At 48.5% G+C, this 242,103-nt stretch overlaps 2 protein-coding genes and 1 long non-coding RNA gene across 15 annotated transcripts; 1 reads left to right on the forward strand and 2 right to left on the reverse strand.

The window, feature by feature from the left end:
* The first annotated feature begins 411 nt into the window (after nucleotides 1–411).
* Nucleotides 412–29,072, forward strand: SMAD7 (SMAD family member 7). 2 transcript variants are annotated; one of them, XM_065046831.1, is made up of 6 exons: nucleotides 412–706; nucleotides 863–1,056; nucleotides 1,494–2,232; nucleotides 2,908–2,961; nucleotides 8,149–8,220; nucleotides 27,195–29,072. In XM_065046831.1, exons 3-6 carry the CDS (start codon nucleotides 1,719–1,721, stop codon nucleotides 27,731–27,733), a joined length of 1,179 nt encoding a protein of 392 aa, XP_064902903.1. In that variant the 5' UTR covers nucleotides 412–706; nucleotides 863–1,056; nucleotides 1,494–1,718; the 3' UTR covers nucleotides 27,734–29,072. The 2 variants fall into 2 exon arrangements, with proteins under 2 accessions (XP_064902903.1, XP_064902902.1); XM_065046830.1 differs by having other exon boundaries at nucleotides 414–706; nucleotides 8,146–8,220.
* Nucleotides 29,073–50,552: 21,480 nt separating this feature from the next.
* On the reverse strand, nucleotides 50,553–202,885 carry CTIF (cap binding complex dependent translation initiation factor). Of its 12 annotated transcripts, none has more exons than XM_065046832.1 (13): nucleotides 202,682–202,876; nucleotides 175,603–175,815; nucleotides 171,069–171,152; nucleotides 159,288–159,410; nucleotides 154,505–154,578; nucleotides 153,133–153,237; nucleotides 149,018–149,093; nucleotides 117,062–117,138; nucleotides 93,076–93,517; nucleotides 91,079–91,408; nucleotides 72,039–72,194; nucleotides 57,306–57,359; nucleotides 50,553–54,999 (listed from the first exon to the last, which is right to left on the reverse strand). In XM_065046832.1, exons 2-13 carry the CDS (start codon nucleotides 175,780–175,782, stop codon nucleotides 54,784–54,786), a joined length of 1,917 nt encoding a protein of 638 aa, XP_064902904.1. In that variant the 5' UTR covers nucleotides 175,783–175,815; nucleotides 202,682–202,876; the 3' UTR covers nucleotides 50,553–54,783. The 12 variants fall into 12 exon arrangements, with proteins under 12 accessions (XP_064902904.1, XP_064902906.1, XP_064902905.1 ...); XM_065046834.1 differs by having other exon boundaries at nucleotides 91,079–91,378; nucleotides 202,682–202,875; XM_065046833.1 differs by lacking the exon at nucleotides 202,682–202,876 and adding an exon at nucleotides 191,500–191,596.
* A 17,962-nt stretch (nucleotides 202,886–220,847) lies between these two features.
* On the reverse strand, nucleotides 220,848–227,482 carry LOC135577392 (uncharacterized). The gene is made up of 2 exons (XR_010469155.1): nucleotides 226,334–227,482; nucleotides 220,848–223,596 (listed from the first exon to the last, which is right to left on the reverse strand). It is a non-coding gene; the product is annotated as an uncharacterized LOC135577392 (long non-coding RNA).
* Between the last annotated feature and the right edge of the window lie 14,621 nt (nucleotides 227,483–242,103).

The following is a 242,103-nucleotide window of genomic DNA, read 5'->3' on the forward strand; positions in this document are numbered from 1 at the left end:
ACACATTTTTATGGCTGGAAAGGGTTTAATACTTCAATACGAACAGCGGGCTACAGTCTCTGCGGCACACCCACCCTCTGGGGGCGCCCCCATGGCACTAAAGGGGGGCTAGCCATAGCACACCCCCTCCCCCCCCAAGCTCCCGGGGGGTGCAGCACCCCTGGGTGTTGCGGGGGGGGTAGGATGGGAGAACCCACAACCTTTCAGCAACCCGAGCCGCCGCTTGCGCAAGGCGGTTGGAGATAAATATATAATATATATATATTTTTTTTTTTTTCCCGGAGCGACACGGTGTCTAGACACCCACGTGACGGGGCCGGGGCCGGGCCGGGCCGGGGCCGCGCTGCTGCGCACTGAGAGCGGCGGGCGGGGGGGGGGCAAAGAACGGGGGAGGGATGCGGGGGGGACGGCGGGCGCGGCCAAGCGCGTAAGCAGCGCGCTCGCTACCGGCCCCGCCGCCGGGGCTCCCCCGCAGGAAGGGAAAGACGGGAGGCGCTGGAGCGGGGAGGCGCCTTTGGAGAGAGCGGAGGGAACGGAGGGAAGAAAATAAAGGGCGAGGAAAAGCAAAAAAAAAAAAAGGAGGAGGAGGAGGAGGGGAAGGAAGGAGGAGAGAGGAGGAAAAATTAAATAAATAAATAAAAAAGGAGCGAGGTAGACGCGCCGGCAGCACGGAGAGAGGGTCGCCGCGGGCAGCCCCCGCACCCATGTAAGCGGGGAGAGGCGGCGGTGACAGCGGAGCGGCGCGGAGGGGCGGGCGGTCCGGCTTCCCCCCCCCGCCCCGCCGGCAGCACGCTGCTGGGGAAGGAGGGGACACAGCCCCGCTTTTAATTTTTTTTTTGGTTTTCTTTCTTCCTTCTCGCAGCAGCCGGATCAGGACTCGGTGTGTGCGTGTGAATTAAAACCTCGGAGAAGAAGGAGAGAAAAAAAAGCCAGCAAACTAGACCTCAAACCCCGCATCAGGACGACCTGGGCTTTAAAAAGGGATACAACACTCTGGATGCGCTTGTTCTCTTTTGTGACAGATGCTTAAACCGATTCCGACGTCCAAATCTTAGGGTTGGTGTTTGATTCTTTTTTTTAATTTCTCTCTTTATTTTTTTTTTTAATAGACATCATTTTGGCTCGCTTTTTTCTTTTTATCTTTTGATCCTGCCCTGCGTCGCATCAATCCCGTCTCTCCCCCCCGCAACCCACCCCCCTCCCCCCCTCCCCAGCACTGGCGGGTTGATGGGAGCTGCTGCCCGGGGGAGGCCGAGGATCCCCCGCGGCTCCAGCCGCGCTCCGCAGCCGCGCACGGCGGCGCGGCGCCGGCCACCTCCACCCGCCTCCCCCAGCGCGATGCGCCTCGCACCATACCCAGCCTTTTGATTTTTTTTTCTTTTTTGGGCAAAACCACAGCGAGCAGCGGCTCCCCCCCTTTCCCCCCCCCCCTTTTTTTTTCCCTCCCCCTTTTTTTTATTTAATATTTTGCTCTTGTTTGTTCTTTCTCTCAGCGGGCAGAGGCGCGGGCCGGCGCAGCCCCCCGCGGGAGGCGGCGGGACCCGCGGCCCCCAGCGCGGAGACTGGCGCATGCCACAGCCCGCCTCGGCCCCGCCGCCGCCTTCCCCCCGCCGCCCGCCGCCTGCCGCTGCCCGCCGCCTCGTCCCGGCTCCCGGCCCCTTCATGCGCGGCGGACGACATGCCCGTTTTGTAGCCGGGGGCCCCTCCTCTCGTCCCGCATGTTCAGGACCAAACGCTCGGTGCTCGTTCGGCGGCTCTGGAGGAACCGTGCGCCCGGCGGCGAGGAGGAGGAGGAGGCGGCGGCGGGGGAGCCCGGCGGCGGGGCGGCGGCGGCCGAGGCCCGGGCTCATGTTTGCGGCGGGGGGCGCGGGTGTTGCCCGGGCAAAGCGAACCGCGGTAGCCGGGCGTCCGCGGGCGCGGAGGCGGAACTGAAGGCGCTGACCCACGCCGTGTTGAAGCGGTTGAAGGAGCGGCAGCTGGAAGGCTTGTTGCACGCCGTGGAGTCCCGCGGTGGGGCGCGGACCCCCTGCCTGCTGCTGCCCGCCAAGGCCGACTCCCGCTTGGGCCAGCACTGGTACCCGCTGCCGGTGCTGCTCTGCAAGGTGTTCCGCTGGCCTGACCTCCGGCACTGCTCCGAAGTGAAGCGCTTATGTTGCTGTGAATCCTACGGCAAGGCTCACCCCGAGCTCGTCTGCTGCAACCCGCACCACCTCAGCCGGCTCTGCGAGCTAGGTAGGGCGGGTTGGGACGGAGGGGATGGGGGTAGAGGAGATGGGGGTGCAGGAGGTGGGGATACGCGCGATGGGGGTGCAGGGGATGGGATGCCGGGGGTGCAGGGAATGAGGACTTAGGAGGTGGGGATGCAGCGGCGGGGGGTGCAGTGCTTGGGGATGCCACTCCGCTCCATGACGGCTCAACTTTATAATTTTTTTCCCGGAGGGGCAAAAAAACCCCCAATAAACAGCCCCCCAAAGTTCTTAATTCTAGTGTTTTCCGTTTTTTTTTTTATTTAGGGGAGGGGGTCAGACCGCCCGCCCCCCTTCCCCCCGCCCGGGGGCTCCGGCGCTGCCTCCCCGCCGTCCCCAGCCGTGCCGGGGGATTAGGGGCCGCCTGGCGCTGCCGGCCCCGGCGCTGCCGCGGCTCCGGCGAGCCAAGGAGGCCCCGATCAGACAGCCCGAGCGGCAGATAGCAGGGAGACTGGCGCCAGACGGCCCCTTTTGTTTATCTGACAGCTAAATATCAAGGCAATCACCGCCTCGCTGCCCTGCCTCCAACCCCCAGAGCTAAGACAAACAGTTTTGCTAAAAGAATGCCACTGTTATCATAAGTTCCTATCTTTTTTCTTTTTTTTTTTTTTTTCTTTCTCATGGCTCTGCCTTTATTTTCTCTGTGCTTTTCTAATTCCAGAGTCTCCCCCTCCACCCTACTCCAGATATCCAATGGATTTTCTCAAACCAACTGGTAAGTGGACTTTTTCAATGCAGAATGCAGTTTTAAGAAAAAAAAAGGGGAAAACAGCCTCTTTTCTCAGGGGAAGCGTCTCCTGCCTTTGTCATGCTGTGATGCCTTTTGCTTTTGGGCTGCTTGCGTGCTTCTGTGCCTTCTGATACCTCTGGAACAATTAACATATGATTTATCTCAGACATTCTCTGCACACAGTATTATTTTAAAATTCTGGTAGGAGGGATTGCAATGCAGCACAGGCCTTTGCTGCTCAAAGCCAGGAAAAAAACACGGGCTCTGGTTGTAAATGGCACAGCACCCCTGCCCTTGGGTGAATTTGCAGGGATTTAGGTTGGGATGCAGCGCAGCTCTGGCCAGCATCTCCCTGCTGGTTGGACATCCCAACGAGACTTAACAAATGGAGCTGGTCGAAATCTTCCTGTCTTTTAAGTGAGCCTACAATCCCGCCTTGTCAGGTTGAAGAATTTAGGGAGGGGGATTGAAAATTTGTTTTTCTTCAGCTTTTTTTTTTAAGTACCGTTCTGCATGCCTGTTGCTTGTAATTGAATGTCAGGGTGCCAGAGGAGAAGCCCATTTGAGGCTGGCACTGGCTCTTTTGCGGTTGTCTGCATAAACTCCCGGTTGGCAGCAAGCTGGCCGGCTGGGAGATAAATTGGGCTGGAGGAAGGAGGCGAGGTGGGGAGAATCGGAAGCGGGGGGAGCTCGGGGACGAGCAGCTCCTGGCTCCCCCAGGGTTAGTGGATCTGGAGCGCTGGCTGGAGGACGCTGGTCGCTGTGGTTGTGTCCCTTGGTCACAGCGGGCAAGGAGGGACATGGTGCTACAGGGAGGTAAAGATAAATGTGTTTTGAAGACTAATATCAGGTCTTTTGTAAATTTTTTTTTTGCCAAAAGACTAGTTTCTGTAAAATTGTTGCTCTTCACTTTCTCGGGACTAGGAGAAACCCCAGACTTAGGGTCGCTTTGGACACATGGGGTCCCATCCCACCCAGTACTCCCTCAGAGGCTGGACTGTTGTTTTCCCCCAATAAGAAGCACTAATAAGTCTTTTTTTTATGCCTTGTGGAAATAAGCAAAGCTGTTTAATAAACAAAGCATGAAATATTTTGCCTCAGCAGTGAAAAACAGGAGATAAAGGCTCATGAATGAAAGAGGAACATGGGGAGGAGGTTCAGCATCACCAGCACATGCTGGGACACAGAAGGGCTGTTCCGTGATAGATTCTGAGGGTTTGCTGCGTCGCAAAGTAAAATGGGTTTGGGTGAGATTGGGATCATTTTGACTGCATCCCTACAGTGCTCCCCTAAAGTTTATATTTGGGTTTTTTGCCTTTGCTTCCACACAGTGATGCTCCTGGCATGTGATGCAAAGGGGGTCAGAGCTGCAGGAGAGAAGGGTTAATGCTTGCCTTTGGTTTCCTGTAAGGATGTTAGGATAAATCTATTAGCAGGGTTTAAACATCCAATCTGCCTCTGCCAGGACCTCATTTTCAGTTAGCCGAGTGATGTATTTATTCATTAGCAAGTGTTGACATAAGGTAGCAAAATGTGTGTAAACAGAAAAGCCGCAGAACATGAATGTGCCATTTCGAAAGGAAAAGTTATTCCTATCGGCCAATAGGAAGTGATTAACGCTGACCATCGGAAACACAGAAACAACTGGGTTACTCACCAAAAAGTCCTGCTTTTTAAAAGAAAAATCCATTTGGCAGCAGAGCTCTGGCTAACGGGGCCGCGACAGGCACCAGCGGAGCCTGGAAGTCTGTTGTTGCAGGTGGGTTTTGCAAGCTCAGGGTTTCTCGGCGTTTCCTCTGCGGAGAGACCAAGGATTTTCCATCCCGGCACCGGTGCCATCTCCCGCGGCATTTGCCCAGCCCGGCGTTGAGGATTGCTCGCCATGGATGGGAGAGGGACAATAGGTGATGATGGGAAGGTGTGAAGCGTTTTGCATGGTTGATGCGCATCAGCCATCTTCTCCTCTGAGACCTTGCATGGGAATGGTCCTTCCATTTAGACTTGGGCAACTGGATCTGTCAGTGGGGCTGGGAATGTGCATCCAACAGGAAACTTCTGCTTTTCCACCAGGCATGATAGTGGTCATAAAAATACTGAAGCATTTAATGCAACGTCTTGTAAGTGCTTCATAGGGATGGACGGACAGGAATATCTGGACCAGCGTGGGGTCTGGCAGTGGTCACCAGTGCCTGTGATCATAGAATGGTTTGGGTTGAAGGGACCTTCCCAGCTCCCTCGGTGCCCCCCCTGCCATGAGCAGGGACATCTTCACCAGCTCAGGTTGCTCAGAGCCCCGTCCAGCCTGGCCTGGGATGTCTCCAGGGATGGTTCATCCACCACCTCTCTGCCCAACCTGGGACAGGCTCTCACCACCCTCAGGGACAACAATTCCTTCCTCATGTCCAGCCTGAATCTCCCCTCTTTTAGTTTAAGACCGTTATGATGGGGTTTACATATTTTTGGAGGTGATGGAGGTTGGGACAGTCTGTGTTGCTGGTTGGAGAAACGCAGGGATGAACATGGAGCTGGGGATTTACTGCAGACTGTCACATGCCACGTCAGATTGTGTGTTGATAGAATAAATCTGGTATTTGTGCGCTCGCCATAGAATGGGAAGATCTGCCATTGATAGCAGGGTTTCCTGCAGGAAGGCTGTAGGTCCAGGCTGGCTTGCTCATTTGTTGAGGAGGGGACTTTCCTTTTCAGATGGGACATTTGCGGGGATGGGTGACAGTGGCTTTGATGGGGCCGGGCTGTCGTGGAGCCGTGTGGGTGCTCAGCATCCCCGGTGTCCCTGCAGGAGCTGCTGCTTGTGGCTGTGTTGGAAGCGAGATGGACAGTGGTGTCCCCAAATAATCCAAGCAGATATTTTGACCCATCATTAAGTGGGACAAGGTGCTGCAAGTGATTGTATCCATTGTGCTTCTGGGTGGCTGGTGTCACAGAATGGTTTGTGTTGAAGGGACGTTCCCAGCTCCCCCAGTGCCCCCCCTGCCATGAGCAGGGACATCTTCACCAGCTCAGGTTGCTCAGAGCCCCGTCCAGCCTGGCCTGGGATGTCTCCAGGGATGGTTCATCCACCACCTCTCTGGCCAACCTGGGCCAGGAGTATGAAGAGTGCAAGAAACCCACTGAGATGTCACTGCAGAGATAAATGCCCTCGTGTGGCTTTGACTCTCAGGGGAGTTGGAAGTTTGGCAGCTTCCAGGAATTTATTCGGCACCTTGCAAGGTTGGGCTGTAACTGTAATAACTGTGTGTCTCTGTGATGGTTTTATGGTGTGAGAAGGCAGTTTTGGGAGGCGACTCACACGCAGTAGGCTTGGGTAGACCTCTGGTCCTACAACCTCTTAACCCAGGTACTGTCTACTAGTGACAGATCTCTGGGCAATGGGAAGGGTGTGAGGATGAAACCAGTGTAGGGCAGAGAACCCAGGAAGGTCCCACTTTTGCATCTATCCCATACCTGACCATCATGCTTGTCTATAGTCAAGGTACATCGGCTCTGTGTCCTCTAAAGACATGTTGGAAGGTAATTAATTGATGAAGGGAACTGGCTGTTTGGTGCTGGGACATGGGAATGGAGCTGATGGCTTTGAAGGGCTTTTCTTTGGTGGACAGTGTGGATCAGGGAGCGGTCCAGGTGTTCAGGGAGGCTCCAAATCTCCTTATTCTCAGCCTCAATGCAGAAATGCTAAATGGATTCGGAGTCAAACCGGAGCAGCGTTGCTCTAAGACCCATTGCTAGGGTGGTGCATTTTAAGTCGGGATGGCATTTTCTCCCACTGATGTGCCGGCAGAGGACCTGGTCATGGATGATCCCAACATGGAAAGGGCAAATTATGTCCTTGATTCCACGGGCTCGTCAGGGAGCTTTGGCAGGGAGTGGATGGAGCCCAGCGCAGGGCAGGGTGGTCCAGCTTGCATTCAAAAAGCATCTATAGCCCAAGCAGCTGAAGCCATCTCAGGGAAAGGGCATGAGGAATCTTCTGTCTGGGTTAGAAAGGGTTAAAAAAAGTGAAAAAGCTTATTTCTTTAAAGCATAGAAAGCACGACAAGGCATTTAGAGAGTGTATCGTATACAGTATTTCACAAGTAAGTCCATTTCCTGTCTCCCCTATTGTTTTTGGTTTGATTAAGTATATCCTGTTAAACTGTATATTCCTGTTAGGGTTCTACTTTACTTTGATAAAATGAGGCTATGCAGCTAGGAATTTTTTTTTCACTGGGATTTCAGGGGATGAAATCTGGCAAAATGACTTTATCAGTAGGGAGAAAATTACCTCTGCTGTCCTGGTGGTGGCCCTTGCTTTGGGATACAGCATGGTGTCATTAGGGAGCCCAAATTTGGTGAAACCCAAAGTCCCGGAGAACCTGCTGAGGACCAGAAGGTTTGTGTGAACTTCATGGATCTTCTCAGGCGTGGAGTGCCCTTGACCTTTTTTTCCCCCATGGTAGTGACCAAAAAGCTGGAGTTTGCCTGTAGGACCAGGGGATGGGTGATGGCTCCTGGCTGTTGTCAGCTGGAGGAGTAAGCTTGGGATGGGATGCTCCAAACCTTGAGCTGGAACATCTCCTCACATCATGAGAACCCTCTAACGGGGCAGCCCATCCTACCCTTCCCTTGCCCCTTGGTGGTGGATGGAGGAGTAGATCCAGTGGCCAGCCTGTCCCTGGAGGTGACAGAGGGGTGTGAAATCTGCCGGCAGCTGGCAGTGACAAAAATTGAGCTGGGGAACACAAGCGTAGACCGTTTACCGCAAAAGGGTGGCGATGAGACACTTCCCTTTCGGTTCCCTTTTCGGTGACTTACAGGTGTTGACTAAATCGGGTGCGCACAGCCACGATTTAAGCATTTTTGGGAGCTCGCTTACATCAGAACAACGAGAACCTTGATCTTGTTGCTCGGTGACTTGGCCAGAGAGGTGACAGCCAGTCTGTAATTTTTGCTGGTCTATAATCAGCCTTGGCTGGTGATGAAGCACAATGCGCAGCCTTGATCGAGGCGGCGAGTTAGGGCGGATGCTTCTTGATGAACTACCGTCTCTGCGCGGACAATTAGTAATCGCTTCCTGCTAAACCCTTTGGAATGTGTGTTCCGCTCACGGCAAAGCTGGGAGCCTGAGAAGAGTTGCCTATATACTGATTTTTTTCTCTTTCTTTTCTCCAGCAGATTGTCCAGACTCTGTGCCTTCCTCCACTGAAACAGGGGGAACTAATTGTCTAGCCCCTGGGGGGCTTTCAGGTAAGACCTTTCTCGTTGCCCTTGGTTTTGGCTGTGGATTGTGGTGATGGAGGGTCCCAATGGACGGCCAAGTGATGCTGGGAGTTTTGGGGATGTGAGTGGTTGAGAGAGTCGTGCTCGAAGGGGGAATTAGGTTTCGTTTCGGTGGCAGCCACGTACCTCTCTTGCAGAGGATGTGTTGAGATCCCTGGTGAGGTTCTCCATCCCCAAAAGCCCATATTTCCTTTAAATTCCAGCTTTACGCTCCCATTAGTTTTCGGAGCGAGGCGTGAAGAGGCGTGTTGGGGAAGATGCTGTTGGCCACCCCTTTGTTTGGATACATGGATTATTGGAGCAGGTGCGATCATGCTTTGTAGGAGTGTTCAGCGTCAAGTTCTCCTTGACTTGGTGGTGGTGGTGGTGGTGGCATCTCTTGTCTCTGTGATGAGAGCCTTTGCTCCCGGTAGGGTAACCAACATCCCACATCTCATGTGTGAGGCCTGTGGCACCCAGGGATGAAAGGTAACCCAGTTTTTTGCAGAAGTTGCTGAGGCAGTTGGTCTTGATGATCCTTATGGGTCCCTTCCAACTAGAGATGGATACTCCATGACTTGTTTGCCGTCTCCTTCAGCCTCCAGGTGCCGTTATGGGGCGGGCATTCAGAAGGTGGTCTCGCCACCCTTCTTGGGTTTTTCATAGAATCATAGAATGGTTTGGTTTGGAAGAGACCTTTAAAGGTCATCTAGTCCAACACCCAACACCTTTTCCAAGGTGTGATGCCTCCAACACCTCCTCTCCTACCGCGGACCAGCCAACTCTGTGGCTGGGCTCTGTCTCTACCGGGATTAAGGTGTCTGAAACCATGTACCTGCATGTACTCGCCGATGTTTGAAGGTGCTTTCCTTTGTGAGGATGTCTCCTTGATTTATGATTTATTCATCGCCCTGAAACTGGAATTTCAGAAATAGGTCGGCGCGCGCGCGTCTTACCCTGCGCCTCTCCAGGAATCGTGTTTGGTGTGGATGTCTTTAAGTGAGCCTTGTTTGTTTTTCTTTGGGTGTAATATACACCCTGTCTGTTATTTGAGAGGGGAGCATATTGTTTGTTCAAAGGCCCTAATGAGAATTAATCAAACGAAAGGGGGAGAGGGAAGAGAGAAACTTGTCGCTGCTTTTTTGAATGCAGAAGACTTTTGGGTTTGTTTTTTTTTTTTTTTGCTATAGCTTTAGGGAAGAAAATAAAATAGACTGTAAAGCAGAAAAAAGACAAGAAGCAAAACAACACAATAAGGATGTTGTTAGATCATTTTCTTCTTTTTTTTCCTCCTGAAATGCACCCGTTGTGGAGGGGAGGAGAGAGTTCAGTTCCACAGGATACCACATGAAATAAGCAGAGGAAGTACTCGCTTTTTAAAGGGGGCTTTTCTGTAAGGTTTCAGCCTATTGATAACATCTTGTCTGGCTGCTGCACTCCCGAAGGGAAGGGAGGGCGGGAGGTGGGGGCTTGAACTGCAGGAAATAACACGGCTCGTTCCCGGTGCCTCCCGAAGGGCTGTGGGAAGGGGAGTCCCAGCTCCCCGTAGAGCCTCCTCCCCCAAAAAAACCGTGTTCCCCCTTGAAAATTCCATTTTTTCCCAATTTTAATATATTTGTATTGTTTCATGAGATAGTTTGGTTTATTTTTGGGTTGTCATTACCAAAGGTTCCCCCCCTACCAAGCCTGGAAACAGAACCTTTTTACAATCATTAACCACTCTTTTTTTTTTCTTTCCTCCCCAAATGTAATTGTAGCCATTTAGTTTAATGAGGAGCTGATAGGAGAGTTGACTCATGAAGGGGATACGGTTAGCTACCCAAGCCCTGAAACAAAGCCGAATGCCTCCACATGAAAGAGCATTTGTTTTGAATTTGCTCTGATTTACTGGCATCTCCCTTCCGCGCGCAGAAGTGCGGCCCTGAAAATTCCCAACTGGAGAGACCCAGTCGAGAAAGGAAAATAAACGCACTTTGCAGCACTCCAAAGCTTTCTCCTTCTTTTTTCCCACCCCCTTTGTGTATTTTAGTTAGCAGAAGAGCGTATTGGAAGGTGGTTTTAATGAGTTATTGGCAGAGTATGTTGGGGAGAGCTTCGGCTTGTTCTTACCTAAGTTTGGGTAGATGAGGATGGGTGGTGCTGGGTGGAGATTGCAGCATCACCTCCAGGCCAGGCTGGATTTGCTGCTTCTTGATGAAAGGGTGGCTTTAAGAAAAGCAAAAAACCCACCCTAATTTGGGTAGATTTGGGAATGGAGGCTGAGGAAGAAGACATCGTGGATGGTGGTGGTGGGTTCCTGTGGTGCCATGGGCTTTGGCCACCAGTAGATGCTGATGTAGTGGTGGTCAAAGCCAGTAGACCCGCGCTAACGTCTGGAAGCTGGAAGGGCAGGAGTTAGTGCAGCAGATCACTCTCGACACTGAGAATTTGGGAACGGGGCCAGCCTGGGGTTTCACAGCCATTCTGGCAGGAAAACTGCATGGGGGGCGGGGAGGGGTTGAGAAGATGAAGGTTTCTGTTCCCTTTCCTGGCTCAGGAGTGAAATATTGGGTAGTCCTTGACGCCGTACTGCTGTCCTCAACCCTCCCCAGCTGATGCACGCCTCGCTCCCCCCGAGGTGTTGGCTCTCGGTTCCATATTCTTGCCTTTATTTATTTTCTTATATCTTTATTTTTATCGGTGGTCACTCTGCGGGTAGGTCAGGCCTCCTCTCTCACGGCCATGGTTGTGCTCAGGTATTACCAGTGCAGATCCTTTGTGTCCTCGGTGTGGTTGAAGAAGAAAGCAAAAATATCCCATTGGAAATAAAAATAATTTCCGTAAATAGGAGACAGAGGGTGGTTTTTCCTGTATTTTGAGCTGACTCGTTCCCAACAGATGTGTTCAGTTATGACTCTTCTTTCAAACCAGCAAAGCCATGCTTGGGGACCCTGGAGGTGCCTTGTGGTTTGGTGGCATCTGATGGGTGGCAGCTGATGGGTACGACTGTGTTCTGTGGGTAGGAGTGAGCTGATGGTGCTTGATGGTGTTGGTGCTGGTTCTCCATGTGATGTTCTCCACCCAGCCCTGGACACCTCTCTCTTGACATGGGGCTGGTGGCTCTTGGGTGATGTAGAAGGTTGTGGTACCCATGGTGGGTGAGAAGGTGACTCTCCTGCAGGACGGGTGAACTGTGGTGGACCTTCTGCCAAAGTGAAGCTCTCCAAGAAGCCCAGAGCTGGCCATCACAGAGAGAAAGGGAGATAAGCTGGCTTGTGTCCTCGCCAAATTTGCCGCTTTTTTATTTTTTCATAAAATGCCAAAGCTGGGAGTTGCCCCAGATTTCAACCCAATCTTGTTGACTTGCCCTGTCTTTGGAACCACCCCAGGGCCTCCTGGAGCAAGTGAATGTTGAGTGATGGTGCTTGTTGGTCGCTGGACCAAGGGTTGAAGCTGGGAGACCCACCAGGCTCTTCGGGAGCAGATGCAGCCTCAGTTTCCCCCTCCCAACCCCTCTGTACCAAAAAGATGGGAAGAGACCTCTAGAAGCTGGAGAAGCATCAGTGTCCCTCCCTGCCGCGGCGGTGGGACCGCGTCTGGTTTAAGGGACCTCTTGGCCAAGTGACAATTCATTCTGAAATCGCGGGCAGGCCGGGAATGTTTCACTATGTGTCTGATCCCCGCTGGTATCTGCTCGCCGGGGAAGCAGCACCTTGTCCAAATCCGGAGCTATTGGCCCCCAAAGTGGCTCCCCCCATGTAAACAGGATCCCGCATGGTTTCTCCGGCAAAGTCCTCCCTGTGTTTTCCCATTCCCCCCCCCCGGCTCTTTCCACCTCCCTCTCGTACAGAGTTTATAACCTCCTGTGAAATGCCTTTATTTACAAATTGGCATCCTATTATAATCTGAAATTGAGACATCTTCCTGTGGAACTGGGATTGTATATTTGTCCCGGGGATAAACAATTGCTTGGGATTTTTTTTTTTTTTAAAGTCACTTATTCTTGGTTTATTTTTGAGCATATGTCCTTTTAATATACATATATATATATATATTTAATTTACTTTGAGCACCGCACGGCCTCGCACCCCTTCCTTCCCAACCTTGCTGCAGGCGCCACCACCCACCCCCTCCATACCCCCCGCCTTGCTAAAAAAGCGCTGTCCCCTCCTGGAAAGGACAAGGTTATCAGGGGTTAACGCCAAGATGACAGCACTGGAGCCTCTGGAGCAGAGCAGGCTGCCTGCCAGACTAGGAGCCTCCCGGCTGGGCTCGCACATCATCTGACCGTGGCCGGCGGGGAGGAGGGAGCCGGCGCTTGGCACCGACCCCGGGACTCTTGGCTTGGCCACCCGCTCCGGCTCCTTTGTCCTCGTGGGGTTGGTTTTTTATTTATTAATTTATTTTATATATATATATATATTTTTAAGGGGGATCTCAACCTATGGGCATCCCCCCCCGCCTCCTCAGGGATAAACCCTCATGCTGCCAGGGCATCCCCCTCCCCATCTCCTGGCTTTTAGCATATTGAAATCCCCCTCAAAGCAAACGAGACCTGTTTAATCATTATTTGTAAGTGATCTAGAGCCTTTGAAAGTTACTCTTCTACGATGAGTTTTTAAAAAATGGTGGCAGAGATGCTCCCCCCATTAAATGTTCCAATAATCCAGGTACAGCTCCATTAAATTAATTTTCTCTGGGTGCCACCAGATTTTCCCAACCAAACGGTGCCTTGAGAGCAGTTGATAATAAAGTGCAGAAGACGGCTCAATCACCAGCAAGTCCTTCATGGTGGAGGACCATGATGGGTATCACATGGGGTTTATCCCACTTTTTAGGGTGGAGTGAGGACAAAAAGGTGGATTTTGGAAGTTTGGCGTCAGTTCGAGCCACACTCTGCTGGCCAAAAAGACGTCCCGACGAGCACTGGCAACTTGATCGTTGGGGACATTTAAAACTCGCCGGGGCACAAACACTCGTAGCGGAGCAGCCGCGGGCTGGCAGGGATGCGGGTCGCATCGTTTCCATCCCGCCGTCGTGCCAGCGGGTATCGCTTACGCCAGGGGAACCGGCAACGTTAACCAGTAACATCAACCACACGCGGTTCCCTGGGGGGGATGCCCATTTCCAACGCCAACGCCGTAAACCTCCGTGCTGGGTTAAAACAGGGGGTACACCCCATTTTAGGGTGCGCAGGGGAAAAAAAATAGGGTGTGTGGAGGCTTCTGTGGCCCTAAGCGGGTGTTTTATCGGGGCGGTGGGGTGGGTGGCCAGGGGTGCCGTCCCCACCGCCATCCCCAGCCGGCGTGAATGACCCAGGCCGTGGCCTGGCCGCCTGCCGACTGTCACAAAGGAGCTTCCTTTCCAGTTTATTTTCAGCGCCGAGATATTATTAAGCACTCAGGCATGGTCTCTTCTTGTAACCACCCCGGCTATTTTTTTTTTCCTTTTGCCTAAATTGCTTTGTTTTCCCCCGCGAGGCCGCCGGTTTGGCTCCGGTGCCGCCGGGGGTACCGGCCGCGTCACGGATGCTGTTGAGGAACGGGGAGGGCACGAGGAGCCCGGTCCTGCGCGGGGATGGGGACGGCGAGGGGAAGGAGCTCCATGTCTCGCAGGATTTCCGCCCGCTGGCTTCGGATTAGCCCCTTTTTTATTAGTTATTTTTTAATTTATTAATGAATTTATTTCTTTTTAATCATCTTTTGATAAAAGCATCATCTTGGGTGTTGCCGGCTGCCTATTCTTTTGCAGCTTATTTATTTTATTTTAGTTCAGTTATTTATGTTATGGATTTTTTCCTTTTCCTCTCTGCTCTCTCCTCCTTCCTCCTTCTCTTTTTCCTCCTTCTCCTCCTCCTTCTCTCCTCTCTCCTCCTTCTTCCTTTTCTTCCTCTCCTTCTTTCTCCTTCTCCTCTCCTTCTCCTCTCCTTCTCCTTCTCCTCTCCTTCTCCTCTCCTTCTCCTTCTTTCTCCTTCTCCTTCTCCTTCTCCTTCTCCTTCTCCTTCTCCTTCTCCTCCTTCTCCTTCTCCTTCTCCTTCTCCTTCTCCTTCTCCTTCTCCTTCTCCTTCTCCTTCTCCTTCTCCTTCTCCTTCTCTCTTTCTCTCTCCTCTCTTCCTCTTCTCTCTCCTCTTATTTTATTTTATTTTACTTTTTCTAGTGCAAGAAAAGAGCTTTTCTGGGCAAGCATTGCAGGGATTTTCCATCCCCATCCAGGGAAGGGTGGGGGCTTGCATCCCCCATGCACAGACCCGCTGTAGGAGCCACCCTTGGGGGGTGTCTTGGCCGATGGGCTTGAGCCTTTGGGGCCAAAAAGCTTTTACTGGAGGGTTTTGTGCTGTTGGGGGTTGCTCACAAACAGCCCTTTTCTCCACTTTTTAATTTTCCTTTTTTTTTTTCCTTTTTCCCCTGTTTTTCTTTCCCCTCCCCGTTCTCGGGTAGCCATTTAAATACGTGATGATAACTTTCACCCTGTTAATTAACAGGAAACATTGGGACAAGACAGGAAATTACATCAGTCTTTTTATGAGGAAAGAGCCAAGAGAAAAAAAAACTACAAGAAAACATAGTTATTAGTGAAAGGAAAGAAAGTGCCAGGGGAGGAGGAGAAAGAAAAGGAGAAATAAGGAGGAAAAACCCCATCCCATGGGCCCCGCTTTTCCGAGGGGGGCTGCTTTTATTTTTATTATGTCGAAAAATATTTGACTAGCAGGGTCACCTTTGCTTGAGTGCGACGCTTGAGCTTCCCGAGGAATCTTTGTTTTTCATGCCTTTTCTCAGCTTCCTTCCCCAAACTGTGAGGCCTAGGAAGCTCTTGGCTGGGAGACTAATTTTGGTTTGGCTGCTCAGCCCTTCAAATTGGTCCCCACCCAGTGTCATTATCTTGGTTTTAACTTGCAAGGGGAAAAGAAAGGAAAGAAAAAAAAAGAAACACCCTGTAAGAGCTGGCTCAGCCCTTCTCTACCCTTTTAACCTCACTGCGTGAAAAACCTCCTGGCTTTGGCTCCCTGCTTGGGTTGTGCCGGCAGCACCGAGGCACCAGGGGAGGCTGCAGGAGGTTCTGGTGATAGTCTTGGTGATGCTCCTGCATGTGCAGTGGTGGGCACCTGGCTCTGTGGTCCTTCCTCTGTTCAGGATGAAGATGGCAGGTGCGGTGGTTGCGGAAGGTCTTGGTGGTGCTCTTCCCTTTATAATGGCGGGTACCTGGCTTTGTGGTTCTTCTTCGTCATCTGTTGAGGATGAAGATGCTTGGTGGGGTGGTTGCAGGAGGTCTTGGTGGTTCTCCAGCCTGTCTGGTGGTGGGTACCTGGCTCTGTGGTCCTTCCTCTTCCTCTGTTCAGGATGAAGATGGCAGGTGAGGTAGTTGCAGGAGGTCTTGGTGATGCTCTTCCCTTTATAATGGCGGGTGCCTGGCTCTGTGGTCCTTCATTGTCTGTAGAGAATGAAGGGGCCTGGTGGGGTGGTTGCAGGAGGTCTTGGTGGTTCTCCAGCCTGTGTAATGGTGGGCACCTGGCTCTGTGGTCATTCCGCATCCTCTGTTGAGGATGAGGATGGCAGGTGGGGTGGTTGCAGGAGGTCTTGGTGATGCTTCTCCATGTTTAATGGTGGGCACCTTGCTCTGTGGTCCTTCCTTGTCCTCCCATGTGGATGAAGTAAGATGCCTGGTGGGATGGTTACAGGAGGTCCTGGTGATGCTCCTCCATGTGCAGTGGTGGGCACCTGGCTCTGTGGTCCTTCCTCTTCCTCTGTTGAGGATGAAGATGGCAGGTGGAGTGGTTGCGGAAGGTCTTGGTGATGCTTCTCCAAGTTTGGTGCTGGGCTCCTGGCTTTGTGATTCTTCTTCATCCTCTGTTGAGGATGAAGATACCTGGTGGGGTGGTTGCAGGAGGTCTTGGTGATGCTGTTCCCTGTGTGATGGCGGATACCTGGCTCTGTGGTCCTTCCTTATCCTCTGTTGAGGATGAAGGTGCCGGGTGGGGTGGTTGCAGGAGGTCCTGTTGATGCTTCTTCATGTACAACAGTGGGAGCCCGCCTCTCTGGTCCTTCGTCATCCTCGCTCAGGGATGAAGATGCCTAGTGTGCTGCTGGATTTTGGTGGAGCGTCTTTGGGCTGAAGTCCTGGCTCCTGTGGGCTTTCCCAGCTTTTCCCAGCAGGTGGTGAAGCAGATTTCTCCATTAAATTAATAACTCAGAACTGCTCGGCCTTCAGACCATTGCTGCAAATATGTACCTATATGTGTCCTCAAAAAGAGAGGCTACAAATCGTTTTTTAGATATATATTTAAGTTGAATATATATAGGTTGTATTTATATATAGATTGCATATATATTGAATTATGTATTGTATATGTAGGCTGGATGCATCCAACATAGTCATTATATATTCGTTATATTTGATCTATTTGATGTAATGAATATATAATGAATGTTGAGTGTATTTGGCCTATATATATAGGTTAATAAAACCACCACATAGATGTAGATTGAATAGATTTTGTTTGTAGAGCTACCAGTGCTGTATCAATAAGAGCTGGCTCTGCATCGGAGAAACTTGGGTGTTGGGAAGGTGGGGAGAGTTCAAACATCCTTCGCTTTTACAAATTGGTGCCGAATTCGGTGATTTTTGGTGATGGAAACTGATGGGTTGAATTTATAGATGCTAAAAATTGCTGGGCATCACCACCGAGGAGGAACTCCCACCGTGGTGGGTGATGCAAAATGACACCGGAGGGGCACTGTGGCTGTTTGCATGTTGGGTGCCAGGTGAGGTTTTGAGTGGAAAAGCAGGGAAAACAGCAAAAAAGTCCTCCCACGTGGGACAGCTGCCGATGACCCCATGGCTGCGCTATGGCGGCACCTTCCAGGGCAGAACGGATGGAGTAAATAACTCCATAAAATCATCTTTCGAGCAGGAATCAAATAGCAGCAGTTTTATTTGGAAAAGGAGTCAGGAGCCTGAAGTTACATCACTGCGTTTGAACTGATGAATTCATTTTCTTTGGAAGCCGAGCTGAGACTTTTTAGCTCATTATAAGGAACAAACCCATAAATCTTCATGCACCGAGGCCCGTAGTTTTCCTGTTCTTTGTCACAGCCGAGCATGAAAAATATATCTTGGGCGTCAAGAGCACGAAGCCTTTGACACACCTGAGATGTTGCACCAAGGTTATTTTCTAGAGCACGGTACTGGCTGCCGAGCCCCACATCCCCTCAGTGATGCCCAAATGTGGGTTCTGCCCCATGCGGGAGGGTGTTGTTGGGTCTTGGTGATGCCCCAATGTGGCTTTTACGCCATGGGGCGATGCTGCTGGGTCGTGGTGATGCCACCCTGGCTGTGGCCCTGTCTGCCGAAAGTGGGGTGGGATGAGCATAACGAGCTGCTTTTTTAGAAATGTTTTTTAATTAATTTATTTTTTCTTTTAATCCGGGTGCTGCCGATCTGCCCCGTTTTATAGCCCGGGGCGAACCTCTGCCAGCCTCCGTCTGTGAAAGTGGGGTGCCAGCTCTGCCAGAGCGCTGGGAGGGTTAATTACTTAATGAACGTAATATTCTCTATAATTGCGAAGCGTTATTAATCCAGAGCAAAGTGAGAGGCGAGGAGGGGAGGGGCGTCTGCATGGCCAGGCTTGCGAACTCCATCCGGACGCCGTCCGTCTGTCCATCCCTCGCTTGCCCCCCCCTGCCCGGGGAAGGGCTGACGCTGCCTGTCCGTCGGTCTGTCCGTCCCTGGGCGGTGACCCTGCCTTGTACGTGAGCGCATTTCGCCGCCTGCTCTTAGGAATAGGCGTGATTAGATTATGAAGGCAGACAGAAGTAATGATTAACTTTTTCAGTCTGCATGCTGTCTCCAGTCTGGCGCTGGGTGTTTTTTTTTCCCCCTAAGTAGGCCCTGGCCCCGCGTCGACAGGGTATTAGGTTGTAAAGAAAGCCAGGAGGAATGAAGGCAAGGGAGGGAGGGGAAAGAGAGGGAGGGGGGAGCCTTTTCCATCGGATCCGGGGCTGGAATTTATTGGCAGGAATGCAGTAAATGCTCCAAATGCCAGCCCAGCTAAACAGTTTTCATAATTGTTACGGAGCGGGGCACGATGGGCGTGAAAAGGACTTTTGTTCCAGCCCTGCTTTTTCCATGAGTTTACATCCCTGCAAGGGATGCTGCTCTGGGAAAGGGATCTGGGGGATTGTCTCTTTTTTTTTAATAGGGGTGGGAAACACATATTTACGTCTGTTTTCGGTCTTTGGGGACAATTGTAGGTTGGTGTGCTGCGAGGAGAGGCTTTTCTTCCTTTTTTCATTATTGAAATGAGTGGCAGCAATGCCTTGTGTGTGCATGGAATGCAGTTGTTTGGGGGGGGGGAGAAAAGAAATCCCAACACACATCTGGGTATTAGGTATCCGTTTGGAAATCCTAGACTGCTCTGCCTCACTTTTTATTAAGGTCTTTACAAGGTTTTTAACATGTTGTCAGCGGAGAGCTGCGGCTTTCCTGGGGGCCTGCCCTCCCTGGGGCATCGCTGGGTACCAGGTGACCCCCCCACTGCCTCCTTGCAATGGTGGAGCTTTACTTTTAATTGCAAAAACGTTTTAAGGTCTTCATTCTCTAAAACCGAGCTCGGCGGCTGTGTTGAGGGGGCTGTGACCCTGGGGATGGCATGGCCCGGTGGCCTCTGGTGGCTTCAGCATCTGTGCCAGTGGCTTATCCCTGGGCTGGAAGGGTGATGGGCAAGGATGCTGTCGTGGGAGCCTCCAGCACAACCCAAGCCGGGGGAGATATTTTGGCAAGCTCGTCTTCAGGTCTGATTTGCATGGTTGTTAAGTCAGGAACCTTTTGTGTGCTGGTTTCTCCTTCTCAGAAGGTTTCTGGTGGAGATCTGGGTTGGGTATGGGTGGAGAAGAGGTGTGTCTTGGTAGTTGCGGAGGATGAAGCATGGACGTGTTTGCTCACCTCTAAGAGCCGGGGCTGGTACCGACCCCGAGTCACTTGGGGGTCTCATGGCAGCGTATTGTGAACTCTGGCTTGGGGATCTTGTGTTTTCCAGAGGAGCCTCTTGGCTGATTGTAATAAAAATGTGATTATTTTGGATTGTTGTCAAGGCAGGGGAGGAGACTGGAGGGCACACGGGGCTGTGGAGCATCCTGCAACACCTCAAACAAGTCCTTCCAGGATATGGAATCATAGAATAGGGGAATGGTTTGGGTTGGAAGGGACGTTCCCAGCTCCCCCAGTGCCCCCCCTGCCATGAGCTGGGACATCTTCACCAGCTCAGGTTGCTCAGAGCCCCGTCCAGCCTGGCCTGGGATGTCTCCAGGGATGGTTCATCCACCACCTCTCTGGCCAACCTGGGACAGGCTCTCACCACCCTCAGGGCCAACAATTCCTTCCTCATGTCCAGCCTGAATCTCCCTCCTTTAGTTTAAAACCATCGCCCCTTGTCCTATGGCAACAGGCCCTGCTCAAAAGTCTGTCCCCATCTTTCTCACAGGCCCCTTTTAAGGGCTGAAAGGCCACACAGGAGAACAGCAGTGGGAACATAGGAGCAAAAATAAGATTTCTGGGGGTTTTCCACGTGGATCTGCATGTCCTCGTGCCTGTCTGGGTGGCCGGGGGGGGGTCTTAAAATCCCCATGGGTGCTGGCAGCCCCCCCTGGAAGGGTCTCCCCTCTGGAATCATCTCTGTGTCCCACCCTGTGTTGTGTTGGAGCTTGGGGAAGGGATTCCTGTCCTACCACTTTTTTGAAACAAGGGAAAAAGTTTTCCCACACCTTTGAGGGGTGCAGCGGGAGAGGCAGATAAAGAAGGCTCTTTAAATTAAAACTTCAAAAAATAATTAGACCGACTGTATACTAAACAACAGCAAAGAGGCCCCATTTACTGTAAATATTATGAATGGATTTGGCTGGCTTCTTCACATCCCCACCCTTCCTCTAAGGCTTTTTCTCTCGAGCTGAGTCGAAATTCGGCCTTCAGACAGCACGGTACTCTATAATTTGCATGGCTGATGAGGCCCGAAGCCTGGTACGGAGGAAGCTGGAGTCAGCTGGCTCCTCTCTAACCGCTGCAGACAGGCAGACAGGCATTTTTGGTGTGCGCCTGCATATTTTTCCTTTCCTTCCCCCTTGTAGCTGCAGCTTTGCTTGGCTTTTAAAGAAAATGGGCACAAAAAAAAGGGTTCTTCTCTTCACGAGTCGTTTTTAGCCGTGGTAATTGATTAATCACCGTAATTAGACGGTAGCGGTGACTAATAGGATGTTTATGAATCAAATTTCAGGTTTGGTGGACTCCGTGAACTCAGCAGTTTCACTTTGGTTCTTTCTTTGGCGTCTTTTGATGCAGGGGACATGGGGGAGCTCGGCTTCCTTCATAGCTGTATATTGATCGCCCTATATTTTCCAAGGTTGGACGTGTCTCCTGGGCCCGCCTTGGTGTTTGTCATACTGGTGCCCACTATTGAGGCTTTTTAGGTCTGTAACAACATGACTGCAGGGACTCTTTCTTGCTTTTTCTTGATTTTGTGTCTCGTCCCTGAATTAACCCTCAATGGTCAGGCCCGGCTTCCATGTTGGGGGAAGGTTGACTCAAGGTGCCACCAAGTTGGGCTGGCAACCTCAGGGGATTTCCTCAGGGATCAGTCATCTCTACCCACCGCCCACCCAACCTCGTGTTTGTCCTGATTTCACAAGAGGGTTTCCCAGCCCTGGTAAAGGTCATGGAAGTCCTTGGTTGGGTCATCGTGGGACTGAGCAGAACATTCCCAAGCTCGTAGGTCGCCACAAACATGAGTCCGAACTGAAGCCGCAGGCTACAAATATCGGGAAACCCCAGACTCTTCCCCTGATGACTTCTGCCGGATTTTATCCTCTGTGCCCCCATCACACTCACAAGGTTTAAAACCTCTTGGCAACATCTTGGCTTCTCATTACCAGCCCTTAGAACTGAAGTCTTGGGGGGAAACCTCAGACGGAGATTTATTTTCATGCAGGGTTGACTTACTTTGCTAGGAGCAAGGAGCCATTGAAGCGATTGGGTGGGCAACTTGTTAATAAATTAAAGAAATAATCTTAAGGCTCTTTAGCCTGCATGACTGCTGTATATGTTGAGTAATAAAAGCTGCCTAATTAGGCATAGACACAAATTTATGGTCTAGCCTGTCAATCCGCGGATTAAGGACTCCGTAAGTACCTACTGACACGATGGGCTGTAATGGCTCCTAAAGAGATGTGATGGTCTATCGTGTCAATAATCCACAGATTAAGGGCTACCTAAGTATGTGTTGACGTGACCGACTGTCCCAGCTCTTTGGAGGCTCTTGTGTTGGCGCGGTGGAGGGACCCCAGGGGCCACCTTGGGTGGTGGCATCCCTGCAGTAGGTCAGGGCTTATTTTCTCTGCAAACAACAGGATCTTTAACACATGACCATCCTCTGAATTAGCCTTTCAGAAACCATCCCAGCCATCAAAAGCAGGGGTGGGCGAGGAAGCTGAAGCTGTCTAGCCCTTGTGTGCGAGTACATATAAAAGGTTTGGGGCAAACATTGCTGTGGGTGGTGTCTACAGCCTGCCCACAAACTCCGTTAAGGGCACAAAGACCCCTTTCTGCAGCAGGATATATCCTTTAATTGGGATTTTTTTGTTTTTATTTTTACTTAGCTTTTGCAAAGCATGCCTGGAAATCTGGCTTTGAAGGATTTTGCTTTTTTTTTTGTTTGTTTGTTTGTTTGTTCCCCCGCCCAAGTAACCTGTAAATTATCTGAGAGACTGGAAAGGAAGTATAATTTCCCTTTTTGGTGCCTGTTTTTCTTTGCTTTGTTGAGCTGTGTGGTTGCACGTCATGCTCGGTGTTCTCCTCACCTATTTGGGGGTGTCTTTTTCCTGAGGTCGTGCACAAACAGCACCGGCCGGTTAACACGAGGGGCAAAATGGCATCTGGAGTGCCCCGAGGACCCTCCAGAAGAGCATGCAAAATCCCACGAAAACCTCTGGGGTTTGTGTCTCCATCTCTTCCGTCTAAATGAGCAGGAGAAGATGGGGGGCTTGGCTGTGCCCTGGGCTCGCAAATGCCGCTTAAGGTCAGCCAGGAGAGATTACCGGGCGCGAGACGCGCTGAGCTTGGTCTCAGACTTGGCCCCGGCCAGACGGCACGTTGTGCTGACACCAGGCCAGCCAGTTTTTTGTTTAAGCACAGATGCCCTCCACATGTGCTGGCGGATAAAGGAGGAAGGACCATGAGTTCATCTGCTCATCGGTGGTGCCCACATCGCTTGTTTTCCAGCAGAAAGCTGAGCAGGGATCTCACCATCCCTCCGGGTCTCCTTGCTGCCCCAGGAGCTCATGGGTCCTGGTCCTTCTAGGAAAGGTCCATAAGACTGATCTCCTTTTGATGCTATGATTTCTTGGTGGACATCTACACAAATTTACCTGTTGCCTTTACCCATTTGTGTTGGGTTATTGGTCATGTGTGCAACGCGTCTACCTCCACAAGAGGCCTGAGTGAAGGTACCACAAAACCTGAGCAACCTGATCTGGGTGAAGATGTCCCTGCTCATGGCAGGGAGGTTGGACTAGATGACTTTTAAAGGTCTCTTCTATCCTAAACTGTTCCGTGAAAATGAGGGGACTCCTGTTAGCAGTTCAGGGTAGATGATCCATGGTGAATATTGCATCAAGGTTGATGTTTGGTGGGAAACCCAGCCCCAGGGATCAATGAGGAATGAGGAAGAGGAGGGAGAAGTTTAGGAAGAGTGTGAAAAGATGTCTTGTGTCAAAGCTAATCTTAAATAAATATATAGATATAAAGCCAAGCAAAAATACATAGTTTGAAACACTTCTACAGCTGGATAATGTAATATACATCTAATCCTAATATCATTGAGGAAAGATCCAATTACAGGCATTTAAAAACCTAATCAGGGACGCAGTTGTACTCCCATTTTCAGCGAGGAGTTGTTACAATTGCAGATATCAGTGGCAATTTCGATAGCTCTTGACTTGATCAGATGTGAGTTTGCCATCTGAGATCGCTCCGTGTGTAGCTAAACTTGATGTTTTCTTCAGAGGTTGGTTGATTACAGGAAAACCTTTAGCAGTGTCAAAACAAAACAAAGGAAAACAAAAGATCCCCAGCCCACCTCCCCTCGACGCTCATGAACTTGGCACCGGGACAAGGCTGAGATCCAAAATCCAGCCGGGAGCTGCGTTGGTTCTTCTTTATTATTATTTTTGTTTTTTAAATTCATTTTTGCCAGAATGTGTCGATTCTTCCTTTTTCGTCCCAGGCTCCTAATAAAACTGCCAGAGCTCAGAAAGAAAAAGCACAGATGACATGGTTTCATCATCCTAAAAGTGTTCATGTGTCGAGGAGAAAAGCCACACCAGAAATTCTCCACCGCTTCCATGTGATGTGGGACGCGAGTCCTCTTACCACGGCTTGTGTGTGGGGGCATTATTGATAAGTTTGGGTGTTTCCTGTGGTGTGAATATCATATATCCACCTCTATCCAGACCTCCTTGGTTTATGAAGCTTTTAATTTTGGGGGCTTGTTGCTCCAGGATTTCTGTGTGGATGTAGCATTTTCTTCAGCATCCATCCCCATTGTGGGATGATGCCCTGAGCCCTTGGGTGCCACATGCAAACCCAAAGATAGAGAAATCCTGGCTTTTGTGGTCTTTTATTGAACAATTTTGGGCAGGAATCGATATTTGGGAAAGTGGTGGGGAACCCCACGGTCTCCAAGGCTGGTTGGTGTGTTGGGAAGTTTTTGGGATGATGCTTTTGAGAGATGCGCCGGTAGAACCCTCAGGACAATTCAGGAAGGTGTAAAAAGTATGGGAAGAGACCACTTTTCCACTGGGAATGTGATACTGGATAACGTGGTTGTGCTGGGACGTTGCTGGTGATGAGGCATCAGCATCAAATGAAAAAATGTTACCTCAGAGACTTAGGGGTTTCAAAATCTTGCCTTAATTTCTCCACTTAATGCAGAAATGTGCTCTGCTTCGAGTGGCGTTTCTCCGTAGCCCCAACTATAAGCGATCAATATGACTAATTCTCCGAATTCCTGAGGGGGGACTCGCTTTATTTTCAGTTATTTATATATATTTTTTTCACAATAGGCTTGCACAACGCGCTGGGGGGAGCCTGACGGAGCCCCTAGGCGTCCTGTAATGCAAACCATGGAAAATACTAATAAATCAGTGATAGCAACAAATGGAGGGGGTGCTTAATAACGAAATAATAGCGCGGATGTTTATAGCATTGAACGTTATAATTGTTTGCTGGAATATGGGAACGCTCCCAGTTTGCTGGGAGTTTTCCAGGCATTTAGAAAGGGATGTGTTTGCTCGGAGGAGCTCGTAAAAAACAGGCTTTTTAAACTAAAAACAAGAACCCCACAGTGTTTTCTGGGCTGTCGCACATGAGGACACGTTGCGGGTGATGCGGTTGCAAATTTCCCGGGATCTGGGGGGTGTTTTGTGTGGGTTTGCGGCGTGTGGAGCGGGATGGTGGGCCTGGATGAACCCAGCGGGGCGTTTTAGGGGGAAAATCCACTTATTTGCTTCATTTGCCCACCGAAAAGAAAAGAAGCCTTTTGAGGAAATAAGTCTCCGTGGGTGTAGGAAGCATCTCTCTGTCACTTTTTCCCTCTGTCCTGCAGCCTCTTCTCCCGCCTCCGCCACCCCAGTGATGCTTTTCCTCCCCCTTTTCCCGTCCGATGCCAAAATCAGGGGTGCGGTGGGAATATGGGGTCCCAAAACTGTGCAACCTTGGGGTCCCAAGACTGTGAAAAGCGGCTTTGATGGTGGCTGGTGCGGAGACCCCATCCTCTTACTGATACTCTCATGGCTTTTTGACTAGACACCTGGTCAACATCTGAATCCCACCAACGGAAGAGTCTCTGGCATATTTATACTGTGTGCTGGCGTTGGGTCCTTATAAAAAATATATATATATACCTATCCCGCGTTACCTAAGACTTGTCCTTGAGGTCTTGTCACTCCGTGTCATTGAAAAACCTAGTGGGATTCATTCATGAACTTTCAGCCCTCTATAAAGGTCTGTTCATTCATAGCCAAGGCAGCTTTCTTTTTTTAATGCACTGGCAATTAAATAACTCTTTGTAAGCGCCAACGAGCTGCTCGTTACGTGGTCTTCACTAATGCAAGCGCAAAAATCAGGTGAAAAAGTCTTTTCCCCCCTCCTGCTAAAAGGGGGGTTTTTGTGTTTAAATAAATAAAAACGTATAGGAATTTCAGCGGGGTTTGATGGACCTTGCCCCAAAATTCCTGTAATTGCTGTAAAACAAAACGTGAGAAGCTCTGAGCATCGCTGGTGGGTGATGGGTGAGGAGTATGTGAGATGGGGATGGATCCAGCAGCATCCTCCCGAAATTCCTCTTATCTCCCAAGCATCCCCCCCCAAATTCCTCTGTCTCATGGATGGGTGGGAGAAACACCACCGCAGGGATGTTTCTTGCCCCCTTGGGTGGGGGGCGCCCCATTTGGGTTAAGGGAGAGGCGGCTCAAGTTGACCCCCCCCTGTCCCTCGCACGGTGTCACATTTCAGCAGGATATAAAATTATCCACAATAAAACACCGAAAAAGGGAAGTGGGAGGATAAACTGGGGTGTATCCTGATGGATCCCACCACCGGGACCCCCATCTGGAGTTTCAACCAGTAGCGAGGGTCCCTATTTTTGGGGCAGACACAGTCAGGCCCATTTTTAGTAGCTGTCTCCAGAAACTGGAGAAAATATTTTCCTTGCTGGCACAGAAATGAGGAAATGAAAAGTGTGTGGCCGGGTTCTCTTTTTCTTATTTATTTATTTTGATTTTTAAAAGCACAGTGCGGGGCTTGTAACACAACTCGGAGATGGGAGAAAAAAATGCCTGCTCTGGGGAAAATGGCTTGTTAATAGCAAAAACATATAGAAAACAGGGCATGCGGCTGCCATTGCTTATGGTGGTGGGGGTTCAGGGAACTGCCGGGGAGAGTTTTGGCATGCTGCGTCACCCACTGTCCCCCATCCCATAGCTACTCCTATGGTGCAGGGAGTTATTTCGGTAGCTCTCACTAATGTGCATTCCCAGCCTTTTTTTTTTTTTTAAATGTATTATTATTATTTTTTTAAATACAATTATAGAGGTGAATAGTTCCCAGGTCTCAACATGCCCACAGAGGCTGGAAGGAATTACCCGCTGAGCAGCACGGGGATCGTCGGTCAGGAAAAGGGGCTATTTCACCTTTCTCAGCCTCCCCCTTTGCTTTTTCCTCCTACATCGTGTCCTCGCTGCTCGCTCGGGGTGGCCACGGGACGGGGAGTTGAAAGAAGCACTATGGGACAAATTATTGGGGTTTTTTTAGGCCATTTTTGTTAATGAGTGAGAGATTTATGGTCCCCACCCTGGCACCATCTAACGGTGCTTCCTGCAGGTCAGGGCTTCATCCAACGTCTCCACCACATAGGGAAGAGCCCCATGGAGTCATTGGTGAGTCGTTGTCCCCTCCGGTCCCATGGGTGACCTTCAATGTGCTTTTCTTAGCAGCACCTCATTGGCTTTTTTCAGCGTCTGCACACAGTAGATAATTATTTATGGAATGGATCCGTCATCCGGTGGGTGCAAATAAGGGGATTTGGGGTGTTTGGTCTTGCTGGATGCAGTTGGCTGGTGCGTCTCGTCTCTCCTGTTGGCACTGAAGGTGGTTCTAGTGATGGTTTTGGGTATTGTGTTGCTGCTGGTGCGTCTGAAGCCGCTTCTGAAGGTGGACCTGGTGATTTAGGACCCGTAACTGCCACCAGAGCTGAAGCAGCACACAAATCCCCAAAATTTGGGTCAAGTGGTGTTTGTGGTGGCCTTAACATGTGGCTTTCGAAAAAGTGGATGTGCTGTGAGCGTTGGTGTGTGCGTGGAGAGCATCGTGAAGCATCGCATCACTTTTGGGTTGTATTACCCTTCTCGGTGCTCAATTTCTCCATTGTGTCTCCCATTCTGTAGATTCTCAAGTTCTTCAGGAGCCAGGGGATCGGTCACACTGGTGCGTGGTGGCATACTGGGAAGAGAAGACGCGCGTGGGTCGGCTGTACTCTGTCCAAGAGCCCTCCCTGGATATCTTCTATGATCTACCTCAGGGGAATGGTTTCTGCCTCGGACAGCTCAACTCGGACAACAAAAGCCAACTGGTGCAGAAGGTCCGTAGCAAGATCGGCTACGGCATCCAGCTCACCAAGGAAGTGGACGGCGTGTGGGTGTACAACCGCAGCAGTTACCCCATCTTCATCAAGTCGGCCACACTGGACAACCCCGATTCCAGGACGTTGCTGGTTCACAAAGTGTTCCCAGGTTTTTCCATCAAGGCTTTTGACTACGAGAAGGCGTACAGCTTGCAGAGACCCAACGACCATGAGTTCATGCAGCAACCATGGACTGGATTTACTGTTCAGATCAGCTTTGTGAAAGGCTGGGGCCAGTGCTACACGAGACAGTTTATCAGCAGTTGCCCGTGCTGGTTGGAGGTTATTTTTAATAACCGATGACTTGAGACAGAGTGGACTCATGACATTTATACTACTTTGCTGCTATTATTTCCTTCTGAGTGCTTGCTTTTCATGCAAACTTTTTGTTTTTTGTTTTGTTTTGTGTGTTTGTTTGCTTTCCCCCCCCCCCTCTGTTTTGAGAAATAGCTTATGGAAAGTTGTTGTGTTTTTTTTTTTTTTTTGCCTTGGGTATTTTTATAAATATCTCTATTTTTTTCAAAAGTGTGAATGACCAATAACTCAGAAGGGCGAGAGAAAGGAGCCGGGGGGATGGATTGCAGCTGATAATTATTTCGCGCCTCCGAAAGGATTATCCTATGCGATCGGTGGATTTGAAAGCCACTTGCTGTATGTTACGGCTCCTTCTCTTGGACAGAACAACAAGATACCTGTATTCTTTATGCACCACTGTCCCCTTGCTGCCAGCCGTCCCCGGTGACGGTGACAGCGAGACCCTTTACCCAGCGGTGCTATCCTCACGTTGCCGCCGAAGGATGGTGCAAAACCTTCCCAGTCAGGTCTTTACCCCCCTTTTAATTTAATTCTATTTTTCCCTTGTTGCTGGGTTCACGTCTTGTCACTGTGTTCATCCTTCCACTATTTTTGGTCTTTTTTATGGTCGTAGGTTGATGCAAGGGGAGAAAACAATGGCGATAGAACCTTGTGCACAGCCCATGCTTCATAATTTGAGCTGAGATGCAAAGCGACGAGCTTAAGCCTAAAAAAGCAAAACAAATGAAAAACAAATGGGAAAACAAAAGAAGTGTTCACGATAGTTGGTCTGTTGTAACCTGCTTAGCGCAGGTTATCCCGGTACCATCCTATCTGGAAATGCAGTTGTGCTTTCGTTTCTTCTTGAATTCATACACGAGTATGATACTTTTACACTGTTCTTAGCTCAATGAGCATGTTTAGACCTTAACATAAGCTATTTTTCTAAATATAAAGGTTTAAATGAACAAGAGAGCATTCTCATTGGAACTTTAGCATTGTAGTGCTTTGGAAATACACACACAAAAAAAGGACTCCTTAAAAAAAACCCTGAGATTTATTAAAGAAAAAAATGTATTTTATGTTATATATAAATATATTATTACTTGTAAATATAAAGACGTTTTATAAGCATCATTATTTATGTATTGTGCAATGTGTATAAACGAGAAAAAAAATAAGAAAGATGCACTTTGCTTTAATATAAATGCAAATAACAAATGCCAAATTAAAAAAAGAAAAAAAAGAACGCGAGGTTGGTGTTTTTTTCTATGGGTGTTATCACCCAGACGAATGTTTTTTCTAAAGGAGTTTATGTTCCATTCGAAAAATAAAAATGTACACTTGATCCCAGGCTGTGCCGAGTGGCTTTTTTAGTGGTGGGGATGAGGCAGGCAGGTGGTGGGACCGCTCCGGCATGGGCAGACTTCATCCTGTCCTTCCCCTTCATCTCCCATGCCCCTGGAAATGAAAGGTTGATTTTCTTTCCCTTTTGCCTTTCACCTGCCTTCAGGTGTTCACATGTGTCACATCTCACTTGCATGTGTCCTCTGCCAGGGAGAAGGTGGCTGGTTCTTGGGAACCTTGAGTGGAAGCCACCAGAGTCCTGGAGACCAAAAGATTTGGAGAAGCAGAAGGTCCAGATGGGTTTGTAAGCTCCCTCTCTGCACCTGGAATGTGGCTTCCAGCCTCTGCTGCCCTTCACGTGATGTCCATAGCAGTAGATTAACCTCCTTCAGCATCTGGACCAACTGGCTCAAACTTGTACCCTACTATTCAACAGAGATGTGCCCAATCCAGAGGAATTGCTTGAGATACGGCATTTGGTTTTCTCTGCATTGACTGTACCTTCAGTTGGATTCAAGTCGCTGAGCCCATGAACCAACTCCAAAATGGCTTTTGCTCATGCATGAGGTTTGCATGGGAGTCTCAGTTTCCAGGGTCTGGCCTCTTTGTCCTTGCAGTGGGAGCTGGCATCGAAGGCTGAGGACATGATGGACGCACCCATCCTGTCTTGCTTGATGTGCACTAAGAGCCTTCTGAAGGGCAGATAGAGCCCTAAGAGCACTAATAGCCTTCTGTTGGGACAGTTATCTACACGACAATTTGGCTTGTTTCCATTCTACACCAGCAGACTTGAAATATCCAATAATCACGTCATACCTTCTCCGTGGTCCAGTGGCCAAGCTAGTGTTGATGGCTTGCTCCAGAATCTTGATGAAGAGTGTTCCCGCACGTGTCCTCTAAACACACCCAGACAACGCACCATCAAAGGCCCAGCAGGATAAAGTGGGAGATAACCATTGCAAAACCAACTTTTGACTCCTCTGAGCTTCAGGTTGGTGTTCCATGAGGTGTGTACCATATCGTGGTGCTTAAAGCCCTGAAGCCAAATTGTGGTGTAGATAACATTGTCCCTTGAACTGAGATTTGGGTTCTTGTCCCTGTTCACTGGTCCATGAGGTGTGACCAAGTCATCTAACGTTGTTTCTCAGAATTGCCTTGTGACAAACAGAGGCTACAAACGGTAGGTCCTCCTGAGAGCTGAAAGCAGAGGGTGGAAACACTGTACCCCTAAATGGATGCTCTTCACAGCAACTTTCCAAAATGTGTAAAGGCCACAGAAACGATCCGAGGCTGGAACAGCTCTGCTGGGGGGACAGGATGAGAGAGCTGGGGTGTTCAGATGGAGAAGAGACCTTATTGTGGCCTTTCTGGACTTAAAAAGGGCTTGTAAGAAAGATGGGGTCAGATTTTTGAGCAGGACCTGTTGTGACAGGACAAGGGGTGATGGTTTGAAACTAAAGGAGGGAGATTCAGGCTGGACATGAGGAAGAAATTGTTATCCCTGAGGGTGGTGAGAGCCTGTCCCAGGTTGGCCAGAGAGGTGGTAGATGAACCATCCCTGGAGACATCCCAGGCCAGGCTGGACGGGGCTCTGAGCAACCTGAGCTGGTGAAGATGTCCCTGCTCATGGCAGGGGGCACTGGGGGAGCTGGGAAGGGCCCTCCAACCCAAACCATTCTACGATTCTGTGATGATTCAAAGAGGAAATATGATCCAGCAGAGCCCAGACGATGGCTGTGGATGTGTCCCCATGATGGGTGCTGAGGGGCTGTCGTATCACTTGCAAGGTGAAGCAAGGGTCTGCTAGACCTGAGATACCCTCCACACACCCCGTTTTACACCATGTCCTACATAGCTACCCCTGACCATGGCTGGAGACATGCTGAGCTTGGCTGGACCTTCACCTGGACATAGCTTTCCAGGTCAAATGTTACAGAGCTCGTCTGGAGAATGAGCTGAAACTCCTCATGGAGCACTTTATTTTATGTGATCTTTACTTGTATTCATCTGTCAAAATAAAAGAAAGCTTGGAAATAATCAGTAAAACTAAGGCTTTCCAATACTATGGCAGCTTCAGCTAAAATGTTCAAGTCTCTACCTCCTGCTGAGCTAATTTTAGACCCCATTCAATGCAAAAAAAAAAGAAAAAGAACATGACAGAAGGATACTGAGAACCAGCTCATGCGTGTTCCCAACCACCCAGAGCTTGTTCAGCTCTAGGGCTGGTAGATGCAGGCTGGGAAATACTCTGGAGATTAAAATAGAGGTTGAAGGTTAAAGCAAGGAAGAATTTCACCTGGGCTGGGGTTTGGTGATAGATCCATCTATAGGGCTCAGAAGCTGCAACCACCTAAAGCCAAGTGCTGACCTGGTATAAACCTGGTCTGATGTGGTCCAGCTGGTCTTGTGCCATCCAGCTGGAGGCTTCATCTGCTTGTACCACTCTTACTGTATGCGAGTCACTCTGCAGCTGGCACTAAGCCAGGCTTAAACACATGTGCTTACATAAACCCCGAGTGTTGGAGGTAACTTGTCAGAAATGCAGTTTTGTGGCTGCTCTTGATCTGGTCAGATTTGGATGGTCCAGTAATGCCCGGATTAAGGAGTAGAACCACAGTCCTGACTTGCTCTTGGATGGAGGAGCTGTGGGCAAGGGCAGAGGCAGCTCCTCCCCAAAAGAAAATACTGATGTCCAGCCTCCAGTTCACTCCTGGCCAGCAAAGTGATGTCTCCTTCTTGCTTCATGGCCATAGCACCTAGATTCAGGCACTTCCCTGGGTATGGGAACCTTCAGCTTCATGGACATCTTCTAACAGAGCAGTGGTAGCCTTGGAACCTCATGTGTCATGGTGCTCTGTACGCCCTAGCTGTGGTTTCCAGTCTTCCCTCCTTGGAAATCACCTTACAGAAAGCTTATTCAATTAAGAGGCTCAGACTTTGTCTGGTTGAGACAGTCTGAAATCCTGATTTCCCAGTGGACGGTGGGACACGTCTCCCCTCCTTATGAAAGAACTGGACTCGATGAACTTGAGGGTCTTTTCCAACTGAAATGATTCTACGATTTGTCTGGAAAGTTGGGATGTCTGATCTCAAGTCTATTCTAGTTGACTGTGCTGTTTTTGACCACGGCTGCAGGGTAATCAGTGCTAAATCTTCTCATTATATACTGCAACACAGTAAATTACATCATGGTTGGGCCTTTTTTCACCAATATTGCTGAGCAGTAATTGAAGAGGGCAATAAAGAAGGATCAGAGGGTGTAAGCTTTTTCTGCTAAATCATATGTGAAATATGGTCCAACTGTCAACTGCTGCTAAAATACCACGTCTATAATGGTTGATGTACTGCAAGGGAAGGAATTAAAACTCCACCATCTCGATATCATGGGTTTCCACATGGGAAAACCATTTGCAAATGGATTTCCACTGCGATCATGGTGCAGAGCCATGAGCTCAGTCTCATCTGGGTGATGCTCATCATCTGAGTCGTTCCCCACCAACTCCAAGGCGTCTCTGTGCTCTTGTCTTGCAGCCCATTAGGTGAATGCACCCTTCTGTCCATGCAGGACGATGTGGCGGTTGTGGGTTGGTGACTACACACGATTCAAAGAGTGAGTCCTTGGAAAAGTATTTGCTTTATGCTAGTTGTACTTTGGTCTCGGTATTTGCCCGTGTAAAGTTGAGCTTAACTCAGTCTGCAACCAGTAGCTCAGTTGGGTCTATATGTATGTGCATGTCCTGATCTGCAAGGGCTTCTAGAGGCCAAGTTGTGAAGAACTGTCTTAAGATGAATTAAAAAACACCTGTAGAGGGAAACAGCATTTTCTTTGTGTTGTCTACATGTGTTTAAAAATATGTTCTGGTTTACTGGGCACAGGATGTCATGGTGGGTCTGGATCTCTGCTGGTTTGAGGGAGGAGGTGAACGTGAGGTGGAACAAATGACTGGGAGATGTTCCCAGAGAGAAGTGATGGATGGAGCTACTCCTGTGACATTTATTTGTACTGTCACAGGGGCTCACATGGGGTCCTGAGCCTTTTTGGGCCAGGCATACAAAGAGAAAGACCTTGTCCCAAGCAGCCAATGCATGAGCAGCAATGGGGGGGTGTTGTACTGGGGATGACAGCAAAGCCAGGATCAGATCCAACCCTCCAGTCCATAGTGGGACAAGTCCAACCCCTGTGACCCCCCCGTGTCACCGGGCTTTGACAAGAGGACGTCCCTGCCCAGCCTTTGCACAGTTGCACAAGGGAGTCAAGGGGACATCCCTGGGGACGCCACTGAGTCATTGTGCAGCTCTTTTGGTGCCTTAAAAATGAAATGAAACAAAACCTGAAACACTTGAGAGGCTTATGTAGCTCTTGTGGTTAACAGGGAAGTCACCACTGTGACATGTTTACCAGTCAAGGTCCTTGTCATCAGCTCTAGTGGAAAACCCCAGGACGTTTCCTCTTTGTCATGCTGACTGGATCAGCGTCATTAACCAAAGTACCACTGGTAATGAATATGACTATTCTCTTATTTTTTTAACCACTTTGGTTTCTGGAAGCCAAGGTTCTCCAGTGCTCACATGTCCAGAAATTAAAAAGGCTGTGTGAAAGGAGAAGACCTAAATTAGCAACTGTCCCATAGCAGAGGCAAGTCAATCTGTGCCGTGATTTGTCCTCATTGAAGGACCTCTTGGTGAGAACAAGGATGTGCTTTATCATCTGGGCTGGGGCAGTGGACCTTTGGTGGCCAGACTTTTGAGGTGCTCATTGAATTGAGGAGCAAGCAACAGCAAGACCAAGCAAAAGCAAGACTCTAGTTTAGTGGTTAAGACATTGTGGGCAAAGACAGGTTGGTGTCCCCATCCCAGCTCTGGTGTGTGCCTGGTACCATACACAGGCTGACAGAGTTGGGGTTGTTCAACCTGGAGAAGAGAAGACTCTGGAGATCCTTCAGACAAGAGCCCGGTTGAGACCAATATTGAGGGAAGATGCTCAAATCTCTTGGCTCCATCACTTGCAGTCTTGTGTCTGTGAAGGGTTAGGGCTAAAGGAGGGGAGGTTTAGGCCTGTTGGGTGTTAGAGCAGCTCTGAGAGTAAAATCTGTCTGGTTTCATAGAATCAAGATCATCAAGCCGAACGGTTAACCCACCCCTGTCCCTGCCTCATGTCCATGAGAACCTCATCTCTGTGTATTTCCAGCCCCTCCAGGGATGGTGACTCCAGAACTGCCCTGGGCAGCCTGTTCCAATGCCCCACAGCCCTTTGGGGAAGAAATTGTTCCCAAGATCCAACCTCAACCTCCCCTGGTGCAACTTGAGGCCGTTTCTTTGTGTCCCTGTGTCCCCTCAGCTCCTGTTCTCCAGCTGAACCCCCCGGTCCCTCAGCCGCTCCCATCACACTTGTGCTCCAGCCCCTTCCCCAGCTCCGTTCCCTTCTCTCCACTCGCTCCAGCTCCTCATTTCACGAGCTTTCGGTGGGGGCAAAACATTTGCAGGGTTTTTCCATACCAGATGGGAACAAAGCAGCATAAGTCAGGTGACAATATAGATGCTGTTGGTTACCAGGGTTACAACACACATGGGAAAAAGGAGAAAAGAAAAATCTCTTATATTGCAAGGTACTAACTCTTAATTTTGCTGTGGTGGCAATACTTAGGGCTGGCATTACCATGGAGGTATTTATATCCTCTGTCCTGTAGAAAATATGTAAGTTATTGAGGCATGTGCATATCCGGAGCTGGAGCTGGGCCAGAAGAGACCTCTGTGGAGTTGATGTGTGAGACTCAAGGGGGTCCACTCTTATTCCCCACAGCTGCCCAGACAAGAATGCCAGTATGAATACGCTTAAAATTAGGAAAATTTACATTCTAAACCCCAAAATCTCTGTTTTGGACAAGGCATTCTGCAGAGAAAGGAGTAGGACAGCTTGGGGACCCATCATTCAGCCAGCAGAGGGACACAACTGGCCCTCAGTATCACACCTACTGAAGTCAGTTAGCTCAGATCAGAGCCAACCTACAGTGGCAAACGGATCAGAAGACAAGTGTTGCCTCCTGTCAGCAAGACGAAACAAGACTGAGAGCTTGCAAGAGGAGGAAAACAGAAAATAAAGCCCTTGTAAAAGGGGTCTAGTGAAAGAAAGTGAAACCAAGTGTCAAGGCATTTGCTGGAGCCCGATGAAGGTGATGGAAGAGCAACCAACCTTCTTGACCTCAACAGGAGCTGGAGCAGATGGAGGGTGATGGGACCCCACACAGTGGTGGGTGGGAAGAGTGTTCAGCCATGGTGGCCAAGGGAAAGTTTGTGCTGACAAAACCAAACCCCTGGAGACACCCCAGCACCCTGAAACCCCCCACTGGAAGCGGTATTTACTCCTTCCCCTGGAAACACAGGCCCTGCGGTTGGATTTTTCCAGCTCAGCACACCACAGGGAAGCTGGGATGAATTTCATGGTTGGAGAACTCTTCTGGTTTTAATAATTGATCAAGAGCGAGCAGTGGGACAGAAAGGCTTCGTGCAGCGACGTGCTGCCTGCGGGCTCCCCGGCCGAACCGCTTCCAGCGGTGAGAAGAAGTTGAGCGGGGCTTAAAGCAGGGCATTGCCTCCACAAGATGGACTATTAAGGGCTTAGTGCCTCCACAACCAGGCAGAGGGGCTTGCTTTCATCTTCCTGCCTGGAACATCTGGAGCCTGGACTCATAAAACTTCCATTACTACTTTAACCCTTCAGGCCTGTTTTTTAGGTCTTTAATTTTTTGTTTTCAGATATGAGGCTGCAGTTGGTGGAGCACTAAGCCCATGTAGCAGCGTTGCTAGTTGGAGGCACTGCCGGCTACGTCTACTGCCCATGGAGAGAGGGACACTGGGGCCTCAACCCATCTCTGGAAACATCTGAGAGAAGGTCTATTGCTGGACCACTACCGGACACTGAGATTTTAGTGGTTATCCTGTAAAAATAACATTTACTGGGACTTCTGAGGTCTTTTGCAGGGATGCATCACCTTGTCAGTGCAGCTCTGGGGTTCCATTGATACTCAGCCCAGTCCACTCTGATGCTCCTAATCCAAAACCTTTCAGCTCTTGGAGGTCACACTGAGTTCAGGAGGCAAATTTCTCACCTGGGGCATGTTTCCCAACAGAACTCCAGATAGGGACCTGCTTCGTTCCAGGAAACCAATCTCCAGATACAGACCTGCTCGCATCTTGGGGAAACCCCAGGAAGAGGAAAACAGGGTGATTTTGGGGTTCAGGGCTCAGAAGCTTCAAATACATCGATCTCCTTCCAGTGAAGATGGACAGTCCAGTAAATTACAGGGCACAGTAAAGCAGAATCTGAGGAATATCTAAAATGGCCCTTGAAGGGCAGACGGTTGACATGAAGAGTGGGAAACCACAAGGAATGGAGGGTCTTGGTTGTACGTTTCTGCCCTAAAGTCTCAGCTGTTTTTCTAATGTACTGTGCAGAGTTCCCACCCGTGGGCTCTGCTTGTTGGTTCCTCGGTGTCCTACCAGAGGCTCACAGGCATCTGAGAGCTCCAGATGTGTGGGCAAGGAAAAGCTGAAAGCAACACAGCTCTCCAGTCCTTCAACTGCAGGAGAAATTGGACAAGTGCAGGTTGAACACCAAGAGTCTGCATGGGTGAGGAAAAAGAAAGGTTTTTTAGGAGCTAACCTGACTTTTAACTCAGCCTGAGCATCTGGGTGATGTTTTTTTAAGTGTTTGTGTTTGCAGGGCTTGGGACATCTTATGTAGAGACAAGTCACACTGGATACAGATATATCCTTCCATACCTATTGTCTCCTGAAGCAACATATTCCTGTCCCTCTGTGGTTTTGCTTTATGTGGTTATATTGAAGTCTCAGGGTCTGTCCCAGAACACTAAAAGCTGGACTTTAAGCTTGGCTCTTGGAATCTGGCCCATGGGTGGGATCTCTCCCTTGCATCTCATGGTTATGCAGTGGTCCATGGTGGCTTTGCTCTGACAGTTCTTCCCACTGCTGCAACATTTTGGATGCATCTCTAAGCTGGTCACATCACAAGAGTGCTCTGAGTGATCTCAGGCAAGCTACTTCTGCCTCAGTTTCCCCTTCTCCCACTTATCAGCTCCTGTGCCTTTGATGGCATCCGGGATGACTTTCCTCCACCAGAAGAAGTTGTTTATTTTAGAGTCTGGTGATAGCTTCTCCCCAGTATCTTTATACACTTATTGCCCAACTGAGCGCTGGAGATGAAAGCTACATGGCTTCCTGAAGGACAACGTGCCATGGGAAGGTTAGTTGCAGCAGGAACATCTGTGCCACCACCACCAATGTTTATGAAACCTCCACGCAGGACACATCAGGGAGGGTACAGCACCCTCAGCTCCCAGGCAGCAAGGAGGTGAAATGCTCTTCTAGTTCAGGCACGTCTCAAGAGTTTGCTAAAAAAACCCACTTCTTATTAATCTGTGATTGAAACTGTAATTATGTCACGGCTCTGAACAACCCCATCGACAAGTCTGGGCATGGGGAGAGCTGGAATGGTCGAGGCTGGTGTGCTGTGAACGGCCCAGCCTGGCCTTGTCTCCTCCATCAGGGTTATGTGGGTGCCAAACTCCACAATGGTCCATGGTGTCCTCTCCAGTGGGGCCAAAACTCGTTCCAGGGTCCTGGTGGGCAAAGCTGCTCCTGGGAGGTGTGATAGACTCAGGTGATGTGTGGTCACTGTCACCCTCCACCACTCACATTGTCCCCATCCTTTTGCCACAAATCTGGGTGTCCATCTATAGAATCACAGAATAGTTTGTGTTGAAGGGACCTTCCCAGCTCCCCCAGTGCCCCCCCTGCCATGAGCAGGGACATCTTCACCAGCTCAGGTTGCTCAGAGCCCCGTCCAGCCTGGCCTGGGATGTCTCCAGGGATGGTTCATCCACCACCTCTCTGGCCAACCTGGGACAGGCTCTCACCACCCTCAGGGACAACAATTCCTTCCTCATGTCCAGCCTGAATCTCCCGTCTTTAGTTTAAAACCATCACCCCTTGTCCTATCACAACAGGCCCTGCTCAGAAGTCTGTCCCCATCTTTCTCACAGGCCCCTTTTAAGCCCGGAAAGGTGCAACAGTTCCTCCCAAACCTGAGCTTTTTCTCTTCCCAGGAGCTCCCACCTCTTCAGATGCTCCTCATCTCCCAGGAAGCCAACCCAGCCCCACAATTGCCTTTCTTTGTTCTGAAAACTCCAGTTTCAGCTTCCATTGCTCTCAAAGGTTTTTTTGGACCTTATTTAATAACATCACAAATGCTGATGTTAATTAAAATTCCTCCTAACCGCTCCCTGCTCACCCTCATCTTGTAACCCCTCCTTAAAACCTCATTCATTTTTGGGACTTTCCCAAGCCGAGACTCTCCAGACCCAGCTTTATTTGGAGCCTTTCTCCGTACCATGTGCCTCCTCCATAAACCCCTCTGAGATGTAAAACACCATCTGCTTTTCCTTCATCACCGTCTTCCTATCATTTTGTCTGTCCTTGGAGCTTAAGCTTGAAGAACATCAAAAGGATTTACCACAGGCTAGTCTTTATCTGTGCCAGGAACGCAAGAGCCTGACCTATCGACAGATATATAACATCTCATGGAAACAAGTCTTCATCTCCCGCATTCAGCGTGTACGTCTCTCCAAAATATGACATTTTAGAAACTGAGCTCCCATCTGTTCAACAATGGATTGTAAATATCTGGAATAATGTCTATTAAATCCCTGGGGTTTGCCCTTATTAATCTCTGCTCTGGGTTTCTTAGCCCCCTGTGTGTGTGGGGTTGTGTCCTTTGGACATTTGTTGGCCTTGCTGGAGGAAAACTGGTCTGCAGGAAAACAAGGTGAAAAAACCTTAAAGTGAGACATTTCCTTAAATTTCAAAATGCATCCCAATCAAGGAAGAAAAATAAATGGAATAATAGAAAATGGGGCTGGAAGTGAGCACCGAAAATCCATTCATCCACCCCTAGACCCAAGGGCAACTTGACTGTCCCTAAACCCCCTGTGATGGGGATTTTTCCAACCTGTTCTTAAGAATCTTAAATGCAATTCTACTATATTTTCAGGTGATTTTTCCAGGTCTAAATTATCCCTGCTTGCTGTCACCCCGGCTGCATATTCCTTCCTGCCCATGACTCCTTCGCCCTTCCCCTGTGATTATCAAGGGTTTATTTCCTTTCTCTCAGAGCCTATGTTTTACTATGTCCCCTCACTGTTTTTTCTTCTCTAGACTAAACAACCCCAGGTTCTTCAGGCTTTCTTGTGGGGATATCTTTTAATTTTCTGAGCCCTTTATACACTCTCTTCCAGACTCCCTCCATTATTTCTCACCACCTTTGTTACTAACTCATTATCTAGCATTCATTAGACATTACTTATTCAGGTAAATGCCATTTATTATAACGTCTTTCTTCTTCTCATTATTATAGAATATAAGAGCTGTCGTCCAGCCATCTGCCAGTTCTTTGTGTCTTTGCAGAGGTGATGGACGGGTGCGTTAGGAGGAGTTATTCTCAGCATGGAATTGCAATGGGATGTAGCTGGGCTACAATGAGGGAGCTGGGCTTGTTTAGTCTGGAGAAGAGGAGGCTTAGAGCTGAGCTCCTCACTCTCTAGAACTACCTGAAGGGCAGTTCTAGCCAGGTGGGGCTTGGTCTCTTCTCCCAGGCAGTCAGCAACAGGACAAGGGGGCATGGGCTTAAACTCTACCAGGGGAAATTGAGGCTGGAGATTAGAAAGCAATTCTTTGCAGAGAGAGTGGTCAGGCATTGGAATGGCTGCCCAGGGAGGTGCTGGACTCGCCGGCCCTGGAGGTTTTTAAACTGAGATTGGACATGGCACTTAGTGCCATGATCTAGTCAATGGACTGGAGTTGGACCAAGGGCTGGACTTGATGATCTCTGAGGTCTTTTCCAACCCAGTCCATTCTGTGATTCTGTGATTCTGTGATGGGTGCTCTGTGGTTCCCAGACTTCCCAACCACCGCTCACATGTGCTTGAGGACCCTGTTCCCAAAAGGATGCGAAACACCCACCAGAAATTTGTGGTTCGTCTGAGGTCTACGTGGGTTTGGGGAACCCCTGGGTAGGTTCCTGTGGAAAATCAGTGTGAAGTCCCCAGATTTGGTGCTGGGCAGAGGAGCACAGGGTGTTAAATGAAAGCAGGGACAAGAACACCACTTTTAATCCATTTTCAAATAATGTTTTTCTCCACAAAGACATTTTGAGAAGACAGAAAAAAACACAAACAATAAAAGGTGTTTCATGTTATTTATCGCAATTAGCTCTGAGTCCAGAGTTGAGTCTGCTGAAGATAAGGACCCTGGAACTGCAGAAACAGCATCACCAGTGAGATAAGCAGCAGCCATCAGCACACAGCGGGTTCCATTTCAGACGGAGGACATCAGACCCCCCGCTAGACAAAACCATCGAGCCCTACCCAAACACACGCAGCTGGAAATACTGTTTTCCAGTTGAATACCTGGCCTGGGATCTGCACGACAAAGCAGCGAATTGTGGTGCGTGCACCGCGGATCTGCTGAGGACGTTTTGGGTGCAAAGAGGGACTTTGAAACAACACAGTGCATTTTATTTTCACTACTTTCTCTGTCCCTCAGGCCAGGATGAGATTTTTTCTCAGGTCCAGGTGCCTTTGCGGAGTGACCCTTAGACCAGGTTGTTTTAGGTGAGCAAAGCCCCCACCAGCCATTGCTGATTAATTATTACTTCCATTCCTCCTGCTTCCCAACCTTGGGAAACTGCTCTCTATTGGGTAATTCCTTTTTTTTTTTCTTTTTAATTTTGTCCAAAAATGGACAACAGTCAAAATATAACTTTCACCAGGCTTACAAAAAACTATTTTCTACCAAAACTGTAGGCTGGGGACAAGAGATCCCTTTGGAAAGGGGCCCACGGATGGAGGGATGTCCCACTTCACGTCGTAGGTTGATCTGCACGGGGGCTGCAGGACCTGGGAGCCAGATTTCGCGGTGACGTTGGTGGCCTGGCAGAGGGACACGGCAGGGTCTGGCTCTTACGACACCGAGCGTTTCAGCCCTGGGCACGATTTCCATTGGCACCTGGGGCCGGAGCCAAGCAGGAGACCTTTGCTCAGCCTCCCATTAACCGTTTCGTTTTAATTAAAGGCATTCAGCAGTCAGCTGTGACCGGCCAGCTGGGACACTGAACGGGTTGTCCCTGGCCATCATATCCACCTATTTTTAACATTTTTTTGACTAATCTGGACGTTTTTTGCTGTTGTAGAGGAGATGGATGCAAAGGGGGTATTTGGGAAAAGAGGGGTGAGGTTGTGCTGGAGCTTTTGGGGAGAAAAGCAAGGAAAACACCTGCGCAGGGATGAAAAATCGACCAATTCAAAAGCCACTTTAGTCCAGCCTAAACTTGAACCCTCTCCCTGTATATTATCGTAAATAGCAAATTTCAGCTGCGCACACCCAGGAAGGAGGGTGAATGCACCATCTGATCTCCCCCAAACACTTTGGTCCCGGTGTCACCTCACTGTCCCAAGGGGCTGAGGACCTCAGGTCGCCCACGTTGTGCCCACCCACCAGCTGCAGAGTGTCCCCGTGTCCCCTCCATGCTGACATCTGTCCCCTGTGAGCCCAGGCGGGGACAGCAGCGAGGTGACCAGGCTGCTGGCCGGCCCTTATCTCCTTCCTCCGCCTTATCAGCTTCCAGGAGGAATGGGATGGGGAACGGGCGCCCCAGCAGCGAGGCTGAAACGGAGCGGCCGATGAGGGCGGCTGATAACGGCGTTTCCTGGAGACCGAGCGCTTGGGCAAGGACTCCCAGAAACAGCTCCAGACAAAGCTGAGATGGGTGAGATTAGGGAAAATGAGACCCAAACCGCTCTGCAGCACTGGATTCTTCATCTGCCTGCAACAGCTGGTGCTGAGTTCCTGTCTGACACCTCGGGGGGAATCCAAGACCTGAGGACCGGGGATGACCCTGGGAGGCTGAGGAGGATGGGTGGTGCTGGTGGCCCAGGCTGCGGCTCCTGCAAACTGGGAGTGAATGGGGCATCTTGTGCACCTGAAGAAAGTCATGGCTGGAGAGCCTAAAAACACTTCGAGGCCCGTGGGGTGAGCAACGTGGGCCAAGATGTGGTAAATAACCCTCGAACGCCAGCACAGGGACAGTCCCTTGGGACCAGCGGTGCCAACACGGGAGGGATTTGCACTGGGACATCCCATCGCCGCATGTCCTCGTCCCATGTGGTAGGGTGCAAATCACCCCCAGGTGAGACCTTGGGCTGCTGCGGGGTTGGGGTCTGCACATCCATGGTGACAGCAAGGGACAGAGGCCACCGCTTGTCCTCCGGGGACCCCGGCTGAGCGCCCTGGGTGGAAAGCGCGATGGTGCCCTGTGGTCTGGGCTCCCGTCCAGGTTCGTCATGGGACTCCCAGCAAATCCCCTGGGGCAATCCGATCTCCGGGACGCCGAGCACCTATCCCTCCCTCCGGCATGCCGGGTTTTCCATGGTTTAAGGTGCCAAAGTTCATTGACGGTCCTGGCAGCTCGGGCACACCCACAGGCCAGCGCCACCCTTCGTGGGACCACGCAGGTCACCCAGCCAGGAGGAAAGAGAACACGGTGCAATGGGGATCAAACCACTTTGCACATTGGGAAAAAAAATAATAATTATTTAAAATAAAATCACCCTCGTGACACATCCTGTGTAAACACCAGAGGTTATATCACTGCTCGTAGATATTAAATGGTTTTATTTCACAGAGCAGTCAGACTTGATGATGAAACGCTGTCTGAAGCTTCACGGAGACAAATGACACATGTTTCCCAGTAGTCCTTGAATGGCTATCAAATGTGTCATAGTTAGGAGCCAGCCTGGAGGGACTTTTTCTCCAGTAGCTCCTATTCCAGGAAATGAGTCTGCCCTGTGCATTCCCTAAATTTGCCAGTGATCTAGGGAGGCATCTTTGTTAAAATTAGAAGGCCCATTTTGGTAAAGTTTCTACTAACTCTTGAGTAATTTAGGAGGTGAAATAACCACGCGGTGAGTCTCACATCTCTTCTGGGAAGAGGTGATGGACCTCGCTGGAAAACAGCTTGTCCAGGAGTGATGCCTCTTGTCCCTTTACATTCTTCCAGGGTTTTGATGTGAAACCCTCACGACCACATCCTTGAGCCCGGAGGGACCGTCACCCCCCGAGTGAGGTGCACAGCCCGTACGTGCTCTCTGCAGCACCACACACCGTCCCACTGGTGCCAGCATCTTGCACAACCCGCGGGGTCAGGGACGTGGAGCACCAGCTCCCATCTCCCCTGGTGCATGTCCAGGCGAGCAAATTAATCTCCACAATGGTGTAGCCACGTGAAAACTGAGGATTAATGATAGTGTTGGGTCCATCTGAGCTCCTTGGTGATGCTGGAATGTTGCCTGCAGGCCCAGCTGGTGGGCATGGGACAAAACTGTGCCAAAAAGTCCTTGAAGCATCCCCAGTGTGGTACGCACCAAAAACATTTCGGTTTCCCCATTTGCCTTCCCCATCCTGGGCTGGGCCAGACCCTGGGCTGAGCTTAGGGCAGCGCAGGGAAGGTTTGGTCAGCCCTGTGGCCCAAAATACCTGACATGAAATAAATGACCATGGCAGTATTTTGTCCACTACGTCACTGGAAACACTGCGAGAAGAGCCTTTCCAAGCAGATGAAGAAGTCAAACTCCAATGAAATCGCAGAAAGATCAAGTGAAAAAAATAATCCAGTGCCCCCCCATCTGGCCTCCCTCCCCATGAACTTTTTTGAACTTGGAAAAAACCAAAGCAAAACAGATCTGGGTTCAGCCTCAGTTCAAGTCATAGATAAAGTTCAACCTACTTCTAATTTTATCCCGATGGTTCCCACCAGAAAAGAGGCTTCGGCACGATGCCATGGGGTAAGTCAGCCCTGACCCTCACCCCTTCGCCAGCCCCCCGGGTGTCTCAAGAACCTCCTGCCCACCAGCTGCCACGTCCATGGTGGCCCAGGTGAAGCTGCACAGCTCATTCACTCCTGTGTATTCAGTATATATCCAGTAGATTTTTTTTTGGCACTGAGGGTGGTGAGAGCCTGTCCCAGGTTGGCCAGAGAGGTGGTGGATGAACCATCCCTGGAGACACCCCAGGCCAGGCTGGACGGGGCTCTGAGCAACCTGAGCTGGTGAAGATGTCCCTGCTCATGGCAGGGGGGGCACTGGGGAGCTGGGAAGGTCCCTTCAACACAAACCATTCTGTGATTCTATGATTGTAGAGTCCCTGCAACCTCCTCGCAGCATTTCCAGGGGTGACAACACTGTTGAGAGAGGTTCTCCTGCCCCTCTGCTCTGCCCTGGGGAGACCACACCTGGAATATTGTGTCCAGCTGTGGCCCCTCAGTTCCAGCAGGACAGGGAACTGCTGGAGAGAGTCCAGCGCAGCCACCAAGATGCTGGAGGGAGTGGAGCATCTCCCGTGTGAGGAAAGGCTGAGGGAGCTGGGGCTCTGGAGCTGGACAAGAGGACACTGAGGGGGGACTCATTCATGTTTACAGATATCTAAAGGGGGAGTGTCAGGAGGATGGAGCCAGGCTCTTCTCGGTGACAATGAATGATAGGACAAGGGGCAATGGGTACAAACTGGAACACAGGAGGTTCCACTTAAATTTGAGAAGCAACTTGTTCCTGGTGAGGGTGGCAGAGCCTGGCCCAGGCTGCCCAGGGAGGTTGTGGAGTCTCCTTCTGTGCAGACATTCCAACCCGCCTGGACACCTTGCTGTGTAACCTCATCTGGGTGTTCCTGCTCCATGGGGGGATTGCACTGGATGAGCTTGCCAGGGCCCTTCCAACCCCCGATATTCTGGGATCCTGTGAACACCACACACAGGTGGTGGCTCTTGCCAGTGGGATGCAAACCTGGCATGACCCAGCTGTAGTGCTCGTAGCATTCAAAAAGTATTAAAAAGGGAGAAAACCCTTGTACAAGGTGTTGAGAGTCTAAACTGGAAATTTAAGGACCAGGCATGGTCGCTTGTCCCCAGAAATGTGACTGCAGATGGGGACCAGCACAAGGACAGCTCATCATTTCCACATCCTGAGCTGTGGAAAGGGAGCAGACGTGGACAAACGTTGCAGCACGGAGCTGGAGAGGGGAAGGACCAAACACGGAGGGAGCAAAGGGAATTTTACATTACAGGACAGAGAGCAAATGGGGAAAAAATGGGTAAATTGGCTCAAAAATAAAACCTAAGCTGGGTTATTTGGGCTTAGACCACACCCAGGAGAGGAGTGAGACCCCCAGCACTGCTTTGAGAAGTGCTCACAGAAGCAACAGAAGTGTAATATTCTATAAAGAATGCATACAGGGGTATGTGTCCATGCAACGATCATAGAAAACCACTGGGGAGATGAGCACTTGCAACCTCCCCATGCAACACAATCCCTCTCCCAAATGCTTCATCGCCCTGAAAAAATAAGACCACATTTATCTTTAGGAAATCAGGACAAAAACTTGTTTTTGAACAAATACGCCACATTTTTTTGTGCTTTCAAAGAAGAGCAGCGCAGCCCTGAGAGCGAGGGTTTGATTTCTCGCACGGGTCGTAAAATCCAGCCCTGGGGACAGAAGTTACCTGAGCTGTAAAACAATCCGCGAACTGGATTTCACAACCTTTGTTGTGTTTCTTGCCCCAGAGCAATATTTTACTGTATTTGCCCTCAAACCAGTTTTTCATCAGACATGTGCAATTACCACCAGACAGGTATTTGGGAGCCCATCTCCCACCCTCGTGCTCTGTAGCTGTTGATTTATTGAATTTGGCCTTTTCTAGACTTGCCTTGAAAGCTGAATTTGAGCTCTTTTGGAGCTCAACATTTAAAAATAGCAAAAATTGTCATTTCAAAACTGATCTCTGAGCTTGAAAGGCGCTTTTCTTGCCCCAGCGTTCTGCTGGCTTTAACTACTGGGAGATGCGGTGTCGATTCTCTGTCCATGGGGGTGAGGGATGAGAAGAAAGGCCTGGAGGTTTCTGTAGGACTGAGGGTTGGGTTGGAAGTTTTTGGGAGGGTCAGGCCTCAACTATGGGCCCTGATTGCCCAGGAGAGTTTGCAGAGGACATAGTAGGGAAGGCCACCAGCATCCTGGCTGGTACCAGGACTGGTGTGGCCAGCAGGCCCAGGGCAGTGGCCATCCCTGTGCTGGGACCTGGGGAGGACAAACTGCAAGTCCTGGGGGCAGTTTTGGGTGCCAAGCAAGGCCTTGAGGTGCTGGAGCGAGTGGAGAGAAGGGAACGGAGCTGGGGAAGGGGCTGGAGCACAAGTGTGATGGGAGCAGCTGAGGGACCTGGGGGGTTCAGCTGGAGAACAGGAGCTGAGGGGACACAGGGACACAAAGAAACGGCCTCAAGTTGCACCAGGGGAGGTTGAGGTTGGATCTGGGGAACAATTTCTTCCCCAAAGGGCTGTGGGGCATTGGAACAGGCTGCCCAGGGCAGTGCTGGAGTCACCATCCCTGGAGGGGTTGAACAGATGTGGAGATGAGGTTCTCAGGGACATGGGGTGGTGCCAGTGTTAGGTTAATGGTCGGACTTGATGATCTTCATGGTCTTTTCCAGCCAAAATGATTCTATGATCCCGTGATTCTATTTGCAGCTCTGGGCCATGGCTGGACAGCACACAGGAGGATTTCTGCCTGCCCATGACAGGTCTCAGAACCACTGGGTTCTCCTTCTACTACTAGGGAGAAGTAAATGCTGATCAGGATTTGAGCTTGTCCCATGGACAAAACCATGCCAACGACTGTCACATTTGGCTGTGGTTGACACATGGGGCCTGGAGAACCCTCAGCTCAAATGATGTCTGACCATGGCACGTCAGGCTGATGTGGCTCATGACCCAGCTGTGCCCGGCATCCCGGCTCCTGCTCAGGGGGTTGCACATCTGATGTTGGATCTGCTAATAAAGCCCAGGCTCGGCCTGCCCAGGGAGGTGCTGGACTCGCCGTGCCTGGAGGTTTTTAAACTGAGATTGGCCATGGCACTTAGTGCCATGATCTAGTCAATGGACTGGAGTTGGACCAAGGGTTGGACTGGATGATCTCTGAGGTCTTTTCCAACCCAGTCGATTCTGTGATTCTGTGATTATGGTTCTTAAGGTAAGAGAGAGCTGCTCGTTCCCTGTCTCCACGCACAGGACACCAGAAGGAACATCTCTCTGGTGAATGCACGAAGCAAAAGCCAATGGGATTTATCTCACGGACCAGGAGAACCCACCGGTACCTCTGAACATCCTTCAAGTAAAACCCAGGCTCGGTTCTTCCTGTAGAAGGGTGGAAATGGCCTCCACAACCAGCCGTTTGGACTTCGCACAGGTCCTAGATGCCAGGAAATCCCATAGACCGCTTTCTCCACCTCTCACGCACATGCAGACACTCCAGGTCCTCAGTTGGCTGTAGCCACCACGTTTCCACTTGTTGCAAAGCCACCGATCTGCTCCAGAACCTGGTTTCTCCTCACAGTTCCATGACCAATGACCAACGTGGGGTCACAAGAGGCCTCTGTCCAGCTCCCACCCTATCTTGGCATGTTCATGTCATATATTTGGATGTCAAAGAATGACATGCATGGGGACAGGCATCAAAGGTTGTCGCGTTTCCCTCTGGCACATCTCGGAGAGGAGGCTGAAGCAAGCCCAGGACCACGCGGCACACGGTGGAGGTCATTGCTTCCATCAGACCTTCGCCACCTCCTGGCATCGCTTTTCCCAAAGTGGAAACTTTTCACGGGAAAGCTCGATGGGAAGTTATTGAAAAAGTCTGTGCTAATAAAGGCCAAACACTTTGTTTAAATGTTATTGCTACAGCAACATAACATACATCAAAATGAAATGCTTTGTTTGGTGAAGATCTAGGACAGAATGGAGTTTTGAAATCTCGGCATTTCTCTGGAGAGGGATTCTGCATTTTTTCCCCATTAATTCCATGGCACAGCTAGGACTGGTGGGAACTGGTTACACAGCTTTGATCCGGCACGGGATGAGGCATCAGCTTGGCATGCAACCCACCAAGGCTTTCCCCATCGTGATGCTGCAGCTCCAAGGGAGCGATGCCTTTGCACGGGGTAGAGGAAGCCAAACCTACCTAAAAAATCTCCATTTTGGTGGCTTGACCTGGGACCATCCATCCTTGAGACCCTGCGGTCGTCTTTAACAGCGAGGAGAACCAGAGCAACCCTCCAGGAGTCTGCATCCCTGGAAATGTTTAAATCATTACATTATAGTCCAAGAACGGGATTACTTTTTGCAGAAATCAATTCAGAGAAGTCCTGAGGAGTGGGACAGACATAAAGCTCAGCTCAGAAGTCACATTTATGTAGCTGCACAAGTCTCCGGCTTTCTAATTAGTGATCACAATGTAGGATCTAAAAGGATATAGGAGGCCATATAGTCCTGTAATGCGCATTATTGTTTTATTATCATTGTTCTTGTTGCACCCCTAGTAATAACCATTTAAGCTACGCTTCAGCTTGCACACACGGTAGGGATGCTGTGACATTAAGTGTGAACGTGCTTTGTCACTTAGGATTTATCTTTGTCATCTGTTTTGCCACCAGCACGAGCGCTTAAAAACTCTGTTTATTAGGCAGTATTAGAAGCGGAGCTGCTGGGAGAGACAAACATCTCGGCTATTTGCAGGTTTGCTGTGTTTCAGGAAAGCCAAGTGAACTTACTCCAATTCATGGTGTTTCTTTACTTGTTGCCAAGTTTTCAGCAGCCACGAGGAATTCCCAGAAATACCCCTGCGTCTTGAAAAGCTTCAGATCTGCGGCAATGCCCATCCATCTGCTCCAAAATGTTACGGTTATTGCAGGTTATTTACTCATTTACTGTACCTCGGTGGTCCCAGGGACCATCCTCTTGGCTTGGCTGCTCTCAGCCCAGCTCCAGTGTTGATGACTCTGAAGCTGGTCCAGATGCTCACAACCTTGACTTGGTGGAACAAGTCAAACTCCAGCTCCAGCACACCCTGGAGATGTAGGTTAGGGCAGTTGATGGGGACATTTAGGGATGGATCCTTGGACAAGGTGACTTTGGAGGAGAGATTTGGACGGTTTCATCCCTCATCTACCAGCAGTGATTTGTCCCACTTGCTGCACAACTTTCTTCCACCCGGTTGAGGAAGCAACAGAAATTATGGGAAGGACCCAGGAGTAATTAGGAGGACAAAACCAGTAAAAGGACAAAATCTATTGGGTCAGCTTTTCAGCGGCAGATGGCATGAACCAGTTTATTGTTTTTCCCTGTGCTATCATCAAAATAACATCTGGTGATTGTCTAAAGGACTAAACAGGAGGTTTATATGACATATTTCTAACTTACAGCCCTATGCAAACATCCTGGAATGACCACGTTGTCCATCACAAGACATTTTGCAGAGGCAATGGGCACTCTGCCCTCCATCCCCAGGACATGTTGGACAAACACCCCCAGGACAGGTGTTGGTGATGCTTTTGGACAGAAGGATGGACCAGGTGGTGCCCCACGTCACAAGTAACGCTGCCTGGTGGGTCACGTCACCAACCTTCAGTGTTGGTAGAGAAAAGATGAGGTGTGGGGACACCGTTGTCCCCTGGGCAGGGACGCAGCCCGAGTCTGCTGTGCTGGGGAGATACTGCAGAAATGGGCTTTTGGAGGCAAAAAACCCCATAACGAGTTATGAAAAAGGAAAGCAAACCTCATGGATCAACTCAGTTCCATTAAGGACACGGGTCACTCTCCACCACTTGACCTTGGCCATGTTTAATTTACCATCATGGATGTTGCTCATGATGGTCGAGACCTTGACTTGCAGGCAGAAGAGCAGAAAGAAACTGAGTTTTTTCGGCAGATTGAGTTAAATTCTCATCAAATGCTTCGCATGGACTTCAAGGTTGATGTCTGCCTTCTGGGTGATGCAGGAGGAGATGATCCTGAAAGCCAACAGCGCAAGTCAAGAAGGATCTAAGGAACCGAAGGCTCTTTCCTGAAGCAGGTACGGGGTTGCACGGAACATGGGGTGACTTGTACCTCATTTTAACACCTATTTATTTATGGCTTGAGCCCCCAGCGTGGATCCCTCTGCCACAGCCCCACCTCCTTCTGAGGTATTTATTTTGCGGCGAGCGCACGGTCACGTAGGGCATTTCGCAAGAATGTTTCTTCAAAAGCAGGAACCGGTTCACTTCCAATTTTCTGGCCGGAGCCCGATGACACAAAACACTGAACCCCGGTGACCTGCACAGTTTCCCGGGCCAACGCACGCACTCCAATTAGCCAAAAATTAACTGGCTTGGGCTGGGATCCTACCCAGCGCCAGAAGCAGAGGGAAGGATCGGTCCCGCAGCCACATTTCCAAGTAAACACCAATATGGATATATTTTTTCTCCCCTTTATATCTTTCATCTGACACAAGGTCTCTCGCAGACCAGCACACGTACCCACAAAGAGATGGGAAAACATCAAGCTTTAAACATTTATTACTCAGATGATGCATTTTTATAGCATACAGTGGGTCTGGATGTTCTATAAACAAAGACTGAATTGCCACAAAGAGTTATTATCTCCCTTGTTTTAACAGTCTCTGAAATGCTGAAAACAATGAATTTGTGTTTCCTCTAGTATGAATATCTAGTCTTTATTCTCCCCAAAACCTTTTTCCTTTTTTTTTTTAAATATTTTTTAAATTTTTTTTTTAAAGCACTTAGTTTAACAAATATGATTAAATTAAAAATGTAGCTTTTTTTTTTTTCTTCTTTTTTAAAATGTAAATAAATACATTAAAAAAAATAATAATGAATCGCTAGCATTCAACTCCATGTTCTGCAGGACACCGCAGCTCCCCTGGCTATCGACAGTGGACTTCGCAACCCTTAGTGTCATTTTTGCCTGAAAAAATACTGCAAGTATCACCGGGACCGGCTAATAACTAACACCAAGAAGAGCGAAATTAGTGTAAAGCCATAAAATACCCAGTGGGGAAATTAAAAAATTAAAAAACCAAACCTATTTAAGATTTTGAGAGACTTCCAAGTGAGGGATGCTATAAAAATAAGCATGAAAATAAATCATAAGTTATTCTGACAAGTTTTCCTTCAAAGCCATCAATCATGCCAAGAATAGATACTAATTAATCTCCATTGGGGGAAGAGGGGAACAAAGCAAATCGCTTACTTTTCCTTTTCTCCCTCTCTGCCCCCCATTTTCATTTCACCTCCATATATGAGACTTTTCCAAACAGGGGTGAAAACCCTCATGGGGAAACTGAGCAAGTTACTTTGTGAGTAGCAAAAAATCTTCAGTTTGGAAATAATTTCGCTGGGAATGGGGTGAATTAAACGCTTTGCGTCCAGGGGGGACCGGCGCAGAGCATTGCTCCCCTGTGGATGCTTCAGCCTTTACGCCACCCCCAGGTTTGGCCCCACACACGTTTGGCCCAAGGAGGAAATTTTCCCCCTTTGCTGATGGGGAAAATACATTAAAAGATATTAAAACCCCAAACAGATACTTTTATGGAACGGCAAAGATGAAATCTGGCTAATTTGGGGCGATGTAGCCGGTGGCTTTGCACCTTCAAAGATGCACAGTGTAGAGTTACACTCTTTGGCGACTGTTTCTAAAGAAAGTCGATTAAAAAAAAACAGAAGTCAAAAACAAAAGAAGAAAATACTCAATGAAACCCCAAAAACTTCCCAGCACTGCTCCCCATCAAATGACCTCATGGTACCTGTTTTCCCAAGATGGTACCATGGTTAATGATGCCATATGCTCACCGGCTTCCCACTGATGGGCTTCAGAAAGATACCATTGGCAGCATGTAATTTTTGGGAAAAAAAAATCAATTTTTGGTCAACGTTTTGATTTTTTTCATGTATCGATGGAGCGACTGACGTACCGAAGCAGTTAACGGCTGGATGAACGTACATTAATAGCAGAGACAAATGGCGAGACGTTAAAAAACAATGGGTTTCACATAAAAGTTCTTCGGTGGGAGAAATCCCAGATGTTGGGGGGAAAGTCATGGGCCAAGCCCAGTTGGGGGGACAACTGAATAAACCCTCATGGTTGGTAGGAATAGGGAAATGCTTAAGCAGAAATACTGCCACGGGGCTCACCCTTCGCCTCCGAACGCCTCCTGATGCACCGATGGGTGAAGAATTCACATTTTTTAGAAGGAAAAAGTCTCATCTTCTCTGGGTTTTTGTTTTTATCCTTCTTCTTTCACTACATCGCAAGAGCGAATTCTGTAGGTAGGGGAAGAGAGAAGTGGCGATGGGAGCCCTGGCACCCATCTGTCTCTGCCCCCCTTATAGAACTATTCTGTTCTTTATTTTAAAAAATAAAATTAAAGACAAAAGTGGATTTCAGGTCTTCTCCCAGAAGACCGACACTGCACCTAGGTGCGCTGTGATGGGTGTTAAATCCCCTTCTCTGCTCCCCGAGAAATCGGGGAAAGCCAAGAGCAACAGGCACAAACCTGAGCCTTGTAACACTGATGGGCTTTGCTGCCTTAATTAAGTTCAGCTGCTCGTTAATACTTTCAAACCCCATTGCTGCTAATGAAGCCGACCCAGCACAAGGTGCTGTCACCATGTGAAGCTCCTGGGCTTGAATCCATGAAGCAGAAATCAAGTTTTTCTGACACATCCACCAATAACTTTGCCGCTTGCTGGGCAGACAGAAAAATTCAAGCTCCTGTTTCCAGCTCTCGCCTTTTGCTCCGCGTGTGGACAAGAAAACAGATGAAAATTCAAATAATGTTGAACCGTGGCATCAGGACTCTCCCCTTCTGCAACGCATTTTATGCTGAAAATTTCTGCCCTTTTAAATTTTGCAACAAAAGCTTCCTCCCCATCGCAGACAGACCAACACATTCATAAGGCACCCGAGAACATACTGCACATCCAAAGAGGTCAGGGTGAAATCTCGCTTCTCTACAATCTACCAGAAATTCAGTGTTTTGCTTGGAAAAAATGGGTTTGAGCTGCTGAGTTCAGACCCAGCCTGCTCGGTCTGGGGTCTGTGTGAGCTGGCACCACGGTGTGAGTTATCTTCTTACACCAGGAAAGGAAAATAAATTGAATATTGGGAAGCAAAACAGGATGGGCTGCCGGCATCATGCTTTCCTTGGCTTCTCTTCCACTGCGCCAGTGGGATGGGGCAGCTCAAATCCCCGTGAGGCTTCACTGAAATAAGCACCTGATGTGATTTAATAAGTCAAAGCATCACTAGACAAGCAAATAAGGAGACCACCAAGACTTGTTGACGATCTGGGGAGTGATGCAATGCTGTGGTGTGTCAGTCCATTCCAGCGTCCTCATTCTCTGGGCATCTCCTCACCCAGGTGGCATCTCGCCGTCATCCCCCTCTGCCTCAGGATGCTCCAGCACAGAGATACATGGGGATCCCCGGGCAAACTGTCCTCCTCTGAACACATCGCCCATCCCTCCAGGACACAGCGACACTTAAACCAACCTTGGGGCAGATCCACTCCCGTCCACCACACACCCAGAAACACTGGCGAGCAAATTCACCTAGTTCGAAGCCAGGCTCAAAAACCTCTATTTTTGGCTTTTCTTATTTTTCCTCCTTTTTTCCGCTATTCACACCTTGTCTTTCCCAGTCTCCAAAGAACATCAAACCTTCATTACTCCCTCGCCCTGTACACCATTAGGCCTGACTCTTAACAGGCCTGGATTTAAATGTATAATTACAACCAGGACATTAATTACAATAAAGCACTCCTTCAATGGAAACAAACAAACAAAAAAATAACATTATGAAATGGGCTATAGTGGCTGAGGGATAACGGTGAATTTAACAGCAAGAGCTGCAGAATCCCCTGGTTTTTAGAGCTCCCAGCTCAGAGGACACGTTTCTCAGTCCATCGAGGAGGTCACTAGCAAGACGACGGTGGCGACGTTACTTCTACAAGTGGCTTTTGGACTCCTGGAAAATACTCCTCCTGCTTCAGCATCTTCACGTAAACGGTTATCAGCTCGCGGGAAGGTGTTGCCTTCCCCGTCTCCGAGCTGCTCGCAATTGTCCGTTCAACGAGAACAACAAAACAGGAAGAAAATACAAACGCCCGAGAAAAAAGAAAACCCAGTGCAAATCAGAAAGCTATCCCCGCTCTCCCGCCCGCTGCTGAAGGGCTGGCGGGGAGGGGAGGGACACACAGAAAGTCGAAGACAAGAGGAAAGGCTGAGGGGGGGGATAAAACCTAACGCAAGCCCCCGCTCGACAAAAGCCATCAATTATGAGCATCTGGTGTCGTGTGTGTCTGGCTTTGTCCTCCCGAGACATCTGCTGCCTGCTGTCTCCTGCCAGTTGGCCGGGGCAAGGCAGGAGGACGGCGTGAAAACAATACCAGCCCCTACTTGGATTATTCTCCATCTTCTTAACAATAACCCGGCAGGATGCGTTGCTGCCGCTTGAGCAATGAGTTCAGAAGAAACAAAAAGAAACACCCCCTAGAACAAAAACCACGGCGGGGAAGAAGAGGGGTGGCACTTGGCGACGTGGCTGAAAAAAAGAAACATGCTTCTCCCTCCCCACCCCACGAACGGATTCTCGAGCATGCTGGGGTTTGGTCTTGCTGGGGGGATTGAAATGGGAAAAGCTCTTGCTGGATCCCCATCAAAGTGTTTGTGTCTTCTCCTCGGCCCTTCCCACCCCACCTTGCCGTGCCCCTCAGGCCGTCAGTTTCTGGATGGTTTTGTTGTAGTACTGCGTGATGGTGGGCGTCAGGGGGTTCCAGTTGTTGGCGTGCAGCTCGATGACCTCCAGCAGCAGGGAGCGCGTCAGCATGGACTCGGAGGGACACAGCATCTTGTCGCGGGCTATCGCCAGCAGCTCCGTCATCATCTCGGGCAGCTGCTCCTCCAGCAGCCGGCCGGTGCTCTGCAGCTGTCAGGAGAAGACGGAGTCAACCATGACATAATGATCCTTACAGGTCTCTTCCAACTTGATTCTGTAATTTTATGATATTAAAACACCCCGCTGGCTTTTACAGGTGCCCTCCAGATGCATCCAGAGGGTAGCGGGCAATGGCTCAGTGGCTGGATGGACACTGGTGACAAGCACTGTCCCTCAGGAGTCCATACTGGGACCAGTACTAATTAATATCTTAATCAGTGACATAGACATAGGGATTGAGTGCACTCTCAGCAAGCTTGCAGATGACACCAGGCTGAGTGGTGCAGCTGACATGTCTGAGGGACAGGATGGCATCCACAGGGACTTGGACGTCATCCAGAGGGACCTGGACAAGCTTGAGAAGTGGGACCACATGAACCTCATGAAGTTAAACAAGGCCAAGAGCAGGGTCCTGCACCTGGGTCTGTTTGACCCCTGGTATCAGCACAGGCTGGGGGTGAAGGGATGGAGAGCAGACCCCAGGAGAAGGACTTGGGGGTGCTGGGGGATGAGAGATGGGACATGAGCCGGCAATGTGCGCTTGCAGCCCAGAAACCAATTGTGTCTTGGGCTGCATCACCAGGAGCGTGGGCAGCAGGTCAGGGAGGGGATTCTGCCCCACTAAAAGAGGGGAGATTCAGGCTGGACATGAGGAAGAAATTGTTGGCCCTGAGGGTGGTGAGAGCCTGTCCCAGGTTGGCCAGAGAGGTGGTGGATGAACCATCCCTGGAGACATCCCAGGCCAGGCTGGACGGGGCTCTGAGCAACCTGAGCTGGTGAAGATGTCCCTGCTCATGGCAGGGGGGGCACTGGGGGAGCTGGGAAGGTCCCTTCAACACAAACCGTTCTGTGATTCTACAATTCCATCCCTATGACTCTCCCTGCTCGGTGTGGCAGGGCGAACACATGGGGTAAAGGCGTCGTGGCTTTTGAAAACCAAAACCACCCAGCAGCAGACTCCAAGAGCCGAAGATGAAGGGCGAGGTTTTCAAAAGCATCCGTGCCGGGCTGCTGGAGGAGCGAATGGTTCGGCTCCCACTGACTTCAAAGGTGGCAACGCTGGATTGCTTTTGAAAACAAAACAAAACAAAACAAAAAACCCACCTAAAAAAATCATGTTATTGTCAAAACAAAGTGCAGGCTGTGATGTGGTATTGCTGCCTTCTACCTGGCCCTTCATTTACGCGCTGATTCACCACTGTCAGTGACTCCCTGTCATTAATTGCAATCAGCAGAGGCCTCTTGTATGCATAACAAATCCTGCCCTGCCGAGATCTGCATTTACACCCGTCGTCCCGCTTCTCTGAGGACAGCCCAGGGTTTTTTTAATGTGATTACTCTTTGGAGAGTCTCCATGGAGCAGCATAAGGACCGGGTGGTCCCACAGAGGAGAAGGCCCAAGCTTGGAGGGGACAGCAGTGAGTCCATCATCATGGAAGCTCATAGGACCTGAACACTGAGCTCCCCGGAGGCCTAACTTTTAAAATTCAACCTCTCCTCCTCGGCTGCCTGTCACTTTGCTGAATTTTAACCATTCAGGCTGCTATTTCAACCACTCTCTGCAAGGAAGGCATCTGTCCCCACAGGCCAATTGCTTCCTAAAAGCGAAGCTAATGAAACTCCGCTCTATTTGCAGCAGTGTTTGTCTGCAAAGCTGCTGCTGAGCACAGCAAGCCTCTCCCTGTCAGCCAAGGGGCAGTTTTTGCTGCAATACAGAGGTTTTTTGTGCTTAAAAAATAAACACATGGCGAGATTTGAAGGAACCAGGATGGTATAATTTTGGGATGGGACCCCAGCTACCAAACCTTTTGCATCCATTTACATCCATCAAAAGTCCAGTGATAGAGTCTCAAGGGACATCTCTTATCTCATGGTGATGTCATTCATCTACTCTGCATGGCCTGTAGTGACAGGACAAGGGGTGATGGGTTTAAACTAAAGGAGGGAGATTCAGGCTGGACATGAGGAAGGAATTGTTGTCCCTGAGGGTGGTGAGAGCCTGTCCCAGGTTGGGCAGAGAGGTGGTGGATGAACCATCCCTGGAGACATCCCAGGCCAGGCTGGACGGGGCTCTGAGCAACCTGAGCTGGTGAAGATGTCCCTGCCCATGGCAGGGGGGGCACTGGGGGAGCTGGGAAGGTCCCTGCAACACAAACTGTCCTATGATTCCAGAGGGAAAGAGGCAGCAAGGCTGACTGGGTTCGGAAACACCTAAGAGCTGCTTGAGATGTGTGTAGCCAAGGACCGAAGGGACAAAGCCGTGAGGACCGGGATGGGTGGTGCAGGTGCTCTCCTACCTCCATGGAGCAGCAGAGCACAGCGTCTTCCTTCACATCCTGAGATTGCAATAACTGCAAAGGAGAGAAGAGAGCAGCAGTGAGAAATGCGTCACCTCCGCCTCCCGTGTGACTTTCCTTCCATCTCTACACCCAGCTTGGCTTTTGCCACTTCCAGGAGCAAAGGACAGAAAATAAGAAAGAGGTGGGGAAAGTGATCGCCAACACAAAAAATTAACAGTGACAAAATGCAGAGAATTTAGACTAACAGCTTTCAAAATAAATTTTATTTGGGTTACACTGCCTTTTTTTTTAAAATCCCACAGCAGACAATGAGAAAATGTGACTAAATATTATTACAACTGTCAAGGACAACATCGGAGCGGCTGTTTGGAAGGGAAGAGCTCTGTCCAAGAGGCAGCCACCCACTACCACCTTCTCCATCCCCATGGGGACACTTCAACCAGCCACAAAATTACCCGATGGGGAAGCGCTACAGCCAAGACACCGTAATTAACACGGCTCCTTCTAGACTGATTATATAGTGGTGCGAACGCAAGGGGTTGCAGCGAAACTACGGTGTCTGAGGTGCAGCGACTCCAACCCCATCATGAACTTTGCATCCCAAACCTGAGCTTGGAAGCACGAGGAGTTTCCACAAGAGACCCAGAATGTTGTTGTGATGGGGAAGGAAGATGCTTGTCCCTCTTGGTTCAGACTTGGGACACGCTCTACCTGATGATGGCAAAGTGTAGGAGCTCAGCAAGTCCCACCCCCAAAAACCACACGCAAAGAGCCTTGAAAATGGATCAAAAATTCACATTTTTCTTTGTTTTCATCTTCATGACTTCGTCACGCACACAAAGGCGCCGTTTCAGGTAACCGCAAGAAAAAGCATGGTTGTTCTAGTTGTTTTTTCCAAGTAGATAATAGTACTGAGGCTCTCAATCAGCCAAGAAAGCGAGCGGGAACACTATGAAAAACAGTGTACCGTGGGGAGGCTGATAAAATTACAAGCGCTGGCAGTGCCTGAAGCTACAGCCGCCTCCACTCCATCACCTTGGGTTGAACGAGCCCCGAGCTAATCTCTGCACACACAGCGGATCTGAGCGAATGCACTAAACACCGAGAAAAAAGGAGAAAAATTAGGAAAAAGTGGCTTCATTAGTATCTGAAATTAATCAGGGAAAGGCAAACTTCAGGAAAGCGTTTGGACTAATTAAAGCTGCCTGTCTAAAAATTGCTCAGCGTAACTAAATGTGCTCCAAAGTCACGTCCCTTAGTTAAAATCTCAATTCTGATTCTTGGCCTTATCATCTCTCTGTCTCACTCTCTTTTTCTTCATGTTTCCTTTATAAATAAACGCCTTATTTGTTTACCAGCCCCACAACTGCTGGAAAAATAGCTAGAGAAAACTAGAACCATCATTCCTCTCGAAGTTTTGTTTTCACCTTGTCTTGTTTTCAGCAGCCAACAGCTTGTTTGCGTTGAAAATGATGTTTACAGCATCTTGAGGAGCTTGTGGTCCATTGTTTTTTATCTCGCATTAGCCAAAGGTTCAGACAGGGTTTTGGAGACATGCAACAGCTCCACCACCATCCCCGCCAGTTTATCTTTCTGCTGAGTTGTTTGGAAAACGTTAGTTAAGCCCAAGCTGCATGGTCTGAGATAAGTTCTCACAAACAGTTTGCAGATTCTTTGTAAAAAAGCCCCATGAGATTATTTCAAACCAAACAACAAGGAAAAAAAAAATATAAATTAGGGACAAATATAAACAGGCAGGAGTCCAAAAATTCACTCCTGGGGTATCTAGATGGTGAGCATGGCATGAAGCAGGGCAGCAAATTAAATACATATTCATCTTTCTGATTCTTTAGTAATGAATATAACATAGAAGTGAAAGAAAAGTGGAGTTAGGACTGATTAAGAAGGATCAGTGGTGTCCCAGTTCCAGCCCTTCCCACCTGCAGAGCTGGGACACACTTCCCTACCTCGAAAGTTGGTTGTGAGGATGAAAATGTCACTTGTCAAGTGTCTGGATATTTGGCTAATGAGCAATAGTCTTATCTATGATGAAACAGAGACTACATCCTGCCGCAGTTCTTGGGCAGGCACCTTCTACCTTCATGGCACTCTCCTGGAGCTCATCCCATATGACTTGGCTGAACAAGGAGAACGCATGGGCTACATTTTGTCCATCAGGGCACCATGTGCTCCATCTCATTCACTGAAGCACCACATGTTCCACACTGTCCATCCAAGCACCACGTGCTCCACTGAGACACCATGTGCCACACTTCATTCATACAAGTACCATGTGCTCCACTGGTTCACCGAGGCCCCATGTACTCCACCTCATCCATCCAGGCACCATGTGCTCCACCTTGTCCATCCAGGCATGATATGCCCCACCTCGTCCATCCAAGCACCATGTGCTCCACTGCTTCATTGACACACCATGTACTTCACCTCATCAACTGAGGCACAATGTGTTCCACCTCATCCACCCAAGTAGCACGTGCTCCACTGCTTCATCAAGCACCACGTGCTCCTCCTCATCTATCCAAGCACCACGTGCTCCTCTGCTCCATCGAGCCACCATATGCTTCCCCACATCCATCTAGGTGCCATATGCTCCAAATTGTCCACTGAGGCACCATGTGCTTCCCCTTGTCCATCCAGGCACCATGTGCTTCACCTCTTCCATCCAAGAACCACGTGCTCCACCTCATCCATCCAAGTGCCACATGCTTCACTGCTTCATCAAAACCCCACGTGCTCCACCTCATCCATCCAAGTGCCATGTGCTCCACTGATTCATCAAGACCCCATGTGCTCCACCTCATCCATCCAAGCACCACCACGTGCTCCACCTCATCTGTTCAGGCATCACGTGCTCCACTGCTTCATTGAGGCACCAAGAGACACCGTTCCCAAGGGTCACAGTCCAACCTCTGCCTGTGATACGTGGGTTGAGGAGGCCCACAACCTGCCCACCAAAGCCAGGCACAGCCCTGCGCAGCAGACTGGGGCCCAGCATGTGGATCTGCTGGTGCTCTGTGAACCAGTCCATGCCGACAGATGATCGTCAGCCACCTGCATCAGTGCAGTGGTCTGAATCCAGGAGGATCAGGAAGATGTCACTGTTTCTCTGCATCTTCTTGGTCATAACTATGTTTCTAGCATGTTGGAAGGGGGTTCTGGAGCTTCCCTGGGCTGTAGGCACCAGAGATCTGCTGCTGGAGGACATCAAGAAGCCCAGTTTGCTCTCCCTAACACGGCACGGGCTGCCGAAGGCAGACAGCAAAGGTGGCACTTGCAAGGACCGTGCTGCCCAGAGTCCTGCCATCCGTGTCCTCACCCACTGAGCAAGTCTTGCACCCATTTCTCAAAGGGTGCTTTGTCCCCAACCAAGCCCCCCAAGCACCTAAGGGCGGGTGCTTCAGCAGGAGCACAGCGTTTTCCAAAGCTCCTTGATCCCCCTTGTGTCAGCCCTGCAAGAAAAAATGGTTCAAACACTTCAAGACCTCCAGGGAAGTCACAACCACAAAGCGATGGCACTTGCGTGACCATAAACCCAAACCCAACCGATCGCGTTCATCTTTTGCAGTCTAATTCATATTTACGTAAAATATTTTAACGCAAACACGCTATGCCCATTAAATTACCACTCCCACCTTGGAATTATTATTTATTTAACTATTTATAACCACTCCTCCTTGCTCCGTGTGTCTGCCCCAAATCCCACCGCGGGCACCGTCCCATCCCTCTCCACCAGGTTCCCACACACTTCAAACCGGCTGCTGAACGTGGACGAGGGAGTGGAAAAAGAAAGAAGCGTGAGGCAGACAAAGGTGAGCTGAGCCTCACATGCTTTTTGGTTTAACCCGTAATCATCCCCCGGAGGCTGGGGTTGTCTGAGAGAAAATAAAAAGCCTTCTTCCCTTTGCTCTCCAGCCGGTTTCCCCCGTATCGGGCGAAGGCAGGCGAGGAAAGCAGCAGTTCCTGCTGGAAAGCAGACAAAGAGTCTGCTCAATTTCCTAAGAGAGGCGGCTGCACGCCAGAATCTGCCCGGCCACTCATAAAATACCCAACCGCGGTTGCGAAAGGGCTGCTCGCTTTTGTTTCTGGGGCTGGAACAGCGGCTTTGCAGACCGGTGGGAGACACTGGGCTCCTCCTCCTCTAAATTTCTGTGTTCTCTTGAGAGATGGGGCGCTGGGCGAGGGCCCCTGTGAGGTCAGCATGCCTGGGGGGGTTCCGGGGGCTTAATATTTTTATAAGAAATCCAAAATAACTTGTAGCGCCTGCCTCTGGAAGTGGGGGAGATGCAGTGCCTGGAAGGGTGGCTCTGGAGTGCAACTGCTTTCCATGGGATGCTACTGGGACCAGTCTCCCCCAGCTTCCATGGCCTTAAAAACTGCTCTTTACATCTTTATAGAGCATCATAAACCCCATGGGGTGGGCATGCAATGGTGATTGAGAGGGCAAAGAAGCCCCAAAACTGCAGTGGTGCAGACCACTAGGAGCAAAACAGAGAGATGGGATTCACGTACCCACAAATATTTGGTTTATTATCTGCTTTTGGAGATCACCTGGGCTGCTGAGAAGCTCAAGTGCTTACTTGGTACTCTCAGGGCTGCCCACACCATGAGCAGGACCACAGAACCTGCCCCGCCATCCCTTATTACCAAACCACGCAGGTTTATTTGTGTTCTTACAATTCTCCCTGGGAGATGGAGTGGAAGCAGCCCAACGTGTACATTACCCTTTCCAGCTGCAACGATATTTCCCCTGCAAGGCACAGGACTAATTATTGTGTACGATATCGCTTGCAAAATGACACACAAACAACGCTTGCCACAAACTACCCCTTTGCACACAGTGTCTTCTGATGCTTGGGTGATGACTCTGGTGTGAAAGCACGGAAAGCTTGAAAATATCCACCCATGGAGAGGCTGGGATGTCTTTGAGACTCAGCAAAAGCTGGACTGGTTGTAGCCCATGTGCCGCTTGCCCCGGGTCCGTGATGGGCATCTCAGGTTGATCTATCCAGGTAGGAACACGTGTGGACATCTAAACAGCCTCAGGTGTGAAGCTCCAGCCTCGCAACTGCCCTGCGGTCCCTGCCCACAGGTCTGCTTTTCATCTGACGTGTAGGTCACAAGGCGGTGCCCGTTGGTATTCACCCCGGGGAGAGTGGAGCACAACCGCAGAGGAACCAACGCGCTGCAAACACAGCATCCCGGTGTAGCAGCCAGCTCGCCAGTGTGAAACAAGGAAGCGGGCGAAAGCGGAGACACATTTTGATTAGGAACAAGTCAAAAAAACAGTCACTTGAGCCACTTGGAGCTTAAGCAGAATGAACTTGAGCTTGAAAGGGTGCAGGAGAGATGGTGCTTCGCAGTCCCATAGGAGCCCTTGGGAAGGGCCAGGGTGGACTTTGTCCTCAAAATGATGCATATGGTCCAGCTCTGCGTTCTGCGTTGTCATGGAGACCTCCTTATAAAGGGGCTTAGAAGAAAGTTGAGCAGGGCCTGTTGTGATAGGACAAGGGGTGATGGTTTTAAACTAAAGGAGGGAGATTCAGGCTGAACATGAGGAAGAAATTGTTGCCCTGAGGGTGGTGAGAGCCTGTCCCAGGTTGGGCAGAGAGGTGGTGGATGAACCATCCCTGGAGACATCCCAGGCTGGACGGGGCTCTGAGCAACCTGAGCTGGTGAAGATGTCCCTGCTCATGGCAGGGGTGGCACTGGGGGAGCTGGGAAGGTCCCTGCAACGCAAACCATTCAATGATTCTAAGGTTCTCTGGTCATCCTTCTGGGAGCACAAGCCAGTTCTGCTGCACTTCACAGGCTCTCCTCAGAAATACCTAAATAGCAATTTTCTGCTTTTTCAGTGGCCCCTCATCGACCTCCTGCCACACGCGTTCAAGGGAGATGCCAGAGATAAGATCCATGGGGTTGCTCGGCTGCTCGGCATGGGGAGAGTCACGCACCTCTTGGAGCTCCAAGCAATTGCTACAACTCCACTTTTCTTAATGTCACAAGGCACCAGGTGGTGAAAACACCCAAGACTGAGGAAAATGCCAAGTACAAACAAAGGTGTGGGGGATAATTACCAAACACTCCACCGGCAAGGCCAGTTGCAGGATTTCTGCAGTCTGCTCCCATTACAAGTATCAGCTCCTCAACCCAGGACATGAGAAGGTCAGTTGGCCTGATCCTGTAGCCACCAGCAACCTGGGCCAGTGACACCCTCTATAAAGGGTACAAAGTTTGGACATACCCTGGGAACCAGGGAAATCAGGTGAAACCTTCCCCTAGAGAAGACGCAAACGAGCACTTGGAAACAGAAGCCCTTTAGAAGTTCACAGGCATCTCTTTCACTCACGCATTTAATGATGAGGTTGCCCAAACACAAAGTTTTGGGGCAAACCTTTCCCTTATGGAGCTGTCTGTTCTCATCTCTGAGTAAGGGACAGGCTTTTTTGAGCTCTGAAAACCCGACGGAGCTGGGAGAGGCACATTGCGTTGAGCCACATCCACTAGCAATGGTGCTTCTCTCAACATTGCCTTCTGCTTGTGCCTTTCTGGAGATCTGCTGACATCTTCAACCCCATTGAGGATGTACAATGTGCCACCAACCCATGCATCTCATGGAGGGGTCCCTCTTCCCAGTTATCTGACTGCGGTGGCCTGTTTAGGGATTTGGTTTAGTTACAGCATTGGGTTAATGGTTGGACTCGATGATCTTGAGGGTCTTTTCCAACCAAAATGATCCTATGATGATAGTAACTCAAACTGCTCTATCAGGAAGAAGCCACCAACATGAGTCACTGCTGGTCCCACATGGAGGTGGCGCAAGGTGGGAAGGAGCTCCCCAGTGTATTTTGGACAACATGAAGGAGTTTGTTCGGTAGCAGCTGCTCCTTTTGCAGTGATGTGCTGCTCTCAGCTGAGGAAGAGACTTCTATTCTATTACCCAACCAGGACTCCCTGGGAGGGTGGTAGGAAGAGATTAGATTGTTTACAGCATCGAATAAACCAAAATGTTGGTTATCCTCCTCGTCAGGCTCCTGAGGAATTCAGAGATATTTAACAGCGAATGGAATTAAGGCCAGAGGAACAAAACCTCATACTCAGTTGTGGGAAACTCCTCCCACTCCTTTCCACTGTAGAAAAGGGAAACCATGAAACATGACTCCCTCTCCCCGGATTTGGAACAGCAGAAGGGATTCCTGCGAAGATGGAAACCATTAAGAGGCAATTACTGGAGACAATGATGAAGAAAATCTGGTCACTCGTCAACTCAGACGCTGCAATCCAACAGTAGCTTGGTAGTTATACAACCCCTGGCTGGAGGTGGACCTTCAGGACCTGAAGGTGGGTGAGACAGACGGACAGAGCCACCCAGTCTGCGCTCACAGGGCGACCAAGCCACCCAGACGGCCGCTTCATCCTGCCTGGCTGAAGCCATAATAACCCTGGGAGAGAGAGGAGGATGTGATCTCATCCCAAGGGTCCCGAGGAGAAGACAAAAGATGGAAAGAACCAGCGGCGAGACCATCGCGCTTGATTGCGACGGGCTCCACCCTGGCTCTCCGGACGCTCTCGGGCTTTCCTGGCTCAGTGGAGAGAAGGCAACGGCAGGGAGACGCAAATACTTGTGTTTACATCCCATTGAAAAGAGTTTTTGGGAACTAACAATGCCTGGTAGGGAGGGCGAAGGAGAAAAACAAAGCCACGCGAGGAGGAGGGACCATCCTGTGAGATGGTATCTAAGCTTCGTTTCTTCGTCTGCCCTAATTGTTTCCGCTGCCTTCTCTATGGGTCCCTGAGAAACGAGGGTGGCATTTCCTCCCCCTTATTTAAAATATGCCATTCTGCTTTTATTGCTGGGGCTAAACAAGTCCCGCAGCTTTCCAAGAATATATATTCTTGCACATAAAACACTCAGCAGAGCTTCTGGGCTCAAAGACATTGCGCAACCCTCCTCTTTTTGGTCTGTCCTTATCTGCTCCCAAATAAAACCCTGTTTCCTTCACCTTAACCCTGTCCTTTGACCAAAATGGTGCTGATTAAAGGGATTTTTCCCCCATACAAGCTGCATTCACAAGAGGGATGTTGCCAGCACAGCTACAGGGGGTCTTATCTTCTCCCCGCTCTTCCACGTCTTCAGTCCTCCTCTTCAGGATTCCCACATTTCCCCTCGTTTGTTCTCCCCGTTTCTCCTTCCTCCCCATGTCCCCCAGCCTCCTATTTCTCTCTCCTTCCCTGACATCTCTTCCCTCCCATCCCTCATCCCTCCTCCATCCGTTTCCCCCGTACAAACCACTTCCCAGTTTGTCCCAGTCTCACCAAACCAAACCACTGATTTCTTTTTGCAGAAATGGAGACCAGATATGCAGATATGGAGACCAGAAGGGGACTTTTATGAAGAAATAAATCCCCTTCTTCATAAAGGACTTCTCTGGTTGGATCTGGCCTCACAGAGCTACCTGGATGGAAGGGTGGTGTGGGATCAGGATCAGGATTTGGGTGGTGAGAGCCTGTCCCAGGTTGGGCAGAGAGGTGGTGGATGAACCATCCCTGGAGACATCCCAGGCCAGGCTGGACGGGGCTCTGAGCAACCTGAGCTGGTGAAGATGTCCCTGCTCATGGCAGGGGGGGCACTGGGAAGGTCCCTTCAACACCAAACATTGAATGATTTTATGATTCTGTGATCTGGCCCCATTGCTCATTCAACAAGGCAAAAATTCTAGAAGAATTAGGAGAATAATCTTAAAAATCCTAGCGTCTCATTATACTCTCAAAGACCCTTTTTTTTTGCCTCAAAAAGGCTGACGCTTTTAAAAAGTGAGAGTGATTAAAAAAAAAAAAAGCAAGACCCATGTTAGAAGATACAATTTTCCTTTCCAAACAGCACCACCCTCCCTGCTCCTCCGAGTGCAGCTGGGAAGGTTTTTCCTCTCTCTTCCTCCGAAGGAGACAGTAAAAGGCAGTGCCCTCTTGAAGTTCAGACGTTAATTACCCTGCTCGAATAGTTTTGCTAAATTACACAGCATGGCCCCAGGAGATAACAGGCGCTAAGAGAAGGGAGGGGAGTGGATACCCGTCTACGCACTGCGCCGCAGACTCAGACGTGGGGGAAAGGCAATGAGACGGGGAGTACTTATCCTCCACCACCCCGAGGCTTTGCAGGGAGCAGGGAAGCTGTGGGAACGTGCCAAGATTTTAAACGATGCTGAAATGGGACCGGCTCTGCCAACCAGACTGGAGGTAAGGAGACAATTCCTGCACAGAGAACAAATGTCCTCCCCGCTGCCAGGGCTGGTTCATCGCTCCCGGGCGTTGCCGACTGCACACGGTTGGTAAAAAGATCATCAAAACATTTGTCTTGGGTCAGGTCAATGCCCACATAGTGTAGAATCACAGAATCATTTTGGTTGGAAGAGCCCCCCAAGATGCTCAGGGTGATGCCCCCAGGGACAGCCTCAGCAGCAATACCCCCCCCAAACTGGAGGGACCTTCTGAGGAGCGGCTGAGGCACCTGGGGGGTTCAGCTGGAGAACAGGAGCTGAGGGGACACAGGGACACAAAGAAACGGCCTCAAGTTGCACCAGGGGAGGTTGAGGTTGGATCTGGGGAACAATTTCTTCCCCAAAGGGCTGTGGGGCATTGGAACAGGCTGCCCAGGGCAGTGCTGGAGTCACCATCCCTGGAGGGGCTGACAATATAGAGATGAGGTTCTCAGGGACATGGATTAGTGCCAGGGGTGGGTTAATGGTTGGACTTAAAGATCTTGAGGGTCTTTTCCCACCAAAGTGATTCTACGATTCTGTGACCTCCGTGAATTGGTCCTGCAGCCACAGCCTCCTGCACAATGGAGTTCTGCAGTTTAATTAGTCTCTCTGATGAGCTGCTTCTTGAGGTTTGCTCTGAAGCTGCCCTAACAGCCCTGTGCGAAGCACCAATGGGCGCTGAGAGTGGGACGGTGCCACAGCAAGGCTGCTCCCTGTCACCTCTGGAATCCAGTCACCTTGTATCCATGCTAGGACATCATGAAGTGGACAACCAGATGGGTAAAAAGACTGGTCAGATGGTTGGACTCAGAGAGCTGTAGCTATTGGGTTACAACCCAACTCCACTGGGAGTTCAGTGGTGAGGAGAACTGACGTCTCTATCCTGGGACCTGCATCCTTATCCATGAGGTGGAGGAGGTGAGGAGCACGCCCTTGAGGTGTCTGCAGATGACATCAAGTTGAGGGGACCACTCAACAGGGTTGCCCTTGCGGGACCCCAATCAGCAAGGTGCCTTGAGGAGACCACAGTGACATCACTACTTGGCATCTTCTCGAGCTTTAGGTTCCGCAAGCCAGTTTTTCCACCTCCTTGCTCTGCTGCCGGAGGCAACTGCTCAGGTTACCTGGCTGTAAAGCCGGGTCTGATGGCTGAATGGTGTCATAAAAACAAACAAATGCATCCAAAGCACCACTCAACAACAACCACCTCGTCTGGAAGTGGCTCCTCCTGGCAGAGGGATGTCAGGAAGGTGGCAGCTCCCAGGCCCAGACGCATCTCCTGGGTTGGTGTCCCAACAACATCCGATGAGGACGAGATCAAGACACATGAGGAGTCAAAGCTCGCTGACACCACTCATACGTCCTGGCTTCTGCAGAGCATGACCATGGCTGCAAACTGGCTACAATCCTTCCTTCCCTGAAGACCTGAACCATCACCAAGAGGTGGGCCAGGTGCCGCAGGACTCAGTCCTAAGTGAATCATATGATCATAGAATCATTTTGGTTGAAGGAGACCCTCAAGATCTTCGAATCCAACCACTAACCCAACACTGACACTACCCCATGTCCTTGAGAACCTCATCTCTGCATCTGTTCAACCCCTCCAGAGATGGTGACTCCACCACTGCCCTTGGCAGCCCGTTCCAACACCTGACAATGCTTCTCCATCCCAGAAGCACCAGAGGATGAAGCTGTGTTGGCCCATGCCATGGGCTGGTTGGCCGATGCCAACCCTGTTGCAGCCATGGGCAGCACAGACCTGGATGAAGACCAGCCAGCTCCAACCATGCTTAGGAAAGAGCTAGAAAAAGCAAAAGTGGTGATAGTGAAAAATAGGTGGGAAATAATATTATTTATTATCTCAACGTCTTCAGTAGCCACAGGGCACTTGTTGCACCAGGCTCTGGAATGCTCCTGCCCCACTGATGGTTCAACTGACATTTGCTGGTCCTTGGTCTTATCCCATTTTTCACATCTTGCTGACTCTGCTGAAGGCCACCGAAAAGAAGAAATACGGCCAGGCTGCAAGAACCAAAGTCCCTTGGTTGTTCTCCTGGTTTAAGTTGCTTTGGGGGCTGTGCAGCATGAAGTATTGTTGGAGCGGGCCTGAATGTGGTCCTTGGTGTTTGGGCATGGGCTTTGCAGCTGGAAGGATGGCAATACGCTCACTCTTCATCATACTGGAGGGGCAGAAGATGTACAGGGTCAATTTTGGCGTGGTTTTGTGAAATAAAGTGAGGCCAGAGTTGAGTGCATTGTAGGACCAGGAGAAGACACTGAGACCACCTTCAATGTTGATCTTAGGGCTGGGCTTGGACACCCCATTTCCCTTCTCCAACTTCAACCCTGCACTATTCCAAGGAGAAAAAATGTGTTTCCACCTCAATCACCACCCAAACTCGTCGTGTTCCACCAAACCATTTTAACAAGAGCTGGACCCACCTTTTACTTCTGTTGGCGAACCACCTCTTTGCCTAAAATCTCAACGTTGACCCCAACAGAACTCGTTGTGAAGACACTCTCTGCCTGCACAAATCTCACCCCAAGCCCTCAGAATGGTTTTGGAAATTAAACTTTTTCATTCTTTGGGGATCCAGCTCCTGGGAGAGGCAGTCACCATGTCAGATGTGGTGGTAGAACCTTCCTTCTCCCCACACCCTGTTCGCCAGCAGGACACTCAGGTGATGGGTACAGAGGACGCAGCAGATCCCCCTGGGATGGGGGCTCGGTGTGGACCACATTTGTGCCAAGAGGCACAGCCATTCCCTTGGCTCACAAAACACTGCCAGGGGAGGCGGCAGCTCTGACCCGAATTTCCTTCATCGTGATTAAGCACCCGTTGCCATGGCTGACATCAAAACGCAGCGGTTTCTGCCCGTGTCCCCGAGGATGGTGATGAACACCGGTTTGATTAACCAGCAAACCTCAGCATTTATCACTCCAGCCTCGCCTGACATGAACTTCTCTTCTGATTTTTTTTCTTTTTTTTTTTTTTTCCCAGCCCACAAAACCAACCCATCCACAACGCTCAATAAATAACACTGGCGTCGTCACCCGATGCTCCAGCAACGTCCCAGCTCCTCCTCACCGGGCCGCCCCTCGCACTGATGTCCTCGCTGCTCCCTCCCACCCCGCCCAGCTCCACAATTAATGACGGTGTTAATAAGCTTTACTGAAGGGGCAGGGAAAAGCAAAGGAGCTGGAGGGAGGGAGCTTTACAGGGGGAAGGGAAGAGATGTTCCTGCCTCAGTCATCTGGCAGCTTTACCCTTCCTTTTGCTCACCCCCTCGCTGACCTTTGGCTCAGTCTGCCAAAGTTCTAAAGGAAAAGGGAAAAAAGGGAAAAAAAAAAGAGACAGAGAAACTAAAAATCAAGAGGAGCTGAAATGACAGGCAGAGGGAGAGATGTTATCTCGCCTCTGGTAATGATTTATCATCAAACGATAGGTGGATGGGGCAGAGAGAGAGTGTGGAGGGCACTGGTCCAAGGAGGAAGGAGCGAGGAGTCAGGGGCTGGGATTGTACACGGGGATTTAAGTGTTGATTAGCAAGAAGGAGAAGAAACCATGATGAGTGCTACTACATCCTGCAAAACCCATCCTGAGGCAAGGGGAGGAATTCCCGTGGTTGCCGGCTGGTCCCAAACTGTCTGGGCCATGGGGATGTCCTCTCCTGCCCTGGGCCATCACGTGTTTCATGAAGTTCACCAAGGGATGAGCGCCTGTTAGTCACAGAAAGTTTCCCCCATCTCACGGAGCACCCTGAGCAAACTCATTGACACATAGTTTGGGTTGGAAGGGACCTTTAAAGGTCATCTAGTCCAACTCACTGCAATGAGCCCTGTCTTCTCCTAGGTGTGGATGGAAGAGCTCACCACCACCTCCTCGGCTGCATCTCCAGCCTGGCTTTGGCTCTACCAACCATCTCAGAGCCTGGAACACGTAATTGATGATGAATAGGTGGTTTTGTACTCCTGGGTTGGCCCTATGTGTCAGGATTAACTGACGGCGGCAAAAGATGTCAGCAAGATGAAAACCCATTCCAGAGCCAAGGAAGAGGAATGGTGTGAGTCAGGGTCAACCTCTTTGGGGCAGGAGATCTGGAAGACTCAGACTCACCCATGTCAGCCAAGCTAAGAGTCTTCTTCCCTGACAAAGGACAGCCTGGGGACAGAGCAGTCCTGCTAAGGAGCCAATTTATGCATGATGTCTTGATATAATTAGTAAAAGCTTTTTACGGAGCTGCCCTGTAGCAAAAAATATCCCTGATGCATGAAATTCATGTCTTTCCATGCACCTCTAGATCACCACTGTGTCCCTACACACCGGCAAGGTGGCAAGAGGGACTGTGACGACACGGCGAGGGCAGACAGGAGTGGGCAGGGAACAATCCCGGCAGAATCAGGGCTGGGCTGTGTCACAACGGTGATGGGAAGCGGAGGGGAACAGGGACTTTGCCAGACACCAAGATCTTCACCAGAAGGTGACACATACCACTGTGGTCTGAGATTCTGGGGAAGTTTAGGCTATTCTTAGAATTCCTCATCCACCTCTGGATCTGTGTGCCTTGTCACGACGCCTGGACTCTTTCTCATTGCTACAGTCACTGTCTGCGAACCCTCCCCACAATATTAAAGTGTTTATGATGTGCTTGCATTCAGAGAAAACTTCTCACGCGTGTAAAAAAGTCATCGCCGGCAGTTTCTTTACCCTTCACTTGTTCCAGGTCTAGCAGAGAAAACTGATTTTACAGCGAGTTATTTACAGCTCGACAGAGGCACCACTGACAATGTGAGATTCGCAGCTCCAACTCTTGGAGAAAGTCTTCTACAGACAGCAGCTGGAGACAAAACCATCTTTAAAGTAGGATGGGGCAGCGCCTTTTCCTGCTCTTTTGAACATTAACACTTGAGTTGCTTTTTCTGTTTGTCCTCACTGAGGTTTTTGCCATCACCCCGAACCATGGGGAGCTCAGGTTCTGAAATGTCCCCAGTACTGGTGGCAAGGCTGGGTTTCTGCTGCACTAAGCAGGGACTAAGGACATACGGGACCTCACCTCTCTCCCTTTTTCCTCCCCTCAGTCTGTGTCATCTATTCAGGTGGCTTTGCCTGCTTTTAAGAAGCTTTTTAAGCCCCTTCATTGGGAATTTTTGCTACGTTGGGATTTGCAAACTCCAGCATTGGCTCTCCAATCCCAGCTGTGGGGCTTTGCAAAGCCTTGGACAATGGGGTCCTGCTCGAAGCACGTGCTTTCAATGAGCAGAAACACAATATGCAGGAAAAGCCAAGCATCCCTGCAGAAATCAGTACTTTAGGGGTGAAAAGTGGTGATGCTGGCAAAGGAAACCTCTAGGGATCATCAAGCAAACATCTAAGAATCATGGGCATGTCAGCACCGCAACGCAACGGCTTGACCTGCAAGGTAGAGAAGGACAAACTCCAAAGGGCATTTACCTCCCTGAGGCAGGTATAAATGGGACAGACGAGGACTCGGAAAGGTTCTCCGGTGCTGCTCCTCATGGTGCCGAAGACTTCGCAGAGGAAGGTGATGAACCCCAGCCAACGTTCCACATCCCGCTGCTGCAACTCCTCCCGCATGGTGAAATCCTTCTGCAAGAGGGACGAGAGACAAGAGGCTGCATCAGCAAAACTGCGTGGCCACGGGAGAGGCAACGGCCATCTAGAGAAAGAACTAGGAGGAAATTGAAACTGAGGGTGGGGGGGAGAGGCAGACAGACAGACTGACTCTTTAGTAACAACGGGGAGATTACTCAACGCACGCCGAGCGGCTGGAATTTCAACACAGCAAAGCCACCAGAAAGCAGGTACTGTAGAAATATCACCAAGCCCTTGCAATAACTGTCATGGCTTGCGCTAGAGATGGCGTCCCCCGTGCCCTGCCCTCCCCCTCGGACGGACGCAGGGACTCTTTTCCATCTGCACAACCAAGACAGAATGAAAACAAGAACAAAGAAGTCACGTGAAATGCAGAAGGAACGCAAAGAATGCTGGTGGCCATGTTGGGCTTGGTGGGCCAGGTGGACCTGTCCAGATCTTTCACCCCATTATATTCAATATATATCCAGTATATTGTTTTACACTGAGGGTTGTGAGAGCCTGTCCCAGGTTGGCCAGAGAGGTGGTGAATGAATCATCCCTGGAGACATCCCAGGCCAGGCTGGACAGGGCTCTGAGCAACCTGAGCTGGTGAAGATGTCCCTGCTCATGGCAGGGGGGGCACTGGGGGAGTTTGGAAGGTCCCTTCAACCCAAACCACTTGATGATTCCACGATTCTATGTCTGGCTGGGGGTATCCTAATGGTCTGGTTGCTCCCTGGGGTCTCATGAGATTACGGCAGAGCCTGGCTTGCTGCCCGACCTGAAGATCAGGGCAGCCCAGGCCTGGAATTAAAAGGTCACCTTGCTCCTCAGCTGGTGGTTGCCATGACCAAGGATTATTCGAATGACGTGATTTATGGAGCAACATCAGGAGGAAGTGTGAAGGGAGATAACCGCCTCCCCATCAGTCCTCCAGCCGGGGAGAACAAAAAGCGATTTACCTGAAGGGAGGAGAAGAAAAGCAAATAAAAACCTTTCTAGAGGGTGGCACAAGAGAGTGAATTGTACTCAGAGCCCAAAGGGTTTCCCTGGGCTCTTAGCGATGCTGTGGAGCTTCTTGCAAGATGTCCCATGCGACTTCACCTGCCTGTCTCCATAGTGACCTTTCCTCGGTATTAAAAACCAGCAGACACCAAGTAGGGTAAAATGAGAGAACAGGACAAGTTCGTTCTCAACACCGCATGTTCCCGGTGCAGGTTGTACAACATTTGAAACCCAGCGACTAAATCAATTATCTTCTGTATCTTGTTCATCTCGGTTTATTCCTATTGCCTGAGACAAAGGGCTTTCGCTGCTGCAAACACTTCGACCCCTGGCTGCACTTTGCGAAGCCTGGGAGATATAGAAATCACCGCACCAAAGTTCATTCTCATGGTCCTGGACAACACACCGGAGATTTTTCTTTTGAAAACAAAAAGTAACGCAACTGCTAAAGAAACCCAAGCCAAAGCACAAAGCTTATTTTCCTGACACAACCATAGAAGATCCAGACAGGAGTTATTTAGATGTTTCATTACAAAATGAAAAAAAAATGCATTTGCATATGCAGGAAAAAGACTTGTAAAATAATCGAGGCACTTATTAACCAAACAGCGATGACTAATTCCTCCCTACACCCATTTCTATAAGACAATTGCCCAACTGTGTCTGCAACTCCCAAGTCAATCTTGCAGTCAAATCCAGATTCTCCAGGGGACTTTGTGGAGTTTGTCCTTTCGTTGTCCAGCTGGTGATGGAGGAGACAGCGATTTGTCAGCTCAGGTTACCACCCCAGGGTTACCAAATTACTTATTCTGGGGATTTCGCTTGTAAAATAATAATAATAATAATAATAATAATAATAATAATAATAATAATAATAATAATAATAATAATAATAGTAATAACAATAGTAATAATAGTCTAAATGTCCTCCTGACTCTTGAGCAATTAAAAAAAATCATATGAGAGTACCCCACACCCCTCGTTCGCACCAGGGACCTCCTGGCCTCATCGAACCATAAGGTCACCAAGTTCTTCCCTGGGACAAAAAGCACCTTTTGAACCCTGGAGCTCTTCCTTGATGCCCCAAGGCTTCTCCATCCCCTGTCACTGGGATGTCTCCTGCATCTCACGCAGTTCTCCAGCCCCTGAGCCATCCTGCTCCTCCTACACTGGATGCCCACCAGCATCTCCCTTGTCCTGCCTGGGAAGGTCTACACTGATGCTCCTGGGGAGCTGGGATGTACTTTGGGATCCCTGGGACCTGCTTGGAAATTCCCAGTGGCTCAGGATAACCACATGGGCTGTGCGGTCCTGGATTGCTGAGAAAGAATAAAAACCACGGCAGGAAACCCTCCTTCTCGTTCCTCCTTCAGACACATCATCCTGCTTTGCAAGAGAGAAAACTGACTCTTTGACATTTTCTCTTAAGAAAAAATATTTTCTGAAAAAAACAAAAAAAAACCAACAACAAATTTCCATAAAACAACCACCAAACCAAACTCACCATGCGTAGGATGGGAGCTGGGCAGGAAAAGATGCCACCACTCTCTTCTTTTCATCCTACAGCACTTGGTGGGTGATGCCACCCAGCAGACATCAATGAACATTCTGAGCCCAACTTCCATCTGAAGAAGACTCTTGCAAAATAAAAGGGACTGGGCTCCTCTCCCAACTCTTTCAAGTCACTGAAAAGCTTGTGCAGACTTTGACGGACTCTCATGAAGGATGAGAGACGGGGACAGAATGTGAGATGGATGCAGAGGTCACAGCAAACGTTTTCATCCAGACTGTGATACTGCAGCAGCAATAATAGTTTTACTCCATTTGCTGCCTCAGGTTGGACCAAATTTCACACAAGTAGATCATCTGCAAGTCCTCTGAGAAGGAGGGTGAAACCAATTCCTTCGACAAAGCAGGAAAAGCACCTTCCCAGGGGTAGGAATTATGTTTTTTCACACATTCTTGCCTACAAGCAAGAGTTGAGCTCAGCAGGAGCTCAGCCTCCATGGAAGTGCTGGCAGTGCCAGCGCTCTCCTGAAGCACCCTGAGATACCAACTGCTTTAGCCCCACTAGGTGAAGTGACACTAGTGTCACCGAACACACAAGGAAGGTGGCCTGGGGAGCTTTGGCCTTTAATTTGGCCTTCAGACAGCAGGTTTGACCAGAATCACAACACGACACAACAAGCCAACATGAACATCTCCTATGCAGAGATGTCCCACCTCCCTTGACGTGTCCATGTTTGTGGAGGTCCCTGCTTTCATCTCTGATTGCCCAGAGAGGTGGTGAATGAACCATCCCTGGAGACACCCCAGGCCAGGTTGGACGGGGCTCTGAGCAACCTGAGCTGGTGAAGATGTCCCTGCTCATGGCAGGGGGCACTGGGGGAGCTCTTAAGGTCCCATCCAACCCAAACTGTTCTGTGATTCTATTCTATGATCTAAGTAATTCAGTCAATGGAGTTACAAGTGTGATTCACCTGGCTGCATGTCAACCGTGCCCCCAGCAGGACCTGTGACCCATCACTCTGGGCATGCAGAACATGGACAACTCAATGGTTTTTCCAAAGTGTGTGCAACCAAAATGGATGAACCAGACCAACAGCATGTGAGAGGTGAAGATTTGGCCAGCTGTGAGGAGCAGCAGAGGACAAAATCCATGTCCCACATGCCCAGGACACATCCGATGGAGCCATGCCCTGACCCGCAGACCTCCATCCCACCGAGGAGAAGCCCTGAGGAGGCTGAAGAGCCCTGAAACCAGGCAGCGAGGTCACTGCCCTGCCCAGTGAACTTTATTTGCTCTGGAAATGCCTTATGGAGTTATACAAAAATAACCATGGATTGGCTTGCCCCATGCTTAGGTGGTGATGTCAGGGCAGTGAGCAAATTATCTTTCATCAGTTTGGCTGTATTTTTAAACAGGAATTGTACTACTAATTTGGGGGTGCCCTGGCCTGGAGATAATCTGGGCGCATTGACTGGATGACCTTCCCTCAGCGCCTCTAGTTTAAAATAAAATGTATTTATACCAGGTAGCAGGGTTGACCTCCCTTCTCTGCCTGGTTTGGGAGAAGAGTTTATTGGGAAACCATGTGGCAACTGGGGGGATGCCAAGGGGACCTCCAAAGAGGTCTCATATGGGACAAGTTGGACTTGGTGATCCTTGTGGGTCCCTTCCAGCTCAGGACATTCTATGATTCTAATTTTGGGGCACAAACCTGGAGGTTAAGCACATGCATCACACTGGGTCTCACCACGCGCGATGGCGCGTCAGGGGTGGCCTGTGTTCATGCCAGTTGAAGATGTCCCTGCTCGTGTAGGGGGGTTGGACTAGATGACCTTTGAGGGTCTTTTCCAACCCAAACTATTGTATGATTCTATGATAGAGATGAGCCACGGCTCAGCCTGCCCTCTGACATCCCCCACTGGACAGTTTCTACCCTTGGCTAAAGCTCCTACCAGCAACAGGAACAGAAAAAATGTCTTTATTTTGGGGCTCTCCACCCTTGCACCCAAGTGAAAGCTTACCCTTCATCTCAGTGTAGATGCAGCTCATGCAACGCTATCCTTTCTTTGCCCAGAGGTGAGACCTCTCCAAGGACCAAGCTAGAAGAGCCAAGAAGTCTTGACCAGTCCATAATAGAGCAGGAAAATCCATCCTCTACCACTTTTGGTGGGGCAGTGGAGTCAAGTGTGATGAGCAGCAGAATTTTGTCATTGGGTCCAAGCCTTCGCTCCGGCCCCAACAGCTGCATCCCAAAATTCATCCCTTGGGAGTTCAACACATTTTTCCCCAGATCTGGGCCTACCAATTCTGTCAGCAGCAAAGAGGGCAAAAGTTTAGCATGGGCTAAAAATGAGGGTTAATTTAAGCATTGCCACCTTCTGATGGAAAATTAAATTAAAAAACAAAAAGACACATTTGGGCTTGTTGCTCTGTAAACACTGGGCTCTTCCTCTGGCAGCTCAGCTGTTGACTGGGTCATTGTCAAGGAGGCAGGAAATACTGAGTCAGAAATACTGCGTAAAAAGAAACACATAATGCTTAGATATCAGCGCTAGGCGCGATATAAAAAGTGGAGAGAGGCTGTGCTAAAATACTTGGTGTTGCTGGCAATGTGCTACAAAAGGATTGAGCCTTAAATGGCTCTTTGGAAAGGGCCTGAGACAAATAAAACGGGGTTGGAGGAGGAAGCTGGTGGGAAGAGGTTGGGACAGTGTCCATCCTGTGTCACACACCCTCTGCCTGGTCCCTCCTCAAACCCTCCTAGAAAGGGCTTCAATAAATGACATTTTGCACATTATTCCCTGTTTATAATTTAAATAATACTTGTATTAAAGTCCTGGCTTGGAGGAGGAGTGTAGCTTTGCTTTCTGGGGAGCACAACCCAGTGAGATGAGTAGTTTATGGCACCGATGTGCGGAAGAAGCTCAGAAGGTGCTGGAGAAACCTGTGGCAGCACCAAAGACTGAATGAACACCTCCACCCATGGATGCTCAGGGTCTCACCGAGCACCTCCGAAACAGAGCTATCACCCACCACATCATCGGGAACATCTCACCCCAGATGGAAACCATCATACAAGCTCCTCTGTTGTGCTAAGCCACGCACGAGGGACATGAGGTGGAATTATTCCATGGGCTCTGCCCTTTCTCCAACCACCTGCAGCAACACTCCTGGCCAATCTGCCACCACTCCGCTGACACTCCTCGAGGGCTCAGCCATACTGAGATGCCACCAAACCATCCCTGCCTATGCTACTGCCAGTAGCATGGAGGATGTTGTCCCTTCTCCCAAGCAAAAGTGACAGGACGAGAGGAAATGGCCTCAAGTTGTGCCAGGGGAGGTTGAGGTTGGATGTGGGGAACAATTTCTTCCCCAAAGGGCTGTGGGGCATTGGAACAGGCTGCCCAGGGCAGTGCTGGAGTCACCATCCCTGGAGGGGTTGAACAGAGATGAGGTTCTTATGGACATGCGGTAGTGCCAGAGGTGGGTTATGGTTGGACTTGATGATCTTGAGGTTCTTTTCCAATAATTCTATGATTCTGTAAGACAAAGTTGAGTAAAACAACGGCAGAGATCTTGCTTTGAGCCAACAGCTTCCATGCAGAGCTGGGCAACCACAGCACAAGAGACTGAGATTTATTATTTCCAGTCCTGCGTGGGCTCCCATCACCTCCGCACCTCGATTTCCCAGCTGGCAGACAGGAACAATTTACTCATCTTCCTCTGCAGCGAGCTTTGGGGTGTGTGACTGAGACATGCAAATCCCAGCAATTATTATTACTCCAACAAAGGGGCTATTGACATTTAAAGCAGACAAAGCTTTCAAATTATAGATGACACCCCATGCCCAACCTTGCAAAGGTCCCAGCTTCACCCAGCCATGAGGCATTTCACTCCCACAGACTTTCATCACTCTGCTTCCTCTGAGCTGGATCTGCACCAGGTGACCATGCTTATTCTTAGGGTGTTTCATGGAATCACAGAATCATTTTGTTGGAAAAGACCCTCAAGATCATCAAGTCCAACCGTTATCCCACCCCTGGCACTAATCCACATCCATAAGAAACTCATCTGTGTGTATTTTCAACCCCTCCAGGGATGGTGACTCCAGCACTGCCCTGGGCAGCCTGTTCCAATGCCCCACAGCCCTTTGGGGAAGAAATTGTTCCCCACATCCAACCTCAACCTCCCCTGGTGCAACTTGAGGCCGATTCCTCTTGTATGGATCTCAGTGGACACAGATGGCCACAAACAGGTCCAAAGGGCATGGGGCATTATAGAATCATAGAATAGTTTGGGTTGAAGGGACCCGCCCAGCTCCCCCAGTGCCACCCCTGCCATGAGCAGGGACATCTTCACCAGCTCAGGTTGCTCAGAGCCCCGTCCAGCCTGGCCTGGGATGTCTCCAGGGATGGTTCATCCACCACCTCTCTGGCCAACCTGGGACAGGCTCTCACCACCCTCAGGGACAACAATTCCTTCCTCATGTCCAGCCTGAATCTCCCTCCTTCAGTTTAAAACCATCACCCCTTGTCCTATCACAACAGGCCCTGCTCAAAAGTCTGTCCCCATCTTTCTCACAGGCCCCTTTTAAGTCCAGAAAGGTGCAATAAGGTCTCCCCGGAGCTTCTCTTCTCCAGCTGAACACCCCAGCTCTCTCAGCCTGTCCTCCCAGCAGAGCTGTTCCAGCCTCGGATCATTCCTGTGGCTCCTCTGGCCCCTCTCCAGCAGGTCCATGTGTGTCCTGTGCTGACACCACCAGAGTTCTGTTACAGCCAGAGATCTTGGCTTTCTCCTTTAAAAGAAAGAAACCCCATCATGGGCTGGGCTTCCCCTTCATCTTCCAAGAGACTGAACCTCATGGGCCAGGAGGGAGTTAACAGCCTCCCAGCCAGAGATATTCATGGCACCCAGAGTTTGTGTAAAGCTTCATACCGGGACCCTTTTTGAAATTCTTTCAGTCATGGGAGAAAACATCGCAACTGTTTAGTCTGCAGGGAGGTGGTGGCTCTGGCCCAGCACTCGACGTCGCTGAGCAAACACGCTGGAAAGCCGAGGGGCTGGCAACCCTCTCATCTCCTCCGCCTGTTCCTCGGCCTGGCTGTCCCACCACTGCGGCCAAGCACCCGACGGGAACTGGGTACTGGTGCTGGAAATACAGCTCCAGGCTCACTGGGATGGGGGACGAGCGACCACTGAAAAACACGACTTGGAGGCGAAGTACCAGCCAGCTAAAAAACGTTATTTACACAAAAGAGTTCAGAAAATCTTTTTCGGGGGCTGATATTTGCAAATCCTATGAAGCCAAGGAGTTTCTGCTATAGCAAATGTTGTATTTGGGTATGTTTTTTTTTTAATGGATGTAAAAGGTGCATTTTTCTGCTCATCTCCTGAAGCACAGAGGTATGGAGCACTCTGCAACACCTCCCAAGCTGCCCATCTGTGCTGGAAAAACTGAATTTACAGAGAAGAGCTGCAGAAAACAACATTAACCTGCAAAACTCCTTTGATCCTTCCAAACCTTCTATATCTAAAGGGATGCTCGTGGCATATCTTGCAGGATATTGGTGGAGCAGCTGACTGTGACCATCACCGTGTCACACCACTGGACAGCTTGAGCTAGAAAATGAGAGACTCAAGGAAACACAAGTTATTAACGAAGCAGAAATGGAAAGGTTTTGTTTTTCCAGCAAGCAGGAAAAGATGAGGTTGCACAAAGTGAAACCTGACAGGGAGATAAAGGGATGGGCACTCCAGTATTGATTCTCCAAATCCAGATTTTAACAGGTAGGTACAACGCAAAAACATCCAACGGGGATTAAAACTGAGCCTAAGCCTGGCTGGGGGATGCTGAGGGTGCCTGTGCCGTGGCATCCACGCTGCAGGTCCCATGGGACCATCCCTCTGTAAAGACCAGTCAAATATCACTTGTGCTTGAGCATGTCAATCAAGCCCATTCAGTTGGAAACTAAATTTGGTAGAAATTCTTGCAGGTTAGCTAGAAATCCTTTAAAAAAAGCAAAAAGAGATTTCCTGCAGGAGCCTGGGTGGTGGGCACAAGAGCATCCCCTGTATCCCTCCTGCCTGCAGTTGAGCGATGCCAGGGATGGGCAAAGCACAAGTTATCCCATTTTCTCCTCTTCCCAGGAAAAAAAACCCAGAGATTCTGCCCTCTTCAATGTCCTTCTACCCAAATTCCAGCTCCAGGCTGATGCTGGCCCCTGCGTCTGCTCTGGCCTTGGTTGAGGAGGTGACGTCCCCAGCACCTGCTCCCCCATAGAATCGCAGAATCACAGAATAGTTTGGGTTGGAACGGACCCAGCTCAGGTTGCTCAGAGCCCCGTCCAGCCTGGCCTGGGATGTCTCCAGGGATGGTTCATCCACCACCTCTCTGGCCAACCTGGGACAGGCTCTCACCACCCTCAGGGGCAAAAGATTTCTTCCTCTGACAGAAGGATGCTTCATCCATCAGCAAAGCGACTGGGGCATGCAGGATGGGTCCCAGGCAGGGTGACACATCGCAGAGTTCTAAATATCCTCTGAAAATCCCATCCCCAGGTGAGGCGCATGGAAACAGCCCAGGGCAGGGCTGGAGATGTTGAGGTGGCTGTGGGTACCAGCAACAGGGATGTCCCAATCCTGCAGCATCCTGAAATCCCCACCTCGGGGCAGCCTGAGCTGGATTTCTGCCGGAGCAGATGGTCTGGCAGGAGGGCGCCTTAGTCCGGCTGAGTCCTTGGGCGGGCAGGAATGTGCTCCCGCGTCCTGAGGTTAAATCTCAGCTTTTCAGGAGGAAACAGAGAGACAGAGCTGCTGCCAGTCCAGCAGGTTTGAGGGGACCTCGATTGCTGAGGTGCTCTCCCTGTATCGAGCACAGCAGATGACGGGCAATCCTCAGGCATTTTCTCACCTCTCAGGCAATGGATAAATGGATTTTAAGGCTGCTTTTTTTTTTTGCTGCCTTTCCTACCAAAGCCCAGCGGGGACCCTGCATGGCCCCGAGCTGCCTGACCCACCAGCAATAGCTGTGAGCAGACAGGAGCCCACCCCACCGGTAACCACTGCCTGGATCTGGCCCAGAGCTGCAGGCAGGGTGCAGGCAGGATGCAGGCTGCAGTCTCCACCTAGAGCTTGGCAGAGCCTCTGCTCTGCGTTGCCTCCACACTGCAGCTCATGCACAGGGTGTGCACAGGTCCTAACAGCCGAAGTCTGTTGGTCTGAACTTGGTTGGGCTTTTAGCAGGCAGGAGATGCAGGCAGGAGATGCAGGCAGCAGCTCAGCCAGGGATGCTCCTGACATCGCTCACCACTGGTCAGCGGGACCACGAGGAACCTCTGCTGAGTCCCACCACCGCTGGGAGATGCCCAGATAGGGACATTCAGTGGTCAGTAGAGATGATGGGACACCAACAACCATCCTTGAGGGTGGTGAGAGCCTGTCCCAGGTTGGGCAGAGAGGTGGTGGATGAACCATCCCTGGAGACATCCCAGGCCAGGCTGGACGGGGCTCTGAGCAACCTGAGCTGGTGAAGATGTCCCTGCTCATGGCAGGGGGGGCACTGGGGGAGCTGGGAAGGTCCCTTCAACCCAAACTACGGCTGTTTTTGACGACACACCTGAGTGTTGCAATATAAAACCTTACCACAATACTTAATTCAAATATGCCAGTCTTTAAATTCTAAGGCTTTACTTTTTTTCTTTGTTTTTGCAACTTAGTCCTGCTTCCCATCAACCACACGATGCTCTGCTACTCGAACTAAACCCCTTCTCCGTGCAGAGCCATGAGTGACGGGTGGACTCCAGCCACCTGATGACAACCCCCTTGGCACCTCCTGTGATGCCCACCAGGACGCTGGTGGCCCTACAGCCACCTCCGGCTGTGGCTCAGCTTCTCGAGGGGCTGTGAGCCCCAAAACCCAGCCCTGGGCTTAGGCTGAGGACCCACACGCACTGCAACTCCAAAACCTATTTAATTTGGGGTTCGGCTCAGCTATTCTCAGCTTGGGGATCTCTTAGGGCTTTTGGGGCACAGCTCCTCTGTTCCCATTCCCTCCTTCTTATCAGCAGGAAACTGTTGCCTTTTTGTTTTTTTTTCACTTCATTAAACCCCCAGATCTTCGGTTAAACCCCTTTTTGTGCTCCATGAAAACCCCAGATTTTGGTTAAACCCCATTTGCACTCCATGAAACCCCCAGATGTTGAGTTAAACCCCTTTTTGTACTCCATGAAAACCCCATATTTTGAATTAAACCCTTTTTTGCATTACTTGGAAACCCCAGATTTTGAGTTAAACCCTTTTTTGCACTCCATGAAAACCCCTGATTTTGGATTAAACCCCATGAAAACCCCAGATTATGGGTTAAACCCCTTTTTGCACTCCATGAAAACCCCAGATATTGGGTTAGACCCCTTTTTGGACTTCATGAGAACCCCAGGTTTTAGGTTAAACCCTTTTCGCACTTCATTAAAACCCCATATTTTGGGTTAAACCCCTTTTCTCACTCCACGAAAACCCCAGATCTTGGGTTAAACCCTTTTTTACATTCCACGAAAACCCCCGATCTTGGGTCAAACCCCTTTTTGTGCTCCATTAACCCCTCTTTCATCTCACCATCATCCTCCAAGGAGGGGATGCCCGGCGTTCCCTCATCCCTTGCCACCTTCCTTCGCCACGGAAAAGCTGCAAAAGAACCAGACGGCTCCTCCAGCCATCGCTCCGCTTGGGAAAAGCAGCAAGTTGAAAGCAGCAAGCTCGATATTTAATCCGGGGCTCTCCAATAACTCCCGGACCCACATGGGACCCGTGTGCCAGCGGCTCCCGTAACCCAGACGGTGAAGCTGAGTGGGTGTTGTCACTACAGGCAGGCGGCGATGGCTTGGCCGGACTCACGGGTAACGATGGAACCAGCTCTAATTGACACCTGGCTCTGCCCTTTGCCCGCCGGGTGGGCAGGGTGCCAGCCCGCTCCCCTGGCTCCCTCTCCTGCCTGCTGCCAACACTTGCACCGGTTACATTGGGCCCCGGATGACTATGCAAAATAATAATAAAAAAAATGATTATTACAGCACTAAAACAATAAATAAGAAAATAATAAAAGTAGAGCATTCTAAAATAATAAATAATAGTAAAAATAAAATAATAAGCAACTTGTTACAAAATGGCAGAGCATCTTCTGAGACACAATTTGAGGCAAATGGGAGGGAATGTGTTTCTTTCCTGCTCCTTGAGAGCAGGACAATGCAGCAGCCAGGGATGCTCCTCGGAGCCACCTCCTCATTCCCCCGCGGAGCCCATATATATAATATCTATATATATGTGTGCATGCATTCAGAATTGCATTTGAATTCCCTGGGCGTAAAGAAAATAAATCGCATCCGCAAGGTTTTGCTGGTGAGTCCCACAGCGGTTTCCAAAACTAGGACAGCGCTGTCAATGTCAGCACAGAAATGTAATGGAAAAGGTTTCTAAGCTCTGCGAGTTGCTGCAAAACTCCCCAGATGAAGCTGTTTATTCAAGGGTAGCATCAATTGCAGGGCTGGGAGAGCCCAGGCACACATCAGTTCTGGGGGTCACCACCAAGATGGTTACCCAAGAAGAGTGGTGGGGAGCAGCTTTCCCCATGGAATCATCACCTCAGCATCTTCTTTTGCCCCTATTTTTTAACGTAGCAACCCCTCTGGTGTCTCCTGGACCCTGTCTTTTCCAAGATAAATGCTACCACTGTGTTTTCTGTGCACAAATTAGACCACCTGTAATTAAATTAAATTAAAAACCGCCATGGAAATAGGGTTGATGGGTTTTGCAGTCAACGTTGGCCATGGTGCATAGGTCAGATGCTCTCCAGCCATGTTCAGATCCTCCTGCCTCCACCTCTGTCAAACCACAAACCATTCCCTGACCAAGACCCAAACCTTAATCATTAGATATAAGGAAGAAATTCTTCCCCATGAGGGGAGTGAGGCACTGCCCCGGGTTGTCCAGAGAGGTGGTGGATGAACCATCCCTGGAGACATCCCAGGCCAGGCTGGACGGGGCTCTGAGCAACCTGAGCTGGTGAAGATGTCCCTGCTCATGGCAGGGGGGGCACTGGGGGAGCTGGGAAGGTCCCTTCAACACAAATCCTCGTGCCCAGCATGGTAAACCCTTCCCTTTGCACCCTGATTTACCGAAGCAAATAAATCAATTCTCCGGTACCTAATGCCACAACATCTACAAACCAAGAAAGGATCCAACCTAAATTTTCCTCTTCCATCCTCTGCCTGCGTTGACAACAGATTTTTGGCCACCTTCCTGGTTAAGCTCCTCCAGAAGTGGCCATATGGACTACCACAAACCCAGGTGAGTGCAATCTGTGCCAGAAACCAATGGATTTGAACCCAATTTCTACAACTGGAGTGAACCGAAGCACCAAGCCAAGGAAGGGCCGTTTCTGCAGCATTGAGAGATTAAACTGAGATGCAGAAGAAACATTGCACGGGTATGTGATAGGGTACGCACTGGGATATGCATGAGGGTGTGCTATAGTATATGCAATAGAGAATGCAACAGGGTATACAATAGAGAATGCACTAGGGAATGCAATAGTGTATACATTAAGGCATAGGGTAATAATGGGATATGTGTTAGAATAATAATAGGGTATGCAATAGGGTATACCATAGGGTATACCATAGGTTATGCATTAGGGTATACATTACAGCATGCGATAAGGTATGTAATCGGTGATGCAATAAGGAAAACATTAAAGTATGTAATAGGGTATGCAACATGGTATACCACAGTATATGCATTAGGGTGTGCCACAGAGTATCCCATAGGGTATACTGTAGGGTATTCCATAGAATATGCATTAGGATGTGCCATAGTGTATATGATAGGATATACCTTAGGGTATGTCACAGGATATGTCATAGGGTATATGATAGGGTATACCATAGGATATACTGCAGGGTGTGCCATAGGGTATACCATATGGTATACCATAGGGCATGCATTAGGGTGTGCCATAGTATATACCTAGAGTATACCACAGGATATGCATTAGGCTGTGCCCCAGGGTATATGATAGGGTATATGATAGGGTATACCATGGGGTATACCATAGCGTATGCCACAGGATGTGCCACAGGGTACACTGCAGGATATACTATAGGATACGCATCAGGGTGTGCCATAGGGTATATGACAGGGTATACCACAGGGTATGCATTAGGCTGTGCCATAGGATATGCCACAGGGTATTCCACAGGGTATGCCAGAACGTATGCCATAGGGTATAGCGTAGGATATGCATTAGGGTGTGCCATGGGCTTTATGATAGGTTATACCATAGGGTATGCCACAGGATATACCACAGGGTATAAGATAAGGTATATGACAGGGTATACCACAGGATATACCATAGGCTATATCGCAGATCCGCCTCAGGGTGTGCCATAGGCTACGCTGCACGCCGGCGTGTGCCCTGGAGCTGGCTCTGCCGCCCCATGCCCAGCTCCGCATTTCACCGCGAGTATCTTTTTTAGTTGTTTTTTATTAAAAGAAGGTATCAACCTTCTGTTTGATGTGTTGTTGGCCGCGGTTGCCAAGGGGAGCAGGGTACGGTTACAGCCCCGGTGATGTCCACGCTAATAATACCCTTGGCGCTGCATAGCTCAGATGCAGACACAGCCCGGCTATAAAGAGCACGGTCATTTCAACGGAGGAATACGCCAACTTATGTTACATGGGAAGGGTCTGGGGCACGTTGCTTAACACCCTCTCACCGAAAAAAAGTAATAAAATAAAGCACCACAGCCTGGACATGCCAGGGAGTGAAACTATGAGAAGCAAAAACCTCTCAGAGGAGACTTACTTCCAATTTATTAATTAATAAGGTATTTCTAGAGGGGTGAAGAAACCATATGTGTCCACTGAGGGCTCACACACTCCTCATATTGAATTCAATGAGTGAAAAATCAAAGCAAATTTCCACCCCACCAGTACTGAGCCCCCAAACAGCATCATCTCCCCTTCCTGCACCCCGAAGGTTTGCCGTGCCCAGATTCAAGACTCAGCCAAGATCTGGGATCAAAACACAGAGTGAGGGATAAATTCAAACCAGAGTTTTCCCAATGGATCCCCCTTAGAGCCCCAAAGTGGTGCGGTGGCAGGCGGGGGGATGCTCTTTAGAGGAGGGAGACGACGGGACAGCATTCCTGCAGCGCCGGCATCTGTTTTTAGGATCAAAACAAGTCCCCTGAGATAAGCCATGAACATACGCAGCACCTGAGCACCTTGTCAACAGCTGAAAAGGTAAGAAGGGCCAGGTTAAAATAGCAATTTATTAGGTTTATTGCCTGTTTTGTGGGAAAAAGAATCCACCTTTCTGCTTGTTTTAAGCCCCAGCGGTGCACAGGGATGCTGGTTATAGGGACCAGGATGCTGGGAGGGCGGCTCAATAATAATAATAATAATAATAATAATAATAATAATAATAATAATAATAATAATAATAATAATAATAATAATAATAATAATAATAATAACAACAACAACATTAATTTATTAGATCCTCCGGTGGGGATGAGCTGTTGCCACCACAGTCCCAAGAGAAAGGGACAAACAAGCCCCTACAAAACAGAAGCATCTGCCGGGAGCAGATGGGGGGAGCAATGCGGCCCCAGGCGCCAGCAGTTCGGGGCGGGATCACGTTGATCCCGATTTATCACACCCCGGCAGAGTAATTCCCCAGCTCGCCGGTGCCCGGCGAGTCGAGCTCCTTACGTCCGGGGATCGGATTAGTCTGAAAGGTGCTAGAGAGACATAAATCCAGCTCCGGAGTAAGCGTTTTATTAAAGGAGTTTTTAAAAATTGTTTTTATTTTTTAACTTAATTTAAATTAATTTAAAATATTTTTTAAAATGTTTTCTTTAATTAAAGGTAAATTATCTGCAGATGGTTGATGGAACACATCTGATTGTGGAGGGGCCAGTAATGGGTAATGTTATACCACCAACTATGTATAGATATATTATACTGATATTGGTATAAATACCAATACATCATATTGATATTGCTGTATCAACATTGTATCATCAACTATATAGATATATTAATATATCAACTTGATATGATATTAATATGATAGTGGCATTATTCCGTAATATCCATATATTATCCAATATATTACATTGATACTGATAATATATCAATGTTATCATGATACTAATATGATAGCAGTATTATTCCATAATATCCATTTATTATCCAATACGTTAAATTGAAAATTATAATATATCAATATGTTATCATTATATTAATATGATATCTGTATTATTCCATAATATCCATGTATTTTCCAACATATCATATCGATATTGATAATATATCAATATGTTACCATTATATTAATATGATAGCAGTATTATTCAATAATATCCATTTATCATCCAATATATCATATTGATAGTGATAATATATCAATATGTTACAATTATATTAACAGGATATCTGTATTATACCACAACTATCCATATATTATCCAATATATCATATCAATATTGATAATATATCAATATGTTATCATTACATTAATAGGATACCTGTATTATTCCATATCCACATATTATCCAATATATCATATCAATATTGATAATATATCGATACCATCAAGCCCCTTATTTCACATCAAGGCAGCTGCAACGAGTCTTTGTGCTTCTGACCTGGATCTGTCCCCAGCCAGGGCTATCGAGCCTAAAAACATCACAAAAAAATCTCAGTCTTAGGCTGATTTAAGTATTTTACAAATCTGTGTGCCTGTGTTCAATTACTGTGCCTGGAAAACGAAACTGTGCTTGGAGAAAGATAAAATCCTCCACTATCAGAAAGGAAATGTTAAATTATTTAATTTCACATAGCACTTGGCTTTTGACCTGTAGCGATCTGTCACCTTTCTCCCCGTGGAGCCACGTTTGAGGCTGAGTAAATCCCTTTTTCCATATCTTTCGATGCTCTCACAGGTGAAATCAGTCACCCGCGCACCCCACTCACCCTTTATGTTGCATGTCTTCCCAGTTTTTCACAACGCATGTCGTGCTACATGCTCCTGGGAAGCACTTTGTGACTCTCTGGAGATCTGAGATATATTATTAAAATTTATCCTACATTCATGCTGTGAAGAGCTGAACATGAAGCCAGTTATTACTGCTGACATTTTAGTACAAATCAGTTTACTGGGTCTGTCGGTAGGGGTGGAAATGCTGGGGCAAGACAAGTTGGAAGAGTCCTTCCTAATCCAGACAGACGGTCATCATCTGCAACTCTTTTTGCTCCTGTTGTTCCTAGACTTTACTTTTAATTTCTTAGCATCGCTCAACCCAATGAAGGAAGACACAAGAGTGACCTGGCATGGGAGGAGTGGGATGCTTGGATGGGGTAAAGCCTCATCCAGCCCTTTGCTGCTAAGTCTGGGACTGAAGTTGACCATGATTTACACCCTTCTGCTTTAGAACAGCTTTGGAAAGAAATAAATCAACCAATAAGGAAAAAAACCCAGAATCCCGGAATGTCAGGGATTGGAAGGGACCTGGCAAGCTCATGCAGTGCAATCCCCCCATGGAGCAGGAACACCCAGATGAGGTTACACAGGAAGGTGTCCAGGCGGGTTGGAATGTCTGCACAGAAGGAGACTCCACAACCCCCTGGGCAGCCTGGGCCAGGCTCTGCCACCCTCACCCCCAACAAGTTGCTTCTCAAATTTAAGTGGAACCTCCTGTGTTCCAGTTTGCACCCATTACCCCTTGTCCTGTCACTGGTTGTCACCGAGAAGAGCCTGGCTCCATCCTCATGACACTCACCCTTTATATATCTGTAAACATGAATGAGTCCCCCCTCAGTGTCCTCTTGTCCAGCTCCAGAGCCCCAGCTCCCTCAGCCTTTCCTCACACGGGAGATGCTCCACTCCCTTCAGCATCTTGGTGGCTGCGCTGGACTCTCTCCAGCAGTTCCCTGTCCTGCTGGAACTGAGGGGCCACAACTGGACACAAGATTCCAGGTGTGGTCTCCCCAGGGCAGAGCAGAGGGGCAGGAGAACCTCTCGGACCTACTGACCACCCCCTTCTAACCCACCCCAGGTACCACTGGCTTCCTGGCCACAAGGGCCCAGTGCTGGCTCATGGTCACCCTGCTGTCCCCAGCACCCCCAGGTCCCTTTCCCCTATGGTGCTCTCACCACCTGGTACACGCAACAGGCAGATGTGTGTTGCACTCAAGGGCTTTCCAGGGAGAGATGTTGGGTTTGATACATGCCTGGAGAGAGGACAGAAGCAAAACCAGAGAGGTGACTTTGCAGGATTACCTTAGATTACACTAAATATTGATTTTCATTATTTTAATTTGCACGTTATTTCCCTGCTCCCTGAGTTGCTCAAAAGCCAACTCAGCCCGCACAAGGTACAGGCAGCCAAGCTCAGCATCCAAGGGATGATCTCCAACAAGAGCAAGAAGGACAAGATGTACTAAAAACTGGAGTGATGTTGGGAACTGAACGCGTGTGGAGAACAGAGAAGTGAATCATGAGCTCTGTACGTGCCACTGATGACACGTGCCCTGCGCATTTTGCTGTCACTGATGGTTTTGGAGCACGACAATCAAGCAGCACTGCATATACCAACAAACAAGTCAACCAAAAGAATCAGCAAATACACAAATGAACCAAACCAGGAATGATCCCATTGGCCTGGCGAGGCAACCAACAGCCTACTCAAGGACCATGACTTGGTATCTCTGGTGCTGAGATGGTCTTCAGAACAAAAAGAGTGGCAGAGACCTTCCACTGTATGACCCTCCACTGTAAGACCCTCCAAATTCACTTCTCTTTATGCCATGGGGATGCGGCCGCAAGCAAACTACTCATTTCACAGTCGGGCCCTGCTGTTAGATACCATAATTAAGAAAAAATAGCATAACTAGGAAAATATTCTTCATGGAATGGGTTGTGAAGCAGTGGAACAGGCTGCTCAAGGAAGCAGTGGAGCCATCATCCCTCAAAGGGTTTAAAAGGTGCATAGATGAGGTTCTGAGGGACATGGGTTAGTGCCAGTGTTGGGTTAATGGTTAGACTTCATGACCTTTAGGTTCTCTTCCAACCAAAATGACTCTTTGATTCTATAATTCCATGTAAAGCTCATAATATGGGAATGAAGAGCAACTTGACAATGCCCTCAGTGTCACGTTACCTACAGTAATGATCAAGGACAAAATCACAAGTACGCTTCTGTCCTCCTCTCACCAATGGGGTTCAAAAGGAACCTGGTAACAGCTCGAGCTCCTGGCCAAACGCATGGTAAGACCACGAGTGGTGAAGCTGCAGGCATCTAACCAGCTAATTTTATCTCGTTACCTGCAACATGTTGAGGAGCAGGCTCCGGAATTTGGTTCCTTCCACCATGAAAAGGGCCATTTTGTCACAGAGCTTGGCTGCCGTGGATGCAAAGCTGCGGTCCGTCACCGCCTTCTGGTAGATGGTCTTGACTATCTCCCCCAGCATCTCCTCAGAGTTGGTAGAGTTCTGGGCTTCCTCCATGAAGGTGGTGAGCTTGGAGTCAACGTCGCTGCTGTTGTTCCTCATGCTGTTTAGGATTTCAATTAATTTGTCCATTTTGTTCTTTTCGGGATTGGTGTTTTCCACCGTGACTTCGTCCTGGTCCGTGAAAAGGGAAAGACAAGGCGTCTGTTACACAAGGAAAAAACAGATATATCAGCCCTTGTCCTTCCACAAACAGCAGAGGGGGAAAGGGGTTGGGGAAACATATAAAGAGACACAGAAAAAACAAAGCATCTTTTAGAGGCACCATGGTGTCATGTCAGCATTGAAAACCACAAGTTCTGCCCCAGAAATGTTATTTTTCCCCATTTCCCACAGCACACGATCCCAAAGTCCTCGCCCTCGGCCCTGGGAGATGACATTCTCCCAAGGCCCTGAGCAAGGATGCCAAGGTCTGACCATACCTGACCATCTTCTGCATCTCAGCCATCTTAGTTTCTGGGGGTGTCTGCGACACAGTGATAATGCATTTTTTATTTTGCCTCTATTTTGAAAGCCCACTGACGTTTGCAAAATGCTCAGACAACAATTTGACAAGAAATCTACTTTTAAATATATATTTAATGATCTGAATTGAGCTCGAAGATGTCCCATGATCCCCGTGTTAGACAAAATCTTAGTTTTTCTATCTCTTGACCATTACACTTCTTTCTTCATGTCAGTGCCACAGAATTTATTGTTTCTTTTTTGACATTTAATTACACATTTATCCTTTTCCGCCTCCATGAGACATGCATCCTGCTTGTGACACTCTGCTCCCTTCTTCTCTAGTTCCGTCTCAAAATGTGCTACACAAGACAAACCTGCAGCAATTTTTTGGACAATCCCAATTGGTAGTTGGAGGTGTCCACAACTCCCACCTGGAGACCCAGTTGTGTTGACTACACCCATCTAAGAGTGGGTGCTTATGTGATGTGTCTCTTATAAGACTTTAAAGTCACATGGAGAGCATTAAAATTAATACTCTGAAAGTCTCTGCTGTACTCCCATTGTTATAAATACTGTAAAAATAACTAACAAAATCTCTTCCTCCCCCTCATGCCCCATACATAAATAGTAAATGCACATGTAGCCAAAGGTGTACATTTCCAACATGCACTCCCATGCAATTGTATATGTTCAGGTTATTTTTACTACACATTCTGGAAATCTCTTGCACTTGGATGCATTTTCCAGTCTGACAAAAGAAAGAATCTGAGTTTTATGGCGGGCAAAATGGAGATATCATCTCCAAATTCCTCAAAAATCTGAGGCTGAATATTGTTTCCAAAAAGCATTTCTCCTCCGGCACTTGCGTGCAATAGTTTTGTTATTGTTGGGTTGTTGGAAGGAAGGGGGAAAGATAAGAGCGTTACAATTCATTGCCAAGATTAATCGATATCAACTTTTAAGTAGCTGACTCCAGCTATTCAGCACTCAAAAGCTGAAGCTTGGGATTTAGCTCTGTGATTGCAGAGAGACAAGTTGCCTTTTTCGGACCTCTTTGCAACGCGTGTGAGCTCTGCAGAACAAGAGGCAGTCAGGAAAGGAGCACCTGGTCCTTCTTGGAGAACTCAAGCTGGTAGCAACCTCAACCAAGAGTTCAAGCTAAGAGCCTTAGCATCATGTCAATAAAAGGCTTCCTGAAGAAGCATGAAGAGACTTCAAGAGAAGTGTTGACAATGGGAGATTAAGATAAGTTGCGTGCATTCATGAAAATGTCCCTTGAGCCCACCCCACCCTTTATATGGAGAATGGCCAACAGCCAGACTCTTTGAAAACGGGAAACTCAACGTTTCCCTAAGAATTAATACCTTTTCTTTTAGCCTCCTCCGCAGCCTGTCTTTGGAAGACTGAAGCAAATTGATTTTGGGTCTTTCCCCAATGCGCTCGTGAACACTGTCTTTCCGCTTGGTCTCCGACTCCTGGACGAACTGCTGAGACGGCTTCTCCACGGCCTCCGGGCCTCGGTGCGTCTCCACCGGAATGTGCACCGTGCAGACGGAGGCGTCCTCGATTTTCAAATTCTCAGTCTCTTTGGCGTTTCTGTGCGTTTCTTTGTCATTGGGTGAGTGCTTCTGGTTGTGGTGCCATCTCCGGTTCTGGCTGTAGCCATGGTGGCCCGTCCTGCCCGAGGAGTGAGGGGCTTGGCCTCCTTGGTAGAGTTTCTGGTGGTCCCTGTTGTGTTTGGTGCCACCTTGCTGATGATCTGCATGTTGCTGAGGCTTGTTCCCACTGGGAAGTCGCTGCTGTCTCCTGGAAAGACAAAGGAAGGCGTTAGTACACCCTTTCCTTCATGGTCCTGCTTGGTCAACACATCTTCTATCCCACCAAACAGCTCGGCCCTTGGTGGGTGAGCTCTGTGGGTGTCCCTGTCACAAAAGAGAGGACAATTTCTTGGGATCTAACACAACCTGGTACCAACTCATGCCTCTAAATATCTTTCACTATTTCATATTTCAGCTGAAAGTTTCCATGAACAGTTAGACACCATCTGGTTCCCCAGAAAACCTCTCCCAGATTGCTTGTGTTTTCTGTGTTGCTCTCGCACTAAACCAGGGAAGACCTGGTTAGTCCCAGCTCAGCAGCAAGAAGTCAGGCAGGAAACAAGTATCAGGAGACATTTTCTTCTGAAGAACTAAGGAGGTCCTGATACACTTGGCCTGCAGCACCGCTTGCTCCTATTGTTTGCCACCTGCGCTGTCCCAGCACGGCGCGCTGCTGTGTTGGTTTGCTGTACAACATTTTACGCATATCAGGAATTTGTAAGTGGAAAAAAAAACGCAAAGCTAAAAAGCAAATTACTGAGTAAAAGAGATGCTCACACAAAATGGTTTTGTTTGGCCTTTCTTCATACATGTTCCTCATGGAGAGGACATGTACATAGATGAAGCGGTGGAGTCACCGTCCCTGAAGGGGTTTAAAAGACGTATAGATGAGGTTCTTAGGGACACGGGTTAGTGCTACATTTAGGTTACGGTTAGTCTCGATGATCTTAAGGGTCTCTTTCAACCATAATGATTCTATGAAGAAGCTGCGCACCATGCTGTGAGCCAGTGGCACAGGGAGCCAGGACCGTTATCTCCAGATAGGGGGCTGGATAAATGTAGCTCCAGGCAGGTAACACAGAAATTCAACAGGCACAAAGATGAGGAACTGCCCACAAATGGTTTGCTCAAGACACTACAGCAGCTCAGAAGGGGTGAGCAGGCCCCTGCACGCTGGCTGTAACTGGCAGTCAAGATGGCAAGTCCTCAAAACAACACTGGTTGAATGGAATAAACACTTTGGTACCCTTGGACATTTCAGATTTCCAGCTGGGCTGCAGCGTGGCTGCCCCCAGCGGGGAAGGCTGAGCCATCATAGTTGGGGTGTTCAGCTGCAGAAGCTCCAGGGAGACCTTATTGCACCTTTGTGGACTTAAAAGGCGCCTGTGAGAAAGATGGAGACAGACTTTTGAGCAGGGCCTGTTGCCATAGGACAAGGGGTGATGGGTTTAAACTAAAGGAGGGAGATTCAGGCTGGACATGAGGAAGGAATTGTTGGCCCTGAGGGTGGTGAGAGCCTGTCCCAGGTTGGCCAGAGAGGTGGTAGATGAACCATCCCTGGAGACATCCCAGGCCAGGCTGGACGGGGCTCTGAGCAACCTGAGCTGGTGAAGATGTCCCTGCTCATGGCAGGGGGGGCACTGGGGGACCTGGGAACGTCCCTTCAACCCAAACCAGCCTGTGATTCTACGATCCTATGATCATCAAGGACGCAGTTAAAATGGAGATGGTCTCAGCCTTGGCCCGGGACTCTGCAGGGTAAGTCCTGAGCATGACAGCGGCTCTTTGCCTGATCGCTGCCAGTTTAACACTTGATATAGGCTCTGAGAGCACGTGGGATGCTTTAACACCTGGCTCCTTCCACGGCTGCTGGGGCAATGCTGGAGGTTCAAAAGGGACATCTCCCCAGCACCATCCCCTGAAACAGAGAGACCGGTGACCACACTGGTCCACATTCATTACAATCCCCCTGCTCAGCCCCATCACCACACTGGTCCACATTCATTACAATCCCCCTGCTCAGCCCCATCTCTTACCCCAAACCCTTCCTTCCATCCCGATAAATAGCAGCATTTATTTTAAACTTGCCACATAGCAATTAATTTTATTTTCAACATCCACACGGCTCGGCTAAATACATTTGGATGATGGAAGTGGCCATTCACAAATACATTTCAATGGTCAGCGGCTAAACAGTCTCCAGCCCTGCCTGCCAAAGCCATCTGCCCACCAAATCTGTATTCCTTGGCATCCCCAGGAGTCAAAAACCTATTTTCCGAGGCCAACTGGCTCTCAACCATAAAGAGTGAAGGCTCGTGTTTGGCGAACACGGAACGAAGAGGCTTGTTCGTGGTGGGAAGTGGAAGGAATTTGTGTTTAGTCTCAGACCACCAGATCCGGTTTTCTGAGACATACAACATGTATTTTTTTTTGCAAGCTGAATGGCAGGGAATTAAAAAAATAAAGAAAAATAAGAGGGGATGGGGGAAGCTTTCCTGTTTTCTCGAGCTTACAAGCATTTTATGAGTACAGATTCTCCGCATCAAGTTTTCCTGGCGTTTCTTTGTTTCCTCTCATAAATAGCTTTGTAAAGAGCAATGCTTATTAAAAGGAGAATGTCAAAATAAGAGTTAGTTAAAACCCTTATCTAGTACTAAGTCCTCACATGTTAAAGTGTGCAAGAGGCTTTGCTGACATAATTCAGCGTTTGCTTTATGTGGTTTTGCTCTTCTCTCAAATATCTGAATTTAACTGTTTGGGTGCACTTTCAGTCTTGAGTTATAAGCCAGACAGGCTGCTACTGTATTTAAGTTGCAAATATTGCACAAAAATGACAAAATTTGGACACAGACACAGCTTTAGTTTAAGCAGAGGTAAAGGAAAACGTGTGGAAATGAGGTGGGAATCAGCCACTGCTGTAAATTCCCGCAAGAAATGCAAGCAGAGACATTCTTTTCCTAAAGACATAATGATGTTATAAACCAAAGCTTTTCTGTTTAAGGGCTGTGAAAGGAAAAAAAAAATAGGTTTAAGATTTAAAAAAACCCATTTAAGCCAATGTGGAATGTGGGAGATTGTTCAGTTTGGGGTTTTGCAATAGGACAGGGAGAGGACGAGCAGCTCTGTCTCCCTACGGGACAAACTATAAAGCAAGATCCCCATGGCAAGGGGCAGAGCAAACACAGACTGAAAATCTACAGTCGCTAACCACAGGACGGAAAACACCAGAGTTAAACGAGTTAGGGGAAAAAAAATTAAATTGGAAGAAATAAAAGGCAAAGGAAGGAGAACGGCAAACAAGAAGCAAGGTCCGTGACTTGGCAGCAGGAAGGGGTCTAGGGGATCATCCAGCATTCAGGCAACGACTCGTCGTGTGCTTTTATCTTCTCAACACCCTGGTGAAGAAGAAAAGCCAAGAAGAAATAGGAATCCGCAGCAAAAAAGAGCCGAAGTAGGGAAAACAAGGCCCAGATCTTAAAACTTTTTTGACTGCAAAGCTTGAGAGGTTGGGATGAGCCATCCTCGCTTTCTGGTGTGATCGAGGTGTTGGGGACATGGAGGGTCCCAGGAAGGGTAAGATGGGGACCAGGACACCCCATCACAGGCAGGTTGAGATCACGGAAACCACCCTGTGCTTGCTCAAGGGCAGGAGAACCGAGATGGTGGTTTGTGGTGACCTTATGCTGAGGGAACCAGACCATGGAGGAACCCAAAGGCTCTTCCCACTTCCAGTGCTTTAGGCTTGTGATTCTGAAGGGAGGAATCACATGGCAACATCCCTGAGAAAAGGAAGAATTCACCCCCCAAAAATGCCGCTGCTACTGGGAAATCCTTCTTCTGTCCTCTCTGTGAGGACACAACGTCTTTTGGACGATGCTGCTTCAGCTACAAGTATCTGGAGGACACACCAGTTTCTTACCTCTTGCCTCTATTTAACATTAAATAACTATTTTTACTTCAAAGGCCAAATTCTGCTTCAGCTCAAACCTCCCCGAGTTCAGCGGGACCAGGGTTTGGCCATCGGTCAATGTGGCAACTTAAAAGAGACAAAGAAACTGCAGAACTCAAATACAAGGGGAGACAGCCGGGGTCGCCAAGCTGGAAATAGGACGGTATTGCTCGTGCTATGGTTTCTCCACCATTTTTTTTTAAATTTAATTAACTGAACGAGATACCTTTCAACAGAATTTAGATCTGACAAATGTCTGCTCTCCTAGAGGAGCCTACGCAAACAAATCTGAGGCTTCAGCTGTCTTGGTGATTACCAGCCTACGTGCTCAGAAATACGGGATTCCTGCAGATTTTCACTCCATCGCTCACTCCCAAGGAAAAGGGCTGGAAGGCACAAGGCTGGGGAAAATAACTCCAGACACGTGGACAGCTGTGGTCTAAAACACAGTTGCTCCGTCCCATCAGCCCTGTTCGTATTGCCCCTCAGAGTGAGACAAGTCCTCAGAGAGCCCCCGTTTGTCTGGCACGTGGAGAGCCGGAGGAGAATGCGGGTGGCATTCTGCTGGTGGTTGCATGGAGACTGGGTCAGGCAATTCCTGTAAATACGGAGAGTTGAGGAGCTACGTCTCTAAGAGCACTTGGAAATATTTACCCTGCGGTGCAGAGCAGCCGATGTGGCCAAATGGATGGAGATCTCATCCCAAATGGATCGAGATCTCATCCCAAATGGATCGAGATCCCACCTGTGACTCTTGTTTTTGAAGAACCTGGTGGGCACCACGCTTGTCCTCAATCCTGGGCTACTCTTCCATTGGAAAAACCCTCTGGGGAACACTAAGCTCCTCACAAGGGAGGGATCATAGAATCATTTTGGTTGGAAGAGACCCTCAAGGTCATCAAGTCCAACCATTAATCCACCCCAGGCACTACCCCATGTCCCTGAGAACCTCATCTCTGCATCTGCTCAACCTCACCAGGGATGGTGACTCCACAGCTGCCCAGTAACCTTGAGGGATACTGGTCTGGAAGGGACATGAGGAACAGGTACAAGGTTATTTTAGAACTACTGCGCTACAAGCAGGAGCTTTGCCATCATTTTCTCATCCCTCCTCTGCAGCAGGATCAGCTGAAGATGAAGAAAGATGCACCAGCTTTGGTCCTTTTACTGGTGATGGTAAATCACAAGGAGATAAGCAGAAACGAGGCAGGAGTTGTTCCTGCTGGTGGTCCTTCTGTGACCACCCGTAGGTAGCAAATCCCAGAGTCTCCTTTGGCATAGAATCATTTTGGTTGCAGAAGACCCTCAAGATCACCAGGTCCAACCATAACCTAAATCTAGCACTAACGCATGCCCCTGAGAACCTCATCTATACATCTTTCAAACCTCTCCAGGGATAGTGACTCCAGCACTGCCCTGGGCAGCCTGTTCCAATGCCCCACAGCCCTTTGGGGAAGAAATTGTTCCCCAGATCCAACCTCAACCTCCCCTGGCGCAACTTGAGGCCGTTTCTTTGTGTCCCTGTGTCCCCTCAGCTCCTGTTCTCCAGCTGAACCCCCCCAGGTCCCTCAGCCGCTCCCATCACACTTGTCACACCTGGTGGACATGGTCAGGGCGACCCAGCAATGAGCAACTAATATGGACTTGCAGCCACTTGGGCAAGATGTTGAGAACGAAGAGCAGTGCCATGACCAAGGTCAAACATTCCACATCTCATCCATCCTTCTGGTGCTTGAACAAAAACATCCATCACTGCATGTTGCAGACAGAAAGTTTCTTCTGCCAAGGCAGGATCTCATCTCTTTGCCAAGATCACGCCCAGGAATATGATGCCAAATCTCATGAGTATCTAACCATTGACTTTGACATTACTATGACTGTAATTAATTAGCAATTACCGTCACAAGGGATAGATTAGGATCTGTTGCAGGAGTGGACTCTGTGGTACCTTCCACCCCACGAAGACCCCAGATCTCACTTCCCCATGACGCCCCTCAAAGCTGGAGGACCAGAGCACACAGGGGAATCACACAGCACCTTCAGGATGGACAAGGGATCAGACCCAGCCAGCATGGGTTTAGGAGGGGCAGGTCCTGTCTGACCAACCTGATCTCCTTTTATGATCAGGTGACTCACCTGGTGGATGAGGGGAAAGCCGTGGATGTGGTCTATCTGGACTTCAGCAAAGCCTTTGCCACTGTCTCCCATAACATACTCTTGCAAAAGCTGGGAGCCCATGGCTTGGACAAGTGTACTCTACGCTGGGTTAAGAACTGGCTTGAGGACCGGGCCCAGAGAGTGCTGGTGAATGGGGCTGCGTCCAGCTGGCGGCCAGGCACTAGTGGTGTCCCCAGGGGTCAGGGTTGGGTCCGGTCCTGTTCAACATCTTCATTGATGATTTAGATGGGGGGATTGAGACCATCATCAGCAAATTTGCTGATGACACCAAGTTGGGAGGGAGTGTGGAGCTGCTGGAAGGCAGGAGGGCTCTGCAGAGGGGTCTGGAGAGACTGGAAAAATGGGCCCATTCCAATGGGATGAAGTTCAACAAGGCCAAGTGGCGGGTGCTGCCCTTTGGCCACAACAACCCCTGCAGCGCTCCAGGCTGGGCACAGAGTGGCTGGAGAGCAGTCAGGCAGAAAGGGACCTGGGGGTGCTAATTGACAGGAAGCTCAACATGAGCCACCAGTGTGCCCAGGTAGCCAAGAAGGCCAATGGGATCCTGTCCTGGATCCAAACCAGCGTGGTCAGCAGGACAAGGGCAGTGATCCTTCCCCTGTGCTCTGCATTGGGGAGGCCACACCTGGAGTGTTGTGTTCAGTTCTGGGCCCCTCAGCTCAGGAAAGAGATTGAAGTGCTGGAGCGGGTGCAGAGAAGAGCAACAAGACTGGGGAAGGGACTTGAACACAAGTCCTATGGGGAGAGGCTGAGGGAGCTGGGCTTGTTTAGTCTAGAGAAGAAGAGGCTTAGAGCTGAGCTCAGCACTCTCTAGAACTACCTGAAGGGCAGTTCTAGCCAGGTGGGGATTGGTCTCTTCTCCCAGGCAGTCAGCAATAGGACAAGGAGCCATGGGCTTAAACTCTACCAGGGGAAATTTAGGCTGGATATTAGAAAGAAATTCTTTACAGAGAGAGTGGTCAGGCATTGGAATGGCTGCCCAGGGAGGTAGTGGACTCGCCGTCCCTGGAGGTTTTTAAACTGAGATTGGACATGGCACTTAGTGCCATGATCTAGTAAACGGACTAGAGTTGGACCAAGGGTTGGACTCGATGATCTCTGAGGTCTCTTCCAACCCAGTCCATTCTGTGATTCTGTGATTCTGTGATCCCTAAGGGACAAAACAACTGCACCTGCCAACAGAGGACTGGTGGGACTGGATCTGTGGGCCACCTTTCCCCACCTTCTTTTTGAAAACCCCATAGTAATTTTCCATCGTGAGGGAGAGAAATTAAACAAAACTCTTCAGAGTCACTACTGAAAGAGTTAAATTCATGGAGATCGATAGCGACTGGGTTCTTCACGGCTGTGCTAGCAAGCTGCCCAGGATACTCAGCACGAAAAGGGAAAGGGCAAGAAGAAGTCAAGTCCTCTGAAACATCCCCTAAACAAACTGATTACTCCAGGCACAGCCTTTCTGAATTAAGAATATTCCAACCAGACCAGCTGCTTCCCCTTGTGTGATGCAACTCCATAAATAACACGATAGGCAATCCCAATCTGATGTTGCTGGAGGGGTTGGGGCATCAAATGGTTTGGGTTGGAAGGGACCTTGAAGATCATCTGGTTCCAACCACCCTGTTATGGGCAGGGACACCTTCTGCTACACCAGGTTGCTCAATGACCTACTGCTCGAAGTCAAAATCACCCATCATCATTGGCTTTGGGCACCTAAGGGACATGGTGGTCCAAACTGGAGGGCCTGAAGGATCCAGGTTAGGAGCTGGTGGAATTGTATAGCATCTAAAACTGGTCCTAGAGGTCTAATTCTGCCCTGGGAGGTCAATGGGAATATTGCTATTAATATATAGAAGGGAAGGTCTGAATTTCAACTCTAGAGGCTTGAATTCCCCTCAAAGTGCTCTTCACCAAGCCCATGTCCATCAAAAACACTCTCATGTCTTACGTGCATGTATAATGATAACTCAGTTTTGTAGGGAGCACGACCGCCCAGCCACAGCTTTTTTCTATCCTTGCTATGACTAAGAGTGGGAAACACTCAAATAAGCTTGATGGTTCCACACAATTTAATCGAAAACCTCAAAACCCCCCAGAAAGCAACAACTACCAGCTCCAAGGATGAAGAACACAGTACTTCTGTGTGTTTTCCCTTTGGCTTTCTCTCTCAAACTGGTTTCGTTTGGCTCCAGTTTCATTTTTGTTTGCATTTTTCTCAGATGAGACAGGAACAAAATGTCATGTTCACTCCTGAAAACAAAAATGAAATTACTCACACTTCTTTTATGCTTTTCTGTCACCAGGATTAAAGTCTGTCCCAATCACTAGACCCAGCCTGCGTGTCTGGATGGACATGACATTTTGGAAGTGTAGAAAATCCACCTGTCAAAACAGTGGTGGATCAGGATCTAAAATCACCTTTGAACAGCTGAGATGTAACGTATGCTGTAGGTCTTACACATCCACATCCTTCAAAGCATACCGTGAACTCTAGAAGATAAGCGCAGCCAACAAAAGCAACACTATGAGGGTAGAGATGTTTTTGATGAGTTCACAGCATCTTGCTGCTGGGAAAAGTGTTATGAAACCTTCTGATGAGTCGGGAACAACCTCTCTTGTCACATCCTTGATCCTGGGGTACAGCTGCTGAAGACAACCCTCCCTTGGGCCTGAACATCATGTCTGTCTTTGTTTGCTAGAGATGATTTTGTGTGGCCTTTACAACACAACTAGACTCAGTATAAACAAAAAAGAGTAGGATTAATTTTTATGCCAAGGGTGGTCAGAGCCTGTCCCAGGTTGGGCAGAGAGGTGGTGGATGAACCATCCCTGGAGACATCCCAGGCCAGGCTGGACGGGGCTCTGAGCAACCTGAGCTGGTGAAGATGTCCCTGCTCATGGCAGGGGGGGCACTGGATGCACTTTGAAGGTCCCTCCAACACAAACTATTCCATGATTCTATGATAGGACACAAAGTCCATCAGAGCAGACTCAGCAAAGCATTGAAGAGCAAACTTGTCTACTGCTAAAGTCCACCAGAAGCCCTCACATTCTGCAACGCCTGGTCGCACAGGCTGCCCGAGTCAGCAATTTTCTTCTAAGCTTCATGGAAATGAAGCTTCAGGAGAAATTTAAGTAGCTGTTTTGCAACACCAGCTTGGGAAAGACGTCCCAAGTACAGATGGCCTGTGAGATAGCTCCAAACCAGCTCAACACTTGAATGCTTCGCTGGATCTCCCACAAATCATTAGGGATGTTCAGATGTAGGTCCTTGTTGCACAGAGCGGGCAACCAGCTAAGAAGATACCCCCTGGACTTCAAGGCCGATTGCCCAGACTGGTGTAGAAATCACTGCAGCGATTTCATGTAGCAATCACTTGGAACTGGTTCCCTTCAGAAACGACATTGCTTGGAATTATGTTTTTGGATTCTTCGCATACTGTAAACACGATTGCAAAAACTACATGAAAACCATAGGAAAATACAGCGACAAGGAACCCAGTCGAAACAGTTTAAAGCTGAAAGACACAGTCACGTACACGATATTCCCCAAAAATCCACTGAGCGCAATGACACGGGGATCCTGGACTAGTGGTAAGAATGCGAGTTGAATGAATATTGATTTATCTTTTTATTACTTCGCAATAAAAGAGCTCATGCTGCAGACTCCAGGCTGCGTCCTTTAAAAATACACCGAGGCTGACCAGTCATCCTGTGATCTGATAATCCTCTGAGAGATATAAACTTTAAACCCGTGCCAAGATGCGCAGACAGAGCCCACCACCGTCCCTCCATGGCCCCATCCCTCAAGTCGCATCCTAAATAGTACGTTTGAGCCCCCACCTGCTGCCTTTTGGTCCAGCTGTCTTCCTTTAGACCTCTGTGACTCTTTGACCTGCGAGCGAGGAGACATTCTAGGCTTTTTTTTTTCCATCTCCTACTATTACCAGTGCTTTCTAATGAAGAAACAAATGTTTTTCCTGTCGACGCTAAGGCAAGATTTGACAGGATCTCCTAACAGCTGTCCAGACACATGAGCTTCACCCAAAATCCACAACAAACAATGACTTCCGACGCAAGGATCTGGTAAAACATCAACCCAATGGAGCAGAGATGCTTTGGATCTATGTGTGTCAGGAGCCTTTATCAAGTACATTAAATAAACTTATTGAAAAATTATGGGATAGCATTTACTGTAGATCAACCTGGACATTGACTTCTTGCAATCCAAGCGACAATCCTAATCCAAATCTTTACCTAAGCTTGACCCACTGTCAAAAGAAGACTTGTGCTCTCTTGACCCCATTCCTGTCTTCTCTTGACCTTATTCCTCCTCTTTCATGCATCCTGAGCCGTCCCAGGGTCTGATCCACTCCAAAAATCTACTTTCTCTCAGATGAGTTTTGGCTCACTGTTTTGGAGAGGAACACGCTGCCCAGACACGGAGCTGGGTCACCTTCTGCATCTCCACATAGCTCCTGGTTCTTGTTATTTGCGGACCAGCAGCCCCAGCTTTAAATTGGAAATTGGGATGAACTGCAGCATCTGCACAATGCTGGGAACGGCTAGAGCAATGTTAGTTTAAATGAAATAAAGAAGCCTGTTGTCCACTCATGCCCTGGAGGCTGTCACGCTAAATAAAGACATTATCAGAGAAAGAGCAGATACTCAGCGCCTTCATGCCTGTTAATGACCCCGGCACCTTCCGAATCAATCCAGGGACTTTCTTTCCCACAGATGGTCCCTTGGAGACAGACTGCTGTGGCTTTAGAAGGAATAAACGGAAACAAAACAGTTAACAAATATCCAAAAATAGAGCGTAGTTAACTTCTTTTTTTTTAATATGGAGATGAAAAATCCCTGGGTGATTTACATGCCAGCAGAGATATTAGCTGCGTATAATAGATGCAATATTTTTAATACTAATATTTTGGGCTGAGACAAGAGAGGGAATGGAAAGTATTTCCAGTGCCTTGACTTCTTTATTTTGCAAACATCAGTTGCTAACAGGGGTCAGACAGAAATATTGTTTCTGCAACAAGAGCCCAAACAACTCGCGCTGGCAAGTTCTTTGCACTCTAACCATGCCAGGAGGCCCTGCAGAGCTTCAGCATGTTGCTCCCTCCCAGGTTTTTGGGGCCAATATCCCCAGCTTGGGCTTGTAGAGAGAAGGAGTGGGTGGTAAACGCTCTCCTGCTGTGGCCAAAAACTGGAAGTCACCCATGAAACGGCACGGCCACACCGCTGAAGTGCTGCTGGGCTTATTCGAATGGGCCAGGTCTCACAGAAAGACCTCGTGTGACACAGGGGATGTCACAAAGCCTTGTTTTACCTATCAAAAGCATCGACTTCTTGCCCTTACCTCCTAGTTTGGCTTCTGGATAACTTTGGAGAGGAACCTGGTGGCAAAAAGCCCTCAGTGCTCATACCAAGCCATCACCAGCAATGGCACATTTATATTTGAGGATTGAAAGCAGGAGAAAAAAACCAAGTTATTTCACTGCTGACAACAACTCCATGAACTCTTGCTGGAAAACAACGATGTAGATGGATAAACCCATCTCCAGGACTGAGGAGCTGGGGCGGAAATGCTCCACCAAAAAGAAAACCATTTCAAAAACAGATCGGTTTCCTAGCGCAGAGGAACCTGCCGGTAGATTTCCTTCCCTCAATTCTGGACGGCTGAAACAGCATCACGTAGACGGTCCTTTTTTGTGACACTAGAAGAGTGGCTTTGAGGGACAGGGTCATGGGTGACGGGGTTCGCAAATACGAGGATCTGGTGGCCAAGGGTTCACTGCAAGGTCTGCAGTGGGGAAAGGTTCAACCACAGCATCTTCTCCTTTCTGCCTCAGTTTCCTTGCAGGGAAGGGGAGATGCTGAGAGCAGCCATCTGCAAAAAAGCACTTGGCGGTTGACAGACAACAGAACACCAGTGTTGTTTCATCTCTGGTTGTCTTCCCTGGGGACAGCTCTTCATTGCTTCCCCGTGATTCTTCCGACAGCTGATTGACCCAAAAGTCCCTACGCTCGCCCATGCGATGCAGACTTTCCTGCCAGGTTGGTTAAAAATCAATAAAATACGTCTTTAGCTACCAAAGCAACAGCAGTACAACCAAGACGATTGAGGTGCCTTGGGTGTCACAAAAATGATCCGAGGCTGGAACAGCTCTGCTGGGAGGACAGGCTGAGAGAGCTGGGGTGTTCAGCTGGAGAAGAGAAGCTCCGGGGAGACCTTATTGCACCTTTCTGGACTTAAAATGGGCCTGTGAGAAAGATGGGGACGGACATTTTAGCAGGGCCTGTTGTGATAGGACAAGGGGTGATGGTTTTAAACTAAAGGAGGGAGGTTCAGGCTGGACATGAGGAAGGAATTGTTGTCCCTGAGGGTGGTGAGAGCCTGTCCCAGGTTGGCCAGAGAGGTGGTAGATGAACCATCCCTGGAGACATCCCAGGCCAGGCTGGACGGGGCTCTGAGCAACCTGAGCTGGTGAAGATGTCCCTGCTCATGGCAGGGGGGGCACTGGGGAGCTGGGAAGGTCCCTTCCAACCCAAACTATTCCATGATTTAACGCCTCTAAATTCCTAGAAAATCATAGAATCATTTCAGTTGGAAAAGAGCCCTAAGATCATTGAGTCCAGCCATGAAGAAGACGAGACCACTGCTGGGAAGCAGCATTACACGCACACCTTGTTCTCCTGGTGTCCATTGACCCATCCTGATGTCCTCATGAGCTCCAGCACACCAGTAGCACATTTAATTGCAAAAATCCCGCCTCTCTGTTGATGCAGGACAGCATGGCAACCATAAGATAAGGCGCGTTATCTCCCAGCTGGGCGGAGGGGTGGCAGTGCAAGGCACTTTGCACTCAGAGGCAATTACCGCCGCCCAGCTCACGTGCAGTAATTCATTAAGCCGCAGTAACGCAATCACTCAGCTGAGCCCTTTTAGGAACAAACCGCCGAGACAATATTGTCCTCCGGGGACCTGCAGTTCGGAGAATTAATTTAGTGTAATAACTCCCAGTGATGTTGTGGACAAACCGAAAGAAAAAAAATTATTTGTCTCTAAATTGCCTGGAACCAACCCCTGGGCCGACGTCCTGCTCGTCGGCGTCTGCTGGCTCCGCTCAGGAGGGGCAAATGCTGTTTATTCGGGACTTTCCTGCATCTGAACACTTAATCCTTGAGGCACCTCCTTGTGAAGGACCATCGCTCCAACAAGGAGCTCTTCACCTTGTTCTCCGGGATGCTCAGTTCGAGCTGGCGCAGCTTTCTTAGTCCTACCTTTTAGTTTTAGGCAGTCCTGCGAGGAGCAGGGAGCTGGACTCGATCCTTATGGGACCCTTCCAACTCCAGGTATTTTATGATTCCTTTCTGAGATGCACCTTCAGTGCGGTTGTTCATGAAAAAGTGGCCTGTCCTCCACCACTGGCTCGAAGTTTCTAAATCTGAAGCAACACAGCGACTATTATTTTAACAGCATCTCTGCTCATGTGCTTTCAGCTGCCTCGAGAGCTTTTTGCATTGTTACAATACGATTTAACTAGATGCTCATATTGCTGCTTATCAGGGACAAAAGCAGAGACTTACTTTTGTCCTTAAAAAAATACAATCTTGGTCCTGAGGAGTTTTCTCAGGTGAAAACTCTCTCGTGAACGGCAGCTTTTCACAGCCACTGTTATGCCGGCTTGACTCCTGCTCAGCGGAGACACCTGTGACAGCCCTGGTGGCTTTGGGATGTCCCCTCTGTGCCCCCAAAAAGACTCTCCAGTCACCCTCATCAGTTCCCAAAGTGGGCACGGAAGAGACAGGAGCATGAGGAGGATGAAAACCTGATTTCCAGATGCGCTTCAGGGCTTCAGACCCACGTGCTGTTAAATCTAATTATTTTGACTTGGAAATCCTATTGAGAAGGAAAAGGGTGTTTCAACTGTTTCAATTCCTTCCCTTCCTCTCTTTTTCTTCTGTTTCAAAACCACTTATTGAGTTCACTAAAAGCACCGCAAACCGTTTAGCTCAGTGTTAGTTCTCAGCAAGCGCCCAGGCCACCCGAAGCATTTCGTTTTGTTCCAATTCGGAACGGCGCTTTGGCACTAAAATAACATCTCAATATTGTTGCTTTTTTTTTCATAAACATCCTCTCCTCTCACTGCAGAGCTCTCAGCAAATGACCCTGCAAGAACAAAAGACATTTCTGTATTGTTTTAAGTTCTCTTCCTTTCTGAAAAACCTCAATTAAAACGGTGAAAAAGCAAACGTGTCCCTACTATACTCTGTAATTATGAACTCATTTCTATTCACTCGCTCAGCGGGAGAGGTTTGTCCCCATGACCTTTGGGAACAGATTTCCAAGGCTCTTCCAGAATTTCACAGCCTTAAAAACACCACGTTTGTGTCAGCCATAAAACACATTCGCCTTCAACCAAAATAACTTGCAATCTTAAAATCCATGGTCAGGGCCATTGCTGTGACTATTTTTATTTGCGAAAGGAGCCCCCGCGCTGGATGTGAATGCGTAGATCGGCATGGGAGCGGCTCTGGAAACAGTGCAACCCTTCAAGACAGTGTGAAAATTGCATGAATACGGGCTGTCAGATTATTGTAAAGAGTTTTCAGGTAAATACCTTGCACATCATGCTCCTGATTGGTGGTCAGGATTTTCTTAGTGATCTTTCCAGCACAAAAACTACCTGGCCCAAAGAGTCATTGCCGTCCCAACCTCTTGACTTGCCCACGCAATGCTTGTAAGAACAAACGTGGAGTTTTCTTTTGGTGAAGTCCCACTGAGAGAAACATTTTTCAAGACAAAATTGTGGGATAACTTGGTTATATATGTATTTACAATGGTTATATACGTACACATATCTGGAGACAGACTTTTGAGCAGGGCCTGTTGTGACAGGAGAAGGGGTGATGGTTTGAAACTAAAGGAGGGAGATCCAGGCTGGACATGAGGAAGGAATTGTTGTCCCTGAGGGTGGTGAGAGCCTGTTCCAGGTTGGCCAGAGAGGTGGTAGATGAACCATCCCTGGAGACATCCCAGGCCAGGCTGGACGGGGCTCTGAGCAACCTGAGCTGGTGAAGATGTCCCTGCTCATGGCAGGGGGGGCACTGGGGAGCTGGGAAGGTTCCTTCAACACAAACCATTCTGTGACTCTATGGTGTCTTGTCTGGCTCCCACCCCATTTTTGGTGCAGGTTTCACAAGGTCTGGTGTCTGCTGGCTCCCTGCATGGATCTCATGATATACCAAGGCATCCCGTGATGATGGAGGTAGAGCCCAGAAGTCTCTGATGAAGGTGAGAACAAAAATGAGGTCTCCCACGTCCCCCCAAGACCTCGGACACAAGAATGGTTGCTTTGTAACCTTCTCCCTGGTTGTAGAGCCACCGTGAGCTCCTGCTCCCCATTCCTTAACAGAACAGGCAGCGCAGAAAGGAGTAAAGAGCCGTTGGTATGAAGAACTCACTGTCCTTCAGACCAGTCCCTGCTGCCACACAGGAACAAGATCCCTAAGAAATCCGGTGAAATCCTTACACCCCAGACACACGCTGCAGTTCTGGATCTTTCTTTTGCTGGAGCAATTATTTTGCTTTCCGTGAAGTAACATCATAAGACCCTGAGCTTATCCAGCAGGCTATTACGTTTCTATTGAGGTTTTATAACAGGGAAATGTTTTGCCGGGTGGTACAGAAAGCCTTTCAATCAGCTGCAGAGATGGAGAAAAACAACCTGCAAAAGCCTCCTGATGCCATAAAGTCTACTGGCAGCTTGGCAATTCAGGTTTAAATTTAGTCTGCAGGACAGGGGTCACCTCAGTCGCCAAGATCATAAAAAATAAAAGAATAAAAACTCTCATGTTGTAGAGATTTTATGTAATGACAAAGCCGCTCTCAATAGAGAGGTGGCAACCCTGCAGCTGGGAAACGCACCCGGCTCTCCTGTCGCTGCCTCCTGGCATTAAAAAAAGGAACAATGAAAGGAAAGGATTAAATTTGCTTAAATGAGTATCTTTTAACCCTTCTGTGCCATCCTTTAGCTAGGCACACGAGGAGGATGGAGTGGATATGGAGAATGGTAGTGGAGACACATCCCCTGAAGTCCTGCTCACATGGAGCGTGTCCTGTTGGACTCACAAAGGTTTGTTTTTCTCTTTCCATTAGTCCTGAGCCCACAGAGCACTGCGGTGTTTACAGACGTATGTTTTCCTTGCATTACATGAAATGTAAAGTCCTTTTAGTCATTGCTAGTGATGGAGAGAGGAGCTGTAAATACGGCATTGCCTTCCGTGGCGTGTTTATCTGGCGGGATCGCAGCCACACCATCTGCCTTCGGGGTGACTCACAACTGGGCATATTGTCACCGACACCCTCACGTGTGGAAGGGCTCAGCGCTGATCACGACGGCAGAAACAAGAGCAGCTGGGTGGAAAAGCCCTGCTCAGTCTGTCACAGATTGAGACACAGGCGACAGGCAAAACAGAACTCCCCAATGGACAATAAACACCAACTGCTCACGGTAATGCCACTGGGAAGACTCTATGCGTGCTGCTCTGGGGATGATGCTGGGCCATGGAAGTGGCTCTTAGATGAGCCAGACTAGGACTGATGTTAGATACAAACCTGGTTGAATTTCAGATGGCTTCTGCAGAGCTATTTGATCATCTGTGTCCTGTAGGTTCTGGGGCTGGGATTACCGCACAGGGGTGGTATTGGACTATTAGAGCCCTGTGCCATGCTGTGACATAGGCACAGAATCACGGAATGGTTTGGGTTGGAAGGGACGTTCCCAGCTCCCTCAGTGCCCCCCCTGCCATGAGCAGGGACATCTTCACCAGCTCAGGTTGCTCAGAGCCCCGTCCAGCCTGGCCTGGGATGTCTCCAGGGATGGTTCATCTACCACCTCTCTGCCCAACCTGGGACAGGCTCTCACCACCCTCAGGGACAACAATTTCTTCCTCATGTCCAGCCTGCATCTCCCTCCTTTAGTTTAAAACCATCACCCCTTGTCCTATCACAACAGGCCCTGCTCAAAAGTCCGTCCCCATCTTTCTCACAGGCCCATTTTAAGTCCAGAAAGGTGCAATAAGGTCTCCCGGAGCTTCTCTTCTCCAGCTGAACACCCCAACTCTCTCAGCCTGTCCTCCCAGCAGAGCTTTTCCAGCCTCGGATCATTCCTGTGGCTCCTCTGGCCCCTCTCCAGCAGGTCCATGTGTGTCCTGTGCTGAGCACCCAGAGCTGGACCAGCACTGCAGGGGGGTCTCACCAGATGGGAGCAGAGGGGCAGAAGCATCTCCCTGCACCTGCTGGTCATGCTACTTGTGACTCAGCCCAAGATACCATTTGCCTTCTGGGCCAACCACTGAGCCCAGAATGGTCTTGATGGAGCCAAACCACCTCCTGATCTCATCTCCAAGACATTCCTCTTGACGAGAAGCTGCAGTGCTGCCCAGCAGCTCCACCCGCAGCTGAGTCACCCGCAGCCAGATGCCCACGGGTCGTCAGGAGCTGGCTTTTTGATCACTGAAGGACCACTCCTTCAGCATGGAGCCTGGTGCAAGCTTTGTTCTCAACAACCTCCTCCTGGGAGAGGGGTCCCAGCACCGTGACCCCTGGCAGAGCCTTCTCCTCGACGCCTGAAAGGAAGGACAGCGGGCTGGGCAATGCCAGTGCGTCTGGCCAGCACGGCTCTGCGCATCGAATGGGCTCCTGCCTGACCCTCCTGATACCATCTCTGTCCTGTTCTGTCACCGCCTTGCCCAAAGAGCAGCTGATGGACTAACCAGGTCCTAAGGACACAAGGTCTCCATACGGTCCTACCCGATAACCTCGTGAGAGGGTTTGGGAGTAACTACAAACACGGGGAGGAAAGACCCGGTGCCTCTGCAATCTCCTCCATCTGTCGCTCCCTTGGTGGCAATCAAAGCAGACCTTCCTCTGCTTTTCAGTCTTGATTAAATGACCTGTTTTATCTGTTTGCTGCTCGCTGCAGCGCGTTTCTTCAGCAGAAACAGCCCTTCTCCCCCTACGCCGTTCATCCCCGGGTACCTCGAGAGCATCCGCATCCGCTCCCAGCCTCTGCCGGGCAAGCCTGAACCAACAGATGTGTGAAGTGGCATTTCCTTCTCGGGGCTTTCAAGTTTATTGTGTCCTTCAGTTCCCTGGGTGACCTGGGGTCCTCATATTATCAAACAGCAAAAAAAAAAGAGTGTAGAAAACTTTTGCTTTACCTCTCATCTCATCTCAAGCCCCTCCCCTTGCTAATGGTTCCATCTGGCTCGAGCCTCATGTGGTCCCGCAACATCCACCTGACCCCTTATGAGGAGATCTTGCCCTTGAGGAATGAGCTGGGCAAAGCTGATTCCTGTGATGTTTTTATGACAGGGTAAAGTGGTCGAGTGCCCTTTATGGTGTTTTGAAAGGAAATTGTACAGGAACAATGTCCCAAGCAGTGTGGCTATTGAAAAGCCCTTCACAAAAGGACTTCACCACAAGAGGAAAAGCAGCTTAATCAGTCCAACTAATCACTGTAGGTGGCTGAGTGTCCCCGAGGGTCTGTAAAATCAAATATAATGGGAAAATAAATATATCACAGCTTGCTTACGCTCCTCAGCGGAGCCACCGGAGGATCTGGGATGTTCATTGCCTGGCCCCGAGCCACCGTGACCATCCTTTGGGCCACCCCGATGCAGGACCACGGTGGTGTCTGTGCGAGATCCCGGCTGGGGCCACGTGGACCAGATGAGATGAGCCGCAGGAGGTCCCCCAGCAATGTGGTGGCCCGTTGGGATGATCTGTGCTCCGAGCAGGGAGGCAGGACAGGGATGCTCACCTCGGATGACCCGGTTTTCGGTGTGAGCAGGAGGGGTCAGCGGTGCTTACACAACCCTCCTGCTTCAGGAAGAGGAAACCGGCCCTGACAGCCACCCAGGGCTCTCCGGGGAAGGACGATATTTCTGCCTCCCCCCAGCTTGGAGTCTAATTAAAACCAGAAAACAACACAAACACATTAAAAAAAAAAAAAATCCAGACTGTTTTTTCCTGATCATTTAAGTGTAAAGCCAAGTTAACGGTTGGAAGCAAATTGGGACGACCTAAGAGAAAACTTGGGGACGTTTCTGTAATCCTGTTGTCAAAAGCCACAGGGATGTGGGGCACGCTGAGGGGAGGTGAGGAGGGCACATGACATTCTTTGCTCCCACCCATTCTCTCCACGTACAAACCAGGAGGGCCTAAGCAGTCTTCTGCTCCACCTCCTTATCTTCACGCAGGGGCTTTATGAAGGATGGACGTTCTGCCAGCATGGAGGACACACAAGGGATCCATATATTTTCTACTCAAAAGAGTAATTCTGACTCCATTTGGGAAGACAGGATTAATTAACTCTTAGGGTTTTATTCCATCTCGAAGTCACAGGTCTGTGCTTCCATCTGTAACCCTGTCCCATAGAAGGACCACCAAAAGCCCTGTGAGATACCAGCCAGCACCTACACACACACGAGGATTTCCTTTTGGTCGGGTGTTCAGCCTGGTTTGACTTTCGAATCCAACAAAATGTCATTGAACCCATGTAATCACAATGGCACAAACTTTTTAAGACTTCCCCAGCAACCCTTCCTTGCTCCTCACCAAAACTGTCCCCTTCCTTAGGCGACACAGAACAACTTCAGTCCTCTGTTAACCAGAAGACCAATAAATTAGTAGAAACTTCTCTGTCTTAACCCACAGCAACTCCATATATTCCTTGTAGATCTCATCTAAACTGGGCAACATTTCTTATCACTCCTACAAGGCCTCTGTGAACTTATCACCAGGCCATGGGGTTTGGAACCTTAATCCAAAACCACGTCGTCCCACGATGCCACGGGATATGAAGGAACCCTGTGCAGCACTGAGCTGACTTGCAATGCTCTGATAGATACTTAAGAAATGGAATTTTTGGGAACTTTCTGAAAGACAATGGGCCAAACTCAGAGTCCACCTGCCCAAGGAGACCAAGTCCCAGCATAGCTTGTGCTCCACCGGCAGAGAGGCAGCAGGTTGGGAAGGGCAGAAGAAGAGGACTTGAGAAATGGGTCTAGAGTATTTACTTTCCCCAACTACTCGCGTGAGGTGAAGGCTGGAGAGGTCCTGCTACCATCCGGGGAAAATCCCTCCTTCACTGGAGTTATGGGAGATCAAACCAAGTTGCCATTGGTGACATCTAGGTAGAGTGGCTCTTCTGTGGCAGCAAAGAGCAGATTAGCATTTGGGACAATAAAACCCCCCATGGTTCACATGGACATCTATGAAAAACTTGCCTTTGCTCTTCTCCTTCAATGATCCCATCAAGCAAAGGTGTCCTCCATCACCTTCATCAGAGGGTGGCAGCTAAACCTCATGTGGCCAAACCAACAGAGAAAACATCAGGGATTTCTGACAGGTGACACAGGGAAGGTGACACCTCTCCCTGGTCTCCTGCCATGGTTGGAAGCTCTTTGCAGCGAGGACCTCGCCACCTCCTGCAGGCTTTTACAACAACTTGTGCAACCAAACCCTCCACCAGATATGGCTTTGATGTTGAGCCCTGTTACTGAAAAAGTGTCCAACAGACCCACAGCCGTGCTTAAATGGGAAAGCTGAAGCTTTTAAATCTTTAATCCACTCTTTGCTTCTATCTTATGCAACCAATGAAGCACATATGACTTGCGGAATGTAAAAACACATCATATATGCAAGGAGAGAGCTATGGTTGCAAGTCCATAGGGTTACTTCTCCCCATGGGAGTGAAAGGCGCACGGCGGGGACCTCAGCGTAGGTGAGCCGCGCTCCTCCACAACGTGGTGACAGCATTTCCCGAGGAAAGGTGGCGGGAAGGAAGCGGGGACGGACGCTATTTATAGCACGGTCGAACATCGGCGCCGTTTTGCATGAGAAACAAAAGGTGTTGCACTGGCCCAAGACATGGCCCCTTCGGAATGTCACCATCAGAGAGGGGAGCGGAGCGCACACGTGCTCTGGAAGGGAATTGGTACCGTTTATAAGACCAGAGCTGGACCTATGCATTGTTGGGGACAGACTTTTGAGCAGGGCCTGTTGTGATAGGACAAGGGGTGATGGTTTTAAACTAAAGGAGGGAGATTCAGGCTGGACATGAGGAAGGAATTGTTGGCCCTGAGGGTGGTGAGAGCCTGTCCCAGGTTGGCCAGAGAGGTGGTGGATGCTCCATCCCTGGAGACATCCCAGGCCAGGCTGGACGGGGCTCTGAGCAACCTGAGCTGGTGAAGATGTCCCTGCTCACGGCAGGGGGGCCACTGGGGGAGCTGGGAAGGTGCCTTGAACCCAAACCATTCCACAATTCCACGATTCTATGTTTCTTGCAAATCCGTTGCATGTCAACCCTATTCCCACCCTTGGCCGCTGCCAAATCCTTACTAAGAAACCAGCTCTTTGGGTTTGGGCATCCAGAGTTTCTTCCCAAACCCCCTCCCAGCGCCTGCATCACCAAACGGCCCCGTTCAGCCTCTCCCAAGCGTCGCTCTCCCTTGCCCCATCCGTGGTCTCGCAATTTTGGGTCTCTCCGTACCCTGATGAGGATTAAAACAAAAAGCCCGAATCTCCCAATGGTTTTGCTGACCACAAAATCTCATCCTGAGCGATGCTCATACCACCTTTGTGGCTCCACCAGCTCTGAAATGAAGCTTTTGTCCCCCGGAATGATGCCTGGGACATTAAGGTAACAGTGCTACAATTAAGTGTGAACAGCATTGTAAACTGCTTGAGCTCCAATACCGTGGCACTTTTTTTCCTGTTCCCTTTTTTTTTTCCCCATTCCCTTTTCTTTTCCCCTATTCCCTCTTCCTTCCCTATTTCTACCCTTTCCCCACCCCCCACTTCTACCACGTTTTTCTCATAAAATAACCATTCTGAGACCTCACTTGCTTCTAGAAATCAGTTTTAAGGAGTGAGTGCTCCCTGGGGCATCTCAAGCAGTGCTAGAAAGACTAAAACTCCCCTCCTGGTCCCCAAAACACCACAGAGCCAAGCAGACCCTGAAAGTCCCCAGCATCAAACCATGTGGCACAGGGACAGGTAGGGTGCTGAGGTCCCCAGATGAAGTCCAGGGGATAGGAAAATGCTTTTTCCACTTAAGTAACTATTTAACAGACTGCGGTTTCACTCCAGCTCCCTCAACCTGGACTTATGTTTTTGTAATTAAAATAATTATGTTTTCTGTGTAAGCGTGGACACCACCGTGGATGTCTGTGTAGGTGGAGGACTTGGGCAGAACTGCATCCCCTCTGCTCTTTCTATTTTATTAAATTCCTGACTGCTTCGGGATCAAGTAGTCTAACATCTCCTCCCACATGATGCTGTATCAACTGCGTTATAGACTCATAGAATGATGTTCTGAGTCAGAAGGGACCCACAAGAATCATCCTGTTCCAGTGCTCCACCACCCTCTGGGTTGAAAAACCTTCTCCTAACGTACAACCTGAACCTCACCTGGCATCTTCCTGCCATTGCCTTGAGTTTTACGGTTTCTGTCTCTCCTCCTGGGATATTATCCCATTGCTACTTGATCTGAGCTTTATCTTCCCCTGTGATCGTCCAAGCCCATGGGAAAAAAGGAGGGAGCCCCAAAGAAGAAATAAAATAGAGTTTGCTGCTGACATAAGCCTTGTCCACATAGGAATGTTTTTAGGATGCTTGAGCAAACTCTTTGCAGCTGTTTTTTGGTTGCTTGGTAAAATTTAGGAAAACCAAACCGAGCAGAGAGTTAACTGCGTCACAGCTGTTCTCGAGTCGAGAAGCAATGTGGAGATTTGAGGACACTCCAACTCCTTTTACAAGTGTCTGTAGGACTCCCCCAAAAATCCCACCCAGAGGCATCACAGCTCAGACCCAGATTTCAGATCACTGGCCATTTCTTCTCCTGTTCAGTAACACCGTCCTTGCAAACTCCTGCTTTTAGTAAAGCTTCACTGCCCCGGTTGTGTTCTCTCAGCCACAGCAGAACACGCTGGCAGAAACCAAGCTCCCTCATTCCCCTCTTATTTTCACATTTAACCATAGTCACGGTTCCTACCAAGGACTCTAAATGCCCCCATATAATTAAATATGCAATTGACACAATTAAATATCCAGTTGACCCAATTCAATTAACTCCGATGGACTGGAATCACAGGAACTCAGCTGCCTTTATAGGCATCCGACGCTCGCTGTAACCCCCTCTCAACCATCCCCCCTTTGCAGGCGACCCTGGAAGTCAGCAAATTTTGCTTTTCGATAGAAAGAGAGGAAGCAAATCACAAGGACTCAAAGATTTTACAGATAATACCTTGCCAGCTGCCACTTCTAATAGAAATGGGGTATCAGGCTATGCTGGAACAAGAGGAAGAGAAGGTCCTTAAGATAGTCCTGGAGCAATACAGGACATACCACAGATTTAAAAGACAAATGAAAGGGATGGACAGACTCTGTATTTTCAGGATGTTACTGCTCAAATAAAGGTTTTTTAATTAAACCAATGCTGGCAGCTGCCAAACAGCCGTATTGTGCAAAGACACTCCATGAGACAGTGTGGGGGGATGTGCAGTGAAGAAGAGAAGATTGAAAAAAACAAACCATTAATATGCTTCACCTACCTCCGGTCATTTCTCCTCCTTCTGAAGAGTTTTTTGGTGTGTGCGATTTCAGCTTCATGAGGCAACGGATGGTAACCCTGTAAAACAGAGAGAAAAGCAGCGATCAACTCCAGGATACAGGAGACACGTATATGGAAGGGGTCAGAGAGAGACAGAGATGGACACCCTCCATGTGAGCATGAGAAAAGAAACAGTTCACATCCAAACATCCTCACAACATCTCAGACTTTATCAATGTGGGTCTGGAAATCCACAGACCTGTACCTGCTCAAAGATGGTGCAAAGAGCAGGCAATGGATTTATCTGTGATTTCTGGATGGGACAAGCCATATAGAGCAAATATTGGTGGATCCCAATATACACTATCTATAGGGAATTCACCCACGTCACACACCACACTGCTGCACTTAAGCCATTCATTTTCATTGGGTTGTTTCCTTCATATTTATTTATTTATCTAAAACCCAGCTGTAAAAATGTCTGTAAGCAGCCCAGAAAGGTGGTGGATGAACCATTCCTGGAGACATTATATCTGACAAAAAACTTCTCAAGACATTAAATTTGAGAAAAAACTTCTTCTCCGTGGGGGTGGCAGAGCCTGGCCCAGGCTGCCCAGGGAGGTTGTGGAGTCTCCTTCTCTGCAGACATTCAAAACCCGCCTGGACATGTTCCTGTGCAACCTCACCCAGGCGTTCCTGCTCCAGCAGGGGGATTGGACTAGATCATCTTTTGAGGTCCCTTCCAATCCCAAACATACTGTGATACTGTGATACATCCCAGACCAGGCTGGACGGGGCTCTGAGCAACCTGAGCTGGTGAAGATGTCCCTGCTCATGGCAGGGGGGGCACTGGGGGAGCTGGGAAGGTCCCTTCAGCCCAAACTATTCCATGATTCTGAGGATACTGAAATAAGGGAACACGAGCCATAGCTGGCAGATGGGTTGGGGTTGTGCCCCCATGCCATTAGCAACTCAACAATCACATCATGAAAACCTCACTGAGCGTGACCACCATGAGCTGGTCAAACACTGAGGAGTTAGAGCGAGTTGAGAGAAGGGAACGGAGCTGGGGAAGGGGCTGGAGCACAAGTGTGATGGGAGCGGCTGAGGGACCTGGGGGGTTCAGCTGGAGAACAGGAGCTGAGGGGACACAGGGACATAGAAATGGCCTCAAGTTGCACCAGGGGAGGTTGAGGTTGGATCTGGGGAACAATTTCTTCCCCAAAGGGCTGTGGGGCATTGGAACAGGCTGCCAGGGCAGTGCTGGAGTCACCATCCCTGGAGCGGTTGAACAGACGTATAGATGAGGTTCTCAGGGACATGGGTAGTGCCAGGGGTGGGGTAATGGTTGGACTCGATGATCTTCAGTGTCTTTTCCAACCAAAATGATTATATGATCTATACACTGACCAACCCATAACACCCCTGGGGAAGGGACAGGTGGCATCTACCTACTGGAAACAACTGTGATGACCAGGACATTGAGCAATTTGCAGCAGCGACATCAGTAGAAGAGCTGCGTGTAACTCAAGCTGCTGCCTCGGCCTCTCTCCACTGAAGGTGCCGACTCTGACTTGGTATGTTCATCTGATAAGGGAGATGCTGTATTTACCATCCTACTATGGTCATCACGAGGCTTCATTAATGTCAGCAAAGAGCTCTGAGGCTCCTGGATGACAGGCACTATATAAGTGCAAAGTGTTATTTATTTTCCAGGGACTACAGAGCTATCATAACCATAACGAATTTTATTTATGCAGTATTGTACGTCCCCGGCTGGCCATAAAAGCCCTGTAAAAGTCGCTCCTTTTATTTCCATCACAATCTATCTCAGCATCTGAGCTCCAGCCGCTGCTGGTGAATCAGCACGAGCCACGAGGCAGCAGCCTGGCCAAGGGCTGGGTGGGAAACCATCTCATGGAGCAGCAGCTTTGTCACATTGGCATGACAACATAACACACCGGCTTAAAGAAAATAAAGTCCCTCTCTGCGTGAAGAGCCTTAAAAATGACAGTTAATTTTAGTAGCGGTTACTGAGATAATAGTATTTGGAGTTTCTCTGGTGGAAGAAAGGTTGCTGGGGATAGTAATGAATTTAGGCTTGTACACCAGAGGAGGCATCTCCAAGTCCTAGATGAATTTGGTTTATTATGACCATCCACCTTGGCCATCTGCAAAGAGCCTGGAGAACCTGCTACTGCAGCAACTCTGGAGTTCCCATGGCAGCTGGAACCTTCCACTTCAAAGACCTTTGCTCTTTAAGATGTCAAGCAATGAAGAACTCAAGAAGTCCCCAGGTAAGTCCTGCTGCACGTCCCCATTTGAACGTTGCTTTGGTCACGGTCCTCAAGTGTGTTCCCTGAGAAAGTAGTTTCCTTTTTAACTTTCTTCTCTTATAACTCTTCTAGAGAAAAGGCCAATGTTATCTTGGGCTGAAGCAAAAGGAGCGTGGCCAGCAGGTCAAGGGACATGATTCTGACCTTCTACTTGGCTCTGGTGGGATCCCAATACAATGCTGGGTCCAGCTGAGGTCCTCAGCACATGACAGACATGGACCTGTTGGACAGGGGCCAGAGGATCCACTCATGGCAGGGGTTGGACTGGATGAGCTTGGAAGGTCCCTTCAACCCAAACTATTCTATGGTTCTATGACTGAAGGTACTTCCATTGCCATCCTGCATGACCCATGGTGGGGAGCAGCCTCCAGACAAACCCAAGAGCCATCAAGATGTTCACTGTGCCCTTGGGACTCTGGCCTGTCCCCACCCACCCAGCACCCTTGGTTTTCATCAGCCACTCCACCCTTCTTGAAGTTGCTGATATTTCCTTTTACATCAGCTTACTGGGAAAAAAAAAAAAAAAAAGGTTGACTTTTCTCCCTTCCAAATTTAGCTGTTTAGGCACCAAAACAACCCACATAAGATTAGGGACTGGTGACTGTTTTTTTCCAAAACATTGTTTCATGACTACGACTAAGGAAGGGAACTGCTCAGCTGGAGAAGGGAGATGCTTGATTTTCCTAATGGGGACACCAAGTTCTCCTCTGTTCAGGCACCGTCGTGCTCCTTGGATTAGGAACCTTATTCACGTGTAATGAAATCATCTCTCACCCCGATGCTTCTGGTGGAGTCACCATCCCTGGAGGGGCTGAACAGATGCGGAGATGAGGTTCTCAGGGACATGGGTCAGTGCCAGAGTTAGGTTATGGTCGGACTTGATGAACTTGAAGGTCTCTTCCAAACATAATGATTCTATGATTCTAAAAGGCAGCTCCTGAGACTTCAATGAACACTTCGCATTGAGGAAATTGGTGCTTTAGGTCTTTGTGTTCTGCAGAAGTAGTTTCATTTCTCCAGGGTAATTGTATTTCCACCTGTGTCTGCAATGCAGCTTAAATTCTTAAAAATACCCTGAGCTTTAGGCTGCTGTGGTCACACAACATTCGGAAACAACCTCACCGAATATTGACTTCCTAACCCAGCACAGTTGATGCGATTGGGTTGTGTGCGCATCTGCTCCCTCCCTCCCCTCCTTTTCTCTTTGGTATCCATTGGCCAATTTCAAGCAAATTTTCAGAGATCTCATAGATATTAAGATCCCCCTTTGCATTCAGAGAGCAAGTGGATGAGGAAGGTTCAAATACCAACTAATGAAGAAAGTTCAGTATGATTTTAAGCAACTAGACATCAAAGATTCCACAAAGAACTAACCATGAGGTGTTTGGCTGCAGGAGCAGCCCAGATTGAATTAAGTTAACTTGGTAATAACCACAAGACCTTGGAGAGCAGGTTGCCAGATTTCTCTGCTTCTGACTATTCCTTCTTAGTCAAAGATGGGCTGTGTTATAGAATCCTAGAATGGTTTGTGTCGGAGGGATTTTCCCAGCTCCCCAGTGCCCCCCCTGCCATGAGCAGGGACATCTTCACCAGCTCAGGTTGCTCAGAGCCCCGTCCAGCCTGGCCTGGGATGTCTCCAGGGATGGTTCAGCCACCACCTCTCTGGCCAACCTGGGACAGGCTCTCACCACCCTCAGGGGCAAGCAGAGGTGGCTTGCTGAGGACAATTTGGATCTGAAAGGCAGCTCTTCCATTATTCAGTGATAAACCCTTCACGAAGCTGAATTCCCTGAACAGAGCCAAAGGGAAATACCTCACAAGGCAGAAGACCATGCTTGGCTATGGGTCTACAAGAAGAAGGCTGGTTTTTGCTCCTCTGTGGGCTAGAGGACAACATCAAGCCCAGGTGCGCATGGTTTTCATATGGAGGTTTGCAACTTCTGAGTGGGTAGCAAAATTGCCTTTGCTGTCTCTCCAATCTCGGTTTTATTTTGATATTTATTCACAGGTGGCTCAAGTAAAAACGTAATGAAACAACATTTCAGTGCTGCTGGTTCTGGAAGTGAGGCATGTGGGAAAAGCAAAGAACAAGGAGCCCGTGGTCTTAGGAAGGACCATTAATAGGAGTCATTTTCAATTTTGGAGCAAAACACTCTGTGGTTGACATGGTGCGAAGCTTGGAGCAGAACCTGAGAAGCCCATGGGACTTCTGATGCATGTCAAGTTTCAATTATTAACATGCGTGCTGGAACAAGAAAGGCCAACAGCCCTGAAAGAGATGGAGCATTGAGGACTGGACTGCTCTACCGGCCCGTCTCCTAAAGATCAGCTACGTTGTGATGATCAGCTACGTTCATTCTTCTCCCAAGTAACAAGTGCTAGAACAAGATGAAATGGTCTCAAGTTGCGCCAGGGGAGGTTGAGGTTGGATCTGGGGAACAATTTCTTCCCCAAAGGGCTGTGGGGCATTGGAACAGGCTGCCCAGGGCAGTGCTGGAGTCACCATCCCTGGAGGGGTTGAACAGACACAGAAATGAGGTTCTCAGGGACACGGAGTATTGCCCGGGTTGGGTTAACAGTTGGACCCAATGATCTTGAGTGTCTTTTCCAACCAAAATGATTCTATGATTCAGTGATTTTTAGATGATTGGGGAAAGCAGCTCTTGGAGCATAGAAGGTGATATCTCACAGGCTTAGGTGACTGTCACATGGCCAGTTAGCACACGCCAAGGGAAATCTGGCATCTACTGAAATTGCTGCAAACAGACGGCACATGGGAGCAGGTCTGATACCCACGTGCACTCTTTCTGTGCTTTCCCTTCCTAATGAAGGTGTCTATCTCACCCTCAATCCTGTCCACCTGCCCAGGGAATCCAGAGAGCTGCCACTCTGCTGCCCCAGAACCATCTGCATCGAAGTTTAAAGAAAGAACAGGTTAAAAGCTTTAAAGATCTCACTGGCAATATGCAGCAATGCAAGAGCACCCGCTTCTCCTCCCACTGATACCTGCTCCTCCCCAGCAACATCCTTCTTCTGAGCCACCCACCCCAGTAACCTGAGGGATACTGGTCTGGAAGAGACATGAGGAACAGGGACATGAGGAAGAGGGACATGGTTATTTTAGAACTACTGTGCTACGAGCAGGAGCTTTGCCATCATTTTCTCATCCCTCCTCTGCAGCAGGATCAGCTGAAGATGAAGAAAGACGCACCAGCTTTGGTCCTTTTACTGGTGATGGTAAATCACAAGGAGATAAGCAGAAACGAGGCAGGACTTGTTCCTGCTGGTGGTCCTTCTGTGACCACCCATAGGTAGCAAACCCCAGAGTCTCCTTTGGCACAGAATCATTTTGGTTGCAGAAGACCCTCAAGATCATCAGGTCCAACCATAACCTAACTCTAGCACTAACCCATATCCCTAAGAATCTCGTCTATACATCTTTTAAACACCTCCAGGGATGGTGACTCCAGCACTGCCCTGGGCAGCCTGTTCCAATGCCCCACAGCCCTTTGGGGAAGAAATTGTTCCCCACATCCAACCTCAACCTCCCCTGGCGCAACTTGAGGCCGTTTCTTTGTGTCCCTGTGTCCCCTCAGCTCCTGTTCTCCAGCTGAACCCCCCAGGTCCCTCAGCCGTGTGACTGTCTTCACTCAACTCTCCTCCAGTCTCTTCCACAGATGTTCCCCATGCAACAGAAACACTCCCAGACCATCATGGTCAAGCAGAAGATGCCTGAATGAGAAACAGCAACACTGAAAGCCTTAGAGTGAACAAAAAGTGGAGAAAATCAACTGGACCAACAGAAAAACCCAGTGCTGTGGTGATGAGAGAAGGAAAAGGAACGATTCGGCCATATCACAGGATCGGTCCACACCAGCTTTATCTCAAGAACCTTTTGTGCCCTCAAGAAACATCTCCGCCCTTGCTTATCTTAAACAAATGGTTGCAGAAGGCCCAAACTGAACAAACAGGTTACTAGGCCTGCAGAAGGCACTGGGAGTTTCAGTGGGTTTTATTGCACACAAAGTTCAGGGCGGGATTGATTTTCTGGGGAGGTGGGAAGGGTGAGGTGACGCTGAGTTCATGGCAGCCCTGAAGACGCCCCATGTTCCTGCACAAAGGAGACAATAGAAATACCGAGATTGGAGGGAGTGTAAAAAATATATATATATTGAGGTTCTAGGAATGATCCACAGAAACCAACCCAGTCACGTGCAATGCACTTTCATCTCCCTATAGGATGGACTATCAGTGGCAGGAAAGTTCGGGACAGCACAGAGCTGCGGATATATTTAACTTCTGTTGTGCCGGTTCCACATACCTGATGCCTACAGGGTTAAATGTGCCAGTGCTCAGTAGAAATGTGCAATTGCACTCGAAAAAAATGGTAAAGTTGGTATTACTTCCCTGCCAGCCCCATCCCCATCACCTCTACCCACCCAAGGCCAATCGTATCTTGGGCTGCAGCAAAACGAACGTGGGCAGCAGATTGAGGGACACGATTTTGTCCTTCTACTTGGCTCTGGTGAGACCCCCCTGCAGTGCTGTTCCAGCTCTGGGTGCTCAGCACAGGACACACATGGACCTGCTGGAGAGGGGCCAGAGGAGCCACAGGAATGATCAGAGGCTGGAACAGCTCTGCTGGGAGGACAGGCTGAGAGAGTTGGGGTGTTCAACTGGAGAAGAGAAGCTCCGGCGAGACCTTATTGCACCTTTCTGGTCCTAAAAGGGGCCTGTGAGAAAGATGGGGACAGACTTTTGAGCAGGAGCTGTTGTGATAGGACAAGGGGTGATGGTTTTAAACTAAAGAAGGGAGATTCAGCTGGACATGAGGAAGAAATTGTTGTCCCTGAGGGTGGTGAGAGCCTGTCCCAGGTTGGCCAGAGAGGTGGTGGATGAACCATCCCTGGAGACATCCCAGGGCAGGCTGGACGGGGCTCTGAGCAACTTGAGCTGGTGAAGATGTCCCTGCTCATGGCAGGGGGGGCACTGGGGGAGCTGGGAAGGTCCCTTCAACACAAACTGTTCTGTGATTCTATGATTCATTGACACACATAAACCCTGTAGGCACTTCCAGTAGAACCATCTCCTCGGAGGCCACTTGCTGTTGTCTCTTCCACTTCCAGGAACACCCTCAGTGTTGTCCTGGCACCTACTTGTCCTCTCTTACCCGAGGGGAATTTTTTACCTCTTGAAAGGAGAGGGCTGAAGCACAAACCAAAGCCTTGACCTGCTTTGGAAGCCATGGAAGAATACCAAACAATGTCAGGAAGCCGCCTGGAAATGATTTCCGCTCTGTTAAAATTTAAATGATAAATCTGTTCCTTCAAATTGCAAGCTCTTCATTTTTCCTGGAAGGTGCTTATAAAAATAGTTGCTTCTGTACAAGGAATCAATTGGTGCTCGATGTTAAAGGAATAGAAAGTGCAGGGATTTTAAAACATACTTGTCACACAAGATAAAAAGCAGGTAAATCCTTACAGCACCTCATGGTTGTGGCTCTCCCATCACTCCTCACCCACAACAAAGCACTTGTAGGTCCTGGCCACCTCCAAGGAGATACTTTCTTCAACCTCAATAATCGGCATCAGGGCTCAATTAAACTACAGGGTTGGCAAGAAGGACGTAGTTTCCAGGCACCCAGGAGCTGGAATAGGAACAAAACTCCTCTGGCTTTGCCAGCGCTGATCCAACAAGCCCCACGGCAGATGTTCTGTGGGATCTTGATGGTAGGACGTGCTTGTTGATGAATCATGGCATAATACAAGCCTCAAACGGGAGGCATGGGAAGCTGCTTCTTGGGAGATGTCCTGGTTTGGAGGATTTCCTGATTAACTGCATCTTTAGGGAGCACACCAGAAATCGCAGATGGGCAGCAAAGGCTGGACATGTAGCTGCAGCACGTGTGCCTCGGTGATGAGCATCTCAGAGAAGACTCGTTTCCCAAAAAAAGGGTGCAAGCACGGAGACGGGATGTCTGTGACAGCGATCAGGACTTTCACAGCTAAACACCACTCTTCAGTCATCATTAAAAACATTTCCCTACAGGGAATATCCCTCTGCCCTCCCATGTTGCCCCAAGGACGCAGCCTCCTGGATTTTCACTTGTTGAGCATTAATACTGGTTTATACGTACCCTCTCACAAAATGGTGGGTGTTTCAGTCATGGAATAGAATTATAGAATCATTTTGGTTGGAAGGAATCCTTAAGATCACTGAGTTCAACTGTTACCCCACCCCGGGTAGTAACCCATGTCCCTGAGAACCTCATCTGTGTGTATTTCCAGCCCCTCCAGGGATGGTGACTCCAGCACTGCCCTGGGCAGCCTGTTCCAATGCCCCACAGCCCTTTGGGGAAGAAATTGTTCCCCACATCCAACCTCAACCTCCCCTGGCGCAACTTGAGGCTGTTTCTTTGTGTCCCTGTGTCCCCTCAGCTCCTGTTCTCCAGCTGAACCCCCCAGGTCCCTCAGACGCTCCCATCACACTTGTGCTCCAGCCCCTTCCCCAGCTCCGTTCCCTTCTCTCAACTTGCTCCAGCACCTCAAGGCCTTTCTTGGTGTGAGGGGCCCAAAACTGCCCCCAGGATTCATGGTTTGGCCTCCCCAGGTCCCCGCACAGGGACGGTCACTGCCCTGGGCCTGCTGGCCACACCAGTGCTGGTACCAGCCAGGATGCTGGTGGCCTCTGGGCCACCTGGGCACACGCTGGCTCATGTTCAGCTGTTGTCACCAACAGCCCCAGGTCCTTTTCCATCGGGCACTTTCCAGCTGCTCCTCCCTGAGCCTGTAGCCCCTGAGCCTGGGGGAATTAAGCAACTACAGACTCTGCACCTGCAGTCCCACACCCAAAGAATTTACATTTAGACCCTGAGACCCCATCTAGAATATTGTGTCCAGTTGTGGCCCCTCAGTTCCAGAAGGACAGGGAACTGCTGGAGAGGGTCCAGCGTAGGGCAACCAAGATGATTTAGGGAGTGGAGCACCTCCCGTGTGAGGAAAGGCTGAGGGAGCTGGGGCTCTTTAGTTTGGAGAAGAGGAGACTGAGGGCTGACCTTATTAATGTTTATAAATATATAAAGGGTGAGTGCCATGAGGATGGAGCCAGGCTCTTCTCGGTGGCAAACAATGACAGGACAAGGGGTAATGGGATCAAGCTGGAACACAAGAGGTTCCACTTAAATTTGAGAAGCAACTTGTTCCTGGTGAGGGTGGCAGAGCCTGGCCCAGGCTGCCCAGGGGGTTGTGGAGTCTCCTTCTGTGCAGACATTCCAACCCGCCTGGACACCTTCCTGTGTAACCTCACCCAGGCGTTCCTGCTCCATGGGGGGATTGGACTAGATGATCTTTTGAGGTCCCTTCCAATCCCAAACATACTGTGATACTTATATTCCAAATGCCTTTCCTTGGTGTTTGCTATCGGCCCCTGGCAGAATGGACACCCAGCGAGAGAGAAGGCAGTATTTAAAATGACATTAAATACTTGGCAGCATTAAAAATTTGGTGGGGCTAAGTGTCCCACCCCAGCCCTCAGCAGCTTCTGGGATGAAACAAAAGACACAGAGAACAGCAGAAACTCCCCATGCAGGGTGAAGGATGCAAACGCAATTAAAGCATTTGAATAATTAGGCAAAGTGTCTCAAGTGAAACGTACCCTGAACCTTCCTCAGTGCCTTCTGAATACTGACAGCGAGTTTTCCAGGGTCTGTTTTTAACTTTCGGCCCCTAAGCCCCTGAATTATACATAATTCAGGGATAATAAACTTTAAAATCCAGGACAAAGTCTCCAAGGAGGAACTGCCTCTGCAAACACACGCGTGCACATCAGGGCAACCAGGATGGGCAAGAAGAAAAGCCCAACTGGTGCCACCAAGCCCCGGCGAAGCCACCGAGATGGGGACAGGGGGGATGGAAATGCTGCTGCATTGAAACAGGGTTCTCCAGACACAGCGACACGGACACACGGTGCCATAGGAAGAGTATAAATAACAGACAAAAGAAATCCCCTTTTGTTACAAGAATCCGCGAATCCAAAATCGTTGACGAGCTGACTTAGGAAACGGAGTTTTTTTCCCATGTTATAGCAAAATGGGAACAATACTTCATGAGTGGAAGTTAACTCTAATTGTTTCAACTGATGTTATTTTAGTGTTATTTAGGTTTATTGTTTATTTGTATGTGTTTCCTCTACCCCGGTCAGGCTTAAAAACAAACCTGATTGTCAGCAGTCAAGAAGCCCATCCACAAATAAATTAATTTATCCAGCAAATATAGATATAATCGTACTACTGCTTGGGGTCCTTAAATAGAGAATATTTAAAGAATCATTAAAATAAACAGCGTTGGTGACCTGGGTTTGCCTTCCCTTGGAAAACAGAGCCTTTCTGAGGTAATATTGGGAATAAATACCGTTGGCATCACTCGCGACCAGAGGTACCACACCGGTTATTTCTTTTGTGGTCTGTCCAGGTAGCCCGAGATGATCCTGAGAAAGGGCTGAGCTGCTCTGAAAAGCTTCTCCTACATTTTTCTTGGCTTTGTGCTAACTTGGGGGTGCGGGAGGAATCGCTTTAGCTGGGACTTCAAGTGTTATGAGGTTGCTATGGGAATAGTTGTAACTTGAGATATTTCAGTCCCTCTAGGACCTCAAATTTCTTTAAAGCATACTTTTCCCCTATATTTTTCACATTCCCCAGTCTGGTTTTCCCTGTCTCTTGTATCCTTCAAAGCCCAACAGCCCCCATTTGTGAACCTCCATGTGCCATCTGCCCATGTCCCTCCAGATAAGACGACCTGGGCAAATGAGATGGCAGGAGGACCCTTCATTCATCGTTCACCCTCAACACCTTCCCATCATAGAATCCCAGAATAATTTAGGTTGGAAAAGACCTTTAAGATCATTGAGTCCAACCGTTAACCCAACACCGCCAAGCCCACCTCTAAACCATGTCCCTGAGAACTGCATCTTGCCATTGTAGTGGATGGCGTTGCAAGAAAGAGAGCTGAAAGCAGAATAGGGACCTCCCTGATGAATTTTTAAGGTGACATATAAAAAGACCCCATGGGACATCAGGGAGTTTTGGACAAGGTCACCCTCTAAGCTGGAGGGTCTGTTGAACCTCTGCGCAATGCCAGTGTCAGTGCAGCCTTGTCGTGCCAGGTGTGCCCACCCCGAACCACAACATCACTCTTGGTAGGAGGTAAAGGCTGTATCCAAGTTTATTTTCTTTTCACCCTTATTATTAATAAAATATTTCATGTTTTTCATGGTCATTTGTGCAATCCCCCATAACCAAGCCCCCACAAATCTTCTCCTCTTGGGTGGACCAGAGTTTCAGCCCAAAGGATCTCCAACCCATAGGAGCTGGGACAGTCCAACAGTGATGAAATGCCTTATTTGTCAAGTGATAACTTTATAATCTTACAAACAAGAGGTGGCTTCTCTTTTCTTTCAACCCAGAGGCGCTAGGAGAACATTCTCACCGCTCAGCCCTTGGCCCTTCCCATTGTGGACCTTCCAAGTGTACAAAGTTTTGCAACACCCTATGATCATAGGCAATAGTTAGTAAGTCTACAACTACCCAAAAGGAGGTTGTGGCCCGGAGGGTGTTGGTCTCTTCTCCCAAATAACAAGTGATAGGACGAGGAAAAGGCCTCAGGTTGCACGAGGGGAGGGTGAGGTTGGATGTGGGGAACAATTTCTTCCCCAAAGGGCTGTGGGGCATTGGAACAGGCTGCCCAGGGCAGTGCTGGAGTCACCATCCCTGGAGGGGTTGAAAAGGTGTTTAGAGGAGGTTCTCAGGGACGTACGTGGTTTAGTACTAGAGTTAGGTTATGGTTGGACTCAATGATCCTGAGGGTCTCTTCCAACCGAAATTATTCTATGAGCATTTTTTGCTGTGATCCCTGTAATTGTGATCCATACATTGCGTCACCAAAGTCCAAGGGAATTTTGCTGTCACCTTTAATGGGGTCACGGTGGTGGCTGGCCCTCTTGGTCCACTGGTAGACCTTCCTCATAGACCTTCACTGCTGAAGCAAGCTGCGCAGAATATCACCATCCTTTCCTTCTCCAAGCCCTTTGTATTGTGTTGGAAACACTTTCCCACAACAGATATTGCTGCTTGCAGTTGGCTGAAGATGCAGCCAACACATTTTCCCCAGGACTATACCACAAATAAACAGCTGATCTCCTTTCCCAAGTCTGCTTTTTCTAGCTCAGCCCAGAGAGAACAAGCGAGGATCCCATGTCGCAGACACCCCAGCTTGGAAAATACCCCAATGTGTAAATGTCAATTAAATCTCATAAAAGCCTCATTCTTCCCTTCAAAAAGTGCCATTCCTTTGCAGGAGCGTGGGCGGCACAACACAAGGGCTCGACTTTCTCCTTGCCAGGGTACCGGCACCTGGGTGGAAGAAGCCGTTTCTTGAGCGTCCGTCTGCGCCCTCACAGGATTTTCCTTTTATGCATCGAGGACTAAAATTCCTCCTGCTGTGATGGCTTTTAAAGCAGGGACAAGCACATAAAACGTTATGCACTTGCCACAGAGTATTAAACACATCACACTATATATCCATTATGCTGGTGGTTTTTCACGGGTGTTTTGCAGACCTTGGGGAGCTGTGGAGTACTATTAACAGTAAAACGAGGACAAGTAAGAAAAGCAGGTTTGTAGCTGCTTTACTGCAGTTTCCAAACGTGACATTTGGAAATGGATCTGGCACTTCCACCCAAAAAAAAAAAGTCCTGAGAAATGGGTTTTTATACAAAATTTGCTACAGGACAGGCAGCAAGACACCTATATCTGCTCTCCTGTGTCTTGGAAATGCTAAGCGCCAACGATGACAATGTTAAAGACAGAAGGAAACCACACGTTCTCCAGACATCGCTCAAAACATCATGTGTTAAAGCTGCTTCTGTGCTGACTGCCAGGAGCTGGGTGAAGCCCCTTCATTTCATTCCACGTTGGCCAAGAGGACAAACCTTCAGGTATTTCATCAAAACCAAGCAGGGTCAAAGAAGAACCAGCATCAAAACTCAACAAAACAACCCAACTCCTGGATATTTTCATGTGCCAAGCGACCGGCACTGAAGACTTTGCTTACTGGGATATCTCGAATCACGTTGTCCCTCCTTGCTTGGGCATCATTAGCTCTTTTCTCCTTTCCTTGGTGCCCTCCTTCCTGGCAGGGTTGTGACCATGTGTTGGGCTCAGCTCTAGAAGCTGGTAAGGGTCTAGGACAGTGGTCACCAATGAGAAGAAAGAGGCATGATGGAAAAAACGTAGATTAATCATTAATGTATTGTGAGCAACTCAGAAGTGGCTGTCGAACTGCTCACGACCAAAGAGAAATGGGAATTACGGCAACCAGCACATCCCTCATGTCCATTCAGCTGGTTCCCTTCTCCATCCAGGATCTCTGCCCACCACTGTCAGCACCGCAGCCATAAGCATCCTACAGATCATAGAATCATACAAACATTTTGGTTGGAAGAGACCCTCAGGATCATCGAGTCCAACCATATCCTAACTCAGACACTAAATGCCAACAATGACACCTTCAAGGTGGCTCTGAAGTCATGCAGGGACAATACGGCAGCCTTGGGACACTATATGAGGTCTCCCATGCTACACTCCAGGCTCACCCGTGTAGTCCTCCTAATGATCTAACTAGAGGTTAAATTACATGGCCAAGTACTTTACCAAAAGTGGTTTGAGATATCCTCACTGGCATATTGCTGTTTGCCCACTGTATGTAGAATCACAGAATTATAGAATCATAGAATCATTTTGGTTGGAAAAGACGCTCAAGATCATGAAGTCCAAGCATTAACCGCCCCCCACCCCTGGCACTACCCCATGTCCCTGAGAACCTCATCTGTGTGTATTTCCAACCCCTCCAGGGATGGTGACTCCAGCACTGCCCTGGGCAGCCTGTTCCAATGCCCCACAGCTCTTTGGGGAAGAAATTGTTCCCCAGATCCAACCTCAACCTCCCCTGGTGCAACTTGAGGCCGTTTCTTTGTGTCCCTGTGTCCCCTCAGCTCCTGTTCTCCAGCTGAACCCCCCAGGTCCCTCAGCCGCTCCCATCACACTTGTGCTCCAGCCCCTTCCCCAGCTCCGTTCCCTTCTCTCCACTCGCTCCAGCACCTCAAGGCCTTTCTTGGTGTGAGGAGTCCAAAATTGAACCCAGGATTCGAGGTTGGGCCTCAGCAGTGCCCAGTCCAGGGGGATCGGAGACAACCCGGTCAGCCGGGATGACTTAAATCTGCCCTTCCAAACCAAGTCATCAGATGCCTGCGTTCCTGTGCTTGGCAGCCTCAGCTTTTGTCCCCTTATCAACGCCAAAAACTAATCACCTAACACCCATGGCGATTTGCCAGCAAGAACACCACGCGAGGAGAACCGTCTCCTCCGCTCCCGCGACAAAGCGAAGCAACAAAAGCAAAGCTCTTCCTCATGCACCAAGAAAAAAAACAATTCCCACCAGCTAAGAAAAGCTGGAGGTTAATATAAATTCCATGGCTTCGAGGGGGAAACGGAGCCGCATTCAAAGACTCGATGGCTAACCACGCTTCCTTCGTCTGGCAACTGCCTGCTCCCCCAGCAGAGTTATTGAGGAAGTCAGACGAGCGCTGTATTTGTTCCAGCTACACATTTCCCTTAACCCCTGGTAGTGGGTTAAGATCTCGTTTTCTGACGGTGGCTTTTTATTTTCATGCCACGGTTGTGGTTATTAGCTTATAATGTTGTCATTCATAGGTAAAAAATAAAGAAAAATAAATGCAAACTTTGGCATTCTAAGAAGTCCAGGCTGGATGAGCAAAAGACGGATTAAATTAAATTAAATTCCAAGCTTTCAGGAATTAGCTTGGAACAGGAAAGAAAAAGATAAAGCCATTACAAAAGCTTGTGCTAAGACAGGAGTCCTTTCTGTTGTAAGTGTTAATGCAGCCACGCAAATTCCTATGAAGATTTATCAGTCAGCTCATATGATCTGCTCCCCTTCCTCTTCTGATGACAACATCAAGGCTATTTTCCTCCGCTAAAACTTCACTCTCTCCCAATTAAGAGGAAAAAAAGTAATCATATTTTTCTTTCCAATACTATGTTGGTGGTATAAGCAAGGCTACCCGTGAGTCTGACGCCTTCGGAACAGCGAAATATTATACAGATGCTGAAATTTGAGAGATTACGCTGCTAAGATGCTCCCCATAAGGTCCATGGTACCCAGCACTGAATCACCTTGTGGAGCTGGGATATGCACAGGTTTGCAGCATCGTCCCCTTCCACCATCCCAGACCTGCTAGAGCATCCTCTATCCCACGGGACTTCAGTCCGCTAAAGCATTAATTTTATGTGGAATCTACTCCTAAGTGTGCTATTTGCCTTGGCCCCCGGCCAGCCAAGCACTTAGGCACGTGCTTAAAGTTAAGCGCAAGAGTAAACAGATTGAAGTCAGGGAGACTTAAAATTAAGCACATATTTCAAGGATTTGCTGGATAAGGGCTTTAACCCCAGTGTGCGGCGTTTAACTGGGATAATTCCCAGCCGATTAGCTCCCCCCTTTCCCCAACTCCATCGGACCAGGCAACGAACGGTTTCTGTTTTGCCCCCACCACGCGAAAGGCTTGGCTTTAAAGAAGCCTTGTCTGGCCTCCAGGAGAAGCATGTCTTTCTTTAATTATACCTGCCTGTGAAATACCTTCCAGAAATCCCCACCCAAACAAAGCCTCAGGAAAGGAAATAACGGAAATTCCTGATGGTTTCCACGGGGAGGGAAATGATCCTAACCAGTGAGACGAGGCGCACGTAAGACGAGGCTGATGACTGTTCCTACTGTACACGGCTCCCAACCCCGCGAGAATACTTAAAACTCCAGGAGAAACCTGATCTGGTGAAGATGTCCCTGCTCATGGCAGGGGTTGGACTGGATGAGCTTTGAAGGTCCCTTCAACCCAAACCATTCTGATTCTACGACAGTCCTCATCTCCCAGGGCAGGAACCTCCTTGAACGTGGCTCCTGGATGCAGCTCTCTGCATGTGTTAAGCTCTGAAAAGCCTTTTGGTGGACATGTAGGGGAAGAAGAGACAGATGCAACACAAAATCTGTGAAACCCCCACATTTGCCCCCATAGCAAAGTGCAGCACCCAATGGGGAATCTTCTAAAAGGCCACACAGCTTCTGGAAAGGCTGGAAGTCACTTCTGCGACTTCTCTTTTTTTGCCTTCCGTACGTCTTTATCCTACTTTATTCCAATTTCATCTACCCATGGTAGGACCTTGGTGGCTATGGGCACATGTGCAGGTCTGGCAGAGCAAAACTATTCTTGGTATGAGGAGGCAACCACTCCAAACAGGCAGCACAGGCAAGACTTGGAGATGCGGACAGCAGAAATGAACAGAAGATGGGAAACGTGAACACAGAAGATGAAGATTTGCTGTTGATTTCTCCCGAAACAGGACTGTTCTCATCAAGGAGCAGTGACTTGCCCAGACTGGACTTAAGGAATGTCACCAAGTCCCACTCCCATCCCTCACCTATCTGCATTTAACTCGTTTCTAACCATCCTGAGCTGGATTATCTGCTCATGAACTCTGCTGGTCCTTCTCACCAGGTCACGAGCAGCACAGCAAAGGTGCTAAATAAACAACTACCTTTGGAAAACCGCTTGTAAAAGATGCCTGGATTATTCCATCCAAACCGCAAACTACTCCAGGAGACCACTAGGTCATCGATTTTACATTTTGATCCAACCTCACATCAGGAAAGCTACCTTAGACCTCCCAGAAGAAGAACATGGCCATCAGTTCCTGAACCAACGACTCTTAGAAGATGAACACTGGCAGAATAAATCTGAGTTCTGGCTTGTATGCAAACCCCACCATGAAAAGACGTGGCAAGCAGGAAGCCAACCAAGGCGATCTCTTCCACTTCAGAGAGGAATGGCAGGATGGTCGAGTAGTGAACGAACTCCACCTTGAACACAGCAGTTCCCAGTCTTGTGTACAACTGCAGCTCTTGGAAGCCCTAGTCATATATTTTTGTGGCCTTGCTGGCCTCTTCTAGATGAGGAAGAGAAGCCAAGGAGCTGTATTTTGGAAGTCTCTTGCTTGGAAACACCACCAAAATCATGGACCTAGATGTTGTATGCAAAGATCTGAAAGCTCTTCCAACAGCAGGAGAAAAGCAGCATAACACCAAGAATACCAAGGCTGAAAGAATGCAGCGTGCTGGCTTTTACCTTCAAACAAGGTTATTGATACAAAAAAAAAAAAAAAAAAAAAAAGAAAAGAGAGTTTAAATAACAAATCTGTTTGCCTAAGCATTTATAAATTGAACTAAACATAGTTTTCCTTTAGCTGGAAGGAACCCGTAGTGTGTGAAGTCCCAACACTGTGGCACTGCAAGAGGGGTGGGTGTGAGACCCTGAGTTTCTCCCTGGCCACAAGTGTTCCCACCACATCCTTGGGATTTAAAGGAAGACATGAGACCATTCTCCTCCATCTCCTTTAGAATCATAGAATAGTTTGAGTTGAAGGGACCTTCTGAGCTCCCCCAGTGCCCCCCCTGCCATGAGCAGGGACATCTTCACCAGCTCAGGTTGCTCAGAGCCCCGTCCAGCCTGGCCTGGGATGTCTCCAGGGATGGTTCATCTACCACCTCTCTGGCCAACCTGGGACAGGCTCTCACCACCCTCAGGGACAACAATTTCTTCCTCGTGTCCAGCCTCAATCTCCCTTCCTTTCTCCTCCCTTGCTGGGGTCCCGGTCTCTTGGCAGTTTTCCATACCCAGGTTTGGTTTTACTTCAGCCCTCAGAGCACTGGCAGAAGAAGAGGAGCTCCCATACGTGTGTGTGTAGGTGAATGTCCACGTAGACGTCTGCCTGCGCCGACAAAGCAGATAAGGGACAGAGGAGCCGCCCCCGCGCTCTTCGGATCATGTCAGGTCGCACGTACGTTTGAAGTTGGCCACCCAGTTCTAAGCATCCAGGAGCAATCTCGTAACGGCGACTTCCTCCACCGCTCGCGGAGCTGATCTTCAGGAAAGCTCTGCAGCGCGAGGAAATCCTGACCATCACCACCAAAGTGTTATCGACACAGCAAGGAGATAATAACGACAGGAACTGCCTTACGGCAAAAATCACCATCGTGATTCATGCGACTGCTTGGTGCCAAGGTCCGACAAGCTGGAACGCAGAGAGGGGAGGCCACACATGTTATTAGCTGGTTATTGTCCAAAGAAAAAAAAAGAGGTGGGTTCCTACAATTCGATGAGTATCATCCACTCTCCCTCTGGCAAATGAATCAGGTCTTCAGTGCACTGTACGGTTTATTGCGTTGAACTCACGTTCTCATAGAAGGCCACAGGTCCCACCTTCTCCTTTGGGAGACATGCAAATGCCATGGCTGGCAACTTGACACCTGGAAAAAGCGTGACTGTTCATGGTGGCAGAAACCAGAGCGGTCTGCACGTTCAGTGACCAGATTCACAAGAAATATCACTGAAATTACAGCAGGCCTCTGATCCATGTTCAACCTGGACATGACTGGTGGGCAAACCACCGTAGATCAGACCCCACAGAACTTCTCCCAGGACATTTTACTCCAGGAATTGCTGGCTCAGACTTCCATGGTCTGTGATACACATCTGAAGAGTGTGAGGGACATCATTAAAGGTGACGGCTTGAAAACCTGGGTGCTGCCAGATGGTGGTCAGCCCTTGGAGCATGCACAACACAGCAAGCAGCTGTGCATCGTTCAACCCCATCCTTGCTGGAGACCATAACCCACCAGCACATAGGCTTTGCACGTGCAGTACAAGAGCAGGAGATGACCTTTGAAGGACCCAACCTGTATTGTTCTATGATACTATGAAATCCCCCATCTTGGACAACTGGAGAAATGGAAGAGGGCAAGGGCTGGTGAGGCAAGGACTCGCCAACCCTCTGCGGAGATTTGGCCACTTGTTGAGCAGACACTGGGGAAGATGCTGTGGTGGCATCATGGAGGAGCCCCTACGCATGACAAGGGGGTGGATTTGCCCCCATGATGGTTTAGATTGGATATTTGGAACAATTTCTTCCCCAAAGGGCTGTGGGGCATTGGAACAGGCTGCCCAGGGCAGTGCTGGAGTCACCATCCCTGGAGGGGTTGAAAATACACACAGATGAGGTTCTCAGGGACATGGGGCAGTGCCGGGGGGTGGGTTAACAGTTGGACTCAATGATCTTGAGGGTCTTTTCCAACCAAAATGATTCTATGATTCTGTAATTCTGTGATTCTACATACAGTGCGCAAACAGCAATATGCCGGTGAGGATATCTCAAACCACTTTTGGTAAAGTACTTGGCCATGTGGGTTGAACAGACACACAGATGAGGTTCTTGGGGACATGGGGCAGTGCCAGGGGTGGGTAACAGTTGGACTCGATGATCTTGAGGGTCTTTTCCAACCAACGTGATTCTATGTGAAACACCCATCGGTACGTTCTCCAAGCGCAATACTACACCAGAAACAGAGCACCCTGGAGACTTCATTTTCTTTTTTCTTTCCCTATTTTTTCATTTCTTTCAGCAGCTCAGGATTCCTGAGTTCGCAAAGTCTCTCTTTAACGTCACACGTGTGGCTCAGGTCCCTCAGGCCCCAGCAGAAGCAGCCTTGGGATATTTGCACAGACCCCTCACAATGGAAGGAAGAGGGTGTAGGAGGGAGGATCAGGCTGCTGACCCCTTTATTGTTCTTGGGCCAGAAGAAAGCTTCCTCCTGGCTTAAGAACCGCGGCGCTGAAAACGTTTTCCAGCCAAAACGAGTCAGATGGAGTCACTGGGTGGTGGTTTTTCTATTTTTTTTTTAATTATTTTTTTTCTTTCTCCTTCCCCTGCCTCCCCCTTCGGTCAAGCAACGGGGAGTCACAGGGTTGCGCTCCATTCACAAAATACCTGCCGCACATCACGTAGTCCTTCCCCTTGACGGCGGGGAAAGGCGCTGTAACCCAAGCAAACGAAAATAAACGAAAATAAAATAGAAAGGAAGAAAGAACCCCGCTCCCAGACTGACGCCTCCAGCGCGCGCCCGCCAGGGAAGGGGTAGGCGGGGGGGGGGGGAACAAAACAACGATATGAAAGAAAACAAAACCAGCGAATTCTGCTCCGAAAGGATTAAATGGAGGTTTTCCAAAAAAACACCCCGCCATTATATAATGAGGCTTAACTTGGAGTCACCGGGGTCACACGACGCAGCAGACTGGAAAAACCAAAGCGCAGTGTAGCCTTTTAATTGTTAAGCTAACCATGAAATAAAAAAGGAAAAGAAATAAAATGGAAAAAGCAATGTTGTGATTGTGCGACAAGGTGGCAGCTCGCACACTAATGCTTGGGGTATTTTTTTTACCCCCTTCGCTCTTTCTGGCTGAAATCCCGTTCTAGTGTGATTTTGACCCCTTGCCTCTCTGCCTGTTGGAATGGAGATCTGTTTTGTGGGCACGTTGTTGTCACCGGGCAGCGATGCCACAGGGAGCACGGGGACCACACCGGCTCCCGAAACCTTAATGCACACGGAGTGATTTGCACCGAAAGCAAAATAAAGCCCAAGTGGGAACATTTCCCCAGCAATCAGAACCCATTGCTTGGTTTCCAGATCAAAATCTGCATGCAGAGAGATGATTTTTTCAGCATGCCAGCTGCATCTACAAGTCAAACCGTGATCCATGGGGACCCACCTTGACCGCAGGCTCTCCACAGCCTTTGGGCTGAGTTGGTTGTGCAACCACAGGCCAACCTCTGCCTGGAGAGGTTCAGGTTGGACATTACGGAAAGGTTCTTCACCCAGAGGTGCTGGACACTGAACAGGCTCTCCAGGGAGGTGTCACAGCCCCAAGACCAACAGTGTTAAGAGACTGGACAACGTCCTCAGACACACAGCGTGAACTGTGGGGTTGTCCTGTGCAGGGACAGGAGTTGGACTCGATGATGCTTGTGGATCCCTTCCAACTTGGGTCATCCTATGACTCCTCCATCCTTGACATCTCCCAGCACTGTCTACACCAGAGATCTTAGCTGCAGGGCTGAACAAACTCCATGGCCACAGTGGTGTGGACACAAACAACCCAAACGAGAAGAAAGCTTTAAAAAAGCCCAGCCTAGCACTCTGCTTTTGGAAAGCCAAGCTTTCATTGACCACAGACCCAACCGCTGGAGCACACTGGCCATCACCACCACGCCACAGCGTGACCAGAAGGTCGAGCAGCAGTGATGGGACCTGCTGGTACCATCAGGCTGGAGACCTGGAGATCATCCTGGGCTCACATTTTCACACAGAATCACAGGATCCCAGAATGTCAGGGGTTGAAGGGCCCTGGAAAGCTCATGCAGTGCAATCCCCCCATGGAGCAGGAACACCCAGATGAGGTTACACAGGAAGGTGTCCAGGCGGGTTGGAATGTCTGCACAGAAGGAGACTCCACAACCTCCCTGGGCAGCCTGGGCCAGGCTCTGCCACCCTCAATGGGAACAAGTTTCTTCTCAAATTTAAGTGGAACCTTTTGTGTTCCAGTTTGAACCCATTGCCCCTTGTCCTGTCACTGGTTGTCACCCAGAAGAGCCTGGCTCCATCCTCATGACACTCACCCTTTATATATCTGTAAACATGAATGAGTCCCCCCTCAGTGTCCTCTTGTCCAGCTCCAGAGCCCCAGCTCCCTCAGCCTTTCCTCACACGGGAGATGCTCCACTCCCTCCAGCATCTTGGTGGCTGCGCTGGACTCTCTCCAGCAGTTCCCTGTCCTGCTGGAACTGAGGGGCCACAACTGGACACAAGATTCCAGGTGTGGTCTCCCCAGGGCAGAGCAGAGGGGCAGGAGAACCTCTCGGACCTACTGACCACCCCCTTCTAACCCACCCCAGGTACCATTGGCTTCCTGGCCACAAGGGCCCAGTGCTGGCTCATGGTCACCCTGCTGTCCCCAGCACCCCCAGGTCCCTTTCCCCTACGCTGCTCTCTAATAGGTCATTCCCCAACTTACACTGGAACCTGGGGTTGTTCTGCCCAGATTCAAGACTCTACACTTGCCCTCGTTACATTTCATTAAATTTTTCCCTGCTTTTAAACGATGACAAATACAGATTTATGCTTAAGATCTGAGTCTTAAAAGCTGGTGTAGGTCCAGATCATCGTCACAGAGCAACCATAAAACAACAGGCTGAGGTGTCTCTCCCGCTTCTTTTTCAAACCATGTCCATGCAACTGCCAAGCACAAACCTTTTCATTCTTATCTATTAAGCATGCAGCAACCCAAACTTGAAGAATACGTATTTTTGTGCTGTGTTTATTCATAGACCCAAGAGGAAGGCTGGAGAAATTACGGCATACGCAGCTTTAAGGAATAATGTAGCTCACCAGTGCGTGATGTAAGCGTTGGCGATTCCCTTCCCAGGAATGGCACGCAGAAGCAATTTATATTTTATGAGATATCTACTTATTTTGCCCAGCCAAGGGGTCTTATTTTGCCCAGGCAAAGGGCAACAAGCAGCTCCTATAAGCATACATATTTTCTTTCCGTTCAGACAAGGCGCCTCGAAAGAATATACAATGAGAAAAGAAATAATCAAGCGGGTCACAAAAGCAGGAAGAAATGAAGCTTTATCATTCTCCAGTGGGTTCTCTGTTCATACGTTACAGGAATTAAAGACAAAAACAACAAAAACCTCCACGAAAAAATGAAAATTAAAAAGAAAGCATGCCAACAATGAGGAATTTCCAGCAGGTGAAGGGCAGAATAACCCTGGGAGACAAGGACACCAGGGCAGCATCGTGTGGCCCAAGTCATGAACACCACATTCCTCTCGCTATTTCTATTAAACCCGATTAAAAACTTCAACCCCACCATCCAGCAAAGGCATTTTGGGGGTGGAAGAGAGTTTTCTTTTCACTGACCAGCACGTGTACAGCTGAGCGCTTGACATTTTTACAGCCGGTGGAGAAGTTCATGGAGTATCTTCACAAAAACCCGAACAAACCCCAAAGGTTAAAACAAAGCATAAAATGAGGGACGATACGAAAGTGGGACTGGAAAGGATCTCTGGGTAACAGAGCTACCGCAGATGAGAACATCATTTAATTCCCTTCATAAACAGCCTTTATTTTCCCCGTGGAAGAGACGTCCAGGCATCGCACACAGCAATAAACTTCCCACTATAAAGGATGATCTTTGACCGAACCACCTTGGATTACAATAAACACTTACCCTGTCACTAAATACCTATATTTACACCCATAGCTATATATACATCTCCCCAGGCTGGACGGGATTGACTTACCTGCTGCCTCCAGGCAGGAAATTCGCATTTTAAGAACTTCTGGTCTCATTTATTGTATTGGTTTCTATTCCCATAACATCAGAGGAAAGGCAGGAGAAAGGGAGGGGGGGAGCATCTTCTGTTTAAAAAGAGATTTTTAAATGCGACAGGAAACACTAACCTTATATTTTGTCAGACAAGGGATGAGGACAACCCCCCTTCACAGGATTTTTAGAGCAATGTGTGTAGGTCCGTCCATCCACGAGGACGTTTGCACGTCTCTCTTCTCTGGTCCTGTGGTACGTCTATTTTTTTTTAGAGAGAAAATACCTTCCTTCCCCTGATTTTATTAAAAATTCAGGTCTTTCAGGGAGAGCAGGGAAGGGGATTAGGATGTGGAAATAGCCAAGCCAGCAGAAATAGCTGCTTGACCAAAGAGACACAGAGTTTTTATTCAGGATCTTTAGAAATCTGGATCTTTTTTTTCCTCTGCTACTTTTAATAACTTTTATTTTTCAACTTAATCATTACCTCGCAACCGGCTTCAGGGAAATATTCAGCAAATTCAAGGGTGCGCAGCAAAAGCCCTCTCAGATTTCTAATGAATCCTTTGGGATAATAAGGGAGAAAAGGATGTAACACTCTTCAGAAGTTAAAATTCAGGCAGAATTTGGGGTGTCTGTGCGTTACAGTCTATAGAAAGGACTAGGAATATAAAACAAAACAAAACAAAACCTTTCAAGGCTTGTTTTAGCTACACAAAAGCAACTTTTTTTTCAAAGGGAAGTCAATTATAAGGCTGAGAAAAGCCGGTGTTGTTCTCTGGTGTGTTTAAGCCAGAGCTCAACACGGTGACATTTTTGAGACTCAAATACCTATCGAGTTATTATTTATACCCTATACCCAAATCAGTTAATTCTCCAGAAAACTGCTCTTCTCTGGTCTAAAACTACTCGTGAACTCCTTAAAAGCAAAACAGAGGATCTTTCTTCATCATCCTTCCAGGAACTGTCTTACATATCCTGCTCTCCCATCCTCTTTGTCTCATCTCCTTGTGGTCCCGGGTCATAAGCCCAAAATCAACCACCTCCTAAGGGTAAGCCCAGCCTAGTCCGGCCACTCAGCTGCTTTGTGTCCATCCCTCCATCAGCTTGGCTCAAGCAAAAGCTGCAAAGCAGCTAAAATTCCATTATTCAGACTTTTTTTTTGTTTTGGTAGCACAAACCAGTTTCTGGCAAACTGGAGTCTAAGGAACAGAGATGGTCCAGTGGTGGACACCACCACAGTCTTCATCTCAGTCCTGCTGAGGTTGGTGTGTCCTTCTACATGGGGTGGGGACAACAGGGTAGATAGGGGACAGATGGACAAATGGAAACGGGGGTGTTCAGAGGAATATCCTACATTTGATGGGGCAGCAACATCTTCTGGAGAAAGGAAGGACCCCTCAGTACATCTGGCACCGCTCCTTGGGGTGAGGAGCAACTCTTCAGCCTGAGCCCTGCCGGAGCACCCCGTAGGATGCAGAGTTAAGGATTAATTGTGCAAAGGTGGGATTTCCAAGAGGAGTCAGGGAGGTTTCAAGATGTAAGGAAGACTTGGGCTGTGGGTCTTGTCCAACCTCTGGGAACCAGCTCCCCTCAGGGTTGTGCAGACAACACAACAATGATGATGACGGGAGCTTCACAGACACCTTCAGTTTCAACCCCGCTCTGCTCAGCGTGTCCATCTGCTCTGAGGCTCACAACAAAGTGCGGTGCTAAATAAATCCAGCCCTGGGTGCAGAGAAACACCTTCCCCCTCCGTAAGCCCCAACATCTCCCACACTCGACGTGCACCCTGAGATGGGTGCAGTGGGACAGAGAGCGGCATGAAGGAGGGTGTGAGACGAGTGAGATTTCTGCTTGGAAAAAAGCCTTTGGAAAAAGCTTCCTTGTCGCAGAGCCGTGTTTTTGGGGCTGTGCGGTGAGGCCGCAGTGCCCTCTAGTGCTGTTGGAGTCCTCTCTGCCACCAGCCCTGTTCCCTGTGTCACTAAACGTCAAGCCAACCTTGAGAGCCACAATGTTAAGTCACCCTTGTCCTTTCCACCAACTCTTCTTGGACATCCCAAAACCATGTCTCTGAACCCAGCTGACCCAACCGGGGTGCAAGAGAACCCCAACACCTCCCATCCCACCAAAAGCTCATCATACTCCAAACAACAGGGCAGTCTGGCCCTAACCTTGCCCAGCTGACCGGTACCAGCTCCAGGAACCGCAATTAAAAAGGCATCTCTGTGCCCACCGGGTTGAGAAGACAACCCCATAAATTACAGGCCAACATCACTAAGTTTGCTTGAATTGGGTGACAGCCAGAAAAATAAAACCAGCTCTGAGAAGGGAGAGTCTCTCTCATTTTACAATCAGAAAGCAACTTTGAACAGTAATAATAATAATAATAATAGTGGAAATGTCAAAGCTTTTTGCCAATTCCCTGGTGTTTTTTTTGTGCAGTGATGTCGATCCTATGATCTGGAAGACCATTATAATCTGGAAAAAGCACTGGAAGATCTCTGCTTTTCTGTATGTCTCATAAAAACCATGGGGTTTGTAACCTGGTTTGGGGCTCACAGCGACTGTGCTCTACTGCCAGAGCCCAGGCTTGGACTTTATAAAAACCTGTGAGCTGGCGACCTGCATGGAAGATGAGGCAGACTTAGTCCAGACCTCTCCTCTCCAGTGCTTTGGAGATGGCAATGGTCCCACCTGCACTGGTCAACAGTGGCCTTAACTCTAATATGGGAGTGATGCTGAAGGGGTCACAGGTGACCACAGCAATTTACCCTCTCAGCCCAAGGTCATTGTCAGTTGGGTTAAATGCAACAAAAAACAGGCCACAGCAAGACCATATTTTACTGAAAGTCGTAGCAAAACAAAAGCTTTTTACTCAGCGGTGGAGATCTGACTCGCAATACTTTGTGACCTATACTCAAGTAAAGCTTGGCTCTTCGACAGGGACTTTCCGCAGTGGTTTTAGCAGTTACAGGATTGGAAAGACCCTTGGGATATGGGAAGCTGGCTTGTTAGATGAGAAACCTTCTCTGAAAGCAACGCTTACACGCTCTGGATGGAATCCAGCAGGATCTGTGGGAGAGGAGAAGAAATCCCCATAGTCTGGGACTCCCAGGAGTCATCCCAACCTGTTCAGAAGTGTTTGGTGGACACGTAAAGGATGTCAGGGTTGTGATGCCACTGTGAGAGAGGAGGGATCTGAGGTGGCTAAAACAAGAACTATCCAACTTTGTAGTGAAGCAAAGGCAAGAGTGGATGTGGAGACAATTAGGAGTCTGTATGGTGATGGTAAATAACGCTACCCCACCAAAGAGCTGTCCCTGAGCTCCAAAGAGACCTGTCCCGCTGCCACCGCTACTCTGGAAGGGTCAGTAGGATCCAGGCCTCACATCAGCGCTGGACACTGACTTCTCCTTGCATGCAGAGTGACAGCAGAGGGGAGCTGGGGCTCTTTAGTTTGGAGAAGAGGAGACTAAGGGGGGACCTCATTAATGTTTATAAATATATAAAGGGTGAGTGCCATGAGGATGGAGCCAGGCTCTTCTCGGTGGCAAACAATGATAGGACAAGGGGTAATGGGATCAAGCTGGAACACAAGAGGTTCCGCTTAAATTTGAGAAAAAACTTCTTCTCAGTGAGGGTGACAGAGCCTGGCCCAGGCTGCCCAGGGAGGTTGTGGAGTCTCCTTCTCTGCAGACATTCAAAACCCACCTGGACATGTTCCTGTGCGACCTCATCTGGGTGTTCCTGCTCCAGCAGGGGGATTGGACTGGATGATATTTTGAGGTCCCTTCCAATCCCAAACATACTGTGATACTGTGTGATACTGTGATGCTCACCCACAATCCACCTTTCTCCTCTGGACACCTGGGTTGGTTTCATCTCTCTTTAGGCACCTCCCATGTCTGAATAATCCATGTGTGAGCTGATCCCTCTGGGCTCCTTGCAGAGCCAACAGGGAGAAGACATGGGTGTTCTCATAGAATCATACAGTCATTTTGGTTAGAAAAGAACTCCAAGATCACCAGGTCCAACCATTAACCCACCCCTGGCACTGTCCCATGTCCCTGAGAACCTCATCTCTGTGTATTTCCAACCTCTCCAGGGATGGTGACTCCAGCACTGCCCTGGGCAGCCTGTTCCAATGCCCCACAGCCCTTTGGGGAAGAAATTGTTCCCCACATCCAACCTCAACCTCCCCTGGCGCAACTTGAGGCCGTTTCTTTGTGTCCCTGTGTCCCCTCAGCTCCTGTTCTCCAGCTGAACCCCCCAGGTCCCTCAGCCGCTCCCATCACACTTGTGCTCCAGCCCCTCACCAGCTCCGTTCCCTTCTCTTGACTCGCTCCAGCACCTCAAGGCCTTTCTTGGAGTGAGAGGCCCCAAACTGACCCCACGATTTGAGGTTTGGCCTTTATTTCCAGGGGAAATAATGATTCCGATGGGAATTACTCAATCTTCTCTAGACCTCAAGACACAACAAATAACACCCCAACCAGGTCACAGCTTTCCTACGTCAAGCAACCAGCCCATGTACAGATCCCACTTTTACTCAATCTCGGCACTGAATTTTAACGTCTGACTTGCACACACTTGTCAATGAGGAGAGGTTGCAAAGAGAGTGGGTGAGGACACCTGTTAGATGCCTAAATTCAGGTGGGATGCCAGCATAGTCAGGAATCCTGGTGCTTCAAACCTGTTTGAACGAAGTCAGAAGGACAACGGTGCTAAGAGGAACACAAACGATTTACAGAGTCTGCCTTTCTCCTAAGGAGCTGCTCCCTTGTTTCTCATCCAACGAGGAAGCTGGATGACAACTGTAGCCAGAAGAGAAACAAGCGCTTTATTGTAACTCCGAGCATATGACAAAAAGGGTCAAAAATGAGTACGGAAACAGAAGGAGATGAGCAGCTAATTTTAAGACGTCAAACCAAATGATATCGATACAGTCTTCCAAGTTTATCCCACCGCACCAGTAAACCCCAGTACACCTTTTAAAAGTGCCATGTAATTTCTGTCTCCTAAAGCACAAGACAAGGAGCAGTTGGCCAGCGAAGCCACGGCCACACCGTTCAGAGGAGGATGGACTCTCCCTGAAGGCATAAATCCAGCAAACTGAAAGGCACAAACTGCAAAATGTTAGCTGAGAAACCTCTTGGGATGTGTCCCAAAACTCTCCGCTGGTGTTGAGCAGCGTTCACGGTGTGAAACGCAGCCTCCTGTGCCCTTTGTGAGCTATAGCAGCTTCACAGGGAGGATGGGGGATATCTTGTAGGACATCAACCTTTGGGTTGTCTTCTCTATTAAGGAGTTTGCCAGGGGCTCGTAGTCTGAAGACCATATGGGGTATTTGGCTGTGACACATTCAAGCCTGAAAATCTTTCCAAGCGTTTGCCAAAGGGAGCAAAAGCAAAACGCACTGACTCAGCCCTCCCCGTGACGTCTTCACGACACCAAGATGGTTACGTGGTCTCCAACAACCCAGCTGAGGTGAGGATGATGAAGACGGGCTCTGCACCCGAGCTGCGTCTCTCTAACGTGGCAGACAACTGATCCTCCCCGGCGAGCAATAAATCGGATCTTATGAACGGGGAATACTTATCTTCAAAAGATTATTTTTTTTCCAAAGCCACTTTTTTTGGCAGCATTTAGGTGAATTAGCGTCCAAATCCAACTACAGGCTCCTATGAGTGAGGAGAGACGAAGAGGTTACGGCTCACGAGCTGAGCCAAAGCAATGACCTCATGAGCTCCGAGGCACGAAGATTTCAACAAAAAAGCCTATTTACCAGTAAAAACAGCACCCCAGGTAAGATTTGAAAAGATGGGGCAGGAGGAATCTTCAAAACACCAGTTGTCCCAAAGGAATTGTGTCCAGCGCTGAAGCGGAGCCGGATTCTGTCTGTGTCCAGGAGGTGGCAGAACACGCCGTGCCGCGGATCTCCAGAGTGATGCACACATTCTCCAATTTCAAAATAAAAGGCTGTTAACGAGCATTTTTCCCTCATTTATAAAGAAAAAGGGATTTGGGGGAAGTTGGTTTTGGTTTCTGTTCTTTTTTTTTAACCTTTTCATTGCCAAATAGTCACAGGCTTTCCTTGCAATATTTTGTTAAAATCCTATTGATAGATTCCAGCAGCAAAACTGAAGTATATATATTAATGTTCAGATATCCAGAATATTCTGCTTAACCCATTAGGGGGGGTCACTGTATCTCTCTGTAGAGACACACACACAGAAATTAGTGCTAAATTCATGTCCTGTGTCCATCACGCCATCAAAGGAACCCGTATTTCCAAAGCAGCCTGCAGGTAAGACTCACTAAATCTTGCAAATCTGGTGGTCTGAACCCAAAAAGCCTCTTCCTCAGGATATGCCACAAACATAACTCCAATGTGAGAAAGCCCCATGGAAGGTGATTTGTCCTTCTGTACGCTCAGATGAATATTTTCCCTTACGCCCCCACGCACTGTGCTCTGCTGAGACATTTAAACCGAGTGATAAAGACCAGGAAAATCACTGTCGGCATTGCACGACTGTGTTTAAATCCAGTTAACAATTATATGTCAGGATTAAAACAGCTGTCTGCAAGAATTCCACTTGTCAATGCTGAACGAGATAAATCCTCACCCAGAACTGCTCAGTTCATCTTTCCTACACGCAAAATAACATAGTAAAAGCACAAATGAAACACCAAATCCAGCACTCCCACCAGGTCTTCCAGCTTAGAGCTGCCACACTAAGAATTAAGCTAGATATTAAGGTGTATTTTGGAATTAATTCACTAGAGTCAATGGACTCAACCTGGTGTTACAACGAGGAGGACGAGGAGACAAACAAACCAAGAGGACCTGGTGTATTTTATAGCTGTCAATTATAAAAGATAAACCCTAGAGGAGAATGTCAGCTCCTCACACCAAAGACGGTTTGACTCCTCACTTCATAGAATCATAGAATTACAGAATCATAGCATAATTTTGGTTGGAAAAGACCTTCAAGATCATCAAGTCCAACCATAACCCACCTCTGGCACTGCCCCATGTCCCTGAGAACCTCATCTCTGTGTCTGTTCAACCCCTCCAGGGATGGTGACTCCAGCACTGCCCTGGGCAGCCTGTTCCAATGCCCCACAGCCCTTTGGGGAAGAAATTGTTCCCCAGATCCAACCTCAGCCTCCCCTGGCGCAACCTGAGGCTGTTTCTAATTATTCCTCAGGGGAAATAACCTTATTTTGCAGAATTACTGGGGTCTGTATCAGCTGACTGATGTTTTCTCCCTGTGACCTAAAGTCCAGACATACCAAGGATGCTGCCAAAATCAGCAGCTATTCTCCACTCCTTCCGCTGGTTTGTGTATTTAGTGCCAGCTACCTCACCCAAAAGAAACATTAAAGCGGATCATCACATGGTTTGCAGGATGAGCAAAGCTTTTCCTTCACATGGTGCATGAGCAAGAAGCCCAGCGAGCTCTTTGCTCAGTGCGGAAAAGGGCGACGCTGCCGCAGCACGTGAGATGTCTCGGTCCTTTCCCTCTGCGGGCAAAGGGGAGAATTCAGCAAAATCACGCCGAGCACCCTCAGAAACTTGTCCATCGGCTACTTAAAGGACTAGGGCTCTGGAAAGTGAATAATTATACAATTCTGACAAACTGACCTATTCAACAGAATTTTCTAACTCAAAGCCTCACCCTGTCATTCCCCAGCACCCAAGCACCAAATGTCATTTAAGCAGAATTACTAAAATCGGGTTGTAGAGACAGATTTGGAGAAGAAACAGGATAAAGAAAAGTACAAGTCGACGAGCATTGCATATAAACATACGCACACCCCAAAGAGGAAACATCTGGATCAGCACATCATCACCGCTGGCTTCCTGGCCGCAATTTATTTTGGAGCTTTCAGGAGCCTTGAAGCCTTTCAGAACCTCCTTTCCTAAAATATATGAGCCCTGTGTCCATGTACGGGTATAAATATATGTATATTTGTCTGTATATATATACTGCCTTCAACGTTTTGCCTCCCAATGAAGTCTCTGCGGTAACTACCCCTTGCCCAGCACTAAAATCAATGGCAACACTTGCTGAAATCACCGCAGAATTATCCATCACAAAGCCCAAAGTACCACAGCTCAGAGCATCCAGCTCGGGTTTTACCACTTTTTGGGAGGGTTTCCCACCTCGGGGAAAGTTTTTTCCACTTCTGGGAAAGGTTTCCTAAAGAAAAGTAAGGCAGAAAAGCTTCTGGTCTCCACTGTATCGCGAAGAGATATCCTCGTCACCTACCTGCCACACCGGAAGGACTTTCTCTATGTCGTTCAAGTTGATGCTGTCGCCATCCTCGTATTTCCCTTTTCCAAGCCTGTGGCAGGAAGAAAACAAAAAGAAAATTGAGTGAAACCTCGCTGGAAGCAAAGTTCATTTTCTATTATGGCACATGGGGGAGATCGGTTCACCCCGCAAAGGACCCTCATGAAAACAAAGCAGCTCTCAGAAGCGAGTGAGCTGTGTCTTTAAAACACTCCCACGTGGGTGTAAAGCCATTAATACAAAATTAAATGCTTTTCCCAGTCCTCTCCACCTGCACCATCCACCACAGCGTTCAAATGCTTTGGGTAACAGCAACAGTGAGAAAATCAAAGGCCATTCCGAGCAGAAGCGTTGGGGGATTTGATTCTCAGATGAAGTAAAACTGAAAGCCTGGAAAAAAACAGCGAAACAAATGAGAATACGAAAATGTAATAAAAACTGTTTCCTTTGAAGAGCTGCTCATTTGTTGGTCTCCACAGGTGCTCCTGTTCCCCTGCTGAGAAAGGTGTCGGCAAAAAAGCACAAACATACATTGCAGACAGCAAACAGCGATCGATATAAATACAAACATACAGTCTGAAATGTGAAGAAAAAAGGGGTGAGAAGCCAAGCACTGACATACCAAACATGTACTTGGTAGATAAAGGATTTTCTCGTAACAAGGAAAAAAAAAATCCAAAGATAATTACTAGTTGGATGCAGGGAGCTTGTAATGATACAGAAGATAAAACAGTCAGTAAATATCCTTCTACATTTATAAACTATTTTTACAATGCAAGAATGTTAATGTATTTTTTGGTCAATTAGTGATGTATTAAATAACATATATTATACAGAAACTTTGATAGCAGCAATTCCAGGTAATTAGTGCCTTGAAGTCAGAGAACAACAGATATTGGTGGTATTACAGCAACTGGAGTAATAAAAAAGGCAGAAAAATGGAACGTGCTGAGGTACCAGGCTTGAAAAACCACCAAGCTGAATGGAAACACTTAATTTCATTAGTACTCCAATTGATTTATTGGAAATCAGAGGTGTTCAATGGTGGACTAGCCCCCACAGATGAAATAGTGCCTTTGATTTGCAAAGGCAAAAATGTCTGTATATATATATATGTATAAAGGAAAAAAATAGATATATATGGTGGGGATGAGGAGGCACAGCTGAGCCTGAACTCAAAAGAGGTGTTTGAGAAATTCAATCTTAGAGTCTGTGGAAAAACTAAAGTGATAAATGGGGCTTGGGAGATACCTGGAACGAAGAGAAAAACATCTGCTACAAAAGCTGGTTTGAACTGGAAAAGGTAAATCACAGCAAGTGCTAATGCTGGAAATGAGAGGCAGATAAATTCAAGTCAGAAACGAGGTGAAGTTGTCTTGTTTTCCTCAACCACTTCATAGCGCCAAACTCAGCATCTGCAAATAAAATCTGCTGTTTTTTCTGGAGGAAAATGCTTCAGCCCAGCAAAAGACACCTGAGGTGAATCAACCGGATGCAATTACTGGCCAACCTTGGGCAAGCAATCAGGAACAAAATGGTCTCTGCTGTTTGAAGGGTAGAAACGTGCTCTGAACAGCATCTTTCCCTTTTTTTTCCCTATTAAATTTTTCCTTGCATAGCCAGCATGTTAAAAAACACCAGAGATAACTTGAAAAGTTGAAAAATAACAATTTTGGTTGTGGTCCCTCTATTCTAGTGTAAGTTACTTATACGACCTGCATCTGGGAAGATGCATCGCTTGTTCTCATGACATCTATTTAACTTTTCTGCACATACACTAATTAATATTGGATTTTTACAGATGTAATATCTAGGAGTGATTAAGTATTTCCTCTCCATTCTGCTTTTTCTACCTGTTTGCACCCTGGGCATTCATAGTACCCAAGAACCAGAGGCAGAACACAGAATAATAGTATCATTTTGGCTGGAAAAGGCCCTCAAGATCATAAAATCCAACACTTACTGTCACTATAATGTCCCTGAGAACCTCATATATGTGTCTATTCAACCCCTCCAGGGATGGTGACTGCACCACTGCCCTGGGCAGCCTGTTCCAATGCCCCACAGTCCTTTCCAAGATGAAACTTTTCCTTATATTCAATCTATACATAAAGCAGACCCTGCTGTATCCTCCCTATACACAGCAGGTGTTGCTGGTAGGATCACCTGGCAAGTGCCATCAACCATGGAGCACAATTTATCTTGTTTTACAGAGAGCCTTTCATCTCATTTTTCAAAACCATCAGTAGAAATGCGAGTAAACATGATTAAGGCACTTAAGAGACTTGAAAATTTAGTGTTACATTGCTCCAAATAGCCTGAAAATTGCTGCTTATGTACCTGCAGTAAATACTTATAGTCAGAAAAAAAAGCCTAATCCAGTTGAGCGGCTCTGCCTGTCCCTGTGTGGTCCAGGAGCCTCCACCAGATGCTGAAGCTTTGGAAAAAAACAACTTACCAAGAGAAAAGAACTTCTATGGCAGAAGATTTCCATCCCTACATACAACACGGGACAAGAAGTTACCCACAATATTCTCAACCTCATCTTTTAGAGCTGTTCTCATTCATTTTTCCATCCTCCACGGGCAGCAAATGATTAACAATCAGGCAAAAATGACAAAAATTTGATGGGGTAAAATATGAAGTTCTTACTCTGTTTTTTTTAGCAGAGATTTGGAGTGAGTTACATCAGGACTGAATTGAAGCCTCGTCATAACTTGGCATAACAGGACAGGTAATACTTTCCTGCAGCCCTGAATAGGCACTGCCAGTGCATTAACCATCAGGATTGAATAATAAAGAGAAGACAGAAATGTATTATGGTTGATTCTCAACCTGCAGAGAAATGGTGATGTCCATCTAAACAACACCGGTGAAGCTCTTGCTCCCAATATGCGTTTACTTGGCTTGATCAAGCAACAACCAAAGAGGAATCTCCAGCTGTCACCACCAAAAGAAGCTGTTAAATATTTTCACGATTTCTGGGTAGCAGATGGGGATTGAACACCTGGATCTACATGGATCACATTGATGTCCTCTCCTTCCCTGAAGTCTTGCTGGAGAGAACTTGTGGGAACTGTAACTGGGATCGGCACAATGCCAGGATCTTTCCTCCCATATTCAGAGATATTTAAATCTAGAGGACTTGGATCTAAGAGACTTGGATGTAGGAGATGTGGATCTGGGAGACTTGTATCCAGGAAACTTGGATCTAGGAAATGTGGATCCAGGAGACTTGGATCTAGGAGATGTCGATCCAGGAGACGTGGATCTAAGAGACTGGATCTAGGAGATTTAGATCTAAGAGACTTGGATCTAGGAGATGTGGATCCAGGAGACACGGATCTAAGAGACTTGGATCTAGGAAATGTGGATCCAGGAGACTTGGATCTAGGAGATGTGGATCCAGGAGACATGGATCTAAGAGACTTGGATCTAGGAAATGTGGATCCAGGAGACTTGGATCTAGGAGATGTCGATCCAGGAGACGTGGATCTAAGAGACTTGGATCTAGGAGATTTAGATCTAAGGGACTTGGATCTAGGAGATGTGGATCCAGGAGACACTGATCTAAGAGACTCGGATCTAGGAAATGTGGATCCAGGAGACTTGGATCTAGGAGATGTGGATCCAGGAGACATGGATCTAAGAGACTTGGATCTAGGAAATGTGGATCCAGGAGACTTGGATCTAGGAGATGTCGATCCAGGAGACGTGGATCTAAGAGACTTGGATCTAGGAGATTTAGATCTAAGAGACTTGGATCTAGGAAATGTGGATCCAGGAGACTTGGATCTAGGAGATGCGGATCCAGGAGACGTGCATCTAAGAGACCTGGATCCAGGAGACTTAGAGCCAATGCGGTTTATAGACTGAACCCTCTCAAGCAATGCAAAATACAGCGAACAGCTCTGCTCCATCCCAAAATCAGATGACAGAAGAGCAAGACTGTGGCATCCTCAAACCACAGAATGGTCCAGAGCCTCTTCCCCATGTCCTCCACAAGCCATGAGACCAATCTGGTGTTCCTAGAGCAAGGGAGAAGTTAGAAATGTTGCTGGAGAGCACGGTATCGCACGTACGACACTCACCCTTCTCTGTCTATGTGAGGCAATGGGTGTTTGGAGGTGTTCCGCAGCTTCCTGTGAAATTGGGTGAAATCAAGTTTTTCAGGCTGCGAGTCCCACGTCACGCCACTAGGAGAGAAAAACAGGGAAAAAAACAAAGAAAGAAAGTCTACTAGTGGTTAAATGGCAACAAGCTGAAGAGCAGAGGGCACATGGAGCCTGCAGACAAGAAAAGCTGGTGCTTCTGGAAGCACCACTGCCTGCTGCCGAGCACACGGATGCGGACCTCTGACCCTCATGCTGCTGCATGGTGTTCCTTTTCATTTCTTCCAGGTTTTTTTTTGAGATGCTGAGCTCCTGCTGCTCACACTAAACCTCAAGTTTTTACGTCTCATGTAGCACACACTTAGCAAGCTCTATGTGCTGTCTGTATCAAGCAGATATTGCAACAGGTAGAGGTCTGGTCCATGCCATGGAGATGTTCTCTCTGGTCCTGAACAACCTGCCTGCTCCAATGGCCTGGAGCAAGTCCGAGGTGGGAACTCAAGCCCTGTAGATCCTTGCAGGCACAGAGAGATGTGTAAAACTGGACAGAAAGTGTATTTCACCACTTTCCCCACATCAGAGCAGCAGCTGAGAGCTCTTCCCAGCAGTTGCAAAGCCAATACATGATTGCACAGACAATTAATGGTAGAATCACAGAATGGTTTGGGTTGGAAGGGATCTTAATGATCCAACACCCCTGCCATGGTCAGGGACACCTTCCACTAGACCAGGTTGCCCAAAGCTCTGTCCAACCCGGCTTTACCTCAAGTCTTGTCTGGGCAGCTACAAGTAATCGTACCAGTACCGTAAATCAGCTTATTAAGAAAAAAAATCCAACCTTCTAACATCAAATCAATTTACAATTTTAGAAGCAAGCATCCTTTACTGACATACCGACTCCCACGGGAATCGTTCTCACCTAGTCGGGGCCATGAACTATTCCCAGACACAAGCTATATCCACACAGATCATACATATTCATTACATTTCCAATAAATTGTTTGCATCTGCATCACATATCCCTTTGTTATTCGGCTTGTATCCTGCTCATGCTGGTGTCACTACCTTGTCTTCTGAGAGCAAGGGCATTGTCTTCTAACCTTCTCCTGCTTATCTTAACAAATACCATCCTTGTGACTTAACTCCTAGCAAGTGCCTAACACCTCACAGCTGTGAACCTTATTAACTTAGTAAATGCCTAAAATCTAGGACCTTTATTAGTATAGACTTATTACTAAATGCTGATTTTAGGTATCAATATCGGTACTGGTTTCAGATGTCTGGATTCAAAACCCATCCTAAGCGTGTAGGATGCTTGAAGTAGACTGATTGTGTTTTAAACCCGGCTTACCTGAAGGAGTCGAAGGTGTTGGCAGCCCAGATGTCCGTGCCCAGCATGTCAAGGGAGGTCTCCTTGTTGCCGTTCTAGGAGGGAGGGAAAGGCGGTTACTCATGGAAGGTACGAGGCACAATCCAGACCACGGCACAGCCTCTCCCACCGCCAGCCATGGAGATGTTCTGCTCTGCTCCTCCTGATTAATCCACACTCACTGCAACGCAAAGTCCCTTCACCCTCTGCAAAAACACTTCGTGAAGGCAAAGGGTGACCCAGTTTCAGCCTTGGGAACACAAAGCTGTGGACAACACGGAGCAGACAACATGTAGGCTCAGCTCTGATTCCATCCCCGTCCTCCTGCCCCATGGTCCACAACCTCCAAGACCCACCAAGGTCCAGCAGGCAAGCTGACATCCCCATCATGAAGACACCCAACTTCAGAGTCACAGACCAGCTGAGTTGGAAAGGGACCTCTGGAGCTCATCAGTTCCAATCAGGTACCCAGGATCACATCTAAACGGCTTTTGAATGTCTCCAAGACCCACCAAGGTCCAGTGGGCAAGTTGACATGCCCACCTAGAAGACACTCAACTTCAGAGTCAGACCAGTTGAGGTGGGAAGGGACCTCTGGAGCTCATATGGTCCAACCAGGTGCCCAAAAGCACATCTAAATGGCTTTTGAATGTCCCCAGGAGCCACCAAGGTCCAGTGGGCAAGTTGACATCCCCGCCTAGAAGACACCCAACTTATGAATTACAGACCAGCTGAGGTGGGAAGGGACCTCTGGAGCTCATCTGGTCCAACCAGGTGCACAAGAGCACATTTAAATGGCTTTTGGATGTCTCCAAGACCCACCAAGGTCTAGTGGGCCAGCTGACATCCCCACCATAAAGACACCCAACTTCAGATTCACACACCAGCTGAGGTAGGAAGGGACCTCTGGAGCTCAGCTGGTCCAACCAGGTGCCCAAGACCACATCTAAATGGCTTTTGAATATCTCCAGGGATGGAGACAGACTTCACCAGCAGCTCCCAGAGCCTGCTGTCACCAAAAAGGATGGGGAAAGCCATTCTGCTTCTTCAAGGAGTCACGGTGGCATGACTTCTCCTTGCTCTAACAAAAGGCAGAAGACATCAGAACCCCACACCATGCCACCTCGCCCATGTACACCAACAAACGAGCTCACATGATTATTCCAATACACGTCCCACCAACAAGCAGCTGATGGTTCCTTCCCCTGAGAAGCAAAAGCATCGTGGTATAATCAGGTAGGAATTCAGAGAAGCTTTCAGACAACTGTGAAGTACCTTGAATTCTCCCATGGAGACTTGACTCTCATGGGATGGACACGTAAATGCATTACAGATAAATTTATTACAAATCGGGAGTCCTGTATTACCGATTTTCCCCCAATATTTCTTACACATATTCAGATTATTCATAATCTTGCATATATTCAGATTATTTATTTCTACCCAAAAGGTCCCACGCTCGCAAAACACGTGGTGAAGAAGGTGGCTTCTGTATATTTCCCACCCTATAATTTCCGCTATTTTCAACTATTACTAATAGTAACCAAGACGCTAAAAACTCATGGAAATTTGACCATTTCTTACTGAAGTCCCAAACACCAATCTGCCCATAAAATGAGCAATATTTTCCCAATGAGCAGGACATATTATACATCCTCGCTGCACCCTACAGATAGTCACACTTTGCAGCCATTCCCAACACAACAACAAACTTAGACACCAGATATTCCAAACACAACCACATTGATCCTTTTTTGTCTCCTTCAGGGGGTCTACGGATTAGGATTTTAATCTTTGAGGTCAACATGTCTCTGCACAGAAACAAACTGCCAGAAATATCTGAAATTCTCATGATCAGTCACGGAAGATTAGATCTTTCTTCGAGGCAAATGGAAGGAAAATTTTCTCCCAGCAAGGAGAGAAATTAGTTTTCTAACTCTTTAGAAGGACCCTCGTGTATTATAATGAAAATAAACATGTGCAGGTCTTCATAGCTATAATCCAACAGAGATACCTCTCCTTGCAGACAAATCCATCTCTTTCTATTTCCTATGGATATGGGATATTTTAAGTATCTGTCAACGAGCCGGCTAAAATAGGATTTCCCAAGAATAAAGTATTTGGGTTCAGGAAGAAAGACCAGGAACACGTAACCAGCTGCAATGAAGATGAGCCAAATCAGCAATAAAGATATTAAATAGCAAAAATTTAAGTTAATGTAGGTTCTTAATGCATCAGGTTGCACCCTAAAATTGTTGCCTAAATTCAGCTCGGTATAGGACTTCTCCATCAAGACAGCATCAGGACCAGACAATAACACACCTTGTCGTTAAGCTGCGAGTCACTACGATCATTTTGAGACTTTTTTTGGTCTTTGATGACCTGTTTTTATAATCACTTTTGGTCTTGACTCTTGAGGCAGGAGGACACTTGCTGCCCAAGTGAACGTGTGCCGCAGGGTGTACGCTAAAATGCTCACAGCATGGTACCAAAACTTAATACTAAACCTTTAAAAAAGCCAATTTTCAAGTTTAGGGATAAAAAAAAAAATAATAAAAAAAATATGTATTTAAGAAAAGAAGTGATTTGTTTCTGTTCCCTGAGGACCACAACTATAACCATCACCAGTTTTAACGTGAAGCTCCTGATGAACCAGCGCTCAGCTTTAGATAATTATTTTCACCACGGAGGGGTTAGTACTGCTGAAAATTAATTAAGCCACTAGGAAAGATGATTAAGAGACACACTGACAAGAATAACAGCAATACTCATGAGAGATTTAGTTTTAGTTTGCTTAGTTTTTGTTCAGTTTTATGGTTTATGCTGTTATAGCAAGGAGTTTAAAATATTAAGCTGGTCATTTCATTTTTGTTTAAGTATTAATGGTTATTTTATGGATGTCTTAGGAAGGATCATTTACTTACATTAAAGAAACTTACTGAAAATATTAAAACACAGCACTGTGTCATGCGTCAGTTTGCTATGACAACATTATGAAATATAAATTTCCTGGTATATGTGAATTTCAGTAACATTATGAATTGTTTTAAATGCCTTACAGAAGGTACGTTCAAGTTGAAACTAATGTAATAAATACCAACGCTTCTCCATTTCTGAAAGTGTAACTTTTTTATACTTTTCCATACATATAGCAATTGTTTCAGCACAGAATGGACACTCTCAACTTTTTATGTCACTGTGGAGATACTGAGAATACAAAGTATTTTAAGACACCACCATTAGGAAAAGGTTACATTGAGGAAAGATGGGAAATACATTGAATTTATTCTGGGCTTGATTACAAATAGTACAATAAAACATACAGTCTGGGTGTAGGAGAGACCAGAGATTTGGTAAAGCAGAACCTACATGCAAATATGGTTTAAATTCACGTCCGTAACCTCTGTCCTCCAACCACGTCATCTCCATACAATGTCACCCAACCCCTGGCGCTGCCCCCGCAAACAGAGGGACAGACGAGGCCACCAGCTGCGGGGACCCCGACCGTTCACCTGCGTTTGCAGCTTCAGCAAATTCCCCACCAAGGCAGCGTTTAGAGCTTTGCAAAACCCAGCTCAGCATCCCACCGGCTCCTCTTGCCGCTCTTCATTACCACCCTCTGGCAAACCGCTATGAATACAAAATCCCGCTCTTCGTCGCGCGATCGCAGGAGCGTTAGCTCGTCACGGCGCTTTGCATTAATGCAGAACAACACCAGGTGGCTGGCTGAGTCCCTGGTATAAATTAATGGATAATCCTGTGCCATGTGTTACTTGTTAAGCGTTTTTTGCTTCTACATTTGAGAAGATTCTGCCAACTTTCCTCCTTTTCAGCTGCCTATACCTCCCAGCTGCACTTTGGTAGAAAACAAAACGGATAGATACCAAAGTGTCTGAAAAGGCTCCAATTAAAGGTTTTCTTGTTGAAAACTGCAAGTTTTTATAAGAAAAATAAAGCTGTTTTGAGAAAAACAGTATTATCGCTGCTCAAACAAAGAAAGATACGCTTAGTCTCATTCCTACCAGAAAAAAAACATCACTTTTCAGCAATGACACGGTTCTGTGGGTCCTCTGCCACCAGGACATTGCTCAGGAGGACAAATTATTTCTTCAGAGTCTCCAGGATGGATGAGATGGATGAACCAACCAGGAATTTGACCACTGGATCCAAATCTCTCAGAGTGCATCCACCACTTGTGACCCAACCAACGCTCATGTGTGCAGAAGAGGTCCCTGGTCTGAGCTTAAGGAATGGATCTAAAACCAAACCAAACCCAAATTCCAATAGTCTTTTGTGCCAGGGAAGATAATTCCCCATCTAGCCCTGCTGATGGCTCCCACGGAAAGCACCTGGACTCAAGGTCAACATTTAACACCACCTATGTGGTGTTCACTCATTTATCGACTTGTAATAAAGACTTGCCAAAAAACAATTACAGACAGCTCTTAATTTCCTAAAATTAAAATACTAAGACTTCAAAAGAAGAAAAAAAGCTAATTTCCTTTGCACTAAACCAGCTGACTAGGGACTTCTTTCCCAATATTAAGGCGCTCAGCACATCTCAAGAGACTTGTTGAGGCTGAAGAACAACTACAGCCACGTTACTAATTATGCGTGAATTAAGTAGGTCTTTGAGGTGTCCTTCATAATTGACATGCACTCACACCCTACGTGTTGACACACACAGAGAACACGTTGTTTGGAGGACGCCTCCGATAAACAGCAAGCAAAGGACATGACTTCAGCACGTCGCTACCAGATATACCTTGATCGATTGCCTGAACTGGCTGCTTCTCCCGCGGCTGCCGGACCTGGATCCAGACCCACGTCTGGAGCCTGAGCCCGGCCGGGATCCTGCGCTCCCGCTGCTGCTGTGATCCCACTCTTCCTAGAAACAACAAACAGGTGGCTTTAGTCAAGGGTAACGCCATCCCACACCCACAAAAACCACCGACGTGGTGAGCCAGGAGAGCTCCAGCTCCCAAACCACACGTGCAAGTTCCTACAAAACCATGTCTATTCATATGGCTTTCTTGGAGACCTCTGCCATGTTCTGTTTACACAATGCAAAGGGATGACATTGGGGGAGCCTTCAGTGAAGATAACATTCAGCTCTAGTGCTGTAGTCACAGAATGGTTTGGGTTGGAAGGGACCTTCAAAGCTCATCTAGTGTGTCAAAAATTCCTTCCTCATGTCTTGCCTGAATCTTCCCACATGTGTTAAGGCCTGTGCTGGACCACTGGGCAGCATCACCTTAGGTGGCTTCATGTCTGCTGTGCGGCCGTGTCCCTGCCCCATCCAACCCATGTGGCACTGGTGGAGCTGGGCCCTGGTCTGCGCCCCAAGATTAGTGACCTGGACTTGGCCATTGTGTGCAAAGAGGAGTTCACGCCTTGTTCTACTTCGCTCTTGAAGTTCAAGGTGGTTCTGCCCTTGTCTTAGCCCATGGCAGTGTCCACAGGGACCTGGGTAGTCCCACAAGGATGTCTGAGACATGAGAAACCCTCTTGAAGCGTCACCCCTCATGCCAGTCCTGAAACACTTGCTCCCCTTGGTATTTCCCAGACTTTCAAAGTACTTGAAAGAGTTGAATATTCCGCGCTCCGTGATTTCATGGTTTTTTTAATCATCTTAGGTCACTTCAAAGGTCTTTCCCAAGCCTCTGAGCAAAGCTTTTGGAGCAATTACCCTGACAATATTCACCTTTCTCCCCAAGCACTTTGTGGGATGTTTGGGTAGATAGGGCTGGTTTGGTGAGTTATTCTGGTTTTCACATGACTCATCTTGCCCTGAGGGGCAAGGAACAAGAAACCTACAGGTTGCTTGACAGCAGAACAAGTGCTAGGAGAATAAAAGAGAAAATTGGGAACAGCTCCATAATACACAAAAATAGTTATTTGTGTAGTGTGTCTTTTGGCCAACTCCAATTGTTTTCAGGTATGTGAGGAGCTGGACCCAAACGATGGACTACATAGAGGGAAAAACTGACTGAAAAGTTGGTTTGGGCTTGGGAGAGGAATTAAGGATATACAAGCAGTTTCAAAGGATGTGGCACTGCTGAATATGCATATTAATCCTCCTTAAAAATAGAGGAGGTAAATTTTATTCTTCCCCACGCATAGACTAGAGAGGGCTTGGGGAGAACTTACTGTGGCCTTTCCCTACTTAAAAGGGGCCTGTGAGAAAGATGGGGACAGACTTTTGAGCAGGGCCTGTTGTGATAGGACAAGGGGTGATGGGTTTAAACTAATGGAGGGAGATTCAGGCTGGACATGAGGAAGGAATTGTTGTCCCTGAGGGTGGTGAGAGCCTGTCCCAGGTTGGGCAGAGAGGTGGTGGATGAACCATCCCTGGAGACATCCCAGGCCAGGCTGGACGGGGCTCTGAGCAACCTGAGCTGGTGAAGATGTCCCTGCTCATGGCAGGGGGGGCACTGGGGGAGCTGGGAAGGTCCCTTCAACACAAACTGTTCTATGATTTTATGATTTTATATGTGAAACATGGAAGTATTCATCCAACAGGAGGGACTGGAAGCAAAATGCATCAGTACCGGTTCCTGCATTGCTCCAGCTTTACGTTCTCCATCCTCAAACCTAGCAAGTCTCAAGTAAAGTCAAGTATTATGCGGTTCCTACAGCCTAAAATGGGTACTGACTTCAAAAAAGGAGGTCAACTGGTTTTCAAGTTGTGTATCGATTAGATTTGAGAGGTTGAGGTTATTCCCCCACAACGACAGCAGAAAGCACCTTCTTCCCTCCTTGCCACACTGCGACCTGAATCTTCTGGTGAGAAATACCAACTGGCACAAGGTTAAGGGAGCTCTTAAATTGATGTGGAAGAAAAGAAACCTTGATTGATGCAGTTTGTTGGAGGTGGTTGCTTCAGGAAGCCTTGGGGAAGAGCGAGTCTTGCAGGCGTCTCAAGAAGTGCAAATAATCTTTGACGTGGGAAAGGCGCCCGTCAACTGAAAAGGTGGTTGGGAGAATCGAACCTTCACCACCCAGTTGTTTAAAAGATTATAATAACCACCAGTGTGCTCTGTTCTACACACTGAACATCTTGTTCTTCTACGCATGGAAAATTTTTGTGCCAACTCTACTGTGGGACCAAGTCAGTGTCTGCGCTCTTTGCTTTAAAAAAAAAGAAATTAAAAATAAATATCACCATTCAGTTATATGTGGTTGACTCCACTTTTGGTTGCGGTCACCTGCAGACAAGCTGAGGCCATGCAAGTTCCAGAAACGTGGCTGTCCACAATAAAACCATTGTGAGAAACGAGGAGATCGGTACCACCATGTATCAACGTCCAAACTCAACAAGACAAGCCAACAGGTACAGCATGAACCGGTTAGGTAAAAATCAGGGCTACCACTTTCATTAAATCGGTTTCTGTCATTCCCTGTTCACGTTCCTTATCTTTATCACACCCTATTGCTATTAATATTTAAAATTAAATTATTTTAAAATAGAAATTGCTGAACTAAAAACGGTTGAAACTTCTGTTGAAGCTGAAACAGCCCAACTAAGTACAACCTAAATACACGCATGTTCAGACTCACTAGCACAGCCAGGCTCAACACTTTACCTAAACTTCTGACTAATTCCCGAAGATTAACAACTTCATACGGCTACCAAGTCCCTGGAATAGAAATACCTTCACCAGAAACTCTCCCAGGTGGTTGTGGTGCCTTTGTGTCATCTAATAAAGCCCTTTTTGTGCTAAAATGACCCCTCTCTGCAGATGTCCCGTGGCAGGGAAGCTCACACCAACCTCATGGGTGATGCTGGAGGAGTGGGCGAGAGTACACAGGTAACGGTCATTCCTTAAAAAACTACAACCCAGCAACAAAAACCCTCCACCAGCATCATCATAAAAACCCCACCACCTGGCCCCACTACACTCTGTTGTGTCCTCAAAAGACCAAGACTCTCTTAGTCTCTCCCAATACGCCAAAAAAGCCCCTTGAACTCTTATTGCCAGCTCTTATTTGGGTTCATGCACCAACCATTCTCGGTCTACACTCACCAGCAGGAGATGGGACCTTCGCGGCTGGGATGGAAATGTCACCCCCTCCACAGATGGATTCCTAGCAGCTCCTCTCATCCACGCCAATCGTCCCAGCCAAGCTCTTCACCCTCCCGGGAAGAGCGAGGCTTGTGCACATTAACACTAGGAAACTTGCTGTCATATCACACATTTGCATTTTAATTAGCAATAATAATCCGTTTCACTTACACTGCAATTTTCACCTTCGCAGCTACCACCTCTTCGCGGCGTGAACCAATTAATCCCGCTCCCTTCACCAGCTCAGGAGCGAATACATTCTGCTGCTTCAGTGTGAGCTCGAAAAAGACGATTTGTGGAAAAAGGAAATTGCTTTCCATGACACGCAGGTAATAAATGGAAACACAGTGACCACCTACGTGGTTGCTACGTGGTTGCTCTCAGTGATGATAAGTATGGATGAAGTTGGTAGAGGTGTAGACCAACCATGGTGATACCGTAAGTTTGAAGTGGTACAAAAACATCAGTGGATTCTTGACGGGATTCACATTCGATTGTACAAAAAAAATATCTCAATATTCAATGTACAATGTTCATAGGCAGAGGAAAAGGAAAGTCAACAGAAATCTAGAGGATTTCTCAGGACACAAAAGCCTCTGAGATATCCCCCAACATTAACAACTGTCCCACCACAGCATCTACAAGAAGTTCCCTGGAGTGTCCTTCAAATGACTCCCAACATTTGGGTCTTAATCCTGGTCAGAAGAGGAGACAGCTACCACGTAAAAAGTCCTTTTTGAGGTTTTTCAGCAGCAGAGGTGGTTTTCACATGCCCACTTCATGCTGCAGCTAAATCTTCTAGTTATGTAGAATGTTGACACTGGACTCCAAGTATGTGATGCAAAATCTTCCTGCTGTACCCAGTCTATTCTAGAACAACCACTCCATATTTTCTATGGAACAATTTCTATAAAACCAATTATTTAATGATTTCAAAGTACAAAAAAAAAAAAAATATTCTAAACATTTCCCTAGGGGCATAATTCCAGCTTTTCTTCTCAATGTATTTCATAAAGCTATACGAAAAACAGAAAACTTACCCTTATAAAAACATCACGCAGAAAAAAACCCAACAACTTTGGCTCTGTTCCTACCCTCTCCAGGTCCATGTCCACCTACCCCAAACTTCTCCAGTCTGGGATGGTATCTCCTCACTGCTTTGGCAAAGGAACAGCAGAAGAGACACCGAACAGGGCTCTGAGCAACCTGAGCTGGGTGAAGATGTCCCTGCTCATCCAGGGGGTTGGACTAAATGAGCTTCGAAGGTCCTTTCTAGCCCAAACTATTCTATGATTCTACGATTGGAGCTCTTGTCCCACTAGGAGAAGTAAGGTCTGACCCATACCTGTGTGACAATACAGCACCAAAAGACTTGATGGGTTTGGAAGTGCAGAAGATTAAGCCTACAAGATCTTCTGGACTCCACATGTAAAAGTCCAGCCTTTGTGGTTGTGTTCCCTTCAGACAACCTCAGAAGAGACATGTTAGCCAAGGATGTGTTAGATATCTCATTTATACACATGGATGGGGAGGAGAAGGGGCACCAAAAGCACCCAGAATGGCAATGAGAACTTCAGATGTGCCATAGAAACCCAGCAGTGATCCCTGACCAAGCCTTGGAGGAAATCAGAATCATTTTGGTTGGAGGAGACCATTAAGGTCATAGAGTCTGACCATAACCTAAATCTAGCACTAAACCATGTGCCTCAGAGCCTCATCTATACATCTTTTAAATACCTCCAGGGATGGTGACTCCACCACTGCCCTGGAATGGTTCACATCACCCCTCTTCTGCCAAGAGCTTCAGCACGTGTTTACCTATTCAAACAAATCTGGAAGAAAAAAGGACGGAGACCTCAAAGGTAATTTGGCTACTGCAAGTTTCACAAAACTTGAGTGTGGAAGATGGGCATCTCCTTGTCCACTCTACACAAATGGAAACTGCAGGTGATGAGATGTTCTCCCAGGTGAGTCAGTAGTGACACCAGACCTAGAAGACACCTTCCTCCATCCTCTGTGAGCAGCAACCGTTCTCCTAAATCAGGCAGCAAAGCAGTGAAGCATCTCACTCTCAGTTCTTCAGACATCAAAGCTGGTGTCTGCTTCACAAGGTGTGGTGGTTCTTCATGAGACGTATCCCAAACAGAAGTCCAGAGAAAGTTAAACCTATGTATTACCTAAAGGACTTGATTTCTTTCTCAGTCCTCTCTGACCATAACTGAACAGAAGGGGGTGACACCCAGCTCTCACAGGCAGAAAACCATTAAGTGACTGGTTTTCTCTGATCTGCTCTTTGATCGTGGGCAGGTCACCCCACTTGAAAAGATTTAATTTCATCCTCCATCAGGCACGACTACACCAACCTGTATTCATTGGCAAGGCCTCAAAGTAAGCCTCTGTTTTTCACTTTCTTTTTTTCTTTCAGAAATGAGACAAAGGTGACTGCAACATCTGTCAGCACCCACTTGTCCCAACGCGTCTTCATTGTGGTGGCCAACCTCAACCAAATTCAGTGTACAGGCTGGCCCTGGGCTATGGCACAAACAGGCTGCTGAGATGGAGAACAGCAAATTGCCCCCAGGATCATCCTTCACATTTTGCTGAGCAAGAAAAGTGGTAGAGTCACCAATCCCAGAGATGTTTAAAAGGCACGTAGATGAGGTTCTCAGGGACATGGTCTAGAGGTGGACTTGGGTTAATGGTTGGACTCAATGATCTTAATGGTCTTTTGCAACCAAAATGATTCTATGATTCAATGAAAACGACCGTGTTTCAGATTGGACCCAAGGACGGGCATCTAAAGCCGGACACAGGGAAATTACTTACATCTTCGGTGGGGAGATCCTGCCACCCTCTTTGCAAGCATCACCCCCCCAATCTCTAGTGTTGACCTGGTTAGTGAAAGTTTTGGGGTATTACACGCTGCCTGCTGATGGCAGCACTTTTAAGCTGGCAAGCAGACCCCCTACCATCTTCATAGCCTGCTGTTGGACTCTCTCCAATAATTCCTTGTCCTTCTTGAACTGGGGAGCCCAGAACTGGACACAGAACTGCAGATGTGGCCTCACCAGGGCAGAGCAGAGGGGGAGGAATAACCTCCTCTGACCTGCTGGTCACACTTTTCCTAACGCACCCCAGGTACCATTGGCCTTCTTGGCCACAAGGGCACGTTGCTGGCTCATGGTCATCCTGTCACCCACAGAACTCCCAGGTCCTTCTCTGCTCAGTAGGATAGCAACAAGGACCATCAACCAGACAAGCCTCTGAGGTCCCCCAACCATGCAACAATTTCCTTCTGCACCTGGTGGGACATGGATACACATGGAAATCAGCAGTAAAGTAAGTTGCAGTCCCATTTAGAACCATAGAATCATTTTTGTTGGAAGAGACCCTCAAGATCATCGAGTCCAAACGTTAACCCCAACCCTGGCACTACCCCATGTCCCTGAGACCCTCATCTCTGTGTATTTCCAGCCCCTCCAGGGATGGTGACTCCAGCACTGCCCTGGGCAGCCTGTTCCAATGCCCCACAGCCCTTTGGGGAAGAAATTGTTCCCCACATCCAACCTCAACCTCCCCTGGTGCAACTTGAGGCCGTTTCTTTGTGTCCCTGTGTCCCCTCAGCTCCTGTTCTCCAGCTGAACCCCCCAGGTCCCTCAGCCGCTCCCATCACACTTGTGCTCCAGCCCCTTCCCCAGCTCCGTTCCCTTCTCTCCACTCGCTCCAGCACCTCAAGGCCTTTCTTGGTGTGAGGGGCCCAAAACTGCCCCCAGGATTCACGGTTTGACCTCCCCAGGTCCCAGCACAGGGACGGTCACTGCCCTGGGCCTGCTGGCCACACCAGTGCTGGTACCAGCCAGGATGCTGGTGGCCTCTTGTCCACCTGGGCACATGCTGGCTCATGTTCAGCTGCTGTTGACTAACACTGCAGTCTTCTGCTTGGTGACAAGGGGTGACAGCCACCACAAAGGGAAGGGATGAACTTGGCCGGGAAGAAAAGATTTTCAGCTCTCTCTCCCACCACCTGAAGAAATGAGACAAACCCGCAGAACCGCTCTGGTTTTTGTCTTCCTTTGTTTTTCTTTTTTCATGTACCAAGGGCTCCCACAGCTCCCTAAATAAATACCATACGAAAAGTCTTTTACTTAATGAATCGCTCTCAGAAATATATCAAAGAGCTTCCTACTTGCAACAGCCTCACGAGGGGAATGCAAATAAAGTATTATGTAAAATCTTCCCACCGGGTGTTTTTTTTTAAAAAAAAATCCAAACAGAAGAAGATTTAAAATCATTCTATTATCTAAACTTTCCTCATTTATTGAGGCAATAATATGAGAGTATCTCATGGACACCAATGGAGTGTTCTCTACCCAAGGTTCATGTGGTGCTAAAAGACCTTTTGGGGGGTGTCACTGAAATGCCGCAGGGTTTAGTGGAGCACGGAGCAAACTCAGTGTTCACAGCAGGAAACAAAGAGAATTATAAATGAGCCAAATATAATTACGAAACAGGGATTTTCTCAGCACACCAGGAGTACACAAAACACACATTATGAGATCTTCTATGACCAAAGTGTCTTCTCACACCCACCTGCCCAGAGAACTGGAAAGAGCAGAGTAAAAGGGGGAATTTTCTCAATTTTTAAGCCGCTGCTTTGTACAGGATGCACAAGTGTCAACCTACAGGCAATGACCCCCATTTATTGCACACATCTGCTAGTAGTGGATATCTCACCAAGGAGTGTAAGAACAGGGCAAGTACGGTGGGGGGAGGGGTCTTTCCCAGAAAAAGCCAACAAAAATGGAAAAACAGCAATGTAGGAATATCCTGGACTGCAGGTTGCATCAAGACACCTTATTATTACCCTTAAATTGCACATTATCCAGGAATTGTTCTCATCCCCATGCTTATACAACATCCCGTGAATGTTTATATACACACATATTACATATAAATGTCTATATAGATACACAGAGAAAAATCAAAATATTTCTTTTACTTGCTCTAACCTCACTGGATCCTAAATACAAGAATTTCAAAGGCATCGGGTACTTAGGGATGCGGAGAGGGATTTTCAGCTTCACTTGGTCTCTTTCTAACCTTTAGGAAACCAATTATTTTTGAAAATGTGGCCCTGGACTACTCTGCTTTCACAGAAAAGGAACCAGACACTCAATATATTTGCAGGACTAACCTGGATTTCCATTTTTCTGATCGTCAGGTTAGAACTGCGTGAGGCATATGAGGGTTATCAATACATAACTCACATTCTCACAGTGGCTGACGCCAGCAGAAATCTCACATCCAAGTATTTTTCAACTGAGACCGGTATGTATCGCACAACTGGCAAGGCGGAAATCTCAGCCAGAAATAAAATGGGAAAAAGAGGAATTCGGTTTTCCAACCAAACCCCTCAAAATCCATAAAAAATCACAACCAAAAAAACGCCTTAACATCCCTTGGGAAATAATTAGCCAGTTTTCTCCTTAGCAGGTTTGAAGAATGATTTATAATTCATGTTCAAGACAAACACCTTGTAAGTGTTTTCTTCTTTTAATTTTTAAAGCTACTAGTGAAAAACCAATACCCAGAAATGGTAATAAACTGAAGCTATTTCTCACCAACGGCGTTTCACTCGTACATCAGTGACGGAAAGAGAAATGCTTGCCAAGACAGAAGAACAATAGCTTGCAGCTCCGCTTTGGTGCCAAGGAAAATTTGTTGCTCACTGTTAAAGGAAGCCCAACATGGAGAGAGAGAATTCTGAGCTCTGCTGCAGGATGGGAGAGCACAAATGCAGAGAAAAGAGAATGGGCATCAGTGAGTGTTTGTGTAGAGAAAACAAGCACTGTGCTGGAGGAGATCAAATGGGTTTGATGTGCAGGAACAATAAAAATTAATAAAACTTTAAAAATGAATAAAAATTTTTAAAAAGGAAAAACAGTAAAAATAAGATAGAAAATAAAAAACACATAAAAATAAAAGTAAAAGTAAAACAAAAAAGAAGAAGAAAAAGAAGAAAAAAATAAGGAGAAGAAGAAAAAGAAGAAGAAAGGAGAGGAAAAAGAAAAAGAGGAAGAAGAGAAGAAGAATAGAGAAGAGGGAAGAAGAGGGAAGAAGAGGGAAGAAGAGGGAAGAAGAGGGAAGAAGAGGGAAGAAGAGGGAAGAAGAGGGAAGAAGAGGGAAGAAGAGGGAAGAAGAGGGAAGAAGAGGGAAGAAGAGGGAAGAAGAGGGAAGAAGAGGGAAGAAGAGGGAAGATTAAAAAGAAAGAAAAGAGAAAAAAATAAAAATAAGAATTAAAAACAAAACCCCCAGAAGTTGAAACAAAAGAGAGCACGGCACAGGGTAGGTGGAAGCTGTCAGGGCTGCTCTGATTTGAGCCAGGAAAGTATCACCTGTAGGTGACTTCTGCATCCTCCTGTGGTACCCACCAGAGACGGACGGGCCCATCCGCTGAGCCCCTGGGTGAAGAACCAGGGACCTTCTCCCCCAGGGAAGGTCCTGCAAATACACCGAGCCAGCCAAGGAGCCTCCATGGGAACGACCAGCCACCCAGATGAATTTCAAGCAGGTGGCTGGGATGGTGGGAAGGAGCCCAGTTGGGGTTTTGCTGCCGAATATTTCAGAGCAGATCAAAACTAGAAGAAATTAAATTCCCAAACCCATCTGGCACCGTCAGAAGCTCATCCAAAGCCGCGTCTCTGCACAGCACGAACCTTGCTACACAACAAGATCCTGTCTTTACTGTGTGCAGTTGTTTGCACAGATGATCCTAGCACCTCTGCATAGAATCACAGTATCATTTTGGTTGGAAAAGACCCTCAAGATCACAGAGTCCAACTATTTCCCCACCCCTGGCACTGCCCCACATCCCTGAGAACCTCATCTTCACATCTGTTCAACCCCTCCAGGGCTGGTGACTCCAGCACTGCCCTGGGCAGCCTGTTCCAATGCCCCACAGCCCTTTGGGGAAGAAATTGTTGCCCAGATCCAACCTCAACCTCCCCTGGTGCAACTTGAGGCCGTTTCTTTGTGTCCCTGTGTCCCCTCAGCTCCTGTTCTCCAGCTGAACCCCCCAGGTCCCTCAGCTGCTCCCATCACACTTGTGCTCCAGGCCCTTCACCAGCTCCGTTCCCTTCTCTCAACTCGCTCCAGAACCTCAAGGCCTTTCTTGGTGTGAGGGGCCCAAAACTGACTCCACGAATCAAGGTTTGGCCTCAGCAGTGCCCAGAACCAGGGGACAGTCACTGCCCTGGACCTGCATGGACAGGCACATGGTGGAAGGGGACATGTGAGTCCCCATCCCACAGTCCACCAGCTCCTAGCACAAAGCCGTGTCCAAAATGGGATGTGGGAGTTGCAACACACACCACTCAGACTGGCATGGATTCTTGTGCCACCCTTTAAGGGGCTTCCAGGCTTCTTCTCATAGATCACACACGTGGGACTGAAGCCTGGAGGACATCAAGCAGGGCAAGAGCACCAAAACCATCAGCCTGAAGCTTCTTCTCCAGGTGGAATGCCCATCAGCCGCAGCAACTGTAAATGCCACTTTACACCCTTTCCTGCAGCTGGCTCAGTCTCATATCTCCTTGGGACAATGTTGCTGTCACAGGGCTGATGGTCTCACGGTGGCACAGTAGCTCCTCGACCAGGTGACAACAGTCCAAACCATACCTTCACCCTTCCAACCTTCTCCCACGTCAGTGCTCGCACAGAGGAGGGACAGTCACGTCCAGAGATTCCAACAACTCTTCACTGATGTTCACCCTGCATACAACCACCAAAACCAACTCACACCTGTTTTTTGTCATTGCAAACCCAACATGGGCTCTCAGCATGTGCAATCTGGCTTCTTCTCCCAGTTCACCCTCTCACCCATTTAATCCTCTTCCCTCCAATACCATCCTCGTCCTGCAGCACATAACTGAGAAGCACAGCTACCTAAGACCACAGAATCATTTTGGTTGGAAAAGACGCTCAAGATCATCAAGTCCAACCATTAACCCACCCCCGGCACTGCCCCATGTCCCTGAGAACCTCATCTCTGTGTCTGTCCAACCCTCCAGGGATGGTGACTCCAGCACTGCCCTGGGCAGCCTGTTCCAATGCCCAACAGCCCTTTGGGGAAGAAATTGTTCCCAAGACCCAACCTCAACCTCCCCTGGCGCAACTTGAGGCCGTTTGCCCTTGTCCTGGATCCCTCACCTCATCTATACATCATACTTCCAAGACAGTTTTGATGCTCCAAAGATGTTCCTCACACAGGTGACAATAAGAAGCTCTTCAGGAATAAACTGGACACGCCATATTTATTTCCCTTTTATCGCAGAGCAAAAAACTCCTGGTCAGATCATCTACCCGCACATCGGGATGTTGTCCATCTCCCATGGTTTCGGTGGGAGAGGGAAAGTTAAAACTGAGGCCACACAGAATAAAGGCAAAGTTTTAGGTAAGAAAGAGCTAAAAACAACCCTTACCTGATTGTGTTCGTGAGACGACAAGCCCTTCCCTCGGGATGGGGAACAGCTGCCATCAAGCTGCTCACTACAATCTGCCGTCCACTGCAAAAGGGATAAAAAAGAAAGGACTGTTTAGAATAACAACCGAGCCGGGGAAAACTGCTGCGTCAGTCCACATCGCACAGAAAACACTGTGTGGGCGCCAGCATCAGCGTACGCATGCGGGTCACCCCCTTTTAGTGACAATCTCAAAGGCTTTGGCTTGGAAATGTTGCACCCGCTGATGGTGAGCAGGGGGAATAATCTCTGGAAGGCAGCTGAAATGATGCTTTGCAATAAAAACGTCTCCACTATTTCCTTACAGACTCCAAGGGTGTTGGGTATCTCAGGCGTGTGGTGGGCACCACGGCAGCTCAAATTGATTACTCTTTTCCATGTAGTTCTCCAAGAAAAGTTGGGAATTTTATGCCTTTCCCACCTCTGTTCACTTCAGGGACAGACAGGACTCCTGAGCTGCCAAAAAAACTGTTTTTATTGTAAAGAAAACATAAAAAAGAGCTTAGAGCTACAGGTCTGGCCATTGCCACAGCTGTGATATGCAGCCTGAGGGTAGCCCTGCTGTCACCCCATGGTGAAGGGCATCAGAGGTCTTCCCAGACTTGGGGGATCACAAGCTGCTTCAGTCAGCTCCCCCCAGCGTTTGACAGCAAGGTGCTTCCAGAAAACAATTCAATTTGGAGTCATTTGTTGGGTTATTTCCCCCCATCAAAAAAAGGAAGGGCTACATCATACTGGGGAAAAAAAAAGAAAAAAAGGAAAAAGCAACTTTCACTAGACAAATGTGAAAGATGCTGTTTAATCCTAAAGTAATTTTGTCACCCCCGCAAAAAGGTTGAACCAGAACCTTGGTCACCAGCCCCAATGCTGAGGATTTTCACGCTGGAAGTGTTTGGTTGCTCCATGGAGCAATCCAATCCACCATTTGGATTCCACCACCAAGACTGATGTTTCGAGAGAATGAAAAGTCAATTCCATACAAACAACGACTACCTGAGAACTTCTTGGAAGGATGAAGATAAAAAATAAGAGGAAGAGCCACCACTAGAACTGTTCACCATCTCTATGTAGCTCAAACAGATGGGAAACCTCAGCCTCACCTTTAATTAATTCTTTAACGAGCTGCCCGTTGTTCTTCTGCCACCTCTGCTGACCTAGCTGGACAAGCTTATGGTTCTATCATGCTTGAAAACCTTCTGCTAGAACTTTCCATGTCTCCTTTAACAATTTTGAGTGCAGACCACGTGCTTGGAAAGGTCTCCCAAGGTAAATCTCACCTGTTCTTACAGCCACAGCCAAAGAAAATTGCAATTTCCCTCTTTTTTTCTGTTGGGAGCAAGACTGGAGACACCTCCACCATGGGAACACCTGCACTTTGGGATTTTCTAGCCTGATGATGGATTCAGGTAAGAAAATCCAAAAACATTATTACAGCCACAAGGAAACAAAGTAACCTGGCCAAAGTTAAAGAATATGTTGCCAGGAGAACCTCACAGTTAAAAACAATTTTCTTGGTCTCAGTCTAGTGCCTTCACCACAAACTCATCCTTTTTCCTTCATTTCTCATTAAAAGGGAACATTCCACCTTGGATCGGGCTCATTTCCATCAGGGTTACTCCAGCGAGCTGCAAGGTACATGTGTGTTTATGTTTCTACAAATTTCAGGAATGAGGTGGGACAATTAATATCTGTGGGAGACAACAGATAATTTCTTCTTAACACATTCTTTAAGACATGACTCGATAAGTGGGTGCCCTATCTAAAAGCCCGTCCTCACTTTTTGTCCCACATACAGCCCTAAAAATCTAAAATATTGCATTCTGTTGGAGTTTCACATAGAAATCCTAATTAAACTTAGACACCTATGGTCTGTGGTAAAACCACATTTAGCTGCTTATCTTGAGATGCCTCTAAGACGTTTCAATGTTCAGATCTTTCATTATTATTCCTTTTTCTTTTAAAATACAACCTAACCATCTTTAGAGGCAGCATCCCCAGAACTGACATAAAAAACCCAGCAGCTCCTTTTTTTTCAGGGTAGGCCAGCCAGGAGAGATGAAATACCATTTCCACAAGTGGAAGATGGATTTGGTTGTTGCAACCAAGGATCTTAAGGCAAAAATTGTACATGGGCTACCATGGGAATTGGCAGATTTTGTCCCGAAGATGGGCAGAGGTGTGGACAGGCTGCAAGTGGTTGCAAAACTCTGACTTGTAATTTATTCCCATTTCAATAGTATTTCTATTGCAGGGACATCTTCACCAGCTCAGGTTGCTCAGAGCCCCGTCCAGCCTGGCCTGGGATGTCTCCAGGGATGGTTCATCCACCACCTCTCTGCCCAACCTGGGACAGGCTCTCACCACCCTCAGGGACAACAATTTCTTCCTCATGTCCAGCCTGGATCTCCCTCCTTTAGTTTAAACCCATCACCCCTTGTCCTATCACAACAGGCCCTGCTCAAAAGTCTGTCCCCATCTTTCTCACAGGCCCCTTTTAAGTCCAGAAAGGTGCAATAAGGTCTCCCCAGAGCTTCTCTTCTCCAGCTGAACACCCCAGCTCTCTCAGCCTGTCCTCCCAGCAGAGCTGTTCCAGCCTCGGATCATTTCAGTCACCTCCTCTGGACTAACAGGTTTGTCCAATTTGTCACCCCCCAGTGTCCCCAAGCCCTTTTTTCCAAGGCTGCTCTGAACTCATTCATCCCCCAGTCTGTAACGATACTAGGGGCTGCCACAACCTGGGTGCAGGAATCACAGACCGGTTGTGGTTGGAAGGGACCTCTGTAGATCATCCAGTCCAACCCACCTGCTCAAGCAGGTTCACCAGAGCAGGTCACACAGGATCGTGTCCAGGCAGGTTTGAATGTCTCAGAGAAGGAGACTCCACAACCTCTCTGGGCAGCCTGGGCCAGGCTCTGGCACCTCAAAGGAAAGAAGTTTCTCCTCATATTCAGATGGAACCTCCTGTGCTTCAGTCTGTGCCCATTGCCCCTCACCCTGTCATTGGGCACCACTGAACAGTGTCTGGTCCATCCTCTTGACACCCACCCTGGAGATATTTATCACATTGATAAGATCCCTCTCAGCTCCTGTTCTCCAACTGAACAGCCCCAGCTCTCTCAGTCTCTCCTCATCAGAAAGGTGCTCCAGACCCCTCAGCATCTTTGTGTTCCTCCGCTGGACTCTCTCCAGTAATTCTTGTCCTTCTTAAACTGGGGAGCCCAGAACTGGACACAGAACTGCAGATGTGGCCTCACCAGGGCAGAGCAGAGAGGGAGGAACAACCTGCCGTGACCTGCTGGTCATTCTTCCTCATGCACCCCAGGACCTTGGACTTGGCCTTGTTGAGCTTCATGAGGTTCAGGTTGGAGCACAAACTCCGCTCTGCTGGACTTGGGGACACTGGCTTTTCCACACTGGGGTGCACAGGGCAGAGGACCTCAGGAACTAGTTGGAGAGCACCTTTTCCTCCTACCTCAACCACTCCTCCTAATTTAAAGGTAAAAACAAAGCCCTGTGGAAGCGGGGCCTCATTTGTAAGCAATTAATACTCTTATTATTCTTATTGCATCCTCATAACTAGGCTCTAACCTAAATATTTTATCCTACCAGGAATGCCATGGGGTAGGAAAGCACTTCTGTCACAAACGGAAGATCACGGCAGCCTTACAAGCCCAAGGGCACAGACCGGAGCTCCCTGTTTCCTGAACCATGGGCTCCTTATCCCTTTGACAGTTCACGTCTTCAGCACACCATAGCACCAGAACACAAACCATTTCCCTTGGAGGAACAACGACATTTCTCCTTGTGTTGGACCTAAAATGTCAATTTTTAGGAACAAAACTAACTAGGACCGACCATATCATTCTTAACGACAACACCAAACCACATCCTCCCTATAACTATCTCTCTGTTTGCTGGCTGTTCACATCCTCTGAAATACAGCACAAATAAAATCATCTCCACATCCGTTCAACCCCTCCAGGGCTGGTGACTCCAGCACTGCCCTGGGCAGCCTGTTCCAATGCCCCACAGCCCTTTGGGGAAGAAATTGTGCCCAAGATCCAACCTCAACCTACCCTGGTGCAACTTGAGGCCGTTTTCTCTTGTCCTATCACTTGCTACTTGGGAGAAGAGACCAACTCTCTCTATGCTACAACCTCCTTCCAGGTAGTTGTAGAGAGTGATAAGGTCTCCCCTCAGCCTCCTTTTCTCCAGGATAAACAGCCCCAGTTCCCTCAGCTGCTCCTCATACAACTTGTGCTTCCATAAATAGGAACCTTGGAGAATTCAAAAAGCTTCAGGGCATGCACCTTGAGATCACGAAAAAACAAAACCCAGTTGTCAGGAGACCTCCACCAACCTCATGCCTGGTTGAACAAGCAAGCTGCCCCAAATTCACCCTTTTTTTATGTCCTGCTTTACAACCCAACACTCAAAAGGCTGTTTCGGCTGGATGCGCATCCCCAACTCAGCCCCTTTCCCACCCTTCACCCACCTGCGAGATGTGGGACTGTGTCTTCTCGCTCTCTCCGTCCCCCTCCGTTTTATCTGTCAGCAGCCCCTGCACCTGGTACTCCAGGACATAGCTGTCGATGAAACGCTCCAGCTCCTCAATCTCCTGAGAGCGGCTGCTCCCCGCCTCCGAGGAGGCCGACGCCACCGATGAGTTCTCCATCCCTTCAGGAGAGACACTGAGAACAGAGGGGGCCTGAAGAGTAAAATTTAAAAACAAAGGCAAGAAATTAATTCCCAGAAATTATAAAGAGAGTAAAATACCAGTAGCCAAAGCCTGTTGGTTATCATAGCTGGAATGTTTTCGCTGTACATCTAGTAACATTTATACTAAACTTAGATGGTCACATTTAGAGTTTCCATTCATGGACAAACAAAAAAAGTCACATTTCAGTAATATTCTGATAACACCAGACATTTTGCTTATCTTCCTTGTTAAAAACCAAACTACTGAAAACCACCAGACACTTGTGCAAGAAAAAAACATTAAAAAAGCTGAATTTAAAAAGCCCAAGGCATTAGATGTGCTGGGTAAAGAGTGATAAGCTTGAGATGATTGACAAGGGTGCAAGGAAGAGGATGATAGTTGAAAATCTTCTCTAGGACGGCAGCAATAAATGATGATGAGTCAACGGCGCAGCTGTAAATGGCCCAGCGAGGTCTGCACATGGGGGTGAAACCGAAAACCTATTTTTAGAACCTCTCTCTCTCTGCAGAATGGTTCTACAGAAGATTTAGAGGCTTTATGACGATCTTCTCCTCCTTATTTCTCCATGGTTGAGTGTCAATCACACCTTAAAGAAAATAAACCATAAGCTCCTGTAGCTGGACAGGTTTGAGCATGAATTAAGCTTTGGATTCAGTGTTTTGTGGTAAAACTCATACTCCTCCTTCCCTGCACCTCGGTGGGGGAAGACATGAGACCTCCCACCGCGTTGCAGGACACCAAGATTTCATCCTTCACCAGGAAAATTGTATTTACAGTCTGTTTTGAGACGAGTATAAAATTACCAAGCGAATTCCGAAGGGAAGGAGAAAAAAGAAACAAAAAAATCTGTTCCCAGCTCGTGTAATTTCCAGCTCCCAAACTATTTCTCATCTGTCACTTCTGAACAATTGTGGCTTCGTTTGGGAACTGCCAAGAACGAGCAGTTCTGGCCTCAGGATTTCATCTGCTCAAGGATTTATTCCCAAATGTGCCCAGACTGTCAAAAAGGCTCATTATTTAGATCAATATCACACATTAGCTCCTGAACAAAAAATCATGTGGCGTATTAAAAAAGAGAAAAAAATTACAGAGAAGAAATAAAAAAGAGGAGCCCCAGAGAGCATGAAGCCCTGGAGGAGGGCATGCTTCTGGCTTTTTTGTTAATTAGTGCCAATTAGCAAATGGAAAGCACTAATTACTAAACAAAAAGCGCTAAAGAAAGAGTGGGGAGAATAGGTGGTTGCAGTAAGTCCTGGACCACGTGAGGAAGGGGGAAAGTGATACAGCTGGATCAAGCATTTCAAGCATCATCCATCCCTTGGGGCCAAACAATACAATGTAAAGTCTTTTCTGCCCCCCCCCCTTTTTTTTAAGAGGAAATCAAGGCCAGGGCAATTTTTGGGGTGCTCACCCTATGCCCAAGGAGCATCTGATGACTAGCAACAGGACAGATGGTGGACTGGGACAGAATGGGTTTGTCAGAAGTCACCAGGTTCACCAAATTACCACAAACCATCTATTTGAGATATTTATGGATCTCCAGTAGGAAATTCTAAACCCAAGTCGTCGTGTATTACCTTCACCTCTCCCCACAGGAAGGCAAACCTCTATTTTTAAGGGTGATGAGTTACCACCTGAGATAGGATCATCACTGGATACAATGATCTCCAGAGCAGATGTCCAAGCATGGACAACAAGTTGGTTGACATCCAGCCCCCATAATAATATAAAAAACGAACAAGTTATGGTCTGTAATCTTCTTTATATGTTTTGTCGGTGTGAATCATGTAATGACACAGAGACTGGACAACACATCTGTGCAGGGGTCACTGTCACCCAAACCAGAGCATCAAGAAAGAGGCTCAACAAGAAAAATCTCGACTTTGGGGCATCTCCTGGTAGTGACCAGCTCTGGGTTTTCTGAGTTTGTCCTTTGAACTCCCCTTTCTGACCATGTTCCCTTCCGATATTGGGGCTCACAGTTAGAACCACACATGCCCGATCGCTACAGCAGCAAGGTGATGTCCAAACTTGATGCTGACACTGCTTTGGGCAAGTGGCTGGAAAACTTCTCCAACCTGAATGGTTTTAGGGTTCCATGAGATGACGTTCAAGCACTTCATCACTTAAAAAAAGCCTCCTCTGCTCTCTCAGTTGACTTTTTGTACTTATTCCTGAGGAGTTTCACCCATTTTAGATGAGTCTCTCCCAATCATCATACAAGTGCCTTCTCCAATTCCACCATCCTGCCCAGAGATGTCCCAAAGATCAGATGAGGGTTGTTTGGGCCAACGTCCTCTAGAAGCTTTTTCAAGCCAAAATTTTGAGTTGTTACCCATTGATTCCTGGGCTCTACTTAATTCTACCAAGTGTGAGACGCACATGCTTGACCAACCAAAACCATCACAGGTTTACAGAGGTCCATTGGCTGGGTCCTGCAAGCTGGTTCCTGGTTCAAGTGCCTGGTCCATTAAGAGAAGCAGATTTTGGATCAAAAATGGTGGCCCTTCATCCTCGACAGGAGCCATCTTGGAGGGGGAATAGAGTGTACTATCAGCAAGTTTGCTGATGACACCAAGCTGGGAGGAGTGGCTGACATGCCAGAGGCTGTGCTGCCATCAGAGACCTGGACAGGCTGGAGAGCTGGGCGGGGAATAACCTGATGAAATTTAACAAGGGCAAGTGTAGAGTCCTGCATCTGGGCAGGAACAACCCCAGGCTCCAGTATAGGTTGGGAAATTACATATTAGAGAGCAGTGGAGGGGAAAGGGACCTGGGGGTCCTGGTGGACAACAGGATGACCATGAGCCAGCACTGTGCCCTTGTGGCCAGGAAGGCCAATGGCATCCTGGGGTGTATTACAAGGGGGTGGTCAGTAGATCGAGAGAGGTTCTCCTTCCCCTCTACTCCGCCCTGGTGAGACCACATCTGGAATATTGTGTCCAGTTCTGGGCCCCTGAGTTCCAGAAGGACAGGGAACTGCTGGAGAGGGTCCAGCGTAGGGCAACGAAGATGATTAAGGGAGTGGAGCACCTCCATTATGAAGAAAGGCTGAGGGAGCTGGGGCTCTTTAGTTTGGAGAAGAAACCGAGGGGTGACCTTATTAATGTTTATAAATATATACAGGGTGAGTGCCATGAGGATGGAGCCAGGCTCTTCTCGGTGGCAAACAATGACAGGACAAGGGGTAATGGGATCAAGCTGGAACACAAGAGGTTCCACTTAAATTTGAGAAAAAACAACTTCTCAGTGAGGGTGGCAGAGCCTGGCCCAGGCTGCCCAGGGAGGTTGTGGAGTCTCCTTCTCTGCAGACATTCAAAACCCACCTGGACATGTTCCTGTGCGACCTCACCTGGGTGTTCCTGCTCCAGCAGGGGGATTGGACTAGATGATCTTTTGAGGTCCCTTCCAATCCCAAACATACTGTGATACTGTGATCTTGGGAAGGGAAGAAGTCACCTAGATCCAGACCAAAGGTTTACTCTCCACACTAATAATACACCTTCTCTCCTTTAACAAAATTAACACTCTCTGATGGGAAGGCAGCATGGGCTGGATGGGTCCTGCTCTTTTTGGTGTCATGTGTGGTGTCTTCATGCCTGGAGAAGGTTTCCCATCTCACCTTGACCCCAAAACATCTACAAACAAGAGGTTTCCCAAGAAAACTCCAAAACTGAGCATCAAAGCAGTTGAATGTCTTCCCAAACTGAGCAAACACATGTTCTTGAGAACTCTTCAGGGAGTGACCAACCCTTGGATCCGTGTTGGCACAAAATCTACCACCAAGGATTCCCAGACCCCAGATACATTCCTTAATGATAATTAAAAGAGATCAACCTCAAATATGTATTTTTTTTGCTGTTCCCTCCTCTTCCCCCTGTTTCATCAAAGCACGAAGCCTCCAAGTCTCTGGGGTCTGAAAATCACCTTCCAAACCTTTCCTATGAAGCCCATGCTGTGCTCATTACTATGACCACAAAACAAAGAATCGGCAGCAGAAAAGCTGACAGAAGTGCAAAGTGCTTATTATAACTTAATTATTATCAGCATTACTGTAATGTATAATTATTATTAATAGTTGTTATTTTAAACAGTGATCTAAATGGGGTTCTTGCTCTAGTAAGGTTATACAGTTTATGGCAATTATACAGTTTAACTTCAATCAGCAAATAAATTCAATAAGAATAAGCATTTTTAATGACATTTCTGTTTCTTCACCTTCTCCCAAAGATGCTCCAGGCTTGTCGAACTTGTGGAACCGAGTGGCGAGTCTGATACGTGAAGAGCAGCAATAGAGAAGGAACCCATTTGGGGCAAGATGGGTAGGAGGCAACAGCACAGGGGAACTTGGAACCAAAAGAATGGAAGAAAACATGAGCTCATGATGAGGAGAAGAGAGATATGTAGGAACAGGAATGTATTTCCATCAGCTCATTGAAGCCCGGGTGAGAGGACCCCATCCCTATGCCCTTCCCACAGGGAAGATGCTCCAATCGTCTTCTCTCCATCACCCCAAGACAGAACTTCTCCAAAACCTGGACTGAGCAGCCCAGCCATGCCAGGGTGGGACCCACAACCATCCCAAGGGGGCAGAGACTCCAGCCTCACACAAATATCATTCCCTGAAGTGAAGAACGGGAGTTTTTGGTGGAAAATATGCCGATACGACAACCTTGTCAGCAAGACTGCTGGTCCACGAAGTGATCTTCCTAAAATAATTCTTGCCCCAACTCAGCAAGACAAACCAATGTTCTAACATATCATTAGCCAATGACCACACAACTTCTCACTCCCACCCAAGGTTCAACCTGTTCGGGCATCAGCAAAGGAAACAAAATCAAGAGGTCGCTTTTGCCATGTTTTCACTTCCACTGGATGGATGCTGAAAGGTGAAAATGCTTTCCCGCACGCAACAAGTTTCTTTGAAGGTTGTGGCCATCAAAGACAGGAGAACCACTCGAATATCAAAAGTTGGAAGTGGATTTAATTGACAAATACATTGCCAGGAGCTAACACTCAATGCTAACACCTAGGTAAGATGATTGGAAAAGATCTCTAAAATACAGAGTTCAGGCAGAAATGCAGCACTCAGCATCAGGCTTCTCCAGTTTTAGGCACCTGTATCAAAATTCAGTGGTCAAAAGGTCCAACACCCATCAAATTCCAATAAATGGCAAACGCCCACGCCCAAGCCAACCTTTCCAACCACTTGGCCTCCATCGTTTAAATACGGACTTAAATAACTCACTTAAGGCATCCCGGTTGGTAATCCTGAGTCTCTCCCTTATTTATACTCTAGATAAACGCTGAAAAAGTTCCCATGCCAATCCTCCCATACATTCCTCTGTAATTCCAACGTAGGGCAGGAGGAACGCAGAGCAGCCCCTCTCTGCAGATTTGTTCCCCAGAAATAAAGGCTGTGACAGGCTCCAGAGTTACCCTGACAGATCCTTGTAAACATTTTTCTCACCATACGGGATTTACGATCCCGTGTTTTGCTGAGAACAAGGGATGCTTCCTATAAAAGGCGGCCACGGCACAAATACTTCACGTACCGATGAGGCCACCTCCTTCTGTGGTGGGTTGTCCAGCATCCCTCTCGCATTCACTCTCCCCAGGGAGTTTATAATAAATAAATGTTAAATACTGCTGTGATCCAGCAGGCCCCTTCTGCTCTGAGACACCCAGGACACAAATTGAGAACCACCTGAGCAGCCCACAGATTTATTTATTTGTGCCTGCATGGGATGATGGCAAAATCAAACCAAAAAGACCTCTAGGAGATCCAAGGAGAGGCTCCAGCCTGGTCCCGTGAGGAACCATCATCAGTTTTCACATCTCTTGCCCAGCCTCCAAAACCCACCCCATTGCTCTCTACTCCCATCAGTGAAGACCTGTTGGACATCACATCCCAGTGAGATGGCACCTTCTGCTTTGTGCCTTCTGGGGCTGGGCAGAGAGGAACAAAACATGGTCATAGAATCGTTTTGGTTGGATGGAGCCTCAAAATCAACGAGTTCAACCACTAACCCAACTCCAGCACTAAATCATGGCCTTAAGAACCTCATCTCTATGTGTTTTAGACATGTCCAGGGATGGTGACTCCACCACTGCCCTGGGCAGCCTGGTCAAACCCTCCATCATCACCTTTCCAAAGCCATGGAGAAGGAGGTTCCTTCAGCCCCACACCTGAGAGGTGAGGAATGATTGGACCACACAGATGTAGGACAACTCTCCTATTTCTTATCTGCTTCTCAGCACCTCCAGGTCAGGTGAAACCTTCCGTGTGTTTTAATTCTGCAAATAACCGTCTGCAAGCTGACACTTTGGCAGCAGAACTGGCAGAAGGACCTTTGACCACCTACATTTGGGGTTTGAACTCCTGCCAATCAGTGCGGCCACTTCCCTGCATCTCCTTTTAATGAGCTACTGCAGCAGCAATATTTTCTCTCTCCCGGCCCAGCCCATTTCCAACAACAAGTAATTAGCGATGTGTCTTTCTAAAGCAGAGAATGAAAGGAGCAGTTTATTGCCGGCGGCCACCTTTTGTACCCAGAAAACTGTATGAACAGTAACTACAGAAAAATGAAAGCAATCCAGATGAACCATGACTCCCCCCATCCAGGTATTACTGTGAGCACACACATCACGTCTACCATTTGGATTTGCTGCTCTATAACTGGTATTTTTCCAGATTCCAAACAATGCCAAGCACAGAAACGTAAATTATTATATCGTGGGTCTGACCATTTTCTGATTAAAATGTAAACACCTTTGAAAAGTGACTGCTGCTGGATTTAGCCTCAGGCTTTTCAGATACTGATGCATCCACGGCTGGCCGAACATTTTATACGTTTCATAGCGTTTCCAGTCTCAGGTCTGGTTGCTGGTGATGCAGAAAAGCCCAAGTGACAGGACAGGAGCCTAACAGCTGCCACGTCGTGGTGCCATCCACGAGCCTGACATGCCACAGAGCGGGCAAACGCCACTCTGCATCAAAACAGAGCCATTAAAAGAAACACAAAAATGAATGAGGGAAGGAAAAACAAGGAGAGAACCAGGAGACAACCAAGTGCAAAAGGCCACAGAATCAGACCCAAACCAGCTGCCTTGACACATTTACCCAGCAAGGAAGGCAGACGAATAACCAGAAAGCTAGAAATCCCTCGTTATCAGTCAGACAACAATTTACTACATAGCTTGCTTCACTGTTATAAGGATTTTTTTGCAGTTGGGAGGTGGATTTGTTTTTTTTCTTTTTCAACAAAACCACCTTTAGAAACACAAATTCTTTCAGTGTGTCAAATCCGTGCATGGGGTTGTAGCAGTTTCCCAACAGATGGGCTTCCTTGCCGGGGGGGAAGATGTTACCTTTGGTGTGTGATGCATGTTGCCAAGAAAAAGAAAGGAAAAACGAGAATACAACTAAGAAAACCACTGTCTCAACTTCAGGAGGTGTGCGGGGGTGGGTTTATGGCTTATCTGATGGACATCAGTCCTACAGGATGCCAGGGCAAAGGAGCATCACTCCAGCTGCAGAACAACAGTAGGCACGCTCCCCATCACTTAATTTTTTATATAAATCTAATATATGGAAATAGATCAGCATTTTTAGAAATAAAACATGAAACCAACCATAAAAAATCCTCCAACCATCAACCCCTGAATCAAGAACAGGTTTTATAACCTATTTATACAGCAGCTGATACTACAAACTGTGACTTCAGTCAGCAGAATCCATTCTCACATTCCCCTGCTTCTACTAAAAGCTAACGGCACGAGAGCCCACGTTACATCTCATCCTTGTGATTTTTCACCTTTCTGAAATGTCGCCAAATAAAAATATGTGAAGAAATAGCAAAAAAGAAATAAAAATGCAGATTTCACACATGCTCCTCGATCTTCTCTTCGGAGCTGCACAGTTCCTCCTCCAAGAGCACACGGCATCACACGGGCAGGCTGGGTCAGACATGATGGTTGCAAAAACGCTAAAAGACACAATTAAGAGTGTTCTCCTGCCTTGCACACGTACACCACGCAAACACAGGTGCCTCCGTACAATGCACGCAGCGGGTAGCAATCCTAAGGAAAAAAACATGTGGATTTTGCCCAGTTTTTCCGCAATCCAGGGGATGAGCCCTGATCCCACGGAAGCAGCAGCCCACGTCCTTAGTAAAAGCACTAGAATAACAAGCTGATCCACACGCTTTGCAACCGCACGTTTCGACCGCGAGCTCGTGCCGCTGCATTCCGTCTTTTGCAAATAACCGAAGGGAAAAACCATTCTCAGAAAGGAAATCTTTTCTTTCCAGGCACCCAGGCAATATAATGGGCACTTGGGCTGTGAAAAGCCCTGTAATCCCAAAAGACACAACAAACTTTGAGTTGAGATGTCAACCTGCTGAAGTAATTCATCCTGCGGGTCAGGAGGGATGCAGTGGGAGCAGCATCACCCGGTCAGCAGTGGGGCAGGCGCGCAGGGTGCTTAATCCCTATTAAATCATGCCTGTAGTTTGCTGGCAAAGAGCATTTTTGCACACGTACGCTGGCTTTTAGCAGCGTTCAGAGGACAGAGCTGGGCCACCGGCCAAAACACTGGAGCTGCTGCTCTGGATAGATGGATGGAGAAAGTTTTAATGTGAGGAGGAGCCAGTTGGTCCTCTCTAAATAGAATCATAGAATAGTTTGGGTTGCAGGGACCTTCCCAGGTCCCCCAGTGCCCCCCCTGCCATGAGCAGGGACATCTTCACCAGCTCAGGTTGCTCAGAGCCCCGTCCAGCCTGGCCTGGGATGTCTCCAGGGATGGTTCATCTACCACCTCTCTGGCCAACCTGGGACAGGCTCTCACCACCCTCAGGGACAACAATTCCTTCCTCATGTCCAGCCTGGATCTCCCTCCTTTAGTTTAAAACCATCACCCCTTGTCCTTTCACAACAGGCCCTGCTCAAAAGTCTGTCCCCATCTTTCTCACAGGCCCCTTTTAAGTCCGGAAAGGTGCACTAAGGTCTCCCCGGAGCTTCCCTTCTCCAGCTGAACACCCCAGCTCTCTCAGCCTGTCCTCCCAGCAGAGCTGTTCCAGCCTCGGATCATTCCTGTGGCTCCTCTGGCCCCTCTCCAGCAGGTCCATGTGTGTCCTGTGCTGAGCACCCAGAGCTGGACCAGCACTGCAGGGGGGTCTCACCAGAGCGGGGCAGAGGGGCAGAGTCACCTCCCTGACCTGCTGCCCACGCTCCTGGTGATGCAGCCCAAGACACAATTGGCTTCAGGGCTGCAAGCGCACATTGCCGGCTCATGTCCCATCTCTCATCCCCCAGCACCCCCAAGCCCTTCTCCTGGGGGCTGCTCTCCATCCCTTTACCCCCACCCTGTGCTGATACCGGGGGTCACGTCAACCCAGGTGCAGGACTTTGCACCTGGCTTTGCTGAACCTCATGAGGTTCACACCATGAAATCTTGCCTCCAGCCCCACCGATTGCTTCCCTTCATCACAGTTTTTCTCCTTTTTCAAAATGAAACTCTTATGTGCAAATAGGCTGGGGATATGAGAGCCACAGGTGTCTCCCATGTTCAAGGGCTTCAAAAGATGAAATGGGAATGAAGAAGCAAGTTTTTTTTTCCAGCATCGGCCACCTCCTGTACCATCAGGGGTGGAGAAAAGCAAATTATCCCTGGGTTTCTGTTGCTCACACCAAGCAGAACAATCCTTCCTGGCCACAAATCCAGTGGTTTTGGGCTTGGTTACATGAGCAAAGCAAGGAGCAGATTTCAAGGAGAGAGAATTCCCTCCAACCCAAGGCTGGTTCACTCTCAGATGATCTCTGAATTCTGTCTAAGGTGAGCTGCTCAACTGGAACTGGAAAGAAAAACCATCCCATGAATCTCTTGCTACTTTGCAGAGGAAAGGGAAAATAACTTACCATGCCCCTCTCTGAGCTAGTTAAACTCATCTGAAAGACTCCATGCACAGATTAAGTATATTCAGAGATTTGCTGAATCTTTAATTACCCTCAGTGCTAAAAAAACTCCACAAAAACTAAAATATCCCCACTCAGCAACACCCACAAACAAAATTACAAAACCTGTCCTTGGATCCTGGACCTGAGCTCCTCCACCGCATTCAAACGATCAAGTTATAAAATAAGCAGCAGATTGACTTTTATTATCCACCACAGTCATCCCAGGAGCATCAGGCATGGATCGTACCAGTTCCCATACAAGCAGAAGTCACGGCACCACCACCAATGAGATCTTCTAATAATCTAGTGGAAAATAACTAGAATTTCGGAAACTGGCTTCTTCCACATTTAAATACACACATGTAAGAGCTGCAGCCACTTGCAAAGACACAGAAAAAGCATCAACCCCCATGTACTATGTACTTTTTGAACCTTCTGCTTCAGAAAGGATGGAGCCCAATACAGACCCCAGCAAGGCTTCCAACCCACACACATTTAAGGACAGGTTTTTGACCCAGGACTGAGTTGGTTATCAAAGCTTTCCCTTCACCTGGGGCTGGACAAGGTGTCCTTCTCAGCTCCTGCTCTGTGGACTGGATGTGGTCCAGACACAGTTTCCATCCAGCAAAGGGACTGCGTTATGGAGAAGCAATTCTCACACCAAACAGAGGGACCATTTGAATTAAAACTGTCTCCCTGAGACCACTGTGGGCAAAGGGAATCATCTAAGACAGCTCTCACAGCTTGGCAAGATGCCTCCGCAGACTTTAAATCCATTTTTTCAGCCTATAAGGGCCTCCTGCATGTTCTCCCACACGGTTTCCCAAAGAAATTAAGAGAGAAAATGCGATATCCAGTGAGGCTTTGCACTGGGCTCCCAGTAGCTGCCCTGGGAAAGGACAGAGAATCACAGAATTAATTTGGTTGGAAAAGACCCTCAAGATCATCGAGTGCAACCGTTATCCCACCCCTGGCACTGCCCCATGTCCGTGAGAACCTCATCTCCACATCTGTTCAACCCTCCAGGGATGGTGACTCCAGCACTGCCCTGGGCAGCCTGTTCCAATGCCCCACAGCCCTTTGGGGAAGAAATTGTTCCCCACATCCAACCTCAACCTCCCCTGGCGCAACTTGAGGCCGTTTCTTTGTGTCCCTGTGTCCCCTCAGCTCCTGTTCTCCAGCTGAACCGCCCACGTCCCTCAGCCGCTCCCATCACACTTGTGCTCCAGCCCCTTCCCCAGCTCCGTTCCCTTCTCTCCACTCGCTCCAGCACCTCAAGGCCTTTCTGAACAGGTGAGGATCAGAACCTCCCCAAGCTTTGCTTTGCCGAAGCACCATGGACCAAGCCCATGAGTTTAACTTTCCTCTCGAATCCATGTTGTTGAGGGTTTAGATTGTGGGGTGACAATAAAACCCTGGCAGACATATTGTTAACCTCCTCTCTCCCCCACTTCTCCCTTTTGCCCCTCCCTCTCCCCCCTTCCCACTTCCCACAGGTGATCAGGAGGGAAAGAAGGAGAGAGAGAAGAGAGTTGGAGAAATTAACGATGTTTTACTAATGCTACTCATAAGAATAGAGAAAACAATACAAAATATACAAAACCAATCCTGAAAGTCTCAGCAACTGCAGAGCCGGCACCCAAAGTCCTGGACTGGATTCTGCAGCCAACCGGAGCTGGATTCAGTCTGTCACTAGGCCTCAGTTCGCAGGGACGACTAGCAAGGTCCTCTCCTAACGTCAGCCATAAGCAAAAGGGAAAAGAAGGGCAAAAAGGAACGAGATCCTCGTGATCTCCCACTTTTATATGAAGTATTGATGTGAATGGAATGTTATACACTGTTGGTCAGTTTCTTGGTCACTTGTTTCTCGTTGCCCCTCTCCCAAGATGTCCATCCATACTTATCAATAAGTTTGCATTCCATTGCTATGTTTACCAAAACATGTGTCTGGTTCTCCAGGAAAATGCAGTTAATATGAAGCTTTAGCTGACAGGCAAATTCAGTAAAAGAGAAACTTGTTTTTTAACAAAACCAGGACACGTGTCCAGCTTTTAGCTCCTTCCAGCAACTCGCAAGACAGCTTGAACCAATTCACCAAGATAAAACTTTCCTTCATGAATAAGCCGCACAAATAACCAGCAAAGTGTCTCCCCAGACAGGAATTTTCAGGAGTTACCGCCCAGCCACCAGATTCCTTTTTGAAGTTTGAAGTGCATTTTTTTGCAATCACTCCCAAACTATCGCTCTGCTCGCTGGATGTTCTGCAGCAGCAAACACAGCTGTACATCTCCCCAGAAATATTCTTTGGGCAACCCCACTCCCTATTTGGTTACTCCTCCCTAAATCGTAGCAATTGAGGGGTGATAAGAAGCCAGTGACAGGAAGAAAACCAGCCTGACGAACCCCAGGAGGGTAAAGATGCTGCAAGAGTTTGCGCAGCTACATTTATCGCCCAGGGGATCGCAGGGTTTGATTAATAAGAGGTAAATGAAGCAGCTCCAGTCGGCTGAGCCCTGGCAAGCAGGAGGACGACAGGGAAGTTTTCATTAATACAAAACAAATGGAGAAACAGGTCCTTCCAGGACACGATACCTGACCTATTTCGAGATGAACACAAGATCAAGAGAGCTTGGGGAGTGTCTTATTTACCTCCACCAGCAGCAATGACACCCTAGATGAACTGTCCCAGATCAAAACAGCTGATGTTCAGCCACGGAATCCACCAACCCCATGTCCTCACGTGCCCTGTTGTCAGCGTCCTTGACATCAGTCCCTTCCACAAACCCCAGGTCTCGGATGTCTTGAGGAGCCCCAGTATTGCTGCTGGGGTGCTGGGAACAAGAACTTCAAGTTGGTCCTAAAATGTCCTTGAGCTGTTCCTTGTGTCCGAGTGTTCCACACATCGTGGACCCAAGTGTTCCAACCATCACGGACCCAAGTGACCAAGCACTGCACATGTGGTCAGGATGTATCGCTGGCTGCTCCACCGTGCCTCACTTCCCGCTCTTGTAAAACACAACAAGTCTTGTTAGGACTTATCTTAAATGCTTGGCTTTCCTGGCGTGAGGAGGAAGAAAGAGGTCTTGGAGCTTCCAGGTGCTACTGCAGGGAAGGCACCACAGATCTAGAAGGTCTTTGATGAACATCAGAAGTTTGAGCTTAGTTTTCAGACTGCCTGAGGGATGATTACATTGAGTAAATATCCAGCAGCTCAGGAAAAACAGGCCAAGAAAGCACCAGGAGAAGCTTTTTCTCCACAAGTACAGCCTGGGAAAGGATAGGGCTGGAAATACTTATTAAGTTTGCCTCCTGATTCAAAAGGAAACATTGTTCCTACAGGGCTGGGTAATGACTGGAGGACCCAGGACCACCTGCAAATAAAGATCCATCTTTCAGGACACCTGTGTCCGTCCCAAGACCACATTTGCAATGGAAAACCCACCTGGGACCAAATCCCCAGCAACTGGAGGACCTGCAGGCATGAGGACAACCCAGAGACACATCCACAAATGAGTTTTACACAATTTTCTTGTTCTTTTTTTGAAGGGTCCTTCATGTTCATTATGAAGGTCTTCCCATTATGACCTCCAGTGTGTCACAACCCCACTGAAAGCAGCTGCAGGGACCAAAGGAGCTCATTCTAAGCCACGTCAGCATCTGAGAATGTCCTGTCCTGTACCACCCAACCTCTGCTTACACCCAGGGGATTAACAGCCCCAAAGTCTCAAAGTTAATCATAATGAGAACACAGGGGGAGGACTCTTAGGGAGCAGCATCAGCAGTTTCAGCACAAACATCATAGCAGGACGCCTGCTACTCACATACCTTTGACCTCAGAGATGCAAATTAATAGCCCAAACTATTTAGTTTGGGGGAAAAAAAAGACAGGAAAAGAGGTAAGGGATAATTTGGTTAATCAAGAAATGGTGTAACCATACCAGCATCTGACATGAAGAGGCCTTGCGGGTAGAAGCCCATTGTTGCCAGCTCTTGGTGACCTGTCCAGGTCAGCTGAGGGCATCTGTGGGATCTTTACAACCCACGAATTACGTAGCTGAGCTGAACAAGGGACTGGAAAAGTCACTTCTGGAATAAGTTACACAATATGAGTGATGAAAAAAATAAACTATGTGCCTAGCCCTGCATTACTGCAAGCACTTGGAGACTTCAGAGAGAGATGCAATGAATGCCAACACAACCACAAAGAACCAAGGCTTGGGACAGGCTTTCCCTGCTCCTGCTAGAGCTTTTTTCGGGGCTTTTCCCTCCTGGATGGACCTTGAAGAACATTTGTGGTTGCTGAGGTTCTCTGGTCCACAGGGCCACCCCATTGCTGGTGAGCATCCCCCCCATGTCCAGAAGAAGCTCAACGTCTTCCAGCAGCAGGAACCAGAGGTGACACCTGGCACTCAAGCTCCACATGTCTCCTCCTCTGATGAGGGACATCAGGCACTCGAGGAACTGAATCCACCTTCGCAGAAACAAAAGGCTGAACCCACCAAAGAATAAGAATAATAATTTTTAAAAATCACTTTTTGCCAGCAGCCCAGCTTTGGCTTGGTGACCTTGAAATAGTTTTGGTCAAGTCACTGCAGCCAAAACACTGAGAAGAAAGTGCTGGAAAAGGTTGGTTTGTTGGTTTTTTTTAGGGTTTGGTATTTTTAAACAAAGGATTTTTACTTTTATTTCATGGTGACGTACATTAAATTTCCACAGCTCTCCATTACGGTATAAAATACTTAAAACCAGATTCCATTTTGGATTGAACAAAGCCTCTTTGACTTGACATTATTTCGTTTCCTTTTTCAGTGAAATAAAACAGGCTGCCCAGGGAAGTGGTAGAGTCACGATCCCTGGAGGGACTTGAAAGATGCAGAGATGAGATTTTTTAGGGACATGGTTTAGTCTTAGATTTAGGTTATGGTCGGACTTGACGATCTTGAGGGTCTCTTCCAACCAAAACGATTCTATGATTCTATAAAAAATACCTATTCTCATTGACCCCGGCTAAAAATCCTCTTATCCTCCACAACTACCATGATTTTGCTATAGGCTAATTAAATGAAAAATTAAAATAAAATACAGTTACCATCCACTGTTTGTGGGCTGATATTTAGGAGTATTCAGAATACCTAAGGGTAATTTGGGGTACCAACCCAAAAGATGCAGCAGGACAGAAGATGTGATTCACATATCTATTAGAAATTCATAGGAAGCTCAGCAAAGTTCCCATATATATATATATATATATATATATATTTAAGATGAGGGAAGAATTTTCTGCCCCAGGAGAAAATACTTACTCTCCAGAGATTATCGGGAATCGCACAAGATAAAACCCAGGGCTGTAAAAACCCCTACACAGACAAAGCCTCACTGATGCTTGGAGGATGCATCCTCTCCTGCTCCCTTTCAGGTCAAACTGGATCTTGTACATGACAAGGGAATTAAAAAAAACACAGGTTTTGAGGATAATGCCGCTGACTTGTTGTTTTTCAAAGCCTCTGTCACCATGTCCCTGTGGGGCTGCCAACCTCTGCTGATCCTATCAGGTGGTTTAACTAGGGAGCTTAGCAGCAAAGCTAAGGAGGCACCAAGTTACATCAGGTTATTTTTTGCCCGATAGGGATCACAAAGGTTTTCAGACAGCACGGGGATAACGCCCTAACCTCAATTTTCAGGAAAAAAAATAAGTTTATGAATGGAGGAACTCACCCCAACATCCAATGTTTTGTTGTTCGGTTGGGTTTTGGTTTGTTTCTTTTTTTTTTTCTCTCCTGGGCTTTGTTTATGCTGAAGTAGCTTTAAATCCTGTTAACGTGCTGTAAATCCCTGTCTTGCTGGGAAAAAAAAGAATAATTCGGCACCTTTAAAAGGTTACTGGTCTATATCTGTACCCAAGTAAACCCCTTATGGAAAAGAAAGGGAGCCGGTAGGGAAGGCAGGGAGGGCAGGGGGGTCTGGCAGAGGGAAGAAATAAATGGGATAGGAAACAACAAAAATTGGGATAGGGAACAAAATAAAAAGGGATAGGGAACAACAGAAAAAATGGGATAGGGAGCAAAAAAAGAGGTAACAAAAACAACTGGGGCCACCAAACCCAGCAGGAGGGCTATCAAAACAGGAGAAGAAGTTCATAAATATTACACTATATCTGGCTACAAACCTTAAACTTGGGCTTATCCAGCATGAGCTAATGAGCAATATTAGTGAAAGACAGATGAGAAACCAAAGAGCAGCTTGGAGAAACCAGGGAAGCCTCTTGAGAGCCAAGGAAACCTGCGCTATCTAGGGAAGAGTGAGATTAAAATAATTAGGTCAGCTGGCGCTGAGCCTTCTCAGCGAACACTGGCAGACACAAGCTGCTGCCTGGCTGGAAAGTGGTTATGTCCCTAAGGAACTCAAAAACCCAACAGGTACATGCCAGGGTCATGGACAAGACCAGAAGTCTTCTCCAGCAAACCACCTGAAGGTCTGAGGATTGATAGCTGTGGCACAGGGAACTCTGATGGGATATAAGAAAAAATTCCTCCGGTGTGGGCAACACCGAGGGGTGTGTGGTCTCCATCCTTGTAAAGAACATCGAGACTCAGCTGGATGAGACCCTGAGCAACCAGGTTTGATGGAGAAGCTGGTGCTGTGCTGAGCAGAGGGCTGAACCAGAGGATCTCCAGAGCTCACTTCAATCCAGACTCCAGGATCTTGCCTAGGTGGGCTTGCCTTTAGCCCAGACTTTCAGGACAAAGCCACCAAGTCTAAGCTTCAGCTTAATCCAAACTAGAAGAAAATTTTTTCCCAGCAGCATGAGGTCTGGAAGTCCAGGCTGATGTGAAAGAAGCCCCACAAGCAGAAGCTGGACCAAGCTCATGTCCAGATGTCTGATATCGGATCAAAAAACAGGAAAGGAAGATCAAAGGGGAGCACGTGCTCACCACCATGACCCCTCCTTCTCTTTTCCTCTCCATCTGCACCATGCAAGAGCCATCATCTGTCTCCAATGTGATCATCCAATACCGGGGCCCAAACTCCAATCCAGAAGAAACCAGTCACCTATTGCTTGGTCTTCAGGTTCTCCCTTTGGACGGTGACCTGAATCAAACTCCCACCTTCCAAAAGCCACTCACTTTTCTTAATAGTGGAGGCAGATACTTCACCTGCTCTGGGTGAACCTGCTTTAGCAGGGGGGTTGGACTACATGACCTGTGAAGGTCCCTTCCAACACCAACCATTCCATGATTCTGTGGTCCCTTCAAAATTTTTTATAAGCTGCTTCTTTGTGAAACCTCCCCAACATTCCAACTTGCCACTACAACTCACATCAGCTCCCTGGATTTCTTCACTAATTCATCAAATGTCCCAAGCTGGAAGGGACCCACAAGGATCAAGTCCAGCTCATGTCCCTGCACAGGACAACACCAAAATCCACACCGTGTGTCTGATGACATCTGATGGATATCAAATCCAAACTTCACACAAGAAGAGCATCCTATAGACTCAACTGTCCTGGACATGCTTCATGCAACCATGAAGTTCCCACAGTCACTACAGTTCACCAGCCAAAAACCATCACCCCCCTTAAATACAAACATTTTCCCATGTCCCTTGGTCATGCAGAAGACCTCACACGTGACGCTCACGTTCAGACGGCAAACTCTTCTTCATTAGCTTCCCAAGCAACGTTCTCATTTGGTTACGTTCTCCAACCTTCCTCCAGCACATCAGAAAAAAAGCAGCCACAGTTTATCATGTGCTTTGAATCAAAGTTAACCACTTTTTTGTTAAAATAATTAGCTAATCAAAAGCACTCCTTCTGAACTGATGTTCCTCCTAATGCTTTAATCAACAGACAGAGAGGCTCAGAAGAGAGCTAATATGGCCTCAGTGTAGGTGCTGCGAGGACAACGCTTTTCATTCGTTATTACTCATGAGAGTAATAATTTGAGAGAAGAATAATTCAAGACAAAGATCATTCCTCCTCCAACAACTGTATAAAACAATGTAGTAAGTGGCTCACGTTGGAATTTCCTGAGTGGATCAAAATTGTTTTCAGGGTTTGAGCCTATGGGTTTTGAAGGGGGAGAGGAAGGGTTTGGCAGGGTAGGCTTGGAGATTTCTTCTTTTTATTTTCCCTTCTTCCCTTTAAAAAGAACCAGAGGTTGCAGCCTGCTGTGCTGGCTTCCAGAAGAGAATAATTAACCTGAAAGTAATGCACTTGTTTTTAATACAGTACATAGCCGGCCAAATGCCTGGTATCGCTTAGAGTGGCAGACGATTTAGTGACTCCCTCGCTGAGCAGCAGCATCTGAAAGCCCCAGGGAAAGCAAGCGAGGCCTCTGCCCCGGCATTTAGCAAATGGTTCAGCTCTGCCATGAAAGGCAAGCTGGCAGCAGTCCGGCACGGAGCAAGCGTCAGCGTCCATTCATCATCCACGCAGACAGCTCCCATCAGTGCCTGGGTGAGCGTGGCGTCCTTCATCATCCTTCATTTTGCTTGGAAAAGACCTTTAAGATCATCGAGTCCAACTATTTAACCTACACTGGCACTAACCCATGTCTCTGAGAACCTCATCTCCGTCTGTCCAACCCTCCAGGGATGGCGACTCCACCACTGTCCTGTTCCTGCCCTGTTCCAACACCCAACAGCCCTTTCTGGGAAGAAATTGTTCCCAAGATACAACCTCAACCTCCCCTGGCACAATTTGAGGCCGTTTCCTCTCATCCTGGTACTTGCTCCTTGGGAGCAGAGCCTGACTCCCCACAGCTCCAACCTCCTTTCAGGCAGTTCGGAGATCAGAAGGTCTCCCCTCAGCCTCTTGTTCTCCAGGCTGAACCCAACAGGTCCCTCAGCCGCTCCCATCAAACTCCAAGCTCCGTTCCCTTCTCTCAGCTCACTCTCCTCTCCCTGGTGAGTCTGTGCCAGCAAATTTAACCAATCGTTTTTACAGTATGACTAGGCTAGCCCCTAAAATTTCATTTGGCTGGACCCATCTGCAGATGTCCACGCTCAGGGATGGGGAGCAGAGCAGGAGACCTGGAGCTGCTGCAGGTCTGGCAGCGTGTCCTCCTCACCGCGTCACAACGCTCCTGGCACAGGGAAAGCTCCTGTTGATGGTTCATCCTTCCCCATCGACATGTGAGGCGAGGAGGCAGCCAGGCTCCGGCTGAACGAAGCAAGAGTAACTGGGGGTGCTCAAGGAAAATCTCGGCAAAGGCAGCAAGAGACGAGTGTGCAAACCAGGGCAGGGGAAAGGCTGAGTCACTTCCTCCCCCGGAGCTCAAAATAGAGAAGAGCGTAAAGAAAATCATTCAAAAAAAGGAAGAGAATCCCCAGTTTAAAAAAAAAAAAAAAAACAAAAAAACACAACAACAACAACAAAGAAAAAAAACAAAACAAACAAAAAACCCAAACAAACAATGGAAGAATATATAGTGACAGCAGAAGGGGAATGGATAGAAGAGCAGCCTCGTGCTGCAGTTGTAACAAGAAAAGCCGCCAGGAGTAGAAAGGGGCCGAGCATTACCCCTGGCTCCTTTGGGAACAGGAGTTCCCTCGTCACTTTACCAGCAGCTGCAGCTCCGGAGCGAGGTCACAGACCGCCGATGGTGCCAAAAAGCCACCCTGCTGGTGGCTCATTTCCTCCAGGTGACGCTTTCAGCTGTGACCTCAGGTTCAGGGGGAAAGCGCAGCGAGCCTGGCTAAGCTTCTGGGACAGATTTTTAGATTTTATCCATTCCCCGGTGTGCTAACGCGCTACATGAGCTTCTAGGTGGCAGCATATGAAATCACAGAATCATTTTGATTGGAAGACACCCTCAAGATGGGAGTCCAACCATTAATCCAACACTGGCACTAACACATAAATGCCACTATTAGGAGCAGTAACAGTATAATTAATACATGATTATCCATCCCAGCAGGTCCGCCGAGTGGCCAAGCTCAAGGTTGGAAAACCCTTTGGAACTGCAAAATATTGGTACAGACAGGAGAGGCTGGACAAAATCCAGTCACCAGCTTTTCACTGCAAGCTCGGTGTTCGTGTGGAAGCACAAAGTCCTGGGACAACAGTGGGGCAGTAAAAAAATTTAATAATTTGGCTTGGAAGAGACCTTAAAGATCACGTAGCATCATCCCATCACACACTTCTGGGCAGCTTCCCTACAGATGGCTCATCCTTCCCCACATTCAAGGCAATTTGGGTTATTTCCTTAAAGAAAATTTTATGAACTACTAAAGCCACTTCTGAATTAACTGACCCGCTTGCACCCAGACAGATAATATTTAAGCTCATGATTGCTGTTGCCTCTCCTTATAGGCAAGAAGAAATCTGAATTTCCCTTTTCCACCTTCTTTTCAATAGCCTGTAAGTTCTTATCTTTGAGACCTGCACTCCTCTGTCAAATTTGGCTGAAATTAGACCCCTGGTTAAAAAAGCTTCTGGAGAAATAGCAATCGACACCTAGTAGTGCATAAGCCTCCTTTCTGTTAATTAAAAACAAAAAAAAAGGATAGAAATCTATAGAAGCAGCTTCGAAGTGGCCATTTGCAGTCAATAAATAAATCTTTCACCTTATATAATGGAAATATGTAAAAAAAATATATAAAAAGCTGTGCAAATACCCTTTCTCAGAGCTGATTCTGAGAAAAATTATGTGTGTTCCGCAGGTGCCCCAAAACCCATGAGGAAGGGAAAGGGACCGGCACCACGGGGTGAATTTCTGCATTAAAAGCATCCGAGGGGGAAGGATGTTGCAGTTCCAAGCATCCTCACAGGCAGGAAAAAAAAGAAAAAAAGCTGTTTTTTGCCAAGCCAGCAAAGGGATGGACAAAGCAGGGATGCAGGAAGGGATGGAAACCTCGCTGGTCACCAGAAGAGCTTTCCAGAAGTGTGCGTTTTATTTCAGAGCTGCTGGCGGGATGCGAGAAACTGCTGGTCCCAAAACAAGGGGAAAAAAAATAAGCCGTGGGAGAAAGGCATCCAGCACCTCATCATAGCTGGTCCCTGCAGCTTTTCAGCCTCTTCATCTACATCTGTGGCCTCCTCTTCCTCTAGAGGCATCTGTAGCCATAATGAGACCTCACAGCTCCCGAAAACTCCATTTACTTCCTCTCCTAGAAGTCATTTCCAAAAGCACCCTGAGCTTCTACCTCCTGCTGTAAAGCCTCCAGCTGCAAAAATTATTGCTGCGATTTTACGACTGTCAGCCCGCCTTCCCGAGCCAGAGAAAAATGTCATCAAAGATGACTCCAAGCCCACCATTGTCTGGGAAAGGCTTTTGTCGGATCACTGATACATCCCGGTCTAAGGGAATATGGCTCCTGGGGGTGCAGGCATCCACCTCCGGCTCTTCACAGAATCCCAGAATGTCAGGGGTTGGAAGGGACCTGGAAAGCTCATGCAGTGCAATCCCCCCATGGAGCAGGAACACCCAGATGAGGTTACACAGGAAGGTGTCCAGGCGGGTTGGAATGTCTGCACAGAAGGAGACTCCACAACCTCCCTGGGCAGCCTGGGCCAGGCTCTGCCACCCTCACCCCAAACAAGTTTCTTCTCATATTTAAGAGGAATCTCTTGTGTTCCAGTTTGAACCCATCACCCCTTGTCCTATCATTGGCTGTCACCAAGAAGAGCCTGGCTCCATCCTCCTGACACTCACCTTTCAAATATTTGTGAACATTAATGAGCAATCTTCTCACCACGCAAAGCAAACGCCACCTTAAACATTAACCATTTCTTTGCTAGTAAACCGAGCTGAAAACCACAACACTTCCTGCTTACTTTTCCACTCTTGCCCTGACACCCAGGATGGGGAGACCTTACTGCACCTTTCCAGACTTAAAAGGGGTCTGTGAGAAAGATGGGGACAGACTGATAGGACAAGGACAAGGAGTGATGGTTTTAAACTAAAGGATAGGACACTTAGGCTGGACATGAACAAGAAATTGTTGGCCCCGAGGGTGGTGAGCCTGTGCCAGGTTGGCCAGAGAGGTGGTGGACATCCCAGGCCAGGCTGGACGAGATGATGAGGGATGAGCAGGGACATCTTCACCCAGATCGGGTTGCTCAAAGCCCCATCCAGTCTGGCCTTGATTATTTATCATTTATCGCACAAGTATTCCTGAAAGATCTCCTATTAGGAAACACTCAGATGTGTTTTCATAGACCTGAACACCTCTTAAAGCCACCTGCAGAAGCTGGTGGCCCCAAAACAACGTCTCCATGAACCATAAAGTAGAAGGAGCAGTTTGCAGCCACCACCATAGCTGAGTGCAGCCTTGCAAAGCCACTGCCCAGCCCCAATCTCACCCAAGTCTGCGGCACCCATGACCAGTTCCGTCCTGGTTGGCAAAGCTCAGGCTTCACAAACGAGAGGCTCAACGCTCATGATGGCTGAGACCTGTGAAACATTTGCAATGCGTTTCTGTTCTAGCTCAAAAGCGTTGTGCTTGCAAAGATCAGACTTGTGGGATTTAATCAAATGATACAAAACACTTGGGGCCCTACCTACTTATTTGCAGAAGACTTTGTCAATGCTAACTTTGGGAGGGACCAGGTGCCATCTCTGGCCTTGGTCTGTCCCCCACTGACCGCTGTGGCATGTCACACTGTCCTGCCACAGCCTCCCATGCCACCCTTCCCATGCAAACCCAGCTGCCCGTCTCCTGTGGAGCCACCACCCAATACCACCGGCGGCAAGAGGCATGGTGACAATCTGGTTGTCAAAACTAGCTTCTCCTGAGGTCCTGGTGAACACAAGCCAAGAAACACAGCTCCTCCAGGATTTTATGAGTTCAAAAGCATTTTTCAGAATTAATCACGAATGCTGTTAGCAGTTCCCCATCACAGGCAGCTGTGGAAGGTGGCAGCAGCTGTGTCCCCCCATGTAGCTTCTGCTTCAGTGCAGGGACAAACCCTTCCCAGGGCAGCACAGGCTGTACAAATCAATCTCAGATCCAAAGAACAGGGAGGGCTGGTTGGGTTGTGGTTTGGTTTTTTTTTTTTCATTAAAGCCAATTAAAACTACTGGTGAGAAATTAGAAGCTTGTGTGCACTCACATGCATCCTCAGGTCATCTGGACATGATGTGACACCAAGCGATGGAGCACACCACACAACTGCTCACCTCCACTCCCCATTCCAGGGACACAGACATGTCATCCCACCCACAACCCCTTCCGTCCTGCCGCCCCAGAGATGCAGGTGACATCCACCAACACCCCACAGCGTGGTAGACGCAACCACGCTGGAGAAGAAGACAAAGCTGAGCTGGTGCTGGTGCCCACAAGAGGAGACGCCCTCGATAAATTGCTGTGTGTTATGAAATACTTGCACAGAATGCTCCCGACCGACAGGCACTGCAGGATTTGGTCCTGCAGAGATAGCAGAGGCAGAAGTTTGGTTGTGTCACCACAGGTTCTCCTGCCACGTGAGAAAACAGGTTTTTCTTCTGTACCATGACTGCTATGTGCCTGAGGGACACAGGAGGTCAAGAGTTGAAGAGGAAAGATCGCAAGTCCATTAGAGAGACGCTACCCCCATTCCTGGCCACTTTTGGAGGATCTTTACATAGCAAAAGACAGACAGTGATGATGCAGAGTCCATCCAGCAAGACAAGACCCACCATGGCACAGCCCAAGGAACACATGGAAGAAATAAAACCTCTTTCTTCAGTGGGAAAGTTGATGGTTAAATGCACAAAAAGTTCTGAAAACATCCAGTGTCATCCTTCTTCAGGCTGGACTGAGCAGGAAACATATTTCTCTTTGGATGACCAGCAAGGCGTCTATGTTGTAAATTACTCTCTCTATATATATACAAATATGCATACACATATATAAATAAATTAAAATAAAATAGCCAGTCTCTCACACAAACAGAAAATGATTAATGAGCTACACTAGCCCTTTATTTCAGATGACTCGCTAATGTGCTAATTATACTCAGGCAGCAGAACTGCACCTTCTCCAAGGAGTTTCACCAGAATATCCCAAAGCATTTATGGAGATTCCTCATCCAGAAGCCTCAATGCCTCTTGATTTTCGAGACAGAAGAATTGTCCTTTCCCCAGTCTAAGAGCATGAGCTACCCCAAACAGCGCAGCAGTCTGTTAACTCTGAAACTTAATGATGGCATGTGTAATACTAAGAACAATGAAACCATTAGCAATATTTAATTACTCCATATTTTAGCAGAAATAGACAACATGCGAAATGTGCCCCAAACACCCCCTGAAGTAGCTCATCTGCTGCCCCCAGCTTCCACAGGGGCCATATGTCCTGCTATACTTTTAGGAATAGCTCCTCACAATCACACAGGACCCCAAAGACTCACTTTGGCAGAAAGAAAGTGAAATCAAATAAAGTCCAGAAGGGTTTTCTTGTTGCCCTGCAAAGCAAAAACTCAACCAGCGACAACTACCTCAATTTCACACCGTTCCTGCTGGGAAAATATGGAGAAACATCAAAGACGGCTATGAAGAAAAACAAGAGAGAGAGACCCAAAATGAGGAGGGAGAGTTGGTATAGCAAAATTTGTCCTCACCAGGAGACCACAGTAGAGTGAACTCAACAGAGCGCTTCAACCCGAAGTGAAGATGATCAAAGAGCAAAAAAAAAAAAGGAGGGTTTTACTCTTCAAAGACAGATTGCTGAAAGAGGGACATCTGGAGATAAAGCCCAGCACCTCGTCATCTTCCCTTCCACGGTTTGGATCAAGGGCTAACAACGATCAAGTATGTTTTCATGCTTTGCACATTATTTTTCATGACCCCCAGGAACCCTCCATAGACCACTCCCACCCCATTTGTGCACCAGGCTGACGCAGGTAAGGCAATGAAGGTCTCCAGGCAGCTCTCTACCAAATTATCCTGCAAAGGCAGAACTGGTGCTCAGTTCATGTCCACAAATGGTTTCTCCAGTCTCTCATTGGCCGGAGAGCTCCTGGGTGCTGGGCTTCCCCACACCACCTTCACCTGCAGCATCCAACCACTGCTCCTCCGCTTTCCTTTAAAAGCAACCTGAGATCTTATAAATTAATTTTAAAAAAATGCTTCTTAAGAGCTGGACAAGTCCCATGGAGCTTTAACCACCACACCTTAAATTCAAAGAGGCCTCCGGTGCAGAAACCACATTGTAAGGAGGGTTCAGACAGAGCTCAGAGGGAAAGAGCTTCACATCCAAGCACAGCCTGAGCTTCCCAAAACAGACAACGCTCGTCTCTCTGCCAAAGATAACATGCTTAACACGGGGAAACCACAGCCTACAAATTTTACTTGAGGCTCGAGGGAATGAAATCCAGTGCAAGGTTTTGCTCTTGGACCTCAGGATGAGCAAGGGCAGAGCAAAGCCCTTACAGGGAAAAAGAACGTGGACTGACGCAATAAAATACTGGGTTGTTGTTTTTTTTTCCCATTTGCTGGAGACAAAGTGTGAACATCTGCTTGTCAGGGTCACAGAAGTTGTAAGCGGAGCGGGGTGTTTCCATCTCTATACCATGGGGCACCCCCTTGCCAGCATGTGGATGCTCAGAGGATGGTCCACCATCAAAAAGCCTTCCTAGATTTTGGAGAGGAGGGACTATTAAATCACTTGGTCTTATTTTAGTGTCTTTGGGTTGAGAGAAACAACCTGGAAGTTAAATGTATCTCCTGCTTCCTCTCATCTTTGTTTTTGGTAACAAATCTGTGATTTTGAGCTTCCTCCCATGTCCACCTGAACGCTGGAGGAAGAGTAGCGTGGCACAGTCGGACATGTGGAAATGGCCTATTTTAGAGGAGCCACCACATCTCCAGAAAAGCCCAGGGCACTCCAGCCTTGCTGAGAAACAAAATCTACCCCTTTCCAACCTAATGAGACTGCAACCTCATCCAGTGTGGGGTATGACCGGTGGGGGTGTCACTCCTTCCAGAGGAGCCTGACACAGGGAGAGGAATCTTAGTCTCATTTTATGGAAAAAAATAAAACAAAACCTGCTCTAAGCATAGAGTTTTGGGGCACTGGGATGCCAGGGACACCCAGCAACATTGCTTCCAGATTTATGGCATTGCTGGGGGCAGCTGTGGCAAAAAAATGTCCCGCGAGTGCCGGCTGCTCCGCTGCCATTAACATCTGTCATCCCCTACTGTCACCCGAGGTCCTTGAGACCACGTGTGACCAGAGTGACTCTGCAAGAAAAAAAGCACCAATAATAAGAAAATAACAACAAAATTCAGTCCCTGGTTGAACCCTCGCTCGCTACACCCAAACCCAACGGTGGGTGAAGGGTGGGGAAAGCACCTCAGGGAGGTGGGAGATGGACCAGGCAGCAGAAGACACCCCACCAGGGGTGTCCCCGCCTTGTGAAGGCGCTGAGGGTTAAAGCAGGTGATACCTTTGTCCCACCTCATGCCGCCACCATCCTCATCCTCCCGTAATGGGGATAAGGATGACCCACTCTGATTGCTACGGGAGCTCTTGCACCCCATGGCTTCCATGTCATTTTCGCCTGGGGAGGGACGCTGGAGGAGATGGAGGGAGAGGCCGGTGCTGCCCTTCAGGGCGGCCGGGAACCTTCCAGAGACCGAGAGCCGGACCCAAATCCACCCCCAGACCCGCCTGTCCCCGTCACCGAGGGACACACGGGGGGTGGGCGCTCCCGGGCCAGGGCGGGAAAACCCCGCGGGACGCGGCCGCTCCCGCAACGCCAAACCAACCCCCTCCCCAAAAAAATCACATTAAAGCCCAAACCCCACGGCGGCCCAGTCAGCCCCGCTCTCTGCAGCCCGGCGCGCACCCACGCGTGGGGTGTTTTGGTTTTTTTAATTAATTCTGAGGGAAACAAAAGCCGGGACGCGCCTCCCCCCCCCATCCGCCCGCCGCCGCACCGGCTGCTGTGTCATCGCCCCCCCCTCCCCGGCCTTACCGTGCGGCGGTGCCGGGCGCTGTCACAGCCCCTCGGGGAGGCTCATGGGCTCCGAGTGAGGCGGGGAGGGGACACAGGGACAGGGGGGGACACCCGGGGCGCTGGCCGCCCGTGAGGAGACACCCGGCGGAGGGACGCGCCGGGGCGGCCGGAGAGTGACGCGCCGCCGCTGCCCCGCCCGGGCCGGCCCCCGCCGCTGCCTCCTCCGCCGCCGACCCTGCCGGGAGATGTAGTTCCTCCGCCCCGCCGCCCGGCCTGGCCGGGGGCAGCTCCAGAGAGCGCCCAAAACTCGGGGACAGCCCCCTGTTCCCCCCCTCCCACCGCGGTGACACCACCTGTTAAACCGCCCGGGTTTCGAAACAGCTTGTGTGGTGGTATATTTTTATTGCAGAATCCCAGAATGTCAGGGGTTGGAAGGGACCTGGCAAGCTCATCCAGTGCAATCCCCCCATGGAGCAGGAACACCCAGATGAGGTTACACAGGAAGGTGTCCAGGCGGGTTGGAATGTCTGCACAGAAGGAGACTCCACAACCCACCTGGGCAGCCTGGGCCAGGCTCTGCCACCCTCACCAGGAACAAGTTGCTTCTCAAATTTAAGTGGAACCTCCTGTGCTCCAGTTTGTACCCATTGCCCCTTGTCCTGTCACTGGTTGTCACCCAGAAGAGCCTGGCTCCATCCTCCTGACACTCCCCCTTTAGATATCTGTAAACATGAATGAGTCCCCCCTCAGTCTCCTCTTGTCCAGCTCCAGAGCCCCAGCTCCCTCAGCCTTTCCTCACACGGGAGATGCTCCACTCCCTGCAGCATCTTGGTGGCTGCGCTGGACTCTCTCCAGCAGTTCCCTGTCCTGCTGGAACTGAGGGGCCACAGCTGGACACAAGATTCCAGGTGTGGTCTCCCCAGGGCAGAGCAGAGGGGCAGGAGAACCTCTCGGACCTACTGACCACCCCCTTCTAACCCACCCCAGGTACCATTGGCTTCCTGGCCACAAGGGCCCAGTGCTGGCTCATGGTCACCCTGCTGTCCCCAGCACCCCCAGGTCCCTTTCCCCTACGCTGCTCTCTAATAGCTCATTCCCCAACTTATCCTGGAACCTGGGGTTGTTCCTGCCCAGATGTGTTTTCCTTCCAGGTTGGATGCTGTTAATTCTCATTTTTCCATCCCCACCCAGGCAGCCAGGCTGTGTCCTTCAGGATTCAGCCCCAAACCGTGTCCTCTCCCATCCCTCGTCCTCCACGGTCAAGCTGCATCCATCCGGGCTTTACGGAGGTGGGTTTTAAGCTGAGCTTAAAAGAATAAAACTGCAAGTGTTTCCATATAAATCAACATTTCCAATTCAATACATGGAACTCCGAGTCCAAAAATGTAGAACAGAGAAATTAAACACCTTTTAAACAACCTCCTAGACAGCTTGGTCCATTTAGCCCCTTCAAATCTGCCCAAAGCCACTGGAAATGTTCCTACAAGCAACTTAATCCACATTCTCCTGACCCCACCAGGTTTCCAAAAACACCAACCCACCCAAATAATTCCTGATTTTCTCGCTTGGGTTATATTGGAGAGGTAACTTTATTTCCAGCCACGGATTCTTTGTTGCTCTCCCTCTGGTTCTACCAGAGCATCCACCCGGACAAATGGATCGTGTTAATTAGCGCCGACGGCAGAACCACGGCCGTAAATTAACCAGGAGAACCGGCCTCTGGATAAACCTTCATTCCATGTTGATGGCAAAAGCGGATTCAAAAGATCTCTCTCCCTGCTGTGCTTTATTTTTGGCCGTGTCGTTTGCTGGGCAGGTTGCCATGACAACCTCGTATTCACTGGAGGGTGGCTATAATTGGGAGAGCACATTGTTAATTTAGCTCTAGATATTTATTTTTTTTAAATAGTTTGTTGTATTTTAAGCAAGGGGAACCGCCTGCATTTTTATATTTGTATCGACGGTCATACTACAGTTTAATTATTAAGCCGAGCGTCCATAGCATCGCTCCAGCTGCCAGCTCATCTCCTGCATCCCCCCAGGACCAGGATTTCCCTGGGATGCTCCTGGTGTAGGAAAGCAGGATTGAGAGGGAAAAAAAAGCCAGAATTATCTGTTCTTGTGTTAATGTGCATTTTTTTTTAATTTTAGCATGATTGGGATTGATATCATATATATGATGTAATATGTATTATGCATATGATACAAAGAAATCATCTTTAACCTGATAACAGTTAATCTCAGCTACTAATTAACAGCAAATCACCCTCGTTTGGATAACACTGGCCTCCAGAAGTGATATTAATGGTGCCAATGTGTAAAGTCCCGATCCTGGGGGGTCGCATCACGTCCTGACCCCTCAGGGTGGGACCTCTCTGAGCATCCTACTCCTGCCATGAGCAGATCCAGGCATCCCTGACCGGGCTTAAACCCATCGTAGCTTAGAAAGGAGGGAAACTGGGAAAGAAGAAGGTTTCCACTTAAAACTAAAAATAAAATAAAGTTGTGAAAAGCCAGGTGTGGAGGAGGGGATGGAAACATCCTTTTTCAAAGATGCTGTGGCTGCTGTTCTGGGTATCACACGCCAGGTAATAACAGGAGATGACTCAGCGCTTGGGAAATTAAATTGTGTCTTTATTAAAAGCGTGGATTTGGCGAGGTGGTGAGGCATCAGGGGGTGTTCCTCCATCGCCTTAGCAGAGGGAATTGAGGCAGGTTCCCAAGCTCTCGCCTAATCCAGTGAGAGCTGGTAAATCTCTGCCGGTGATAAATGATCCAACCTCAAGATTTTTGTCCCAGGAAAATCGCAATAGACTGAAAGAGCAGCCGGGGTGTGCGAAGATATTCGAGAGCACAAACTGCAACCAAAAAGATGCCATGCCAAACTCTGCCCTCGCCCTGTCAATATCCTTTAAAAAGCCTTAGCGATGATGGGAACCTGCTGCTTCGAAGGGGAAATACAGATTATTTACAAAGTGCCAGCAGCTCGGTGCTCCCTCGCTAGCTCGGAGCGAATCTTGGCTGCAGAGAGTGTAGCTTGAAGGCAAAATTCAACATACTGTGTTCTGCTCAAATTAGACATCCCCTGTGTGGAAACCTCAGTTATACCTACAGATAGGTATTGAAAAAAAGTGAAGAAGAAAACGATTTCTTTCTTCTTCCCCAAATACTTCTGGCATAGGTGGAACAGTGAGGATGTCTCCTGGAAAGGAGACACAGTGATGCCCTTAGTAGGTTTCGAAGAAGTGACCATCAAAATACCATCAAGCGCTTAGATGCTCCACCAGAGACTCCCGCAGGGAAACAAACCCTTGAAATAGTTGGGTCAACAATTTTCCTGCTGGAATCAGAGAGATCATTATTCTGGCCAGTCTGCAGTTGAGTTGAAAGCAAACAGACCTCCTTTAAAATCTAAATAATAGACCTACTGTGGAAGCAAGTACTGGTGACAAACAAGGTCTTTATTCCCGTCCCGACAGGGCCAGAGTGAGGGGCTCTTCCTTCTTTCCTGAGCGTGGAGACGTCTGTCCGTGCCTGGAGGGGCTGACACTGGACATGGGGCTCCAGAGGTTCCTCCTCCACCCAAATCTTATGGGATGAGACACCCTGGCTGCAAAACCAGAGAGAAACCGAGGTGGTGGGTGTGAGTGTGGCCAGCCAGGATGTTCACAGCAACACAGACAGCACAAAGCTGTCAAAACTCTCTCCTAGACACGCATATAAATGGAATTCCAGAGCAGGGTGCCCATGGGTGAAGCAACGCTTTGCTGTGGCAAGAGGAGAAGCTGGTTTTGAAATGTCAAGCAGTGGGACAGGCTCCTTCCCCCATTTCTTGGTTATTTTTAGAAGGGCATTTGTATCCAGCGGTGCCAAGGCTATTTTCAAGTCAAGAGTAAATTCACTGGTATTCAACGGAGCTCTGAAACAGGACGGGTCCTGGAGAGCCAGGCTGATGGAGACGGCTTTGCTGAAAATAGGTTGAAATCCAGCTCTAGTGCAGCTTTCCATACTGCAGATAAGAAGATGCGAGTTGGAACATTTGGATTTTTATCTTGACCTGCCGTGTTGCTTAAAATAATATCCCTAATTTCCAGTATTTCACATATATCAGCTGAATAATGAGGTTACCTGGACATAATTCATTACTTTCTTCCCCTAGTTTAATTCACGGCTACATCTTTGGATTAAAGAGGCCTTAGAAACGCAAAGTATGATTACCCAGGTAAGAACAAATTACCAGTGTGAAGGACTGCCACTATTCCAGCCCCGAGGAAAAGGCCAAGCTGCTGAGGATGCTGAGACAGGAGCTGGCAGGGGCATCGAAGAGCTTGGGATGGGTGATGAAGGGTGTCCTTCCACACCAGGCAAAGCGGATCTTGTCAGATGCCTCCTCAGGGTGACAGAAGTGATCTCTGACAAGGACATCGATAACTCTGGGTTTGCTGGAGAACAAATTCAAATAAACCATTGACAAGCGTGTTTTGCAAAGGCATGGCTGGCCAAGAAATATCCCAGTAACCCAGAAATATCTCTGTTTGTTTGGGTTTTTTTCTCCATAATCCGTTATTGTGGATATTAATAACATCAGATGATTGTGATGCGGTTTAGAGGGGTGGAGCAGGAGGGAATTAATAATCATTGGGTTGGGAGAAGAAGTAAAGAGCTGGAGAATTTCACTGGCATTAGGGTGAGGGGTCTGGACAATCCCCTCCAGACAAGGAGCTGGATGGAGAACACCAGCAAGTTTGAGTCTTCCAGTTTGAATCTTTGGGAAGACCTTATTGTGGCCTTTCAATAATTCAAGGGGGAAAGTTGGGGACAGACTTTTGAGCAGGGCCTGTTGTGATAGGACAAGGGGTGATGGTTTTAAAATAAAGGAGGGAGATTCAGGCTGGACACGAGGAAGAAATTGTTGTCCCTGAGGGTGGTGAGAGCCTGTCCCAGGTTGGGCAGAGAGGTGGTGGATGAACCATCCCTGGAGACATCCCAGGCTGGACGGGGCTCTGAGCAACCTGAGCTGGTGAAGATGTCCCTGCTCATGGCAGGGGGGGGCACTGGGGGAGCTGGGAAGGTCTCTTCAGTACAAACCATCCTGTGATTCTGCAACTTGGCTGTTTCATCACTTGGTACTACATTCCATACAGGCAATTGATTGAAACCGTTGACTTTTAAGCAAACTGAAACCCCAAAAGTCTACCTGGGAAGAGGTAGTACCAAGAAGGACACTAAATTAAGAGGTTTTGGAGGAAAACCATGTTTTAGGCAAGCTGGAGAGCTAGCACTCTAGTCCTGGGAACAGTTTTCATTAGAAAGAAGGCTGAAGAGAGCACACTGGGCACCACACCAAGCTGTGGTGGCTGCTCTGTAAGAGCCAGAGCAGGTATGGCCATGGGGCTGGTAGCCCAACACTTGGCTAGACATGGGTGGAGAGCACCCATGACTCAATGGGGTTCGGTTTGGATGACCTTGGCTCTGCCACTGGTGACGATAGAAGAAAACCTTCTGTTCTCAGCTTCAGTTTCCCTCTCCTGAAATGGGCACAGCTCTACTCACCCTGTTGTAAAGTACTTTGTGAGTCAGGTTCTGCCAGGTGTAAATCACCACCTGTGTTCATAGAGCTGCCAGCAGCCCTGGGTTAGCAAGGACTGAGAAGGACGCTTTGAACATACATCTTTTGTCCTCAGGACAAAGTCCTAGGAGAAAATCTTCTCTTTTGAGAAAATGATAAGCGTCTTAGGGTGTTACAGTCTTGTGCCTCATCTCCTTCGGGGTAGTGGCAGATTTCTTGCTCAACCCTGGGTTACTGTGGGATCTGGTGGGGAAGAGCGTGGAGCCCACCAAGGAGGCTTTCACCACACGCCTAGTCACATCACCAGCCCAGCTTCTTGCTTCTCCTGCTCCTGGGAGCCCACATCCTCTGCAGTCACCTTCCTGGACCTCTGTTGTCTCCCACCCATCTTCTCATGGGGCCTTTCCTGGCCCTGTCTCACCCACTTAGTGTGGAGATCCCCCCTTTCCCCTGAAATCCAGCAGAGCCACCACAGACAGAAAGGAGACTTGGCAGCAAACGTCACTCCAGCAACCATCAAGCATGGGTGATCTTGAAAATCGGGTGTGTTTTTGGCAGAAAAGTTTAATTTCTATATTATTCTCAGCAGAGGAATCATCAGGGTCTCTAAGACTCCATTCCTAGGAGGGGAAGGACTTACAGACCTTCTTCCACCAAGGAGACATGATGTCTCAGAGCACCCGAGGCTTTCACCTTCTTTTTCCCACTGGGCATCTCCACGCTACAAAATGATAGTCCTTAACCACATAATAAAACTCTTCTATGGACAAGGTGGCTTGTGGTTTCCACACACCAGCAGCGCAGGCTGAGCAATGACGAGATCCCAGGATTTATCCTTGGCCTGCTAATAAAATAAACAAGCTTATCATCATGTGAGCTTTGCTTTTTTTGGTAAAAATACACTTGGCCAAAGAACCCCCCATCACTTCCCCAGCAGCTGCCATGGCCCGGTACCCCAGTTCAGACCCCTTTGCCTTCCCGGTAAGGTGACTGGGGAGGAAAGGGCAACATTTTTATTCCCCATATGCTGCAAAAGCTTTTAGAAGAAAAGGGCTTGACACGCTCCTGCTTTAGACAGAGGAAAAGAAGAGATAACCGTATCAAACCACAAACACGCTGGGCGTGCGGCAGGGATTTTATCGCGCTGTGCCCTTCAGGAGCCGGCGGGGCAGATTTACATTAACCACGATGGGACAGAAATAGGTGCACACTGCAGATATCCTCATAGGGCGGGAAGGTTCTACAGAGGGATCTGGACCGGCTGAATTAATGGGCTGAGGCCAATTGTCTGAGGTTCAACAAGACCAAGTGTCGGGTCCCTCACTTGGGTCACAACAACCCCATGAACGCTGCAGGGTCGGGGAAGAGTGGCTGGAAAGGACCTGGGGGTGTTGGTGACAGCAGCTGAACATGAGCCAGCGTGTGCCCAGGTGGCCAAGAGGCCACCAGCATGCTGGCTGGTACCAGCACTGGTGTGGCCAGCAGGCCCAGGGCAGTGACCGTCCCTGTGCTGGGACCTGGGGAGGCCAAACCATGAATCCTGGGACAGTTTTGGGCCCCTCACACCAAGCAAGGCCTTGAGGTGCTGGAGCGAGTGGAGAGAAGGGAACGGAGCTGGTGAGGGGCTGGAGCACAAGTGTGATGGGAGCAGCTGAGGGACCTGGGGGGTTCAGCTGGAGAACAGGAGCTGAGGGGACACAGGGACACAAAGAAACGGCCTCAAGTTTCACCAGGGGAGGTCGAGGTTGGATGTGGGGAACAATTTCTTCCCCAAAGGGCTGTGGGGCATTGGAACAGGCTGCCCAGGGCAGTGCTGGAGTCACCATCCCTGGAGGGGTTGAACAGAACGATGAGGTTCTCAGGGACGTGGGGTAGTGCCAGCGTAGGTTAAATAGTTGGACTTGATGATCTTGAAGGTCTCTCCCAACCAAAATGATCCTATGATTCTGTATATACACAAAGGATAGCACGTAGACATGGGATGGGAATCTGTAGCTACAACAGGAAGGTACCTACTGACCCACACAAGTTACTCTTTTTGCTATATCTTTCCTCTACCACCAATTTCTTTGCAATAAATACATCAGTAACCCTGGTTTAGTCCTTGCTGAATTCCACACGGCCAGGAACAAGCCATGCTTTCCGCAAGGATCTCTGCCCCGTTCCCGATGCTTTGGGTACATCAGCCCCTCTGGGATAGGCACTGGTTAAAGACTTGGCTGTTTGAGAGCAAAAGTTGTATTTATTTGCCACAAAATCCACAGGGCGTGAAGTCTGAAATGACAGAAAAAGGCCAAAAGATCTTTTCACCTGGGTCCAACCAACACTTTTCTTTCCTTTCTTTGCCTGTTTCTTCCTCCAAAAGCCTCGTTTGACCCTGCGCCATGACTAACACCCAGAAGGGAAACTGAGGCATTTATAACAGCCACAAAAAAACCCCAAAAAGTACCTGAGGCTTCTTCATTCTCCGGAGTGATGGGTAGGTTTTGCCTCAGAGCCTCAGCAATTCGTAAACATATCATGCTTTAGCTAAATCAGGTTGTTTTACCTGAATTTCTTCGAACCATCCCATCGTGCTGGCTGGAGGAGATGGGAGGAGCTCTGTGCCTGAAGGATGGTTTCCAGAACACTGGAGCTTCCCAGGAACACGAGGATCACCAGGAGCCTTCATCTCCTGCTATGCCTTCTTCATCTCTCTCCCCATCATCCAAGGTCAATGGATGAGCTACATGTGCCCAACAGCAAATCCATCAACCCGAAGGTTTTGTCATCCTTGAAATTCATGTCCAATAGTACACTCATCCCTTTTCCCCTCTCCACCCATCACCAGCACCCCCAAGTTGCCCAAATTCCAGGTTTTTTGTAAGAAAAAGACAGCCGAAGGTCCACGGCCATAAGAGAGCTGCAGATCAACATCGAGGGCATCCCTTGTGGGGAGACATGTTCATGGGTGGGAGCACCAAACACTGCACCCCGGGTTGGTACAGGCTCCCAAATTCCCATGCTTTCTCCTGAAAATCCACCCAAATGCTATAAAGCAGAAGTGAGATTTTTCAGAGCTCTGGCTGTAAAATAAATTTGCTTTTCTAATGTGTAACTACAGCACAGTGGGTCTCTAACCCAGCTGGGGACACCCGGGCATGGATGGTCCCTCAGCACCTTGGCTTTCATGGGTACCAGGACACAACGTTTTTCCCCAAGGATGGGACACAAGGAGATGTTTTCTTGTGTTTCCTCCCTATGGTGAGTGAGGAAATTCCCTTCATTTCAGAAGTGACGGTGGAATCTGGGAAGATGCTGAGTTCATCTCTCCTTAGTTTCACTCCAATTAATAAATATTAGCAGGTCTTTGGAGCTAGACCAGGGATGAACAGGCTCAGCAGTTATTCCAGTGTGCCCTCTTATTCCACCGCCAAAAGAAAATGTTTAATTCAGCTTAATTTCTAAATTATCCTAATTAAAAAGGGCTAGCAACACAATTAAGTGCATGCCGCAGAGAGAAACTGCTTTCTTGAAAGGAAAGTAACCGTGAAAAAGCTGCTTTTGGACTCCAGATAATATGACTTCTAAGCAGATAATGTTTAATTTCTGCATAATAAACTCATGTTCCCCAGCTGGGCTTTATTCACAGGGGCCGAAGTGCCGACAATTGTCAGTACAGTAGACTCAAACCTTGGTTAGCATCTTATTTATGAAGTTTGGGAGGCACTTCCAGCCATTTGGAGAATACTGTAAACCCAAGAAACTCAAAATCTTTGGCACCTTCTGGAAAACCATGAGATTTTGGGATCTAGAAGAGAACAATCCAGTTGAAAAAGATCCGCAACTTTTTTCTTGCCCAAGTTCTGAGCATTGATGGAGCACATAGCAATCATTGTGGATAAAATCCTTTCTTAATGATATATCTGATCCATTTCTGGATTCTAGCAAGCTGTTGGAGAAGGTATCAGGTCTTGCCAGAGTCATGCTACAAATCATGGGAGAACAAGATGAGGGGAAACTATTTTCTCTGGTTTTAAAGAAGAAAAAAGAATCAACATGGTTACCTCTCCCAAATGATGTGTTCTCATAGGAGGGATTTGACTTCAGAAAGGGCTGAACTTTGCTACAAAGACAGCCCTGAATCACAGAACCATTTCGGTTGGAAGAGACCCTCAAGGTCATGATATCCAACCATTAACCCAACTCTGTCACTAACCCACATCCCTACGAACCTCATCTACATGTCTTTTAAAATCTCCTGTTCGTTCTCTCCAGGACACAGTGATTATAATGGACAAGAAATTACAATACAAGAAATACAGGGATTCATGGCAGGACATGAAAGACGGACAAATTTACTTGCAAGCATTTGACAGCAAAGGTAATTAAGGGTGTGGGACCTGGGTCTGTGGTTGGATTCCTCATCAGCTGGAGTCTTTAATCAAAATGGTTTGGGTTTTGGGTTTGTTTGTTTTTTTTTTTTTTGGTATATATTTAATAGAGGCTTCTAAAAGACTGTGCTAGGGCTTAAATAAACCGGTGACATTGTATGGGGATTACTGGGTGCGGTGCTTTGGGCATCAGAGGAGAATGTCCCTGCTGGCCTTGAGCTTACCTTGGGAAACATCTATATGCAGACATCACCTCGTAAATCCTGGATAAATGATTCGGGTGCACTCAGATGCAAAGGGGAGAGTCAAACCTTGTGGCATCCCTGGCTGTGGCCACCCTGCAAGGGAGAAAACACACAAATGAAAATAATTCTATCTGGAAAGACAAATTTTTAAAATATATTTGAATTTGTATTAATTAAACGTTCTCTTTGCAAAGGATTTGTCCATCAGCCAGACCTCAGGTGCTGGGAGTGCCAACATCCCTCACAGTGCTGCGAGCCTGGAGATCAGATCATGTATCTGATGACACCAAGCAGCTAAAATACTTCTGATGTATATATAAGGGGGTTTCTATTTCCCATCTTCAGCATTAAATTGTTGTCTGTGCATTACACGGCTTTCTGCTGCCTGGCTCCTGGAAGATCAGAGGTCTTGATAAACCACAGTGGGAACATATTATTCCCTATAATAATGGGATTATGTGTTTTCTCAAAAAAATATGGGAATTGTGGGAGGACATCTCAGAGCAGCAAAGGTCCTTTCTGTCAGGGAGGTAACAATATGTCCAACACAGAGGGAGATATCATTACTTGGACGAGGGAATAGAGTGACTGTCAGCAAGTTTGCTGGTGACACCAAGCTGGGAGGAGTGGTGACACGCCAGAGGCTGTGCTGCCATCAGAGACCTGGACAGGCTGGAGAGTTGGGCGGGGAAAATTTAATCCAATATAACAAGGGCAAGTGTAGAGTCTTGAATCTGGGCAGAACAACCCCAGGTTCCAGTATAAGATGGGGAATGAGCTATTAGAGGGCAGTGTAGGGGAAAGGGAGCTGGGGGTGCTGGGGACAGCAGGGTGACCATGAGCCAGCACTGGGCCCTTGTGGCCAGGAAGCCAATGGTACCTGGGGTGGGTTAGAAGGGGGTGGTCAGTAGGTCCAAGAGGTTCTCCTGCCCCTCTGCTCTGCCCTGGGGAGACCACACCTGGAATATTGTGTCCAGTTGTGGCCCCTCAGTTCCAGCAGGACAGGGAACTGCTGGAGAGAGTCCAGCGCAGCCACCAAGATGCTGAAGGGAGTGGAGCATCTCCCGTGTGAGGAAAGGCTGAGGGAGCTGGGGCTCTGGAGCTGGACAAGAGGACACTGAGGGGGGACTCATTCATGTTTACAGATATCTAAAGGGGGAGTGTCAGGAGGATGGAGCCAGGCTCTTCTCAGTGACAACCAGTGACAGGACAAGGGGCAGGAGTTTCCACTTAAATATGAGAAGAAACTTGTTCCTGGTGAGGGTGGCAGAGCCTGGCCCAGGCTGCCCAGGGGGGTTGTGGAGTCTCCTTCTGTGCAGACATTCCAACCCGCCTGGACACCTTCCTGTGTAACCTCATCTGGGTGTTCCTGCTCCATGGGGGGATTGCACTGCATGAGCTTGCCAGGTCCCTTCCAACCCCTGACATTCTGGGATTCTGTGTGAAAGACCAAACGGAGGAGTTCCTCCTTGGTACTACTGGACTCTTTCACTAGTTCCATGTCAAATATGTCATAGAATCATAGAATCGCAGAGTAGTTTGAGTTGAAGGGATGTTCCCAGCTCCCCAGTGTCCCCCCTGCCATGAGCAGGGACATCTTCACCAGCTCAGGTTGCTCAGAGCCCCGTCCAGCCTGGCCTGGGATGTCTCCAGGGATGGTTCATCTACCACCTCTCTGGCCAACCTGGGACAGGCTCTCACCACCCTCAGGGGCAACAATTTCTCCCTCATGTCCAGCCTGAATCTCCCATCACCCCTTTAAAACCATCACCCCTTGTCCTGTCACAACAGGCCCTGCTCAAAAGAGCCGGGAATTGGCTGTCCCCGCAGCCCCAGCAGCACCACATCCCACCGCACACCCACCAGCAGCTCCAGCTCTGAACGCCAGCACAGAAAAAGCTGCCGTCAGCCTTTGAAACCACAGCCCTGTGCTACTGTCACAGCTCACAGCAGGTGAAAAGTGGCAGCAAAGTTGACATAAAGTGTAGTTAAACAAAGCTGGGTTTCTGCCCTTTGAACTCTTGGCTGTGGCAGCTGTTATTTTGTTGGCTTTCACGTGACAGTTGTTCACATGGAGAACAAGTTCACAGAATCCCAGAATGTCAGGGGTTGGAAGGGCCCTGGAAAGCTCATCCAGTGCAATCCCCCCATGGAGCAGGAACACCCAGATGAGGTTACACAGGAAGGTGTCCAGGCGGGTTGGAATGTCTGCACAGAAGGAGACTCCACAACCCCCTGGGCAGCCTGGGCCAGGCTCTGCCACCCTCACCAGGAACAAGTTGCTTCTCAAATTTAAGTGGAATCTTTTGTGTTCCAGTTTGTACCCATCACCCCTTGTCCTATCATTGGCTGTCACCGAGAAGAGCCTGGCTCCATCCTCCTGACACTCACCCTTTCCATATTGATCACAATGAGTAAGGTCACCCCTCAGACTCCTCTAAGCTAAAGAGACCCAGCTCTGTCAATTATAGGTTATAGGAATAGTTATAGGAATGCTTGTGACCACGATGAGGACAGGCTCTCACTACTGTGACCAATGTACCAGTAGCCTCCTCTTCCCAGCCCTTTTCCCACATCTGAGCCTTTGCCAGCAGCAGCTGAGCCCCAGAGGAACCTGAGTCAGGGCCTGAACAAGCCCCAAGTGGAGATGTGTTTGCGTCCCCATGCCTTCCCCTCTCCTGCTGCTCCCCATCCTGGTACAGGCCGTCCCAGCGCTCCTGCATCCCAAAGAGGCTGCACCCCAGTATCTCCTCACATCCTGATACCTAGCTCATGCTGGTTCCCTTCTCTGTACCTCCCTTCCCCATCCTGATACCCCACATCCCTATATCCCATATCCTGGTGCTCCTCAGCCCAGTACCCCCATCTTTGTGTCCCTATCCCAGTAGCCCCATCCCAGTCATCCCCTCCTGGTGCCCCCATTCCAGTACCCATTCTAGCACTCCTATCCCCATGATCCCATCCCAGTACCCCCATCCCACCGCCCCCACCTTGGTGCCCTCATCCCAGTACTTCCATCCTGATACCCCCATCTCAGTCCTCCCCTCCTGGTGCCCCTGTCCCACTACCCCCATCTTTGTGTCCCTATCCCAGTACTCCCATCCCAGTCCTCCCCTCCCGGTGCCCCCATTCCAGTACTCTATTCCAGCACCCCCATCCCCGTGCTCCCATCCCAGTACCTCCATCCTGGTGCTCCCATCCCAGTGCCCCTACCCAGGTGTTTCCATCCCAGTACCCCCATTGCAGTACCCCCATCCCAGCACCCACATCCTGGTAACCCCATCCCAGTACCTGCATCCCAGCACCCCATCCTGATGCTCCCACCCCAGTGCCCCCATCCCAGTACCGCCCCCCTCAAACAGCGGCGGGCGGTGACGCTGCGGCGCCCCCTGGTGGCGACAAGGGCGGACTGCGGGCAGCGCCTCTGCTGCACCCCCCGAACCAACACCTGCCTGCCCCCACCGAACCCCTGCCTGCACCCCTACACCCCTGCCTGCATCCCTGCCTGCACCCCTGCCTGCCCCCACCGAATCCCTGCCTGCACCCCTGCCTGCCCCCCAGCACCCCTGTCTGCATCCCTGCACCCCTGCCTGCCCCCACCGAACCCCTGCCTGCACCCCTGCCTGCACCCCTGCCTGCCCCCACCGAAATCCTGCCTGCACCCCTGCCTGCATCCCTGCCTGCCCCCACTGGACCCCTGCCTGCCCCCAACAAATCTCCTACCTGCACCCCCTGCTATCCAGCCCCGATGTCCCTCCCACCCCCGTCCTGCCCTTTACACAGGACATGTGGGACCCGGGGATCCTTACCTGTCATGTCTGCACACCCACAGCTCCCACCTGCAGCGAGAGGACACTGGAGAAGAGAAGTTCCAGGGAGACCTTATTGCACCTTTCTGGACTTAAAAGGGGCCTGTAAGAAAGATGGGGACAGACTTCTAAGCAGGGCCTGTTGTGATAGGACAAGGGGTGATGGGTTTAAACTGAAGGAGGGAGATTGAGGCTGGACATGAGGAAGAAATTGTTGTCCCTGAGGGTGGTGAGAGCCTATCCCAGGTTGGGCAGAGAGGTGGTGGCTGAACCATCCCTGGAGACATCCCAGGCCAGGCTGGACGGGGCTCTGAGCAACCTGAGCTGGTGAAGGTGTCCCTGCTCATGGCAGGGGGGGCACTGGGGAGCTGGGAAGGTCTCTTCAACCGAAACTATTCTATGATTCTGTGACATGGAGTGTCCTCTGCACCTCCACCCACACAGGGCATCTCCAAACCTTCCCGTACAGCATGGTGGGAGCTGGCACAGGGGGGGCCTGGCAGCGTTCTGGAGCATCCTGGGGCCAGGAGTGCTGAGGAATGCTGAGGGTGGTGGGATGGGACCTCAGCAGGTGATTCTTCAGGGAAGGACTACGTCCAACAGCTGCTGTGGTGCACGTAGTCCACCCACCGCATCTCCTGCACCCTACAAAGCACTGAGGAAGCCCCGACAGACACATCCCGGCAGGAGGAGAACGGGAGCATCGTGTTCTGCTTCCAGCCCTGGCTGTCTCCGAGTGGCCACCACGGAACACCTGGGCCAGGTTGTCTCATTGCATTTTATTCCCCACCGTGTTACCCAGCCCCCCCTCAGGCTCAGCACCTGTCTTGCTCCCAAACCAGCTGCGTGACATCTGCTCTTTCTTCAGGTCACCCGTCCCTCCCTGCCCGCGCTCCTGCTCAAGGTGAGGTGTTTTCCTTTGCACCATGCAGCCAGCGAGAAGGGACGCGGTGTTCCCAGCTGTCCTGAGGATGTCCCTTCCCCCAGGGACCCACTGCAGGGCTTCACGGCTGTGACAAGCAAGCAGGTCCCTTTGCCACCTTGGGGCCAGACCAGTTCTGGCAGGGCTCATGTATGAAGAATTAAGATTTTGTGCTCAGAGCCCTGTTAGGCAGCTCCACTACGGGAAAAATATTTGGGAAAGGAAATGCTCTGCAGGGGGAAAGCACTGGGTGATGGTAGGGATGGGGACACCAGAAACACTGTTTGTCACCTGGGCTGCATGTGGCACCTGCCGAGGGTGCTCTGGTCACTGCAGAGATCATCGAATCATAGATCGCTTTGGCTGGGAGAGACCCTCAAGATTGTTGAGTCCAACTGTTAAGCCACCCCTGGCACTGCCCCATGTCCCTGAGAACCTCATCTCTGTGTATTTTCAACCCCTCCAGGGATGGTGACTCCAGCACTGCCCTGGGCAGCCTGTTCCAATGCCCCACAGCCCTTTGGGGAGGAAATTGTTCCCCAGATCCAACCTCAACCTCCCCTGGTGCAACTTGAGGCCGTTTCTTTGTGTCCCTGTGTCCCCTCAGCTCCTGTTCTCCAGCTGAACCCCCCAGGTCCCTCAGCCGCTCCCATCACACTTGTGCTCCAGCCCCTTCCCCAGCTCCGTTCCCTTCTCTCCACTCGCTCCAGCACCTCAAGGCCTTTCGTGGTGTGAGGGGCCCAAAATTGAACACAGCTGGACACGTCACATTTCCGTTGTCCCTGCACCTGTCTCAGGAGGGACTGATGTCTGCAAGTGCCAGCCCACCCCTACAGGTCAGCACTTGTGCAGAGCCAAGAAATCTGGGTCCTTCGTCTAACGCAAGCAGCTCTGTGAGGTGGGTCTGCCCTCTCTGAGTGCTCCCCCACTGCACCCAAGAGGCATGAAGAGTGGTAGGAAATGTGATTGGGGAAAATCCACCTTTCCTCAGTTTCCAGGAAATGGAAATTCAATTAGGGGAGCAGCCTCGGGAGCAAATGTAGTGAGAGGGTTGGGTGAAACAGCAGGGGAGGGGACTGGAAGGTCTCAAGGACCCTCTGACCCTGGATATGAGCGGGGGTCTCAGCGCTTTGCAGAGCTTCCCACCTGCAGCACCCGCTGTGCTCCCCCATACTGCTCCAGGCATTGTATTTATTGTCATTTTTCCTTTCTCAGCTGTTTTACCAAGGAAATGGTTGTGGGGGATGAACAAGAAGGTTAAACCCAGCTCACAGCATCGCTGCTGCACCATCCAGAGCCTTATAACACCAGCTCTCTGCTATTTAACTCTGATGACAGCTGTCTCCATCAGCTCTCCGTGTAGGTACGGTTTCGATATTCACTGGTCGAAGTCAATCAGCACTAAAATAGCTAATTTTCTTGCTCTATGGCTGAGAGGGTTGCACCCTGGCTGTGCCCAGGCACCCAAACCCCAGACCCTCATCCCTTCCTTAACATTTTGCTCCAGGTCCATAAGGACCTCCTGGTCCTGCACAGAGGAGCGAAACACCAGGGCAGGAGGGCCTTGTCCTTCTTAAGGACTTGCTGGCTTGACAGGCAGGGTTTAATTTTCCCTCTAGACCACAGAGAGAAAACACCTTTTGGGAGATCTCCATGCACAGAACAAATGGGCCTTACGGAACAGAGCACAGCGTAGTTTTAAAAATAACTTTGTTCTGCCTGTTTTTCTCTGAGGTGTTTATAATTTTACCAGCTGTTTGTTGAGTTATTATGCGACGCCAGCGTTTCCCTCTTCTGCTTGTGCTAACAGGGATGTTTCAAGTGGGCGATCGGGTAGTGAGGTGGAGTGTGACCTGGCTGAAGGGAAGAAGCCAGAGAGTCGTGGTCAATGGGCAGAGTCCAGTTGAGGCCTGGATCTAGTGCAGTGCCTCAGGGGCAGTGCTGGGGCCGGGATTGTTCAAGATATTCATCAGTGATTTGGCCGAGGGAATAGAGTGACTGTCAGCAAGTTTGCTGGTGACACCAAGCTGGGAGGAGTGGTGACACGCCAGAGGCTGTGCTGCCATCAGAGACCTGGACAGGCTGGAGAGTTGGGCGGGAAAATGTAATGAAATAGAACAAGGGCAAGTGTAGAGTCTTGAATCTGGGCAGAACAACCCCAGGTTCAGTGTAAGTTGGGGAATGAGCTATTAGAGAGCAGCGTAGGGGAAAGGGACCTGGGGGTGCTGGGGACAGCAGGGTGACCATGAGCCAGCACTGGGCCCTTGTGGCCAGGAAGCCAATGGTACCTGGGGTGGGTTAGAAGGGGGTGGTCAGTAGGTCCGAGAGGTTCTCCTGCCCCTCTGCTCTGCCCTGGGGAGACCACACCTGGAATCTTGTGTCCAGCTGTGGCCCCTCAGTTCCAGCAGGACAGGGAACTGCTGCAGAGAGTCCAGCGCAGCCACCAAGATGCTGGAGGGAGTGGAGCATCTCCCGTGTGAGGAAAGGCTGAGGGAGCTGGGGCCCTGGATCTGGACAAGAGGACACTGAGGGGGGACTTGTTCATGGGGATCAATATGGAAAGGGTGAATGTCAGGAGGATGGAGCCAGGCTCTTCTCGGTGACAACCAATGGTAGGACAAGGGGCAATGGGTACAAACTGGAACACAAAAGATTCCACTTAAATTTGAGAAGAAACTTGTTTGAGGTGAGGGTGGCAGAGCCTGGCCCAGGCTGCCCAGGGGGGTTGTGGAGTCTCCTTCTGTGCAGACATTCCAACCTGCCTGGACACCTTCCTGTGTAACCTCATCTGGGTGTTCCTGCTCCATGGGGGGATTGCACTGCATGAGCTTGCCAGGGCCCTTCAACCCCTGACATCCTGGGATTCTGTGCTCAAGTGAAGTGTGGAGGAGCAGTATGCTGTAATTTCTGTGTTGTTTCTGATTGAAAGATGTCTTCGTTTGTAACAGTTTGGAGGATGAGTATGATCAGAGAGAAGTACCAAAGAGGCTAAAGGCTGTATAAGGATATCTGAATGTTTTATCCCTTTTTAGTTAATATGTAATTGCAGTTGAGTAGAAACTATGGAGTTTCCACTAGTGTTACTGAAACTGGTGAAACTGGTGCTATTGAGTTGCCATGGAGTGCAAAGAAGCCACACACCATTTCTGATTCTACTCTGAAAGCCTTTGACTTTCCTGTTGCTCTCAAAACCAGATTCACATCTAGTAGATTATTAGAAATATTTGCTTTTTTTAATTAAAACCAAATCTAGCATTGAAAAAATATGATACTTAAATCTAGTTTATTTAGTTTACATAGACCTCTTGAAACAGAGTATAAATGTAATTTTAGTAGTGTGTAAATAGTCCTACAATTACATTCGGCCCTTTGAAGGCAACCGCCAGGCTGATGTGGCCCCCGATGAAAATGAGTTTGACACCCTAGAGTCTTCAGCAATGCTTGTGATTGTTTAGGTGGCCACACAGGGGTGCCAGAGACTGCCCGTCTGCAGCCATCGGCCCTGCCAGGCACCAAACCCGTCACAAGCTGCATCCTCCAGCTGTGACAGAGCACACCGCCCTTTCCGGAACGCGGTCCGGCGTCCTGGGCTCTGCAGAGCCTCTGTGCCCTGCCAGATGTGGCTGCTGAGCGCGTAACGCTGCTCAAAACATCAGTCATGGTGCTCTGTGAGTCTTACCGACCGCTGTCAGCACAGAGCAGGACGGGGAGTACGAGGATTCCCTACCATTGCTCGTGGCAGTCGCAAGTCATCCCTTCAATAATCCAGGAATAGGGGAAGAATAATGCTCAGTGCTGCCTACCCAAGTTCTGTCACTTTGGAGTAATGTTGTCCTATCAGAAGGTAGTAAGTATTTTCATGTAAAAACACTCATAAAGGGCTCAAAGCAAGTCGTCAGGAGCAACCTCTAGTTTTGAGGAAATCCTCATTCCCAAACTATGATTTTCAGGGAGGTCTGAAGACGACCAGAATATTTGTTGTTGTTGTTGTTGTTGTTGTTGTTAGAAATCTCTTTCAAGTCCCGTAAAAGGATTAACCACTCCTTGAGATGAAGCTGGTTTTAAAGTCTGTGTAACCAATGAATCGCAGGATGGTTTGTGTTGAAGGGACCTTCCCAGCTCCCCCAGTGCCCCCCCTGCCATGAGCAGGGACATCTTCACCAGCTCAGGTTGCTCAGAGCCCCGTCCAGCCTGGCCTGGGATGTCTCCAGGGATGGTTCATCCACCACCTCTCTGGCCAACCTGGGACAGGCTCTCACCAGCCTCAGGGCCAACAATTCCTTCCTCATGTCCAGCCTGAATCTCCCTCCTTTAGTTTAAAACCATCACCCCTTGTCCTATCACAACAGGCCCTGCTCAAAAGTCTGTCCCCATCTTTCTCACAGGCCCCTTTTATGTCTGGAAAGGTGCAATAGAGTCTCCCTGGAGGGTCAAACTGGAAGACTCAAACTCTACTTTGCTTGAAGGGGGCCTATGAGAAAGATGGCGAAGACTTCTGAGCAGGGCCTGTTGTGATAGGACAAGGGGTGATGGTTTTAAACTAAAGGAGGGAGATTCAGGCTGGACATGAGGAAGGAATTGTTGTCCCTGAGGGTGGTGAGAGCCTGTCCCAGGTTGGCCAGAGTGGTGGTGGATGCATCTTTACTCAAATAACTTGCTGGATGCTTCTTGGTCTCTACTCCCATCTCTTCCTCTCTGCTTTCTTTCCCCTGAAAGCATTTGAGGGAGAAAACATTTCCTGCAGGGCGTTTATTAAAATATACCAATTTTTAGGAGCTTTTAGGATGCTCGGTTGCTGCTGCAGCGTGTACTTGGCCAAATGTAAAAGGCACCTCGCGAATCAAGGACGAGCAGAGTTGGCTGAAGGAGCTCTGGAGAGGGGAGCACAGCTGTAACAGCTGGATGAACACGGAGGGCTCGCTCCAAGGCAAAGACAGGGGTGTTTTTCTAAGCGAAGTTTGCATCCGCAAATCACAGAACTCCTGCCAGAATCTTGACCTCTTGTGTTAATGACAAGGCAGGATCTGCAGGCAATTAAATCAGGAGCCGGACTGAAGTGCTGCCAAATTGCCCAAATTTACCATAAGTCACATAATAACGTTACTTAGGGCGCTGCTCCAGGGATTTAGAGAGTTTCATCTCCTCTTCCTTTTAGAAATACACCCCTCACCCAAAAAAACAGTTACGTTTCTAGCCCTCCTGAAAGCTGGAGGAGAAAAGAAATGGAGGAACCTGGAAAATCTGAACACGTTTAACCTCACAGTTCAAAAGAAAAAAAAGCCCAGGGAGGAAAAGAGACTTGGGAGAGTTGATGGGGGGTTTGGGGGAGCTGACTCATGGTATTTGAATGTTTGGGGTTGGCAGCTCTGCCTGTGGCATTTCTGTTCAAATCCAGCCCATGAAATCCTGGAAATTTCAATTTTTAAACCAAAACGCTGCTTCAGTTTGTAGAGTCCTCCCAGCCCTGCTCTGGTTGCGGTTCGTGACATTGATGTCTCAAGCTCTGATGAGTGAAGGTTCTGACATCCCTGCCCAGCCAGTGGTGGGGACCCAGAGCCATGTGCTGGAATATGGTTTTGGTATCGAACACGAACAACCAGTTTTCCAGCACAGCAGCAGCTCCAAAGGCCACGCAGTTATTTCAGGCACAGTCTGACTTGGGGACAAAGCCACAGAAAGTTTCTGTGTCCCCTGCCCGATTTCTGGCACATTAATAACAACTCACTTTTTTACGTGATAGAGGAAAACCTGTGTGTTTCGCAATGGCAGGAAGAGAAGTGCTGGATCTCCAGGAGTGCAGGAGCAAGATGCAGACACCCCATCAACACCTCCATTCCTATGTTCAGGCACTAAGCTCACTTGCAAAGCCTTAGACCAAGCCTAAGACGATGCCAAGAGCAGCCTTTGAGTGCCAGGTTTGGAGATCTCCATTCTCTGAGGTTGGACCAGGGTACCACAGCTACCATGGGACCATCAGGAGAAGGTGGAGGCACCAAGCAGTGAGACCAAGGTGACCTGGGGAGAAGAAAGGAGAAATTACTGAGTTATCTGCCTAGGGGATGGCTCAGAACCAGCTGATTAGATCCGGAGATGCAGGTCTAACACTACTGAGTTGTTTCCCTGACCCGAGGCAGCTAAAAATAAAGGCAAGTAGACTCAACATCGCTTGCTCTACTGACAAAGCACATTAGTGACTAAGCCTGGCTTTACAAAACCAGATTAGCGTGGCAGAGCTGGGTTCGCTGTGCCCAATGTTTGTCCTGTGGCCAAGGACTCCAACGATGCTTTTGTGCCTCATCGATGTTTCAGAGACCTCTCCTGACAGCTTCCCCCTTGCTGGGGCACTGAAAAGGTCTTTCTCTCCTACCTAGAGCCTTTTTTTCCACCAAAGGCACAAGTGCAGCTTTGGGACTCCCAACCCTTTTCCAATGTGAAATATAACTAGTAGCTTCAGAGGTGGAGAGAGGCAAAAGGTGGTTTAACCTTTACCTCACCTTCCACCTCACCATAAATGACTAATTATGGGAAAACACATCACTACAGAGCACCAGGACGCTCCCAGCATCCCCTCCAACCCCACATTTATCAGGGTTTATTGAGACTACGGCACAGCTCTTGGTGAAATGAGCCTCTGACAATGGAAAAGGAGTTTAGAGCAACCTGCTCCTTCTTCCCACAGACTTTCCACTTTTCCTGCTCTCGAGGAGAGTGCAGGGCTCTCCACTGCTGTGCCGCAGAAATGGGGAAGCTGTCCCAGCCTCGAGGGGCACCTGAACCGCACTGAACGTCGCCAAGAACATAATCTTCTCCTGCTTTTCAGCCAGGCTCATAAATGGGCCTCTGCTGAGCCTTGTCCTCAGCCAGAGCACAGAATCGTAGAATCATTTTGGTTGAGAGAGACCCTCAAGATCATCAAGTCCAACCATTTTCCAACCCTGGCACTGCCCCATGTCCCTGAGAACCTCATCTCTGTGTATTTCCAGCTCCTCCAGGGATGGTGACTCCAGCACTGCCCTGGGCAGCCTGTTCCAATGCCCCACAGCCCTTTGGGGAAGAAATTGTTCCCCAGATCCAACCTCGACCTCCCCTGGCGCAACTTGAGGCCGTTTCTTTGTGTCCCTGTGTCCCCTCAGCTCCTGTTCTCCAGCTGAACCCCCCAGGTCCCTCAGCCGCTCCATCACACTTGTGCTCCAGCCCCTCACCAGCTCCGTTCCCTTCTCTCCACTCGCTCCAGCACCTCAAGGCCTTTCTCTGATAGTCAAGAGGGTTGAATGTTGAGATACACAAGTTACCATTGACCAGCAGAGCTGTGGTTTCTACATATACACTCTACACCCAGAAATCTCTGGTTAGTGGGTAATTAGTAGGTTGAAATATCTGACACTTGCTGTGGACTTAGACCACAGAATCACAGAATGTGCTGAGTTGGAAGGACCCACAAGGATCATGGAGTCCAACTCCTGTCCCTGCACAGGACACCCCACAGTTCACACCATGTGTCTGAGGACGTTGTCCAGTCTCTTCTTGAACACTGTTGGTCTTGGGGCTGTGACACCTCCCTGGGGAGCCTGTTCCAGTGTCCAGCACCCATGAGGATGATCCACCACCCATGAGGATGCTCCACCATACATGACGATGGTCACAGCTACTCTGCAGTGGTAGGACACATTAAGCTTCTCTACTTAGCTATTCCTGCGCTCTCTGCTTCCTTATTTTAAACACAGCTACCCTACCCTGCTTGTATCCGTATACCACACCTATATGTTTCTCTTTGCATGGTGGTTACACCAGAAGCGGCTGGAGAACCAGATGAGAGAAGCCATCCTCTTTTCACATGGTGTCTACCCTGAGCAAGGCTTCAGAAGGTGACATACGGATTTATTCGTCTTGGCAGGAGGTGGTGACAGTCCTTGTGTCTCTCACCCAAAGGTTTCCCTTCAGTCCTGATAATCTGAACTGTTAGAACTCAGAACTATCATTAGGCACCTCCAGCACAGCCAGGGTGGGAAGATCTCCGCCAGCTCTCATGCTCCTGAAAGAGAAATTATCTCCTGCCAAGGTATTTCACTCTAGTGGCAAAGAGATTTGGGAAGCGCACTGGAGAAACTAATCCTGGCGTTCATCTCAGCTAGGTTTCAAAAACCGGAGCAGCAACATGTACAACCCAGAAAGGTGTCTTTGAGCCGTTCCCACCAGCAGAGTTTATTAGAATCCCTCAAACCCAGCATATGCATCCCTGGGGACCCTCTGGGACGAGAAATACATCACTTTTCTTTCTCAGCGAGCCTTTACCCAAGGTCCAGGTGACTCTTGGATCCTCACTCCTGGTCCAATTCCACGCCTGCTTCTCTCCTGTAGCCTCACGATTCCTAAGTGATATATCACAGCACATTTATTCTGACGCCCCACGAGTGCGCAGGTTAGTGCTGCTCTGCCAGGCTCAGCAAAGGCTTCTAAATATATTAGTGGAGGAGAAAGATCTGGGATGGCTTCCAATTTTAACCAAGGTCACATTGGCAAGCGCTGGTGTGCAGCACAAGGATATTACATGCAGCATTTTTCGTGTATTCCATTTCTGTAGCACCACAGAAAGAAATGAGAAAGGGTGACAGAAACAAGAAGCCTGGGAGATACCTAAAATTTTGCTGTGGGGATGTTGTGTAGCTCAGGATCTTTGCACTTCTGGTTATTTTTCTGTAAAAAACGAAACAAAACACAAAACAACACCACAAACCCAAACTGTGTTACTTACCTGCCTCAGATGGTAAATTCAGGCATAATGTTTTTCAAAGAGCTCAGAGCTTTAGGCCCTTGGATCCAGCCTAGCAAACAGTTTTCCCATTAGGAAGCAGCCAAATGCTCCAGGGAAACACACGTAGCTGGAAACGGCACCCGCATTCCAGATTTACCCAAGTGTCTTGATGATGCATCTTAAGAAGAGCTCTCCTCCCAGCCACAAGAAAGGGCTGGGAAAGTTTAGGCAAGGCTGAGGACTGGAGGTGAGACACATCACAGATGAAGGTTTGAAATCCCCCCTCTGGCAGGGGTGACTCTCTGTGACTCTCTCCATGGGAAAATGGAAGAGACATGGACTTTTAATTGCAGCCCTGGACTGGAGGAGGAGACCCAGGAGGAGCAAAAAGAGAGAGGAATGAAGGAGAGACGCATAATTTGAGACAGCAGGGAAAGAGGCTGCTCCTCAGGACAAGAAAGGCCTTGAGGCGCTGGAGCAGGTTGAGAGAAGGGAACGGAGCTGGGGAAGGGGATGGAGCACAAGTGTGATGGGAGCGGCTGAGGGACCTGGGGGGTTCAGCCTGCGAGCTTGTCCATAACTCATCACGCCACCAGCACCCACAGGTAGAGCTCTTTGCAGGCACCAGTGAAGCTCTCCAAGGAGAAAGACAGAACCCTGCGTGATTTTAAGCTTGCACATAGAATCATTTTGGTTGGAAGAGACCCTCAAGACCATCGAGTCCAACCGTTAACCCAGCACTGTCAGAGCTGGGTGAGTGGAGATGGCTGAGACAAATTCATTTCTAGTCCATATGAAGTAGGTTCGCAAAGAGATTTTCGTACATGGTAAATTATTGGTGATGACAAGTACCAGTCTGGTCCAGGCTGCATGGAGTTGTAATTGCTGTATTTGCCTTGAAGAACCACCTCAAAGCTCAAGGTGTTCGGTTTCCATGTTGGTTTTGTCCCTTGGCCTTATCCCAGCAGTATTATCTCTAAACCTAAACCACTTAACGTGTTCTTAGTCTTTTCCTGGATCTGCTGAACCAGCCACCAAAACCTCTCAAGAACCTGTTACTCATATTCATTGTGGCCTTTCAGAACTTAAGAGGGGCCTATAAGGTAGAGACAGACTTTTGAGCAGGGCCTGTTGCAATAGGACAAGGGGTGATGGTTTTAAACTAAAGAAGGGAGACTCAGGCTGGACACGAGGAAGGAATTGTTGTCCCTGAGGGTGGTGAGAGCCTGTCCCAGGTTGGCCAGAGAGGTGGTAGATGAACCATCCCTGGAGACATCCCAGGCCAGGCTGGACGGGGCTCTGAGCAACCTGAGCTGGTGAAGATGTCCCTGCTCATGGCAGGGGGGGCACTGGGGGAGCTGGGAAGGTCCTTTCAACCCCAACCTTTCCGTGACTCTATGATCCACTGTCTGGTTTTATCTGGTCGTCTACTTGCATGTTATCATTGACATCCAACAAAGAACTTGCAGAGCTGTTTGTGCTGCAGTGGACAGATCCTTACACCCAACTGCAGTGAAGCAGGACCAAGAAAGTGACACCAGAGATAATGTGCTTTACAATGAGTCATTAATAAAGAGAAAAGTGCTCAGAGGTGACAAAGTTCCTATTAAGCTTAACAGTGTTAAGCCTGTTTAGTTAAGCTTGGGAGATAATTACTATAGTGACATGTTCACATTTCTAAAGTGCAAAAACAATAGTTCCTCTTTGCAAATGTTAAGACATTTCTCTTGGAAAAGAGAAGGAAGGAAAGAATGAGGAAGTAAGGAAATGAAGACACATGCATCACTGAAGAAGAAAAAAATAAAAGCTCCTGAGGATTTTAGCTCAAGGCACATTTAAAAATAGAAATAGGAAAAAAATTATTCAGAGATCTTGTCTGTATGAGGTTGTGCTCCCGCTGGAAGAAAGGGCTGCCTGCTGCAGAAGGGGTGGTTTGGTACCTCTGCTGCAGAGATAACTCTCCTGAGCAGGTTATCAAGCATGGGAAACCTCCAAGGTCACAGCTGCCAGCCCAGGTACCCTGTCAACACCTTCAAGAACTTTTTCACAGCAGCTTAAATTGATGGAAACAGTTGCTGCTGCAGTCCCACCCTTGGTCGTGCGCCAGTCAGAGATGAGATGTCGTTTAGTGAGTCAGGAGTTAAATACGACTTAAAAAAAAGAATCACTGAAACATCATAGATCATAGAATGGTTTGGATTGGGAGAAACCTTAAAGATCACCCAGTTCCAACCCCTGTGCCATGAGCACGGACATTTTCAACTAGACCAGGTTGCTCAAAGCCCCATTGAATCATAAAATCATAGAATAGTTTGGGTTGGAAGGGATCTTCAGTGTTCATCTAGTCCAAGCCCCCAACCTGGCCTTGAACACTTCCAAGGATGGGCCATCCACAGCCTCTCTGGGCAACCTCTTCCAGTGTCTCACCACCCTCATAGTAGAGAATTTCCTCATGATATCTCATCTAAATGTCTGCTCTTTGAGTTTAAATCCGTTACCCCTTGTCCTATCACTATACCCTCTGATAAAAAGTCCCTCTCTAACTCTCCTGTAGGCCCCCTCTAAGTACTGGAAGGTGGATATAAAGTCTTCTTTAGAGTCTTTATGCCAATCCAACCCGCCTCAGGGTTCTCCTCTCCCCACCTTCTACCCCATTGTGTCCCTCCTAGGACATCTCATGAACCTCTTTCAGGTGGCCCAGATATTTCCTGGGCCTGAAGAAGGCTTGAGAGCTTGTCTAGTTTTTCAGACCCTACCAGCTGGCCTCAGAAAAGATATCATCTCTCCAACACACACCGCTGGCTTCAAGGAGACCTCACCAGTAGCTGGCTCTGCCCAAGATAACCTGTCACTCCTCCGGCTTTGTGCTTATCTGTGGGAACAGGGCGTGTGGGGCGAGAGCCTCGCCTGGGTCTCGGGGTTTCCCTCCCTCTTCTGCACCTGAATGAGCTCATTGTTTGTGCGCCTTTGTCTGTTGGAGGGGAAGAAGGAGGCTTTAAGTGAATTGGGTCAAACGAGTTTTTCAGCTGCAGGCAGGTTAGGAGAGGCCACAAGAAAAGAACCACGGCCCTTTGAAGTCAGGCCACTCCTTTTCTTTTTCACAGGATGCTTCTTTTATTTTATTATATATTTTTTTTTTGAGTTCTGACAGTGAGTGATGCTCGCTCAGATGGAGATCAATTCAATGAACAGGAGAACAAAAGCTCTCTAAACACACCGCTATCTAAGGGCTTGCCTTGCAATGACAAATCATTGATGCAAGGCCAAGAGGCAGCTCTGGCTAAATCATTTGTAATAAGGGTAAACCTTTCCTCCAGGGCTTTTCACACTAAAAACCACAGGAACTGGGCAAAAATGAGGGTATCTCATAGTTTTATCACTTGTATTTAATGTCAAGGTGGCTGGTACTTTTGAAACACATGGCCATGTTGATGATATTCAATCCATGATAAGACCGAGGGCCTGAGGTCCACAATGGAGATATGTGGTCTCCAGGCTCCACAGATCCCTGGGCAGTGACGCTAAGGAGGCCACTGTTGACCTGACACTCCTCTCTCCTTGTTAGTCTAGGTTTAACTTTCTGGTTTCCTTTGGGTACAAAGAAGGTCCTTGCGCAGTCTGTGGAGTTATACGCGGTTTGCTGTTTAACTTAAACCAGCCTTAACATCATGGACTAGGCCTTCCCCTTCCAGATAAATGCCTAGGCAATGAGCTGTAAACTCACATGTTGTCTCTGTCTCTCTCTCACATTTAATTATTTTATACAAAACAGAGAAAGAAGCTGAACAAGCCCCACTTCAGAATAACTTGCTAGGTGACTCATCTTCTCAGAGCTGGGAAAGGGTCTTCAAGGTCTCCTCAAGCACTTCCAGATGGGTGCTCTAAGCCATGGGTTATTGAGTAAAAAGGCACGGCTTCCTCGTGATGGTATTTTGCAAGAAAGGATTATTTTGTACATTCATCTGCAAGAAAGGATTATTTTGTACGTTAATCTGCAAGAAATGATCCAGAACAGATCCCTTGGAGGAAGACTGCACGCCCTTCCTGCCCCTGGTCTCATCATCCCAATGGTCTCCTCATCTCCTGCTAAGACACCTCACACAAGCAGCCCCTTATGCCATGACTGCCTGATCAGCTAAGCACACATCCAGACCTAGTCTCAGGATTAGATTTGCCTACTGTCTTTGCTGCAAATGCTCAAACTCAGACTAAGCTGACATTAGGCTGAACTCTGAATCTCTGAACCTTGTGGTGTAGATGTAGAAGTCACAGAAGTCGTAGAGTCATTTCAGTTGGAAAAGACCTTTAAGATCATCGAATCCAACTGTAAAGCCCAGCTTTGCTCATGCAGACCATCTCACTTGGGACTGAGGTCTTCTACAAAATGCAGTTCAGCAACACTTAGCTCTCTTCTAAAACATTTTAATGTATGTAAATGAGGCTCTCCAGTCATATCTTGACTGAAGAGTTGGCATCACAAAACTAGGATTTCTTCCAAAATGCCACTGGGCCTCCCAAAGGATGTTTTGGAAATGCCAGGACACCTCCTTGGGGTTTTTAAAAAGCGTTTTTGGGAGAAATAACAGAACCTGCAGAAAGGTTAGTGTCAAAATAGCTGCAGAGCAAGAGCATCTGTAGGGGACGTGTAGCCAGGGGTTCAATGTCACCGAATCTCCACAGCTGTCCTGTGGTTAATGTAGAAGTCTGTCTTCTGAAAAGGTCAAAAAGGCAATTAAAGAGACAAAAGACCAGCCCTTCCCTGTATAGAAGCAGATGCTCAGCCAAAACATTTGCCTGTGAGATTGTATTTCCTTAAGGTTTATTAACCATTAAGTGTTGTTAGGGACGGGATCACAAAGATAATAAAGGGAATGACAAGTATAGTCAGGATTCCTGTGCAAATTGTTCCTGGGGGGTTAGACAAGTGCTTGAAAAGCAAAGTGCTGTGTTGTGATTTCTGCAACAGGAGACCCTGGGCGCTAAAGCAGATCAGCAAACTGATCCGGGTTAAAAGTAAAGAGCGAAGAGTTTTGGGGTGGGATCAGTTGCCAAGAGCAGTTTCAATCAAATTACCTGAATTTTCAAAAGCAGTCGTGTTTGAAAACATTATTTTTAATCTTGTTTTGCAATGAGAATGATTATTTTTTTCCTCTTTTTCCCCCCCTAGGATATTTACTAGTAACTATTAAAATATGCTGATTTCCAACTAAATAAAACATTTTGCTAGATTTTGGTTAGTAAGTGGGTATGTGATCAAAGCGGAAATCGTGGAATATCCATCGCTGGAGATCATAAGAGACGGAAACTGGGCCAGAAATCACAGCTAATCTTGTCTTGGGTGTAGGGAATGGATAAGCCGAACAGCCAGGGTCCCTCCTGGCTCTATTTTGCTGTGACTTTAGGACAGAAACAAATATTTAGGTCACCATAAATATGAATACCCATTTTTCAGAGTTTTAACACTTCAGTGTTTTACATTATAGAACAATGGATGCTGCACATGTATTTGTTTGTGGCAAATCATATAATTTAATGGAGTTTAACTACAATGCAGTGGAAAAAATGAATTATTAATGAGATTATTCAAATTTATTCCAAGACCTGTGCCCCAGCAAGCGGTTTGTGGAGGGCCACCCTGTTTTGAAGGATGAGGGAGTCTAAGAGCATGGACACAGGGTTGGAGCCTAAATGTGTTGGATAAATAGAAACATGCCAGTTTATTTAAAAACAACTTCAACGAAGAAAGTCCTGTTGTCGATGACCTGACTTGGCAGATGTACACAGTGACCAGAAAACAAGCTTTTTAGAACTTGTGGATCTTCACACCTCATTTTTTTATTCCTGGAAGATTAAAAAGTACTTTGTTGCTCACTTCAACACCCAATTCTCTTCTGAGTCCTGGATGAAGAAGTCATTGAGCTGAGTTAGGCAAAGAAATGGAAATGAAGTAGGAAGTCTCCTTGCATCTGTGGAAAAGTTGGCTTCTTTCAAAAGGTGCATTAGTTCCTCAAGAAACCAGGGCTGCATGTAATTCACCTTGACTGCGAATGCTCTACTGATCTGGTAGCATCTGCAAATTTTGTAATTAAGGAAGTTTAATAGAGTGTAATAAGCTTAGGACTTTCAAGAAGTTGTAATAATTGATTTTTGAAGGTGTATGTAATTTAAATACAAGAACCTGCTTAAGTAAAAACCATTAAAAGAGGGTTTTTTTGGTCTCCATCCTGCTGGCTTGATGCATCTCAGGTGTGAAATGGGGAGGTCTGATCTGTGTGCATGGCAGGTCAAAGTCCAGGAGCAAAAATGGGACTTGTTCTCCTCCCTGATCTGGATTTTGTTGCTATCGTCTGTGCTGGCCAAGCTCTGGAGCTCTCTAGGAAGGTGATGGTTGAACATACTCAACACCTTCTCATGGTGCTGAACAGAGAACCCAAGAAAGCTACTGTAGAGGTGAGCAGCAGCAATGGCACGTCTCGGGACAACCTGTGTGCAGGGCAAACGTTCAGTTGCCTAAATGTAGATCTCCAGTGCAACATGAGATGCTCTAGGTGCTGTTTGGGTTGGACTGGGTGATCTCTAGAGGTCCCTTCCAACACCAGCCGTCCTGTGATTCTGCAGATGGAGCCTGGCGGGTATGAGACAGGGCTCACAGGAGCCTTGTCATGGAGTGCTGGTTGAAGGCGAGGCCAGGGATGGCCTCAAACATCTCAGCTAATACAGGAGATCCTCATTTAGGCAACCCAGAGGGACGTGGGCTTGAGCTACAGCTGCGGTCCTCTCCGGTATGGGAACCGTGTGGGTCATGAGACTCCAGTTGCTGTGCCTGTTCCAGTTAGAATCACAGAATCATTCCAGTTGGAAGAGACCCTCAAGACCATCGAGCCCAACCATAACATAACTCTAGCACCAAACCATGTCCCTAAGAACCTTGTCTATGCATCTTTCAAACCTCTCTGGGGATGGTGACCTCACCACTGCCCTGGGCAGCCTGTTCCAATGCCTGACAACCCTTTCTGGTAAGAATTTTTTCCTGATGTCCAATCTGAACCTTCCCTGCCACAACTTGGGGCTGTTTCCTCTTGTCCTATCACTTGTTCCTTGGGAGAAGTTCACTCCTCCCCTCACAGAGCAAACAGTCCCGAAACCTGAAGGACTCGCAGACAAAGCAGCTGGATGGTGCCACCAGAAGAGCCACCCAGGACGTCCCAGCTCGGAGCAGACCTGGCCCCTGCCTCATCCACCGCCCAGACCCAGGGCCAGGGATGCACCCAGGGCAGGGCAGGGTGTAGGGCTGAGGCTCTTTGTACTCCAATTGTTCCCAGATACCGTTTGATGCATTAAAATACTTGGCACAGCGGGGATCACGGGCTCGTGTTTGCAGAGCTCGTAGCACGGACAGAGTCGCCATCCTACTGTCTTCTCCTCCCCATCAGGAAGATGCCGCTCAACCAACTCAAGCTGCTTCATATCTGAAAATTATATTCACAGGCCTCTCCTGCATCTCTACTCCCTTCTGTATGTCAATTGTACCTACTAACAGCAGCTTTTGGTACACTGAGGGAGAGCTGGTAACAAGCTCATCTGAGGAACTGGCACCCATCCCTTTGCGTGGATGAGCTTTGGAGGGACTCTGGGCAGAGTTGCGCTAAGCTCTTTTTCTCCCAGAGGCAAAAATCCTCCTTCCCAAAGTAGACTGCAGCCAATTTACCCTGGCGCGGAGCCTGGGAACAAGAGACGATTGCTAAACTCAGACAGCCTCTTGAACCAGGGCTGCAGCTCCCTGCCATTTCCCCCAAAGGCACTTCGTGTCAACGCCCCCGCTCGGAACAACCCTCCCTCCGCTGGATGGCAAAAGTGCCTTTTTGGCATCTGGTTCGCAGCGTTCTAAAGGGAGATTAGCTCCTTGCCAGGACAAGGAGAGGCAGATGTTATCTGCACCCCAGTCCACAGGGCACGCTGTGGGGCTGTGTCCAGACACCCGGTGCAGACACGGAGGTGCTGGGAGCCCAGAGCTCCAGTCGGCTTGCCCTGCTTCGCTCCCATGGGTAGCCTGGATCAGGCAGCGCATCTCCATTGCACGCCAGCCAGAAGTCCTTGAGACGTGTTCCTCAGGCATCCCTGCTTTCCCCTAGAAATTGCCTCTGGGATGACTGCACAGCAACCAAACTCGGCATCTCTTACTGCCATGAGAAGAAACTCTTCCTGCATGGGAAGGTTGCTTCACTCAGGAGGGTGTAGAGTCATAGTTTGGGTTGGAATGGACCTTCAAAGGTCCCCCAGTGTCCCCCCTGCCATGAGCAGGGACATCTTCACCAGCTCAGGTTGCTCAGAGCCCCATCCAGCCTGGCCTGGGATGTCTCCAGGGACGGTTCATCCATCACCTCTCTGGACAACCTGGGACAGGCTCTCAACACCCTCAGGGACAACAATTTCTTCCTCATGTCCAGCCTGAATCTCCTGCCTTTAGTTTAAAACTATCACCCATTGTCGTATGGCAACAGGCCCTGCTCAAAAGTCTGTCCCCATCTTTCTCACAGGCCCCTTTTAAGTCCAGAAAGGTGCAATAAGGTCTCCCTGGAGCTTCTCTTCTCCAGCTGGACACCCCAGCTCTCTCAGCCTGTCCTCCCAGCAGAGCTGTTCCAGCCTCGGATCATTCCTGTGGCTCCTCTGGCCCCTCTCCAACAATGACCAATGTTGAGGGCACCTGCCCCCCATGTCACCCCCACCAAAGCGATGAGTTTCTAGAGGAGCAGGGAGATGGTGCCTTGTCCTGTACCTCTCATGGGAGCTTCATCATTATTCTTTGTAGGCCACCCTTGGTCTAAAGAGGTCCCTAAACTGACCTACCCATTTCAGATCCCATTCCAACGCCTCCCAGACTCACCTCTGACCCCCACTGTCCTCCCCAGTTCTTATTTCCAGTGCTGGATCCACCATTTCACCCCAAAGCCTCTGCTGCCCTGGGCTGGAGTGTGCCTGCCTCAGAGAGTCCTCGCAGAACAGATTTGTTAATCCGTGACCGGATCTGTTGAGAACATGCAAACCATGATTTGCAGAGCTTATAACTAATTAAAAATTCAGCAGACTTTCCTGGAAGTGGCAAACGGCACTGTTTGACAGCAGGACTGAATTTCATGCTCTTTCTTCAGTACATGGAGGCTTTTCTCTCTTACAGCAATTTCATGGAATTATTTATTTTGAAAATATGGGCAAAACACTGTGCTTTCCCCTCGTTCTTGGAAATGGTCAGAATAGTTTGGCTGAATCTTTCCAGAGAACTGCAGCCTAAGGCAAACATCTGGCATGGAAAAATCTTCGCCCAGACAATTACAGTTTGACGAAAATTTAAGCCAAATTACCAATGCCTTTAGTGTTGTGCTAGTAACTCTGGGTATGCAGGGGACTTGCACTGGCCATGAACACAGTCTGTAAATAGATGAAGTTTTTAGGGTCTTCTGCTCTAGGAAAAGGTGCGGGAGCGCAGAGCCATGAAAGGGAGTGCAAATCCTTATTCTCACTGTGTGGATGGGTTCTAGTGCCTGCTCTGTGCTGCAACAAGACTGACCCAGTGAGGATTATGAAGAAAACGATGAAGCACCACAGTACGTTCGTGTCATGTCCGACAGATGGCCCACCCTCATGCCAGGTTGTCCCAACATCAGGCATTTTGTTCCCGAAAGCAAAAAAATAGGTTAAAAGTTACCAGGAGAGTCAAAGAAGTCTCAGTGCTGGATCTTAGGGACAGCGTTTAGTGCCAGAGTTTGTTTATGGTTGACTTGATGATCTTGAGGGTCTCTTCCAACCAAAATGAATCTATGATCTCAAGATCTGAACATGTGGATGGATCCCAAGAGGACACAGAGCACCGTGTCACTGTCCCAGCTCCTTGCAGCACTAAAGGAATAGAAAAGAGCAGGTTCTGATCTTTAATGGCCAATTGACAACTCAATCTGCAGATCCCGGCCTACCCAAAGACACTAGAAGGATGACGGGCTTGCTCGGGGGAATCCTGTCCCCACGCCAATGTTCCCAGCCCAAGTACCTCCAGATGAACACTGGGCTCAGTTTCATTTTCCAAGTGACGCGCTCAGTGAGGTCAGAGCTACAAAGGACTTTTTGTTCCACAGAGGGTGTAGAGAAGATTGTGCAGGGGACCTCTTTACATGTGACGCCACAATCGCTGTGTCCTTCAGGCACGTTTTATTCACTCAGGGCTTAGGCCCAAGCTGAAAAACGCCGTTGAATGTGACCAGGTTATTGTCATATAACAAGTTGCGGCCCATGATCTGGACTGCTATATCGTTCCTGTCCTGTGAAGGAAAGTGTGTCAGCTGAACTTGCCACGAATGCGGCTTAAGCCACAGGTTTTACTTTACAAATGGAGCGTGTTAAGAGCTTAGGCTGGGTCAGCAGCTCCAGGACAGGTTGTTCACTCTGGCTGCTGGGGTAGTGTCAACAGGAGAGGTTTGAGCTGATGGATTTTGGGTTGTCTTTTGGTACACACCGGGCTAGTCACAGCAGCTGACCTGTGAATCCACCATATTTCAGTTGCTTTGGTTCAGGAACGTTAATGCCACTGATCCCTGACGAGCACTGGGCAGGGAAATTTTGCATGTGCTGGAGTAGCCACAAGAGGGGGATCACAGTGAATCCAAGAAATGCTGAAACCAGGACGCTCACCGGAGCCCCGGACTTGAGGTACACTGGTCAACCTGCCCTGCCTGATCTGTCTGCCATTCACAAACCAGTTTCCTTAATAATACTTTGCTTAAAATCATTGGTGCATTTTGTCCACTGGAAAACCACGAGCATCTCTCACTACTAAGTGTTTCTAATAAAGTCTTCGAAAAATACATGTGTTGATATTGGCTAAAGCACGTGCATCCTTACCTAGGTTCACACTTGCATCTTAGAGTTGGGCCAGAAAGTGTTTTATTCCATTATCCTGTGGCTTTTATGACTGGCCTGCAGTCAAACCTGTGAATATCACATACGCGACTGCACAGGGACAGCAGGCACAGCTGGCAGAGTGAGGAGGACAAACTCAAACCATTCAATAACCACCGTGAGCTGTCGTGGGTGTAGGAAGATGCTGCACAGCCAAGCAGGAGGTTCTTTCCCCTCTGGAAGGGGTGGCACGCAGACACACCAGTCACGGCAACTGTCATTTCGGGCACAATCAGCCGGGCTTTTAATTGGCTAGCAGATGTTGCGCCCTGGCCGTATATATTATTTTCACTCAAGTTTATGTCAGCAGGAACAAGATTCGGCTAAATTTATCTCCTGCACTCAAGACTAACTGCACAGGCCTTGGAGGGTATTTTTAATAGGAGGTAAACCTCATCCACAAACAGTCTCTCATTTCAGGCCTACAAATGAGATATTTTCCAGTCCGGTTTAACACCGACCCTGCCCCTTCCTTCCACAAGCCCCAAATGACTGTTTTCTCCTGATTCTTTGGTCATTGTGTAAGTGCAATATCCCTTGGCAGAGCTGTGGAGGAATATGGCTCCTGCTTACTTGGCTCCTTTTAGGGTTAAAGCCACGGTGGGTTTTGTGCCTAAAGCAACATCCTTCACGCAAATGCCAGCGTGACATAAATTGTGCCGGGCTCTGAGGAGAAGCAAATGTCAAAAATTAAGTTATTCTTCTGCTTGACTCACAAATCCAAGTAGCATGCAAATAAAGAGGAGCCATCTGTTCAGTCCCGGGGCCATTTCAAGCGAAGCATCCAGCTCCAGCTCCAGCTCCCAGTTACATCAGGTCAGCCTGGCCCCCAAAGACGTGCTCAGCCTTGCCCAGGACCGCCAGTCACGACACGAGTGTCCGGAAACCTTCACATTCCTCTTAAGCTCAACATGCACGTTGTCACTGAAGGTGCCTTCAGCTCCTCACACTCGGATTCAAGGTTTTCCTGCTTCCAGGCAGCTTCGCAAGCAGAATTTTGGGGTTTCTCCTGTTTTGGTTCCTTCACTGAACATATCAGGCTTGGTCCCTCACTGCCCTGTGATGCTGAGATGATGTATCAGAGCAGCTGGTACATTGAACTCAAGTCAGGTTTGTCACTGGCTTTGGTGGTGCCTGTGTTACACCCATGCCTGCCCTCCTGCTTCTCCAAGGACACTTTACTATCATCAGCATTAACATTGCCTTTGAATAGCATGTGGAAGACGTAGATCTGTGCCCAGAGAGGTGGTGGCTGAACCATCCCTGGAGACATCCCAGGCCAGGCTGGACGGGGCTCTGGTGAAGATGTCCCTGCTCATGGCAGGGGGGGCACTGGGGGAGCTGGGAAGGTCCCTTCGACACAAAACATTCTGTGATTCTATGATTTTGTGAAGAGAAGATTACCACCTTGCTTGAGAGAGAAGGCTGGGTGCAGAGATGTTTGGTCAGCTGGCCATGAAGTGAATCTTTAAGTGTGAGCTTGAGAGGATGATCACATCAGGCACACGTCACCTGGTTGTGTACCTTGAGCTTGCGTGTCCTGGTGGACTTAAACTGTGTTAGATGCACCAGTTTCACTATCCCAGGTTTCCTATTCACTATGTGAAACACACTCCAGTGGTAGGAATCATGGTGAAAACATTGTCCCCATGGAGCGCACAGTCTGGCACTCGAGCAGCTTTTTCTTCCATACACTAGGCTGGATGTTAGGAAATGTTTCTTCCTGGAAAGGGCTGTTGGGCATTGGAACAGGCTGCCCAGGGCAGTGGTGGAGTCACCATCCCTGGAGGGTTGGACAGATGCGGAAATGAGGTTCTCAGGGACATGGGGTAGTGCTAGATTTAGATTATGTTCAGAATTAACGATCTCAAGGGTCTCTTCCAGCCAAAATAATTCTATGATTCTAGGGTATGGCAAGGGGAGCAGAACCGTAGTTGTGATGAGTGGTTACAGCTGCATAAACCTAAGGATAAGGGGCGCTCTTGGTGGGAGATATGATTATAAAAACATCTGGGATTGGTGCTGGGGGCAGTAATTAATCACTGAGCAGCACTGGACCTAATCCAGACCATGGATCCTGGCAAAAACCCCACACATAGAATCACAGATTGATTTGGGTTGAAGGAACGTTCCCAGCTCCCCCAGTGCCCCCCCTGCCATGAGCAGGGACATCTTCACCAGCTCAGGTTGCTCAGAGCCCCGTCCAGCCTGGCCTGGGATGTCTCCAGGGATGGTTCATTCACCATCTCTCTGGCGAACCTGGGACAGGCTCTCACCACCCTCAAGGCCAACAATTTCCTCCTAATTTCCAGCTTTGGTGCCATCCCTCCAACGTCTGGGATCTCCCTAACAGGGCCTTGAAAGCTTGCAGAACTCAGATGAAGAACAACAGCCATAGACACTCTGAAGCAACCACGACACACTTGCTGAAGTAGCACCAGGAGTTACCAGAGAGCTTTTACAATGTGAGTCACTTTCTCAGCTCCACCTCATGGCATATTAAGTAGTACGAATCAAAGACTGAAAATTCAGGGCATGTCCTGCCCTACAAAAACACCATCAACCACTTTACTTTTTAAGTAATGATCTGCTATTGATTATGTGCATGAAGATGAGGTCGCTTCCTTCCTCTCCTGCCAATTCATACACTCTCAATCACATGAAGAGCAAATCCCAGAGCTGAGCCTGCTCTAACAGAGCCGAGTTACTGCTCTGAGGAGGGGATAAACTTGACATGTCAGAAATCTCCGACATTCAGCCAAGGGAAGGTGCGCCAAGCTTCAAGGGCACAGATCCGTGTTGGATAGGACAGGAAACAAGGCTGCACTGTAGGTCTGGCACTGATCTAAGACAGGACTCCAGGCAGGACTAAAAGTAGGTGCTCCCACAATTCAGCTCAGGTAAGGCGCACAAACCTGAGCTTAAGTGGAGCCTCTGGACTAGTGAGTTGGAGGGCAATATCATCCCTATGGCTTTTTGAAGGCAGGAGGTAGCATCACATTGTCTGGATGCAGGGAACACGATAAGAGTTGAGGTTTTTCCACAGGTGACAGGGGAGATTTTCCTTGGGACATTTTCCTGGGGGAAAATCCCCCCTGTCCCCTATGAAGAGCATCTCTAGATGGATCACATCTTTCCTCTGGATGGAAAAGGGTTGTTGGTCTTTCACAGCTGCCCACCCTTCCATCCTTCCTCTCCAAAATAAGGTGATGCAGTGCAGAGGACTTGTAGTTTTGCCATGCTAAAGTTCTTGGCATTTTTGGGGGGAATATCCCGAAATCTCACCTCTGCTTTCCTCCCTCAGCAAAGTCACAGCAGCTGCTCCTACCCTTTCTAATTCAAGTCTTCCCTTTAAATCTAAAAATGCACCAGTAATTGAAGATTTCCGCTGAAATTGGAGAGTTTTAGCTGAGGAAGGCATTCAGAGTCAGACCCCAGGCTGGATCAGCAGTGAGCAATGGTTAGACTTGGTCTTAGCGCAGAGATCTCCACCTGAAACAGATGGATTGCAGAACAACACACCTTAAAGAAACAGCTTGAAATGGTGTTTCAATGCAAACATTTGATGCCAGTTTGCTGCATCCACCTCAGAAATCCTGGAAAATAGCATGTAAAAACTTTGCAAATGCTCTAAACACACACGGGAAGGACAAACCCCCCCAAATAGTTGATGTTGAGGGTGAAGACTGGAATATTAAGAGTTTAAGCGGACGGTGTTCTCCCATGACTCAGCATCGTGCCGGTGGGAAAGCACGGAAGCTTGTCGATGGGATAGGCTGCCAAATGAAATAAAAACAAATTGTGATTTTGGCTAGGCCTGACTTAAAAAATAAATCAAAAATCCCAAATCCTGAAAGCAAGAGCCTGCCAAAGAAAACAACCATAAAAAAAAAAAAAGAGACTTGCTGTCAGGACCTCAATATATCTTCCTTTGGAATACTAGTTTTGGGACCAAGTTGATTAAATATATAAAGGAAGCTTTTGGCTATCCTAGTTTCATGGAGTGAGCAGGATTTAGGTGCATTCTTTGCCTGCTTTCTCCTCAAGTGTTTTTTTATCCCCACACAGCCCAACCCCTTAGGGACTGAGGGGTGACCCAGATCATCCCCCAGTTTTATCAGGTTGGCTTTGGGGATGGTGTCGGTTTAACAAAGCACGGGGCAGGTGGCACCCTAAGCTCATGATCCACAGAAACGGATCCATTCAGGAAGTTTTGTTTTATTTGACTCAGAAAAACTTTGATCTTAAATCCTGTTTCCCAGCGCGCTGGAGCACACAGACGGACAGGGAGACTGGGAAGGGGATGCAGCTGGACTCAATGATCCTGAGGGTCTCTTCCAACCAAAATGGTTCTATGATTCTATGGCAGCCTCTACTCGTATTGGGGGCTGAAATTTGCCCTCAGAGGAGCTGGAGAGAATTGAGAGAAGAGAACGGAGCTGGTGAGGGGCTGGAGCACAAGTGTGATGGGAGCGGCTGAGGGACCTGGGGGGTTCAGCTGGAGAACAGAAGCTGAGGGGACACAGGGACACAAAGAAACGGCCTCAAGTTGCGCCAGGGGAGGTTGAGGTTGGATCTGGGGAACAATTTCTTCCCCAAAGGGCTGTGGGGCATTGGAACAGGCTGCCCAGGGCAGTGCTGGAGTCACCATCCCTGGAGGGGTTGAACAGACACGGAGATGAATTTCTCAGGGACATGGGGCAGTGCCAGGGGTGGGTTATGGTTGGACTTGATGATCTTGAGGGGCTTTTCCAGCCAAAATGATTCTATGACTCCATGACAGCCCCCAGTTGGGGGCTGTAATTCCCCCTCAGAGGAGCTGG

The sequence above is a fragment of the Columba livia genome, chromosome Z (assembly GCF_036013475.1).
Source record: "Columba livia isolate bColLiv1 breed racing homer chromosome Z, bColLiv1.pat.W.v2, whole genome shotgun sequence".
In the NCBI taxonomy this organism is placed as follows: domain Eukaryota; kingdom Metazoa; phylum Chordata; class Aves; order Columbiformes; family Columbidae; genus Columba; species Columba livia.

Excerpts from the sequence above, each read along its gene's own strand:
- SMAD7 (XM_065046830.1), top strand. The coding sequence starts at position 1,719 with ATGTTCAGGACCAAACGCTCGGTGCTCGTTCGGCGGCTCTGGAGGAAC. Across the intron at positions 2,233-2,907 it reads CAGCCGGCTCTGCGAGCTAG|AGTCTCCCCCTCCACCCTAC; the intron begins GTAGGGCGGGTT and ends TTCTAATTCCAG. Across the intron at positions 8,221-27,194 it reads AGCCCCTGGGGGGCTTTCAG|ATTCTCAAGTTCTTCAGGAG; the intron begins GTAAGACCTTTC and ends CCCATTCTGTAG.
- CTIF (XM_065046832.1), bottom strand. The coding sequence starts at position 175,782 with ATGGAGAACTCATCGGTGGCGTCGGCCTCCTCGGAGGCGGGGAGCAGC. Across the intron at positions 72,195-91,078 it reads TGCTCCTCAACATGTTGCAG|AAGGATTTCACCATGCGGGA; the intron begins GTAACGAGATAA and ends TCCCTCTTGCAG. Across the intron at positions 57,360-72,038 it reads TTTATACCTGCCTCAGGGAG|TTATTGCAATCTCAGGATGT; the intron begins GTAAATGCCCTT and ends TCTCCTTTGCAG.